Source organism: Microchirus variegatus (genome assembly GCF_963457635.1).
Source record: "Microchirus variegatus genome assembly, chromosome: 18".
NCBI classification, from domain to species: domain Eukaryota; kingdom Metazoa; phylum Chordata; class Actinopteri; order Pleuronectiformes; family Soleidae; genus Microchirus; species Microchirus variegatus.
Genome location: NC_139819.1, coordinates 18764956 through 19053313, shown reverse-complemented (window position 1 = coordinate 19053313; position 288358 = coordinate 18764956). Strand labels below are relative to the sequence as shown.

The window sequence follows — 288358 nt, the reverse complement described above, 5'->3', positions numbered from 1 at the left end:
AAAAGCAATGCATTCAAGCAGCACAATGTAATCCAATGTGAAGATAACAAGCTTGTGTGTGGGTGAAAGAAACCAATACTCCCTCTCGCCCTATATATGTATATATATATATTAAAAACATTTATGTAATATACACATACATACATAATATACAGCCTTCCCAACACTGCGCTTAGCAATACAGTACATGTTTGGTTGTAATATTTATTTTTAAAATTTTATATCCTGAAAGGTCTGCCATCAACGCCGAAACACACCACCCTACACCACCAACTTAATTTATCTGAGAATCGGGACAGCACTTGCACTAGCGGGAGCGCGCATTTTTGAGATCGAGGGTTAAAGTGATAGTTCGGAATTTTGGACATAAGACCTATTTTCCAACTCAGCCGGTGTGATGGAGATGTCTGGAGACGTTTTCAAGAAATTTCATTCAGTTCTTCTAGTTGCCGAGTTCGCTGATGCTATGGCTAGCGCAAGTCAATGATACAAGTTAGCATGGCATTAAAAACACTCATACCGACTCCACAGTGCACCCGAGGCAAATCGATTGTAACGGCAGACTATCGATGTATATATCTGTGTTGATAGAATAATATTTGAGGTCTTATGTCCAAAATTCCGAACTATGCCTTTAAGATTGAGGGTTAAGCAAGGAATTGGAATTCACCCTTAGTATAAGGTTTCTACCTTTGCCCCCTGTTATAAGTTTTTTTTTCGCCTGGTAGTTTTTCCTTACCGTGGTCGAAGGACAGAGGATGTTACCAACCCTGTGAAGTCCTGTGAGCCAAACTATGTTTTCTAAACTGTGGGCTATACAAATAAAGATTGATTGATTGGTATTTAACATTTAGATTTAGATTTAGATTTAGATTTAGATTTAAATTAAGCATTTAGATAAAGAGTTAGCATTTAAATCTTTGAATCTACATTTGGCAGCTAGATTCACCACTTAATGTGTGCCTCAAATGTGAAAGAAAGAAAGAAAATTAGCTAAATGTGAGGAAAGTGAGGTAAAAATTTTAAATATATCAGGTAGCAAACTGTGACTGAATTTTTACATTCGGCACTCCATAGGAGGTGTCTGTGGAGTGGCCAAAACAAAACAAAACAAACAAACAAACAACAAAAACAGATAACCAGATACAGTGAGTTTTTCTGTGAACTTCTTTTTTACTTCAATTACTTCAACTTCAAAATGTGATACTACCATCAGTCAGTTGTATTTTTTTATTGACTGATACATCTTTGAAATGACACACAAATGTGTTGTTAATAACTTCATAGCTCACTGAGATGGACACAGGCAGCACAACAACACTGTGCCATGGTTTGTGTTCACAAAGACTGGACACAAGCAGAATAATAGCAACAACAATAAGTTACACACTACAGCTCTAACACGACAGAGATGGGGAATACTGCAACTATTTAAAGATATAAGCAGGTTAAGGTTTTTTGTGTCTGTTTTATACTTCCATTTTTTTAACAGGGTAAACCATGACACATCACAATGTTTAGGTCGTGTTTTGGTGTAAAGCGTTGTCCTTCACAATTCACCCACTAGACTAGAGTTCACAGTTCAGCCAAACTTCTCAAGAATTTGTTGTTCCTGCTGCTGAAGACTTCTTTCCTAATGAACCAAGCGAGAAGAGGTGGGAGGAGAGAGGAGGACGGGAGGAGGAAAATAGAGGAGGGGAGAGCATGAGAGAGGGAGGGGAGCAGGAGGAGGAAGAGGGGGAGGAGGAAAACATTGTTCCTCGCTTAGATCGTAGGGACTTTTTGGATTGTTCGCAGGATCAGGGGCAGGACGCGGCGCACAGGACGCACGGTGAAGACGCGCCTCTGCTCGCTTTTCTCTGACGTTGGAGGCGCCGGTTCAAGGTGACGCCCGCGGGGAGTGAACAAAGTGAGGGAGAGAGTAAACAGATGAAGGGAAGAGGAAGAAAGGAAACTGTAGTGAGTGGGTGAGTGAGTGTCTCTTCTTTCACTCTGTCCTTCTTCCTCGTCGTCGCTTCGTTCACTCCAGAGTCTCTTCAGCTGAGAAAGTAATGGAAAGAATGAGAAGAGAGAGGTGGAGAGTGTGACTTTGAGAAAGGGAGGTAAAAAAACCCAACGAATTTTCGATTGTTTTTCATTACTCGCAGTTTTTTCCAGAACAACCACCAAACACAGCTGCTTGGTTTGGTTTTTTGGTAACGTTCATGTGTTGTGTGTGTTCATGGGAATGATGTTAATAATGATGATTAAAGCTGCCCTCAGTGACTGTGCATGTCAGCAGTGACGTCACTCATGAGTAGTTTGTGTAGTTTTTCGCTCCACATGTTCTGTGTCAGTGATAATACAGATCATTTTGAATTTAGGAGCAGACAGCGAGTGAATGTTTGAAATAAGGCAGTGATGTCTAATTTATCAACCTTTCATTGAGAATCATTCATTATTTTGAGGATCATTTGCATGGTTCTTGCTTGGAATTGAGACAAAGTGTGATTGCTCCATGCAGGGTGTTTTGCATATGAGCCGCAATTCTCGTAAAGTCTAGTCTCACGTCATCGTAAAATCTCATCCCATGAGACTCCAAGCATTTAGCCTTTCCATGGTTTTGGAACAGTGATCTTGATTGCCTCTAATGCTTTTGTTGTGAACTCTGTCCATCATCAGTTAACTGTGGGTCATATGACCCCCCCCCCCATGTCATGTCCACTGACGTGTAAAAACAAGTGTTTCTATTACACTTTCATATTGTGATATTTAGTTTTTACGCATTTCTTGGTTTGAACCCTAACCCTAACCCTCCGCTAACTCTACCACACCATATTTCAGAGTTTGGTTTTCCTCACATGTACGTCATAGCTGATTTCAACAAGATTAACTTCTATGTGATGTACTTTGCTGGTCCGGGTACTAAAGTATAATCCGTTTTTTTTCACAATACCAACAAACGAGATCACGGAAATTTCCTTGTTTCGCATTGAACCAAAATATGAAAAAACAGAAACAGCGCCCCTATTTCCTCGTTTTGTATTCAACCCAAAAATGGAAAAATGGAATCAGTGCTCCTTTTTTCCTTTTTTCATATTCAACCAAAATACGGAAAAACGAAAGACACAAAACAAAATAACGGCCCAAATTAGTTTTTTGCAAATTCTTTTTTTTGTTTTTCGTTTCTTAATTCTCGAGACGGCAGCTGACAGACCGGAAGCGGAAGGGGAGTGTAAAAACTTAACTATAACAGCTGGTTGTTTGGGAGAAGGACATGTAGGCTATAACTATTATTTTAGCTGAGTGTGTGAATGGATATTGTAGAAAACGTTTACCCTGCCGAAATAAGCTAGCATCTAATGTCACCAGCAGAGGTCGCCATCACCCGCAGTCAAGACAGACATGGCTTCAAATCCCAATAATAGTATTAATAATCGTTTGAAAATTAAAACTCGTGATTAAGTTATGATGACTTCAGTCAGGGATTTATTATGTTTTGTTTTATAGCCTATAACCCTGTATGATTTGGAATACAAATGTTGAGAAATGGATCTAAAGTATGTAAACTGGCTCATGACAGGTCATCTGATGCACATCTATGGAAGTCTTGTATTGTCGTCCCAGGGCAAAATACAGTAATGTAATAATAAATATCTTTAAATGCATAGTAATTATTGTCAAATTTTGAAGTTTTTACACTTCACTTCCGCTTCCGGTCTGTAGCCGCCGTCTCGAGAATTAAGAAATTAAAAACAAAAAAAGGAATTTGCAAAAAACAAATTTGGGCCATTATTTTGTTTTGTTTCTTTCGTTGTTCCGTATTTTGGTTTGATACAAAAAAATGAAAAAGGAGCACTGTTTCCGTTTTTTCATATTTGGGTTGAATACGAAATTAGGAAATTTCCGTGCTCTCGTTTGTTGGTATTGTGAAAAAAACGGATTATACTTTGTACCCGGACCTTTGCTGTGGGGGGAGATAAGTCTATAAAGTTATTTACAGCCTGTAATGGTTGTCTAACTGGAAGAAAAAACAGTGTCATATTTCTATTCTATGAGTTAATCCAGTTGTCATTGCAACTCTGGTGTACATGGATCATCATGTATATCATGGATCACCATGTTGCATATGTTTTTTCTTTCGTTTACAGTGGTGTTGAGATTGCTGATGATAGACTGAGATGCTAATGCCAGTGTGTAATCACAGTCAATGACCCTGAGGTGCACATGACTGTCTTGTGTTTACTGGATTAATTTAATCACAAACACAAAGTCCTTAGTGTTATAGAGGCTTTACATGAAAGTTTGAAAGTCATGGCAATGTTTAAAATCAGAAGGATTTATAAAGTATGTGAGCCTCTACAGAGACTTTCATGTTCTAGTTGTTGACATATTCAGGTCAGAATCAAAGTGATGGACCAACAAACACAAGGACCAGCCAAAATGAAATGTAACACAATGAGACAGAAAACCAGAGCAGTTTTAATGAGTAACTTCAGTATAAGCTAAACAACATTGAAACTGTGAAGGTGCTATGTACCACTGTGACACAAGAGTGGCTTTTATGATCTATGGTTAGGGGTCAATGAAAATGTCAGCTTGATATCAGGTAAGATGAGAGGAGGGGCATCTGTGTGGCCCGAGAGGTCAGGTGAATAATTCAGAGGTTTGTTTGTTTGTGGCTTTTCACTACCACACTCTGGGCTCTTGCTCAAAGTGCTGATACTGTATTGTGCCTTTGTTCCATCACCTGCATCTCACGATCATCATGTTCATCGCATTCATATCGTTCTTCGTGTTCATCGCGCGGTTGTTTTGAGAATGTCCTTCATCAGTCAACGCAAACAAGGTCTCACATTTGTATGTGTCTTTACTCATTATACATCATCCCAGTCACTAATCAGTTCACTTTAATGTTTTCAAATGCATGATTCTCATTCATTCATTCGTTTGTTGGTTTGGTGGGATAGGTTTTTTTTCAGGGCTGATACCGATTATTAGTAGTCCAGCAGACCGATAACTGATATTTGGAGTAGGGCTGTAAAGTCAAAGTCGATTGGTCAACTAATTGGTCGACACGCTCTGGCTCGACCAAAATTGTGATTGGTCGACTAATTATTATTTTTTTATTATTATTATTATTTTATGGTGAATTTCATTAGGAGGAAAGTACCAAGTCTAATAGGGGTGATTTAGGGCACCCTTGTTTCGCAGGTAACAGTCTGTCTTCAGAGAACTACCCCCTTGTTTTCCCCTATTTTGGTTTAGTCCAGCCCAGTGGGTTGTTGCTCCGTGGCTCATGAGCGAGAGACAGATTAGCGTTGCCATTAATTAGACGTGAAATTTGACCTTTTCGTTTTATGCTACAGTCAGTCCTCCTGTCTCATCCATGTCAAAGACATCAGCAGTGTGGCAGCATTTTTCAAAAGTAGATGACGGTAAAAAAAAGTGGAATGCAAACTTTGCAAGCAACAGTTTGCGTTTCACAGCTCTACTACAAACATGGCATATCATTTAAAAACGCTAAGCTCAGGTTGCTCCGTCCGTTTTGAGTATGAACATATCAGAATTATTAGCATATTTCAAAGTTTTAGTCTAATAATCGTTGATTGGTTTTATAACTGCAGGCGCATCCGCTCGTAACAGCGGCATCGTCTAGCGGTCTATTTGTGTCTCAGCCTCGCTATGTATTCCTCAACAGTTATTGTGCTGATATTACTAGTTGACATAGTACATTATTTTCGGATATCACGGGCTATGGTATTGCGCAGATGAATGTAATGCAAAACGCTGTCAGAGCCGTCAGACACTGTTGGACTCCAGCCGCGGCTGCGGGTCTTTTCAAATTAAGAGCCGCAGCCGCACAGGTGCTTTGCGGGTGTGGGTCTTTTCAAATTAAAATAGCTGCACTCGCAAAGCACAATCCCCCCCCCCCTTCCGATTAGTTGAAATTTCAGGGCTTAAGTCGACCAAAAGTTTCTTTGGTTGATTACAGCCCTAATTTGTAGCCAATATTCATTTGCAGTAAAAGTGAAAATATTGGCGTCACAATTTTGAATAATACAAACACCGACACTTAACTTAAATGTTTAATTGTCTTTAAGCATATGTTTATTAAACAGCTATTCAGATTTGCAACATGTTAAAGGTTTTTGTTTTTTTTATCTTAGACAATAGACATCGTTGTTGTTCTTGAGCTTCCAGGCTCAGCATGTCTTATTATAAAGTTTAATGAAAACTTAAACAAATACATACTTAAATTCATCTCTTATTGGCCGTCGGATTAAAAAAAAGAAAGAAAAGAAAGAAAAGTAAAAGCTCTATGGAGATACAGCAAGGGAATACACATGTTATAAACAAAACAAGAAATTGAAAGAGATACATTAACCCACACATACAAATAGTGCAGACAAGTAGTAGGCAAGTTTGCTGGTGCATTGAGCAGATGTTGGTCTATGGTTTGGTTTATCCTCCCACTGTGTACACAGTAAACATCTGTCAGATGAACTCAGTGTATTTATCAGAGTCTGGTATAAACCAAATGGCTGTTGTTCAGTTTGACACTGACCAACTGTTACTGTATGAGTAACAGGAAGAACATCTGATAAGTGGGAAATAAGCAAATAATTGTCAGGACCCTGTTTAGGCGACAGGACGGCTCCCTGTCTGTTTTTGATACTCATTTACTCTACATTATTTCATTTCCTTGGCCTGTACCTTAACCCTAATCCAACCCCAACTAACCACTTACCCCTAATCCATCAACTAAAGTCCTCTTTATCCTCAAAAGCCCTTTGAGATATTATGATTTTGAACCATCACAAACAGACTCACATTTAAGGTTTTTGACGTTTCTCAGTCCATGTGATCGAGATGAACAGAGTTTGTTGTTTCTGTTGTGTTTCCTGAACACATTTGACGTTGTCTCTTATAAGATTTAAAATATCTGTACCGTTTAAAGAAATGAACTTATTACCCTACACTTACTGACTGTACATAAAAAAGAATAGCATTATGTTTGTTAAAAAATCGTATTCAAATCATTGCTTGTATCTATTATGCTATTTTGTTTAAAGCGGAATTAGACTGGAAGTTCCAATTAACGCTGTTGTTTAGTGTGTATCTGCATCATTACCTTGTTTAAGAAGCCCTGAAGTTTTGAAACAAACATTTCAGCCACTGCTGAGAACGCTGTGTTTTATTGCAATCTCGGGCTCAGCGAGATCTCTGAAAAAACCCGGTTCGGTTACGTAAACAACGGTTCTCTGGAACAGCAGATCGTCCTGCTCCGGGCACTAGTTCGGGCACATCCGGTTGCATACATTGAACCGCAGAAGAAGAATAACGTCCGTTGTGGAGGTGTTTCACGAGCGACAGTGTCTTCTGACTCTGGGTCTGACTCCGGGTCAAAGTCATAAAAGGGACTGCGGCGGGGAGACGTGAAGAAGCTATTTTTAAACATTGTTAAAACAATGTTGTGATAATAAGTAGCAGTGCATCCACCGTTCCAGAGGGGGGAGCTGCGCTTCTGAGAGCGGGTGTGCTGAATATGTCACTTCCGGGTATTGGCCAATCACAAGAGAGTTGGGAAGGCTCTATGCTGGCTGGCCAATCACAACACACTGTCTTCTGGGTATGAGAGTTCAGTCTGAAATATCAAGGCTGAGGAACAGCATTAGAAAAGAGGGATTTCTATCAGCTCATTTACAGCAACTAGGACATATATGTGCAACAGAACCACTCTATGTGAGCTTCAAACAATTACAATCATGTCAATGTTGCTGTAAATCCAGAGATTTTTGTTAGATATGACTTTTGAATTGATGGTTTTCTCTCCTGTATCAGTTTTCCAGATGATGAGTTTCTGTTAGTTATATCAGTGAATGGATTAGTAAACTGTTATCCACAGACTGAGGCTCAATGATGAAGCGTTCATGATTTTGTCCTGTACAAATTCAAAGGTGGGAAAATGAAATGACAGGTGTCAGTATTTCTCATTACTGGTTCTCTTAAATATCCTTGATGGGTCAGGATTTTCATTTTGTGTAAATGTATGACCTTCATACTTAATTTGCATTACAATACATTTCCTTTTTACACATTTTCCCAGTTAAAATTGTGACCTTTTAGTGCATTCAGTGGTGAAATACCAAACAACAACCAGAAGGAATGAGGTAATCTCCATGTTTGTGCCTCTTTTCCATGAGTTTTGTATGAAATGTCACTGTCTTTAATATTTGCTCTATGTCTCTAAAGCTGACTGTGAGTTGCTTTGTGTTTAATTTAATATAAAGCCCAATTTATACTTCTGCGTAAAGTGCTCTGCGTAGGTTACACAGAAGGCCACATTATACTTCTCCGACTGCGTATGCGTTATCCGACTGCGTCACCACGGAGACGACTTGAGCCTTCATACTTCTGCATCGTGGTGACGGATACGCGCTGCAATTTCCTGCCGGATCAGTAGGGGTTGCTGCGCAAGGTTGTTGTGCTTCTGGCTACAGTGAGCAATGGCGTTGAGAGAGAAAGACTGTTGTTGTTGAAACAGTGGCCGTTTCTCACTTTTCTGTGTCACGGAACGCAGTTTTAAGATAATTTGAGGCGAGAAATCGGCCATTTAGAGTCTAAACATGTGGTTTGCGTATTAAGATATGACGTGTTTATAGTTTGGCAGCGACGTTATCGGCGGCGCGTCTGTGGACGCTCGGTGCGCACTGTGAGTCGGCACAGAGCAGCTTCGCTCGGCCTGTCCTGAGGACCAATCGCAGCTCTTGCCGTCTCCGTTGTCCCTTGACGGAGTGACTGACACTTAAAAAATATTTCGTGACTCCGAAATATGTCCGTCACTCTAAATACGTCATATCTTAACACACACAGCACATGTTTAGAATGTTTAGGCCAATTTCTCGCCTCAAATTATCTTATAACTGCGTTCCGTGACACAGAAAAGTGAGAAACGGCCACTGTTTCAACAGCAACAGTTTTTCTCTCTCTTTCTCTCTCGGACACCATTGCTCACTGTAGCCAGAAGCACAACAACCTTGCGCAGCGACCCCTACTGATCGGGCGGGAAATTACAGCGCGTGTCCGTCACCACGACGCAGAAGTATAAAGGCTCGAGGTGTCTCCGTGGTGACGCAGTCGGATAACGCATTACGCAGTCGGAGAAGTATAATGTGGCCTTAAGTGCTCTCTTGCTGCTGTTAAAAGAACTGTTCAGCAACAAGCTTTTCAACAGTAGCTGCTGTTGAGGACACAGTCAGCCACTATCACTACTTCCTCTAACCACTGACTTCCTGTGGCCTGAAATCTGAAGGTACATGGTGAAACAACACAAACAATACAGTCTTTGCACAATCAAAGTTTATTTTTCTTTTTTGGCCAAAATTTCCCTGCTGCGGAAATGAGCAGTTTGTTTTTTGACAAGTACTTAGATCAATAGAGATGCAGCAGCAGAGAGGATTCTGGGTTGTAGAATGCTGTGTTCCACTGATAATCCAAAGCAGATGTTGGTGTTTTAGAATTTTACACCTGCAGGCTTTCTGTGAGTCTCAGAAAAGCTTTGTTAAAGCTGTTGAATGGAAACGTCTGTGTTTCCTGAAATCATGGTTTTTTTTGGTAATATTATTGAATAAAGACATTCAAATTGACCGCAGTGAGATCTGATACAAAAAACAGCCACTTACATTATATAACGACCACAGATGCAAAGGAACAGATAAGATTCAGAATGAATTCAGTTGAAGACGAGAAAAACACAACAAAATGACCACAATCACTGTGCAAAGCACATACGACTCTAATTACTGTCCAGAGTCAAAGAGTCAGCAACAACTACAAAGAGTCTAAGCTGTAAAGATGCTCTCTATATATGTCCTGCTCTAGGAGGATTGGATCTGGCCATGTTCTGCAGCTGTTGTCTCTTAATCTATGATGGTTATAATCTATAATCTGAGAAGCCCATAAAGTTTCCCTCAAACCCTTTGTTTATTCTAAGATTCCATTATTTGTTATTTTCACGAATAGTGTCTCAGCAGTAACAACAATGATCCAACAACATTATCCCTCCCTCCCTCCCTCCCGCACGTACGCACGCACACACACACGCACACACGCACACCTCAGTCAGTTCTGATAATAGAGCAGTGTTCAGTAGAGAAACCAGAGATCATTGATGGACAATACATCCATTCATCAGTGTGACCTCTGACCTTTGAAGCCAGTCACAGGTGACTTTGGTTCGCTGCTTTGTTTGCTTGCAGTAACATTAGGTTCAGTGTTTGTTGCCAGCAATTTAAAGTGTAATGACGCTTTTCCATGATTACAGTTCCAGCATGACTCGCCTTGGCATGATTTAGTATTTTCCGTTGTTATAGTATCTGCTCAATGTGGGCGGAGTCATCATAGCACAGCTGCACAAAACTGCTGTGACGTTGTTTTATACGTGACACAAACACAAAAACTAGTGACGAGTAAAGCAGTTGTTTTCAGTGGCGTCCGTTCATTAATTAGATCAGTTTACTACTTCCTACATGATGTCACATATACGTTTCATCACAAGTGACCATTTAGAAAACCCATAGAAGAGCATCCACAAGCCAACACTTGAAGTGTCTACAGTTTTGCTCGGCTATGTCCATTTTGTTGTATAAAATATGATTGAGTGTTGGCAGGAGCTCACTCCCGGAGGGGCTAACTCCTGAGGATAACAGTAACCTGGATGACCTTCACAGACAGTGTAAGATGATCTTTAGGTGATGATAGGTTTATTAAAAACCTGAAAAGACTGTAGCTTGTTCTTGTTAAAAGTTTAAATGTCACTTTTTTTCTGTCCACCTGAGCAGAGACGTCCACCGCCCATGGAAGCTAAGGTAAGTACCAGGTTTAAAAGTCAATGTTTCTAGTAGCGAAGTAACGTGAGTCTTTACCAGCTGAACGAAAACAAGGAACTGACGCCAGAGAACCACGAAGCCCTGCCTTATAAGCCCTCGTGATCACTGATCAGGAACAGCTGGGCAGGAGCTCCGCAGGTGGTGGTGATCACTGGCGTCATTCTCCAGGATGTAGGTCAACCACGCCCCCTGCAGGGACAGAGAGGGAGAGAACACGGAGCAGCAACACAACAATAATAGACATGTAAATAAACAATGAGAGACATGAAATGTGGATCGTGACAGTATCTCCCCCTCAACGGGCGCCACCTGGCGCCAAGACAGGAGCATCAGGGTGATCACGGTGGAAGTCCTGGATCAGGGTCTGGTCCAGGATGAAGTGGCGTGGAACCCAAGACCTTTCCTCAGGACCGTATCCCTCCCAATCCACCAGGTATTGGTGGCCTCGACCACGTCGGCGGATGTTTAGGATCCGGCTGACGGTGAATGCTTCTCCTCCCTCGATGATCCTGGGCGGAGGAGGGGGATCGATCAGATTCGATGACGGGTTTGATGAGTGAGACATGGAAGGTGGGATGGATCTTCAGGGAGAGTGGCCTTCCACACTTGGGAGGCGAATTGTGGTCCACGGTCCGACACAATGTAGGAGGGGAACCCGTGGATGCGGAAAACGTGTTGCACCAGTGTCTCAGCAGTCTCCATGACAGAGGGGAGGGCGGGGAGGGGAATGTAATGAACCGCCTTAGAAAAACGATCGATGACTGTCAGAACGGTGGTATTGTTATGGGATGGGGGAAGTCCAGTAACAAAATCCACTGCTATGTGGGACCAGGGGCGTTGGGGAATGGGGAGGGGGTGCAGTAGTCTGGCAGGAGGGTCATTAGACGTCTTGCCTCTGGAGCAGGTGGGCCAGGCTGAGACGAAGGCGGTGACGTCATGGGACATGGTTGGCCACCAGAAGCGTTGCCTCAGGAATAAAAGAGTGCGTGCGGTACCAGGGTGACAGGTCAACTTAGATGAGTGACCCCATTGGTTGGACCTCGGATCGTGTAGCCTCTGGGACGAATAGACGACCCGGAGGCCCTCCTCCGGGGTCTGGTTCAGTCTGTTGGGCCTCGCATACTCGCTCCTCTACTGGCCATGTGGCGGCGCCCAGGATGCAGGAAGGAGGCAGGATGGGACCTGGTTCCAAATCGGGGGGGTCAGAACAGACTTGGCATGAAATACACACTTCTCGGCCTTGACAACTTATTTTCAAGCAGTCTCTGCAGAACTAGGCAGACATGCTGGACATGTTCCTCTTCGGTCTCTGAAAAAATCAGGATGTCGTCCAAGTAGACGAAGAGGAACCTGTCCAGCATGTCCCGCAGTCATTAGCCAGGTGCTGAAACACAGCAGGGGCGTTGGTCAGGCCGAAGGGCATGACCAGGTACTCATAGTGTACGATGGGGGTGTTGAATGCAGTCTTCCACTCGTCCCCCTCCTTGATCCGGACCAGGTGGTAAGCGTTGCGAAGGTCGAGTTTAGAGAATATCCTCACCTTGCTGAGAGGGTTGAATGCGGCGTCCAAGAGGGGAAGAGCGTAGCGATTCTTTACTGTAATGTAATTTAATCCACGATAATCGATGCAGCGACGAAGAAGAACCCGGCCCCCACAGGAGAAGAGGAAGGACGGATCAGCCCCACAGCCAGAGACTGGTTAATATACTCCTCCATGCTCTGGCACTCGGAATGTGAGAGGTTGTATAGTCTCCGAGAAGGGAAAGTGGTGCCAGGGAGGAGGTCTATTCCACAATCATATGGTCGATGAGAAGGTTCTTGTGGTCCTCCCCATTCCCGACCGCCCGTGGTGAAAACACTTCAGCAAGTCCATGATAAACCTCAGGGACGCCGGTGAGATCTGGAGGTGCGGGACGGACGTCGGGAGGACTCGACGGAGAAGGCTGAGCAGACCTGAGGCAGCGGGAATGGCAGTGGACACTCCAGCTGGTGAGTTGACCCGTGGACCAGTCGAAGGTGTGGTTGTGGAGACAGCCAGGGAAGGCCCAAAACCACTGACGCCGAGGAGGCTGGGATGCTGAAGAGCTGGACCTATTCGACTTGGTTGCCCGACAGGATCAAGGTGATGGGTACGGTGCAGTGAGTGACCTCGGCCAGCAGGTTCCCATTGAGGTCGGAGATGGTTTTGGGTTGAGGTAGGGGAGTCATCGGGATACCAGCTTGTTCGGCAAAATGAGAGTCTATAAAGCTGTCATCGGCTCTGGAGTCCACCAGACAGGTGGTAGAGGTCCTCTCTGTCCCCCAACGAAGCTGGGCCTTCAGCGTGACACGGGTAGGTGCAGGACAGGTTACGGCTCTACTCACCAGCACTCCTGCGTGTGCTGGTGAGCTTACGCTTTTGGGCGCTGAGGACAGGAGGCGATGACGTGACCAAACTGTCCACAGTAGATGCAGACCCCCGACTGCATACGACGTCAGCTCTCGGTGGGAGAGAGACGAGTTCGGCCCAGCTGCATATGTTCCGGGGAGCTACTGCTACTAGCGGAGGCAGGAAACACTGGTGGGACAAAAACGGGACGACGAGGCGGTTCGGTGGAGGTGGTGAACGTCGCCTATCACGTCGCCTCTGTCTGAGTCGGCCATCAAGGCGAATAGCTAGCTCGATTAGAGAGTTAAGGTTGGGAGACATATCGCATGTAGCTAGTTCGTCTTGAAGTTCCTCGTTTAGCCCAAGTAAAAATATAGCCCACAAGGCCGCGTCATTCCAACCACTATCAGAAGCGAGGATGCGAAAATTGACAGAGAAATCGACCGCAGAGATATTACCCTGCTTTAGAGAAAGTAAGCGGTTAGCGATGTCACTGTTGTGGAAAGAGTGATCAAAGACGCGAACTAACTCTGTAGCGAAAACAGCGTAGGAAGAGGGGCGAGTGTGTGCGTTACTGAGCGTAGCCGCAGCCCACTGAGCAAATTTACCACAAATGATATCTTAGCATGGTCTGATGGGTAAGTAGCCGGCTGTAAATCGAACACCAGAGAGCATTGAAAAAGGAAGCTAGCGCATTTGTTCAGCTCCCCCGAAAATCGTTCGGGGGTCGGAACAAATGGCTCACGAGTGGGTGTAACGAGGGATGGTGACGAAAATGCCGGAGGTAACTGGACTGGTGGAGAGACAGGTGAAGCGGAGTGGAGTAGTGGCCCGAGGCTAGCTGTTAGCTGTTTTACGGAGGATGCTATTTGAGCTAGCAAACACTCGTGGCGGTTAATAGCTTCCCCGTGGCTAGTTAGCGCTTGCTTAAAACTATCACTGTCTGCCGGGTCCATCCATTGGTCAGTTCCTACTGTCACGTTTCCCTTTAAAGGGAAACTAAGATGTTTTAGGAGGACCCGGATGCAGACAGGACAACGGTAGGTAAGTAAAATAATGATTTTATTAGCTACCAGGTGGACAAGTGCTAACAGAAGAATGTACGATACGAAAGAACACTTGAACGGAATGCAGCTGGGCCAGCTCTCCACAGCGGCTCCTTCGTGGCAACAGTGTTCGTTCGTTTGTTCCAGAGGAACGGACTCACTCGCAGGTGTAGCAGGGAGGAGTACTGATGTCCATGAGGATCACTGAGAGAAGCGGCTGCTTCGTTGGCGTGGAGGAGAAGACGGATCTGGTGAGTCACAGGTGGCAGCGATTCCGGAGGAGTTGGAAATCCGCCGCGACTCCGTGTCTCTCCCAGGAGCAGGAGACGTGGTGACCTGAGCACGGAAGCTAAGGTAATTACCAGGTTTAAAAGTCAATGTTTCTAGTAGCGAAGTAACGTGAGTCTTTACCAGCTGAACGAAAACAAGGAACTGATGCCAGAGAATGGCGAAGCCCCGCCTTATAAGCCCTCATGATCACTGATCAGGAACAGCTGGGCAGGAGCTCTGCAGGTGGTGGTGATCACTGGCGTCATTCTCCAGGATGTAGGTCAACCACGTCCCCTGCTGGGACAGAGAGAGAGAGAACACGGAGCAGCAACACAACAATAATAAAAACAATGAGAGACATGAAATGTGGATTGTGACATATTCATTTTTATTACTTTTATTATTAACCAAACATAACGACGAAGTGTTCTGTAAGGCGCATGTGTCAAACTCAAGGCAAAGTGAATAAGGGTCTTATCTGTGTTCAATCTGTGTTAAAATAGGTCTATGCAGCTTTAAGGCGTGCGTTGAACTACATTTCCCACAATGCATGGCGATTGGGTTATCCGCTAAGTGATGGCATTTGCCACTAGATCGCAGTGTATCATTGTTTATGCATCATGCGACGAGTAAAATTGAGATTGAGACTGTGATCACAGCAGAATGTGTTCACAAAGCCACAACCAAAAATTATGTGGCAGTGAAAGCTTGCTTTATTGTGGCTGAAGAAATCACCCATGCTTAAAAGTCTTTTTCTGAGGGTGTGTTTTTGAAGCAGTGCATGCTGAAGGTGTGTGAGCAGGTCTCCCCCGACCAGATACAGACTCTGAAAACTGTTAGTTTGTCAAGAAACACCATCGCGGACCGGGTTACATCTATAATAACTTCGATAAGTAATAAATACAGAAAGTTATTGAGCAATATGTTACAGAGTAGTTACCTTTATTTTACATTATATTTGGTTACATTTATTCTGTATGACAGTTACATCTGGCCCTTTGAGGGTAACCATTATGGTGATGTGGCCCTCAGTGAAAATGAGTTTGACACCCCTGATGTAAGGGATCGACACATGTGCATACACCCTGAGGACAGTATTAACTAAAATAACTGACTTTACATGAGTAAGAGGTGATAAATGTTGGTTTTGATGCATTTTCAGGCAATAAATGAAAAACACAACGCTTACAACTGAACTGTGAAACAATGATGAATCCTCTTCATCTTCCCATTTTAAAAGCTGAGATAGACAACGTTTGGGTTTAAAATTGTCATTGACATGTTGACAAAGTTAAAATGTTAAAAATCAGTGAGAAAAATAGTCTTCACTCAGTATTATGTTGTTCATATTTGTTACGTGTGACATATGACATTATCTGCGTACTTACTGGTGTTGGCTGGTTTTTTCAATTCAAACTCCAGTAAAATCTGTCTCCAGCCATAGTTTAAAAAGCCATACAACGAGGGAATAAACCATCCCCTGATAGAGCACATTACGGGAAAATGCTTTTTTTTTACATCACTCACTTTAATTTCTCGCTCTTTCCTCACAGACGGTTATGATGGACAAATAGCAGAAGGAGGAGGAGATCATGTCTTTCTTTGGCCTTGACTGTGTCAGGAGGGAAGAGAGAGGTAAGTCCTCATCAAATACTATCATATTGGCCATATATGAGTGTATAGATTAATTGTTCAGCCCTAATTGAAAGACTAAATTTTATATTTGAATGTGTTTCTCAGAAAGCATGACAGTCTACAGTTTAGTCTGAAAAAGGAAAAAGGAGGTGTTATTCCATGGAACGCTCTAGAATAAGGAGACCATGTCATGACCACATGTTGAAAAATGACACAGTCAGGATGCAAAATAGTGTTAACAGATTTTATTTATTCAAATATATTACAGTTAAAGTAAAAAATAAAACATACTAATGTAGCTTTTCCCAAGACACAGGTGAGGTTTGATAAAAGGCTCATATCCCACGTCAACACCACATGTTTGTAAGAAGCCTTTTAGTATATTGTGTGTATATTTAGTACAAAGGCAGCAGCTTGGCTTAGCTTGTGCCTGAAGGGTTGCCGGTTTGAGTCCCCACTCGGTCCAGGGCTGGGGTATCCCTGGGCACAGTACCCCATCCCCCATTGGTCATTGTTAAAGCTCACACAGAGTGGTCCTGTTGCACATATATGTTAGTAATGGAGGTCTACTTGCATACATTAACATGTTTTTATGGTCAAAAACCTCCTAGTTGCTGTAAACAAGCGGAAATCTGTCTTTTCTGACGCTGTGCTGAGCTGCGATATTTCAGACATTAATCTCACCCCCAGAAGACAGAGTGTGTTGTGATTGGCCAGCCAGCGTAGAGCCTTCCCAACTGTCTTGTGATTGGCCAGTACCCGGAAGTGACATAATTAGCACACCAGCTCTCAGAAGCGCAGCTCCCCCCTCTGGAACGGTGGATACACTGCTACTCATTATCAAAACATTGTTTTAACAATGTTTAAAAATAGCTTCTTCACGACTCCCCGCTGCAGTCCCTTTTATGACTTTGACCCGGAGTCAGACCCAGAGTCAGAAGACACTGTCGCTCGTGAAAAACACCTCCACAACGGACGTTATTCTTCTTCTGCGGTTCAATGTACGCAACAGGATGTGCCCGGACTAGTGCCCGGAGCAGGAGGATCTGCTGTTCAGGAGAACTGCTGTTTACGTAACCGGACCGGGTTTTTTCAGAGATCTCGCTGAGCCCAAGATTACAATAAAACACAGCGTTCTCAGCAATGGCTGAACTGTAATAAACAGCATTAATTGGAACTTCCAGTCTAGGTCCGCTTTAACTGGACAGTCAAAATCCATCCCAGTCACATCCAGTGATCCAGTGAGGTCCCTGTGCCAGTCCCATGTCTGGATACATGGTCAGGTTGTGTCAAGAAGAGCAGGAATTAAAAGAAATCTCTGCTGTGGTGACCCCAAGATAGGGAAAAGAAAAGTTCATATAAAGTTAGAAAAACAGACCTAGGGCTGCAACTTATTATTATTTTCACAATTGATTAATGCATGGACTATTTTTTTAGTTTTGGTGAATCAGTGAGTTCTTTGGTCCATAAAATGTCAGAAAATGTTGATGGTTGTCTCCCAAACATGGACATGACCATGTCAAAGTTCACTTGTTATGGTTTCTTTGCTACAGAGGAGGAGCAAATTAAAAACAAGATCATTTTATCTCAAAAATTATGAAGACCACTTTTATAAGGTAAACAAACAGGTTTTTCTACTCTGCTGGGTTACAGGGTTTGGTTCAGATCACACAGCTGGACTGTGATGATAAAACTTCACATAATACAATATTTGATATCAGTTACTGTTTTTGTGTTAATATGAAAGAAACAAATCTATTCCTGTTGTGTTTTTTCTCTTATCAGAGCTGGAGAGGAAACTCCGTGCCAATGACAGAGAATACAACCTGTCATTTAAATATGCAGTAAGTACTAATATGTGTGTGTCTGTATCAGAGTGTTGTTGATGCTCACTCAGAGATACCCAGGAAACACTGACGCTCCTGTTCAAGACTGCTTCTTAAAATAGAGAAGAGAATTTACAGCTGTTATCACTCATAGACAACAGTTTGCCACCATTTAGTTCAGACACACAAGAAAAACTCTAGTTTGTCAAGGACATTATCAGGAGACTGTGGACGTCAGCCAAAATCAAAAGAGTTTAATAAAATCATCGTCTTTGGTTTGTTCACTCTGCCATTGTCGTCAAAGGACAAAACTCAGCATCACTTTCCACAGTTACTTTTCAGGAAGTAAAATATATGATTGGTTCATGGTTCAGCTCTCAGGTTTTTCATTGTGTAGTGAGACATAACTTGACTGGAGTGACCAAAATGGACAGGATTAGAATTCTAACATATATAAGAATAAATAGGTGATAATGATCTTTCTGTGCTTATCATAATGATGCAGAAATGTTCCTCCTGTCAGTATATAACAGTTTTCTGATTCATTGTTCAACTATTTGGGGGAAAAAAATCAAACAAAATCCTAAATAAGCTCTTTTTAGTCAGGAATGCTCTCTCAGATCAATTCATTCACAATATGCTGCAATATTGTCATGGAAATATTGATCATATATTGCCAAGCCCAGCTTTAATTCATACATAAAAATGTTAGATTTGTTGGAACTGCAGTAAAGCTTGAAATATCTAAAAACTAAAAAAAAACAATGAAATCATTTTCAAACTGAAACCACAGCGTGATGCAAATCACAAAGATTGCACTTTATTACAAATCCTGTTTTAAACGAACACAAACACACTGTTTGTAGTGCGTTGGGAGTTTTTGTGTATTTTATTTATCATTGTCACAGCTGGTGTGTGAAAACTGTGCTGTTTTGGATATTTCTGCATTCTCTACCAAATATATATATATATATATATATATAGATATAGATATAAACATATATAAGTTCAGTATCTGTCAGTACTTTGATATGTTACTAAAGTCATTAAACACACCTGAGATGAACAGCAGAACATTTGAATCAGGTGTGTCGGTGCAGGGAAACATCTAAAAGATGCAGGGCAGTGTTCCCTTGTTCCCTGAGGACCAGGGCAGTGAAACACTGCAATAAACCATCAAACAACATTCGTCGTTGAAATTAAGTCACTTGTTCTTTCCTCTGCTAGACGAACGGCATCAAAACCAACAAGTACAACCTCTTCACCTTCATACCTCTCAACCTGTTTGAACAATTCCAGAGGATCGCTAATGCCTACTTCCTCTTTCTGCTGGTGCTTCAGGTCAGAGGGAACACGCACACACACACACACACACACACACACACACACACACACACACACACACACACACACACACACACACACACACACACACACACACACACACACACACACACACACACACACACACACTCATAGACAAACATAGCAAATTACACACTTTTCTCTCTTGTGATGTACTGACTTGTTGCAATACGCATAAAAACTCTGTAACCTGAATTTAAGGCTTTACAATGTCCTCTAAGATTAAAAAAAAAGTGTTAAGGAGGACTCTCCACACCGTTTGGCTCACAATGGAAATGAAACTGGTCCTGATATGGGCCCTGAGCACCACATTAAAGAGAGCGAGTCGTGAGAAACACAACACATTCACACATTGACAGTTGAACACAGTGAACCTCTGTGGTTACTGAAGAGGATATGGATAAATTAAAGAAGTGTGGCAGGAAGTTGTCTCATTATGTGCAAATCAGTTTCGTTGCTCTACAGAAATCTGCATAGCAGCACTTTAAAATGAATGATACATTATCATAGCAATATTAATTATATTTGTTTTAAATGTATCCACATGACTGCTATAATACACTATTATTAGATTGATTGCATTTCATGCAATTACTTTATTCATTGGTTTAAACTAAAGTGTATCAAATCACAACTCAATGGAATCTAAACCACTTTATGTTTTTAATGATATTTATGTAAATGCCTCCACACAAGTAAAAAGCTATTCAATGGAAAATGTTTTTTTTCTGATACACCCATGTCTTAACACTTTCTTTTCACTATTTGCAATGTTTTTTTTAACTTATATATTATACCCTTGCATGTGTAGATCTACATCTACTCTCCTGTGATGTTTGTTCTCATGTCATGTAGGGCTGGGTGATATGGCCTAAAAATAAAATCCCCGATTCATGTATAAAAAAATTGACTTTTTTAACTACTAAAGACAAAATAATTATTCTGATGTAGCGAGATCTCTGAAAAAAAACGGTCCGGTTACGTAAACACCGGGTCTCCTGAACAGAAGATCTTCCTGCTCCGGGCACTAGTCCGGGTACATCCGGTCGCGTACATTGAAACGCAGAAGAAGAATAACGTCTGTTGTGGAGGTGTTTCACGAGCGACAGTGTCTTCTGACTCTGGGTCTGACTCCGGGTCAAAGTCATAAAAGGGACTGTGGCGGGGAGTCGTGACGAAGCTATTTTTAAACTTTGTTAAAACAATTAACTTAGCTTCTGAGAGCTGGTGTGCTAATTATGTCACTTCCGGGTACTGACCAATCACAAGGTAGTTAGGAAGGCTCTACTCTGGCTGGCCAATCACAACACACTCTGTCTCTGGCAGATTTCTATCGGCTTGTTTACAGCAACTAGGAGGTTTTTGACCATAAAAACTAGTTAATGTATGTAAGTAGACCTCCATAACTAACATATATGTGCAACAGGACCACTCTATGTGAGCTTTAAACAAACTTTGCAGCGTGCAGTCACTTGTTCCACGTCTGTCGCCGCACACTCAAACCAGTTTCAAATCACTAAAGATACTAGTCCTATCTTGGGAACAAAATTCTCGCACTCGTTTACGGTAGCCATGTTGTCTCTATGTGTGCATCGGTGTCCATGTCCGGAAGGGAAACGAGTAGGAGGGTTCCGCACGGAATCTCCCGAGGGCAAAAGGTACGCCGTATTAAGAGGATAAAATAATCAATGTTTTTATTTTTTGAATTGTCCAGAACAAAAAACTTGAATTAATCGATAAAATCGATATATCGCCCAGGCCTAGTGTCATGTGTACAGTATGTTTCCTGTGTCTCACATATACTTTCTGTCTCTCACTCTGACATTTGAACATTTCCTCTTTTTCTGTCTTATGTTTCTTCCTACAATACATTCCAAAAAATAAACTCCATGTCGTGATAGTGATCTTGATTGTGCAGGTGATTCCTGAAATCTCCTCTCTGTCCTGGTTCACCACTGTTGTGCCTCTGGTCCTCGTGCTGTCAGTGACTGCAGCCAAAGATGCCACTGATGATATTGTGAGTGTGAGACTAGTTACAGAGCCAATAATGTTGTCAAGACCTATTTAAAATGTGTGTTTTAATATCAAATGAAATCTAAAAAGTTGCATGATATTTGATGGCTGTTGATAAAGTCATTTGTATTTATTCATCGTTTATTCTCATCAGTCTATGTAACATAACAACCCACAGCCAGTGTTTCATTTCAACTATTTCAACAAGTGTGAGTTTGAAGTTTTGAAGAATTGTGAAACTATTGCCCCACAGTTTTCAGTTTTCTGGTTGGTCTGTTGAAAAAAGGGGAATCGAGGCTGATAAAGCAACAGCAAACATGTCCCCTTTCTTCACTCTGACTGTATATGTCACATAGACCAACCTTTAGTGGGAGACTCTTTTTTATTGTTTTAGGAGAACTGAGAGGGAGCAGAATGTGAAACAGTGGAAGGGAAAACACTCAATAACCTAATAGCAAACCACCAAGAGGTAATAACTGATGTTAGGGTTAAACATTTGCTGGAGAAGGAGAACAGGAGTGTTTTTATTGTTGGGTCACAGCATCTGTCCTGGACCATATGTTATTTTAATGAGGTCACAGTGGTCAGGCTTCATTTGATCTGAGCAGGTTCTCCACCAGCTTCAGACACAAAGGGAGATGACGATTGAGAAACGACGGTTTAGTCAGTGTCTATTTCAGTGGAATATTTGTCATGTGTGTTTCTTCTATGACCCAGTTCCTCCCACATTTCCTCCCTCTCACACACCCACACTACATTATGGGAAATGATAACACAATCTCTTAATTTGGAAGTGATCATGTCAGAAATCATCATAGAGTCAGTGGTTTACTTAATAGAATTTTCCTGTTTAATTCAGTGCTGTCTGTCACGATCCACACTCACACTATCCCTTTAAGTTCCTGTTGTTGTTTTGTGCCGCTCCGTGTTTTCTTCTTCTCTTCCTGCAGGAGGCCTGGTTGACCTACTTTCCTGACGACGCTGGTGATTGTCTCCACCTGCGCGGTTCCGCCCCAGCTGCGTCTGATCAGCTTCCAGAAGATTCTTAAAAGGAACCCCGGCTATAAAACTTGTAGTTCTTAAAAGATAAATGTTAGTATCAGTTTTAATAAATTGATATAAAAAACCTTCTTGAAGTCTTCGTTTTTATAAAATTTGTAAAAATAGTTTAACTCGTAGGTCGCCATTGTTGTTTACGTCGCAATGCACTCTGGGTAGTGAGGTAAAAAGGTTGACTGGGGGCTTCGGGACCCTGTTGTGACTGTTCAGCACAAACATGTAATCTGTTCAGCCTTTTCAATTTGAACCCGAGCGAAACATACAGGAGGAGGACAGCACTGACGATGTTTCACAAAACGAGCATCAAAATGAAGCGCAAGAAAGACGGGATGAGGCGAGAGTGGGACAAAACCACCGCCGCGTCACTGTATATCCATATATGGAGACGCAGTTGCCGCACGTACACCACAGGTTTTGTCCCACTCTCGCCTCATCCCGTCTTTCTTGCGCTTCATTTTGATGCTCGTTTTGTGAAACATTGTCAGTGCTGTCCTCCTCCTGTATGTTTCGCTCGGGTTCAAATTGAAAAGGCTGAACAGATTACATGTTTGTGCTGAACAGTCACAACAGGGTCCCGAAGCCCCCAGTACAACCTTTTTACGTCACTACCCAGAGTGCATTGCGACGTAAACAACAACGGCGACATACGAGTTAAACTATTTTTACAAATTTTATAAAAACGAAGACATCAAGAAGGTTTTTTATATCAATTTATTAAAACTGATACTAACATTTATCTTTTAAGAACTACAAGTTTTATAGCCGGGGTTCCTTTTAAGGCGGGACCACGCTCATTGCCAGCGTCAGTCCGTTGTTTCGCTTTAGCCGGTAAAGACACTCTGAACCTTGCTACTAGAAACTTGACTTTACACCATACTTACCGATCGTTCTGTCCAGGTCGCCACGTCTCCTGCCCCAGAGAAGACACGGAATCCTCATGGATTCCTACACCTCCAGAATCACTTCCTCCTTCGTCTTCTTCCTCTCGTCACCTCCAAGTCAGCGGCGCGGCCGCCATTCTCTCCTCTTCACGTCTCCTGCCCCAGAGAAGACACGGAGCACTCTTGGATTCCTACACCTCCGGAATCACTTCCGCCTTCGTCGTCTTCCTCTCGTCACCTCCAGCCAGCAGCGCTGCCGCCATTCTCTCCTCGCCACGTCTCGCTGAGACTCCTGAACTTTTCCTGCTCCAACCTAGAGTGAGTTCGTTCCCTTGGAACATCACCACGAACTTTACACTGCTGTGGAGTCACGGACGACATTTCGCTCCCACTGCTGCCCGTCACGCACACACGTATTCAGACACACAACCTCGCTATATACTAACTCGTCTGTTTACGTTGCTAAATAAACCTGTTTTTTTACATACTTACCTTGTCCTCTCTGCATTCGAGTCCTCCATTTCTCCTAGTCATTTCCCTTTAAAGGGAAACCGTAACAGTACGGACTGACCACAAATGGACTCGGCAGAGAAAGACATGTTTAGACAAGCGCTAACAGTTCACGGTGAGGCGATCAGTCGTCACGAGGCGCTACTTACGGACGTAGCTACGCCCATTAAAGAGCTAGCAGCTAACCTCGGGTCTTTGCTTCATTCTCCTTACTCGTTACCCCCGCCTGTCCAGCCTCTCTCGGTTCCACCTGTCTCCCAACCGGTTGTATCTACTCGTGAGCCATTTGTTCCGACCCCTGAATGGTTTTCAGGGGAACTGAACAAATGTGCGGGCTTTCTCTTCCAGTGTTCACTAGTATTCGACTTACAGCCTACTACTTACCCCTCAGATCAAGCTAAAATAGCTTTTGTAGTTAACCGACTCACCGGGAGAGCCGCTCAGTGGGCCGCAGCTTTATTTCAGAATCCCCAGACTCGACCACCCTCCTATGCTGATTTTTCCACTGAATTAAGCCGCATGTTCGATCATTCTTTTCAAAGTAGCGATGTTGCTAACCGTCTGCTTGCGCTAAAACAAGGAAGCTTATCTGCCACTGATTTCTCAGTAGATTTCCGCATCCACGCCGCCGAGAGCGGGTGGAACGATACGGCTCTACGTTCCATTTTTCTTCGTGGTTTGAATGATGAATTAAAGGATGAGTTGGCGACACGCGATGCTTCACCTAATTAAGAGTCCTTAATTGAACTCTCTATTCGTCTCGACTAAAGACTCAGGGAGAGGCGACGCGAGAAAAGACACACCCCACCTTTGCGCACCGTCAATTTTTCCACTCCCCTCTTAGTTCTACACCCACACCTTCTCCATCGGTCGCGCTAATGACGTTGAACACATGCAGCTGGGCTGCACTCGACTATCACCTACGGAGAGACAACGAAGAGTCAAGACCGGCGCCTGCATCTACTGTGGTCAATCTGGGCATCTCCTCGCTACTTGCCCTAGTCGCCCAAAAGCCTGAGCTCACTAGCACACGCAGGCGTGCTAGCGAGCAGAGCAGTTTCCTGTCCTCCTCCAACCTGAGTGACTCTGGCCGGCAGGGTTCGATGGGGTCAGGAGACCATTTCCCTCTCCTGCCTCGTCGACTCTGGTGCTGATGACAATTTTATGGACTTTCTCGTCGCTGAACAGGCTGGGATCCCTTCCATTCCCCTGCCTCAACCCAAGATCATCTCCGACCTGAACGGCAACCTGCTGGCTGAGGTCACCCATCACACCATCCCTCTCTCCGTCACCCTATCTGGAAACCACCAAGAAGAGATCCAGTTCTTTCTGATTTCCGCCTCTTCAGCATCGATCATCTTGGGTCTTCCCTGGCTGGCGCTTCACAACCCCTCATTCAATTGGTCCACGGGTCAACTAGCCAGCTGGAGCATCAGTTGTCATTCTCGTTGCCTACGATCCGCTCTACCCACGTTCCCGAAAGAATCTGGCCCAATCCCTGAACCTCCTAACCTCTCCAACGTTCCCGAGGCCTACCATGACTTAGCGGAGGTGTTCTCCAAAGACCGGGCCCTTTCTCTGCCGCCGCATCGCCCCTATGATTGCAGCATCGACCTTCTTCCCGTGGCCGTTACCATCTAGGAGGCTCTACAACCTCTCCAGAGAGGAGCGGCAGAGTATGGAGACGTACATCACCCAGTCTTTGGCTGCTGGCCTCTTCCGTCCTTCTTCCTCTCCAGTTGGTGCAGGATTTTTTTTCGTCGAGAAGAAGGATGGATCCCTCCGTCCCTGCTTAGATTTCCGGGGACTAAATTACATTACCATAAATAATCGCTATGCACTCCCTCTGCTGGACGCTGCCTTCAGCCCACTCAGTAAGGCACGCGTATTTTATAAACTGGACTTACGAAATGCTTACCACTTGGTCCGCATAAAGGAGGGGGACGAATAGAAAACAGCATTCAATACCCCGATCGGACATTTTGAATACCTGGTCATGCCTTTTGGCCTCACCAATGCCCCATCAGTGTTCCAACACCTCGCTAATGACATTCTGCGCGACATGCTGGACAGGTTCCTCTTCGTCTACCTGGACGACATTCTAATTTTTTCTGAGACGGAGGAGGAACATGTCCAGCATGTCCGCCTAGTTTTACAGAGACTTTTGGAAAACAGGTTGTTTGTTAAAGCAGAGAAGTGCTGCTTCCATACCCAGTCCGTTCCTTTTTTGGGTTTTATTGTGGAGCAAGGAAGTCTCTCACCAGACCCCTCCAAGATTTCGGCGGTGAAGGATTGGCCTACACCTACGACCCGGAAGCAGCTCCAACGCTTCCTGGGTTTTGCTAATTTTTATAGACGTTTCATTAAGAATTATAGTCGCATCGCTGAACCACTCACCAAACTCACCTCTCCCAAACAGGTTTTCATCTGGGCCAAAAAAGCTGAGGCAGCCTTCCTACACCTCAAGGACATGTTCACTTCCGCTCCTATCCTCTCCCATCCCGATCCAGAGCTCCAATTCATCATGGAGGTCGACGCATCGGACACCAGGGTTGGGGCGGTCCAGCCTCGACGACCAGAAGCTCCATCCCTGCGCCTTCTTCAGCCGACGTCTTTCCCCAGCTGAGAGGAACTACGACGTGGGGAATAAGGAGCTGCTGGCAGTCGTCTTGGCCCTCCAGGAGTGGAGACACTGGCCGGAGGGGACCGATCATAAGAACCTGGCCTACCTACAAGGCGCCAAGAGACTCAACGCCAGACAAGCTGGTGGGCCCTCTTCCTGGGCAGTTCAACTTCACTTTGACTTTTCGCCCTGGCACCCGTAATGTGAAACCTGACGCTCTCTCTCGACTCTACTCTCCAGACCCTCCTGAGCACGAGTCCGAACCCATCCTGTCCCCCTCCTGCATCCTGGGCGCAGCTAGATGGCCAATCGAGACCATGGTTCTCCAGGCCCAACAGACTGAACCTGATCCTGGAGGCGGACCCCCAAATCGCCTTTTCGTTCCCTCTGCCAGGAGCTCCGAAGTCCTTCAGTGGGGGCATTCTTCACGGCTCGCTTGTCACCCTGGTGCCGCCCGCACTCTCCATTTCCTTAAACAGCGTTTCTGGTGGCCGTCCATGTCCCAAGATTCTGCCATCTTTGTCTCTGCCTGCCCTACATGCTCCCGAGGGAAGTCCTCTAATCACCCCCCTGCTGGCCTCCTCAATCCCCTCTCCATTCCACACCGCCCGTGGTCACACATCGCCGTGGATTTTGTTACTGGTCTGCCTCCATCCAATAACAACACAACCGTCCTTACGGTAGTCGCCAGATTCTCCAATGCGGTCCATTATATCCCCCTTCCTAAACTACCATCAGCCTTGGAGACCGCCATCCTGTCTCCATGGTTTTCTTGCTGACATCGTTTCTGATCGTGGTCCACAATTCGCCTCTCAGGTCTGGAAGGCGTTCTGTTCCGCTCTGGGAGCTTACCCCAGTCTCTCGTCTGGCTACCATCCTCAATCGAATGGACAAACTGAGCGGGCAAACCAGAGCATGGAGGTTGCTCTGCGTTGTGTCACTGCTAGCCACCCCGATGAATGGAGCACCTTCCTACTGTCTCGATCCACACTCACAAAACAACACGGATTGGTTGTTTTGTGCCGCTCCATGTTTTCTTCTTCTCTTCCTGCAGGAGGCCTGGTTGACCTACTTTCCTGACGACGCTGGTGATTGTCTCCACCTTCGCAGTTCCGCCCCAGCTGCGTCTGATCAGCTTCCAGAAGACTCTTAAGGCGGGACCACGCTCATCGCCAGCGTCAGTCCGTTGTTTCGCTTTAGCTGGTAAAGACACTCTGAACCTTGCTACTAGAAACTTGACTTTACACCATACTTACCGATCGTTCTGTCCAGGTCGCCACGTCTCCTACACCTCCAGAATCACTTCCTCCTTCGTAGTCTTCCTCTCGTCACCTCCAAGTCAGCGGCGTGGCCGCCATTCTCTCCTCTTCACGTCTCCTGCCCCAGAGAAGACACGGAGCACTCGTGGATTCCTACACCTCCGGAATCACTTCCGCCTTCGTCGTCTTCCTCTCGTCCCCTCCAGCCAGCGGCGCTGCCGCCATTCTCTCCTCGCCACGTCTCGCTGAGACTCCTGAACTTTTCCTGCTCCAACCTAGAGTGAACATCACTGTTGGAACATCACCACGAATTTTACACTGCTGTGGAGTCACGGACGCCATTTCGCTCCTACTGCTGCCCGTCACGCACACGTACTCAGACACACAACCTCGCTATATACTAACTCATCTGTTTACGTTGCTAAATAAACCTGTTTTTTTACATACTTACCTTGTCCTCTCTGCATTCGAGTCCTCCATTTCTCCTAGTCATTTCCCTTTAAAGGGAAACCTTAACACTGTCTTTTATTTATTCACCTTTATTTAACCAGGATGTTCCATTGAGATTATTAATCTCTTTATAAGTATAGTATCAGTGTAACTAACCCTAACCCTTAAATATTAGTGTCTGCCTCATTCTTATTTTGTATATTCTGTTATTCTCTCATGTGAGAATGGGAAGATGTGCACTGCACTGAGATGTAAACAGGAATTCATCATTCTGACAAGAAGAGTTGATTCTGTGGTCACCACACACCCACACGCATGAATAGTACTTCAAAAACATATATATATGTTGTAAGAGGTTAACGGTCAGCTGAAATAAGGTTGACCTGGCTGATGTAGCAGCTCCTTACAAAAGCAAAACGACATAAAACGTACACGATACACAAATGAACAATAAAGCAGAATGATGGCAGTTAACAGATTGACCTCACAAGAGGTCACTGGAGCATGGTAGAAAAACATTTGGCCAAAGTTGTCAAAGCTCAGGGATCTGGGTGAGCAGGTGATCCTCTTACATTTTAATATGCTCGAGACTGATGCTTTTGTTTAAAAGATTTAGAGGAACAAAAATATGTAGATGAGAGCAAAGATGCAGCTACAACAAAGAACAGGGAAACAACTGGGTGAAGTAGATGAAGGAGAAAGCTGCAGCCGTAGTTAGATACTTCATTAGTTACTTATTTCTAATGTATTTATACTTGTGTTATAAGATCACAAGTGTTGAGGGAAATATTTTTTCCATTTAATGTCTCTGGACTAGTTCTATATTCTGTAATAAATACACTTGATACCCACAGTCAGCAGTTTATCCAGCAGAGCTTTAGAGATGAACATACCGCAGTTTTTGACATTTGAAAAGTAAACTGCGAGTGTTTTCATGATACAGTGAAGTGAGGCTGCATGTCTGTGCACTTTGTCATTTTTTGCAGAGAACGTGAACCATTAGCCAATGTCCATTTGTGGGTTTCTTAACTACTTTATAAATATATACATTAATGTACATTTTTCTGTGTGTGTGTGTGTGTGTGTGTGTCTGTTTTCAGAATCGTCACCGGAGCGACAATCAAGTCAACAACCGAAAAGCTCAAGTCCTTATCGACAGAAAGTAAGTTTGTGTCGTATTGTTTGTACATTTACATTTAAAGTATATACTCTACCTGTAAATGTAGAATGAATGATGGGAGTTCATTGTTGTATTGTGTCCCTTGTTTGTGCTGTAACAGTAGAATGAGGTTTGTACGCTTCGTCAATCAGATGCTACATATGAAACTCAGCGCTCAGACGTTCAGGTCAACAGGATATAAAACAAGCTCTGCCCAGAATCCTGCAGCTGTTTCCTGTAGGTTGGGTTAGGGTTGGACACACGTGACTTATTTAACACACACGGAATAAACAGATGAGTCCATACACAGGAAAAGAGAATACAAATATACCAGCACATATATCAGCAGGACAAAAATATGTCTATAAACTGAAGAACTGGAGGTCATGCAAAGGTGGAAATGTGCTTGAAATCTGAATATAATAATACGTTTGCTTTTATCTGTTTTTTTTTTATTGCTTATCTCTCAGTGAAGGTGAAGTTCACTGTCTCCATGTTTTCAGACACAAATTAGACTTTAATACTTTACTTAAGTGTATATATATGTTGTGATTCAACTAAGTAATTGGTGAGAAAATATTAATACAAATGATTAATTATTTTAATAATTAATTTTGTTTTTCTTAAAAACGGGGCATCACTCCTCTTAAGACGAGGAGAATGACAGAGAAACTGTCACTTAACATCTTCAAGTGTCTGTCGACTATGAGTTATCACTAATTAATAATAAGTAAATTAGTATTAATTAATAATTAACAAGGAAGGTATGAGATCGCACACTGGCTTCTTTCAATTACCCTTTGTCACAAACAAGCAAGCACAAAAGACAGAAACGGTCTTGTAATGTAAAGGTATAACATTTATTAAAGTATTAAAGTGATCAATAACAACAACAAACATCAATCCTCTAATCTACAATACTACTGATAGAAGTGTTCAAATGTGCAGGAAAGGGGCATGGATATGAGTGCAGGTGTGTGTGTGTGTGTGTGTGTGTGTGTGTGTGTGTAAAGTAAAGGGGACGTGTCACTTTAGCAGCTGGTGACAGCGTGGGAAACAAGAAGTAAACAAACAAAGCCAAAAGGTAAACAAGAAAGAGGGGTCTCTGACGTGGCAGTTGTCACGCCGACGCTCCTCCCACTTCCGGTATACAAAAAGTGGCCGCTACGTCGCGTAAAATGACGTCACTCGCAGTTACCGAGAGGCAACGCAAGATGGCGCTCGTGCTCTGATTTCGCCACTCAGCTCTTCCGTCTTTCACCAGCCGGGGGCGCTGTGTAAAAGAGGAAAGTTGAAGGGGGAAATGGAGTCAGCGGTGACTCGGAAGATTTAAAAGGAAGTCAGGTAGACAAAGGGGATGTATCGCATCAGAAACTTCTGTAGATCACACAGTTTATTCGGTGATGACCGGTTTAAACTGTGTTTTTAGCAGATCACGGAAGTTTCTCTCTCAATAAGTGATCGCGGGCTGTGCTGAGGACACAGGATCGCGATACACGGGAACAAATCACAGTGCAAAAAGGGAGACACGTGGGATGAATAGGAGCCTGATTCGACCACACAGATTTAGCTGGAGTTTAGCCAGTCAATCTGCAGTCTTACCGGTCGAATGGGGACTTCTAATACAATCGCGCTGTCGGTGCGCATGGAGCGTAAGGCACACTAGCTTTAGCTTACCAACACTATTCTAAACAAGTTACAGCCGTGTGTGAGACACAGGACTGGACTAAGAAAAGAAAGAATCTTCACAGCTTGGCCAGCAAGGATGTAGATCTTGTGTTGATTCTCTCCTTAAACACATACGTCAGCTCCCGCGGACAGATACGGTTGGAAGAGGCTGAATTCAGGTTTGAATTTCAGTTTTGGTACCTTTGCCTCGGGGGCAGGGCATCCCGTGATGTCCACCAATGGGTCAGTAGTTGCCTGTTGGTGACGTCATTTACCGCACTGGCTTGTGGGAAATGAGTACATCACAGCTGGACGCTTTGGGGGGATGGATTCCTTTCCTTTGTTCTCCACCATGTGGCTCCTGGGGTCTTTCAGACCGCCATTTTAGGTCCAGGTTGCATTCTTGTTTTCCCAAAGAGGACAGTGAGGCCTCACAGTCATGCTGTGCCCAACATATAAGATATAAAATAAAATTGCAGAACAACAGATGAGGACCTAAATGTTGATCTGTGAGATTAGTTTATTTTCTTTATGAATTAAATTCATTAAAAATGCTTCATTTTCCAGCATGAATTGAAACAAAAAGGTAAATGTCATTTACAGACACAGATAATAAAAGAACCTGACAGGAACATGCAGTGGAGGGTTGGATTAAATAATGTGATTTAAAAACATTACATTACAAACATTAGATCATTAGATGGTTCTGTCCAAACATTCACTGACCAGTGTCTCCTGTTTCTGCTGTTTCTCCTGTTCTCAGAATACGCAGTGAGAAATGGATGAACATCCAGGTCGGAGACATCATCAAGCTGGAGAACAACCAGTTTGTCACCGTGAGTAACTGGAGAATGATTTTTCATTTTAATTTTCCATTCTCCAAAAAATGTCACCTACTGTAACTTTATTTTATTTGCAATCTGTGCTTCCTTTTATGCCATGACACCTCACCACCATTTATTTTGCAATATAAAGAAATGAATTGATAGAAACTATAAAAGAAGAGAATGGCACTCATACTGCTCCCCACTGACCAAAATCCATTCATTTTTTCATTTTCATTCCATTAACCTCTTCTTCCCTGACCCTCTTTTTGGAGTCCCTGCTCGAAAATGACATGCCCAGACTAAATAGAGTAAACCTCTGCAGTTACAAGCTCTATGTGGATTATCTTGGTATAAACAAATAAAGATAACACTTGTGAGATTCCACCAGAGGTGTAAGTTTCACTGTAGATGCGACTGTGTCAGAGTAAATGTACATGGAACACAGCATAACTGAAGGATTTTTTTCTCTCGCCTAAAAAAATTGCATTTTAAAGCAAATATTACCTTTAAAATATGTGGACGAGCCTGATGCTGCTGAAATGAAGCAGAGTGAAATTACAGAGGTTTTCTCACTTTTGGCACAGTTTGGAACCATCTGTGCCATTTGAGAGTTCTTAGGTACCAAATTATTAAAAAAACAATTACATTTTATTTATATGTCACTATTGGTCTAAAAAGAAAAAAAAGTATGATAACTTGCTGTAAATCGATGCTCCCTGTGCGGTGCGTAATTACAACTCTGTGGCTCTGCAGCACCTTCAGTTACGCAGCACCATAGCTCTGGCTTACCTTGGTCAATTAGGGTGATTGACGGCTCGTTTTAAACCTCTAAACCGGTAGAATCAGATCCCGGTCTCCAAATGCGTGTCAATCACTTAATTATCGAGTCAAAAGGACATAAATGCATATGACGCATTTGGGTGGACATTCGCCCTTCTCTAATCAGAATGATCTAATGTCGCTCTGTAATGATCAATCAGACTGGGATTTGTTCCCAAAGCATGCTGGAAAGTGTAGTTTTTCATTAGAAGTGGGTTGTTGTGATAAAAAGCAAAGGTAAGACAATATTTCTAGTTGTATTTCTTGAAAGTCATTTGTTGTTTTGCTCTTATTTTGGGGCTGGATCCGTGAATCTTGGTCGTAGAGTGATAAAAATGATACCGTTGGAATCCGTAGATTCTCCGCTCTCCAGCCGACGTGTTTTTTTTGTTTACATAATCATAATAATAAACATAAGAATGATTTATATGAGCTTCTAGCTGAGTTTCTGACCTTTCTGTGGGAATGCAGCATGTCTGTGTTTGTTAAAGTTAGATATGGTTTTATGACGCTTTTGTCGCTGCGTCTAACATCCCGGGGGCAACCGTGAAGAAGAGGTTAAAGGGCCCATATTGTGCAAAATCAACTTTTTAATAATTTTAGTACTTATATTTGGGACTCAGGAGGCCATACCAGTCCCCAAAATGTGAAAAAACAAGACTCAGTCATGTTTTAGTGGTTCCACTTAGTGTAAGTATAGGCGATAAAACATGCAATGTTTAAACCTCCCGCCCAAGTTACGACACAGCGCACATTTCACCGTGAATGTTGGCACCCCGCCAGGCAGAGTACTTCAGAGCTCCACTGTAGCTCCTCCTTGTCCCTGTGAAATACGAGAGTGCAAGTGAGGGAGGAAGAGTGGCTGAACAGCTGAGCACAGTGTTTTACACAAACTTCCAGCCTCAGAGGATTTGTGTGTCCAGTGGATATAGTTTATGTATGAAAAAATATGCTGGATAAAGTCAGCAAACGTGTGTTCGCACCACTTCGCATCAGACTGTTTTGTGAACCTCGGTCAGTACAATTCTGGACTGAGCAGAAGACTGAACGTGAAACGGGGAGCAGGACCAACTGTCCGTGGGGAGACTCCAGTGGAACTAACTGTAAGTATTTTTTAGAAAACACATGCTTAGTTTGTCATTGTTTGCCTAACGCCAGCAATGAACGTGTTCACCGTGTCAGTGCAGTAGGCTGACTCGTGAAATGTACTGTGGTGTTTTTGTGCTCGGGGAAATTGGCTTTAGGTTCGTATGCTTATCAAGTATCATGTTTGTATGCTTCGCTGCTAGCACGAGGAGAGACGTGGCCTCCGGCCTAACAAACGGTAATAACTTCTAATAAGGTATGTTTACTTTGTCATTGCTCGTGTAACGGCAGCTATGGCTAAATGTGGTTAGCTTCACAAGCCCTTTGTTGTTGATCGTGTATGTAAATTCCTATGCTAGAAAAACACCTTAAACGCACCAGTTACGTGCCGCTGCAGTTAGCAAGTGACATGTGTGGATCAATAATATGAAGAGCACACGTTTGAAAGCACTGCAGAAAGGTAACAAAGGTAGGAAAATATCAGTTAACTGCAAACATTTAGGCTTCAATGTGACGGACGTCGAGCAAAAGTAAATTGTTTGCAAAGTTTCTCGCGCTGTCGGAAACAGGACCAGCGACACCACAACACAGTCCTCTATTAAGGACACTCTTTACAATGCCGTGTCTATTAATCGTGATTTCAATATCAATCAAATTAATCTTTTTTGTTATTACGTATGGACATACAGCCACACCAAAGTAAGCCAGTTATGCAGCTAAAAAATGTAATGTAAATCATTACTTTAAAAGAATCCAACTAATGTTTACCTGTTAAATACAAAGAGGCGATAAAAGAAGTCCTACATTTGAAAATAAATCTCCATTGTATGAATATTTTGGGAATATGTACAATGTGTTCTTATTCTGATTTAGCATTTTATTCTTTTGTCTCCCAACACTTTACCTGGCAGGCATGCACTTCAATGAAAATACAGCCAACGTTCAGTAAGTTTTCTTTTTAACTTTTTATTGAAAGTCACACTAGAAATGTAAACGTCCATTAGAAAATGTGTGTAAACAAAACAAATATATAAATGACACTAGTAAAATAAATAAACACAACAAATTAAATACAATATTGCACTTTCTGTTATTGCAGACAACGTGGATGAAATAGTGGACCTGGTGTTGGAGAAGGTGTTTCTGGAGCCTGGTCCATACACAGATGCAGTTATGAGAATGTCCATCCCTGAAGATCGCTCTGCACAGTTTGAGAGGCCGGACAAAAAGGAGGTGATTGAGCGATTTGTGACGAGGTTCAGTCAAGGGCAGGTCTGAACCCCACATAGATGTCTTCAGCCTCAGGGAACTCTCTCCATAGCGCCACACAGATGGGCAGTGGCACACCAAAGTTTTTGTCCCAGAAAACTGTAAAGGCTGAACAGAGTGTGTGTATATAAATGTTTAGTTGTACATGTACATTTTTTACTTTAGTTTACTGTTTTTTTTTTTCTGTCACACAATGTAAACATGTCAATAAAGTGTGCTGAGAGTGAATTTGATTTTGTTCAGAAATGTAAATGTGTTTGATATGTAACATTTTAACAATAGTCAAATTACCTTTAGAAATGGAAAAGAAGGAATGTACGGTGGCCGACAGGGGCAAACGCACTGCAAATCCCAAAACACCAGCAAATGAGAAAACACCGGCAAACAAGAAAACACCGGCAAGTAACAAAACAACAGCAAGTAACAAAACACCAGCAAATAAGAAAACGCCAGCAAGTAACACAACACCAGCAAATAAGAAAACACCAGCAAATAACAAAATGCCAGCAAGTAACAAAACGCCAGCAAATAGGAAAACACCAGCAAGTAACAAAACGCCAGCAAGTAACAAAACGCCAGCAAATAAGAAAACACTCAGCAAGTAACAAAACACCAGCAAGTAACAAAACGCCAGAAAGTAACAAAACGCTAGCAAATTTAAGAAAATGCCAGCAAGTAACAAAACGCCAGCAAATAAGAAAACACCAGCAAATAACAAAACACCAGCAAGTAACAAAACGCCAGCAAATAACAAAAAACGCCAGCAAATAACAAAACGCCAGCAAGTAACAAAACGCCAGCAAATAAGAAAACACCGGCAAGTAAGAAAACACCGGCAAGTAAGAAAACACCGGCAAATAAGAAAACACCGGCAAATAAGAAAACACCGGCAAATAAGAAAACACCAGCAAGTAACAAAACGGAAGTGCTTCGGGTCTGTGGGGGCGCTGTCGTGCAGGTCTTCGACCAACCTGTTGACTCGCAGTGTTGGAGTAGCATCCAGCTGCAACCCCGGAGACCAACACCCTGGCGTGACAACAACACCCTGGCGTGATAATAGTGGTTTAATGTACAGGATTTTTTTTCTAAAAACTTTATATACACACCGAAACGATGGGAGTGGTTTGAAGGAAGTGATTTTTATCTTAAACAAGAACGAAGGAAGAATATAAAAGTACGTTAGCCTGTCCATATATTGAGCGCCACAGCGGGGACAACGACCACCACCTAACCACCGAATAAAACCTTGTCAGATATCAATGTTTCTTCCCTTTACTACTACTCACTGTTTATTTGTAAAACTAACTAAACTAAATCTTAAAAATAAAATTAAAAAAATTGTCATGTCATAATTTTACAATAAAGGTTTCTATTTTGTATTGTTTGAACGGTGATTATTGTTGTAAGTTTGTTTGTAAAACTAACTAAACAAAATCTGTCACGAGGGTGTTGGTCTCCGTGGCTGCAGCTGGGTACTATCGCAGTGTTGGGTCAAAACTTTTTTTTCAAACTTTATTTAAACTTTTCCAGTACACATATACAAATATACAAAATACCTCAAAGGGAATATAACATTGCATCTGTTCTTATTTGCTGGTGTTTTGTTACTTGCTGGCGTTTTGTTACTTGCTGGCGTTTTGTTACTTGCTGGTGTTTTCTTATTTGCTGGCGTTTTGTTACTTGCTGGTGTTTTATTTGCTGGCGTTTTGTTACTTGCTGGCGTTTTGTTACTTGCTGGCGTTTTGTTATTTGCTGGTGTTTTCTTATTTGCTGGCGTTGTGTTACTTGCTGGCGTTTTCTTATTTGCTGGTGTTTTCTATTTGCTGGTGTTTTGTTACTTGCTGGTGTTTTGTTACTTGCTGGCGTTTTGTTACTTGCCGGTGTTTTCTTGTTTGCCGGTGTTTTCTCATTTGCTGGTGTTTTGGGGTTTGCAGTGTGTTTGCCCCTGTCGGCCACCGTAGTAATGGAACAAAGTAAGTAATTTTGTAATTTATATACGTGTACTGTTACAATAAAAACAATAAATAAAAATAAATAACCAATCAACTTGCACTGCTGCACTCCTTGCAAACATTTACAACATGCAAAATACACTAATAACACAAAATCAAAACAAAATACTCAGTGCTATACTCCCTCAGCACAACATTTATCATACAGGACTGCAACTCTGCTGAAATGTTTACGTGGTGTAAACACGTGACGCTTGTCCAAAGTCTGAACAAGTGTCTTGAATCCTGGGTTGCTTATGGTACTGATGCTTACATGTCCTTCACTACCATACATGTCACAGCCTCCGTAATCTCCTGATGTCGTGGTGGGATTATGGGGCAGCATTGTAAAGAGTCTGCTGTGAGGACCGTGTTGTGGCGGCGCTGCTGACGAGCTGAGTGAATAAGTTGGTCGTGTTGCCTTCAGGAGCAGACAGACAGTGCGAGAGACTTAGCAAACAAATTCATTTTGCTCGAAGTCCGTCAATGTGTTTCCAGTTAGCTGATATTGTCCTACATTTCTTCTCAACCAAAGGCTACCTTTCTGTCGTGTTTCCACGTTCTCTCCTCATATTATTGATCCACACACGTCGCACACTTGCACGTAACACAGGTGCATTCAAGGTGTTTTTCTAGCATAGGAATTTACATACACGACGCGCCCTGCGGCACGTTAATTGTTTTTCTTCGATTCTAATGTTTTTATGATCGCGAGAAGCCAACATCGTGGTCACTCTATTCATTACGGTGAAACACAGTAACAACGGTTAAACGGACATTACTATGGGGTATATGGAGCGGGGGTTGGGACGACGCTGTATGACAATAGGTGATAAGTGGCGACAGTATGGCTGTGGATATTAGATGTCGAACATAACAATGATGTAACTAAGTTATTACGGAGGAGCTGAGAATAAAAAAGGGTGCTATTACATTCCCGCTGGTGTGGAGAACACAGGAGTAGCATGCTCGTTACTGAAACAAATCTAGAGTTTTATAAGCAGTGAGTTACACAAATAGCGGCCAGCGATCGCAGTATTTAGTCCGCGACCGTTTTTAAACGACGTACAAACACAAACATTTTTAAGAAAAGTTCAAATAGAGATCAGAACTAACCATTCTGACACGTCCTGTTGCAGTCTACATACAACTTCTGCTGTAGTTTCCTTGGTCTCATTCACATGTAAATGACCAGGCACAAAACCGAGCATTCTGAAAAAAGCTGTTTTGGCAGGGTTATTGAACTGCTATTGTGCTTCATCCTTATGGTATTTTGACTAAAGCATGTCACAGACATGTTCATTAGGGCATCAGGAACTAGTTTAACTTGGGGTAGTAGGGTATAATATGGGCTCTTTAAGTACTGGGAGTTTGCATGTTCTCCTCGTGTGTCCCCATGCTTCCTTTGGGTTCTCCACTTTCCTCCCACAGTCCAAAAAACGACACGTAGGTGTGAAAATGAGAGTGAATGCTTGTTTATATCTGTATTTTGACCCTGTAATTGACTGGTGACCCGTCCCAGGTGTCCCCAGCCTTTCCCCCATGTCAGCTCCCCAGAAACAAGGGGTCCCCTGAAAGAACAGAGGAAAATGCTGGAGAATGCTCAAGCTCACAATTTCAAAGAGAGTGGGGACGGAAGCCTGGATCTACACTGTTTTTCAGATTTGCACCAAAATCTAAAAACATAAGCATCATCTCTCCACAAAATCAGTAGACATCTCCTCTTCCTCAGAAATATTGTGCCATTATTCATGTCATACAGGCCAGTTTGATGTTTTCTTTTATCAGAATGACAATCTAAGAAGAGTTTTCATTGATAAATCCATGTGTACCTTCAGGCAGACCTCCTGCTGCTCTCCAGCAGTGAACCACTCAACCTGGTTTATATTGAGACAGCAGAGCTGGACGGGTGAGTCAGTGTTTCTGTGATTCTTCTGAATACACTCTTTTCTGTCTCTGTGTTGTCCACCTCTCTCTTCTTGTCATCATAGTGAGACTAACCTGAAGGTGAGGCAAGCCTTAACAGTAACAGGAGACCTCGGAGACGATGTTGAAAAACTAGCTGACTTCAATGGTAAATAAAAAAATACAACACTGCTTACATTATGGCCTTTAATATTATTATTATTATTATTATTACTATTCAGTGCCTGCTGTCACTTGTCTCTCTGTGAAGGCGAGGTTTGCTGTGAGGCTCCCAACAACCGCCTGGATCAGTTCACAGGAACACTAACATGTGGCGGTCAGAAATACCCACTCGATAACAAGAAGATCTTGCTGAGAGGCTGCACCCTGAGGAACACGGAGTGGTGCTTTGGACTGGTGCTGTTTGGAGGTGATAGGACGTTTCCTTTAAATCATGGAATGTCTCGTTCTCTGTGGACCTTGTTCCATGTGTTTCTCTTTTGTCTTTCAGGTCCAGAAACAAAGCTGATGCAGAACTGTGGGAAAAGCACATTCAAGAAGACGAGTATAGATCGTCTGATGAATGTCCTCGTCCTCTGTGTGAGCACAACACAACATTTAACACAACAGATGATGTGCTGCCTGTTAACACTTTTCTAGTTTGTAATGAGATCAATTAAAGTCCTCATTTTACAAGTCAGTACTAAGAACTCAACACTGCTGATGTGAGCAACACGACACATGCAGAAACTATTACTTTATCTGTTAACAGTTAATTTTTTGTATTATTATTCTGTTATTGTTATTATTGTGAGGGTTGTGGATGAGCTGGTGTGTATTTTGACTTCTGACCTTGGCTCTTTGACCTCTGACCTTGGCTCTTTGACCTCTTCCACACAGATCTTTGGTTTCCTGGCCTTCATGTGCACCATCTTGGCGATAGGAAACTGGTTCTGGGAGGTGAACGAAGGCTCACAGTTCACAGTTTTCCTGCTGAGGCAAGATGGCACTGATGCTGGTTTCTCTGCCTTCCTCACATTCTGGTCCTACGTCATTATCCTCAACACTGTTGTGCCCATCTCTCTCTATGTCAGGTAAATGATAAGACACAAAGCCTGAAATTTAGGGATTTAAATGAGCTGAAATGATTACAAACATCTACATCTTTTGTGGATCAGTGTGGAGATCATTCGACTAGGAAACAGCTTCTACATTGACTGGGACAGGAAGATGTACTACGCTCGCAATGACACCCCAGCCGAGGCTCGGACCACCACCCTGAATGAAGAGCTGGGCCAAATTAAGTATGTCTTCAGTGACAAAACAGGGACACTCACTCAGAATATCATGATTTTCAACAAGTGCTCCATCAACGGCAAATCCTATGGTAAGATTGAGTACAAAGTAACCTATGGTCAAGATGATTCAATATACACTTGCAATTTAATGACATGATATGTTTGGAATCTCTCTCGCCGTCTTTGCAGGAGATGTTTATGACTACACTGGTGAACGACTAGAGATTTCTGAGGTGAGCTACTGAGTACAATATGTTAGTATTGTTTTCCTTTTTAGAAGAAAATAAGTCTGTCACAGATGTGATTACACTGTGAACATCTTACCATCTTCTGTTGTCTCTCCAGAATACAGAGATAGTGGACTTCTCCTTCAACCCATTTGCTGACCCACGCTTTGTGTTCCATGACCACGCCTTGGTGGAGGCAGTGAAGCTGAAGAACCCAGAGGTCCATGCTTTCTTCAGATTGCTGGCCCTCTGCCACACCGTCATGGCTGAGGAGAAGACAGAAGGTGTGTGTGTGTGTGTGTGTGTGTGTGTGTGTGGGTGGGTGTGTGCGTGTGTGTATGTGGGTGGGTGTGTGGTGTCTAAGTATATGGAAATATGTTTGCATTATTAAATACATACGTAGATTGCATGTCACAGCTGAACAAAGAATGACATTTTCTCTCCTCCAGGTGAGCTTCTCTACCTGGCCCAGTCCCCAGATGAGGCAGCGTTGGTCACAGCAGCTCGAAACTTTGGCTTCGTGTTTCGCTCACGTACACCAGACAGTGTTTCCATCGTGGAGATGGAACATCAGCTCAGCTACCAGCTTCTGGCCATCCTGGATTTCAACAACGTTCGCAAGAGGATGTCTGTCATAGGTATAATATTATAATAATATAATTTTTCACTATTTTTGAAAACCTCTGTTCTTATGCATGTTTGTGTTGACAGTTCGGAGTCCAGAGGGGAAACTCTCTCTTTACTGTAAAGGTGCAGACACAATCATCTACGAGAGGCTGCATCAGTCCTGCAGTAAACTGATGGACGTCACTACAGAGCACCTCAACGTCAGTACTGTTTTTACACCTGTGTCCACCTGTAGGTTTTCATGAAGACAAAGTGTTGCATGGATTTAAGTGTTTAACTTATCCAGCTACAGAAATAAAGTTCACATGATGAGTCCAAAAAAACACTCAGGAAAGTATAGGATGTTGAAATTAACTTTTGTTTAAAGAGTACAATTGTACTGGATGTAGCAACATTATCCATTATGTCTGTGAAGATTAACCTTGTGAAGGGTCAGAAGTAGAATCTTAAAAGAGACGTGTACCTGGACTTCCTACAAGATGGCGGACGGGTAGACAGCATAGCTTTTAGCTCGCCCAAGTCGGTAGTAATAAATCCACTCAATTTAAGTAACTCGATAAAAACATCATTAACTTTGGGATGAGTGGTCGCCGAAGCCAGAGAAACATTAATACCTCCAAGAAAACTCGACAACAGCCTACAAAAGAAGAGGTCTCCGACGAAAGTGAACCTGAAAGTGAGAAGTCAGAGAAAATGGACCACGCCGAAACGCTGAAAGCTGGACTCGCCAGCATCAGCAACGATATACGAGACCTCAAGCAAGAACTCCGTAACGAGCTGACAACATTTAAAGACGAACTCAAAAGTGAAATGAAACAAGAAATCGCCACCTTAAGACAAGACATGGAGCGGAAGCTTACAGAAAATCACAGAGAACTTAAGGAGCAGAAGACGAGCATAACCGAGGCACAGGCCCGCATAGCGGAGTTGGAGGAGTATAACACAGAGGCAAGCGGCCTTCTATCTATCTAATCTATCAAATTCAACGTGCTCACAGAGCTCTCATACGAAAACCGGGTCCGAGCGGTGCTCCGAGAGCAGAAGTGGTCAGCTTCCTTAAGTTTGAAACCAAGGAGATGGTCCTACAGAAAGTATGGAAGAAGAAGGGGATACAGGTGGGGAACAAGAAAATCCAATTTGACCACGATTACCCCATCAAAATTTTTCAAAGGCGCAAAACATATCTGGGTGTCAAGAGAGCACTAAAAGAAAAGGGGATACGTTTTCAGACCCCATACACGAAAATGAAAATCTACTGGAACAGCGGTGTTAAGAGCTATGACAACGCGAGGGATGCAGCGCAAGACATGAGAGCAAGGGGATTAACCGTGGACGTACCAGATGTGGACGCGGGGCGAGCTGAGGAGATGACCCGAGGTGCTCCGGGATGGCAGCGAATAGGAGACGGCAAACCGAAGCAGGATACGATGGCACATTGTGCGAAGGAAAAGTTGCAAGAGTTCGAGAGGAGACCTGATATTAAACATCATGTCTGTGTAAAAAGGTAACAGGGCTTTAAATGACACTGACCCAGTTCAATTCATGTGGAACTAACGAGACAGTAAAATTAGGTTAGTTGAGTTAGATAATGCAAAAGATCTACAGTTCAGTAAAGAATATTACCGACAGGACGAGGGATACAAAGGTTGGACTAGACTATGCTGGTCACAGCTCTAGGTCTAGGGATGGGCCCTCACTGGAGAGGATTTCCCATCCACCCGCCAACAGGGACTAGGGGGAGAAGAAGAAGGATCCCCGTGTGGAAGTCACACAATGTTCATAATTTGTTCAATGTTCAAGTTCATGTAATGTTTGAGTTGCCGGGGAATGCACTTACGCACAATAGTGAAGTAATATGGTATGTAATGATCTGAGAATAATGTCCTTAAATGTAAATGGTCTAAATACGCCTAAAAAGAGAGGAACAGTTATAACAAAATTGAAAAAAGAAAAACTACACGTCATATTTCTACAGGAAACTCATCTTTCCCAGACAGAACATGAACATTTTTAAAAATTTAAAAAAAATGAATCCCAAACTTAACTATATTTGTTTGTGAAAAGGAAATCCAAGGCAAAGAGGGAAGTTTATGCACCCCCAGAAAGCAGCAAACACTTCTTTAAGTCCCTGTTTAATGTCATTGCAACAAAAATGAAAGGTACTTTAGTCTGTGGGGGGGATTTCAACATAGTTATGAACCATAGCTTAGATACAACAAGTTTAAAAGGAACAACAAAACAGATATCAAAATTTGTAAAGGTATCTCTAGAAGAAATGGGAATGATAGACATATGGAGAAGTCTCAACCCTATTGAAAAGGATTTCACACATTACTCTGCAACACACAATGTTCATTCGAGAATAGATTATTTTTTCCTAAATGTGGGGGAGAGACACAGAGTGATTGAGTGTAAGATTAGAGGTGCTGATATATCAGATCATAATGCATTATTTCTAAAAATAAATCTGAATGCCAGAAAAAGACAGACAATATGGAGACTAAATGTAGGCATATTAAATAATGAAGGACTGGTGAAAGATTTGAGGGAGGATATTAGGCAATATATGGTGGAAAATGACAATGGAGAAGTGGGCCCACACACTATATGGGATGCTCTGAAAGTGGTTGTTCGAGGGAAATAAAAGCTAGAACCTCATTAATTAAGAAAATCAGAAGAGAAGCATATTCAAATCATTCTGTAACATTGAGAGAATTAGAGCAAAGATACCAGAAGACAAATGACCCAAAAATATATAAACAAATTAAGGACACCAAATTGAAGATATCTGAATTACTATTGGATGAATATGGTAAGAAGAACATATATTTGAAGCAAAATTATTATGAAATTGGCCCCAGAGCGACAAAACTTTTAGCAAAACGTATCCGTAAACAGCAAGCTGTGAATACTATACAAAAAATTAGAGATCCACATACCAATACACGAACCAGAGGGTATAGAGAGGATATTTCAGGGGTTCTATAAAAAACTATATATGCAGCCACCTGCTGCAAATGCAGAGGAAATGCGAGAATAGATTTACTATCAATTGGCTCTAGACAAAATGAAAGATTAACAGCAGACATTACAAGAGAAGAAATTATTCAGGCGATAAATTCATTGAAAAATAATAAATCTCCAGGGAGCGATGGCTACCCTGCAGAATGGTATAAGGTTTTTAAGGAAGAATTGATACCAGCACTCCAGGCCTCCTTTAACTGGACTCTGAAAGAAAATAAAGCACCACTAACGTGGAGAGAAGCAATTATTTCAGTCATTTTAAAACCGGGCAAAGATAAGGATAGGTGTGAAAGCTATAGACCAATTTCAATATTAAATATAGATTATAAAATATATACATCCATCATCTCCAAAAGAATAAATGCATTTATTGAAGAATTAATAGACGAAGATCAAACAGGGTTGATATCAGGTCGCCAAACACAAGACAATATCCGGAGAACTTTACAAATAATTGGCCAAACACAAAAAGGGAAGCAAAGCACTGTACTGGTTAGTATCGATGCCGAAAAGGCATTCAACTGTGTTAATTGAAATTTTCTTTATGTAAGTACTAGAACCATTTGGTTTCAATAATACATCTGTAGAACTGATTAAAACACTGTATCAGAAACCTAGAATTAAAATGAATGGAAATTTGACCGACAAAATAATGTTACAGAGATCGACCAGACAAGGATGCTGTCTGTCGCCGACTCTCTTTGCGATATTTATAGAGCCTTTAGCTCAAGCAATTCGGCAAAATAAAGAGATTAAAGGTGTCACAGTTAAGGGTGAGGAGCATAAAATTGGGCTTTTTGCTGATCACATAATAGCTTTCCTCGAACAACCGAACACAACACTCCCTAATTTGATGAAGCAACTGGAACTGTATGGATATTTCTCAGCATATAGAATTAATGTATCTAAAACTCAGATTTTAGCACTCAACAAAATCCCATCGAGGGAGATCCAGGAAACATACAAATTGAACTGGAACCTAAAAGCAATTAATTATTTGGGTGTTATGGTCACTAAAAATCTTTCTGATCTGTATAGTGCTAATTACAAACATTTAAAACAAGAAATACAGAATGATATAACAAGATGGTCTACCTTACCACTGGATTTAAATTCAAGAATTGATATAGTTAAAATAAATATACTACCCAGATTTTTATATGTGTTCCAATCCCTGCCAATAGATGTCCCTCGAAGCCAATTCATAGATTGGGATAGAATGATCTCTAGATTTGTCTGAGGTGGTAAAAAACCCAGAGTCAGATATAAAACTCTCCAGCTCCCCAAATATAGAGGTGGTATGGGGCTTCCGAAACTGATGGTGTATTTTTACGCTGCTCAACTGAGACCTATATACTGTTGGTGTAGGTCGGAATTTAGAGCAAAATGGAAAGATATAGAAAAAGAAGTAAACCAAATACCAATTCAAAATATGGTCGGGGATAATCAGTTATATAAGGAACTTAAGATTAATATGAATCCAATAACAGTACACACATTAGATCTGTGGTTTAAAGTACTGAAAAAGTACAAGATCCAGAGTGATGTTAAAATATTAAAATGGGTAGCCTACGACAGCAATTTTTACCCAGCAAAATATGATCAAAGATTTACAAGATGGGCAGAAAAAGGAATAACTGCTTGGTGTGTACTAGAGAACAAAGGGGAGCTGGTGAGTTTTTAAAATCTCAGAAGAAGTTATGAATTGGATTCTCTCGAAAAGTAAGGAACTACTATTAAAAGGAGATCAAGTTGGACTCTTCTGGGGGAGTGAATGATGTCATCCGAATCATAACTAAAGCATATCAGGACAGTAGCATAAGAATAGTCTCATCATTATATCAAGGATTGAGTACTAACAACAAACATACAACTAAATATATTAAAGCGGAACTAGACCGGAAGTTCCTATTATCGCTGTTTTTTTTGGTGTGTATCTGAGTCATTAACTTGTTTATGAAGCCTGGCGGTTCGAAACAAACAGTTCAGCCATTGCTGAGAACGTTGTGTTTTATTGTAATCTCGGGGCTCAACGAGATCACTGAAAATCCCGTAATAGTTACGTAAGCAGCGGTTCTCCTGAACAACCGATCGTCCTGCTCCGGGCGGTAGTCCGGGCACATCCGGTTGCGTACATTGAACCGCAGAAGAAGAATAACGTCCGTTGTGGAGGTGTTTCACGAGCGACAGTGTCTTCTGACTCTGGGTCTGACTCCGGTTTAAAGTCATAAATGGGACTGCGGCGGGGAGTCGTGAAGAAGCTATTTTTAAACACTGTTAAAACAATGTTTTGATAATGAGGAGCAGTGCATCCGCCGTTCCAGAGGGGGGCGATGCGCTTCTGAGAACGGATGTGCTGGATAGTACTGGCCAATCACAAGACTCTCTCTTCTGGGGGTGAAAGTTCACTCTGAAACATCGCAGCTGAAAAACACTGTCAGAAAAGAGGATTTCTATCGGCTAGTTTACAGAAACTAGGAGGTTTTTGACCATAAAAACAAGTTAATATATGTAAGTAGACCTCCATAACTAACATATATGTGCAACAGGACCACTCTATGTGACCTTTAAGGTGAAATGGGAGGCAGAACTCAATGTAGAAATTACAGATGAGGAGTGGCACAAAATGTGGGAGATTCATCACTCCTCCACTAATTCACGAATTTGGAGGGAGTTTGCATGGAAGAATCTGATCCGTTTTTTATAAGGGAACTACAGCAAATATTAGGATATGGAATTCCTAAGACCTGTCTAGTGCTTTATTTATGTAAATTTACAGAAGAGATTGATATTACTAATGATGGTTACCTGATCAAAATACTGCTGGTGGCAGGCAAGAAAGCCATCACTAGGAAATGGGGAAAGGAAACGCCACCAACGAAAGATCAATGGATAACAATTGTGGAAGATATATTTTTGATGGAAAAATTTACACATATATTAAGGCTACAGGGAGCACAACTGGACAGGAAATGGGAGAAATGGACCCATTACAGGACTCTAAACGCTGACACTGGACTGGAATAATAATTGAAAGATACACCATTTTACAGGACTGAATGGATAACGTTCACTTCCCGGGCAATATGTTCAGTTTGCATGTATTTGTTTTAAATGTTGGAAAAAAATTTCAATAAAAATTTAACTGACAAAAAAAAAAAAAAGATACGTGTACCTACACGTAAAGTTTAAATCCATAATATTGGTCTTTGTGCATCTGTGATCTGCAGGAATTTGCTGGAGAGGGCCTGCGTACTCTGGCGCTGGCCTATAAGGATCTTGATGAGGACTACTTTAATGAATGGAGACAGCGCCACCATGAGGCCAGCATCACAATGAATGACCGGGAGACCAAACTGGACCAGTTGTACGAGGAGATAGAGAAAGATCTGCTGGTAAGGGCAAATAAAACACGGTCAAAGGAGCAGAATTTCTCTTGTACAGAGCTGAAAAAGGCACAGTATCACGATGATGATGATGATGATGATTATGTTCAGCTGCTCGGAGCAACAGCCATAGAAGACAAGTTACAAGACGGGGTTCCTCAGACTATTGAGCAGCTTTCCAAAGCTGACATTAAAGTCTGGGTTTTGACTGGTGACAAACAAGGTACAGAAACATATTTAATCATGTGCAGTTATTCATGTTAATGTCAACAGGGTTACATCATCTTGTTTTATGTTAAATCTATGATAATAACTTGTTTAGTGCATGTTATGTTGGATGTAGGATATTTCAAATTGTTGCACAGATATATTTCAAACCCTGGATGACCGTCTCTCCTGTCATGTTTGTTTTGAAATTGTTTAAACACATTTTCTCATGGACTGTTTTCTTTCTGCTCTGTATGTTAACTCTAAAGTTACTGTCTGCTCACTGCTGATCATTTGTTTTGCAGAAACAGCAGAAAACATTGGCTACTCATGCAACCTACTGCGAGAGGAGATGAATGAGATCTTTATCATCTCCAGCAATTCACCTGAGGACGTCAGAGAGGAACTGAGGTCAGAGCAAAAACAATACAATTAAAAATTAGACTGGCTGTTGAAATGATGTACAGTGTACACCAGTACAGTGATGCATTAATGTGCTGTTTATTTTCTTGTGGAACAGACATGCCCGAACCTCTATGAACCCAGATACTCCAGAGTCAATGTTTCTACCAGAAAGGATGCTGGGTAATGGTGTGAAACTGATGACAGATGAGGTGGTGAGCGGAGAGTACGGTCTGGTTATTAACGGCCACAGTCTGGTACGTTATAAGAAGGTTGTATACAATCCTGCTGCTTTCCTTTTGTGAATTGGATTAACTGTGGAAAAAAAACATTGAAGGAATTGTTACGTTTCTCTCCTATGGAGAAGAAACGACTGAATAGAATAGAGGACCCGAATGCAGAGCAGGAGACGAAAGGTTAAGAAAACCAGTATTTATTAGGGGTGTGACGAGATTAAACTTGACGATATTTCTCGTCGCGGTAAAAAACTGTCCCGCGAGATTTGTGACCTAAAGAAGGAGAAGGAAAAGAAGAATTTTTGTTTCAATTTGTGGAAAAAGACGTTTATTAAAAGCTCATCCTTACATCAGGGTTTCCCCCAGTGTATTATAAGCCTGGCGGGTCGCCAGCGTTGCTTGTTTATTTATTTAAAATAGATTTTTTTATACACCTCGGGGAACAAGAGCGCATGTAATCAGCGCAGCGCACGCTTGTCCATGTGCCGATTGAAACCCAAGTCACACTATCAAGTCCGTCATTATTACAGTTACATCATTCTTGTCAATAAAGATGTTATATTTAGGGATGCAGCGATAATTCGGCGGTCGAAACACGCACCTGTTAAACGCTGGAAAGTCTCTGCGCAAAAGTGAAACTTGGCTGCGTGCGGCACAGATTATGAACTCCCCGCGACATTCATTTCACAGCAGAGAACATTCTCTCTCTTTGAGCAGTTAACTTAAGACATCAGCTCATCTGATGCATCTGTTATTCCCTTAATTACAGCTTTAAAGTGTCTTCTTTCACAAAGACCACGGAGTGAAAACGATGAAAAGGGCGCTCTGCTCTTCAGAGTCTGTCACGTTTTACTCAGATCACCTGCACTTGGGTTAGGGTTAGGGTTAGGGTCGTGACTGTACTCCATCCTCGTCATAAAGATCATTATTCTTATGTGGGGATAAAACACGTAGAGAAATTATCCAGTCTGCTTTGGAAGAGACCGCTTGGAGACGCAGGAGCGCAGAGCGAGGAACGGCGCAGGAGAGGGAGAAGAGAACAGCGCAAGGGCGGTGCGCAGAAATAAAAGGGCCGTTTGTCTGCACCAGATGAGGCAGATGAGGGGACACTACCACTTTTATGTTTATGTTGCTTTAATTTACTTTTAAATGTAACCATTGCATGGCTTGTTTTAAGATTCACTGGCCGATTACTTAATTAATATTTAACTTAAGTGAAAAAAATTTATATTATTTATTTAATTTCAAGAGTGTCTTTTTGCAAGACTCTATAGTTGGTGTTTAAGTATTGTTAATAAATGTCTTACAATAACACATAATAGTCATAATTAAACATTTCCAGTGAACTTTTAATGAAATTTTTTACAAAGTCCAGTCATATTGTCATTGTAATTTTCTCAAAATCTCGTCTCGTCTCGTTCTCGTGAACCCAATATCGTGTCTCGTCTCGTCTCGTGAGCTAAGTGTATCGTCACACCCCTAGTATTTATTAGTCTAGTTGGTACAGAGACTAATGTGAATGTAATAGAAAATGAGTGAGAGAAGAACACGGACTGCAGCTGGGTGTTGGAGGAGCCGCCGCTCCTCAATGGCAAAAAGTTTGTGTTGCGTTCCCGAAGGAACGGACTCACTTGGTCTTGATGGTGGTTTGGAAAGAGGCAGTGCCTCGTGGAGAAGACGAGACGTGCAGCTGGAGTGCCGCTGAAGCACAGGTGGAGACAGCGTCTCGCCAGGAGAAGACGAGACGTGCAGATGGATCGTAGTGTAGCACAGCGGAGACAGCGTCTTGGCAGGAGAAGGCGAGACTCCAGTTCCGACTCCACCACAGGTTTGAGCAGAGAGAAGTGGAAAGTGGGATGGATGTTCAGGGATCGGGGTAGCTTCGGTTGGTATTTGGGTGCCGGGATTCTGTGCACGTTTGCCTGTTTTTGGGACATCTGAGAAGCTTTGAATACCTACCTAGTACCTGTTGCCACACTGCTTGGCATCGCTGGAGGTTGGCCTGGACAGAAGATACTGCCACCTCCTCCTCCTGGAAGTTGAATAGGGGCGTTTGGTAACCCAGGAAGGCCATAAAAGGGGATGCCGGTGGAAGCAGAGGTGAGGGAGTTGTGGGCGTATTCGACCCATGGCAGGACAAAGCTCCAATCGGCTGGGTGGAGGGCGGCGATGCAGCGAAGAGCGACCTCCATGGACTGATTAGCTCTCTCCATCTGGCCATTTGATTGTGGGTGGCCCTCCATGAACCACGACTCTTCTTCTTGGTGAAGCGGCAGTAAAAGTTAGCAAACCAGAGGAAGCGTTGTAACTGCTTCCTCGTAGTCGGGGTTGGCCATTCCTTCACCGCAGCTATTTTTGAAGGATCCGGAGATAGACGGCCCTGTTCCGCCACGAATCCTAGGAAAGGGACAGAGGTGGCGTGGAAAGCACACTTCTCGCCTTTAACAAAAAGTATTTTCTCCAGTAGTCGGAGCACCAGGCGGACATGCTGGACAAGGCAAGAATGTCGTCTAGATAGACGAAGAGGAACCTGTCCAGCATGTCTCGCAGAATGTCATTTACCAAGTGCTGGAACACAGCGGGGGCTTTAGTCGGGGCGAAAGGCATCACCAGATACTCAAAGTGACCAACAGGGGTGTTGAATGCCGTTTTCCACTCATCTCCTTCGCGGATCCGGACGAGGTGGTAGGCGTTTCTTAGGTCTAGCTTCGAGAATATCCGTGCTTGACTTAGGGGAGTAAATGCTGCATCCAGCTGGGGTAGGGCGTAGCAGTTCTTTAGAGTGATATCATTTAGTCCCCGGTAGTCGATGCAAGGCCGCAGTGAGCCGGATGAGGTCTGCAGAGAGAGATTGGTTAACATAGTCCTCCATGCTTTGGCGTTCAGTTCTAGAGAGATTATAGAGGCGTCTCGAAGGAAGTGCGGCTCCAGGAAGTAAATCAATTCCGCAATCGTAGGGACGATGAGTAGGTAAGGAAAGCGCACGGTCCTTTGAGAACGCCTCCGCCAAGTCATGGTAGACTGCAGGAACACTGGAGAGGTTAGGTGGCTCAGGTGGAGAAGCTAAACTGGAGGTAGGAGTGGGTTGAGTGGATCTCAAGCAGCGGGAATGACACATAGCGCCACAATGAGCCACATAGCTTATACATTTGTATATTATGTATTACCTTCTACTATTTTGGACATCTAGTTTGGAAATCTGCAGCTTAACCTAACTACTTACCGTTAAAATCATTTCAAGATTAGTTCACTTAAACAGAAACTGATATTAAACTTCCCTGTGACAATAATATAATAATAATAATAATAATAGAGGCTGATGGATTAATGCTGAATATTGTTTTGGATGTTGATTAATGCAGTTCTTTTGTGCCATATTTTTTTTCTATTTAAAATCCTGTATGCTTTGATGGCAAAGAGCATAAAATGAAAGCAAGGCCTGATAAAATATACATTTTTGTTTTGCCATTACACTGGGAAATCAGTCTAAACCTCGTCTCAACAAGTTAAAGACTAAAAGGAATGTACTAAGCTTTAAATTGTCATATTTTCATCAGTTGTTTTTGTTGTTTTTCCTGACTCTCTGCAGGCCTACGCTCTGGAGCCCAGCATGGAGCTGGAGTTCCTGAGGACAGCATGTTTGTGTAAATCAGTGATTTGCTGCAGGGTCACTCCTCTGCAGAAAGCACGGGTGGTGGAGCTGGTGAAAAAGTACAAACAAGTGGTGACACTGGCCATTGGGGACGGAGCCAACGATGTCAGCATGATCAAAGGTAACAGCTCCATGTGATGTTCCTACATGTGCATCACACAGAGTGGAATGACCCTCTCTAAACAGGTTTCAACCTCACAGGCTAAATACACGGTGTTCCCACAGGTTAGTCAGAAGCCCCTTAGATGAGAGTTCTTCAGCCCACCGTCTGACCACAGGAGACAATTATGACCTAGATGACTGACTGACACATACTGTAGATCACATGTATAATGGACCTCCCGGGTACCCGTGTCCCGCCCGCCTCTCGGCTGAGCTGAGAGGCGGCTGTGGAGTCTCGGGGCGCTGGCGGCTGTGGGGGGGGGGGGGTTGGGGGGGGAGTTGCTGGCGGCTGGCGGTCTGTTGGAAGGAACCCCGGGGGACCTGGCCGTGGCTTTCCATGACTCCTAGGAGGACAGGACTGATATGATCACGCCGTTTCTTTCCAGTCAGCAGGCGGGCGGCTGCGTTTTGGACCACCTGTAAACGGCGCAGTGCTGACTGGTCGAGACCAACAAACAAAGAGTTGCAGTAGTCTAACCGTGAAGTAATAAAAGTGTGAATGACTTTCTCGAGATCATTCCTGGGGAGATAAGCCTTTACTTTTGCTAATAATCTTAGCTGGAAGAAGCTTGTTTTCACAATGGAGCTGATCTGTTTCTCGAACCTAAAGTCACTGTCCAAAATAACGCCAAGGTTCCTTGCATATGGGTGACAGTAAGGCTTCAGGGTGCCTATGGCACTGTCATAGCCATTTAAGAGATTTTGTTGCCCGAATAAAATAATCTCAGTTTTATTTTTGTTCATGGAGACCTTGCGACTCCCTGCCCTGGTCTCGTGCAGGGTGGACTTGCAGCTGGCCCTGGGTCTGGCGGCTACGGGTTTCTCCTGGCCCGGATGGCCGGTGGACGCTCCATGTGCCTGGGTTACTGCCGGCCTTCTCCTTACCCTAACCCGGGCAGCTGGGGGGCAGCGACACGGTTCTCATCACGGATTCTCGACCACACCAAGGGACAACCTCCGCACATACATGGATGCGCGAATACACAGACATACAGATACACATTCTGGTTCATGATAGAACGAATATAAACTGATACAGCCGTTGCAAACAAGATCACCTTTGTTGTTAATGTTACCTATTGCCTTAGTGTGTTACGCTACTAACTTCTATCCAGTCTCTCTCTCTCTCTCTCTCTCTCTCTCTCTCTCTCTCTCTCTCTCTGAGTGAATGTTGGGAGTGAGCGTGGCTGAGAGTGTGGTGAGTGATTTACTAACTTTTCCTAACAAATTCATCATCATCTTCCTTTTTGCTGGTTGGTGGTTTTTTGTTGATAGTTAATTTTTCTTTTATAACCAGTGATTTTGATTTGTTATTGTTTATAGTTGTAGAGTTATTTTGTGTTTGCCGGTGTCTGCCGGCTCTGCAGCCCTGCAGACAATGGCAGCACCTGGAGTCTCCGGGTTGGAGAAGCTGACACGGCGACACGCCGTTAGACTGTGTCCGGGTGTTGGCGTGTCAGTGGAGGCGTGTAGCCTCGCCGTGGGCGCAGTTGTTGGCTATGAAAGGGTCAAATCTGCGTCCAGGATGAACAGTGCTGTTGTTATCTTTTTGGACAGCACTGACAAAGTGAACGATATCGTAGAGAGTGGTGTGGTGGTCGCAGGATCACTGGTGCAGGCGTTACCTCTGGTTACTCCTGCCAGCAACGAAGCTCTGGTGAAGGAACTGTCGCGGCACGGGAAACTCGTGTCCGCCATCAAAATGATTCCGCTCGGGTGCAAATCTGCTCTCCTGAAGCACGTCGTGTCTTTCAGGAGACAGGTGTTTATGATCCTGAAGGATAATAAAACTGATTTAAATTTGGCCCTGAAATTCCGAGTGGATGATTTCGATTATACTGTGCACGTTACGTCGGACTCCCTCAGGTGCTTTGGTTGCGGGGCAGCTGTCAGCCGGCCTGACGCTGCTGCTGCTGCCGATGCGGCGGAGACACCTGTCGGAGCCGACGGTCCCAGCGCAACACCTGAGACACACGCACCACAGACACACACACACGCACTACACACACACGCACCACCGACACACACACACGCACCACAGACACACGCACCACAGCCACACACACCACAGAGACACACACCACAGACACACACACACGCACCACAGACACACACACAGAACAGTGATGGACAGAGTGTCCAGACCGAGTCGTCTGCAGACAGAGGACAGACAGTGGACAGAGCGGCAGAGGCTGCTCTGGACCATAACGACCACGTTAATGACGATTCTATGGGAGAATCTCCCAAATGCTCTATTAAAAGGAAAAATGTGGAACCGAAAATAAACGTCACAAAAAACAAGAAAATGTTAAAGGAACACACACAGGTGTCCACTGAGGGGTCAGAGGACGGTGCACAAGAAGACACGCTGGGTGACACACTGGGTGACACACTGGGTGACACACTGGGTGACACACTGGGTGACACACAAAACGACACACAAGAAGACACACTGGGTGATGAGGAGGATTTTCAGAGCACACAGGGTGATGAGGAGGACAGGGAGGTGCACAGTGAGTACACCTTCTCACATGTCAGGAGTTTTTTAACTAAAACAAAGGGAATGAAGGGAGTGAACGTTGAGGATCACTTCCCTGATCTGCGTCTCCTCAGTCAGTCTTTGAGGACTCTGATGAGGAATAAAGGAGACCTTGGTCAGCCCACTTTTATGGACACCGAAATTTTTAGGCTGAAAAAGATTTTATGCAAAGTTCGGAACCAGTTAGAGAAAGAGAGTCCTGAATGAGTGGTTTTATTCTTTCTTTCTTTAGCTTGTTAAGTGTGTTTTTGTTTGGATGCAGTTTTTATATTAACATGTGTGAGTTGAAGCTGGGCTCTTTAAATATTAATGGTGCACGTGAAGATGTGAAGAGGGCTTCACTCTTCACTCTCATTCGAACGAAGCAGCTGGATGTAGTTTTTCTCCAGGAGACACACAGCACCTCAGAAAATGAGTGTGACTGGAGAAGGGAGTGGACTGGGGAGGTGGTTTTAAGCCACAAAGACAGTAACAGTGGGGGGGTCGCAATTCTCTTCTCCAGAGAATTCACACCCTCCTCATACACTGTCGACGAGATTGTTCCAGGACGGTTTTTAAAAATAACAGCAGAGTTCGAGAGAACTAAAATGATTTTTATGAATGTATATGTTCCTGTTGTAGCTTTAGACAGACTGGTGTTTTTAGACACTTTAAAAGAAGCGCTTTTAGACTGCTCTAGTGACACTTATCTGTTTTTAGGAGGTGATTTTAATTGCACTGTAAATCCTGTGCTAGACAGGAATCACCCAGAACCCAACGCTGCTTCCAAGAAATGTTTAGCAACAATAGTAGAAACCTTTGAGCTGTGTGACGTGTGGAGATGGATCCACAAAAGCCAGCGTCAGTTCACCTGGACTCACTGCAGGGATAACCTGTTGTCTTTGGCCAGGCTTGATCGTTTTTATTGTTATGAGCACCATGCTAATGTTTTTAAGAGCTGTTTTATTTGTCCTGTGGGGTTGTCTGATCACTCTCTTATACACTGTGTGGTTTTTATAAAGAAGATCAGATGTAAAAGTGCTTATTGGCATTTTAACACCACACTGCTGTCAGACACTGGTTTTAAGAATGTATTCAGTTATTTTTGGTTTTATTTTAAACAAACTAAATGCGAGTACAGCTCGTTACAGCAGTGGTGGGACATAGGGAAGGTCCAGATTAAACAGCTTTGTTTGCAGTACACTCTCAATGTGACGAGAGACATGAGCAGATCTATGAGAGATCTGGAGAGAGAAGTGGTTCAACTGCAAAGTCTAGCAGATTCCACAGGAGATCGAGAACAAATTAAAGTTCTCAAAGCCAAACGCTCAGCTCTGTCAGACCTGCTGGGTTTTCATGCACATGGTGCTCTGGTCCGGTCACGCTTCCAGAGAGTCGTGGAGATGGATGCTCCCACACATTTTTTCTTTGGGCTGGAACGCAAGAGTGGCCAAAAAAGACTGATGCACTCACTGAGGTCTGAGGACGGACAGATACTTCAGGAGGACGCTGACATTCGGCAGTGTGCTGTCAGTTTTTATCAGGAACTGTACTCCACAGAATTTCAGGAGGAACCGGAGGTGGCGCTGTCTTTCTTTGAAGGACTGCCAAAGGTCACAGAGGACCACAGAGACGGTCTGGACGCACAACTTTCTGCCCAGGAGCTGCAGGAGGCGCTACAGACTCTGCAGGGCGGCGCACAACTTTCTGCCCAGGAGCTGCAGGAGGCGCTACAGACTCTGCAGGGCGGGAAAGCTCCCGGCATAGACGGCCTCCCTGCAGAGTTCTACAAGACCTTCTGGGCAGTCATTTGGGAGGATCTTCTGTGTGTCCTACAGGACAGTCTGTATAAGGGACGACTACCGCTGAGCTGAGCCTCAAGGTGCTGGCCATGAGGCTCAGGAAGGTGATGGAGCAGGTCATCGGTGTAGACCAGACCTACTGTGTGCCCGGCAGGCTGATATCTGATAACATCACTCTAATTCGTGACATTTTGGAACTCTCTAGTTCATTAGGCTCACAGTTTGGTCTGATTTCTCTAGATCAAGAAAATGCTTTTTTACCTGTGGCAGACGCTGCAGGCTTTTGGCTTCAGCTCAGGTTTTATAGCTAAGATCAAGGTCCTGTACAGTGACATTGAGAGTGTGCTGAAGGTCAATGGCAGTTTAAGCTCTCCTTTTAAAGTTCAGAGAGGTGTGAGACAGGGCTGCTCAATGTCAGGAATGCTGTACTCTTTGGCTCTGGAGCCTTTTCTACACAAGCTCAGGTCTCGTTTGTCTGGTCTGTCTTTTCCGGGTTTTGAGAACTGTTTTAAAGTGTCAGCGTATGCTGATGATGTCATTTTCTTTGTGAGGTCTCAAGGTGATGTTGACAGCATCTCCCAAACTGCCGCTGACTTCAAGAAGCTTTCCTCTGCAAAGATCAACTGGGGGAAAAGTGAAGCTGTGGCAGTGGGGGAGGGGCTGGAGAATACATTGTCTTTACCAGGGGGCTTAGTGTGGAGAACGGGAGGACTGAAGTATTTGGGTGTTCATCTTGGAGACGAAGCCTCTACCTCCAAGAACTGGGATGGACTCCTTGAACAGGTCGAGGGTCGTCTTAAGAAGTGGAGGTGGATTCTGCCTAAGATGTCCTTTAAAGGTCGAGTCCTCGTTATAAACAACCTGGTGTCTTCCATGCTGTGGCATCGGCTGATGTGTCTGGACCCGCCAGAGAAGCTGCTGTCCAGAGTGCAGGCGGTTCTGGTGGACTTCTTCTGGGATCGTCTGCATTGGGTTCCACAGAGTGTCCTCTTTCTCCCCAAAGAAGAGGGGGGCCATGGATTAGTCCACCTGGCGAGCAGGAGAGCAGCTTTCAGGCTCCAGCACATCCAGCGCTTCTTAACTGGACCCTCGGACCTGGTCTGGAGGCCAGTGGCTCGTGCCATTCTGGAGCGTTGTGGCGGACTGGGTCTGGCAGACTCTCTGTTTTTAATGGATTTACGTGGTTTTAACCTGGGAAACTTCCCCACCTTCTACAAGGGGATTTTTAAAGTGTGGGGACTTTTCTCTAAGACACGAGGGAGATGTGACTCTCTCTTCTGGCTCCTGAATGAACCAGTGACTCACGGGACACGTTTTCGCTGCATCATGGGACCGTCCCTACTGCAGAAACTCTATGATGCCAGGGTCCTGACTCTGGGCCGTGTGGTTCAGGTGTGTGGACCTCACCTGGACAATGCTGCTGCTCTGACACAGTGTCTGGGGACCAGGTCAGTCAGGGTGAGCGGTCTCCTGCTGAAGGACTGGAAGCGGCAGCTAACTGACTCTGAACTGACTCTTTTAACTCAGTATTGTAATGGCTCAGCTCAGCCTGATCCCACTGACTCCTTCCCAAATATGAAAATCACCCCTGTTTTTGAAAGTGACTCTGGTTTTTATTTAAAAATGAATGTTTTTAGTGATTATGGTTTAGACAACATGACAGGTAGGACAGTGTACTACCTGGTTTTAAAAGCATTACTGCAGAGTAAGCTCAGGGACAAAGTGGACACTCCCTGGAGGACTCACCTGTCCCTCACAACTGTCCGGAAGCCAGAGTGGAAAACTCTGTATAAGCCACCGCTGACCAAGAAAGCTGGAGACCTCCAGTGGAGGCTTCTCCATGGAGCGGTGGCTGTAAATGCTTTTATTTCATTAACCCTAACGTCACTGATTCATGTCCTTCCTGTTCACACAGAGAAACCATCTTTCACTGTTTTTTACACTGTGTCAGATTAACGTCTCTGTTTCTTTTTCTGGTTCAGCTTTTTTCTTTGTTTGATGAAACGTTCTCTCACTCTGTTTTTATTCTTGGTTACAGATATGACAAGAGGAAAAAAACTCACTGCCAGTTATTTAATTTTTTCGTTGGTCAATCAAAAATGGCCGTGTACATAACACGGAGGAACAGAGTAGAGAACAGCGTGGATGTGGACGCAAAACGCATGTTTGTGAGGATGTTAAAAAACCAGACTAAAAACTGATTTTACTTTATTTAAGTTAACGAATAACTTGACGGAATTTTTGCAAGTGTGGGGAGAGAAGAGTGTTTTATGTTCTGTGGAAAACAATGTTTTAGTTTTTGGTCAAATCCTGAGTTGAATGTTTTTTATGTTCGTACTTTTTCTTCTGTTTTTTTTCTCCTCCAGAAAAATGTAAAAGATAATTTTTTCTGAGCAAATAAAGGAGACTTAAAAAATCTCTCTCTCTCTCTCTCTCTCTCTCTCTCTCTCCTCTCATCTCTCCTCTCTCTCTCTCTCTCTCTCTCTCTCTCTCTCTCTCTCTCTCTCTCTCTCTCTCTCTCTCTCTCTCTCTCTCTCTCTCTCTCTCTCTCTCTCTCTCTCTCTCTCTCTCTCCTCTCTCTCTCTCTCTCTCTCTCTCTCTCTCTCTCTCTCTCTCTCTCTCTCTCTCTCTCTCTCTCTATCACACCTCCCTTGTCTGTCTACCCACCCCCCCTGTCCGGCCTGGTCCTCCTGCACCATCGAATAAGTAAATATATAAATCAATAAAAAATAATAAACATGCATAAATAGCAAGACGGTGTAAACTGTACTCATCCTGCAAACAGCAAAATCTGCTCAACACCAACAGACATGCAGTCAACCATAGTGCATGCCCAAGGTACTGGACGGGACAGGTTAAAAAAAATAAAATAAAATAATTAATTGGGCCATAACCTTCTCCAGGAAATTTAATCTAAAACCACTCTGCACTTCTTAAATGCTGCTGCTGATAAGCATACAAACTGACAAGAAGATAATCTTATCCTTAGTGAAGGTGATTGATTGATATATACTGTATGCTATTTAAAGGCTTTGGTCCACCTGGTAAGCCATGAGAGTATAAACATATACATGTGACCTTGTACTCTCTCTCTGTGTCTTTGTCTGCACAGCGGCTCATATTGGTGTGGGCATCTCAGGTCAGGAGGGCATGCAGGCTGTTCTGTCCAGTGACTTCTCCTTTGCTCAGTTCCGCTTCCTGCAGCGCCTCCTGCTGGTGCACGGCCGCTGGTCCTACCTGCGCATGTGCAAGTTCCTGCGCTACTTCTTCTACAAGAACTTCACCTTCACCTTTGTCCATTTCTGGTACGCCTTCTTCTGCGGCTTCTCCGCACAGGTAAGGAGGGGAAATGAGGAGGTGGCAGGAGCGCTGCTGCTAAAATAGATGGCTGTTGTAGAATAATAAGAAAAAAACACCAGCAGAGGTTAATCTAGATTGACCAAAGGAGTGTTTGTTCATCTCTGTGTGTTGGCCCTGTGATGGACTGGATGAATGAATGAATGATAAAAATATTATTGTCACATTTGTGTTCAAAGAGATGAACAGTACCTGTGCACCTTTGCATCATGATATATCAGCAAATTGTCAACTTGTTTTTGTTTATTTCTGATATATAAATGTATTTGGACTTTTCAGACGGTGTATGATGAGTGGTTCATAACACTTTACAATCTGGTGTACACAGCACTACCTGTGCTGGGAATGAGTCTGTTTGATCAGGTAACTGTGATGTGTCTATGCGTTTTTATGTGTTTAGAAAGATCTAATCTTAATGTCTTTGTCCTGGTCAGGATGTGAACGATGTGTGGAGTTCCCAGCATCCAAAGCTCTATGTCCCCGGTCAACTGAACCTCTACTTCAGTAAGAGAGCCTTCTTCAAGTGTGCCCTCCACAGCTGCTACAGCTCCCTGGTGCTCTTCTTCATCCCTTACGCAGCCATGCACAACACTGTGAGAGACGACGGCAAGGACGTGGCCAATTACCAGTCCTTTGCCCTCTTAACACAGACATGTCTGCTGTTTGCTGTCAACCTCCAGGTATGAGGAAACCTTTGTGTTCCTTATACTTCTTCTTGGAGAAACATGTCCTCAGAATTAAAGTCATTGCTTTTGTCTCTCTGTGTGTCTCTGTGTAGTTGGGCTTGGAAATGTCTTACTGGACTGCAGTCAACACTTTCTTTGTGTTGGGCAGCCTGGCCATGTATTTTGTGGTCACATTCACCATGTACAGTAACGGCATGTTTCTCATGGTGCCATCTGCCTTCTCTTTTGTAGGTGAGTATGTATTAAATACCTGGTTCAGCTAACACAATAATATATTTGAAGTGAAAACACATTAGTGTCCCTTTGTTTGCCTGTACGTGTTGCCATTTAAAGTTGTTCATGTGTTTAATCAGGAACTGCCCGAAACACTCTGAACCAGCAGAACGTCTGGTTGACCATTTTCCTGACTTCCACTCTGTGCATTCTTCCTGTGGTTACCTTCCGCTTCCTGTTGATTCAGCTCTGTCCCACCATCAATGACAAGGTACAGCACTCCACACTGACACGGTCATGCTTTCACATCATGCTATTGTTGCCTCAGCCAGAAGACAAACAGTTTTGATAAACATGTAGTTTTAAGAAGAAGTAAGAAAATGTTTCATTCACAGATTCATTGGGTTTGTTTGTAACTGTAAGAATATGTGCAGTGCTTTATGTTGTTCACTACAAAAAAACAAACATAAATAGAGAGTTTTTCCTCTCTGAAGACCTTTTCCACCAACATTTCCAGGAACCTCTTTGTGTTTCCACCACACCTCAAAGTTCCAGAAATTTGTTTCAAATGAGACTGACGACGTATGGGGGAGCTTATTTTAGTCTGTTAACTTTCTTTAGCTTTTCCTTGACGTGTTTTGGCGTGTGCTGCACACTTAGTTCAACCAGTTTTTCAGATATTATTCAGATATACAGAACACTCGGTTGTTTCGCGGTTTTGTTCCATATTTTTTAAATGAACAAGTTCTTGTTTTACTTGTTTTTCGTCTTCTTTTAAAGGTCATGTTCAAAGGTGGGTTGCAGACGCACTGGCGTTCTTCAGCACACAGCCCCGCTCCTCTAGAGTTCCTTGTAATCTGTAAGGTCCCTCGTCACGAGTATGTGTGCTTTGGGTGAAAGTTTGGGCTCCATGGAAAGTTTTTCCAAAATTCAGGGTAAATGAGAAAAGTTAGCGGATAGTTGCCTCTCCATCTGGATTTAATTGCGAATTTGCCAAAATATAAAGTAATGCAGTTTAAAAATTCAGGGCTCACAGCTTAATGAGTAGCTTTCCCCAAATGATGGGATCTGTAGTTTAGTGATTATTATCCATCCATAAAAATATAATCAAGGTTTTTCCTGTTCTCATAAAAAATAAAGCAAACATCTGCCTTCATCGGTCTTTCCCTGTTTTCCCAGTTGTTACACAGCCCATAAATAGTACCATGCCAATTTTCCCCCTTGGCTTTTCCAAAGCATTTGTGATCAGCGCCTGTGTTTGGGATAGATGCGTCTAACATTTAGCTATTTACACTACATGTTTCCTAAAAGTGTGTGGATATTTTTGTTCACTTGCAGGTGATGTTCAAGGTGAGACAGACCAAAGCGACACCTCCTGCTCCTCCTCAACGTCACCGTATTCGCCGCAGCAGCTCCCGCCGCTCAGGCTACGCCTTCTCTCACGCACAGGGCTACGGTGACCTGGTGACATCTGGTCGCTTCCTACGGCGTCCTGCTGTGACCCGATCATCGGGTTTCGCAAACATGGGTCGCACCACCATGGGCTTCAGTCCCATGGGCCGATCAGCTGGATACAGCCCGACAGGACGTCCACAGAATTCTAAGACCCCGTGTGTGGAGGTGACGTCGCTGCAAATGTACAGAACTATCAGAGATCCTGTCCTCTGAGAAATCCTGGGAGCAGTGAGGACATAATAACTGGACATCTGAATGTCACTGGCAGTGTTTGATGCTCAATTTTATACACAAGTTGTTACCATCAAGGACTTGAAGGCTCAGTTTTTTTGTTTTTTTTTAAATCAAATCTCTATCCATATAATTCAAGCATTTACATTTGTAAGATCAACTACTTGCCTTTGTTGTGTTGGGGAAGTGCAGCTGAATGTGTAGCCACTTCTTATGTGAGGATCCTAAGATCCTTCTACGAATGAAATGTTTCTGACACAAGACACAGTTGCAGGGTGATTTTATTTTATTTTTTATGACAAGAAGAAAGTGTCATCATGTTTACAGACGTCCCAGACATTTTCTTTTTAATCATGGGAGTCCAGATACACATTGGAGCTTTGTTAAGGAGATGACCAGCAAAATATTTAAATATATGCACCACAAGTGTCTTTTTAAAGCTTTTAAAGGATCCCATCCTGAAGGCTGTGTAAGCAGTTAGCACTTTAACAGCTTCACATGACAGTGGGAAATGCTCTTCTTCTCACTGGCTCCATCAGCAGGATTTGGGATCATCCACAGACTCTTCTTCCAAGTTTGTTTTACCAGTTCACTGTGCTGGAAGAATTTCAGGAAACAACTTTCAATTTCAAACTCGTTTGGGAAGATAAAACATATCTTGGTGGATGCTTGGCAGAAGCTGATGCCTAGATTTGATTTACGTAAAAAAAAAAAAAAACAGGGATAATTAAGCTTTAATCATTAATACCAGTGTTTAACGAATGTATGTTTTTTTAAAGGGCCCATATTGTGCAAAATCAACTTTTTAATCATTTTAGTACTAATATTTGGGACTCAGGTGGCCATAACAGTCCCCAAAATGTGAAAAAACAAGACTCAGTCATGTTTTAGTGGTTCCACTTAGTGTAAGTATAGGCGATAAAACACTCGACGTTTAAACCTCCCGCGCAGTTACGACATAGCGAGCATTTCACCGTGAATGTTGGCACCCCGCCAGGCAGAGTACTTCACAGCTCCACCGTAGCTCCCCCTTGTCCCTGTGAAATACGAGAGTGCAGGCGAGGGAGGAAGAGTGGCTGCACAGCGGAGCACAGTGTTTTACACAAACTTCCAGCCTCAGAGGATTTGTGAGTCCAGTGGATATATTTTATTTATGAAAAAAATGTTCACAAGCTTCACAAGCCCTTTGTTGTTGATCGTGTATGTAAATTCCTATGCTAGAAAAACACCTTGAACGCACCAGTTACGTGCCGCTGCAGTTAGCGAGTGACTTGTTTGGATCAATAATATGAAGAGCACGGGTTTGAAAGCACTGCAGAAAGATGTTGTCCTACATTTCTTCTCAACCAAAGGCTGTCTTTCTGTCGTGTTTCCACGTTCTCTCCTCATTATTGATCCACACGTCACTTGCAGCTGCAGTAACACAGGTGCATTCAAGGTGTTTTTCTAGCATAGGAATTTACATACATGCCGCGCGGCGCATTAATCGTTTTTCTTCGATTCTAATGTTTTTATGACTGCGAGAAGCCAAAATCGTGGTCACTCTATGCATTACGGTGAAACGCAGTAACGGGTAAACGGACATTACTACGGGGTATATGGAGCGGGGGTTGGGACGACGCTGCATGACAATAGGTGATAAGTGGCGACAGTATGGCTGTGGATAGTAAGTTAGATCGACACTCCCCTGGAAGCAGTGAGTGTGTGTTTACCTGGGTCTCATTCACATGTTAATGACCAGGCAAAAACCGAGCATTCTGAAAAGGGCTGTTTTGGCAGGGTTGTTGAACTGCTAGTGTGCTTCATCCTTATGATATTTTGACTAAAGCATGACACAGACATGTTCATTAGGGCATCAGGAACTAGTTTAACTTGGGGTAATAGAGTATAATATGGGCTCTTTAAGTGATAAAAAAGCCATTCTTTTAGGATCTTTAGTAGGGAGTCATTTCATCCTCCTGCAGCTTCTAAATTTCAATTAAATATAATAATCTAGGAGCATCAAAAGCGGGAAATGACATCATAGGATATCAGTTTTGTCTTGATCCAGTTTACTTTGCAGCTGTGCATCAAAGAAAGTTGTTCAGTAGATGTGCAGTTTGATTTTCGATCCACACTTTGTTCCACTGTGTAGGACCATGTCACAGTCTCATGTCTGAGCAAATGGCAATTCAAGAACCAGGAAGTCCGACTAGAGCAATCATGAGAGAATCACAAGGACACTACCACTGTTGATGCTAAAACGATCTGATGCTGGTGAACGGCGGCTCAGGCTTAAGAAGCCTCCTGATTGCTGATCAGGAGCAGGTGTGGAGGAGCTGCCGCAGGTGTAGTTGATCACCAGTGTCCTCAGTGAAAGTATGTCAGCCACGCCTCCTACTAGAGCAGAACAGAAAAATCCACACACAAAATAATAGGTATAGGGATGAGGGAAAGTGTGATCGTGACAGTATCCATGTATATGCAACAGTTCAGTTTCAGCCGATGAATGTCCTGATGTCATAAACCTGTTCCTCAGTCAGAACATAATAATTAGAATTATTATTGTACGAGCCAGAGATTTGTCTAAGAGTTTTGTGTCACAGTTTAAACACTTTGATTGTGAAATACTGAAAATGCAGGACAAATATTTCCAGGTTGTTTGTAAAAGTAAAGTCCATGTTTTTAATTTGCGAAAAAAGAAAATCATATGTTTGTTCACATACAATGTGTGAATTATTTCCAGTAATACTGTGGTACTTTCCAAAATAAATTGCACCCATATCAATTATTTATTGGTTACATATCAGTGGTATTTATCAATATGATATATACTCTCACTATTCCCCTTTGACCTGAAGACCAAAACTGTACAAACATAAAGGGATTTTCAATATTTGTGTGAAACATGACAAAAAATCTTCCTAATAGTCATTTTGTATCATTTTATATGTTTTATTACAATAAAAACACCAATATACATTGTGTTTATTGCCCCGAATAGGTAATATGTAGTGAAATGTGTTTGGTATGCATTGTGTCACCAGTAGATGGCGTAATATTTCTGCTGCATCACAGCGCCATCCTGATGTTTCCAATATTGTGGAAGATCAAGTCTAAATCTTACTGTGTATTTTGGCCACATGGTGCAGGTGTAATTTTCAAAAACAACAAGCAGTAATGGACGATATGCTAGTGATTATTTAAACATCACTGCACTGCACATGAGGCACTTATTTTAAATCACCTGTACATTATTGCTAAAAGGTTCAGACCAAACTCATTATTTATAGGTACGCAAACATGTGCATTATTAATCAGCAAATCAAGCCATATGTTAGTGTCAATGTAACTCTATTTCATTTCAATTGAATCGAGAAAATCCTATCAATTTATCTCCCATTCATTTTTTTGCTTGATATTTAGCCCAAATGTGTGATTGATGTAACTCCTCTAGTACTATTTTAAATCAACTGAAATGATGGCAAATATTCCATAGTCCAGACTTTACTCACACACAGTTTATACCAGAGTAGTAAATAAAAACTCCTTCCCTCTGTCACCACCAGGTTGTGCTACTGGACCATTGTAACCCGTAACCCTTAATCATGTGTGGACACAGACCTGTGAAGATGTTCTACATCACTGCTAATGTGCTAACAATACTAACATTTAAGTACATTAAATAAAGCCTGCATGTACATCACTTTAATGGTTGCAGTACTACAGTGAAAATGTCAGCAGACAGAAATGCATCAACTCATTAAGCTGGATACTTAATGGGTTTGCTTAAACTGTACCTGCCAACACCAAGTTCATTTGTTATTCATTTCTTTCTTCATTTTCTTTGTCAAAATAACTCATATTACATTTGGTATCTGTTGACAGTCTGACCTTTCACCTCTCCAATAAACAGCAGCAGTAGTAGAAGTACCACATTAGCAAATAATGTTACACTAAAAACAAAAAATATACATGTCAGCCCTACTACCAACATATAATGTGTCTCAAATTAAACTTGAAATGCTCCTTTCTGACTTCCGCTCAAGCCAAAATGACCAAATATCTCTTTTCTTTACCCAGTAGAATTGTGATACTTTAGTTACACCATGCATCACTCCTGGATAATCTGGATATAACAGCGGAGGTCACAGCAATATCACATGATACTTCTGAGGAAGATTACAGGAAGTGCAGTCAGGTAAAACTGTCAAGGTAAACAACTTTACTCTAGCCAAGAAAAGAATGTAGTCAATGACCCTTTTTGGACTCATTCTTGTATCCACCACCATTATTATTATTATTAGGGTCCTCGTTACACTACAGTGACGAGGAACCTATTGTAATTGTAAAAACGCGTACACAAGACCGCGTACACAACAGTGATGAGGGTAGGGACCTCGTACACAACAGTGATGAAGAGCCCAGTGATGATGAAGAGCATAAGTTTAAATTGAAATTGTAAAGATTATTAGGGTCCTCGTTACACTCGTGACGAGGAACCTATTGTAATTGTAAAAACGCGTACACAAGACCGCGTACACAACAGTGATGAGGAGCCCAGTGATGAAGAGGAGCATAGTGATGATGAGGAGCATAGTGATGATGAAGAGCATAGATTTAAATTGAAATTGTACAAATTCTTATTAGGGTCCTCGTTACACTACAGTGACGAGGAACCTATTGTAATTGTAAAAACGCGTACACAAGAACGCGTACACAACAGTGACGAGGAGCCCAGTGATGAAGAGGAGCATAGTGATGATGAGGAGCATAGTGATGATGAAGAGCATAGATTTAAATTGAAATTGTAAAGATTATTATTATTATTATTATTATTTTTCTCTCCAGGGAAACTGGAATTTGACCCCCTAAACGTGCTTCAAAACGAACGAAAATTTGCACGCACATCAGAACTGGCGAAAAATTTTATAAAATAATGGACTTGTGACAAACCGATGCAAAATGGCTCAGTAGCGCCTCCACAGGTCAGGGCCCTATGGAGCTGGAAAAAGTTTAGTTGCGCCAAAGTACTTGAAAATTGGTGGATATATTGCCCGGCCCGAGACGAACAAAAATTCCTCTTGACACCATGACCTCAACTCAACAGGAAGTCCGCCATCTTGGATTTGGCGTTTTCCTGGGCTTGTCGCACGTTTTGTATCTGAGCTTGCCGCTCTGAGGCCGTTTATCCTAGGAAGATGAAAAACGGGTCAAACTGTACTAGACCCTTCCACGATCAAACCTTTGGAGAATATTTCCCACATTTGAAAGGGCGCGCAAACGGCAGCCATCGGAACTTTGGCGAATTTCGAGGGCTCGCCACCAAACACGAAACGCGCTATAACTTTGCCATACATTGACCGATCGGCATGAAACTTCACAGGTGACACGGGACAACGTCCCCGAACATGTCCACGAACGCAAATTTCTCGCAAAAGCGATGTCGGCCATCTTGGATGCGTTCTTCTCCCGCGCAAAACTTTGAAATGTATCTCCTCCTACAGTTTTGAGAAAACCCTCACATATCTTATATCAGAACGTGCGGTTTCTTCGTGAAATGCTGGCTATGACTTTTCTAAGAGTTTCGAGTTACCATGGCGACACAAATCGCAAAAAACAACAAAAATTTGGCCTTTTCAGTTTCACATACACACGAATGGGAAAATGAGACAAACCAAGCCCTCTTTGGAGCCTCGCAGTGTCGTCATACTTTGACGTAGAAACGTCATTGAAACTTTAAACGGGTCACAAGACTTGGGACTTTTATCACCTAAGTCCACGTTTCCATACATATCACAGATTTTCCACAATCGCAATTTACGTTTTACCCATTTTCAGAGCCCTGAAATTGTGTGGGCGTGGTCTTCTCTCACTCTAAGAAAAGTATTAACAAAAATATACAAACAAACTTCTCTCCTGCCCACAATTTCCAACTTAAACAAACATTTTTTACATCAAAACGTTGCTATGGTTGTTGGCTAACCCTGTGTGTTGTTGTTATTTGCATACGACTTGCGGTTTTTCTTCAAATCACCTAATTGCGCAGAGAGTTCCGGTCAGCGCTCTCATCCACACCCATGTTAAAAACTGTGATTTGGAGTTTGGAAAATTCACGACGACAAAGATTTTAAAACTGTCATTAATCGCTCAATTCACACCCGTTTCTCACGAAATTCAACGTGGGCGCAGCTGAACGTCTTGTGACGCTCACGAACCGAACATTTTTGCTCTATCATCTACCGTTCATGAATTATGACAAGTTTAAAAGGTGCTAGTTTCCCTGTTTCTTCTGGGTTTTCGACAGTTAACGACAGGTGTGTGTGTGCGTGTGTAAGAGAAGGAGGAGAGGGAGGGGGGAGGGGGAGCACACAGGAAGTAGGTCACCCGAAACAGGAAGTGCCCTGTAACTCGCCCATATATTGACCGATTGACTCGAAAAACACAGAGTGCAGAGTCCAGGACTTACCCGGCCTGCTGGTGGCTTTTGGCCTGGCGGTGGCGCCGGCGGAAACGAGGACCCGCCCATCGCTGCTCGCAGCTTTAATTATTATTATTAGGGTCCTCGTTACACTCGTGACGAGGAACCTATTGTAATTGTACAAACGCGTACACAAGACCGCGTACACAACAGTGATGAGGAGCCCAGTGATGAAGAGGAGCATAGTGATGAAGAGGAGCATAGTGATGATGAAGAGCATAGATTTAAATTGAAATTCTACAGATTATTATTATTCTTATTCTTTTTCTCCGTCTTCGAACGCAAATTTGACCCCCTAAACGTGCGTGAAAACGAACGAAAATTTGCACGCACATCAGAACTGGCGAAAACTTATATATGATAATGGACTCGTGACAAACCAATTTAAAATGGCTCAGTAGCGCCCCCACAGGTCAGGTCCCTATGGAGCTGGAAAAAGTTTAGTTGCACCGAAGTACTTGAAAATCGGTGGGTTTATTGCCCGGCCCGAGACAAACAAAAATTCCTCTTGACACCATGACCTCAACTCAACAGGAAGTCCGCCATCTTGGATTTGGCGTTTTCCTGGGCTTTTCGCAAGTTTCGTATCTGGGCTTGCCGCTCTGAGGCCGTTTATCCTAGGAAGATGAAAAATGCGTCAAACTGTACTAGACCCTTCCACGATCAAACCTTTGGAGAATATTTCCCAGATTTGAAAGGGCGCGCAAACGGCAGCCATCAGAACTTTGGCGCATTTCGAGGGCTCGCCGCCAAACACGAAACACGTTATAACTTTGCCATACATTGCCCGATCGGCATGAAACTTCACAGGTGACACAGGACAACGTCCCCCAACATGTCCACGAACGCGAATTTCTCGCAAAAGCTATGTCGGCCATCTTGGATGCGTTCTTCTCCCGCGCAAAACTTTGAAATGTATCTCCTCCTACAGTTTTGAGAAAACCCTCACATATCTTATATCAGAACGTGCGGTTTCTTCGTGAAATGCTGGCTATGACTTTTCTAAGAGTTTCGAGTTACCATGGCAACACAAATCGCAAAAAACGACAAAAAATTTGCCTTTTCAGTTTCACATACACACGAATGGGAAAATGAGACAAACCAAGCCCTCTTTGGAGCCTCGCAGTGTCGTCATACTTTCACGTAGAAACGTCATTGAAATTTTCAACGGGTCACAAGACTTGGGACTTTTACCATCTAAGTCGACGTATCCATACATATCACGATTTTTCCACAATCGCAATTTACGTTTTGCCCATTTTCTGAGCTCTGAAATTGTGTGGGCGTGGTCTTCTCTCACTCTAAGAAAAGTATTAAGTAAAATATCCAAACAAACTTCTCTCCTGCCCACAATTTCCAACTTAAACAAACATTTTTTACATCAAAATGTTGCTATGGTTGTTGGCTAACCCTGTGTGTTGTTTTTATTTGCATATGACTTGCGGTTTTTCTTCAAATCACCTAATTGCGCAGAGAGTTCCGGTCAATGCTCTCATCCACGCCCATGTTAAAAACTGTGATTTGGAGTTTTGAAAATTCACGACGACAAAGATTTTAAAACTGTCATTACTTGGTCAATTCTCACCCGTTTCTCATGAAATTTGACGTGGGCGTAGCTGAACGTCTTGTGACGCTCACGAACTGAAAATTTTAGCTCTATCATCTACCGTTCATGAATTATGACAAGTTTAAAAGGTGCTAGTTTCCCTGTTTCTTCTGGGTTTTCGACAGTTAACGACAGGTGTGTGTGTGCGTGTGTAAGAGAAGGAGGAGAGGGAGGGGGGAGGGGGAGCACACAGGAAGTAGGTCACCCGAAACAGGAAGTGCCCTGTAACTCGCCCATATATTGACCGATTGACTCGAAAAACACAGAGTGCAGAGTCCAGGACTTACCCGGCCTGCTGGTGGCTTTTGGCCTGGCGGTGGCGCCGGCGGAAACGAGGACCCGCCCATCGCTGCTCGCAGCTTTAATTATTATTATTTTTCTCTCCAGGGAAACTGGAATTTGACCCCCTAAACATGCTTCAAAACGAACGAAAATTTGCACGCACATCAGAACTGGCGAAAAATTTTAGAAAATAATGGTTTTGTGACAAACCGATGCAAAATGGCTCAGTAGCGCCTCCACAGGTCAGGGCCCTATGGAGCTGGAAAAAGTTTAGTTGCGCCAAAGTACTTGAAAATTGGTGGATATATTGCCCGGCCTGAGACGAACAAAAAATCCTCTTGACACCATGACCTCAACTCAACAGGAAGTCCGCCATCTTGGATTTGGCGTTTTCCTGGGCTTTTCGCAAGTTTCGCATCTGAGCTTGCCGCTCTGAGGCCGTTTATCCTAGGAAGATGAAAAATGCGTCAAACTGTACTAGACCCTTCCACGATCAAACCTTTGGAGAATATTTCCCAGATTTGAAAGGGCGCGCAAACGGCAGCCATCGGAACTTTGGCGAATTTTGAGGACTCGCCGCGAAACACGAAACGCGCTATAACTTTGCCATACATTGACCGATCGGCATAAAATTTCACAGGTGACACGGGACAACGTCTCCGAACATGTCCACGAACGCGAATTTCTCTCAAAAGCCATGTCGGCCATTTTGGATGCGTTCTTCTCCCGCGCAAAACTTTGAAATGTATCTCCTCCTACAGTTTTGAGAAAACCCTGACATATCTTATATCAGAACGTGCGGTTTCTTCGTGAAATGCCGGCTATGACTTTTCTAAGAGTTTCGAGTTACCATGGCGACACAAATCGCAAAAAACGACTAAAATTTTGTCTTTTCATTTTCACATACACACAAATGGGAAAATGAGACAAACCAAGCCCTCTTTGGAGCCTCACAGTGTCGTCATACTTTGACGTAGAAGCGTCATTGAAACTTTAAACGGGTCACAAGACTTGGGACTTTTCTCACCTAAGTCCACGTTTCCATACATATCACAGATTTTCCACAATCGCAATTTACGTTTTACCCATTTTCAGAGCTCTGAAATTGTGTGGGCGTGGTCTTCTCTCACTCTAAGAAAAGTATTAACAAAAATATACAAACAAACTTCTCTCCTGCCCACAATTTCCAACTTAAACAAACATTTTTTACATCAAAACGTTGCTATGGTTGTTGGCTAACCCTGTGTGTTGTTTTTATTTTCATACGACTTGCGGTTTTTCTTCAAATCACCTAATTGCGCAGAGAGTTCTGGTCAGCGCTCTCATCCACGCCCATGTTAAAAACTGTGATTTGGAGTTTGGAAAATTCACGACGACAAAGATTTTAAAACTGTCATTAATCGCTCAATTCACACCCGTTTCTCACGAAATTCAAAGTGGGCGCAGCTGAACGTCTTGTGACGCTCACGAACCGAAAATTTTAGCTCTATCATCTACCGTTCATGAATTATGACAAGTTTAAAAGGTGCTAGTTTCCCAGTTTCTTCTGGGTTTTCGACAGTTAACGACAGGTGTGTGTGTGCGTGTGTAAGAGAAGGAGGAGAGGGAGGGGGGAGGGGGAGCACACAGGAAGTAGGTCACCCGAAACCGGAAGTGCCCTGTAACTCGCCCATATATTGACCGATTGACTCGAAAAACACAGAGTGCAGAGTCCAGGACTTACCCGGCCTGCTGGTGGCTTTTGGCCTGGCGGTGGCGCCGGCGGAAACGAGGACCCGCCCATCGCTGCTCGCAGCTTTAATTAGGGTCCTCGTTACACTCGTGACGAGGAACCTATTGTAATTCAAGGAATTATTATTATTCTTTTCCTTCTGCCGCTTTGATCTTGAATTTGACCCCCTGAACGTGCGTGAATTCGGACGAAAATTTGCACGCACATCAGAACTGGCGAAAAATTTTATAAAATAATGGACTTGGGACAAACCTATGCAAAATGGCTCTGTAGCGCCCCCAGAGGTCAAGTGCCTATGGAGCTGGAAAAAGTTTAGTTGCGCCGAAGTACTTGAAAATCGTTGGGTATATTGCCCGGTCCGAGCCGAACAAAAATTCCTCTTGACACCATGACCTCAACTCAACAGGAAGTCCGCCATCTTGGATTTGGCGTTTTCCTGGGCATTTGGCAAGTTTCGTATCTGAGCCTGCCGCTCTAAGGCCGTTTATCCTAGGAAGATGAAAAACGCGTCAAACTGTACTAGACCCTTCCACGATCAAACCTTTGGAGAATATTTCCCAGATTCAAAACGGCGTGCAAACGGTAGCCATCGGAACTTTGGCGAATTTCGAGGGCTCGCCGCGAAACACGAAACGCGCTATAACTTTGCCATACATTGACCGATCGGCATGAAACTTCACAGGTGACACGGGACAATGTCCCCGAACATGTCTACGAACGCGAATTTCACCCAAAAGCGATGTCGGCCATCTTGGATGCGTTCTTCTCCCGTGCAAACCTTTGAAATGTATCTCCTCCTCCAGTTTTGAGAAAACCCTGACATATCTTATATCAGAACGTGCGGTTTCTTCGTGAAATGCTGGCTATGACTTTTCTAAGAGTTTCGAGTTACCATGACGACACAAATCGCAAAAAACTACCAAAATTCTGTCTTTTCATTTTCACATACACACGAATGGGAAAATGAGACAAACCAAGCCCTCTTTGGAGCCTCACAGTGTCGTCATACTTTGACGTAGAAACGTCATTGAAACTTTAATTGGGTCACAAGACTTGGGACTTTTCTCACCTAAGTCGACGTTTCCATACATATCACGGATTTTCCACAATCGCAATTTACGTTTTGCCCATTTTCTGAGCTCTGAAATTGTGTGGGCGTGGTCTTCTCTCACTCTGAGAAAAGTGTTAACTAAAATATCCAAACAAACTTCTCTCCTGCCCACAATTTCAAACTTAAACAAACATTTTTTACATCAAAACGTTGCTATGGTTGTTGGCTAACCCTGTGTGTTGTTTTTATTTTCATACGACTTGCGGTTTTTCTTCAAATCACCTAATTGCGCAGAGAGTTCTGGTCAGCGCTCTCATCCACGCCCATGTTAAAAACTGTGATTTGGAGTTTGGAAATTTCACGACGACAAAGATTTTAAAACTGTCATTCATCGCTCAATTCACACACGTTTCTCACGAAATTCAACGTGGGCGCAGCTGAACGTCTTGTGACGCTCACGAACCGAAAATTTTAGCTCTAATATCTACCGTTCATGAATTATGACAAGTTTAAAAGGTGCTAGTTTCCCTGTTTCTTCTGGGTTTTCGACAGTTAACGACAGGTGTGTGTGTGCGTGTGTAAGAGAAGGGGGAGGGGGAGCTTGTCAATCACTCTGTATCTAAATGTACTTCTCCACCACAAACTTTGACGCTCAACTCCTCCCACAGTTTTGAGAAACCCCCCACACATCCTATATCAAAACGTGCGATTTGATCGGGAATAGCCGGTTATGACTTTTCTAAGCGTTTTGAGTAACCATGGCAACAAAAATCCCCAAACGGCGTAATCATTTCCACATACACATACATGGGAAACATGATCAGAACCTGGACCAGTTTAGAATCTCACAGTGTTGTCACACTTTTACATAGAGACCTGAAATTGACATGGGATACCAAGGCCCTGCACTGAACAAACTATGACCTGCGCAAAGGAAGTAGGTCACCAGAAACCGGAAGTAACCTATTAATCACCCATACATTGACCAATTGACTGGGATAACATGAAATGTTATTTTCCATGTTTGCTCATCACAACGTGATGTTTGCTCATCAACATTACACATTTAAACTTTAACACACTGGAACTTCCCACCTTTACACATTTACACCCTTAACTCAAACATCTAGCAGGCTGAATTACACCCACACAAACCTGATTCCCATCCTGTTAACCAAGGTCACCAGCTGCACAGACAACACTTAGAGCACCAAACACACCAACTATAAACTATACAAACTTTCTCATGCTCCTCAGAGCCATCTTGGACTTGCTTCCGAGCTGTTGTCTCCTGTTGACTCTCTCTTTGCAAAGAAATAATCCAATGCTTCAGGCAATCAACTTTTGTTGGAACTTTATTTCTTCATCAGACACCTTGCGACAATTTTTGCCACAACACCCATCTTAATCCATACGATAATGAAATGACTGCAAAAAAGTTCTTCCGCCACCACTCTGCACCTTTCATCAGAAGAGAAAGGTGATGCAGGTGTGCGCTCTTCAGCTGCTGGAGACACCGGCACACCTGAGACATCAGCACACTGGCATCTCCTTCCTCCCTCTTCCTCCCTCCCCGGCTTCCACAACACAATCAGTGACAGTAATGAAAGTTACATGGAGTAACTCAGTGAGCTGTGTGCTTATTCTGTGTGTCATGTGTGTAACAGGATGATGACGTGTGACACTGACACATTTATAGAAAGTTGAAATGATCTGTAAATTCAGCTCACATGGATAAGTCATGTCTCAACAAACATGTTACATCAGAAAAACAACACCCACACGATCAACTATCAATGCACAGCCAGTTTTTAAAGCATCAACATTAATATGAGAGCAGCCGCTGTGACCCTGACATTTAGTTACTTTGTGTTTATCTCTAATTCCAAAACACACAAACAAACAAAATAATGTATTTTTTTTAAATTACACTTGATACATCGATGCGTTCATCACACACGTTCCTTCTTTTTCTTTTAGTTTCTTCCTTTGCTGGCGCATTCGTTCTTCAGGAAGAAGGCGTCAGAGAGGGCGTTTTAGAGTCATTTGTATATTAATGTGTGGGTGGAACGAGGGCGTGGTGTGTTACTCATTCACCTCTACTCACTTTCACGTTTGATGGGATGTATAAAGAGAAGGTGCGCAAGACTCGGCATACGCAAGGTTTTATAAATCTGAGAATTTCTTTGCGTACGTAGCTGCACACTCTTTTAAACGAGGCCCCTGGTATGCCTCAGCATTGAATGATCAGATGTACAAGACCTGGGAAAAAGCAGACAGGAACAGGGACAAAACACCAACAGAGACCAAAAACTAACACAGCCATAACACCTAAAAAAAACCCTGCTACATTACAAGTGTATTAGTCTCAGCAGATATTAAGAATAAACACTGAGGTGAATTAATAGAAGCCTATCCACAAAACAAGTACTCGCACAAAACTATGACCAAATTGCTATGGCTTTCATGTAAAATCAATCAGCAGGGCACCGCAGGGAATTGAACCCCGTCCTGGTAAACCAGGAGTCCAACACCAGTGCCTTTTGCTTTTTGACACTACAGGGAAGGAAAAGCAAAACCTGCCTTAACAACAGCATATTATGACATAATTGCATAAAATGCTATTATGTCATAGAAAAATGTTCTGCTGTTAAGGCAGGAAAAAGAAACCTATCCACACAACAACAACAACAACAACAACAACAACAACAACAACAACAATAATAACTACTTACAAATACTTACACTGTTTGACTCACCTCATGGAGCTTCCCTGGACCTGTTCCACCTCATGACTGGTCAGATGTACCTGAAAGAAACAGGACAGGAACAGGGACAAACCGCAAAAGAAAACACAACCAAACACATCCTCAACACTAAAAAACACAACCAAACAGCCACAACACTACAAAATAACCAAACAGCCACCACACCAAATAACAACCAAACACAGCTACAACACTAAATAAACAACAAAACACAGCCACAACACTAAAAAAACACAACTAAACCCAGCCACAACACTAAAACTAAAAAAACACAACCAAACACAGCCAGCACACCTAAAAAAGCCCCACTGCATTACAAGTCTATTAGACTCTGCAATGACTAACAATGCACAGTGATGTGAATCCAAACAACCTTATCTACACACAAACAAGAACACTAACAAACCATCAGGACTTCTTACACACAAACACATACCTACAACTCCTCTTCCTCATCAAAACCATCAACAGACATCAACGCACACAAAATCCCCTCATGATCACTAAAGTAAGTGGGACAAACAACAGACCCAACAAGATACTGTGAGGACTTTACATACACATGATCGATTAAAGTACCTCTCTCTGTGGTTGGTTCAAAGATGTGCTGAACATAGCCTCGGTCGGTTACAAATTTGCAGATTGATGATGATTTCAAAATGTCATCATTGAAATCCCCCATGATTGCGACAGTTTGGCACTGTGTATCCAGCCAATCGATTAATTTGCCAAAATGTTCTTTAAACAAAGATATGGGATATGAAGGTGGTCTGTAAATCACGGCTACCAATATCTGATAACTAGTAAATTTAAAGATTAAACATTCTAAATTTACATCAGGCATTCGGAGTCTTTCATATGTCACATTGTTTGAAATGTATATGCCAACTCCGCCATGTTGTTGTCCTTGCAAAGCAATTAAGGCCAGATTGCTGCTCGAATAGGATAAACTGCGAGGACAACTATGGAATGTATAGCCATCTATGTTTACGTTTTGGGCTGGTGGACCAGCTGGTAGCCATGTCTCTGTAACAGCAATACAGTTAAGCTGCAAATGCTGTGTACATGTTGCCAAATCTGCGAGGTGAAGGGTTAAATTTTGGACATTCATCAAGAACACGGTGAATCTGTGTGTGACGAATACGTTGTCTTCGAATAAAGGTTCAGTCAAATTTTCTATGACTAATTTGGGCATATTGTCAATTGCACCCTTAATGTCGTCCCTGCAATAGATCGCCTTCTCTTTAAAATCTTCAATTATCAATCCTGACAAAGTTCGAACACGACTTAATGCAACGTAGGCTTGCCCAGCTGAAAAGACCTTCTTAAGACAAACCACAGCGTCGTCAACAGTAAGCCCCTGAACTTTGTGCACTGTAACAGCCCATGCCAACTTAAGGGGAAACTGCCGTCTCATTCCGCCCTGTTTCGTAGCCCTTTCCTCTTCTGGTTCGATGGCTGTGGAACCAATTAAATCTACGGGAACATTTGGTGACTGCTTCCTCCTCTGTACACCTACATGCTCTTCATCAAACTTCACATAGATTTTAAGAGGAAAGCGACTAGTCTCTGACCTAACTATCTCTGTTACAGTGCCACAAACTCCATTAACAAGACCATCCATCACGTCAATGTTTTTAATTAACATTACCCGCGCATTCTTGCCGAGCAACAACGTCTCAGCCAAACACGTGTGAGATGTTTTGATATGATGGCGCCCCTTCAGCTCAAGCTTTCCTGTTTTCTTACTGTTGACATAATCTTGAGCAGCTATCTCCACATAATCGGGACAGGTTTCCTTTAGCTGCTGAGTGTTGTGCCCATTTACTTGCAGGTTTGTCGGGTAAATGTGTAAAGCTGGGCTGACTTCACCGGTTTCACAGTTTTTCAAGACGTCAACGTCGCTCTGCAGCATGGGGACCCCCTTTGAACGAGTTCTAACTCTGTTCAACAACTGCGCAAACTCACCGTCCTTCTGTCGCACTATCTCAGTGAGTTCGACGACAGAGAAGCTCGACCACAAGTTGACGGGACCACTGTCAACGTACAGGGGTTTACCTCTGACCGGAGGCAGCTGGAAAAAATCTCCGACGGCAATCACGCTGACATTCGCAAATGGGGAATAGTCACCGGTCTGTTTAATTTGTCTCAATCTGCCGTGAATATAAGACAAGAGGTTATGGTCCACCATTGATATTTCGTCAATTATCACCAATTGCAAATCAACATATTTAGCCCGCAAAGCATTGAGCTTCTCTTCACCCAAAGGGGTGTACGGCAAGCTCACATCCTTTCCGATGCTAAAAGTGGTGTGAATAGTAGACGCATGCAAATTGAATGCAGCGATCCCAGTGGGAGCAGCTAATAAGACACAAATGTTGTCTGGTTGACGACACACTGGTGACAACAACCTCGTTGCCTCGTACTGAATGGCCTTGATCAAGTGACTCTTACCTGTCCCGGCACCACCTGTGACAAACAAATGGAACGGATCAGGGTTTTGCCCGTTGATCTTGGCCAAACACCACTGACGAATCTGATAGAAAACAGACAGCTGGGTTTCATTCAAAGACCTAATCAAAGCCAATCCGTCACTTCTGCACAGGATGTTGGATTTCTTTTCCAAATGTGCAACCTGCTCACGAGTGACCGCCAAATCTGGTATGTTTTCCGTTTCGTTTTCTTCAAAAGCCTGTCTGCTCTCCATCCGTTCCTCATTGGTCTCAGCTCGCTCGATCTCTTGCTCTGGGCACAATTGCGCCCAGGCATCTTCGAATTCATCGCCGAGGTCTACGTTTTCCTGAATATTTGTCAATACTGCCGAGTCGATCTTTTCAAAGCTGCCTCTGTTTTGGTCAACCACTGATTTGACAGACTCCAACGACCCATCACTCAACCCGACGTGACCATCTTCGTAAAACTGTTGAAACGACTCAAAATGGGAAGGCTTCAACTGTACGTCAAGACGATAGGGCAAAAACAACTGCAAAATAGTCCTGTGAAATAATTCAGGATTTTTGGTCTCAGAAACGCGCATGTAACGAACAACTGCCGGTTGTGTTCGTGTCCTTTTAGCGATAAAACCGCAATTGTTGGTCAATCTAATTGGGTTCTTTGATTTTTGATTTTTGCTCAGAATCCGATATTCTGAAGCAAACGTTGCTATGCACATGTCATTAAATGTGCTGTCGTTTGGACGATTCTTGTAGCGCTCAACCAAACTAGTCATCCACATGTTTGAAGTGGTAAGTTCATTTGCAGTTGCCTTTTCCTTCAACCGACTTATAGGCAGGCTCATTTTCACAACATTTTCCCCTGTCGGAACAAACACGACATTCCTAGAATTTTCCCTGAGATGCATGTTTGTCAGTCTATAAACTGCTTCCTGAGCACACACATCTCTGTTGTGAAGATAAACACTGCCTAACTTTTTCAGCGCATCTTTCGCACTGCTGTTGCCTTTCGCAGCCTCTTTCTGCGCATTAGCCAACAACAATCCCATCTCCCGCTCTGCCTTGGAAATGTAAGAAATGATGTACACAATGCAGGCATATGCGTCGACCACATACTGGATGTCCAAATTCGCATTCCAGCATTTTAGCAGTGGCTGACTATACTGATTAATCCAAACTGATTGAGGCTGCCTTTTCAACACAATGTGCGTTTTCTTGGCACTGCGCTTGTATGCAGCCTCAAAAAGGGCTTGACTGATACCCAAAGATTCAAACAATTGTTCTGTGCTGTCAAAGGTAAGGTCCTCATTTGACACCGCCGTCTTGATAGCCGTCAAAATTTCACAGGCAATCTCCCTAGGCATCCTCTGAGGCTTGTCCTCACCCCGTTTCCCACAGGTGCATATTACCTCATTTGTGTCGACATCGACGTCCTTACAATGGCACGCATTTTTGTTTGCCTCATCGTCTGCGTTGCGGCATACAAATGTCCGTGAGGAGACCGGTCTGGGAAAGTTGAACCGACAAACCGTGTTCTTCTTCTTGCAAGTTTTGGAATGCCTCTTTGAATGTTGCTGCACAGATGTCACGATGTCAAGTAACCCTTCGTCTCGTGAAGGCAGTTCACAAGTTACGTACCTGTCGATGAATTGAACTACCTCTTCGTCTGTGTTTTCGTCAATCCTGGGGGCATTTTCAATCCAAAACAAGCAATGAACGTGAGGGGAACCTCGCTGCTGAAATTCCACTCGGTAAAAGTAGTCGATAATTTTACCGATTGGATGCGATGGAGACTTCAGAACCTCGTTCAGAAAAACGTGCCAGCGGAAATCAAACATCCTGGCTGCAGTGACAGGATTACGTCGGAGCAGGTCACATCTGTCTGCCCACTCCAAACTCTCCACTGTCTGCGTTCTCCCTTGCTGCTTCAAAATACTGTTCAGAAGATTAGTCCACCGTAGATCAGCAGAAGAGAACGAGCAGAACCACGTAGGAATACCCAGCTGACGGACGCAAGCGATCAAGTCACGCTGTACTCCTTGCCAAAAAGACGGGGTACCTCTGATCGGCTTCAGAAAACGATACCCTTCGTCAAACTGCAAAAGCTTCTTCAAAGATTCTTCATCTTTCAACAAGCTTTTGCTCACCCTTTGCGTCGCACCGCCTCCTCTGCCTTTTCGCAAGGCAATCGACACACCGGACACAACCTGCTGAATCTCCGACATATACTGGCCAAAAAAGATGTATTCTACATTCTGCGCAAACCTGCCATCAGCATGTAGAATCCTGTTATTTAGATATCGTGACATTGTCAAACGATATGGCCTAGTCTCGTGATAGGTGTTACGTCCGAGGGGAAACAACACTGGGAAGCATTTGGCTTCATTTGCGAGATCCGACAGCATTTTCACAGGATTGTTCCCTTCTCCTGGAGCCAGATTCAGTATGTCGTCGAAATACTGATCTAAGGCTTCCTGTCCCACATCAACAGGCAGGAGACAGGTGTCCTGGAACATACAGTGCCGCTGGCGATCATGCAAGAGCTCATCCTCTTGCCGCTCTGAGGCCGTTTATCCTAGGAAGATGAAAAACACGTCAAACTGTACTAGACCCTTCCACGATCAAGCCTTTGGAGAATATTTCCCACATTTGAAAGGGCGCGCAAACGGCAGCCATCGGAACTTTGGCGAATTTCGAGGGCTCGCCGGGAAACACGAAACGCGCTATAACTTTGCCATACATTGACCGATCGGCATGAAACTTCACAGGTGACACGGGACAACGTCTCCGAACATGTCCACGAACGCGAATTTCTCTCAAAAGCCATGTCGGCCATTTTGGATGCGTTCTTCTCCCGCGCAAAACTTTGAAATGTATCTCCTCCTACAGTTTTGAGAAAACCCTGACATATCTTATATCAGAACGTGCGGTTTCTTCGTGAAATGCCGGCTATGACTTTTCTAAGAGTTTCGAGTTACCATGGCGACACAAATCGCAAAAAACGACAAAAAATTTGTCTTTTCATTTTCACATACACACGAATGGGAAAATGAGACAAACCAAGCCCTCTTTGGAGCCTCGCAGTGTCGTCATACTTTCACGTAGAAACGTCATTGAAACTTTAAACGGGTCACAAGACTTGGGACTTTTCTCACCTAAGTCCACGATTTCATACATATCACAGATTTTCCACAATCGCAATTTACGTTTTACCCATTTTCAGAGCTCTGAAATTGTGTGGGCGTGGTCTTCTCTCACTCTAACAAAAGTATTAAAAAAAATATCCAAACAAACTTCCCTCCTGCCCACAATTTCCAACTTAAACAAACATTTTTTACATCAAAACGTTGCTATGGTTGTTGGCTTACCCTGTGTGTTGTTTTTATTTTCATACGACTTGCGGTTTTTCTTCAAATCACCTAATTGCCCAGAGAGTTCCGGTCAGCGCTCTCATCCACACCCATGTTAAAAACTGTGATTTGGAGTTTGGAAATTTCACGACGACAAAGATTTTAAAACTGTCATTAATCGCTCAATTCTCACCCGTTTTTCACGAAATTCAACGTGGGCGCAGCTGAACGTCTTGTGACGCTCACGAACTGAAGATTTTTGCTCTATCATCTACCGTTCATGAATTATGACAAGTTTAAAAGGTGCTAGTTTCCCTGTTTCTTCTGGGTTTTCGACAGTTAACGACAGGTGTGTGTGTGCGTGTGTAAGAGAAGGAGGAGAGGGAGGGGGGAGGGGGAGCACACAGGAAGTAGGTCACCCGAAACAGGAAGTGCCCTGTAACTCGCCCATATATTGACCGATTGACTCGAAAAACACAGAGTACAGAGTCCAGGACTTACCCGGCCTGCTGGTGGCTTTTGGCCTGGCGGTGGCGCCGGCGGAAACGAGGACCCGCCCATCGCTGCTCGCAGCTTTAATTATTATTATTTTCCGTCTTCGAACTCAAATTTGACCCCCTAAACGTGCTTCAAAACGAACGAAAATTTGCCCGCACATCAGAACTGGCGAAAAATTCGATAAAATAATGGACTTGTGCCAAACCACTGCAAAATAGCTCAGTAGCGCCCCCACAGGTGAGGTCCCTATGGAGCTGGAAAAAGTTTAGTTGCGTCCAAGTACTTGAAAATTGGTGGGTATATTGCCCGGCCCGAGACCAACAAAAATTCCTCTTGACACCATGACCTCAACTCAACAGGAAGTCCGCCATCTTGGATTTGGCGTTTTCCTGGGCTTTTCGCAAGTTTCGTATCTGAGCTTGCCGCTCTGAGGCCGTTTATCCTAGGAAGATGAAAAACGCGTCAAACTGTACTAGACCCTTCCACGATCAAACCTTTGGAGAATATTTCCCAGATTTGAAAGGGCGCGCAAACGGCAGCCATCTGAACTTTGGCAAATTTCGAGGGCTCGCCGCCAAACACGAAACGCGCTATAACTTTGCCATACATTGACCGATCGGCATGAAACTTCACAGGTGACACGGGACAACGTCCCCGAACATGTCCACGAACGCGAATTTCTCTCAAAAGCCATGTCGGCCATTTTGGATGCATTCTTCTCCCGCGCAAAACTTTGAAATGTATCTCCTCCTACAGTTTTGAGAAAACCCTGACATATCTTATATCAGAACGTGCGGTTTCTTCGTGAAATGCTGGCTATGACTTTTCTAAGAGTTTCGAGTTACCATGGCGACAAAAATCGCAAAAAACGACAAAAAATGTGTCTTTTCAGTTTCACATACACACGAATGGGAAAATGAGACAAACCAAGCCCTCTTTGGAGCCTCGCAGTGTCGTCATACTTTGACGTAGAAACGTCATTGAAACTTTAAACGGGTCACAAGACTTGGGACTTTTATCACCTAAGTCGACGTTTCCATACATATCACGATTTTTCCACAATCGCAATTTACGTTTTGCCCATTTTCTGAGCTCTGAAATTGTGTGGGCGTGGTCTTCTCTCACTCTAAGAAAAGTATTAAGTAAAATATCCAAACAAACTTCTCTCCTGCCCACAATTTCCAACTTAAACAAACATTTTTTACATCAAAACGTTGCTATGGTTGTTGGCTAACCCTGTGTGTTGTTTTTATTTTCATACGACTTGCTGTTTTTCTTCAAATCACCTAATTGCGCAGAGAGTTCCGGTCAACGCTCTCATCCACGCCCATGTTAAAAACTTTGATTTGGAGTTTGGAAAATTCACGACGACAAAGATTTTAAAACTGTCATTACTTGGTCAATTCACAACCGTTTCTCACAAATTTTTGCGTGGTCGCAACTGAACGTCTTGTGACGCTCACGAACCGAAAATTTTAGCTCTATCTTCTACCGTTCATGAATTATGACAAGTTTAAAAGGTGCTAGTTTCCCTGTTTCTTCTGGGTTTTCGACAGTTAACAACAGGTGTGTGTGTGCGTGTGTAAGAGAAGGAGAAGGGGGAGGGGGGAGGGGGAAGGAGGAGCTTGTCAGTCTCCACAAACTATGACAAGCACACAGGAAGTAGGTCACCCGAAACAGGAAGTGCCCTGTAACTCGCCCATATGTTGACCGATTGACTCGAAAAACACAGAGTGCAGAGTCCAGGACTTACCCGGCCTGCTGGTGGCTTTTGGCCTGGCGGTGGCGCCGGCGGAAACGAGGACCCGCCCATCGCTGCTCGCAGCTTTAATTAGGGTCCTCGTTACACTCGTGACGAGGAACCTATTGTAATTGTAAAAACGCGTACACAGGACCGCGTACACAACAGTGATGAGGAGCCCAGTGATGAAGAGGAGCATAGTGATGATGAGGAGCATAGTGATGATGAAGAGCATAGATTTAAATTGAAATTGTAAAGATTATTATTATTATTAGGTGCCTGCACCGCAATGCATTTAGGGCCTCAACTCTAGTAGAACTAGAGTTCAGGCCTAAATGCATTGCGGAGCAAGCATCTCTTATAATTCGATGCGTTTATTAGGTGCCTGCACCGCAATGCATTTAGGGCCTCAACTCTAGTAGAACTAGAGTTCAGGCCTAAATGCATTGCGGAGCAAGCATCTCTTATAATTCGATGCGTTTATTCCGCTTCCTCTTCCTTCCGTTTTTCGCCGCGTAACTTGTCCCGCAGCTTTGAGAAAACCCTGACACAAGTTATATCAAAACGTGCGGTTTGATCGGGAATGGTGTGCTATGACTTTTATAAGGATTTCGCGTAACCATGGCGACAAAAATCGCGAAAAACCCTTAACGAGTTCCACATAGACATGAATGGGAAACGGACGGCAAAAGTCGACAAACCAAGCCCGCTTTGGAGCCTCACAGTGTCGCCATACTTTAACGTAGAAACCTGATTTTAACTTTAAACGGGTCACAAGACTTGGGACTTTTATCACCTAAGTCACGGTTTCGATACATATTACGGTTTTTCCACAATCGCAGTTTAAGTTTTGTAAAAAAAAACTAAGTTTTTAAATTTTATAATGGGTGTGTATTGCGTGCGTGGGCGGTAGCTAGAGTGTACACTGTAGTGAGAAGTGGAACATTATTCACTTAAAATCTCCAAACAAACTCCTCTCCTGCTCACAATTTCCAACTTAAAAAGACATTTTTTACATCGAAACGTTGCTATGGTTGTTGGCTAACCCTGTGTGTTGTTTTTATTTTCATACGACTTGCGGTTTTTCTTCAAATCACCTAATTGCGCAGAGAGTTCCGGTCAACGTCCCCATCGACTGCCATGTTAAAAATTTGGATTTGGACTTTTTGAAAAGTCAAGTTCAGGACATTTTAAAACTGTCATTACTCGGTCAATTCTCACCCGTTTCTTACAAAATTAAATGTGGACGCTGCTCAGAGCCTTGTGGCGCTCACAAACCAAGAATTATAGCTCTATCCTTTACCGTTCATGAGATATGACAACTTTAAATGGGCCTGTTTTCTCTGTTGTCTGAGGTTTTCGACAGAGACACAGGTGCGTGTGTGCGTGAGGTAAGGAGGAGGAGGAGGGGGAGGGGCTAGGGGGGGCTTGTCAGTCTCTTACTATCTAAATGTACTTCTCCACCACAAACTTTGACACTCAACTCCTCCCACAGTTTTGGGAAAAACCCCACACATCCTATATCAAAATGTGCGGTTTGATCGGGAAAGGTGTGCTATGACTTTTCTAAGTGTTTCGAGTAACCATGGCGACAAAAATCCCCAAAAACTGTGCAATCATTTCCACATACACATACATGAGAAATGGTCAACAACATGATCAGGACCCAGTCCACTTTAGAACCTCACAGTGTCGTCATACTTTAACGTAGAGACCTCAAACTTTATATGTGAGACCAGAGACCCGTCCTTAACATGTCTGCAGAAGGTGACCTCACTACAAGAAGTGGAACACCCGAAACAGGAAGTTAAATGTAACGTTGCCATACATTGACCGATCTGCACGAAACATCATATGTAAGACAAGGGACCCGTCCTGAACATGTTTAGGGACACGCCCTTGACCCAACAGGAAGTCGGCCATTTTAAACGGCAAGTGCCCGCATATTTGCTGTACAACTTTACCAGCAAAGGTCCTGCACGCGACGACACATGCCGGAAGCTGCAGGCACCATCGAAATTACGCCAGCGGAATTTTCTAGTTAGGTGCCTGCACCGCAATGCATTTAGGGCCTCAACTCTAGTAGAACTAGAGTTCAGGCCTAAATGCATTGCGGAGCAAGCATCTCTTATAATCCTTCGCGCTTTTTCTTCTTGATATTCCTCTTCCGCCAAAAGTTTGCCGCGTAACTTGTCCCGCAGCTTTGAGAAAACCCTGACACAAGTTATATCAAAACGTGCGGTTTGATCGGGAATCGTGTGCTATGACTTTTATAAGGATTTCGCGTAACCATGGCGACAAAAATCGCGAAAAACCCTTAACGAGTTCCACATAGACATGAATGGGAAACGGACGGGACAAGTCGACAAAACCAAGCCCGCTTTGGAGCCTCACAGTGTCGTCATACTTTGACGTAGAAACGTGATTTTAACTTTAAACGGGTCACGAGACTTGGGACTTTTATCACCTAAGTCACGGTTTCGATACATATTACGGTTTTTCCACAATCGCAGTTTAAGTTTTGCTAAAAAAAATTAAGTTTTTTCATTTTATAATGGGTGTGTATTGCGTGCGTGGGCGGTAGCTAGAGTGTACACTGTAGTGAGAAGTAGAACATTATTCACTTAAAATCTCCAAACAAACTCCTCTCCTGCCCACAATTTCCAACTCAAACGGACATTTTTTACATCGAAATGTTGCTATGGTTGTTGGCTAACCCTGTGTGTTGTTTTTATTTTCATACAACTTGCGGTTTTTCTTCAAATCACCTAATTGCGCAGAGAGTTCCGGTCAACGTCCCCATCGACTGCCATGTTAAAAATTTAGATTTGGACTTTTTGAAAAGTCAAGTTCAGGACATTTTAAAACTGTCATTACTCGATCAATTCTCACCCGTTTCTTACGAAATTAAATGTGGACGCTGCTCAGAGCCTTGTGACGCTCACAAACCAAGAATTTTAGCTCTATCATTTACCGTTCATGAGATATGACAACTTTAAACAGTGCTGATTTTGCTGTTGTCTGAGGTTTTAGGACACAGGTGCGTGTGTGCGTGAGGTAAGGAGGAGGAGGAGGAGGAGGGGGAGGGGCTTGTCAGTTAAATGTACTTCTCCACCACAAACTTTGACACTCAACTCCTCCCACAGTTTTGTGAAAACACCCACACATCCTATATCAAAACGTGCGGTTGGATCGGGAATAGCCGGCTATGTCTTTTCTAAGCGTTTCGAGTAACCATGGCGACAAAAATCCCCAAAAACTGTGCAACCATTTCCACAAACACATACATGAGAAATGGTCAACAACATGATCAGGACCCAGTCCACTTTAGAACCTCACAGTGTCGTCATACTTTAACGTAGAGACCTCAAACTTTATATGTAACACCAGAGACCCGTCCTGAACATGTCTGCAGAAGATGACCTCACAACAGGAAATGGAACACCCGAAACAGGAAGTTAAATGTAACTTTGCCATACATTGGTCGATCTGCACGAAACATCATATGTGAGACAAGGGACCCGTCCTGAACATGTTTAGGGACACGCCCTTGACCCAACAGGAAGTCGGCCCATTTTAACGGCAAGTGCCCACATATTTACCAGCAAAGGTCCTGCACGCAACGACACATGCCGGAAGCTGCAGGCACCATCGAAATTACGCCGGCGGAATTTTCTAGTTAGGTGCCTGCACCGCAATGCATTTAGGGCCTCAACTCTAGTAGAACTAGAGTTCAGGCCTAAATGCATTGCGGAGCAAGCATCTCTTATAATCCTTCGTGTTTATTCCGCTTGAAAATCCTCATCCTCCCGTTTTTCGCCGCGTAACTCGTCCCGCAGCTTTGAGAAAACCCTGACACAAGTTATATCAAAACGTGCGGTTTGATCGGGAATGGTGTGCTATGACTTTTATAAGGGTTTCGCGTAACCATGGCGACAAAAATCGCGAAAAACCCTTAACGAGTTCCACATAGACATGAATGGGAAACGGACGGAACAAGTCGACAAAACCAAGCCCGCTTTGGAGCCTCACAGTGTCGTCATACTTTCACGTAGAAACGTGATTTTAACTTTAAACGGGTCACGAGACTTGGGACTTTTATCACCTAAGTCACGGTTTCGATACATATTACGGTTTTTCCACAATCGCAGTTTAAGTTTTGCAAAAAAAATGTACGTTTTTAATTTTTATAATGGGTGTGTATTGCGTGCGTGGGCGGTAGCTAGAGTGTACACTGTAGTGAGAAGTAGAACATTATTGACTTAAAATCTCCAAACAAACTCCTCTCCTGCCCACAATTTCCAACTTAAACAGACATTTTTTACATCAAAATGTTGCTATGGTTGTTGGCTAACCCTGTGTGTTGTTTTTATTTTCATACGACTTGCGGTTTTTCTTCAAATCACCTAATTGCGCAGAGAGTTCCGGTCAACGTCCCCATCGACTGCCATGTTAAAAATTTGGATTTGGACTTTTTGAAAAGTCAAGTTCAGGACATTTTAAAACTGTCATTACTCGGTCAATTCTCACCCGTTTCTTACGAAATTAAATGTGGACGCTGCTCAGAGCCTTGTGACGCTCACAAACCAAGAATGTTACCTCTATCATTCACCGTTCATGAGATATGACAACTTTAAAAGGGCCTGTTTTCTCTGTTGTCTGAGGTCTTCGACAGAGACACAGGTGCGTGTGTGCGTGAGGTAAGGAGGAGGAGGAGGGGGAGGGGCTAGGGGGGGCTTGTCAGTCTCCAACTATCTAAATCTACTTCTCCACCACAAACTTTGACACTCAACTCCTCCCACAGTTTTGGGAAAAACCCCACACATCCTATATCAAAATGTGCGGTTTGATCGGGAAAGGTGTGCTATGACTTTTCTAAGTGTTTCGAGTAACCATGGCGACAAAAATCCCCAAAAACTGTGCAACCAATTCCACATACACATACATGAGAAATGGTCAACAACATGATCAGGACCCAGTCCACTTTAGAACCTCACAGTGTCGTCATACTTTAACGTAGAGACCTCAAACTTTATATGTGAGACCAGAGACCCGTCCTGAACATGTCTGCAGAAGGTGAACTCACTACAGGAAGTGGAACACCCGAAACAGGAAGTTAAATGTAACGTTGCCATACATTGACCGATCTGCACGAAACATCATATGTAAGACAAGGGACCCGTCCTGAACATGTTTAGGGACACGCCCTTGACCCAACGGGAAGTCGGCCATTTTAAACGGCAAGTGCCCGCATATTTGCTGTACAACTTTACCAGCAAAGGTCCTGCACGCGGCGACACATGCCGGAAGCTGCAGGCACCATCGAAATTACGCCGGCGGAATTTTCTAGTTAGGTGCCTGCACCGCAATGCATTTAGGGCCTCAACTCTAGTAGAACTAGAGTTCAGGCCTAAATGCATTGCGGAGCAAGCATCTCTTATAATCCTACGCGTTTATTCCGCTTGAAATTCCTCTTCCTCCCGTTTTTTGCCGCGTAACTCGTCCCGCAGCTTTGAGAAAACCCTGACACAAGTTATATCAAAACGTGCGGTTTGATCGGGAATGGTGTGCTATGACTTTTATAAGGATTTCGCGTAACCATGGCGACAAAAATCGCGAAAAACCCTTAACGAGTTCCACATAGACATGAATGGGAAATGGACGGCAAAAGTCGACAAACCAAGCCCGCTTTGGAGCCTCACAGTGTCGTCATACTTTCACGTAGAAACGTGATTTTAACTTTAAACGGGTCACAAGACTTGGGACTTTTATCACCTAAGTCACGGTTTCGATACATATGACGGTTTTTCCACAATCGCAGTTTAAGTTTTGCAAAAAAAAATTACGTTTTTAATTTTTATAATGGGTGTGTATTGCGTGCGTGGGCGGTAGCTAGAGTGTACACTGTAGTGAGAAGTAGAACATTATTCACTTAAAATCTCCAAACAAACTCCAACGCTGCCCACAATTTCCAACTTAAACAGACATTTTTTACATCAAAATGTTGCTATGGTTGTTGGCTAACCCTGTGTGTTGTTTTTATTTTCATACGACTTGCGGTTTCTCTTCAAATCACCTAATTGCGCAGAGAGTTCCCGTCAACGTCCCCATTGACTGCCATGTTAAAAATTTAGATTTGGACTTTTTGAAAAGTCAAGTTCAGGACATTTTAAAACTGTCATTACTCGGTCAATTCTCACCCGTGTCTTACGAAATTAAATGTGGACGCTGCTCAGAGCCTTGTGGCACTCACAAACCAAGAATTTTAGCTCTATCATTTACCGTTCATGAGATATGACAACTTTAAAAGGGCCTGTTTTCTCTGTTGTCTGAGGTTTTCGACAGAGACACAGGTGCGTGTGTGCGTGAGGTAAGGAGGGGGAGGAGCTAGGGGGGGCTTGTCAGTCTCCAACTATCTAAATGTACTTCTCCACCACAAACTTTGACACTCAACTCCTCCCACAGTTTTGGGAAAAACCCCACACATCCTATATCAAAACGTACGGTTTGATTGGGAAAGGTGTGCTATGACTTTTCTAAGTGTTTCGAGTAACCATGGCGACAAAAATCCCCAAAAACTGTGCAACCATTTCCACATACACATACATGAGAAATGGTCAACAACATGATCAGGACCCAGTCCACTTTAGAACCTCACAGTGTCGTCATACTTTAACGTAGAGACCTCAAACTTTATATGTGAGACCAGAGACCCGTCCTGAACATGTCTGCAGAAGGTGACCTCTCAACAGGAAATGAAACGCACGGAACAGGCAGTTAAATGTAACTTTGCCATACATTGGCCGATCTGCACGAAGCATCATATGTGAGACAAGGGACCCGTCCTGAACATGTTTAGGGACACGCCCTTGACCCAACAGGAAGTCAGCCCATTTTAATGGCAAGTGCCCACATATTTACCAGCAAAGGTCCTGCACGCGACGACACATGCCGGAAGCTGCAGGCACCATCGAAATTACGCCGGCGGAATTTTCTAGTTAGGTGCCTGCACCGCAATGCATTTAGGGCCTCAACTCTAGTAGAACTAGAGTTCAGGCCTAAATGCATTGCGGAGCAAGCATCTCTTATAATCCTACGCGTTTATTCCGCTTGAAATTCCTCTTCCTCCCGTTTTTTGCCGCGTAACTCGTCCCGCAGCTTTGAGAAAACCCTGACACAAGTTATATCAAAACGTGCGGTTTGATCGGGAATGGTGTGCTATGACTTTTATAAGGATTTCGCGTAACCATGGCGACAAAAATCGCGAAAAACCCTTAACGAGTTCCACATAGACATGAATGGGAAATGGACGGCAAAAGTCGACAAACCAAGCCCGCTTTGGAGCCTCACAGTGTCGTCATACTTTCACGTAGAAACGTGATTTTAACTTTAAACGGGTCACAAGACTTGGGACTTTTATCACCTAAGTCACGGTTTCGATACATATGACGGTTTTTCCACAATCGCAGTTTAAGTTTTGCAAAAAAAAATTACGTTTTTAATTTTTATAATGGGTGTGTATTGCGTGCGTGGGCGGTAGCTAGAGTGTACACTGTAGTGAGAAGTAGAACATTATTCACTTAAAATCTCCAAACAAACTCCAACGCTGCCCACAATTTCCAACTTAAACAGACATTTTTTACATCAAAATGTTGCTATGGTTGTTGGCTAACCCTGTGTGTTGTTTTTATTTTCATACGACTTGCGGTTTCTCTTCAAATCACCTAATTGCGCAGAGAGTTCCCGTCAACGTCCCCATTGACTGCCATGTTAAAAATTTAGATTTGGACTTTTTGAAAAGTCAAGTTCAGGACATTTTAAAACTGTCATTACTCGGTCAATTCTCACCCGTGTCTTACGAAATTAAATGTGGACGCTGCTCAGAGCCTTGTGGCACTCACAAACCAAGAATTTTAGCTCTATCATTTACCGTTCATGAGATATGACAACTTTAAAAGGGCCTGTTTTCTCTGTTGTCTGAGGTTTTCGACAGAGACACAGGTGCGTGTGTGCGTGAGGTAAGGAGGGGGAGGAGCTAGGGGGGGCTTGTCAGTCTCCAACTATCTAAATGTACTTCTCCACCACAAACTTTGACACTCAACTCCTCCCACAGTTTTGGGAAAAACCCCACACATCCTATATCAAAACGTACGGTTTGATTGGGAAAGGTGTGCTATGACTTTTCTAAGTGTTTCGAGTAACCATGGCGACAAAAATCCCCAAAAACTGTGCAACCATTTCCACATACACATACATGAGAAATGGTCAACAACATGATCAGGACCCAGTCCACTTTAGAACCTCACAGTGTCGTCATACTTTAACGTAGAGACCTCAAACTTTATATGTGAGACCAGAGACCCGTCCTGAACATGTCTGCAGAAGGTGACCTCTCAACAGGAAATGAAACGCACGGAACAGGCAGTTAAATGTAACTTTGCCATACATTGGCCGATCTGCACGAAGCATCATATGTGAGACAAGGGACCCGTCCTGAACATGTTTAGGGACACGCCCTTGACCCAACAGGAAGTCAGCCCATTTTAATGGCAAGTGCCCACATATTTACCAGCAAAGGTCCTGCACGCGACGACACATGCCGGAAGCTGCAGGCACCATCGAAATTACGCCGGCGGAATTTTCTAGTTAGGTGCCTGCACCGCAATGCATTTAGGGCCTCAACTCTAGTAGAACTAGAGTTCAGGCCTAAATGCATTGCGGAGCAAGCATCTCTTATAATTCGACGCGTTTATTCTTCTTCCTCTTCCGCCAAAGTTTGCCGCGTAACTTGTCCCGCAGCTTTGAGAAAACCCTGACACAAGTTATATCAAAACGTGCGGTTTGACCGGGAATCGTGTGCTATGACTTTTATAAGGGTTTCGCGTAACCATGGCGACAAAAATCGCGAAAAACCCTTAACGAGTTCCACATAGACATGAATGGGAAACGGACGGCAAAAGTCGACAAACCAAGCCCGCTTTGGAGCCTCACAGTGTCGTCATACTTTAACGTAGAAACGTGATTATAACTTTAAACGGGTCACAAGACTTGGGACTTTTATCACCTAAGTCACGGTTTCGATACATATTACGGTTTTTCCACAATCGCAGTTTAAGTTTTGCAAAAAAATGTTACGTTTTTAATTTTTATAATGGGTGTGTATTGCGTGCGTGGGCGGTAGCTAGAGTGTACACTGTAGTGAGAAGTAGAACATTATTCACTTAAAATCTCCAAACAAACTCCTCTCCTGCCCACAATTTCCAACTTAAACAGACATTTTTTATATCAATATGTTGCTATGGTTGTTGGCTAACCCTGTGTGTTGTTTTTATTTTAATACGATTTGCGGTTTTTCTTCAAATCACCTAATTGCGCAGAGAGTTCCGGTCAAGGTCCCCATCGACTGCCATGTTAAAAATTTAGATTTGGACTTTTTGAAAAGTCAAGTTCAGGACATTTTAAAACTGTGATTACTCGGTCAATTCTCACCCGTTTCTTACGAAATTAAATGTGGACGCTGCTCAGAGTCTTGTGGCGCTCACAAACCAAGAATTTTAGCTCTATCATTTACCGTTCATGAGATATGACAACTTTAAAAGGGCCTGTTTTCTCTGTTGTCTGAGGTTTTCGACAGAGACACAGGTGCGTGTGTGCGTGAGGTAAGGAGGAGGAGGGGGAGGGGCTAGGGGGGGCTTGTCAGTCTCCAACTATCTAAATGTACTTCTCCACCACAAACTTTGACACTCAGCTCCTCCCACAGTTTTGGGAAAAACCCCACACATCCTATATCAAAACGTACGGTTTGATCGGGAAAGGTGTGCTATGACTTTTCTAAGTGTTTCGAGTAACCATGGCGACAAAAATCCCCAAAAACTGTGCAACCATTTCCACATACACATACATGACAAATGGTCAACAACATGATCAGAACCCAGTCCACTTTAGAACCTCGACACTCAACTCCTCCCACAGTTTTGGGAAAAAACCCACACATCCTATATCAAAATGTGCGGTTTGATCGGGAAAGGTGTGCTATGACTTTTCTAAGTGTTTCGAGTAACCATGGCGACAAAAATCCCCAAAAACTGTGCAACCATTTCCACATACACATGCATGGGAAATGGTCAACAACATGATCAGGACCAAGTCCTCTTTAGAACCTCACAGTGTCGAAATACTTTAATGTAGAGACCTGAAACTTTATATGTGACACCAGAGACCCGTCCTGAAAATGTCTGCCGAAGGTGACCTCACTACAGGAAGTGGAACACCCGAAACAGGAAGTTTATTGTAACTTTGCCATACATTGACCGATCTGCACGAAACATCGTATGTGAGACAAGGGACCCGTCCTGAACATGTTTAGGGACACGCCCTTGACCCAACGGGAAGTCAGCCATTTTAAACAGGAAGTGCCCACTAACTTTGCTGTAAATTGACCGGTGTGCACGAAACAGGATATATGAGACCAGGGATCCGTCCTGAACATGTCTAGAAAAGGTGACCTCACTACAGGAAGTGCAACACCCGAAACAGGAAGTAAAGTCAAACATTGTTCGATCTGCACGAAACTTGACAAATGTGACGAGGGAACTTCCCAGAACTGAAACGTTGCCCGAAAACTCGACATGCCGGAAGCTGCAGGCACCATCGAAATTACGCCGGCGGAATTTTCTAGTATGGTCTTGTCCTTCTCCCACAAAAAACTTTGCCGCTTAACTCGTCCCACATTTTTGAGAAAACCCTGACACATGTTACATCAAAACGTGCGGTTTGATCGGGAATGGTGTGCTATGACTTTTATAAGCGATTCGCGTAACAGTGGCGACAAAGATCTCGAAAAACCGTTAACAAGTTTCACATACACATGAATGGGAAATGGACAGAAAAAGTCCATATACCAAGCCCGCTTTGGAGCCTCACAGTGTTGTCACACTTTCACGTAGAAACGTGATTTTAACTTTAAACGGGTCACAAGACTTGGGACTTTTATCAACTAGGTCAAGGTTTCGATACATATGACGGTTTTTCCACAATCGCAGTTTAAGTTTTTGACTTTTTTTGGCCTTTCATAATGGCTGTGTATTGCGTCCCTTACAGTGTACACTCTGCTGAGATTGTGAAAATAAATCACAAACTCTCCAAAAAAACTCTTCTCCTGCCCACAATTTCCAACTTAAACAGACATTTTTACATCAAAACGTTGCTATGGTTGTTGGCTAACCCTGTGTGTTGTTTTCATTTTCATACGACCTGTGGTTTTTCTTAAAATCACCTCAAAGCGCAGAGAGTTCTGGTCAACGCTGCCATAGACGGCCATGTTAAAAATTTAGATTTGGACTTTTTGAAAAGTCAAGTTCAGGACATTTTAAAACTGTCATTACTCGGTCAATTCTCACCCCTTTCTCACAACATTACATGTGGACGCTGCTCAGAGTCATGTGACGCTCACAATCCAAAAATTTTAGCTCTATCAACTACCGATCATGAGATATGACAACTTTAAACGGTGCTGATTTCGCTGTTGTCTGAGGTTTTCGACAGAGACACAGGTGCGTGTGTGCGTGAGGTAAGGAGGAGGAGGAGGGGAAGGGGGGGAGGGGCTTGTCAGTAAAATGTACTTGTCCACCACAAACTTTGACACTCAACTCCTCCCACAGTTTTGGGAAAAACCCCACACATCCTATATCAAAATGTGCGGTTTGATCGGGAAAGGTGTGCTATGACTTTTCTAAGTGTTTCGAGTAACCATGGCGACAAAAATCCCCAAAAACTGTGCAACCATTTCCACATACACATACATGGGAAACGGTCAACAACATGATCAGGACCCAGTCCACTTTAGAACCTCACAGTGTCGTAATACTTTAACGTAGAGACCTCAAACTTTATATGTGAGACCAGAGACCCGTCCTGAACATGTCTGCAGAAGGTGACCTCACCACAGGAAATGGAACGCACGGAACAGGAAGTTAAATGTAACTTTGCCTTACATTGAGAGATGTGCACGAAACACCATATGTGAGACAAAGGACCTTCCATGGACATGTTAAGGGACACGCCCTTGACCCAGCAGGAAGTCGGCCATTTTAAACAGCAAGTGCCCGCATATTTGCTGTAAATTGACCGGTGTGCACGAAACAGGATATATGAGACCAGGGATCCGGCCTGAACATGTCTAGAAAAGGTGAGCTCACTACAGGAAGTGCAACACCCGAAACAGGAAGTAAAGTCTAACATTGTCCGATCTGCATGAAACTTGACAGATGTGACGAGGGAACTTCCCTGAACTCGGACGTTGCCCGAAAACTCGACATGTCGGAAGCTGCAGGCACCATCGAAATTACGCCGGCGGAATTTTCTAGTTAGGTGCCTGCACCGCAATGCATTTAGGGCCTCAACTCTAGTAGAACTAGAGTTCAGGCCTAAATGCATTGCGGAGCAAGCATCTCTTATAATCCTTCGTGTTTATTCTTCTTCTGTTTCCTCTTCCGGCCGTTTTTTGCCGCGTAACTCGTCCCGCAGCTTTGAGAAAACCCTGACACAAGTTATATCAAAACGTGCGGTTTGATCGGGAATGGTGTGCTATGACTTTTATAAGGGTTTCGCGTAACCATGGCGACAAAAATCGCGAAAAACCCTTAACGAGTTCCACATAGACATGAATGGGAAACGGACGGAACAAGTCGACAAAACCAAGCCCGCTTTGGAGCCTAACAGTGTCGTCATACTTTCACGTAGAAACGTGATTTTAACTTTAAACGGGTCACGAGACTTGGGACTTTTATCACCTAAGTCACGGTTTCGATACATATTACGGTTTTTCCACAATCGCAGTTTAAGTTTTGCAAAAAAAATGTACGTTTTTAAATTTTATAATGGGTGTGTATTGCGTGCGTGGGCGGTAGCTTGAGTGTACACTGTAGTGAGAAGTAGAACATTATTCACTTAAAATCTCCAAACAAACTCCTCTCCTGCCCACAATTTCCAACTTAAACAGACATTTTTTACATCAAAATGTTGCTATGGTTGTTGGCTAACCCTGTTTGTTGTTTTCATGTTCATACGACTTGCGGTTTTTCTTCAAATCACCTAATTGCGCAGAGAGTTCTGGTCAACGTCCCCATTGACTGCCATGTTAAAAATTTTGATTTGGACTTTTTGAAAAGTCAAGTTCAGGACATTTTAAAACTGTCATTACTCGGTCAATTCTCACCCGTTTCTTACGAAATTAAATGTGGACGCTGCTCAGAGCCTTGTGGCGCTCACAAACCAAGAATTTTAACTCTATCATTTACCGTTCATGAGATATGACAACTTTAAAAGGGCCTGTTTTCTCTGTTGTCTGAGGTTTTCGACAGAGACACAGGTGCGTGTGTGCGTGAGGTAAGGAGGAGGAGGAGGGGGAGGGGCTAGGGGGGGCTTGTCAGTCTCCAACTATCTAAATGTACTTCTCCACCACAAACTTTGACACTCAACTCCTCCCACAGTTTTGGGAAAAACCCCACACATCCTATATCAAAATGTGCGGTTTGATCGGGAAAGGTGTGCTATGACTTTTCTAAGTGTTTCGAGTAACCATGGCGACAAAAATCCCCAAAAACTGTGCAACCATTTCCACATACACATACATGAGAAATGGTCAACAACATGATCAGGACCCAGTCCACTTTAGAACCTCACAGTGTCGTCATACTTTAACGTAGAGACCTCAAACTTTATATGTGAGACCAGAGACCCGTCCTGAACATGTCTGCAGAAGGTGAACTCACTACAGGAAGTGGAACACCCGAAACAGGAAGTTAAATGTAACGTTGCCATACATTGACCGATCTGCACGAAACATCATATGTAAGACAAGGGACCCGTCCTGAACATGTTTAGGGACACGCCCTTGACCCAACAGGAAATCGGCCCATTTTAACGGCAAGTGCCCACATATTTGTCAGCAAAGGTCCTGCACGCGACGACACATGCCGGAAGCTGCAGGCACCATCGAAATTACGCCGGCGGAATTTTCTAGTATGGTCTTGTCCTTCTCCCACAAAAAACTTTGCCGCTTAACTCGTCCCACATTTTTGAGAAAACCCTGACACATGTTACATCAAAACGTGCGGTTTGATCGGGAATGGTGTGCTATGACTTTTATAAGCGATTCGCGTAACAGTGGCGACAAAGATCTCGAAAAACCGTTAACAAGTTTCACATACACATGAATGGGAAATGGACAGAAAAAGTCCATATACCAAGCCCGCTTTGGAGCCTCACAGTGTTGTCACACTTTCACGTAGAAACGTGATTTTAACTTTAAACGGGTCACAAGACTTGGGACTTTTATCAACTAGGTCAAGGTTTCGATACATATGACGGTTTTTCCACAATCGCAGTTTAAGTTTTTGACTTTTTTTGGCCTTTCATAATGGCTGTGTATTGCGTCCCTTACAGTGTACACTCTGCTGAGATTGTGAAAATAAATCACAAACTCTCCAAAAAAACTCTTCTCCTGCCCACAATTTCCAACTTAAACAGACATTTTTACATCAAAACGTTGCTATGGTTGTTGGCTAACCCTGTGTGTTGTTTTCATTTTCATACGACCTGTGGTTTTTCTTAAAATCACCTCAAAGCGCAGAGAGTTCTGGTCAACGCTGCCATAGACGGCCATGTTAAAAATTTAGATTTGGACTTTTTGAAAAGTCAAGTTCAGGACATTTTAAAACTGTCATTACTCGGTCAATTCTCACCCCTTTCTCACAACATTACATGTGGACGCTGCTCAGAGTCATGTGACGCTCACAATCCAAAAATTTTAGCTCTATCAACTACCGATCATGAGATATGACAACTTTAAACGGTGCTGATTTCGCTGTTGTCTGAGGTTTTCGACAGAGACACAGGTGCGTGTGTGCGTGAGGTAAGGAGGAGGAGGAGGGGAAGGGGGGGAGGGGCTTGTCAGTAAAATGTACTTGTCCACCACAAACTTTGACACTCAACTCCTCCCACAGTTTTGGGAAAAACCCCACACATCCTATATCAAAATGTGCGGTTTGATCGGGAAAGGTGTGCTATGACTTTTCTAAGTGTTTCGAGTAACCATGGCGACAAAAATCCCCAAAAACTGTGCAACCATTTCCACATACACATACATGGGAAACGGTCAACAACATGATCAGGACCCAGTCCACTTTAGAACCTCACAGTGTCGTAATACTTTAACGTAGAGACCTCAAACTTTATATGTGAGACCAGAGACCCGTCCTGAACATGTCTGCAGAAGGTGACCTCACCACAGGAAATGGAACGCACGGAACAGGAAGTTAAATGTAACTTTGCCTTACATTGAGAGATGTGCACGAAACACCATATGTGAGACAAAGGACCTTCCATGGACATGTTAAGGGACACGCCCTTGACCCAGCAGGAAGTCGGCCATTTTAAACAGCAAGTGCCCGCATATTTGCTGTAAATTGACCGGTGTGCACGAAACAGGATATATGAGACCAGGGATCCGGCCTGAACATGTCTAGAAAAGGTGAGCTCACTACAGGAAGTGCAACACCCGAAACAGGAAGTAAAGTCTAACATTGTCCGATCTGCATGAAACTTGACAGATGTGACGAGGGAACTTCCCTGAACTCGGACGTTGCCCGAAAACTCGACATGTCGGAAGCTGCAGGCACCATCGAAATTACGCCGGCGGAATTTTCTAGTATGGTCTTGTCCTTCTCCCACAAAAAACTTTGCCGCTTAACTCGTCCCACATTTTTGAGAAAACCCTGATACATGTTACATCAAAACGTGCGGTTTGATCAGGAATGGTGTGCTATGACTTTTATAAGCGATTCGCGTAACAGTGGCGACAAAAATCTCGAAAAACCGTTGACAAGTTTCACATACACATGAATGGGAAATGGACAGAAAAAGTCCATATACCAAGCCCGCTTTGGAGCCTCACAGTGTTGTCACACTTTCACATAGAAACGTGATTTTAACTTTAAACGGGTCACAAGACTTGGGACTTTTATCACCTAGGTCAAGGTTTCGATACATATGACGGTTTTTCCACAATCGCAGTTTAAGTTTTTGACTTTTTTTGGCCTTTCATAATGGCTGTGTATTGCGTCCCTTACAGTGTACACTCTGCTGAGATTGTGAAAATAAATCACAAACTCTCCAAAAAAACTCTTCTCCTGCCCACAATTTCCAACTTAAACAGACATTTTTTACATCACAACGTTGCTATGGTTGTTGGCTAACCCTGTGTGTTGTTTTCATTTTCATACGACCTGTGGTTTTTCTTAAAATCCCCTCAAAGCGCAGAGAGTTCTGGTCAACGCTGCCATAGACGGCCATGTTAAAAATTTAGATTTGGACTTTTTGAAAAGTCAAGTTCAGGACATTTTAAAACTGTCATTACTCGGTCAATTCTCACCCCTTTCTCACAACATTACATGTGGACGCTGCTCAGAGTCATGTGACGCTCACAATCCAAAAATTTTAGCTCTATCATCTACCGATCATGAGATATGACAACTTTAAACGGTGCTGATTTCGCTGTTGTCTGAAGTTTTCGACAGAGACACAGGTGCGTGTGTGCGTGAGGTAAGGAGGAGGAGGAGGGGGAGGGGCTTGTCAGTAAAATGTACTTGTCCACCACAAACTTTGACACTCAACTCCTCCCACAGTTTTGGGAAAAACCCCACACATCCTATATCAAAATGTGCGGTTTGATCGGGAAAGGTGTGCTATGACTTTTCTAAGTGTTTCGAGTAACCATGGCGACAAAAATCCCCAAAAACTGTGCAACCATTTCCACATACACATACATGAGAAATGGTCAACAACATGATCAGGACCAAGTCCACTTTAGAACCTCACAGTGTCGTCATACTTTAACGTAGAGACCTCAAACTTTATATGTGAGACCAGAGACCCGTCCTGAACATGTCTGCAGAAGGTGACCTCACAACAGGAAGTGGAACACCCGAAACAGGAAGTTAAATGTAACTTTGCCATACATTGGCCGATCTGCACGAAACATCATATTTGAGACAAGGGACCCGTCCTGAACATGTTTAGGGACACGCCCTTGACCCAACAGGAAGTCGGCCATTTTAAACAGGAAGTGCCCACTAACTTTGCTGTACATTGACCGATGTGCACGAAACAGGATATATGCGACCAGGGATCCGTCCTGAACATGTGTAGAAAAGGTGACCTCACTACAGGAAGTGCAACACCCGAAACAGGAAGTAAAGTCAAACATTGTTCGATCTGCACGAAACTTGACAAATGTGACGAGGGAACTTCCCAGAACTCGGACGTTGCCCGAAAACTCGACATGCCGGAAGCTGCAGGCACCATCGAAATTACGCCGGCGGAATTTTCTAGTTAGGTGCCTGCACCGCAATGCATTTAGGGCCTCAACTCTAGTAGAACTAGAGTTCAGGCCTAAATGCATTGCGGAGCAAGCATCTCTTATAATCCTTCGCGTTTATTCCGTATATTATTCCTCTTCCGGCCGTTTTTTGCCGCGTAACTTGTCCCGCAGCTTTGAGAAAACCCTGACACAAGTTATATCAAAACGTGCGGTTTGATCGGGAATCGACTGCTATGACTTTTATAAGGGTTTCGCGTAACCATGGCGACAAAAATCGCGAAAAACCCTTAACGAGTTCCACATAGACATGAATGGGAAACGGACGGAACAAGTCGACAAAACCAAGCCCGCTTTGGAGCCTCACAGTGTCGTCATACTTTCACGTAGAAACGTGATTTTTACTTTAAACGGGTCACAAGACTTGGGACTTTTATCACCTAAGTCACGGTTTCGATACATATTACGGTTTTTCCACAATCGCAGTTTAAGTTTTGCAAAAAAAATTTACGTTTTTAATTTTTATAATGGGTGTGTATTGCGTGCGTGGGCGGTAGCTAGAGTGTACACTGTAGTGAGAAGTAGAACATTATTCACTTAAAATCTCCAAACAAACTCCTCTCCTGCCCACAATTTCCAACTTAAACAGACATTTTTTACATCAAAATGTTGCTATGGTTGTTGGCTAACCCTGTTTGTTGTTTTCATGTTCATACGACTTGCGGTTTTTTTTCAAATCACCTAATTGCGCAGAGAGTTCTGGTCAACGTCCCCATTGACTGCCATGTTAAAAATTTAGATTTGGACTTTTTGAAAAGTCAAGTTCAGGACATTTTAAAACTGTCATTACTCGGTCAATTCTCACCCGTTTCTTACGAAATTAAATGTGGACGCTGCTCAGAGCCTTGTGGCGCTCACAAACCAAGAATTTTAACTCTATCATTTACCGTTCATGAGATATGACAACTTTAAAAGTGCCTGTTTTCTCTGTTGTCTGGAGTTTTCGACAGAGACACAGGTGCGTGTGTGCGTGAGGTGAGGAGGAGGGGGAGGGGCTAGGGGGAGCTTGTCAGTCTCCAACTATCTAAATGTACTTCTCCACCACAAACTTTGACACTCAACTCCTCCCACAGTTTTGGGAAAAACCCCACACATCCTATATCAAAATGTGCGGTTTGATCGGGAAAGGTGTGCTATGACTTTTCTAAGTGTTTCGAGTAACCATGGCGACAAAAATCCCCAAAAACTGTGCAACCATTTCCACATACACATACATGGGAAACGGTCAACAACATGATCAGGACCCAGTCCACTTTAGAACCTCACAGTGTCGTAATACTTTAACGTAGAGACCTCAAACTTTATATGTGAGACCAGAGACCCGTCCTGAACATGTCTGCAGAAGGAGACCTCACTACAGGAAGTGGAACACCTAAAACAGGAAGTTAAATATAACGTTGCCATACATTGACCGATCTGCACGAAACATCATATGTGAGACAAGGGACCCGTCCTGAACATGTTTAGGGACACGCCCTTGACCCAACAGGAAGTCGGCCCATTTTAACGGCAAGTGCCCACATATTTACCAGTAAAGGTCCTGCACGCGACGACACATGCCGGAAGCTGCAGGCACCATCGAAATTACGCCGGCGGAATTTTCTAGTTCCGCTTATTTTTCCTCTTCCGCCAAAAGTTTGCCGCGTAACTTGTCCCGCAGCTTTGAGAAAACCCTGACACAAGTTATATCAAAACGTGCGGTTTGATCGGGAATGGTGTGCTATGACTTTTATAAGGGTTTCGCGTAACCATGGCGACAAAAATCGCGAAAAACCCTTAACGAGTTCCACATAGACATGAATGGGAAACGGACGGAACAAGTCGACAAAACCAAGCCTGCTTTGGAGCCTCACAGTGTCGTCATACTTTCACGTAGAAACGTGATTTTAACTTTAAACGGGTCACAAGACTTGGGACTTTTATCACCTAAGTCACGGTTTCGATACATATTACGGTTTTTCCACAATCGCAGTTTAAGTTTTGCAAAAAAAAACTAAGTTTTTAAATTTTATAATGGGTGTGTATTGCGTGCGTGGGCGGTAGCTAGAGTGTACACTGTAGTGAAAAGGAGAACATTATTCACTTAAAATCTCCAAACAAACTCCTCTCCTGCCCACAATTTCCAACTTAAACAGACATTTTTTCATCAAAATGTTGCTATGGTTGTTGGCTAACCCTGTGTGTTGTTTTTATTTTCATACGATTTGCGGTTTTTCTTCAAATCACCTAATTGCGCAGAGAGTTCCGGTCAACGTCCCCATCGACTGCCATGTTAAAAATTTAGATTTGGACTTTTTGAAAAGTCAAGTTCAGGACATTTTAAAACTGTCATTACTCGGTCAATTCTCACCCGTTTCTTACGAAATTAAATGTGGACGCTGCTCAGAGCCTTGTGACGCTCACAAACCAAGAATTTTAGCTCTATCATTTACCGTTCATGAGATATGACAACTTTAAAAGGGCCTGTTTTCTCTGTTGTCTGAGGTTTTCGACAGAGACACAGGTGCGTGTGTGCGTGAGGTAAGGAGGAGGAGGAGGGGGAGGGGCTAGGGGGGGGCTTGTCAGTCTCCAACTATCTAAATGTACTTCTCCACCACAAACTTTGACACTCAACTCCTCCCACAATTTTGGGAAAAACCCCACACATCCTATATCAAAATGTGCGGTTTGATCGGGAAAGGTGTGCTATGACTTTTCTAAGTGTTCCGAGTAACCATGGCGACAAAAATCCCCAAAAACTGTGCAATCGTTTCCACATACACATACATGGGAAACGGTCAACAACATGATCAGGACCCAGTCCACTTTAGAACCTCACAGTGTCGTAATACTTTAACGTAGAGACCTCAAACTTTATATGTGAGACCAGAGACCCGTCCTGAACATGTCTGCAGAAGGTGACCTCACAACAGGAAATGGAACGCACGGAACAGGAAGTTAAATGTAACTTTGCCATACATTGGCCGATCTGCACGAAACATCATATTTGAGACAAGGGACCCGTCCTGAACATGTTTAGGGACACGCCCTTGACCCAACAGGAAGTCGGCCCATTTTAAGTGCCCACATATTTACCAGCAAAGGTCCTGCACGCGACGACACATGCCGGAAGCTGCAGGCACCATCGAAATTACGCCGGCGGAATTTTCTAGTTAGGTGCCTGCACCGCAATGCATTTAGGGCCTCAACTCTAGTAGAACTAGAGTTCAGGCCTAAATGCATTGCGGAGCAAGCATCTCTTATAATCCTACGCGTTTATTCCGCTTGAAATTATTCCTCTTCCTCCCGTTTTTCGCCGCGTAACTCGTCCCGCAGCTTTGAGAAAACCCTGACACAAGTTATATCAAAACGTGCGGTTTGATCGGGAATGGTGTGCTATGACTTTTATAAGGGTTTCGCGTAACCATGGCGACAAAAATCGCGAAAAACCCTTAACGAGTTCCACATAGACATGAATGGGAAACGGACGGCAAAAGTCGACAAACCAAGCCCGCTTTGGAGCCTCACAGTGTCGTCATACTTTAAAGTAGAAACGTGATTTTAACTTTAAACGGGTCACAAGACTTGGGACTTTTATCACCTAAGTCACGGTTTCGATACATATTACGGTTTTTCCACAATCGCAGTTTAAGTTTTGCAAAAAAAAAATTTGTTTTTAAATTTTATAATGGGTGTGTATTGCGTGCGTGGGCGGTAGCTAGAGTGGCTCACTCTGGTGAGAAGGACAAAATTAAAGACAAAATCTCCAAACAAACTCCTCTCCTGCCCACAATTTCCAACTTAAACAGACATTTTTTACATCGAAATGTTGCTATGGTTGTTGGCTAACCCTGTGTGTTGTTTTTATTTTCATACGACTTGCGGTTTTTCTTCAAATCACCTAATTGCGCAGAGAGTTCCGGTCAACGTCCCCATCGACTGCCATGTTAAAAATTTAGATTTGGACTTTTTGAAAAGTCAAGTTCAGGACATTTTAAAACTGTCATTACTCGGTCAATTCTCACCCCTTTCTTACGAAATTAAATGTGCACGCTGCTCAGAGCCTTGTGGCGCTCACAAACCAAGAATTTTAGCTCTATCATTTACCGTTCATGAGATATGACAACTTTAAAAGGGCCTGTTTTCTCTGTTGTCTGGGGTTTTCGACAGAGACACAGGTGCGTGTGTGCGTGAGGTAAGGAGGGGGAGGGGCTTGTCAGTTAAATGTACTTCTCCACCACAAACTTTGACACTCAACTCCTCCCACAGTTTTGTGAAAACACCCACACATCCTATATCAAAACGTGCGGTTGGATCGGGAATAGCCGGCTATGTCTTTTCTAAGCGTTTCGAGTAACCATGGCGACAAAAATCCCCAAAAACTGTGCAACCATTTCCACATACACATACATGAGAAATGGTCAACAACATGATCAGGACCCAGTCCACTTTAGAACCTCACAGTGTCGTCATACTTTAACGTAGAGACCTCAAACTTTATATGTAACACCAGAGACCCGTCCTGAACATGTCTGCAGAAGATGACCTCACAACAGGAAATGGAACCCCCCGAAACAGGAAGTTAAATGTAACTTTGCCATACATTGGCCGATCTGCACGAAACATCATATGTAAGACAAGGGACCCGTCCTGAACATGTTAAGGGACACGCCCTTGACCCAACAGGAAGTCGGCCATTTTAAACGGCAAGTGCCCACTAACTTTGCTGTAAATTGACCGATGTGCACGAAAGACGATATATGAGACCAGGGATCCGTTTTGAAAATGTCTAGAAAAGGTCACCTCCCTACAGGAAGTGCAACACCCGAAACAGGAAGTAAAGTCTAACGTTGTCCGATCTGCACGAAACTTGACAGATGTGACGAGGGAACTTCCCTGAACTCGGACGTTGCCCGAGAACTCGACATGCCGGAAGCTGCAGGCACCATCGAAATTACGCCGGCGGAATTTTCTAGTTAGGTGCCTGCACCGCAATGCATTTAGGGCCTCAACTCTAGTAGAACTAGAGTTCAGGCCTAAATGCATTGCGGAGCAAGCATCTCTTATAATTCGATGCGTTTATTCCGCTTCCTCTTCCGGCAAAAGTTTGCCGCGTAACTTGTCCCGCAGCTTTGAGAAAACCCTGACACAAGTTATATCAAAACGTGCGGTTTGATCGGGAATCGTGTGCTATGACTTTTATAAGGATTTCGCGTAACCATGGCGACAAAAATCGAGAAAAACCCTTAACGAGTTCCACATAGACATGAATGGGAAACGGACGGCAAAAGTCGACAAACCAAGCCCGCTTTGGAGCCTCACAGTGTCGCCATACTTGAACGTAGAAACGTGATTTTAACTTTAAAGGGGTCACAAGACTTGGGACTTTTATCACCTAAGTCACGGTTTCGATACATATGACGGTTTTTCCACAATCGCAGTTTAAGTTTTGCAAAAAAAAAGTTAAGTTTTTTTATTTTATAATGGGTGTGTATTGCGTGCGTGGGCGGTAGCTAGAGTGTACACTGTAGTGAGAAGTAGAACATTATTCACTTAAAATCTCTAAACAAACTCTTCTCCTGCCCACAATTTCCAACTTAAACAGACATTTTTTACATCGAAAAGTTGCTGTGGTTGTTGGCTAACCCTGTGTGTTGTTTTTATTTTCATACGACTTGCGGTTTTTCTTCAAATCACCTAATTGCGCAGAGAGTTCCGGTCAACGTCCCCATTGACTGCCATGTTAAAAATTTAGATTTGGACTTTTTGAAAAGTCAAGTTCAGGACATTTTAAAACTGTCATTACTCGGTCAATTCTCACCCGTTTCTTACAAAATTAAATGTGGACGCTGCTCAGAGCCTTATGACGCTCACAAACTAAGAATTATAGCTCTATCATTTACCGTTCATGAGATATGACAACTTTAAAAGGGCCTGTTTTCTCTGTTGTCTGAGGTTTTCGACAGAGACACAGGTGCGTGTGTGCGTGAGGTAAGGAGGTGGAGGAGGGGGAGGGGCTGGGGGGGCTTGTCAGTCTCCAACTATCTAAATGTACTTCTCCACCACAAACTTTGACACTCAACTCCTCCGCCAGTTTTGGGAAAAATCCCACACATCCTATATCAAAATGTGCGGTTTGATCGGGAAAGGTGTGCTATGACTTTTCTAAGTGTTTCGAGTAACCATGGCGACAAAAATCCCCAAAAACTGTGCAACCATTTCCACATACACATACATGAGAAATGGTCAACAACATGATCAGGACCCAGTCCACTTTAGAACCTCACAGTGTCGTCATACTTTAACGTAGAGACCTCAAACTTTATATGTGAGACCAGAGACCCGTCCTGAACATGTCTGCAGAAGGTGAACTCACTACAAGAAGTGGAACACCCGAAACAGGAAGTCAAATGTAACGTTGCCATACATTGACCGATCTGCACGAAACATCATATGTGAGACAAGGGACCCGTCCTGAACATGTTTAGGGACACGCCCTTGACCCAACAGGAAGTCGGCCATTTTCAACGGCAAGTGCCCACTAACTTTGCTGTAAATTGACCGATGTGCACGAAAGACGATATATGAGACCAGGGATCCGTTTTGAAAATGTCTAGAAAAGGTCACCTCCCTACAGGAAGTGCAACACCCGAAACAGGAAGTAAAGTCTAACGTTGTCCGATCTGCACGAAACTTGACAGATGTGACGAGGGAACTTCCCTGAACTCGGACGTTGCCCGAAAACTCGACATGCCGGAAGCTGCAGGCACCATCGAAATTACGCCGGCGGAATTTTCTAGTATGGTCTTGTCCTTCTCCCACAAAAAACTTTGCCGCTTAACTTGTCCCACATTTTTGAGAAAACCCTGACACATGTTACATCAAAACGTGCGGTTTGATCGGGAATGGTGTGCTATGACTTTTATAAGCGATTCGCGTAACAGTGGCGACAAAAATCTCGAAAAACCGTTTACAAGTTTCACATACACATGAATGGGAAATGGACAGAAAAAGTCCATATACCAAGCCCGCTTTGGAGCCTCACAGTGTCGTCATACTTTCACGTAGAAACGTGATTTTAACTTTAAACGTGTCATAAGACTTGGGACTTTTATCACCTAGGTCAAGGTTTCGATACATATTACAGTTTTTCCACAATCGCAGTTTAAGTTTTTGACTTTTTTTGGCCTTTTATAATGGCTGTGTATTGCGTCCCTTACAGTGTACACTCTGCTGAGATTGTGAAAATGAATCACAAACTCTCCAAACAAACTCCTCTCCTGCCCACAATTTCCAACTTAAACAGACATTTTTTACATCAAAATGTTGCTATGGTTGTTGGCTAACCCTGTGTGTTGTTTTTATTTTCATACGACTTGCGGTTTTTCTTCAAATCACCTAATTGCGCAGAGAGTTCCGGTAAACGTCCCCATTGACTGCCATGTTAAAAATTTAGATTTGGACTTTTTGAAAAGTCAAGTTCAGGACATTTTAAAACTGTCATTACTCGGTCAATTCTCACCCCGAAAACCTGTCTGAGGTTTTCGACAGAGACACAGGTGCGTGTGTGCTTGAGGTAAGGAGGGGGAGGAGGGGGAGGAGGGGGAGGGGCTAGGGGGGGCTTGTCAGTCTCCAACTATCTAAATGTACTTCTCCACCACAAACTTTGACACTCAACTCCTCCCACAGTTTTGTGAAAAACCCCACACATCCTATATCAAAATGTGCGGTTTGATCGGGAAAGGTGTGCTATGACTTTTCTAAGTGTTTCGAGTAACCATGGCGACAAAAATCCCAAAAAACTGTGCAACCATTTCCACATACACATACATGAGAAATGGTCAACAACATGATCAGGACCCAGTCCATTTTAGAACCTCACAGTGTTGTCATGCTTTAACGTAGAGACCTCAAACTTTATATGTGAGACCAGAGACCCGTCCTGAACATGTCTGCAGAAGGTGAACTCACTACAGGAAGTGGAACACCCGAAACAGGAAGTTAAACGTTGCCATACATTGACCGATCTGCACGAAACATCATATGTAAGACAAGGGACCCGTCCTGAACATGTTTAGGGACACGCCCTTGACCCAACAGGAAGTCGGCCCATTTTAAGTGCCCACATATTTACCAGCAAAGGTCCTGCACGCGACAACACATGCCGGAAGCTGCAGGCACCATCGAAATTACGCCGGCGGAATTTTCTAGTATGGTCTTGTCCTTCTCCCACAAAAAACTTTGCCGCTTAACTTGTCCCACATTTTTGAGAAAACCCTGACACATGTTACATCAAAACGTGCGGTTTGATCGGGAATGGTGTGCTATGACTTTTATAAGCGATTCGCGTAACAGTGGCGACAAAAATCTCGAAAAATCGTTAACAAGTTTCACATACACATGAATGGGAAATGGACTGAAAAAGTCCATATACCAAGCCCGCTTTGGAGCCTCACAGTGACGTCATACTTTCACGTAGAAACGTGATTTTAACTTTAAACGTGTCATAAGACTTGGGACTTTTATCACCTAGGTCAAGGTTTCGATACATATTACGGTTTTTCGACAATCGCAGTTTAAGTTTTTGACTTTTTTTGGCCTTTTATAATGGCTGTGTATTGCGTCCCTTACAGTGTACACTCTGCTGAGATTGTGAAAATAAATCACAAACTCTCCAAACAAACTCCTCTCCTGCCCACATTTTCCAACTTAAACAGACATTTTTTACATCAAAACGTTGCTATGGTTGTTGGCTAACCCTGTGTGTTGTTTTCATTTTCATACGACCTGTGGTTTTTCTTAAAATCACCTCAAAGCGCAGAGAGTTCTGGTCAACGCTGCCATAGTCGGCCATGTTAAAAATTCTGATGAGTAGTTTGGAAAAACAAGATAAACCGACATTTTAAAACTGTCATTACTCGGTCAATTCTCACCCGTTTCTCACAAAATTAAATTTGGACGCTGCTAAGAGCCTTGTGACGCTCACAAACTAAGAATTATAGCTCTATCATCTACCGTTCATGAGATATGACAACTTTAAACGTTGCTGATTTTGCTGTTGTCTGAGGTTTTAGGACACAGATGCGTGTGTGCATGAGGGAAGGAGGAGGAGGAGGAGGGGGAGGGGCTTGTCAGTAAAATGTACTTCTCCACCACAAACTTTGACACTCAACTCCTCCCACAGTTTTGAGAAAACCCCCACACATCCTATATCAAAATGTGCGGTTGGATCGGGAATAGCCGGCTATGTCTTTTCTAAGCGTTTCGAGTAACCATGGCAACAAAAATCCCCAAAAACTGTGCAACCATTTCCACATACACATACATGAGAAATGGTCAACAACATGATCAGAACCCAGTCCACTTTAGAACCTCACAGTGTCGTCATACTTTAACGTAGAGACCTCAAACTTTATATGTGAGACCAGAGACCCGTCCTGAACATGTCTGCAGAAGGTGACCTCACTACAGGAAGTGGAACACCCGAAACAGGAAGTTAAATGTAACGTTGCCATACATTGACCGATCTGCACGATCATCATATGTAAGACAAGGGACCCGTCCTGAACATGTTTAGGGACACGCCCTTGACCCAACAGGAAGTCGGCCCATTTTAAGTGCCCACATATTTCCCAGCAAAGGTCCTGCACGCGACGACACATGCCGGAAGCTGCAGGCACCATCGAAATTACGCCGGCGGAATTTTCTAGTTATTATTATTCTCCGACGAAGAACTCAAATTTGACCCCCTAAACGTGCGTGAATTCGGACGAAAATTTGCACGCACATCAGAACTGTGAAAAAATTTGATAAAATAATGGACTTGTGACAAACCGATGCAAAATGGCTCAGTAGCGCCCCCACAGGTGAGGTCCCTATGGAGCTGGAAAAAGTTTAGTTGCGCCGAAGTACTTGAAAATCGGTGGATATATTGCCCGGCCCGAGACGAACAAAAAATCCTCTTGACACCATGACCTCAACTCAACAGGAAGTCCGCCATCTTGGATTTGGCGTTTTCCCGGGCTTTTCGCAAGTTTCGTATCTGAGCTTGCCGCTCTGAGGCCGTTTATCCTAGGAAGATGACAAACGCGTCAAACTGTACTAGACCCTTCCACGATCAAACCTTTGGAGAATATTTCCCAGATTCGAAACGGCGTGCAAACGGCAGCCATCTGAACTTTGGCGAATTTCGAGGGCCCCGCCGCCAAACACGAAACGCGCTATAACTTTGCCATACATTGACCGATCGGCATGAAACTTCACAGGTGACACGGGACAACGTCCCCCAACATGTCCACGAACGCGAATTTCTAGCAAAAGCTATGTCGGCCATATTGGATGCGTTCTTCTCCCGCGCAAAACTTTGAAATGTATCTCCTCCTACAGTTTTGAGAAAACCCTGACATATCTTATATCAGAACGTGCGGTTTCTTCGTGAAATGCCGGCTATGACTTTTCTAAGAGTTTCGAGTTACCATGGCGACACAAATCGCAAAAAACGACAAAAATTTTGTCTTTTCAGTTTCACATACACACGAATGGGAAAATGAGACAAACCAAGCCCTCTTTGGAGCCTCGCAGTGTCGTCATACTTTCACGTAGAAACGTCATTGAAACTTTAAACGGGTCACAAGACTTGGGACTTTTATGACCTAAGTCCACGTTTCCATACATATCACAGATTTTCCACAATCGCAGTTTACGTTTTACCCATTTTCACAGCTCTGAAATTGTGTGGGCGTGGTCTTCTCTCACTCTAAGAAAAGTATTAACAAAAATATCCAAACAAACTTCTCTCCTGCCCACAATTTCCAACTTAAACAAACATTTTTTACATCAAAACGTTGCTATGGTTGTTGGCTAACCCTGTGTGTTGTTTTTATTTGCATACGACTTGCGGTTTTTCTTCAAATCACCTAATTGCGCAGGGAGTTCCGGTCAGCGCTCTCATCCACGCCCATGTTAAAAACTGTGATTTGGAGTTTGGAAAATTCACGACGACAAAGATTTTAAAACTGTCATTAATCGCTCAATTCACACCCGTTTCTCACGAAATTCAACGTGGGCGCAGCTGAACGTCTTGTGACGCTCACGAACTGAAAATTTTTGCTCTATCATCTACCGTTCATGAATTATGACAAGTTTAAAAGGTGCTAGTTTCCCTGTTTCTTCTGGGTTTTCGACAGTTAACGACAGGTGTGTGCGTGCGTGTGTAAGAGAAGGAGGAGAGGGAGGGGGGAGGGGGAGCACACAGGAAGTAGGTCACCCGAAACAGGAAGTGCCCTGTAACTCGCCCATATATTGACCGATTGACTCGAAAAACACAGAGTACAGAGTCCAGGACTTACCCGGCCTGCTGGTGGCTTTTGGCCTGGCGGTGGCGCCGGCGGAAACGAGGACCCGCCCATCGCTGCTCGCAGCTTTAATTATTATTATTATTATTATTATTTTTCTCTCCAGGGAAACTGGAATTTGACCCCCTAAACGTGCTTCAAAACGAACGAAAATTTGCACGCACATCAGAACTGGCGAAAAATTTTATAAAATAATGGACTTGTGACAAACCGATGCAAAATGGCTCAGTAGCGCCTCCACAGGTCAGGGCCCTATGGAGCTGGAAAAAGTTTAGTTGCGCCAAAGTACTTGAAAATTGGTGGATATATTGCCCGGCCCGAGACGAACAAAAATTCCTCTTGACACCATGACCTCAACTCAACAGGAAGTCCGCCATCTTGGATTTGGCGTTTTCCTGGGCTTTTCGCACGTTTCGTATCTGGGCTTGCCGCTCTGAGGCCATTTATCCTAGGAAGATGAAAAACGCGTCAAACTGTACTAGACCCTTCCACGATCAAACCTTTGGAGAATATTTCCCACATTTGAAAGGGCGCGCAAACGACAGCCATCGGAACTTTGGCGAATTTCGAGGGCTCGCCACCAAACACGAAACGCGCTATAACTTTGCCATACATTGACCGATCGGCATGAAACTTCACAGGTGACACGGGACAACGTCCCCGAACATGTCCACGAACGCAAATTTCTCGCAAAAGCGATGTCGGCCATCTTGGATGCGTTCTTCTCCCGCGCAAAACTTTGAAATGTATCTCCTCCTACAGTTTTGAGAAAACCCTCACATATCTTATATCAGAACGTGCGGTTTCTTCGTGAAATGCTGGCTATGACTTTTCTAAGAGTTTCGAGTTACCATGGCGACACAAATCGCAAAAAACAACAAAAATTGGCCTTTTCAGTTTCACATACACACGAATGGGAAAATGAGACAAACCAAGCCCTCTTTGGAGCCTCGCAGTGTCGTCATACTTTCACGTAGAAACGTCATTGAAACTTTAAACGGGTCACAAGACTTGGGACTTTTATCACCTAAGTCCACGTTTCCATACATATCACAGATTTTCCACAATCGCAATTTACGTTTTACCCATTTTCAGAGCCCTGAAATTGTGTGGGCGTGGTCTTCTCTCACTCTAAGAAAAGTATTAAGTAAAATATCCAAACAAACTTCTCTCCTGCCCACAATTTCCAATTTAAACAAACATTTTTTACATCAAAACGTTGCTATGGTTGTTGGCTAACCCTGTGTGTTGTTTTTATTTGCATACGACTTGCGGTTTTTCTTCAAATCACCTAATTGCGCAGAGAGTTCCGGTCAGCGCTCTCATCCACGCCCATGTTAAAAACTGTGATTTGGAGTTTGGAAAATTCACGACGACAAAGATTTTAAAACTGTCATTAATCGCTCAATTCACACCCGTTTCTCACGAAATTCAACGTGGGCGCAGCTGAACGTCTTGTGACGCTCACGGAGTGAGAATTTTTGCTCTATCATCTACCGTTCATGAATTATGACAAGTTTAAAAGGTGCTAGTTTCCCTGTTTCTTCTGGGTTTTCGACAGTTAACGACAGGTGTGTGTGTGCGTGTGTAAGAGAAGGAGGAGAGGGAGGGGGGAGGGGGAGCACACAGGAAGTAGGTCACCCGAAACAGGAAGTGCCCTGTAACTCGCCCATATATTGACCGATTGACTCGAAAAACACAGAGTGCAGAGTCCAGGACTTACCCGGCCTGCTGGTGGCTTTTGGCCTGGCGGTGGCGCCGGCGGAAACGAGGACCCGCCCATCGCTGCTCGCAGCTTTAATTATTATTATTATTATTATTATTATTGAGCTGCAGTGGCCCACAAACAACCCTCGCAAATCAAATTGAATCCTTCTGCAGTTTTATCTCCTCATTCCAGCTGATTGATGTAATTTCAAGGCCTGTGTTTTTAAAACCTTTATTGGGACACAAAAACCTGCGTTAAGTGGTGACGAGTACAAAGCAGAACATTTCTCATCAACGATTATCTGCAGCACTAATTACCACATTTTTTAAAGTAATCAGTGCACAGTTACAATACAGTAATCTATTACCTTTTGTGGTAACAAAGTATTATTTCATGTTACAATTTTGTTGTTGTTGCCTTACTTTTATGATGACATCTTTAAATGTGTGTCACCTCACATTCTCACAGTCCAGCTGAAATTTGAAAAGAAACAAAGTCGTACTTTTATTAGAAATTCCTTCTCTGCATTTAACCTTCCTTTAAAGGCACAGCTGCCAGCAAGGTGACAGAACATACTAAAAATATATTCGCTGACATACATAAGCTTATTGGGTGTTTTAATGACAATATTATGTTCTTAATTTTAGATTTATTTCTCTGGTTTTGACATTTATAGATCTATTAATGTTTGTTTATTGAGAAGTATACACTGTTCTTTATCAAAAAAATTAATCAGCAACTTAGCCAACACTGATTATAGCTGAATACATCAAGATATTTTTGGGTGGGTCTTATGCAGACTTTGAAGTGGCCAAAACAATATCACAGCGATATAAAGTCACTCTGTTGTATCTCCTGTTGTAACTTCATTCTGGCTAACATGAGCAAAAGTTATAATTCATGTGCTGTCTTACATTTCATGCGTTACATTAAAATGAGAATGTTGCAAAGTTACTGTGGAACAACCAATTATAATTATAAAAAGTATTTCCACACTTGAATTATTATTTAATTAAATTGAGCCAGTCAAAGGTCACTGTTGGTTAAATTGTTAAGTTAAATTGAAAACAGGTGGATTTAATGAGGCAGGGCTCAGTGAGAGGTTCACGTTGATTCAGTTTGCATCACTGAAGCATCACTCACTGAAGCACCACTCCATCTCTTTGAAACCACCAAACTAAGTGGAAATATGTATGTCTTCCTTTTTTTGAAGGAAATAACTCACTCTAACTCTGACAAAACCAAGCAACAATCTCGATCCTCATTCCTGCGTATTTATTGGATGTACATGTTGTGTTTAGTCTATGGTTTGCGTGGCTAAACCAAATCCCCACCTTCATCCCAGTCCCTGAACGCAGCAGCAGAGATGAGCCGCACCAGCTTTAACGCGTTTCAGCCGGTGCTTCTTTAGTGTCTCAGTCATCGTTGTAACCGTCAGGAAGAACCTCTGGACCTCATGACATGGAAACATCTGTACGTTGTTTTTATCTGAATTTTGGACATGCCTGAATGTAGGAGCAGTTTTAAACACACTGTTGTCACCGAGATTATTCGAATTGAAGGAAACTGTTGCGCACAATAATCCCGCTGTGATGTCTCTGCTGTGTGTCAGAGGTAAGGTCTCACCTTATTACTCTTTTAAAAATACAGGACATTTATGTCCACATGGAATTATGGAAGCAGGTGGTGTACAGTCGATGATTCATTCTTATTGTTTCTAAAATGTTAGGATTAAACTTCACATGAAACACAAAGATTAAACAAATACGTTTATGTCCCATTATTAACAGTCTCATATAAACGTGAAATCATTGGAGAATCTTAATCATTGAAGTAAAATAAAACATTTCTAGCTAGTGACCAAGTTTATGACTCGTTTATAAATATAAATATTTTACAGAATATATACTGTATATATTTACAGCATCAGAAAATGTAATTTAATGCACCTGCCATTCAATTTGTTTCATTACTCATATGAGAAGCAAGCAGCACTTTGGAAAACATTTAAAAACTTTTTTATTTGAAGCAACAAAGTCTGATTCTGATACGGTTTCTTGATTTATACAGGCCTGTGTATTAAATTTCATTTTACTCGGGAAATGCATGAGGGGGTTCCTGGAATATTTATATTTCTTGCTAAGGGGTCCTTGGCTGAGGAGCAATTGAGAACTTCTTCAGGTCGATAAGGCTGACTCACTGGTATATTAAAAAAGTAAATAAATAAATAAATAAAATGGGGCTCATCAATAAGTCAAGTTATAAAAACAACCTCAGTTGGTCCAATCGATGCAGCTAATCCTTCATATTTGCTTTAAAGTCTTATGACGTTGTTCCATATCATAACTTTTCACCCTGATGAGCCAGAGTTTCTCAGGTAAACACTGAGGGCTGTCTTTCTTTCTGTGTAACCCATGTGTGCTTGCTCTTGCTGTAGTATTCCAACCAGCATGTCCATGTGGGCCCATAAGGGCTAGAGATTGAGATTGAGTGGACAATATGGTCCCAAGTGGTTTTTGTCCATGGTTTTCATGGTGGCTCCACCTGTGTAACTGACCTACATCATTTAGCCACTCGGTGCCCTTTCACAGCTACGTGGGCACTAAATGGACAAATGATGTACTGTAGGTCCCAGACAGATGGGGCCACCATGGATACCACGGACAAACCTGCTTGGAACCCATATTGTCAGCCTGAATATAAGCCTTATGTGGTCCACATGGACATGTTGGCTGGGATAGATTTGTTGGATTGTCGTTAGAGGTGAAATGGAGCTAGATGAGAGCTTTGTCCTGGTTTGTTCTGCCAACGTGTCCTCACTTGATGTGAAGCAGGTCAGTAGGAAACTATAGCTATGGTCATACCGTTCAGGAGTTGCTCACACAATAGGAAACATGTTTTTCAAGAGAAAAACAGAAAATGTATTCACACAGACAAAGTGTAGTAAAAAAACTCTTTCACCAGTGTGTTCAATATTTTGGCTCCTCTCCAGATGACAAATTGCTCTTCTTTGACAGACATGCTGATCGATTTTCATGCCATCAAACTATTGTGTGCCTATCTTACCCTCTCAGACCCTGGTGTATTGTTTCTCACTGATGGTTTCTGACCATATCTCATCATGGGTGTGTGAGTGCTGCCTGAGGCTGCCAAACTCCTCCATTACAGGATGATGAGATGGGGCTGAAGCTGCAGGGATGGAGGGATGTGGTGGGTGAAGTGCAGCTGGGTCGCACTGGGTTTGGGGCAAGTGGAATTATAAAATAGACATTTAATTTCATAACTTACATTGAGATTATTGGAGAATGTGGCTTGTGTTTAGCCTCACTCTCGATCTGTCACACTTTTGTTCCTACTCGCTCACCAAACTTACATAGTATCACTGTGATTTGATCAGCACTTTTAGGTTCAGGTTACAGATTTTCCCTCTTACAAGTTCTTTGAATGTTTTTCAAATCTATAATTCTTTCTATTAGAAGTTCATAAAACATTGTGAGAGATAGTTATATATTCCCTCTTCCCGGTCCTCCAGACCAGTGGCAAACATGTTTGACCCTCAGCCAAAGTTGAAGTCTTTTTCCAAGACATGGCAGATGCTCTCTCTCCCCGATTAAATGCAGACAGACACAGAGAGTGGACTCCTTGTTGTTGAAAGCCATGAAGATTTTTTTAAAGGCCATTCTCCTTGTTCCTTGTTGTGTGGATGGCACTCTGTCCCGTCATGGCGGCTGGCAGTCTGCAGAGAGTGAAGATGGGAGGACACATTCTCTGACGGCTCCATCGGCACCCGCACTCTGCTATTTCAGGATGAAAATTAGCAGTGGAATAAATGCATACAGTCATGGTTTTGCATCATTATCTGAGTGTTGAATCAGACCACTTTGGAGAAAGTGCATGAGAGGAAATTATACAACATTAACTAGAGTTAAAGACCTGCAGGTGGACTTCTCTGCCTCTTTGGCATTTGTGAAGTAAAGCTTCAACAGACCTTCTGGGAAAGAGGGGAGGGGAGGGGAGGGGGGTTTAGGGATGGAGGGAGTAATCCCTGAGCCATCTGCTGCTGCCCTGTGTGTTTTTTGTTTGTGTGCTTGTGCTTGTGTGTGTGTGCTTGTGCTTGTGTGTGTTATTATAATTATTGGTCATCTGAATTGGGAAAGCAACAATGTCATAGTTCCACCTTTGTTTTGAGCTGGCATTCACTGTCCCTATCCTGTCTAAGAAAAAAGTGGTGAAGATCAACGGTGAAACTGAATTGTAAAATGAGGGGAGGAGAAAACAAAACCTATTTTCACTGATAGTATTTGTATTTGAATGAAAAGTTGCTAAATATCTAATTATGTTTGTGAAGAAGTGACACAGCAGGGAGGGAAATCTCATATACATGCTTTATCATACACATGGAGACACTGAGAGGGAGCTATGAATAATGCAGGAATTAATAAAATAATGAACACAGCAAAATACAAAGCTGCGATAAAACTTGCTCATGATCAGGTTGTGCAGACTCGTTAAGTTCCAGTCAACCAACTAAACTGAAACCTTGTTGTTGTATGTTTTATTTTAGGGCTTGACCCAAATATTGAAATATTGGTATAATGTGTAGGTATGTGAAATGAATATAGCTTTGAGTATTTTCTCAAAGCTTCATTATTGTCCAGGCTCCAAAGCCCAGAAATGTCATTCTGGACAGCCCTTCCAATCTTGATCCTCGGCGACCCCTGTCCTGCATCTTTTATTTTTGTGATAGCATTATAATACAGTTCTTGCCTTCACTCAGATAACATACAATGTTACTTGGCTGCTCATAATTGGAATTTGAAACAAAATACAGAAAGTCTCTGTCCTGGATGTTTTAGATCTAAACCATGCAGGACGGGCTCCCCAAGAACCACGATTGGGAATCATTGATTTAAAGAGCCAGGCTGAAGTATTTTAATTTGTTGGTACAACTACAATAAGTTGAATTAAGCTTATCTGTGTTAACATAGAGTAGAGTGTGAACAGTGGCAGAGTATGTAGGCAAGTATTTACTACATATAAAACACATGAGTTTCCAACACACTCACTGGTAGACTCAAAGATCCATAATAGTTCTATTTATTGGCTTGGCTTTGTTAGGCGTGCAGGGGCTGCCATTTAATGGCACAAAGAGGGTGTTAATGGCACAGCAAACAGGTTGTCAACCTCCAGACCCTCTAAAACCCACCGGGAGTCGAAGGTTTGCTGCTAAAAATAGATCCAGCGCCTCTTGTAATGACACTGCTCGACGCCTGTCTGCATGATAACGATAGCAGGTCCATCACTGCTGCTGAGAAGGGTTCGAGAAATAACTGATAGGAAAAACAACAGATGAATGTGGACCTTAATATGTAATATTTTACTTTATACAACTTCACAATCAGAAATCTGCTGTTCTGTTGTCGAGCCATTTGAATCCATGTTATGACATGAGGGCATTGTGAGCAGGAACTGCTAATGGGTGTTTCAGCTCAATTTTTATGTATCCACTATTGTGTAGGGACAAACGAATATCTTACTGAATCCCAAGTACAACAATGGAGAATATTCATTATTCTCCCTGCATGGTGTTTAAAGAAACAAGGTTGATGAGGGGAAAAGGTGGCATTGCTTTTGTCCTGCTACTTTTTTAAATGATGGGTTTTAATTGTTAATCTAAACCATAATTCTAAACCTTTCATGGTTGAATCTCAAACATAATCAACTTAAAAAAATAACAATCTTCAACCACCCCCTCTGGGTTTTCCCTCCTTGTGAGTATTACTGAACAAGCTCAAAAACATCTTTAATTCACCTCTTAGAGGTCATTTTCTTCTCTTGAACTTCAAAGCTGCACTTCCACATGTCCCTTCAAAGAGATCAGATCAGAACCACCAGAGAAGCCATTAAGCCCTCACAGTCATAGCCTCACCTTAATGAAGAGTACAATGTCACTGGTGGAAATGACACACATTATTTTGGCTTTGTAATATTGTCAGTGCCATTATTTCTTCAAAGTCGGGGTGGTATTATGTTGAAGGTTGGTGGCTTTGTGGTGGGAATCTCTAGGTACCATGTGTTGATGACGAGCGGTGCCTCTGTTTTTCTCGTAGACTGGATATAAAATGGACATTGTCTTCTGGTTGCAAAGCAAACTCCCATTTTAAAAACCATGATTTGACTCGTTGCCATGTCTGTTTTTTTAAAACTGGAAATTCATCGCCTGCAACCAGGCACCTATTAGGTGATATCAGCTGTCAATCACACTAGTGTTCACTCATAACCCTGGATTTCCACTGTATGTGTTACAGCCGCGGCACGTCAGCGGCGCAGATGCCGTTGCAAATTGCTTCCATTCTAATCAATGAGAGCATTTCCACCAGACGCACTGTGGCGCATCTCAGCAGCGTCCCAGAAGCGGCTCGCCACTCCGCAGCACTATCAATAGGTAGCAGTTCTATTTTTGCCGTTGCCGCTGCTGAACCGCGTAAATTCCAACAGAGCAGTTCGCACCAGACAGAAATTTGTAAACTGGATTTCTGAGGGAACTAGGAACTGCCTCTAACAGCTGTGGTTTTCCACAGAATCAAATGCATTTGCTTTGTTGATCGCTGAAGTGTGCCAGTAATGCATACATTCATTTTTCTCATACAAATGTGGATATTACAAATAGGATTGATATAATTTTCTCATCAGCTCTTCACCAAAGATTTAAATGAATCCATGACTCATCGTATACATTGGTCTGTTTCCAATTGTCCACCATAGCTTTCCTCTGCATGCCCTCAGTTTGTGAACCAAACAATTTGATGCTCATTGGGTTCAAAACTTTTGGTTGTCCATGTAAAGTTGCCGACCCTTCCCCACACATCTCTCTTTTATTATTCGTCCACAGTACAATGTGGCATGGTTCTGGTAGATTTCAGCCCTGCTTAAGGCATTATCTCAGGGGAGATTATCCCACCAGCCAAATGCTTGTTCACTAGCAGCTCATATACTGTGGTGGACACGTGTCTGCTATCTGGCTTGCTTTACTAACCCTGATGAGGCCTGCCCTCCATGTGGGACCCAGAGACGCTGACCTCTGCGTTAACGCTGAAATGTGTCACTGATGTCTGTACTGATTGTGACGTGCAACTGCATGTCCAACTGCAGCAGTGCACTGGCATTTGATTTGACACTTTGATTTATTAGGGTGTGTTTTAACCTCTGATTCCATGTCAGACATCAGACTAATGAGACATCTGCTTTTTTTAATGCGTTGCCTGTTAATTGATCCATAATTCCTTTGGTAATATTAATATTAAACCTCCTAATCTTACAGATTTCTACAGAATTCTGAATATGGGAATGGGTTTGTAGTGTGGTTGATGCTGTGTGAAGTTGGATCAATTGACCTAAAGGTCTAGTGTGTAACACTTAAGAGCAGTAGCATTGGCAGAAATGACACGATGGATGGACCAACACCTATCCACTTATCTAATATGTATCCAGCCATGGCAAACCCGGTCACAAGTCTACTTGGGGACATTTGGAGTTATTTACAGATTCGGAAAGTATGATTTCTAAGATTTCCAACAATGTCCAACACATGCAAATCGGATAATATTTAAAGATGATATGGCCATTTGAATGTAGGCACTCCTCAAACTGCTTTAGGGAGAATTTTAGCCTCAAAGATTTACACCTTCTGAGAGCCAAGAGACAGAATCATCACAATTACATAGCACCCCCCTCCTGGTCTAAGCTGTCAGTGAAACCACACCCTGCTCTGTATGAGCACAGATACTATTGTTGTGAGCTACACTGCTACACAGAACAATACATATACAATACATATAAAAACTGGACATAACATCCTCTTAAGATTTGAAATTAAATAACCTAAAAAAAATATAGGGGGGTGGCTTATTCAGTTATCATTTGTGTAGTCATACAGCGGTATGCAAAAGTTTGGGCACCCCTGTAAATCTTCATGATTTTCCTTTATAAATCATTGGTTGTTTGAAAAAGACATTTCAGTTAAATATATCATATAGGAGACAAATACAGTGATAATTGAGATGTAAAATAAAGTTTATATGATTTACAGAAAGTGTGCAAGAATTATTCAAACAAAATTAGGCTTAAGGCACCACAAAAGAAAACATTTGTGCATCCTCCTTTTGCAGAAATAACAGCCTCTAAACACTTCCTATAGCTTCCAATTAGATTCTGGAGGAAGGTATTTTGGACCATTCTTCTTTACAAAACATCTCCAGTTCAGTTTGATGGTTTGCTCTGACACAACTCCAACTTTGTCACTGATTCCTGGACATTGTCCTCCAGAATCTGCAGATTTTTTGCTGATATTGCAGACGTTCTGTAAATCATATAATCTTTCTTTCACTTCTCAAATATCACTGTGTTTGTGATGGATCAGTCTGTTACTGAATGAGCTGATGATGTCCTAACTCACAACTCGTTGCTAAATCATTAGCATCACAGTCAATACTTCCTACACAAAGCTGTGTCATTCACACATGACTCAAGCACATCAGAACATGTTTGTGCTGGAGCAAGTGAAACAATAACAAGAAAAAACGTCCCTGTATGTGACTGAACACTAACGTTAAGTATATGAGAACTCACCCATAACAATATAGAGCGGTGCTGGCGTCACGTCATCATCTCAGACAACTACTGTGTCTGTCCTGCTCTCTTTCAGCCACTGAATAATCATCTGTTTGTTGTTTTTGTGACGATGAAGTCTGCTAACACGTTAGCATAAAGATCGCTAGCTTAAAATGCTAACAGTCCACAAACCCGCAGTCTCTGTGCTTTGGTCCAAGATGGCGGCGCGCACGGACGCAGCGGCTCACGGCTCTCCCTTTTTGTGCTATTTTCTGTGTTTTTCGTTCGTTTTTTTTGTAAGTACGTCTTCAAATCGCTGCTATAGCCGTCAGGACTTACTCGACGTTGGTTTTAGGCATAAGTTACCCACCACAAGTGACTTTCAACGAACTCACAATATACCCGACGACGTCGCGAGGCAACCGGGCTCTCCGTGGATTGTTATCGGGTCCGGCAGGCGTCGGAGACGGCGGAGGGAGAGAAAGCAGAAGCGAGGACGCCGGTCAGGCCTGTTGGTGAAACTCAGGACACAGCCACACAAGCCTCCCCTACCCAGCTTGTTCCTCACAAACGCGAGATCTATGGTTCACAAGATGGACGAGCTGGAACTACAGTTGGCTGGGAATCGCTATGTTAAGAACTGCTGTGTTATGATTATAACCGAAACCTGGCTTCACCCGCGGATCCCCGACGCCGCAGTAGAGCTAGCTAGCCGCTCTCTCCACCGCTGGGACAGAAACCAAGACTCCGGTAAGAGCAGAGGAGGAGGTCTTTGCATTTACGTACATAATGACTGGTCAAACAATAGCAAAATCATAGATAAACACTGTTCCCCGGACATAGAATACATGTCAGTTAAATGCAGACCACATTATTTACCCAGAGAGCTAACAGTAGTGATAGTTACAGCTGTATACATACCTCCGGATGCTAACGTTAGCATAGCTCTCGCTAGCCTGCTAAAAACAATAAACACACAGCTGCGCGCGCACCCACACGGAGTTCACATTATAGCTGGAGATTTTAATCAGGCGAACCTTAAGACGGTTCTTCCGAAATTTTTTCAGCACGTTAAGTGTCCAACCAGGGGTGCAAACACACTGGATCATGTTTATTCTAACATCAAGCATGCATACAGAGCCATACCACAACCTCATCTAGGCCAGTCAGATCACCTCTCTCTGCTCCTTACCCCGGCATACACCCCTCTCAGGAGGAGAACTACACCTCTCAAAAAGACTGTTACAACCTGGCCGGACGATGCACTCTCTCAGCTACAGGACTGTTATGCGAACACTCAGTGGGAGGTATTTGAACACCAGGACCTGGCAGAGCACACAGAAGCAGTACTGTCATACATCAGGTACTGCATTGGGAACGTCACTGTGGAAAAGAGCATCAGGGTTTTTCCCAACCAGAAACCCTGGATGACCAGCCAGGTCCGAATGCTGCTCAGGAAGCGTGACGCTGCCTTCAAGTCAGGTGACAGGGAACTGTACAGTGCCTCCAGAGCAGACCTGAAGAGAGGAATCAAGGATGCTAAGTCGGCCTACAAGAAGAGGATAGAGGACCACCTCTCTGACAACAACCCGCGACAGGTGTGGCAAGGCATACAGCATATCACAAACTTCAGGGGCTGTAACACCACACCTGGGAACCCAGACGCCTCGCTGGCAGAGGAGCTGAACTGCTTCTTCGCAAGATTTGAGAAAACTGAGCCCCATACAGCCTCACCACCTCCGCAGCCACCAGCACCCAGCACCGTCACACTGACTGTACAGGATTCTGAAGTGAGACGGGTGCTAAGAGCAGTAAACCCAAGGAAGGCAGCTGGCCCGGACGGGATACCAGGGAAGGTGCTCAAAGCCTGTGCAGACCAGCTCTCACAAGTTTTCACCTGCATCTTCAACCGTTCCCTGTCTCAAGCCACCATCCCATCCTGCCTGAAGACAGCTACAATCATCCCCGTGCCCAAGAAATCATCCACAGACAGCCTCAACGACTACCGCCCAGTCGCCCTAACACCGGTCATCATGAAGTGCTTTGAGAGGCTGGTTCTTCACCACATCAAAGACAGCCTTCCTCAGACCTTCGATCCACATCAGTTTGCTTATAGAGCAAACAGATCCACGGAGGATGCCATAGCCATAGCTCTCCACACTGCGCTGAGCCACCTGGAACACCAGGGGAGCTATGTGAGGCTACTCTTCATTGATTACAGCTCAGCCTTCAACACAATCATCCCGGACATTCTGGTCAGTAAACTTGTGGATTTAGGCCTCCACCCACACACCTGTTCATGGATAAAAGACTTCCTCACGAACCGTCCACAGACTGTTAAACTTGGTAACCACATCTCCTCCACCCGCACACTCAGCACCGGCTCTCCACAGGGGTGTGTGCTGAGCCCACTACTGTACTCCCTCTACACCCATGACTGTAGCCCAACCCACCTTGGTAACACCATCGTCAAGTTTGCAGACGACACCACTGTGGTTGGACTAATCTCAGGGGGAGATGAGTCTGCTTACAGGGATGAGATCCTAAAGTTGACAACGTGGTGTTCAGCGAACAACCTGGCACTGAATGCCACAAAGACAAAGGAAATCGTCATCGACTTCAGGAGGCACCGCGCAGACCCAGCTCCCCTCTACATCAACGGTGTCTGTGTAGAGAGGGTCCAGACCTTCAAGTTCCTGGGCACCGTCATCTCGGCTGACCTCTCCTGGACCCCGAACATCACGGAGATCACCAAGAAGGCCCAACAACGCCTGCACTTCCTGAGAGTGCTCAGGAAAAACAACCTGGATGAGAAGCTGCTGGTGAACTTCTACCGCTCTTCCATAGAGAGCCTGCTGCTGTACTGCATCACAGTGTGGTACGCCAGCTGCACTGAAGCAGACAGGAAGGGTCTTCAGAGAGTCATCAACGCAGCACAGAGGATCATCGGCTGCACTCTCCCCTCCCTAAAGGACATTTACCACTCTCGCTGCCTGAACAGAGCGAGGAACATTGTTAAGGACAGTTCCCACCCCGGCTTTCATCTGTTCGACATGCTGCCCTCTGGCAGACGCTACAGGTGTGTCCGAGCTCGGACAAATAGACTTAAGGACAGCTTCTTCCCCAGAGCCATAACCACACTGAACATGGACATGCACTGACCATCCTACCTCTACCACATACTCTCACACATTCTGGCATGTGCAATACTCTACATTTCATGCTGAAATGCTTATTTATTTAATAATTTACTCCACACTAGGCAATACTTATATACTGTGCACTACTTATATTGTATATACAGATTTTTTATCCTGCTTAAATTACATTCCAAACTGTGCAATATCTATATTTTTAAATGGTACCCTGCTAAAATCACTTTCATACTGTGTAAATGTTTATATTTCTATTTTTATATACTGCAAAATTACATTTCACTCTGTGATATTTATATTCTATATGCTGCTAAAATCATATCTCACACTGTGATATTTATATTTCTATATTTCATATACTGTTAAAAAAAAAAAAAATTACATTTCATACTGTGGAAATAGTCTTATTTATTATTTTTTATACCCTGCTATGGGTCACGTCTCATAGGAATGCACTTTTTATATTTAAACCCTGCTACAGACCTGCTATTTCATATTGTGCAATAAGAATTTGATGGCTGTATATCCTTTTAATGTAGTACGCTGCAACTGAAAACCCACCTCACGTTAACTAGGGTCACTTTTTCTTTTTAATGTCCTTGACCCATACTCTGGTTGTTGTTGTTGTTGTTGTTATTGTTCTTCGTTGTTAGCTGTATGCACTTTCAAGGTGAAGTCAAGTAAATCTCGTTGTACAACTTGTATAATGACAATAAAGGCATTCTATTCTATTCTATTCTATTCTCTGTCTTTGTGAAGAAGTTCAGCCACAGTTGACTTATTGTCCTGTTCTCCTTGCCTTCCTTTGTTCAACAAAGCTTTGATGACAATCACGCTTTAATTTCACACTGCACACACACACACACTGCACACATGCTGGAAAGTTTGACACACTCTCTCTCCCCGTCCCCTCCCTCTCTCCCCCTCTCTCTCTGTGCATGCATATTAATTAGCCATGTGTATGTCATGTCAAACGGAACGACGAGACAACCGGATCTATTAATTCTGAATATAAACACACAGACTATTCAATCAGTCCACACTGATAGTAAACAACATAGTTAGCTGGCATATTTAGAAAACTAGGTAGCCACTACTAACACCTCAGTCTAGTGTTAAAAATTCTTCCTAATTGTGTGAAATAGAAGACACATTAGCGGCTGTTCACATGTTGTTCCATAAATAATTCCCATATTGCATGTTTTTGGACTGTGGGTGGAAACATGGTATACTGCGCCGGTTAGAGTGGCAGCAAGTCTGTGTAGCTCCTGTTTGTGTCAGCGTTTTGAGTGTATTGTCATTGTATTTTACTTTTCCATGATGGACATAGCTTTGGGTAAAGCTGTGTACACGAGGAACGAGCTTCTGGCGTTGAGAAGAACCGGGTATTGAACCATTGACATACAATACCAACTGAACTGTGGAAGCCGTTCAGCTTGGCTGTAGAGCAGGAGCTAAGCTAAAGGCTAGGCGGTGGAGATATAAGCCTTTTCTGCCGACGGTCCTAATGGGGAATGTTAACTCGCTTCCCAACAAGTGTGACGAGCTGCTGGCATTGGTGAAGAACCAGAGACTCTACAGGTAGTACAGTCTCATGTGTTTTACGGAGACAGGGCTGAATGACAACATGCCTGACTCCCATGTGAACCTACCCGGCTACTCTCCACTGTTCGAGCGGACAGGAACGCCAAGGCGACCGGAAAAAACAAAGGTGGGGGATTAATGCTGCTGGTAAACAATAGATGGTGCCATCCTGGACATGTTACGGTGAAGGACAGGATCTGCTGTCAGGATATTGAACTGTTGGCAGTTGGTCTTCGACCGTATTATGTACCATGGGAGTTTTCGCACATCGTCGCCATTGTTGTTTATATCCCATGTGACGCGGCGTGTGATGTCGTTCATGAAACTGTTGCTAAAATACAGAACAAGCATCCAAGTGCATTCATTGCAATAATGGGGGATTTTAACAACACTATACCCTACTCCCACCTGACAGGGTTTGTTCAGTGTGTGGACTGTCCCACAAGGGAAAATAAGACACTTGACTTGTTTTATGGAAATGCAAAGGAAGCCTACACTGCTGCTGCCTTACCACCCTTCAGCCGATCTGATCACAATCTGGTCTTTCTTCAGCTAACATAAACTTTCTGTCTTAAAGTTTCCTGTTACCACCCGCTCAGTCAGGAATTGGTCCCCGGAGACCAGTGAGGCTCTCAGGGACTGTTTTGAATGTACTACTAGAGCCACAGGACTACAACTTGGACATGGACAGGAGGGTGGACAATCTCACTGAATATATCAACTTCTGTAGAGACACTGTGGTGCCAGACCGTTCGCTGTTACCCCAATAATAAACCCTGGGTCGTTAGTACCATCAAGCAGCTTCTCAATCAGAAAAAGCTGGCATTCAAAGAGGGGAATAAGGAGAGGCTCAGGGAGGTTCAGCATGAACTGAAGGGGAGATTGAGACAGGCAAATTTGGACTACAAAGGAAAGGTGGAGCGTAAACTGCAGCAGAACAACGTGAGAGGTGTGGAAGGGAATGAGGAACATCACTGGTTATTCTGGGAAGAATGGCCAGGTCATGGATGGAGATGTGGACAGAGCTAACAGCCTCAACTTGTTTTTTAACAGGTTTGATGGAGGGGGCTGTGTCCACCCTACCACTGCTTCCATCCTCCCCACCATTGTGTCAGCTGTGGCTGATGCCCCTGCTCCGCTGTGCCTGGGGGTAGCCCCTCCCCCCGACTACTACTGCAACCACAGCTACAGCCACAGCTACAGCTACTACTGGCCAATTACCATTGTCTCTTACAGCAGATGAGGTGAGGGTGGAGCTTAGGAGACTGCACACAGGGAAGGCTGCAGGCCCGGATGGAGTGTGCCCAAGGCTCCTGAAAGACTGCAGCCCAACTGGCGGAGCCCCTCATGTAGATTTTCAACAGGAGTCTGCAGACAGGCAAGCTCCCAGTGCAGTGGAAAACATCTTGTCTCGTACCAGTGCCCAAGGTGGGGCGACCGGCCGAGTTGAATGACTACAGGCCGGTGGTCTTAACATCTCATATTATGAAGACCCTAGAGTGGCTGGTCCTCCGTTTCCTGAGGTCAGAGTTGGCTGATGCAATCAACCTACTCCAGTTTGCTTATCAGGAGCATCTGGGAGTGAAGGTTTCCATTGTGTACATGCTGCATCGGGTCTACACCTACCTGGAAGAGCTGGGATGTTGTGTGAGGAACCTCTTTTTTGACTTTTCAAGTGCGTTCAACACTATCCAGCCCCCCATATTGAGAGACAAGTTGGAGGGGATGGGAGTCGATCGCTTCCTGACCTCCTGGATCCCAGACTACCTGACTGAGCAGCCTCAGTATGTCAGGCTGGAGAACTGTGTCTCCGGGATGGTCAGAAGCAGCACTAGTGCTCCACAAGGGACTGTATTAGCACTGTTCCTGTTTACGTTTTACACAGCAGACTTCCTACATAACACAGAGTCCTTCCACTTGCAAAAATATTCGGACAATACAGCCATTGTGGCTTGTATCAGGAGTGGTCAGGAGCAGGAGTACAGGGACCTTGTGGAAACCTTCAGGGTCTGGTGCGATAATTGCTGTCTCCACCTGAACACAGCGATAACCAAGGAGATGGTGGTGGACTTCAGAAGGAAGAGGCCTCCCCATCTACGAGTCTCCATACAGGGGTGGGACATTGAGATGGTGCCCACCTACGAATATCTAGGGGTCCTCTTAGATGAGAAGCTGGACTGGTCCCCAAACACCAACGCCCTCTACAGGAAGAGGCAGAGCCGCCTGTTTTTTTTCCGGACATTGAGGCCCTTCGACGTGTGTGTGGAGATGATGATCATGTTTTATCACATGGTGGTGGCCAGTGCTCTCTTCTTCGCTGCAGTGTGCTGGGGGGGCAGCCTCAAGGACAAAAACACCAAGCGTTTGGACAAGCTTGTCAAAAAAGCGGGCTCAGTTCTGGGCAGGAGACTGGACCCGCTAAGATCTGTGGTGGAGAGAGGCACACTGAAAAAACTGAAGGCTATTAGGGACAGTAGCAGACACCCTCTCCACAGCCTCCTGGAGCAACAGAGAAGCAGCTGCAGCGGTCTGCTTCTCTCACTGCGCTGCAGAACGGAGCGATTCAGGAGATCCTTTGTTCCCACAGCAATAAGACTATTTAACTCATCCTGAACTCAGTCACACACACGCACATTACATTACATTACACATATAACCCCTGGAAAATGTTGAATTTGTATTTTAACTCGAAAACTGCGTTTTGCACTACTTTTAACCTTTGGAACTACTTTTAACCCTATTTTTTAACCCAGTTTGTTTAATATTATTGTACTAGTGTTGCCCTGAGTGGAAGTGTGGATGTTGTTTTTATGTTTTAATGGAGCTGCTGGACAGTTGAATTTCCCTTCGGGATAAAGTTTGTTCGTTGGTTCGTTCGTCCTAGCTACCTACCTACCCAACCACCCACCAACCTACCTACCTACCTTGAAGCAGAAGAAGTTGAATTGACAGTAGTAGGATGGGGGATTAAATGCACCATTCAGATGAAGGAAATAATGAATCATCATGAAATCATAAATGCAAAAATACTTTAAACCAGTCGATAGTAAATCAAAAATATAGACCCCTGAAGCCTGTCCTTTCCTCATTTGATAATGTATGTGTGGCCCACTTGATGCTGAAAATATGATGATGTGTGATACCTGAACATCATCTTATTGGGCTGTGAGACTTCACAGCTCTTGGCCACAAAATGACAATCTCACAGATTTAAAAGTACATATTTTGGGCTTGGTGATAATCAGTGATGCTCCGAAAACAGAACGGTAGTGACCATTCTGGGAAACGGAAAAGCATGTGTCAGAATTATTAATTCTAAAATAGAATTTCATTTGATCAATTCATTTATTTTAAAAGAATAGTGACTGATGGGACTTTACACTGTTAATTATCAGGCTGGCATTTCTTTATGTGCAGAGAATTCTACATTCATTTCTGCTTTGACAGATGGATGAGTAGCCTCGGTTTTATTTACTGAATTCCAAAGCCATAAATTGAAATGAATGCTATAAAATGTTTATGCTGCTGTGATAAAGCCTCTTGAGAGTCTTGTAAAACATCTCAACAGAAGTAAAAGCTCGACAGCACATTGCCCCCAGCGCCAGTGATGCTGCTCAAAGTTTCTATTGCATTCTCCTCTAAACAAAAACAATTAATTGCCAACTTGGGATCAATTAAGTCACACAAGAAATGTTTTTTTTTTTTTTTACCTGTCCTGTCTGCAGGACGAGTAATTACAGGACTGTAATACTTGTCTTGCTATTTATGTATGTTTTTTATTTTTTTTAAAGGTGCATTATGTAATAAATCAAAAGCAACTTGCCATAAAATCCTCCTAATATGTCACAGAGGACCAGGAATAATGTTCATATAACAAATTTAACTCACCAACAAAAATAGTACAACAAAAATATTTGCATTAAAAAAAATCTATTCCGCACTGCAAAGTTTTTTTATGTTTTGAAATTATATTTTGGCATTTTCACCATCTACCGCCGTCTACTAATCATAGCAGTCGGTAGAGTCTCGGCTTCCTCAGAAACCATGGGTTGCCAGTTACGTAGCTACAATTGAAATGAAACGAAAGGAAACCTAAAAGACCACGGTATGAATGTCAAAAACGCCAAGATAAAGTTTGTGAAAAAGCGAGGGTCTATATAGGACATGCTTTTGAACGGTGGAGAGAGGAATTTCAAAACGGATGCAGAATGGGCTGCTCTTCTCCTAGACAGGTAAGTTCAGCTTGGCTAACTATGTTAGCATCATAGCTCGACTGTCGAGTTCTGTGTTTTGAACTGTTCCCTTGGTTTTGGAGGCTGCCGTACTGGCACCAATTCTGTTCTGTCAGCAGCTGTGGCTGGTTCTGCTCGGTGCGGGCTGCAGCGGCAGTTCAGATGATACAGAGATGCGTCTTTAAGTCACTTTATAATCTTGCCTAATAGTCTTCTTCTGATGCACAGAGAGAATAACAGCAGTAGGTGAGTCAAATAAGTGGACTTGTCGGGAAGGTTGTAGGATTGATTCCGGGCAGTTTCAACAGAACAGAATTATGTGTCTTGGAGCCACTCATTTATGATAAAACACTCGCTCCTCGCTCATTGCTGACGGAGTTACATGTCAACTGCTCTGGCAACCTCGAGTCTGGAAGGGAGGGGTAGAGTACGACTCGCCGCAGTGTTTTGATTTTGAGTGTGGTAACAGTTTTTTGCCGCATTGTTACAGATGGAGCCTTTAAATATGTTTACTTATTAGGTGGTGTGGGAGGACCGGGCCAGACAGGGGGGTGGGGGTGGCGATATAACACATATAACATTAACATCACTGACGTGTTTGAATAAGTGCGGTACCATTATTTTTTTTAACAACCACATATAGAAAATATGATCTAGTTTACAACGGCTGTATTAGTTTATATTGGTTCTATGATGAACCGAAATGTGTATCTGTATGTCTGTGTGTGCGCACATCTCTGTATATGTGACCCGCCACGGACCAAGCGGGAACAATTCGGCAAAGCGCAAAACGAGAAAAAACAACCGTTTTTTTCTAAATTACACAAGTTTAAGTTTTGAAGAAGCCACTACATGCTTCAAATCACAGTATTGTGGGTCTTAAAACAATAAACTTTGTATTTGAATTAAGGTTGTTTTATCGCTGTGAATCGCTCCTAGTTTGGGTGTGGCGATCTCACATTCCAGAGCTTTTGTTGCTTTTTCAGCCAATCAGCTGACGATCACGGAGAATACAAATGGCTAATTAATATGCAGCTCTCACTCAGAGAGCAAGCGAGGGGGGGGGGGGAGAGATAGGCCTGGAACTTTCCAGCTTATGTGTGCAGTGTGTGTGTATGTATGTGTGCAGTGCGAAATTAAAGCGTGATTATCATCAAAGCAGTCATCAAAGCTTTGTTTGACAAAGGAAGGCAAAGAAAACCGGAGAATAGGTCAGCTGTGGCTGAGAGCTTCTTCACAAGGACAGAGAAAGCACAGAGACTGCTGGTGTGGACTGTTAGCATTTTAAGCGATCTTTATGCTAACGTGTTAGCAGACTTCATCGTCACAAAAACAACAAACAGATGATTATTCAGCGGCTGAAAGAGAGCAGGACACACACGGTAGTTGTCTGAGATGATGACATGACGCCAGCACCGCTCTATCTCCTATCTAATTGGACATTTGGAGGCGAACAGACGTAAAACTGCAAGGAAAAGGAAGCACGCACGGACCTCTTATCTGATCGGAGGCACTGAAGTCTGCCGGAATACCTTTCAGTTTCTTATGGGGTGAGTTTTCATTAACGTTGTTAATCTATGTTATGTTAGTGTTCATTCAAAGTCACATACAGACGCACATTGGGACGCTGTCTTTTAATAATCCACTGTGCGTTTCATAACGCCCTTTGGCTACATTGTTATTAGCTGTGCCTGCTTAGCTCGCTAGCTCGGCACTCGTATTATTACAATGAGAATGATGCGCACATCGAAAGTTGTGTCGTATTATAAGCTACGATCATCTGATCGATATGTACAGGAGCATGACTTCTGCTGTGCAAGAATAACGTTTGGATAACACACTTCTGGTGCGTTTCAGAACGTTATGTTGCCATAACAGGTATTGGCTATACTGGAGATTGGCTAGCTCACTATTGGCGTGTTAAAAATAATACGCACTTCGAAACTTTTGTTCGGTCAGATGAGCGTATTATAAGTCGTAAGAGGAGCATGTCACAGCCCTCTTCGAGATTTTGTACACCCTCAGGTTCAGTTTGATAATTCAAATGCTTTGAGACGAAACTCCCATGTTCGAAACATAACATTGCATTGAATGATGTGTGAATGCCACACCTTTGCATGCATGAATCACACATGTGATTAACAGACATGTGATTAACACAATGTGTGATGAACATGTTAATTACACATGCGATTCATGCACATAAAGGTGTGGCTTTCACACATCATTCAAGCAATACTACTGATCAATCTATACTAGATTTTTTTTTGGAAAAGTAAAATAATTATTTTCATTGTGGTTCCTGCTGTCAACAGGTAGTGGAACACAGCTCTCCTGAAAGTCGCCTCAATATTCCGCAGCTTGTTGGAACGGCAGATGGCAGAGTGATAGTAAAGACCATCGACTGGCAGACACATCTGAGTCCCTATTTTCGAAAGCTCCCACAGATCAAGAGTTATCAGCACTTTATATTCAAACTTCTGCATTTTAGAAATAAAAAAAATCATGATTGGACATAATAGTGTTCCATGTGAACAGTGAGCCATGTTTTAAATATCCTGTTGTGTGCTTCTATTCTGTCACAGCGTTGATGCCAACAGATCAGGTGTGGTGCTTGCTCAAACTCACAGTGATGCAGAGCCTATAGAGTTTCAGCTACTGCGCAACCCAAGAGTTCTGCCCCCTGTTGACAGTCTTCCCGTCCTGGCCCCACCTGGACTGACCATGGACAGGCAGACGTATCTTTTTGAAAAAATCAGACCTTTCTGTTCTGATGAGGCAAATGACTTCACATGCCCAGCACCAAAGGTTACAGCACAGAAGAGGAAGCAGAAGAGGGTGCGCTATGTCACCATTTAGCCCGCATATCAACTGTGATGGACAGAATGGGTACAGCCACATTGTGGGATGATAATATAGTCCATGGTCTGGAAAATATTGAACTCTTCTTCACACACTTAGATATATTTTATTTGATATTTGAAGTATGTATCTATCTTCCACCTTACTGTTTCTCATTTTTATTCAAGTGCTTTTTGTAACAGAAGAATTTCCCTCTGGGGATCAATAAAGTAAATTCTGATTCTTATCAGTCCACTGAAGTACTTACAGCAAATAACACTACATTGACATGAACTATATTCATTCCTTTGTTTTCAAACTGCTACACTGTTTGTCCTGTAGGCTAACAGACATCAGATGTCACTGACAGCTAGACTGAGTGGGGGGTTGTGACCATGTTAATGTGATGCAATTGAGCAGCTATTGGTCTGGCTCCTCAAGAAGGTCTAAATCTTTCAGGCTGAATTTCTCCCTAAAGCAGTTTGAGGAGTGCCTACATTCAAATGACCACATCTTCTTCAAAAATTATCAGATGGACATGTGTTTGACATTGTTGGAAAGCTTAGAAATCACACTTTTAGAATATGTAAATGACTCCAAATGTCCCAAAGTAGACTTGTGAACGCTTTTGCCATGGCTGGACACATATGTATGTGCGGAGGTTGTCACTTGGCGTGGTCGGGAATCTGTGGTGAAAACCGTGTCATCGCCCTCCATCCCCCAGGGAGAAGGCGACCAGTAACCCAGGCACTTGGAGCGTCCACCGGCCACCCGGGCCAGGAGAGACCAGTGGCCGCCAGTCCCAGGGTCAGCTGGAGCCCCCCCCCCCTGCCCAGAGCCCGCCCCGAGGGGTCAGGAGGTGACAACACCACGGGCACAGATCAAACCACCGCACGCCCAGGCAAGTCCTGAGGCCCCAGGTCCCCACACCCTGGGCCCACTCAGGCCCTTAGGGCAGCCCAGCCCACCGCGAGAAACAGCGGAGCCTCCCCCAGACCGCCCCCCAGGAGGTAGGCCAGAACCCGCCACATCTACCACCGAAGTCTACCCGGAGCCAACCACACTACTTAACCCGCGCCCCCCTGGTACAGGGTCTCACCATAAATCCAGGGGCCAAGGTGCCCAGAGCCGGCCCCAAGCCCTAGTGTCTAAAGAGACGAGAGACGGCAGAAGCGGGGTCACCAGACACCAGAGGCCACCAAACAGCCCCAGCACCCAGGACCCCCGGCCCACAGTCCAGGAGGCCGGCCGGTAGAGACGCCACCCCTCCACTGCCCTAAGTAATATAGTTAATTAAAGGTGCCCAGGCAGTGTGGAAGTCAGCCTACTGTTTTTTAATTGAGACAGACATTCTCTCCATAGAGATGTGGTAGAGCAGAAGATTTCTATATTAGCTCGTCTTTTTAATTTTTCCAGTTCATGAGGATTGTTTTCTTGGGGATGCTTAGGCTAGTAATTAGCATGCATTTTTTCCCTTGTTTCTATATTTATTTGACTTAAATCTCCCAGTATACACAGTGCAGGAGTAGGTGGTATAGTGTGTCGCAGGCATGCTGAGAGATCCTCACATATCTTATACCAGAATGTATAGGTGTGCACATCCATATAGCATGCATGTAATTATCTGCTTTGTTTTCATTACATTTTAAGCTGGTGTTTGATTGCAAATACCCTATTCTAACAGTCTTTGTCCTGTGTAGTGTATTCTGTGTAAAACTTTTTATTGTATGAGTTGTAAGTCTGGGGCTTTGATAATTTTGAATGTGTTAGTTGATATTTTTCTCCAGAAATTTTCATTTGGGCTGATAGCTAAGTCTGTTTCCCATTTTTTTCAGTTGGTAAGGAGATTATTGTCGTTTTCTGTCAGTAGAGCATGCGTTTTTGATAATATTCTGGGAGATGTGAGGTTTAGAAATTGATTTATTATTGGAGGTAGTTCTAGTTCCCATTTGCTAGTTCTAAACCTCTTCTGAATTACAGACTTATTCGCAGGTAATCGAGGAACTTACTACTGTGGATGTTATATTGGTCCACCAGGTTCTGGAACGGGATGAATGTGTTATGTTCGAGTATTGGTTCCAAGTACCTTATTCCTTTTTCGTGCCATGTTGAGAAGTTTAACATTACTTTATTTTGCAGGATGTCAGGATTATTCAAGATTGGGGTGAGTTCACAAGGTATATGAGGACCAAGTGATTTTAATTAATTCCCACCAGGCTGAGAGGGAGGTACTTATAGTTATCCTTTTAAAACATTGGTGCTGTTTTATGGTTGTACTCACTGTGCGAAATACAGGGGGGTCTGGGGGGGTTATACCCCCTTGATTAACACTCGAGACCCCCTGATAGCCTCAAAGGCAAAATTTGAGGGGAGTCTTAACTAGGGCTGGACGATAAATTTAATTTTAATCATGATTTCGATTTTGGCTTCTCACGGTCATAAAAACATTATAATCGAAGAAAAACGATTTATGCGCCGCACGGCGTGGCGTGTGTATCTAAATTCCTATGCTAGAAAAACACATTGAATGCACCCACGTTACGTGCAGCTGCAGCAAGCATGTGACGTGTATGGATCAATAATATGAGGTGCGAGCGATTGAAAACATGGCAGAAAGGCAGCCTTTGATTGAGAAGAAAGGTAAGCGACCTTGTTTTGAAATTACTTCGCGCGAACATGGAGGACTTTGACAGCGGACAGATTTCTGAAGGCAGTGATTTTGAGGAGTTTCGTCTTCGATGACGTCATCGCTTATAACTTCGAACGCGATGAACAAATCGACCGGGATTTATGGTTAAGACGTAATTATGTTTGAAGGCGACTAGGTCGGCAATAATGACGATAAATACCACCGTAATCTACATAGTGTTTTTACAACCGCGCACCATGGGTGACAGTGGTTTAACCTGCAGATGCCACAGTGCTGTAAGCATCATAGTCATTACATGCTGTTCTTGTTCTTCACAGTCCATCAGGACTAAATCAAGGCACTGACACAATTTGATATTACTTTATTTTCTTACTGTTTTTTTAATTGAAAATAGTTATTTATAAATTTGACAAATTTCACAGGAAAGCTACAGGTGTAAGCTCTCAAATACTTTTTGAATTGTGTTCCTATCTGCTACAGAGGCTGAGAAATCGGTCATTTAGTAGGCATTGAAGCTCAGGTTTTAGAGACATTTTTTTCCAGGCGCTTCAGGCCTTAAAGGGACACTGTGTAGTATTTATGGGTTTATATGACCCAAAATCCACTTTTGTATACATATTATGTGCTCCTGCATTGTCTAGTCGCTGTATAATATTCTTTGTTTCATTTTCATAGTGTTTCAAAAAGTCATGTAAAATAACATGGTCACGGGCTGCTACTGCATTGCCACGACGCCATGTTTCTACGGGAGCCTGTATAGACAAACGCGAGAGAACAAATCAAGCGTCGCTTTACTTATAGCGGCAGTCCCGCCTCAACTCTCTCCGCTTCGTCTGCTAGGGTCGGGGTAGCTCGCCCTCTCCCTCTCGCTCTCCCTCTCCTCACGAACCTCATCTGCTGACACGGAGAAAGACGACGAGGACAACATTTGACCGGCTGAGGATAATGTAGCGCTCAGGGAAGGGAGGGGGTGAGCAGAGGAGGAGTTCTTTGTTGTAAATTTCAGCCTCTCCTCTAGATGGCACTATAAACTACTTACTTCACCTTTAATGGGTTAAAGACACTCTTTACAATGCCGTCCCATATCCCACCACGTCCCACAGACATCAAGAGATAACGGAGGCTTTTTGCAAGTTGTGCAGCAGTGCAAATAGATTGGTTATTTTTTGTTTTTATTACTATCATTATTTTAATTAACTAATTATTATTATGTTTTGCTTGTTACTAATGTATTTCTGGATGTTCTTTTAAATTATATTGAGTTGAGTTTTGGTGGTTCAATAAATACTCAAGTTTTGAAATAAATCAATGAATATCGTGTCTATTAATCATGATTTCAATATCAGTCAAAAATAATTGTGACTAATATTTTTGCCATAATCTTCCAGCCCTAGTTTAAACATGTTACAGTGTCATTGAACTTTTTTTTCTTCCCTAAAGGTCTTTGTAATTTCAGTTTTACATATATGATCTACATACATAATAGACTTTATCCTTTATAACCAGACAAAATGCAAATGTTTATTTGTAGTTTTGTATTTTTAATGTTTTAATGAATTGCTTTCCAAATGGCGCTGCGGAAAAGGCCCACACAAGCCCACATCTGACAGGGGAAATAACCAATACTGCAGTGTGGCACCTGGCGTGGTGAAACGGTATTGGGCAACAAATGGGAGATGGGAGATGGGACCCCCCCCGATTATTAATGGGTATTTCGCACACTGGTTGTACTAATGAAAGGTAGATCACAGATTCGGATATCTTTGCAGAATGTTTTTTCGATGTCTAACCATTGACTGTCCAGTGGGTGAGGTTTTATGGATTCTTGGACATACTGTAGTTTATTAGCCAGGAAGTAATTATGAAAGTTTGGGAGTTCCAATCCTCCACACGTTTTTGCTTTTTGAAGGGTTTTTAGACTGATGCGTGCTGGTTTATTTTTCCACAGGAAATTTGTGGTAGCTGAATCTAATGATTTAAACCAGGATCTGTACAGCTTGAGCTCATTGATCTGCAAGGAAATGCTGCATTAAAAGAGCATTTTGGTGCAACTGACCCTGCTACCTTCTGGCTGCAGAATGTGTCTGAGAGTGTGTTTCCCGGTCGAACTAAAGTAGCACTGCACACCTTGACCATGTTTGGATCCACTTACAGCTGTGAGTCAGCATTTTCCACCATGGACATAATCAAAAACAAGAACCGTTCTAGGCTGACGAATAGCCACTTGCATGTCTGCATGAGGATGGCCCTGACTCCATTCCAACCCAGATTTAAATCACTTGCAGGACAGTCACATGCCCATTTTTCTCATTAAGAGAAAAATAATAATCAAAAGAGAAAGGTGGTGTCCAAGCTGTGTTCTAATTTTTTCCATAAAAGAGCCATTTCTTATTTCTTGTTTTCTTAAGATGTTGACCTGTCAGTTTTTTAGACTGAGACCTCTTTGATTTTAAGAAAAATATAGTCAATGCTCTGTTTGCGCTTGTTTTGTGCCTCAAAGTGACACTAATTATTTCCTGATGATGTTGCTACTTTTTTTTTTTACTTGAAGTGTGTTTCTTTAGGCTGGGACTTCTTTAATTTAACAGAAAAAAATGGGTTGTAGGCTCTGTTTTATTTATTTTATTCTGAGGTTTCTGTTTTGAATGTAAAAAAAGGCCTTAAATGTATTTGCCAGCAGCACTACTTTTATTTATGGTAAAAGAGCTAGTTTACTATACAAGTTCACTCTGTTAAAGGTTTCCTGCATTGACAATAAATAATATTGAAACCATATGAAAAAGTGTGTTGAAATGAAAATGTTTGGATCTTTTAGTTGGAGGAAATTTTAGTAACTGGACCTCGTTGACTTTTAATTGAATACCCCTGTCCGAGAGGATATACTAATTCCCAGGTATTTAATGTTGCCTGTTGCCTCTTCCGGTGTGTGGGTTAAATTCCTGTCAGGGTCTTTTCTGGAATGGATAGTTGTTTTTCCTTTATTTATTTTAAGTAAGGTAGCTAAAAATAGGGCTGGGCAGTATACCTGTTCACAGCGAATACCGTTTTTTTTTCCGTTATGATATGAATTTTTAATATACCGCCATACCGGTGTATTAGATTAAACAGCAGCCTCGGCGCTGCTGTCTGCTTTGCGAGTGAGCGCGCTCTGCATGTAAATGTTTCATTAATGTTTATTTATTTGTTTCAACCACTGAATGAAGCCTGTCATATTTGTGACAAGAGTCGGGACCTTAAACTGCTTGCACAAAACTTTTGATCAGCACTTAGCATTTGTTTGTTTGTCATTTAAACCAGTATGAGCAGAGAGCGTGAAGCCTTGTTGGCACGGGGCGGAAGAGAGAGAGAGAGAGAGCAAGTGCGAGAGAGTGAGGTCTGCGCTCTTGGTCATTAGTTAATTTACTTATTTTTGTGTAGGTAGTACTACTACTAGATTGAGGGTTAAGATTGAGGGTTGAACAAGGAATTGGAATTCACCCAAAGAATACTTTGAACAGATGTGTTATTCTAAGTTGTGACAAATCTGTTTTTCTCTTTTTGTCTTTCAGTAAAGAAAGCCAAACTTCACGGGCCTCCAGGTAAGAACTTTAATGATATTTAAGTATTATTTGACCATGGAGAGATGTTAGATCTGCTTTTACTCCAAGAAGGGAGTGGGTTATAAAACAGAAAAAGAATGATTGATTTAAAGCGGACCTAGAACGGAAGTTCAAATGAAATGCTTTTTTTGGTGTGTATCTGCGCCATTACCTAGTTTATGAAGCCCTGAAGGTTTGAAGGTTGTGTTGTATTGTAATCTCAGGCTCAGCGAGATCTCTGAAAAAAGCGGTCCGGTTACGTAAACAGCATTTCTCCTGAACTGTGGCTCCTGGTGTGGGCACTAGTCCGGGCACATCCGGTTGCATACTTTGAACCCCAGACGGAGAACGTCCACTGTCGAGGTGTTTCGCTTGCGACAGTGTCTTCTGACTCTGGGTCTGGTCTGACTCTGGGTCCGACTCTGGATGAAAGGCGTAAAGAGACTGCGGTGGGGAGTCGTGACAAAGCTATTTTTAACATTGTTAAATCGAAAGTTAAGTATGTAACTACGGTTCTATGAATCCTGGATGACCGCCAGAGGCGGTGCTTTAGCACTGAATAGCTCCATCTCGCGCATGCGCAGATCGAGTGTTTATACCAACAATAAACACTTAGTGCCTTAGTGTGTCTTACTGTGTCTGAACACTCTGCCAGGAGGTCGTGCCTGCAGTGGTCAAACTCAGAGCTGGAGGCAACGAGGGTCAGGATGCAAGCAGCAGCCCTTCTGAAGAGGAGAAGGAGGCGGAGGATGTCGTCCACACGCCGAGGTGATGGACAGGCCCTCATGGCAACGGCATCCAGAGTCACTCCCCTAGAAAAGTGTACTCTGTGAGGGAACCAGGCAGCTCATTGTGAAAATCACTCTGAGAGCGAGCTGGGCCACACATGTGAGGAGAATCGCTGTGTCTTGGGACACCTGGGACCAGGATGGCGCGTGGACCAGCCAATCATCCAGATACGGTTGGAATCTTCTTGCCCCACGACTGCAGGGGTGAGAGGGCTGCTGCCACACACCTGGTAAACACCAGTGGTGAAAGGGAGAGGCCAAACGAGAGCACCCAGATTGTCACAAGGCTACCAGCGACGAACGGCAATGAATTCGACGAACGTCAAATGAATGCTTTTAGTTCAGCTAGAATTCGCTGAGCGTCTACCTGGGAAGCGAGATGATGAAAAGGAACAGATCCTCTGATGTCACCGGAAGATATAGACTAGCCGGTATCATCAGGGGTCAAGGGTGACTTTGTTGGTATAAACACTCGACCTGCGCATGCGCGAGATGGAGATATTCAGTGCTAAAGCCACCGCCCCTGGCGGTCAGTAAGGATGAAATAGAACAATGTTTTGATGATGAGTAGCAGTGCATCCACCGTTCCAGAGGGGGAGCTGTGCTTCCGAGAGATGGTGTGCTGATTATGTCACTTCCAGGTATTGGCCAATCACAAGACAGTTGAGAAAGCTGTCGTTTCCTCTGCACATCAACCAACTAATCCGAGGCCAAATAGCAATAACAGTCGTAATAAAAAACAGTGAGACAAAACAGAAGACTGGATAACCTAGAGGAATACATCGACGAGTGTTTTCACCGATTGGTAATGGATAAAACACCGAAAACACCCTCGTCTAAAAGAAGCCGCCAGAAGGACTCACCCGAAGCAGTTTCTTCTCCCGGAACAACTCCTGCGTCGGACCATGACTTTTTGGAGATCCTTAATTCCATTAACGGGAAGCTGTCAAGTTTTGATGCTCGACTCTCGTTGATGGAGTTACTCCACAAAGAGTTCCAGGCGCTACGGGAGTCACTGGAGTTCAGCCAGCAACAGGTCGAACTCGCGGCGGAAAATGTTTATTTAAAAAGCTCAGTGCTCACGGAACAAACCAGCTGTCTCTCAAATTAAAATAAAAACATAAAAGAAGCGATCATTGATCTCCAAGCGAGGAGTATGAGAGACGACCTGGTTTTCTCTGGGATTCCGGAAAAAACAGAAGAGGACCCAGAAGTGACGGTGAGAAACAACTCAAGGTCCCGGCTGACACCGTCAGGAACATCACCTTCCACCGGGCACACCGCATAGGAGGGAGGCAACAGGACGGCCAGCGCCCGCGTCCCATCGTCGTAAAATTCAAACACTTTAAACAGAAGGAGCTGGTGAAGAGCCGGGGAAGAGAGCTCAGAGGAACGGACTTTAGCGTCAACGATCAGTTTCCCAAGGAAATCCTGGAGCGACGCAAGAGGCTGTTTCCACTGAGAAAGAAGCTCATGGCAGAAGGATCCCGGGCAGTTGTTGCAGTGGATAAACTGTACGTCAACGGGCAGCTATACCGGGATAAAGAGGTAACCCCCTGGCTCTTCTAAACAGGTCTGTATGTATGTGTATAATATGTATAATATAAGTTCAAATTATTAACTCGGAATTAAAACGCCCTCTATGTCCACCATCATTTATCCAGAGTTTAATAATAATCGGCCAATCTTACAGTGGCACACCTCAGCACCCCCCCCCCCCCCCCACCACTGTTGTTAAAATGCCTTACTTTCTGTGTTACTTATTTCTGTTCGTTTGTGTATTTTGTTTGTTGTGTCTCCCCGTCCCTGAATGTATATTTGTATTTTATTCATATTGTATTGTTACACACGTGTTTACTATTGAGACGCATGACTTAGCTATCACTGCTATTCATGATATGTTGATTGTACTTAGCAACCACATCACGATTAGGACCTTGCATATACCGGCACAAATACATGCACACACACGAACGCGCACACATACGCACACACACATACGCGCACACATACGCACACACACACACACACACACACACACACACACACACACACACACACACACACACACACACACACACACACACACACACGCGACTTAAAGTCCTTAATCACCTTAATAAGTTGGAAGCAGACATTGTCTTATTACAAGAGACTCACCTGCCTAAGTCAGACTGCCAGTTAACTTCACTACAATTCCCTCACATGTACCTAGCAAACTATAACTCTAGACAGAGAGGAGTAGCTATTCTGATCAATAAGAAGTTAAATTTCACACATAAAAACACTATTACAGATCAAGAAGGCAGGTTTATAATAATTACCCTACTAATCAATAGTATAGACTACGTCTTCTCCTCACTATCCACTCACCTGGACACAACAGTCATATTGGGAGGGGACTTCAACATGACACTCAACCCAGAATTAGACAGACTCAGTATGACAGAAACAACACGAAACTGGCAGTCGATGGGGACTCTTAAAAAATATATGGAGGATTGTGGTCTCTGTGATGCTTGGCGCTCCCGGAACCCAGCTACGAAAGAATACACCTTCTTCTCACCGGTACACAACTCCTACTCACGACTTGACTTCTTCCTGACCAGCAGCTCAATTCTAGCAAATATTGCAGACACTTATATCCACCCTATCACTATCAGTGACCATGCACCGGTCTCACTAAACATAACTATAAAGGCAGTTACCCCACCAAACAGAAACTGGAGACTTAATACATCCTTGCTAAATGACCCAAACTTCATCAAATACATCGAGGAAGAGTGGGAAACCTTTCTGGAGTTCAATAACCTACCAGGTACTTTGCAATGTGTTCTCTGGGAAACGGCTAAAGCAGTAATGAGGGGTAGAATAATCTCCTTCTCCTCATTTAAAAAGAAGAAAGACAATTTACTAGAAATAGAATTAGAACAGAAAATTAAAACACTGGAGACTGCTTACACCACCTCACAAGATGAACACCTTTTGAACAATATACGACAATTAAAACTTGAATTAAATAAAATAATTGAAAGGAAAACACAGTTCCAACTGGAAAGGCTACGCTTGGAAAACTTCGAACATAGTAACAAATCCAGTAGTTTTTTAGCTAACCAACTTAAAATAAATAAGGAAAAACAACTATCCATTCCATAAAAGGTCCTGACGGGAACTTAACCCACACACCGGAGGAAATAAATAACGTCTTTAGAGACTTCTACAAGAACTAAATCTGCCAACACTTAACAATGAACAGATCAGCACCATAAAATCTCCCATCTCAATGGTAGAACTCTATGATGCCCTCCGTCACATGCCAAACAGGAAAGCCCCAGGACCAGACGGATTCCCAGTGGATTTCTATAAAACGTTTTGGCCCATACTGGCACCCATATTTCATAAAATGGTAATGGAAATTAAGGAAAGTGCCACTCTCCCCCCACACATAAACACAGCACATATCTGTCTCCACCTTAAACCAGACATAGACCCCTCACTCCCATCCAGCTACCGGTCAATCTCACTCATAAATGCAGATCTTAAAATCATCTGCAAAGCCTTAGCGAGGAGACTGGAAAAAATCACCCCCTTCATAATTCACCCAGACCAGACAGGATTTATTAAGGGCAGACACTCAACAAATAATACGCGCAGGCTAATTGATATAATAGACTATTGCACAATCAATAAACTTGAATCAGCAATAATGTGACTAGATGTAGAAAAAGCATTTGATAGAGTAAACTGGAAATTACTCCTTGCGACAATGGATAAATTTGGATTCAAACAAAACTTTGTCTCCTGGATCAAAATTCTTTATAATTCACCCAGTGCCTCGGTCAGGACAAACGCTCAAACATCTCCAAGCTTCAAGCTCCAGAGGGGCACCAGACAAGGTTGTCCACTCTCCCCTTCACTGTTTGCCACATTTTTAGAACCGCTTGCAGCTGCAATTCGAGAAAATGGAAATATCAAAGGTATTCAAACAGAAAATCTGCACCACCCTATATGCAGATGATGTATTACTCTTCCTTCAAAACTCACAAAACACTCTCTCTGGTACTATCTCACTCATCAATAAATTCTCAGCAGTTTCAGATCACTCAATTAATTGGACAAAATCAACTATTCTACCGATTCAAAACATCTTTACCGTCTCCCTTGAAATCAGGCAACATTAAATACCTGGGAATTGGTTTATCCTCTAGGATCTCAGACCTGACTCAACTAAATTATACACCTCTACTTAAAACAATTGAAAATGACCTCCAACGATGGACCTCTCTACCCATATCACTTATGGGTAGAGTCGCCACTATAAAAATGATGATTTTACCCAAAATTAATTACCTCTTCTCTATGATCCCCACCAAACCCTCACCAACCTGGTTTAAATCATTAGATTCAGCTACCACAAAATTCCTGTGGAAAAATAAACCAGCAAGCATCAGTCTAAAAACCCTTCAGAAAGTAAAAACCTGTGGAGGATTAGAACTTTCATAATTACTTCCTGGCTAATAAACTACAGTATGTCCAAAAATGGATAAAAAACCTGACCCACTGGACAATCAATGGTTAGACATTTCTCCCCATCTCTCTCACACCTCCCTTGTCTGTCTACCCACCCTCACCCCCACCCCCCTGTCCGGCCCGGTCCTCCCACACAACCTAATAAATATATAAATCAATAAAAAAAACATAAATAGCAGGACGGGCATTACAGTTCTGTAATTACTCGCCCTGCAAACAGCAAAATCTGTTAAACACCAACAGACATGCAGTCAACCATAGTGCATGCCCAAGGTACTGGACAGGACAGGTTAAAAAAAAAAAAGAAAAAAAAAAAAGAAAAAAAAAAGAGAAAGCCGTCGTTTGCTGGCCAATCACAACACTGTCGTCTGGGGTGAGATTTCGGTCTGAAACAGCGCGACTGACGAGAGCTTTAGTGAGGAGAGATTTCTATCGGCTCTCAGTTTATCTGGTCTGGACTGGCATCAGATTACACATACACTGCCCCAGAGGCTGGACTTGACAAATCCAAACTTCATCTTTTACAATAACACACAACGCAACGTTTAAAAAACAAACAAACAAAAAAACTGTCTCTCGTTAAGCCTTAAACAAGACACCCATGCCAATGAGAAATAACTATAATTATATGTAGATAGAACCAACAACGAATCGATAAAATCGATACAAATCGATTACTAAAAGCGTTGGCAACAAATTTAATTATCGATTCGTTGAGTCACGCAATTAATACGTCACTCCTAGGCGCGGAACTGTTTACAGATGCCGACTGTTTCATGCCGGTTCATGCATGCCCACAGCGAGCCTTGCGTGCACGTGAATAGTCGCGCGAATAAGCGGTGCGAAAAGTTTAAGAGTGAGCGACATCTTATATTTTAGACTTGAAACATGGCGGACATGGAGAATACCGTTCGGCCATAATCTTCTAAAATGTGGGAACACTGTACCATTCATGAACCAAAAAGTGTGTTATTTCTATCAAAAACATATCAACAGGCCAAGTTACAGGTTAACATAGAACTGCTTCATTGATATAACCCTCATAATTCTTGCTTCCATTGAACTTGTGACTTTTTGGAGAGTTTCTGCTTCAATGCCTTTGCAGGATGTCAGAATAGCCTCCCAGAGCTGCTGCTTTGACCCAAACTGCCTTCCCACCCTCATAGATCCTTAAATCCAATTTGTAAAATAATAATAATTTGGAACACGGTGTACTATAATGTTGTAATAATGTAATGGGTTAGTAAGTATCAAGTGTACATTTTCTGTAGTAAGCAGGTGAGATTCAAGTAAGGTAAAACATTTTGTCGTCAGATGGGGTCAAAATCAACATATTAAATCTACTTAAAGGGACACTGTGTAGTATTTATGGGTTTATATAACCCAAAATCCACTCTTTTATACATATTATGTGCTCCTGCATTGTCTAGTCGCTGTATAATAGTTTTTGTTTCATTTTCGTAGTGTTTCAAATAGTCATGTAAAATAACATGGTCGCGGGCTGCGGTTGCATAGCCACTGTTGGCAGCGAGACACCATGTTTCTACCGGAGCCTGTAAGGACAAACTCGAGAGAACAAAACAAGCGTCTCTTTACTTGTAGCGGAAGTCCCGCCTCCTCTCTCTCCGCTTCGTCTTCTACGGCCGCGGTAGCTCGCCCTCACCCTCACCTCACGAACCTCATCTGCTGACATGGAGAAAGACAACGAGGACGACATTTGACCGGCTGAGGATACCGTAGCGCTCAGGGAAGGGAGGGGGTGAGCAGAGGAGGAGTTCTTTGTTGAAAATTTCAGCCTCTCCTCTAGATGGCACTATAAACTACTTACTTCACCTTTAAATGAGTATAAATAAGTACATGTTTACTTAAACCTGTGTGAGTATAAATAAATAAATAAATATTATTATTGATTGATTATTTAATCAATTACTTTTGATAGCTCAGAGACGTTGGCGCAATAACCTGTTGTTTTTACACTTTAGTCTGCACTGTGAATTTGAAATGTTCTGTTTTTGAATAAAGATGTGGCAATTACAAATGTTTCTTTTTTTTTTTTAACCCATTCATCGATTATCGAACAAATAATCGACAGATTAATCGATTATTAAAATAATCGTTAGTTGCAGCCCTAGTGGATATGGAATAATGCAGCTCTGGCAAAGAGAACAACCTTTTGAAATCAACTTTTGGAGGGGAGGTTATTAATACAGGTCTCATTCTATCACAGTTATTCTGTGCAATCAATTTCAACATCGTAATGACTTGTGTTGTTGTGTCCAACTTCTTCCAGAGCAGCTCTGAGTGGACGTCATAGACTTAACTTGTTGTGATCGAAGTATGAAGACTTGCTATATCGTTTTTTTTCTGAGGCGCCTTTACAAAGTACATTTATGTCCAATTTCATGTCCACTCAAGATTTTTCCAAAAACTAACAGCAAAAGAAGCATTGACAGTTCAGCAGCCATTCAAAAATCAAAATCAATCTTGCAGTCTTGCTCTCCATTCTTCTGTATTTGTCCTTTTTGCTGGATATTGCTGTCTGTCCTTCCATCCTCTCTCCAGGCAATGGTGAGGGTGAACAGCAGTGACAAGTGGGAGAATGAGAAATCAAGCTGGAGGAGGATAGAGGCAAATCAATAGATTGTCAGAGGAAAAAAAAAGGCCACCTGCTAGCCTGAAATGACAACGTGTCATCACCAGCATAGAGGGGAAGATGGAGACCAATCCCTCACTGTCATCTCACATACAGGGGCTGATTTGTCATTTTCAGAGGGAGCTCCTCAAAGTGGAAACAGATTTGATTGTTTTATGAACTACACAGTCATAGTTACTATGTCAGTAATTAATTTGTTCTGGAGTTCTCCTCAATTACTGCTCTGCCCATGAATGTCAGACACCTCGAGTCATTTGTGATAGCAAATCACTTTTTTCAAAGCTGTGAAAGGAAATTCAATACTTTCAATCTCAGCAGTCTGATAGTATGGATGAGTAAAACTTAAAGATGTACAGTATAGAGAGAGAGAGGAAAGAGAGAGAAAGAGAGAGAGATATGTTTTTAAAGATTCAAAAGGAAAAACCATTGTGATAATGAACACGTCAGAAAAGTGACCACGGTAACAGACATGCAGTGTTACCTATACATCAAGGTACTCACAGGCAGTGTTGGGGTAGTTACTCAAAAAAAGTAATTAGTTACTTCTGTAAATTGTAATGAAATTACTTTACTAGTTACTGGATTTGAAAAGTAACTTCACTACTTATTACTTTACTTTCCTCGTTTCTTAATTTACCGTGTAGATATATGGACAAACATCACATAGCCTGCCCATATAGTATTGTATAATGTATACACAATGGCATGTAAAACCATATGATCCAACGCAGACCGGATAATTTCTCTATGCGCAGTTATATACCCACATCCATATATGACACATACATAATGAAATTTTATACAGGCGATGATGTATAGTACAGTCGCGATGAAATACAGGGGATCTGAGTAAAACATGTTGACAGTGACACGATTCCACTCGTCACCACACCTTCCAGCATTATTATTATTATTGTTATTTGTTAGTATCCCTTCTGCTCCGTGTTTCTCTCTCCCTCTCTTTCTGCAGGAGACGTGGCTGAACTACTTTCTGTGAAGACGCTGGTAATCGGCTCCACCTGTGTGGCTCCGCCCCAGCTGCTCCTGATGAGCAATCAGGAGCCTTCTTAAGCTGGAGCCGCCTGTTCACCAGCGTCAGATCGTTGTTCTACACTCGTTGACTCTCCTGAAAGAAGAAACCTTTGCAACTCGTATACTTACCCAGTCTATCTCCAGATCACCACCGTCTCCTGCTCGAGCGACTTCCTCCTTCTCCTAAATTTCCCGTTGCTTGGTTCTGCCGTCGTCGTCTCATCTCCTGCTTCACGAGGGATACGAATCCTCGCCTGCGACTTCCTCCTTCTCCTGAGTTCCCGTCGATTGGTACCTGCCGTTGTTGTCTCGTCTCCAGCGCTGCATAGGACACAGAGCTCCGCCAGCGTCTTCACTCGTCTCCTGGCTCCCTCTGCGCTCAACTCCTCCGTCATCTTCTCGTCTTCCTCTCCACAAGCCCGAGTCTTCCCCAGTCACTCACTCGTTCACTATTCTCGCGTTCGTTCCTGTTTATTTATACTAGATCAATAAATACAATCTTTCTCATAGGGAAAGACGTAAATTAACGATCTGTATTGACTGATAAGTATTGACCCGGCAGACAGCGATAACCTTCGTCGGGCTTTAACAGCCCAGGGCGTAGCAATCGGCCATCATGAAATGTTATCAGGAGTTGCTACTTCCGTTCGTGATCTTACTACTCACTTCGCATCATTCATGCAACAAACTCCTTCACCTCACCTGGTAGCTCACACTACACCTAGCTTGACGGCTACTTCTGCTCCCATACCTACATTTTCTCCATGCGGACCTTTTGTTCCTATCCCTGAGCGTTACTCGGGCGACATCGGAAAATGTTTGAGTTTTTTGTTTCAGTGCTCCCTGGTTTTCAGTTTACAACCAAACACTTACCCTACCGATAATGCAAAGATTGCTTTTCTGGTAAATTTACTGTCTGGTAGACCTGCGTTATGGGCAACCGCGGTACTCAGCAGCCCACCCTCTTCTCCTTTCACAATCTTTTACTAGTGACCTACGAAGAGTTTTTGATCATTCCGGCCAGAGTAACGACGCAGCTAATAAATTAATCAGTCTAAAACAAGCTAGCTCTTCTATGGCTGATTAGTCCATTGAGTTCTGCATACGCGCCGCCGAGAGCGGCTGGAACGATGAATCACCTAATCTCGATTCACTTATTGACCTCACCATACGTTTAGATAACCTTCACCTCCAGTCACTTCACCCCGCTCACTTATAGGTCACCAACCCACGTCCTCTCCTTCCGTCACACCTAGTTGTAGTTCTGAACCCATGCAGCTGGGCTGGGCTCATCTCACTGCCATGGAGGACAAAGCCGCCTGAAGTCTGGGTCATGCATCTATTGTGGACAACTCGGCCATCTCCTCATCCCCTGCCCGACTCGCCCAAAAGACTAAGCTCACCAGCATACACAGGAGTGCTAGTGAGCAGAGCCATTTCCTGTTCACCCCCAAGGCGCATCACATTGGCTGGCCAAGTCCTGTGGTCTCAGCAGTCGTTATCCCTCACCTTCCTGATCGACTCTGGCTCTGATGAAAACTTAATCGACGAGAGAGTCGTCAGCCAGACCGGCATCACAACTACTATCTGACTTAGATGGAAAAACACTCGCTGAGGTCACAATTCGGACTGAACCCGTCACCCTCATCCTGTCCGACAATCATCCTGTCCGAGACCATCCAACTGTTCCTGATCCCCACCTCCTCAGCTCCCGTCGTTCTGGGTCTTCTCTGGCTGGCTCACCACAACCCCCAGTTCGACTGGGCAAACGGACAACTTACTGGTTGGGGCAAATCCTGTCATTCCTGCTGTCTCCACTCTGCTCGTCCTACTCCTGTGCCTTTGCCTGAGACCATCCCCGAACCTCTGAACATCTCTGATGTACCCAGTGAATACCACAACCTTGCTGAGGTATTTTCTAAGCACCATGCCCTCTCCCTACCTCCTCATCGCCCTTACGATTGTGGTGAATGACATTTAGCGTGACAAGCTGGACAGGTTCCTCATCTTCTCGGAGATGAAGGAGGAACACGTCCAGCATGTCCGCCTGGTGCTGCAATGCAGCTCCTGGAAAATAAAATGCTCCTTCCACGCTCACTCGGTCCCTTTCCTGGGCTTCATTGTGGAGCAGGGCAGGTTCTCACCCAATTCAGCCAAGATCAGTGTGGTCAGGGAATGGCCAACCCCTTCAAGCCGCAAATAATTACAAAAAAACAATTCCTGGGGTTTGCCAATTTCTACAGTTGCTTCATCCGTAACTAAAGCAGAGTGGCCGAACCCCTAACCAGACTCACCTCTCCAGCTAAGACTTTCCTGTGGGCCAGTGAGGCCGAGACGGCGTTCCTCCACCTCAAAGAACTGTTCACTACTGCCCCCATTCTGTCCCATCCTGACCCTGATCGGCAGTTCATTGTGGAGGTGGACGCTTCAGATACCGGGGCTGGGGCGGTCCTCTCCCAGCGAAGTGCCAGTGATCAGAAACTCCATCCCTGCGCGTTCTTCAGCCGTCGCCTCTCCCCCGCTGAGAGGAACTACGACGTGGGAAACAGAGAACTTCTGGCAGTCATTCTGGCTCTCCAGGAATGGAGGCATTGGCTTGAGGGGGCCGCCCAGCCATTCATTGTTTGGACGGACCACAAAAACCTCTCTTATCTGCAGAACACTAACCCCGGATTTCCACTGGACGCGTTACAGCGCCCACGGCAGCGGCGCGGTGCCTTGGGAGCCAGCGGTATTCACGGAAGATCGCGCGATAATCTTGAACGGATGCGAGATCCCACAATAGACTGTGTGTTTAAAGGAAACAACAACACAGCTTCTTTTCATTCTCCGACGTGGTAGAACTATTGATCTGGTGTCATAAATGATTTTATGTTTCTCCACTTCAACAATCAGTCTCTCGTCGTACATTATGACTCCGAGACGCTCTGATTAATTGACTGTTGACCTGGTAGCACCGGTCACGACGTAATGTTGATGTGAAGTTGTGACAGGCTATATGACCCGCGTATTTTATTTTGAAATGCGACCTGTAGGTGAAGGAGCGTAAAGGCAGGACAACGTTCTGTCTGTGACGTGATTATTAGTCAGAAACTAACGAGTAAGTGGCGTATGTCCCACAGTAATGCCCCAATTTGGGAAACATGATCTGATTTATCTTAATATAAGAAGCAGTATATTCTTTGCTTGGGGGGAGTTGGCTGCTGTCCCAAAGCCTTTCTCAAAACCCAGAGGACATAAATCTATGAGACATGCGTCTCTTAAAGGTACAATGTGTAGTATTTATTGGTTTATATAACCCAAAATCCACTTTTTTATACATATTATGTGCTCCTGGATTGTCTAGTCGCTGTATAATAGTTTTTGTTTCATTTTAGTAGTGTTTCAAAAAGTAATGTAAAATAACATGACCGCAGACCGCGGTTGCATAGCCACTGTTAGCAGCGAGACACCATGTTTCTACCGGAGCCTGTAAGGACAAACTCGAGAGAACAAAACAAGCGTCTCTTTACTTGTAGCGGAAGTCCCGCCTCCTCTCTCTCCGCTTCGTCTTCTACGGCCGCGGTAGCTCGCCCTCACCCTCACCTCACGAACCTCATCTACTGACACGGAGAAAGACAACGAGGACGACATTTGACCAGCTGCGGATACCGTAGCGCTCAGGGAAGGGAGGGGGTGAGCAGAGCAGCAGGTCTTTGTTGTAAATTTCAGCCTCTCCTCTAGATGGCACTATAAACTACTTATTTCCCCTTTAATTGTGTCACTTTATTAGTTTGGAAATGATAAGGCTGTTTTAAGCCATGATAACTGTCTGGCTCATGTCAGGTGGTCTGATCCAAGGCTATGAAATACAATAGCTGATGTTCATGGTCCTCAGAGAATTTAAAATAGGTTGTTTAAATGTTTGGGATTGCAGCTCCTCTCATCAAAGGAACATGGATGGACACATTCTTATGTTTCATGTGACCTGAGGCAATCTCATTATCTCCTGTTACTCTGCAGATATTGGCAAGTATTTGAGGGCATTTATTTTCTGACTCCCTCTCTCTTAGTAGAGACAATCCTACCAATGGGACCTGTATGCAAATGAGTAGAAATAGAACAGCCAATAGGAGCTCCCACTCTTTCTAAACTCTAAACTGCCCTGTGATTGGTCAAAGCTTGCACTCATGAGCAGAGACTGTAAACGGAGCCCCGGCGGTGTTGTTCTCTCTCTCTCAGATCACTTATTGATCAGTGTCGCTAAAGAAAGTATTCCTACCAACATATGCCTGAAGCTTGACGTGTCTTAGTTGTCCTGAAATGATCGATCATTTTTGTCATCTGCTCAGGATGAACAAATACTCTCATCTACACCATACACCGTTTTGGCTCACTGTTGATCCAAAAATACCATACAAGAGTCTTTGGTCTATGTCATAAATATAACATTAGAACTGCACTGATTGTATTTAAAAACAGATGAATGCACATGACTAAAAGCAGAAGGAAACTCCACACAATTAGGTTGTTTTGTGCTAAACTAACAAAGTCTATAAAATACTTTTCAAAAATATTTAATAAACATTGCTGTTGTTTACCTCTACAAAAGATAAATTAAAAACTGCTTCTTCTTTTTTTATTTAAAATGATTTATCTGTAAACCAAGGAATCATGATCGAAACAAATGTTTTGTGTACTCTACAGTACCTTGGTGCGTCCAGAGTGAAACACTCTCATACCTTTTGATATTTTCAGGGTTAGATCGGCAGCAGTCATGTCGCTCTGATGTTTACCTGCCGTCTCCCAATTGTTCACCACATGTGCTACTAACAGCAGAAATGGGTAGAAAGCAAGATGTGTTACTCCATTGTCCAGGGCCTCAGCTGGAGAAAGCCATGTGATGATGTAACTGACAACTTAATTCTTCGGTATTATTTTGTCATCTGCTAATCGTTGTAGCTTTAATCTACGTGGCCAGAGGTCAGCTAGAGATCGTGTGATTAAATTTTCCATCCTTCCATTTCCATGTTGATCATCTGGACCCTTTGTGGACGATGAAAACACAATTGAAGGTGATTTCTTCGACTTAAACGGTCGAGTGTTCATGTGTTGAACCTAAACAGAACCACAGGTTTGTGCATACGTGGGATGAATGAGGAGCAGTTCTCCTCGAGCTTAGAATGTTTTGTAGGATTGTACAACAAGAGCAGGTTTTCCAGCTCCCAACCTGGACTGCTAGAACTAGTTTGCCATTGTCATTAACCGATCTCTGTAATTGAACTGCAGCAGATTTAGTTGGGACTTTAATGTGGAAAGTAATTCATTGAAAGTAAATCTGTTGACGCATTCCATTCTAATGGAGTGTTTTGCTCTGGTTAAAGGGACAAACCAGTGATATCAGCTGTACTATTATTTTGTTATTATATTAAATTTACTTTTGGCTTTGGGTAATGACACCACTTAGTGTGGTTGCACATATCTGGATTATGGTTTTGAGAAAAGGGCTTTTAATCAGACTCACAAAAGCCTGAAATGCGAGACATTTGAAATGAAATTGCTTTAGTATGAAATCCATGACTGCTTGTGTTGGTGTGAATTTGTGTTATTTTGGGTTTGTCTTCAATTTGAGTTCAGAAAGTATACTCAACAAAAACATAAAAGCACAAACTTGAAATGGTGAACAAAAATAGAATGTCATGACATTCGCTCAGATTCTTGATTTCTTCATTTGTTTATGGAATGATTTGTTTTGCTCAAACCCAGTAGTCCAGTGTCACTTGGCCACTCCTATTGACTACAATCTCAGATTGAGTATTTCAACTCACGTGAGTCATGGAGCATTAACCACTTATTCCCTGACCCTCTTTTTGGAGTCCCTGCTTACATGCCTCAGCTGCATTCAGGATTTCCCAAAGAGGACAGTGAGGCCTCACAGTCATGCTGGGCCCAACATAACTCACTGTAAATTGATGCTCCCTGCGCGGTGCGTAACAACTCTGTGACTGCAGCGTTTTCAGATACGCAGCGCCATAGCTCTTGCTTACCTTGGTCAATTAGGGTGATTGACAGCTCGTTTTAAACCTCTAAACCAGTAGAATCAGACCACGGTCTCCAAATGCGTGCGAATCACTTCATTAGTGAGTCAAAAGGACATAAATGCATATGACGCATTTGTGCGGACATTCGCCCTTCTCTAATCAGAACGATCTAATGTCGCTCTGTAATGATCAATCAGACTGGGAATCGTCCCAAAAGCATGCAGGAAAGTGTAGTTCTTCATTAGAAGTGGTTTGGTTCCGGTGGAAATAACTTGTTTTGATAAACAGCAAAGGTCATTATTTCTTGAAAGTCAGTTGTTGTTTTGCTCTTATTTTGGGGCTGGATCCGTGAATTTTGGTCGTAGAGTGATAAAAATGGTACAGACGGAATCTGTGGATTCTCAGCTGTCCAGCCGACACATGTTTTTTGTTTGTTTACATAATCACGCTGATGCTCCGGTGCCGCTTTTCAATGTGTGCGCTGTAACATTTTTTTCCCCCCGCTCCTGCTGGAAACTGTGTTTCGTGAACATAAGAATGGTTTATATGAGCTTTTAGCTCAGTTTCTGACCTTTCTGTGGTTTTGCAGCATGACTGTGTTTGTTTAACTTAGATATGGTTTTATGACGCTTTTGTTGCTGCTTGTGACGCTGCCCCCGGTACCGGGGACAACCATGAAGAAGAGATTAAAAAAAAACAGGGAGCCAGACAATAAATGCAAATGCATTGGTCAAATATGAAATGAGAGCATCTCTTTTGATGAGAGGAGCTTTGGACAGGTTGCTCCTGTTACTACAGCTTTAATGTCTATGGATTCTTCTCGGAGCCAATTCTACTTGTGAGTAACAAAGAATCATAGATAATTAAACACTGTGCAAGGTTTAGAATTATTGAGTAATGATGAGATGATCTATCAAGCTGTTTTTTCAGAGCGCTTGAGCGAGTCGTCTTTCAACTGGAAGGCTGTGGGTTCGATTGCCGATGTGTCCAAGACACTTAACCCCTCCGTGGCCCCCCATGTCTGAGCTGGCAGCGTATGAAAGATGCGTGATAGAGTTAATGTGCTGCACATAGATGCACTGTATGAATGTATGAGTGAATGGGTGTAAATGGATGAATGTAGTGTTTTCAGCAGCTTTATATGAATAGAAAAGTGTAAAAACATACAGACCTACAGTCTACCATTTACTTACTTACAGTATTTACATGTCATAGATGTGCTTATCAACATAGTGATTTAACCAATTGTGGCGCTTTTTACCAAAATAGGTGACAACATAACATTTAACATTTTATGAATGCAGTTTGGTTTTTGCCATCAACACGTCTCCTTAAAAACATGTTTGTAGGCTGAAAAAAAGTGATCTCATTGACACTGGAAAAAAACATGAAGGTAACAAGTTAATATAACATGTATCAAATACTTGAGAAGTACATCAATATAAAAAAAACGTTAATATAACATGTATCAAATACTTACACTACATTTTTCCGGTACATAATTAACAAAAGGGAAAATAAATGAAATGGCAGCATTTCTTCTGGGAGACCACGACTGTCACGGTTTCAACCTCATAACATTTTCACTGTCTGTTTTATCCTGATCACTAACTCATGTAATTTCAGACCCTGTCACTCCCTCCTCCTGCCACTCCCACTCACCTGATCTGCTCCATTCCCTGTCACATGCCTGCCCCTCATCAGCTAATCACTCTGCTCATATATATACAGGCTCATTTCCCCTTGCTCTCTGCCAATTTATTTGAACAATATAGGTATTGTTGAAATAGTGAATACAGTGAAATGAGTGAGAGAGTGTCTTTGCAGCTGTGCCGGGGGAGGACAGCTGCCTCGAAGCGAGAGTCAAAGTTTGTGGTGGAGTTCCAGCTAGGAACACACTCACTCGGAGCTGGCGTAGTGAAGAGAGAATTTCCGGAGCTGAGGAAGACCACGGGTGAAGACTCGTGCTTGTGGAGAGGAAGGTGAGGAGACGACGGTGGAGTAGAATGAAGGGAAGCCAGGAGACGAGTGAAGTCGCAGGCGAGGCTCTGTGTCCTGTGCAGAGCTGGAGACGAGACGACGACGGCAGGAACCAAGCGACGGGAACCCAGGAGAAGGATGTCGCTGGCGAGGACCCGTGTCTCTCATGGAATTGGAGATGAGACGACAATGGCAGAACCAAATGATGGGAAACTCAGGAGAAGGTGGAAGTCGCTGGCGAGGATCCGTGTCTCTAATGGAGCAGGTGACGTGGTGACCTGAAGACAACATGGGTAAATATACGAGCAGAAGAAAGAGTCAAGATTTGTGGCTTTACTAACAAGTGTAGAACAACGATCTCAGCTCAGACTCCATGACGGGCTTGAGGAGTGACACATGGCAGGTGGGATGTGGGAGATTTCATGTTTATGGGTTTATGATGCGGTCTATGGTAAAGGGACCGATGAAACGAGGAACCAGCTTACGGGATTCAACCTGGAGAGGGAGGTCCTTGGACGAGAGCCATACCTTCTGTCCAGGTTGGTAGTCAGGTGTGGGGATCCAATGTCGGTTGGATTGTTTCTGAGATTGCACCTAGGCCCAGTGAAGGGAGGCTCGCACTTGACGCCAGACTGCCTGACAATGGCGGAGGGTAGCCTGAACAGAAGGACACAGCCACTTCGTCCTCCTGAAAGTCGAATAGTGGGGGTTGGTAGCCAAGGGAAGCCATGAACGGAGAGACCCCAGTGGAGGCAGAGGTGAGCGAATTGTGTGCATATGCGACCCAGGGAAGGAAGGAGCTCCAGTCGGTGGGATGACGGGCGGTGACGCATCGTAGAGCACTCTCCGTGCTCTGAGTCACTCTCTCTGTCTGACTGTTTGACTGGGGGTGGTAGCCGGAGGATAGACTGGCCGAGGCGCCCAGAGCGGAACAGAAAGCTCTCCATACTTGAGATGAGAACTGGGGGCCTCGGTCGGAAACAATGTCTGAGGGGAAATCATGGAGTCTGAAGACATGACTCACCAATAATTCCCTGGTCTCGGCAGCAGATGGAAGTTTAGGAAGGGGGATGAAGTGAACCGCCTTTGAAAACCGGTTAACCACGGTGAGGACAGTGGTGTTGCCATGAGATGTAGGAGACCAGTGACAAAGTCCACGGCGATGTGAGACCAAGGACGACGGGGGATGAAGAGCGGGTTGAGGAGACCAGCCGGCGGGCGGTTCAAAAACTTGCCTCGAGCGCAGATGGAGCAGGCGGAGATGAAGGTGGCAGTATCTTCTGCCATGGAGGGCCACCAGAAACGTTGCCTGAGGAATTGCAGTGTGTGGGCGACTCCATCGTAGTTCCTCTCAGCGGGGGAGAGGGGACGACTGAAGAACGTGCAGGGATGGAGTTTCTGATTACTGGCACTTTGCTGGGAGAAGAACCCCCCAGCCCTGATATCAGATGCGTCTACCTCCACTATGAACTGCCGATCAGGGTCAGGATGGGACAGGATGGGAGCAGTTGTGAACAGTTCTTTTAAGTGGAGGAATGCAGTCTCAGCCTCGCTGGACCACAGGAACGTCTAAGATGGAGAGGTGAGTCTAGTCAGGGGCTCTGCCACTCTGCTGTAGTTGCAGATGAAGCACCGGTATTGAAACCCAGGAAAGGGACTGAATGAGTGTGAAAGGAGCACTTCTTAGCCTTGACAAACAGTCTGTTTTCTAGTAGATGTTGCAGCACCAGGCGGACATGCTGGACATGTTCCTCTTTCGTCTCCGATGAGGATGTCGTCGAGGTAGACGAAGAGGAACCTGTCCAGCATGTTAAGCAGAATGTCATTCACAAGGTGCTGGAACACGGCGGGGCGTTAGTTAGGCCGAAAGGCATGACCAGATACTCAAAATGCCCAATTGGGGTGTTAAAGGCTGTCTTCCAATCGTCCCCCTCACGAATTCGGACAAGGTGGTAGGCATTTCGAAGGTCGAATTTGGAGAATATTTGTGCTTTGCTGAGGGGACTGAATGCCGCACCGAGTAGGGGTAAGGCGTAGGTCACTGGTAAAAGATTCCAACATGACTGGAGAAGAGGGTGGCGTAGGCGGCTCCGGCTTAAGAAGGCTCCTGATTGCTCATCAGGAGCAGCTGGGGCGGAGCCGCGCAGGTGGAGCTGATCACCAGCATCTTCACAGAAAGTAGGTCAGCCACGCCTCCTGCAGAGAGAGAGGGAGAGAGAACACAGAGCAGCAGGGGAAAATAATAACAATAATGCTGGAAGGTGTGGTGATGAGTGGAATCATGTCAATATTGCCTGAACCTGCTCCTGACCTGTGGATCTTCCCGTTTTGCCTGCCCCTGATCGGATTTGTTTGCCACACGGACTTCCTGATTTGAACTCTGCCTTCGAAATAAACACTGCCTGTTACATATCGGCTGCTCTGTCTTGTGTGTCGTGCTTTTGGGTTCACGCATGCCATTTTGTGTAAGCCTGACAACAATGATTAAATCAGATTGATGCTGTCGTTCTCAGCTCCCAGCTATGGGAATGTGTGGGTCTTTGAATATAGAGCAGGTCAAGTGTTTGGTCAACCTTTCCTGGATAAATAAGGATTTAAGAAACACAGACTTGAGCCTGACTGGCTTTGATTCTTTCCCTTGTGAGGTTTTATTAGCTCTTTAGAGTGAGGGTTATTTCACCGAAGCAGGACAATGTCATCAACAAAGAGCACCAGGGGGATTTTGAGGAGGACAATGGACACACAAAAAGATCTCTGTGTGTTTGTGTGTTTATAAAACACATGATCCAGTACATACTAAAGCGTACTGATGCTAATGTTAATACTAACTTGTGTGTTTATCTTGACTGACTCTGATGCTCACATTATTCCAACTGAAAGTTTAAAGCCATGTTTTTATTGTCAGCATCTGATGAAGCTTAAATTACGGAGAAAACTCATTTGGGTTGCCATAATAAGAGCTGTGATTTCCCATAGTGCACTAATATTGTTATATTTCAGGTGTTTCTGAGAGTCTGTTTTAAGTGTACTGTGTGATTGTCTGAGTCCATTTGCACTGTGAGCACCTGGCGTTGTCTGAAGCAAGATTTACTTCTGAAGTGTAAATGGAATCATTTAAGTTGAGGTTGAATTAAATTTACTTGAATTTGGCATTAATGAGCTTCCAAAAAAAACCTGCATATTTGCCGTTTTAGCTTTATAGTCTCCTAAATTTGATATTGTATCTGCATTTTCGATAGAAGTAAAGTGAGATCACTTTAAAAGGAGAGTCATTAAGACTTCCTGAAGTCATAGGGTTTAATTAATTCCAATAATTCCAATGTAAACTACTTTTAAATTGGAACTCAGGTAGTTGAACCAAATCCAGGCAGTATGTATTAATTAATGCAGCTGACTGATCATGTCCCTCATCTCATCTTCAGCCCAAATCCACTGATGCTGCTCTCAGCTCCACTGGCCCTCTTCACAGCATAGTGACTGTAAGATCAAGGACACACAAACACACACACAACACTGCAGACACGTAGAGACATCCAAGGACACACAAATATACACACACACACAACACGGCACAGCCTCTCGTACCTTTGACCGTCTACTTGAGACAGGTAATCGAACAGGGATTAGCTGGCTGCTGGATGACTGCCATGCTTATTCTATCACCTGTCTACTTGGAAAGCAACAAATGTTTGACATAATGCAAGAAATGCTATCCAGAAAATCCCTGATTTAAAAGCAAGGAAACTCTTAGGGCTGTAAAAGTTAACGCGTTAATCGTTGCTATTAATACAGCCGAGATTAACACGTTAAAATTATTTAACCCAAGTTTGTTTACTTCGGGTGTGTGCTGACCTCCGACATAATTTTTTTTTAATCCATTGACGGCCCTAGAAACTATACTCTGCCATTCATTCATTCATTCAGTGTCTACAGCTTTATCCTCCACAAGATTCCTATAAAAGCGCTCTAGAAATGTTATTATTATTAATAATAATAATAATAATAATAATAATTATAATAATAATAATAATATTAACACCGTTCACCAGATCTGGATGTAAATCCCCTCAAATTAAAGCTTAAGGTGTGCACGAACATCTTGTTCAATTCATTTCAAATCCAATTTAATGGTTTATAGAGTCAAAAAGAAGAGAATTGTGTCTATGTCCCAATATTTATAGACCTGAATAGTAGTCCTGATACATCTAAAATGTAGCTGCATTTTTAAAATTAAAAATGCAGCTACATTTTGAAAATGAAAAAGAATTTCATCTAATGCATTTTAATTTTCAAATTTGACATTTCAAATTGAATTTTGTTACCTTTTTGCTGAAGGATGTTTTGAAAATTAAATCTTAAATATCGTTTTCTTTATAATTTTAATTAAGTTTAAAGGGCCCGGTCATTTGCCCTGCCCCCGGCCCGGCTCTGATTTGTTCCGCTAGTGCAGCCATTCTCAACCTTGGGGTCCCGCGAGATGATTTCTGGGGGTCGCCAAATCATTTTGGAAAAATATATATATATATTTTTTTTGTAAATCAAAATTAATGTAGCGTCCGCTCATACGTTAGAATGACGACGAGCGGTTGCCGAAAAAGTACACTGGATACACCAGCTTTTCACCACCTGACCGCCATCTGGAGATACATCCGTGCCAGCGGAGAGTTTTTCCCTTTTTTTTGCCCCTCATTTTTATTAGCGCTGCTTTGATGGTCAATATTGGACATTGCAGCCATGTTTTTGAGCTTAAAATGAATTAGTCCAGTGAAGAATAGTTGACACCCCCGCAAAAAAAAACAATTGTCGGTCTATTACTCGCGTGAAAAGTTACCCTCTTGATGCTGCTGTATGTTTTTCAAAAAAACCAAAAGTGTTTCTAAATAAAAACAAATAGCTGAAGTGTGATCGTAAGTGCTTGTCCGATATGTAAATGCGACGTAGCCAACGGTGTATTGATTGGCTTTGTTTCAGCACCGCGGACAGTGCTTTATCCATCATACCCATCGTGTGTGTGTGTGTGGGGAGGGGGGGGGGGGGCTGCGGTCGCGGACAGCCGTGCATGTTAAATTTGGGGTCGCGACTCAAAAAGTTTGAGAACCACTGCGCTAGTGCACACACACACACACACACACCCGCCCCATTAACAGACTTAAGGCCATATTATACTTCTCCGACTGCGTGTGAACAATAATTGCTTGGTGAACTTTTGGTCAGTGAGGTCGTCGACGATGCTTCATCACACAATTTCTATTTTATGTGACCTCAAGCACTGTGCTATATGCAGTAGTTACAGCAAACAATGACACTGATTATTATATTGTATATTGTAATGTATTTATGTAAGTGATTTGTATTCAATGCCCAAGTTTTTTTAAATGTTAATATTTTACCCTGAAGACAGAGAGCACGAAGAAACTTGACAGGGTGATTATCTTTGCGTCACTTTATCTCCGTACAACAACCGAATGCAGCTTCATCATACTGAATGTGCATAAATTGAGTGTGGATTTGATAAGTGCTGAAAGCGGACTGGCATTTCTGACTTATCTGCATATCGATCACAGTTTGATGAAAGCATAGTGAAAATCTCTCACCATCTCAATTGCTCTTGGTACAAAGTGTTCCCTGCTTAGAGCGTCTGCACTTAAAAGCAACAGTGTCTGAAAAGGAGCATTAATAAATACTCAGTGCACAGATACTTGAGCTGGAATTATTCTTTTTTTCTCTCAGCTCTGACCAAATAGACTTAAGTCGCCAACTTGCACCTTTGTATTTTTTAATCACCATATTGAATAACTGAATAACCATATTGTCATGTAAAAGTTTATAGTTAAATTAAATTAAAAATTAATGAATTAATCGCAATTAATCGCACATTTTTATTTATTCTAAATGTCCCTTGATTTCTTTTTGTACCATTATTTTTCTGAGCTGAAGGAGCTAGCGGAGAAGCGCACAGCGCTCGCCATCTGCTCAAAACAGAACGTTTACTCTTTACTTACGCGAGCCGACTACTCTTTGACCCGCTCGCGCAGCATGTCTGTTGTTTTGTTTCCGGTCCATCTAGATCCGGTGTGGTGTTGTAGTTGTTCTAATGTTACTAGTTGAGGCAACAGCATGTGAAAAAAACTACAAAGTTTGCTCGGCCAAAAAGAGCGTTAATCGTGCGAAAATATTGACGGCGTTAAAATGGGTTCGCGTTAACGCGCTAATTAACGCGTTTAACTGACAGCACTAATATATATGTATGTGTATATGTATGTATACGTCATATGTGTGTTTTTTTTATATTAGCATAGTAAACAAACCGTTAACATAAATATATCTGACAAGATGGAGATTATTGTCAGTGCATATGTTTATATATAAAAGTAAGTTTATGTACAATGGTTAATACTTTTATTAGACCACCTGTCAAAAAAACAAACAAACTGTAATTTGACATCTTAATTAAGACATAATAATATGCTCTACTATTTTTTTCTGTCTAAATTTGAAAATGTTATTTTAGCATTAAAAATGTTGGTGAAAGAGCTTTTACATGCTGGTGTATTAATCATGACAGAAACAAACTGTAATTATTTGTATATGCTCATGTATATGAAAAATCTTGTCTGTGTTCATCAACTCATTTAAAGGTATTGTGCATATGACGTTGTGCTTCTTACTGTCATTGTGTTCTTAAGTTCCTCTTTGTTTACATTCAGCTAATTTCAGTGTTTCTCCTTTGTCTTGTGCTTTTCTTTTCTTTGTTATTTAAACTTGACATTTTCCTCCTCCTCTGCTTCCTGCTCATAAAATAATGGCTATTTGTTGTGTCAGGATGGCAAAAACAAAAATGACTGACCAGGACAGAATACATTGTTAGTACTTACTTTATACGCAACTGATGGAAAAGAAGGGGATTAACTGTGTTTTTCATGTTTGTGCTCGCAAAGCAGAAGCACAGCACAACAGAAAAAAATACTATGGAAAGCACTGAACACCAGACTAAAAAGTCCCAGATTCTGAACTCTACTGTCAAAATACAAGAGTTGGAAGTAAATACTGCCGACAAAAGCCAGATGTTAGTGGGGTTTATTTGACCAATGAAAGTTACTTTTTTTCAAACCATGATAAATATAGTTTTCTTATCTTATGTAAGATTCTCGAAGATCTCCATGGTCAATTTCTATTTTGTAGAGCATCAGATCGAACAGCTGTCAACCAAGACACAAAAGTGATGATGTTATTTATTTGCTTACACAGACAAGTTCAACGCTTATGTGACTCTGAAGGTGCAAAATGTGAAGAGTACAACTGTCACAATCCGTGGGGATCATCCCTGCTGGGAACAAGACTTCATGTTGTGAGTATCACCTTGTCCACACTTTACTGTTTGACAGAAGGTTTTTTTCCTCCTTCTGTGAACATGTAACATCAGTTTTGTTGCTGGTGGTGATGTCTTTATGTTCCACTAAAACTGACTTAAACTGCCAGTTTTTGTTTGGCAAAGCGAGTTTAAGTCTGGAGATTTAACTATTATTTTCCTCAACACATTTTTGTTCAGTTTTATCAAACATTAGCAAAAGGTTGATCTGTGTTTCGTACAATGATGACGTCCTCAAGACTCCAGAACAGTTGATATCAGAGAGCTTGTTTTTACTTTTTAAGAAAAATAGAAAATTAGTTATTAGTTATTTTACACCCAGTAGACAAGAATCGTTCACCTATTCCATCGAAGGAAACAGTAGCAATGCAATAGTGAAAAGAAAGATTAATCTGTGAAAGATCAAATATTAGTTAGACTATAACTATATCAAATATAGTTTAAAAATTTAAATTGGTCCAAAACTCTTCAGAGCCCAGTTTTACTCTGAATAAATATCAATACACTAAAAGGCCAGATAATTTATTCACATACAGACATGGGGCAATTTAAGTCACCATTAACCTGACAAAAATGAAATATGTTTTAATATACTGTATATTTTTGTTTGATGATGATGAATGGATGAATATGTCACGAGGACAGGCTCAACTGAGCTTGTTTTTAAATGTGCTTTATAAATAAACTTGACTTGACTTGACTTGAGGAAACATGTTTCTTCCCATAGACGCATTAAGCACTGTATGCTGGTGAGTTAGACATATTGGTTTTCATGATGATAGAAATTCACCATGACTAACTTATAGTAAATGCTTGTAATCCTGATAAGCGATAATATTGTATATTGTCCCATCACTATTCACATAGAAAATACAAAAATACATGCACATTTAGATCAGCTTATCATGTATGCTTTTTTTTTTTTTCAAAGCAGCCGCAAGCCAGGTCACTTGATTTAATAGACGTGAAATTCCCTGAGTCTCCTGGTCATCACTTATTGTTGCAGCAACAGCAACAGCTTGACATCAGGGGCGGAGCTGCCCCCCTAACTTTTGTGTTTTAAAAACTTTACTTGTAAAAACATCCGTGACTATGTCCAAAAGCTTTTCAAAGTAGTGAAACAAACAATAAATTGACCAAAAGTCAATAATTGTAAATATAATCTCAGGCCCCTGACTCACTTAGCTACGGCCCTGCATCAAATGTGCAGTGCCCTGTTCACAGTCTGCCTCACACACAGCGAGTCTGCTGTGGTGGCTCTGCATTGTGCTGGGATGCCCGGCCATCTGAAGGTGAAGTCATTTTCCCCAGGTGAAGTTTAAACACACCAATTTAACTTAAAGTTACATTTATAATGAATGAAATATAAGGTGATTCAGCTTCAGCAATAACAGTGATGCCATTAATGTAATGTGAAATCGCTCGCTCGTGATTTGTAAGAGCCTTTTGCTCTTTGATGAGTTTTGATATTAGTAAAGACAACAACAGCTTCATACAATATATCAAAACCTGTCATGTTTTAACCTCTTCTTCACGGTCTTCAGCGTCAGACACAGCGACAAAAGCGTCATAAAACCATATCTAACTTTAACAAACACAGACATGCTGCATACCCACAGAATGGTCAGAAACTCAGCTAAAAGCTCATATAAATCATTCTTGTTGATGTTCACGAAACACAGTTAAAACACTGATTGATCAAACAGCAGGAGCGGGAAAAAAACATCAAAGCGCACACATTGAAAAGGGGCACCGGAGCGCCAGCGTGATTATGTAAAAAGAACACGTGTCAGCTGGACAGCGGAGAATCTACAGATTCCAGCGGTACAATTTTTATCACTCTACGACCAAGATTCACGGATCCAGCCCCAAAATAAGAGCAAAACAACAACTGACTTTCAAGAAATACAACCAGAAATATTTTCATACTTTTGCTGTTTATCAAAACAAATTATTTCCACCGGAACCAAACCCCTTCTAATGAAGAACTACACTTTCCAGCATGCTTTGGGTATAAATCCCGGTCTGATTGATCATTACAGAGCGACATTAGATCGTTCTGATTAGAGAAGGGTGAATGTCCGCCCAAATGCGTTATATGCATTTATGTCCTTTTGACTCGCTAATGAAGTTATTCACACGCATTTGGAGACCGGGGTCTGATTCTACCGATTTAGACGTTTAAAACGAGCTGTCAATCACCCAAATTGACCAAGGTAAGCCAGAGCTATGGCGCTGCGTAACTGACGACACTTCAGAGCCACAGAGTAATTATTACGCACCGCACAGGGGGCATCGATTTTAGGCGAGTTATTATACTTTTTTTTTTTTTTTCAAAACAAGTTCTTTTTAGACCTGTAGTGACATATAAATGAAATTAAATTGGTTTTTAATAATTTGGTACCTAAGAAATTTCAAATGGCACAGATGGTGCCAAGCTGAGCCAAAAGTGAGAACGCCCAGACATCTCTTTACTAAAACCGCTGTAATTTCACTCTGCTTTATTTCAGCAGCATCAGACTTTGCACAGCTCATGTCCACATGTTGTTACATGACCTCCATGTGTTTTTAAGCTCCTACTGCATATATTAAAGGTGATATTTGCTTTAAAATGCAATATTTTTTTAGGCGAGAGAAAAAATCCTTCAGTTATGCTGTGTTCCATGTACATTTACTCTGACACAGTGACATCTACAGTGAAACTTACACCTCTGGTGGAATCTCACAAGTGTTATCTTTATTTTGATACCAAGATAATCCACATAGAGCTTGTAACTGCATAGGTTGACTCTATTTAGTTTGGGCATGTCATTTTCGAGCAGGGACTCCAAAAGGAGGGTCAGGGAAGAAGACCAAGAGGGAGCATGTCAAGAGAAAACAAAATGGGGCCCAGAATGGAGCCTTGTGGGACCCTGTAGAACAGGGGGGCAGAGGGGGAGAAACAGTTGGCGATGTTAAAAGAAAAGGATCTATTGGCAAGGTAGGAGGTGAACAGTGCCTCTAAGACCGACCCCATGTTGGAGACGATCGAGTAGGATAGAATGGTCAATGGTGTCAAACGCTGCACTCAGGTCAAGCAGCATGAATACAGCACAGTGACGGTCATCTGCGGCGAGGAGCATGTCATTAGACACTTTCAGCAGAGCTGATTCGGTGCTGTGCCCCGCCATAAACCCTGACTGAAAAATGAAAAATTTCAGAAATGTCTCACACTGTGTTGGGGATGCATCCAGGGCGGCACTGGAGGGGGAGGAGTGGGAGGGGGGGCTGATAATGGAGTTGATTGTGCTAAATAGGGTCCTAGGATTGTGAGAGTTGTTGATGAGAGTGGAGAAGAATGTAACTCTCGCTGCCCTAACCTCTATTTCATGCGACTGTCCCTGAGCATTTCTAGTGAGATCTGGAGTTTGTCGTGTCTCCATTTTCTCTCGGCTCTCCTGTATTCTCTCTTCTGGGCTCTGGTGGTGTCATTTAGCCAAGGTTCTCCTCTAGACTTAGATCTTTTCTGTCTCAGAGGGGCTACAGAATCCATGATGGAGAGACAGGTGGAATTAAACCGGCATGTAAGCTCTTCTGTGTCAGGATGGCATAGTGATGCTTCATTAGTGCAGGTGTTAATAGCAGCTAAGAAAGCAGAAGAAAACTTGCTGGCAGTCAGAGGGTTAATACTACAAGAGAGATGTACAGGGGGAGGGGGTTTTGCAGGGGAGGGGGACAGAGATGATGAAAATACAACAGCATGATGATCTGAAGAACATGCGTCTATTATCTCCAGGATGCTGACTGGAACACCAGATGTTAAAACTAGATCAAGTGTATGGCTTGGTCTGTGCGTGGGACCAGTTACATGCTGAATAAGACTAAACGAGTCAATCGGTTGTATAAAGTCAGACACCATGGGCTTAGAGGGGCAACACACATGAATATTAACTTATGAATATTAATATATCACCAAGTTACAGAGTTCTTCCATGCTTAGACATTATGTTTGACAGGAAGTCCGAGAATTGAGAAATAAACTTCTTGCTGCTGGGCGGCCGGTACACAAGAGCAATCAAGAGAGGAATATCCATGTCCACTAACATCAACTGTACCTCAAAGCTAGAAAATTGGTCACAGTTTATAACCCGGCAGTTGAAAGTGTTCCTAAACAGCGCGGCTAGACCTCCACCTTGTCCAGATGATCTGGGAGTGCTAAGAAATTCAAAGCCACTGGGACACATTTCGACAAGAGGGGCAAACTCACCAGTCGTGAGCCAAGCCTGCGTGACGAGTAGGAAATCCAATCCGTTACTGAATGTAAAGTCATTCAGGATGAAGGTCTTGTTAGAAATATGATTCGTGTTGATTAAAGCCATTTTGACTTCAACTGGGTCTGGAGCAATAGCGGGTCCGCAAACCGACGGCAGCGGCAGACTAGAGGGCGGAGGTTGAGGAGATTTTCCCCGCCTCGCTTCACGCGTAGCCTGGGGCGCGCAGTTGGGGTTAGGGGGTTGATGGTCCATCGTCCCTAAGCTGGGAGGTTTGATAGTCTGGGAAACCGGAATTTGAACGGGCTAGACTTCTCATCTTAACCAAGGCGCCTGCACACTTACTCCACCGCCTGGGTCTCCTCTTACAGCGACCGTTGCATCAGGGAGCCCATACCTCTACAGGTAGATGAGGGAGCAGACAACGGTGAGTATTCCCGTCTTCAGCAATCAGAGTTAAATCAATAAACAATAGAATATACCATATCTATTAAAACGATAGAAGCTCGAATGTTAATTAGCGTTTGTCGATCATAGACAATAACGCCTTGCGCAACATGCACATACGACGAGACAAGCAGAGCTAAAACAAACAGAAGGAGCAACCAGCAACGAGGATAAGCAGCCATAGACGCGCGGCCATTTTCCTGACATGCCTACACTCTCCAAGAAGTAGGCATATCAATATCCAAATACCATAAAGAGGAGAATTCATGAGAGTAAATATAAAGGATTCACCACAAGATGCAAACCAATTAATCAGCCTCAAATATAGAAAGGCCAGAATTGACTTTGCCAAAAAACACATGAAGAAGCCAGCCCAGTTCTGGAACAGCATTCTTTGGACAGATGAGACTAAGATCAACCTATACCAGAATGATGGGAAGAAGAAAGTTTGGAGAAGAATTGGAACAGCTCATGATCCAAAGCACACCACATCTTCTGTAAAACATGGTGGAGGCAGTGTGATGGCATGGGCATGCATGGCTTCCAATGGCACTGGGTCACTTGTATTTATTGTAGGGTTGGGAATCTTCATCATCGAAGCGATACGATACTCATCTCGATATACTGCCAACTCTTCGATACATTAACGATTCATGTAATTTACCAGCGATACGATACGATTCTCCCACCTATTACGATACAGTACGATTTAATTTTAACTAGGGCTGTCAAAATTAACGCGTTAACGCAGGATGATTAATTTGTGGAATTTACGCGTACATTTTTTTAACGCATTAACGCACTTTCTCACTTTCATCGCGCTACGGGTAGACGTGCAGTTTATGAACAGACAAGGCGGCGGGCAACTGCATGGGGCCCCGAGCCGATAGGGGGGCTCCCGACATTTGGAGCCTAAATTCCCCAGTGAGCGAGAACAGTGAGCAGTCACATCCCTGTCTCCCTTAAACAACAATGACATCGCAGTCGGAAACCCCCCTAATGGGGCCCCACGTCACCTCACGTTAACCTGTGTGAAGTTAGCGTTCTGCAAGTTGTTAACGAAGCTGAAGGAAAATGAAGAGGAGTTATGAATCAGGAAGTTAGAAGAGAAAGAAAAAAAGAGGATGAAGAAAAAAGAAAGAAAGACGCAGCTGTAAGTGGCGCTACTGGCGCAGATAATGATATAATCATAACATTAACAGTCACTGTCTAACTAACGGGGACACAGACAGCAGCTAACATTAGCGTCAGAATGCTAGCTGACGCTAACGCTAACTAGTAGAAGCAGGTGCAGATGAGGAATTTCCTGCTGTGGGTTAAGTAAGAAAACTATTTAATTTGTTTATAATATGAGTTATTTACAGTGCAATGTTTTTAAAGTTATTAACAGTATTTTATTTTTTCTATATATTTATATTGTCTTATAATGTGGGTTCTTGACAATGTAATGTTTATTTTTTACTAAGTTTGTATAGGTTTTTACAAGTTATTTACAGTATTTGATTGTTCTTTACATTTATATTTTCACATACTTTATCTCTCCGTTCCTACAACAATATAAGGAGAAAATTAGAATTTTTCTGGCATATTTACGAATGGTAATTAATCGTGATTAATCCACAGCTACCCGGTGATTAATCTGATTAAAAATTTTAATCTTTTGACAGCCCTAATTTATACACAATGCGATGCAGTGTGATACGATAGGATACGATGTGATGCACAAGAAAATTATACTATCCAATACATAGTAGTTCTCAAGTTATGGCACTTAAAGCATTAAAGCTGGCTGTGACTTTTATTTTGAACCATAGGAAATACAACAGAGATCAGAGAGAGCTTGAATGTGCTGAGACACACTGCTTTGAAGCAGAGACAATTGTTCACAGGTATCTCTGGAAATGATACAGGTATAACCTTTAACAAAAATCTGAAAAGATAACTGTTATGTATGAGCCGAAATGTGTCATACCGTTTTCTACCAGTAGATGGCACTAAGCAACTAGTGCATACATTCTTGTTTTCAATAAAAGAAGCACTGAAGAAGTGAGTGAATGTGTCTACGTAGCTCTGTGTGTAAAAGTGTTTACATATTGACGTAAACGGGAGCAACATAACTCTGTCTCGACGGGGTTTGAGAAACATTTACTTAAGGTACTCGGGTCGGATCTCATCCACTCCTGGTGCCTTGCCACTGGGCAGCTTCCTAACTACCTCAGTGACTTCGACTTGGGTTGAGGAGATCCTCGAAGTATTCCTTCCACCGCCCGACGATGTCCCCAGTCGAGGTCAACAGCTCCCCACCTCCACTGTAAACAGTATTGGTTGAGTTCTGCTTCCCCCTCCTGAGGTGCTGGACAATTTGCCAGAATTTCTTCGAGGCCAACGGCAGTCCTCCTCCATGGCCTCCCCAAACTTTTCCCAGACCCAAGTTTTTGCTTCTGCGACTGCTCGGGCCGCCGTCCCCTTGGCCTGTCCATACCAACCGGTGATCGGTTGACAGCTCAGCCCCTCTCTACACCCGAGTGTCTAAGACATGCGGTCGGAGGCCAGATGACACGACCACAAAGTCGATCATTGACCTCCGTGTCCTGGTGCCACTTGCACTGATGAACACCCTTATGCTTGAACATGGTGTTCATTATGGACAAACTGTGACTAACACAGAAGTCCAATAACAAAACAGCACTCTGGTTCAGATCGGGGAGGCCATTCCTCCCAATCACGCCCCTCCAGGTCACACTGTCATTGCCCACATGGGCGTTGAAGTCTCCCAACAGAACTATGGAATCCCCGGTTGGAGCACTTTCCAGTACTCCTTCCAGGGACTCCAAAAAGGCCGGGTACTCTGCACTGCCGTTCGGCCCGTAACCCGAAACAACAGTGAGAGACCTACCGCCCACCCGCAGGTGGAGGGATGCGACCCTTTTGTTCTGCAGGGAGAACTCTGAGCTTGGGAGTTATAAGCAAGCCCACACCAGCTCTCCGCCTCTCACCTTAGGCAACTCCTGAGTAGTAGAGAGTCCAGCCTCTCTCAAGGAGTTGGGTTCCAGAGCCCAGACTGTGTGTGGAGGTGAGCCCGACTATTTCTAGTCGGTACCGCTCCACCTCCCACACAAGCTAAGGCTCTTTCCCCCCCAGCGAGGTGACATTCCATGTTCCCATAGCTAGAGTTGTTGTCCTGCGATTGGGCCATCGGGGCCCCCGCCCGCGACTGCCACCCAAATCGCATTGCACCGGCCCCTTATGGCCCTTCATGTAAGTGGTGGGCCCACTTGAAGAGGCGCCCACGTCGCTCTTTCAGGCTGAGCCTGGCCGGGTCCCGCAAGCAAAGACCCGGCCACCAGGCACTCGCCTGCGAGCCCCACTCCCGGGCTTGGCTCCAGGGTGGGGCCCCGGTAACGCCAATCCGGGCCGACGTACACGACTTCATTGTGTTTCTTCTCATGAGGGGTAAGTGAACTGCTCTTAGTCCAAAATAAAGTTAAAAACTAATTTGTTGTAAGAAAATGGGACTTGTTGAGTAGAACATTTCCTTATCCCATTTTAATCCATACGATAAAATAACTGTAAAATCTTCTTCAGGAGAGACAGCTGATGCAGGTGCACGCTCGTCAGCCGCTGGAGACTCCGGCACACTAGCATCTTCTTCCTCCCTCCCCAGTGTCCACAACACAATCAGTGATATTAATGAATCATTACACAGTAAGTCAATGAGCTCTATCTGCTTATTCTGTGCATAATGCGTGTGTGCGTAACTGGATGATAACGCGTGACACTGACACATTTATAGGTTGTTGAAATGATCTGTAAATTCAGCCACATGGATAAGTCATGTCTAAACAAACATGTGACATCAGAAAAACAACACCCAAAGGATCAACTATCAATGCACAGCCAATTTTTTTAAGCAACATTAATATGAGAGCAGCCACGGTGACCCTCACATTTAGTTCCTTCGTGTTTATATCTAATTCCAGATAAACAAACAATCAAAAAATAATATATCTTTTTTCAAATGTATACATCATAAATTGATGCGTTGATCGCACACTTTCCATCTTTTTATTTTATTTTCCTCCTTTGCTGCTGCATTTGTCATTGTTCTTCGGGAAGGAGGCGTCAGAGAGTGCGTTTTAGAGTCATTTGTATATTAATTTGTGGGTGGAACGAGGGCGTGGTGTGTTACTCATTCACCTCCGCTCAGTTTCACATTTGATGGGATGTATAAAGAGAAGGTGCACAGGACTCAGCATATGCACGGTTTTATAAATCAGAGAATTTCTTTGCGTATGTACTTTTCAAATTTTGTGAGTACTCACAAAAGTACCTGTGAGTACCTCTTTCAGTATGAAAGCTGCACACTCTTTTATACATGAGGCCCCTGGTGTTTTGTATATGTACAGTTGTGAGCCTCACACAGGGCACCAATTATGTTGTGATCCACCTTGTGAACGGTTAGAAAATATGAATATGAATGATTAATTATTTTTAATAATTAATTATGTTATTAATTTTCTTAAAAGCCTCACATGGGGCACCAATTATGTTTTGAGTCAGCCTCACAAGGTGCACCATTATGTTAGGATCAACAATAGTGGCAATAATTTGATTGATAAAAATAAAAGTAATAAACATTAATTAATCAATTTTAATAATTAATTAACTTTAGATCGGGCCACCAGGGAAAAGACAATCAACGTATGCCTTTCAAAATCGGTCTAAATAATCACTGTAATTGACTATAATATCAAAGATATCCCAATTGAACAGTATTGAAGGTATGAATCCGAGCACTGACTCTCTCAACCCCGTTTTTCACAATATTCATGTACAAAAGACACAGACCATTCCTGTAAGTAAACAAAAGTAGCAATTTATTAAATCAAATAACAAAAATCAATTAAACAATTTAATTCACCAACATTAAATATCCAAGGCTAATTGGATGATCTAAGTCAATGAAAATTAAAGCATAATGATAATTTAGTAATTTGAGTCAATGAATCTTACTTGCTAAAGCTAAAATCACTATATACAACATTAATACCAGTGGATGTGTGTGTGTCTGTGTGCGTGTGTGTGTTGGTGAAACAGGAGGAGATATAAGAAAGATAAGAGAAAGGAGTGACGCGGTTGATGCGCGTGTTTAACAAGATGGCGCCTGTGAGACCTTTCATTCATGAATGAAAGAAAGAGAGTGAATGAGTGAGAGAGCGAGAGGGAGTACACGATTCATTTGCATGCAGACACAGTGTGTTTCGAGCCCAGCATGCTCTGTGAATGAAACGGGATCGCGTGTAACGTAAGTTGATGGCAGTGTAAACCACACAGACTTGACACAGGCGAAGCCAGGCAATGAACATTTTTACGTAATTATGAAAATAACGCAAATGCAAACGTGTGTGTGCGTAATCCAACACGTTCAACACACAGAAAAGTTAACAAACACAGAAACATAATCTAACTCTGCCCAGAACATGTTTCCTCTTACTGTAAGCCGATACCAGTTGGTGCGGTCCGTCCGTGGATCCGGTCCAGTTTGTCGGAGTCATGGAATGTGGATGGGCTGTTAGTTGGCTCGCATGAGACAGCTGTTGATCCTCTTTGTCTTTGAGTGGAAGCAGTTCGGGCATCAGGTATGGAGGGATGCGTCCGCCGAGGTGCGATCACCACGGGCGGAGGGATGGAATCTGGCGGCTGCAGAGTCTCCATCTCAGTTCCGGAGGAATGCGTGATTAGACGCAAAACAGGTTTTTCACTTGGGCAGCGAGTGGCATCGTTCGTGCAGCACGGGAGAGCCGCATGCCGGAGGCCCGGCCCGGGTCAACCAGCAAGGAACAAGAGAGAGAAGAATGTGCCTCTTTTGGTTTTATATGGTTGACAGAGGAGAGACCATAAAACAGAGACGGCCAATGAGACTTAAAAGACCCTGCCCCTCCATGCATCACAAAGTAGGAAACCCAGTGTTTGGTGATGTCCATGGGTTCCAGACTTCAGGCAGTCGTTGCCTGCAAAGGATTCTCAACAAAATATTGAAAAGTAACATTTTACTTAGGGTTATGTTTATTTTTCCTATTACTTTTGAGCCCCTGCAATGAGGAGCATTTGTATATAAATAGCTGCAATTCCTACATGTTAATCATATATTTTTGTTCAACCCCTTGAATTAAACCTTAAAGTCTGCACTTTAATTCCGTTGTAGTTGTTTCATTTCAAATCCGATGTGGTGGCATGCAGAGCCCAAATCATGAAGATTTTGTCACTGTCCAAATATTTCGGGGCCTAACTGTAACTGTTCTGTGTAATAAATATCTTATGATTTAGATTTGTTATACATATTAGCTGCATGGCCCTACAGTCTAATGATAAGCATACAGAAAACCCTGTAGACTAGCACATGGAAACGTGTCTACTTTAAATCTTGTAAAAACTCTGCTAACAAAGTGTATACTTAAGTGACACATTAACTGCATATTCACAACCTAAAACTAACAATTATACATGATTAAAACACGACTTGCATTATCCAAAACCCAAAATAAATGTTGAAATGTGACGAGCAAAACCATACATTACCTCCTTTCAGCTAGTCTGAGAAACTGAGAGAAGAACTGAACTGACGTCACAAGACCTGCGACCTCTTAAAGCGACAGTAAAGGTATTAACACTTTGGTCTGAATACAACACCCGGGCATACAAATAAACAATAAAATACATCTTAAATATATTTTTATCAATATTTATCAGGATTTGGTGACATTTCAAATGTAAAAATAAATATATTATTTCAACCCGGTTACAGATGCATTGTTTTTTTCCCCTGTTGTTCATGATAAAACAGTAATTAGTTTTAAAGTATTGTTATGTTTGTTATGCTAAACCCATTTACATTTGGGGATTCTTGCGCCATCCCCAGCCACCCTGCCAAAACCTCTTGCCCCCATGTAGAATTTTCTAGATCCACCACTGCTTGACATGTATTAAGACAAATGCAGAGAGAATTTGAACATCCAGAATGTGTGTCAGCCTGAAGATGTTAACATGTTTGCTGACATGCTCGCTGACTTTAACAGGGACTCAGTAAAATTGAGAGTGAGCTCTTGTGATACTGGCTTCTAAATGTAAATGTGTGGCTGGAGCAGGTTGGATGGAGAGTGAAATGACATGCTGAACTCAGATAAAGGAGAGAGTCACTGATAAACCTAATGAATTGGTCCAGACCCTGTTGGATTCCATGCAGAGGGAAGGGAGGACAGATGTGACTGATTTACCCAGTGATTTTCAGTGAAGTCCCACTGAAGTCGTGCTGCCTGTGTTTTCACTCCCATGAGGAAATGCTTTTTGGGAACTGATGATGATGATCTTCACAGCAGGAGGACAGACACAAAACCAGTCTCAAGAGTAAATCCTGGTCTGATATTTGATAGTTTGGCTCAGATGGGGTCATTTGGTAAATCATGTTTTTCTATGTCATCTTCCACAGGAAAAAGAGGTTTACAAAAACGAGGGTTTGCTCTCTTCAGATAAATGGACTGGGGCATTTAGTCAGACTAAGACAGGCAATCGGGCAATGTGCCAAGTCTGCTTATATATGCAGTGTTCGATAGGTGAATACGGCGTCATTCAGTTGTGTTGCCACAGCTGTAACACTCAACCCAGCACTCAGCATGCCAATGGCACGCTCCCTCATGATTTATGACATCTGTGGCATATTGACAAGTGACAAAAGTCCACATTTTGGTGTGCCCTTTTATTGACCAGACCATAAGGAGTGTCTGTGTACTGGTCACACATATTGACCACCACTCTGCCATACTCCATGACTCTCATGAGTTGAAATACTAATCTGAGTGTGGCCAAGTGACACTGGACTACTGGGTTTGAGCAAAACAAATCATTCCATAAACAAATGCATCAAGAATCTGAGCAAATTTTATTTTTTTATCACTATATTTTTATCTGTTTTACCAAACTGTGCAGCACTTTGGAAACCTTGTGTTTGTTTAAAATTGTGCTATATAAATAAAGTGGATTGGATTGTATTAGAAATGTCATGACATTCTATTTCTATTTCATTCTTCCTGACCGCCAGAGACAGTGAAATACCTGGATATCCATCACGCGCATGCGCAGATCAAGACATAATATCAACACAGTCACGTGACCTGGGTGACGCAAGCGACCTGTATAAAGGAGGCTGGCACCCAGAGATCGTCTCCTTTTCATCTTCTCGCCTTAGCACACGGATCGTTGCTATTGTTTTGTCGCCTACGCCAGTAGCCTCGTAACCTCACGGTTGGAGCTGCGGATAGCCCTCCAGAGGCTGCGTAGCCGGCTCTCATCCCCGCTGTGCGGTGTGGGAAATAAATTGTTTTCCTCTTCCCGTGGATGGCTTTGTGTATGTTGTTTAAGATAACAATTAACCAACAGTCAAGCTGTGAACAAATGATGGGATCGTAAAGCAGGGGTCGGCATGAGGTGCACAGGATGACATTTGTGGGTCATAAACGGGGTGTGCTGTCTTGTTGTAACTTGGATGATTTATGGTGTTTGTAAGATGCTTTGATGTTACTGTATATATGTTTGAGCTATCTCAAGCAAAGTCAGAGAACATTTAGACCATCTTGGTGACAGGGTCTCTCCTTCATGCATGCAGTAAAGACTTGATTTATTCAACACCGATGACTCCAGAGAAATTTCTTTCACATTTTGGCGATGAGGATGGGATTGAAGTTCCACTGCTCAGGTTCTGAGTTCTGACTGAAGGTTATTACCGGTAAGGAACATTTCCGCTACACCAAGGAGGAGGAATTCCGCCTGACGTCAGAAACAGGTACTGACCAGTGGACACTCCATCTATTTAAAAGTGAGTACGGTGTTTTTTAAATCTTGTGTAATTGGGTGAAACCTATAGGTAGACAGTTGTAATTCCTTTGTGGTTGCTGTCCAGATATTCTATAATTCCTTTGTGGTTTGAATGTCGATATATTCTATAATTCCTTTGTGGTTTGAATATTTAGGTCTCATGTAATTCCTGTGTGGTTTTGGAGACTAGTGCACATGAGTGAAACCTAGCTAGGCAGTTGTAATTCCTGTGTGGTTGCTGTCAAGATATTCTAAAAAAATTATTAAATTAAAATTTTTGATTAAAGTCGACTCATAAAATTTAAATTGAGATTGGATAAAAAATTTAATTCGGCCTAAGTGTTGTCTTGTGTCATCTTTAGTTGTTTTGTGTTGACCTGAGCTGACCTGAGCTCAGTCTGCAGAGCTTGTGTGAAGAGGAAATGTTGATTGTTATAGTGGATGCATTGGTAAACAGAATGTGTCTTAGTGCTCATTCTGGTTGGCAGATATTGCATATAGACTGTTTGGGGAAAAAGAGAGAGGAAATGCCTCTATGACAAAAAGATAGACCAAGTCAAGAGCATTAGTTTAATCAATGTTTGATCTGCTGCAGGCAGATGATATAATAAAAAAAAATCAAAAATCAAAATAAGAAGGAGAAGAAAAAAAGAGTGTGTTAGTATGAAATGGCATGAGAAAATGGGGTGTTACTTTGTTTTGGATTGTTGATGGTAATCAAGTGCTTTGGGGGTTTTTGGATGTTGGAAAGACTGGTATTAAATGATAGAAGTTGTTGGTGTTGGAGTAAAATGGTGAATGAACTGTTTCTAAGAGCTGATTTCTTTTGCTGAACAAGAAGAGCTGCTTCTGTGGGGAGAGTTGATCAGGCTGAACTCACACAGTGACAGAGAGACAGAAAAAAGGGGGGTTTCAGAATAAGAAAAGTAAGGTCATGAAAGATTGAAGAAAGTAGTAAAAAGGGAAAGATGTTGAAATTGAGGTTTGTTTAAAATGTTTGAAATATATATATACATATATATTTTAAAAATAAAAATAAAAACAACAGTAACAATAAATTAACACATTAATTAAATAAATAAATTATAGGAACTGTGTATTTTGTTATAAGAACTATATATTTCTTGTCACCATGGAGATGATGATGTGTGGCTGGGGCTGAGTTAACTCAGCTTAATTTGTTCCTGTGTTTTATATGATGCATGAGATGGTTAATGAAAGGATGATTGTTTATGACAAAGTGTCCCTGATCAAGACACTAAGTCCTTAACAGCTCCTGAAGTGTGTGATATGTAGAGCATGAATGTGAATGGATGAATGGGAGAATTGAAGCTGTTCAAGAGTGCTTTGAGAGGCCCAGTTGATAAATAATAATATACATTTTTAAGATGAATGTGTGACATGATTTTGTATAAAAACAAATGGCTTTGTCTCATTATAAGAAAAGAAGTGTGCTGAAGGATGTTGTTGATGTGATGTGAAAATTACTGAAGTGGTTATAAACTAACATATAAATCTGAAATATATTCCAGTCACTATGAGTTAAAATAATTAATTAAAAATAAAAATGTATAATAATTAAGGTAATCTAGAATAAGTGAAGTTTATTGTGTGAAGAAACATCTGAACACATAATCTAGGCGACTGACGACCCTGATCCAAACACTGACTCCACTAACAGACCTGACTGACGAATAAGGAAAAACTCTGCAAACTTTGAGTGTCTGTCTGAGAATGTCTCTGTAGTAATTTGAAGAGTGTCTTGAAGAGTATGTGTTTGTGCTCAAAGTCTTCCAAAGTGTGTTTAGAATTGAATCTGCCTCCACCATGTGCTGTCCCCAAGTCTGCACCTGCACCCCTCCTCCCTCAGAGACACACACAGTAGGACAATCGCCTACAGCTAAATGCCAATCCAACTTTCCAGGAGGTAGAAGCTGTGTGTGTAGGGGTTTTTAAACTCAGATGGGCCAACATCTGACCGGCCAACTGGTCGACATCCCCAGCTGTTGAATCAGTGCGTTTCAACATGATGGCCAGCCTGGCTGAAGCTGTGCTTGCTGTTTTCACCTTAAGAGTGTGTTGGACTGAGATCCACAACACAATACAAAAGGAGGGTGAGTTAGCAGCTGACTACTGTACACATATGGACTTGCAGACAATGAGGCATACGATGACCTGCTCGTTCGTGTCATGGCTACATGTGTCAGATGGGAAACTGGGACCATAGCGAATGTCTGGACACACGTTCTGCAGTTTCTTCGTTTTGCCTTTGGGGGTCAGGCATACCAGTTTTGTGTGCTCCCTTTCGGGCTCTCACTTGCTCCTCTGATATTTACCAGGTGCATTGTGGTGGCACTTTCACCTCTGCAGAGCAGTGGTGTTCAGATCCTTCCTTACTTGGACGACTGGCATATATCATATGCTCCGCAACCCGCGAGCAGGCCATCCACGACACAACAATTGTGTTGAATCATGTGACCCAGTTGGGTCTTACTGTGAATTTGGTAAAGAGCTGTTTGGTTCCCAGCCAGCGGAGTTGTTCTCGACTTGGTGTTGATGAAGGCCTCCCCCTTCCCCACAGAGGGTTGACGATATTCTCAGCGTTGTCTCTTGTGTGCAGAGAAGAACAAGGCTGACATACGGTCTGTTTCTGCGGCTGCTAGGAAAACTGACAGCAGCAGTGACGGTCATTCCTTTGGGACTTCTCTCGTTGCGTCCCTTGTAGGTGTGGATCAATGGGTTGGGCCTCGACCCCAGGAGGCACCAGGACAGAACTGTGATGGTCTCATGCAGGTGCCATCGATCTCTCAAACCCTGGAGAAGCAGAGCTTATCTCTCCAGCGGTGTTCCTTTGGGCTCTCTTCCTTCTCGGCGGGAGGTAGTGGTAAAAGACGCCTCCCTCTTGGGCTGGGGAGCTGTGTGGAGCCACGGACGGTCAGGGGAACCTGGAGTCCTCAAATGAGGCTGTGTTGGAGCTGCGGGCGGTGCACTTAGCCCTCAGACACTTCCTTTTTTGGAAGGGAGGCATGTCCTTGTCCAGTCGGACAACACCTCGACAGTTTACCATGTGAACCACCAAGGGGGAACCAGATCCATTCCCTACGGGAGGTTCAGAGACTCCCTTCAATGGGCCTCACCTCACCTTGCGAGCCTCAGAGCAATGCAATTGCCAGGGGTACAGAACACAGCTGCGGACATGTTGTCTCGCCAAAAGCCCCCCCCTGTCTCTTGGTGGGGTCAGGAATCCGTGGTGAAAACCGCGTCACCGCCCCCCAGCTCCCCGGGAGAAGACTGGTAGTAACCCAGGCTCACGGAGCGTCCACCGCCCCCCCCGGGCCAGGAGAGACCCGCAACTGCCCAACCCAGGGCCAGCTGCTAGTCCACCCCGCATGAGACCAGGGCAAGGAGCCGCAGAGCCAGAGGCCCCCCCCCCCCGCCCAGAGCCCGTGACTAGCTCACCCCCCGCATTAAAAATTTTGGGGGAGGATGAGGCAACAAACACCCCGCTGCTTGCTGACAGCTGGGTTGTCGATATGCCCCACCTCACCCCCAAGCCCTAGTGTCTAATATGCCATAAAATATTGGGGGAGAGGGGAGACCCCGGGGAAGATGGGGGATAGACCCACTACTTGGGGGGCCCGCCCCCAACCCCCCCGATGGTCTTCCTGTATCTCCCCCAATGCCCTAGTTGTGTGTGTGGAAGTGATATACCAGATCCGGTGGGGGAGCATGGAGGGCAGGCAAGGTTGACCACCCAGGCCGGTTGCTAGCTTCCTGACTAGCAGAGCCGTGTATCCCTGCCCACCCAGCCCCCCAGCCCAGAAGAGGCCAGCCCACACAGACCGGGGCGATGCCGCAGCTCTCCACGGGCACCACCGGCGCGGCAGGGTCAGGTCCGCTCCCGCTCCCCCGGAGGGGAAGGCCACCAGTGAGCGCTGCCCCCCGGATGCCAGTAGGACCCAGGCAGGATCTTCTGTCACATTTGGGTGGGAGCATTTGGCATCCTCACCCGGGGCACCTCCAGCTGCATGTTTGGCCCCTGAAGGGCCGGACTCATTGCTAGATTCATGTGATCAGGCTGTTGTCAAGACCATTACCAATGCTTGTGCGTCCTCGACTAGACTGCTGTACGCCAACGGGTGGAAACTCTTTTCTGTTTGGTGTGGCAAGGTGAACCCAGAGCGTTGTTCTGTGCCTGTACTGCTTAGGTACATGCAAACATTGTGAGGGCTCTCTGTCTCTACTATAAAGGTATATGTGGCTGCTATCTCGGATCGACATGCCCATGTCGATGGTCGATCGGTGATCTCACATGTTTTTGTGAATAGGTTCTTGAAGGGTGCACTCCGGTTATGCCCTCCACATGTCGTTCGGGTGCCTTCGGGGGATTTGTTGGTCGTCCAGAAGCCCTGTGTTCTCCTTCATTTGAGCCCCTGGAACATGCTGATCTCAGGTGGCTGTCTGTTAAGACTGCTTTTCTTCTTGCCATTACATCTGCAAAGCGGGTTGGTTAGCTTCATGCCCTGTCCATTGCTGCGGACTGTGTTGGGGTTCTGATGGATTGGGGGTTACCATGTGGCCAAACCCCTATTTCCTCCCTAAGAGGCTTTCTGCTTTTTATGTTAACCAGCCTCTCAGTTTGACAACCTTTGCCCCAGAGTCGGGGGGGAATTTGAATCATTTATATTTGAATTTGAATTGCTAAACTTGAATAACTGCAATCAAAACTGAATTTGAATCATTTATATTTGAATTTGAATTGCTAAACTTGAATAATTGCATTTTAATTGCATTTTAATGCAATTATACAAATTCAAATTATGTGATTCAAGTTCAGTTTTTTTTTAAAAACTGAACTTGAATCACATAATTTGAATTTGTATTGTTTAATTTGAATTATTGCATTAAAAAACTGAATCTGAATAGTATAATTTGAAATTTAATTTCAAATTATAGCAGCAGAGAAAACAAACCTGAAATCGATCTTTTTCTGTGTCCGAGAACGTGGTTTTAAGATCATTTGAGGCGAGAAATTTGTCATCTGGAATTCAAAAATGTGGTTTGTAAATGCAAGTTTTACTTGCTAGATGTGATGTATTTATAGTTTGGCAGTGACTTTGTAGGAGTTGATCAGCTCCGCCTCAGCAGACGCACGGTGCGCACAGTGCCCGGCACAGCACAGCCTTATCTCGGCCTGTCCTGATGAAACGATCCGCTGGCTCTGACGGCTCCATCATTAGATATTTGGTGTGATCGATAGATTTGTTGTTGATGCGTTACTTTCTTTTCTAATGTAAACGTGTTGACCGGACAGTTTGAAAGTCTGTATAGTATGAATGTTTTATTTATTTTAACTTTGAATGTCAGCTGAGATTGGCACAGCACCCCTGTGACCCTTAATGAAGCTTAGCACTGCCACCCGCCATTCAAACAGTACAACATTGAAGTTATGCTGCTGTTCTAATTGAAGAGACGTGTTGTAGGATGTGCCTTAAACACTAATGTGTAACCCAGACAGCTTTGGGACACGGCGAGTGTGTGAATCGTGAGCGGAAGTCTGGTTTTTGTTTACATGTGTGCCGGTGAATGAATAGTGAAGGAAAGGTAGCAGGAAAGGTTAACAGACGAATGAATGAATGATGTGTTCGTCTTGATTTCAACCTACGAGAGCTGCCACGAACGGCTTCATTAACCACTGGCTGTAGCTCTATCCTACCGGTAAGTTTCACTTTACATTAATTTGTTTACTTGACTGGACTTGTTAAGGTGCTACTGGTTAGCAGATGAGAGGCTGACAAACTCCGATCTATCTGGCTGCTTCAGCTTAGGTAACGTAAATGTAGGCTAACGTTAACTTAGCAATGAGAGATGAGATGAGAGTTTGTCAGCCTCTGCACATAAAGAAACCCAGTCAAGTAAACAAACGAATGTAAACTTACCGGTAGGATAGAGCTACAGCCAGTGGTTAAGGAAGCTGTTCGTGGCAGCGGTTATCAACGCCAAGCCGGCAGATCCTGTATCTGCGCTTGATTGTTCTTCTTTCATCCTTGAATTACCCGGATGTCTGTCACAGTAATTTGAATCTGAATTTTGAGAACTGAATTTGAATTGTGAGAACTGAATGCAAAGAGATATGGAGTGTTGAATTTGAAAAATTAAATTTCAAATTATACTATTCAGATTCAGTTTTTCAATGCAATAATTCAAATGAAACAATACAAATTCAAATTATGTGATTCAAATTCAGTTTTTTAATGCAATTATTCAAGTTTAGCAATTCAAATTCAGTTTCTGGTGGCACATATTTCAGCCCATAGTGGTGCTGTATTGAATCCGTTTGATCGTGATACAGATTAGATGGAGCATTGGCTCATGTGGTTGCTGTGTTGTCTGAAGAAAGGCGCCTTTTGATTTCCAGCAACAGTACTGCAGTTTATATGTTTGAGTAATACATGCAGGCTATGAATCACATTATCCAGGTATGTTTGTCCGATTAAGACTAGCTTTGGTTGGATTAATGTGCATGACATGAAGAAAACCAAATTATTGTCTTTTTAACCTGCAAGGTTTATTTACATAAGATCACAGTGGATCTAGCGTTGATAAATGAATCCTCATACCAACTAACCAGTATCTCTTTATCTTTCGCTTTACTCACCTTTCCTTAAGATAATATGTGCAGTGGTTCATGTCAAGTAATATACTGTACCACGTATTGTGATCGTAATGATAGGAAAAAAAATTATGATAATTATATGCAAAGGAACCTCATGCAGGGCCTCCTATGCTAAATGGCTAATTAACTCCCAAGTGTCATTAGCAGCAGTTGGGCTCACTGGGGTGCAGTGGTCGCATGTTGGAACACTGTTGGTGGAGGATTAGTTTATAGAAACTGTGACCGAGAGGTCTCAGCTAGAGGTGAACCAGCTGAACTATTTCAACATTCAAGGCTTTACCAGTTTTTCATTGCTCATAGATTCTTCACCTCACGGAGTGGGAGTGAAGTGTTGTTTTTGGTGCCTCTGTCTGTCTGTCTTGCACTTGCCACTATGACCAACAGAGGCCTCCAGAGGCTTGTTGCGTGAATGGGGTGAAGTATGTCATCTCTGATTGCCTTGTTTGATGTGTTTATTGTCTTTTTTGTTTCATTTAAATCAGAAATTCACAGGATGAGTTGTTTGTCTGATACAGTAATATCTTTATTTTGGTGACTTCATTGTTCGTATGTAATCCTGTAATTTGCATGGTTGCCAAGTCTGCATATTATAAGCAACTTTGGGCCTGTTTTTCTATAAAGTTGCAGTTTTTTTTGGGCTTGTTTCTGATTGGCCCTGATCCTGATGGTAATAAATACTAGCTAATCAGATGAGAGGGAGATAGGGAGTTGGGTCGATTTTTTTTTTTCCAGTTGGGAACTTGAGTGATGTCTGATGGAGGAGAGTGGGATCTTGAGCAGTTCCAACATTTGAATATCCTGGCTTAAGTCCCTTTGTATTGTCTTTCTTTATTGGTGCGAGATATTTAAAGTGTAATAATTTTAGTTTGGTTCTATTCAATGACATTGGTTTGATGTCCTGGAACTAAAAAAAAAAAAAATGCAAGATGAGCACATAAAAATAAATGATACATTTGTGGATTCAGTATGATATTTATGTGTGTGTGCTAGGGCTGTAACGATATGCGTATCGAAATCGCGGAGACAGCAGAGAATCCACAGATTCCAGCAGTTATTTTTATCACTCTATGACCAAGATTCACGGATCCAGTCCCAAAATAAGAGCAAAACAACAACTGACTTTCAAGAAATACAAGCAGAAATGTTGTCTTACCTTTGCTGTTTATCAAAACAAGTTATTTCCATCGGAACAAGACCATTTCTAATTTGGGACTATGCCCGGTCTGATCGATCATTACAGAGCGACATTAGATCATTCTGATTAGAGAAGGGCAAATGTTGCACAAATGCGTCATATGCATTTATGTCCTTTTGACTCACTACTGAAGGGATTCACACGCATTTGGAGACCGGGGTCTGATTCTACCGGTTTAGAGGTTTAAAACGAGCTGTCAATCACCCTAATTGACCAAGGTAAGCCAGAGCGATGGCGCTGCGTAACTGAAGACGCTGCAGAGTCAGAGAGTTGTTATTACTTACCGCACAGGGAGTTATCATAACCCTAACCCTTTTCAAAACAAGTTATTTTTAAACCAATAGTAACATGTAAATAAAATTAAATGGGGTTTAATGTGTTTTTAAGCCCCTACTGCATATTTTAAAGGTGATATGTGCTTTAAAATGCAATATTTTTTAGGCGAGAGAAAAAAATCCTTCATTTATGCTGTGTTCCATGTGCATTTACTCTGACACAGTGGCATCTACAGTGAAACTCACAAGTGTTATCTTTATTTTGATACCAAGATAATTCAGATAGAGCGTGTAACTGCAGAGATTTACTCTATTTAGTCTGGGCATGTCATTTTTGAGCAGGGACTACAAAAAGAGGGTCAGGGAATAAGAGGCTGGAGGCTGGTATAAGTTCCTCTTGTGTACATTGTGATAAAGATTGGGTTTTTTGAGAGAGAAAAGTTGCTTGTTTTCAAAGGCCTGGGGCCTCATGTATGAAAGAGTGCGCAGCTTTCATACTGAAAGAGGGCGTACTCACAAAATTTGAAAAGTACGTACGCAAAGAAATTCTCAGATTTATAAAACCGTGCGTACGCCGAGTCCTGCGCACCTTCTCTTTATACATCCTATCAAACGTGAATGAGTAACACACCACGCCCTGGTTCCACCCACACATTAATATACAAATGACTCTTAAACGCCCTCTCTGACGCCTCCTTCCTGAAGAACAATGACAAATGCGGCAGCGAAGGAGGAAAATAAAATAAAAAGATGGAAACTGTGCGATCGATGCATCGATTTATGATGTATAAATTTGAAAAAAGATAAATTAATATTTTTTGTTTGTTTGTTTATTTGGAATTAGATATAAACACGAAGGAACTAAATGTGAGGGTCACCGCGGCTGCTCTCATATTAATGTTGATGCTTAAAAAAACTGGCTGTGCATTGATAGTTGATCCTGTGGGTGTTGTTTTTCTGATGTAACATGTTTGTTTAGACATGACTTATCCATGTGATCTGAATTTACAGATCATTTCAACAATCTATACATCTGTCAGTGTCACGCGTCATCATCCAGTTTTGAACACGCGCATTACGCACAGAATAAGCAGATAGAGCTCATTGAGTTACTGCATATAATGATTCATTACTGTCACTGATTGTGTTGTGGACGCTGGGGAGGGAGGAAGAGGGAGGAAGAATATGCCAGTGTGCCGATGTCTCAGGTGTGCCGGAGTCTCCAGCGGCTGACGAGCGGGCACCTGCATTAGCTGTCTCTTCTGATGAAAGGCGCAGCGGTGGTGGAATAACTTTTTTGCAGTTATTTTGTTATCGTATGGATTAAAATGGGATAAGGAAATGTTTTACTCAACATTCAAGTCCCATTTTCTTACAACAAATGAGTTTGTAACTTTATTTTGGAGCGTTTAAAACATGTTAGACTGGTTACACTGGCGTGTGTTCATGCGTTCACGTCAGCAGCTGTGTCTATTTACGTTAAGAAAATATTAATTTGTGTTGAATCAATTTCAGTTATTTGCTCAAAGTAAGACTTGGAGAAAAGTGTGACTCACTCACACACACGAGCGTGCAAGCACATACACGTTTGAAATGTGTGTGTGTTTGCGCGCGGGATCAGTTTTGTCTTCAGTGTCCTCTGATCTTATCCACACACATTCAAACGTACGATGGTGTATCATTGTTGTTAGTCACAGAATAATTCATGCTTGTCACTGTAGACACATTAATAATATTATTTTGACCCGTCATGATTTGTGACTATATGTGGCATACATATTGGGCAGCTGTGGCCTAGTGGTTAGGGCTTCGAGCTCGAGACTGGAAGGTAGCCGGTTCAATCCCCGACCAGTCCACAGCTGAAGTGCTGTTGAGCAAGGCAGTGTTCACTAACTCACTGCAGAATTAAATTTCCCCTTGCGGGACTTAAAGGGTTCTTAATCTTAATCTTAATCTTATACATGAGGCCAAACATCATGGTGTTATTGTCAGACTTACCGTTAACAACCATCACTTCTTCTTTATCCCTTGCTCAACTGTAACTGCTGCTTGTCTGTGATTTAAATAATCCAACCATGATGATTTAAGTTGTTACTGCTGGTTCAAGAGCTTTAGTAGCATGTGTGTTGGTTCAGTTTCTACTTAGTATTAAAGGTGCATTATGTAATAAATTTAGAGCAACTGGCCATAAAATCCTCCTAATATGTCACAGAGGACCAGGAATAATGTTCATATAACATACTGAACTAAAAAATATTTTCCGCACCGGAAAGTTTGTTTATGTTTTGAAATTATGTTTTGGCATGGCGCGCCATCTACCGCCGTCTACCAATCATAGCAGTCAGCAGAGTCTCAGCGGTTGAGCAGCAATGGGTTGCCAGTAGCTACAATTGAAATGAAATGAAAGGAAACCTAAAAGACATCGGTATGAATGTCAAAAACGCCAAGATAAAGTTTGCGGCAAAGCGAGGGTCTATATAGGACATGCTTTTGAACGGTGGAGAGAGTTTAAAGCTGAGAGGAATGGGCAACCTTTCTGGAGTTCAATAACCTACCAGGAACTTCGCAATGTGTTCTCTGGGAGATGGCTAAAGCAGTAATGAGGGGTAGAATAATCTCCTTCTCCTCATTTAAAAAGAAGAAAGACAATTTACTTGAAATAGAATTAGAACAGAAAATTAAAACACTGGAGACTGCTTACACCACTTCACAAGACAAACACCTTTTGAACAATATACAACAATTTAAACTTGAATTAAATAAAATAATTGAAAGGAAAACACAGTTCCAACTGGAAAGGCTACGCTTGGAAAACTTCGAACATAGTAACAAATAGCTAACCAACTTAAAATAAATAAAGGAAAAAACAACTATCCATTCCATAAAAGACCCTGACGGGAATTTAACCAACACACCGGAGGAAATAAGTAACGTCTTTAGAGACTTCTACAAATACCTATACTCATCCAATAATACCTCATCTAGTACAGAGATAAACACATTTTTAAACTCTATAAATCTGCCAACACTTAACAATGAACAGATCAACACCATAGATTCTCCCATCTCAATGGTAGAACTCTATGATGAAAAAAAAATCTTTATATTTTTTTTTGCATGACTTTTTCTTTTTGTGACAGATGTTTTTTTTTTGCCTAATTTTTTTTTTCTTGTGCTGCATTTTTTTTTTTTTTTTTTGGTTGGCCCTAATACTCCTTCGTAGCAAAGCGAGGAGACTGGAAAAAAATCACCCCCTTCATAATTCACCAAGACCAGAAAGGATTTATTAATGGCAGACACTCAACAAATAATAGACGCAGGCTGATTAATATAGTAGACTATGGCACAATCAATAAACTTGAATCAGCAGTTATGTCACTGGATGCAGAAAAAGCATTTGATAGAGTAAACTGGAAATTCCTCCTTGCTACAATGGATTAATTTGGATTCAAACAAAACTTCGTCTCCTGGATCAAAATTCTTTATAGTTCACCCAGAGCCTCGGTCAAGACAAACACTCAAACATCTCCAAGCTTCAAGCTCCAGAGGGGCACCAGACAAGGTTGTCCACTCTCCCCTTCACTGTTTGTCATATTTATAGAACCACTTGCAGCCGCAATTCGAGAAAATGGAAAGATCAAAGGTATTCAAACAGAAAATCTGCACCACAAGATAAGCCTATATGCGAATGATGTATTACTCTTCCTTCAAAACTCACAAAACACTATCTCTGGTACTATTTCACTCATCAATAAATTCTCAGCAGTCTCAGATTACTCAATTAATTGGACAAAATCAACTATTCTACCAATCAACGCTGACTTCAAAATATCTATACTGACTCCCCTGAAATCAGGCAACATTAAATACCTGGGAATTAGTATATCCTCTAGGACAAGGGTTCTCAAAGTTTTGATCCCTGAGGGCCAATTTAGGAACACAACATTGGACTGAGGGTCGCCAAAGAAAAAAAAAGGGGAAAAAAAACTAGAAAGAAATCCCATTTGTAATAATTTTAATGACCAGATTACAGTTCTACAGTTTACACTTATTGGTCTGTATCCAGTAATGTTTAATAAACATTTAACAAGCTTAGTAGCTTCTGGATTCAAACTATCAACTGTAATTCATTGCGGGCCGCCAGAAATGATTCTGCGGGCCGCCATTGGCTCGCGGGCCACACTTTGAGAACCAATGCTCTAGGATCTCAGACCTGACTCAACTAAATTATACACCCCTAATTAAAACCATTGAAAATTATCTCCAACGACAGACCTCTCTACCCATATCACTTATGGGTAGAGTCGCCAATATAAAAATGATGATCTTACCAAAAATTAATTACCTCTTCTCTATGATCCCCACCAAACCCTCACCAACCTGGTTTAAATCATTAGATTCAGCTACCACAAAATTCCTGTGGAAAAATAAACCAGCACACATCAGTCTAAAAACCCTTCAAAAAGCAAAAACGTATGGAGGATTAGAACTCCCAAACTTTCATATTTACTTTGTGGCTAATAAACTACAGTATGTCCAAAAATTGTGTCCAGCCATGGCAAAAGTGTTCACAAGTCTACTTTGGGACATTTGGAGTTATTTACAGATTCCGAAAGTGTGATTTCTAAGCTTTCCAACAATGTCAAACACATGTCCATCTGATCATTTTTGAAGAAGATGTGGTCATTTGAATGTAGGTGTTGCACACTTGAGCACAAAGGAAGACTCTCAGGCGTGCATAAGTTTAAAATCCTTTACTTCTGTAAAACACAGAAACACAAGCACATCAGCGTGACCACATCGTGACATGCAGGCTGGCTGTGGGGTCCTTGTGCTGATTTATTATTAATTAAACTAACCAGTCCCGTTTCCTGCCAAACGAACGCTAAACAAAACATGAGCTTGTGCTCCTACACTTACCCTGGATTTCCACTGGACGCGGAACGGCCGCGGCGCGGTCGCCGTTGCAAATCGCTTCCATTCTAATCAATGAGAGCATTCCCACCGGCCGCGCTGCGGCGCGTCTCAGCAGCGGCCCAGAAGCGGCTCGCCGCGCCGCAGCGCTATCGATAGGAATCAGTTCTATTTTTTCCGTTGCCGCTGCTGAACCTCGTAAATTTCAACGAAGCAGATCGCACAAGACAGGAAGTCCGACACAGAATCAAAGTAACATCTCCGTCCCCCATTCAAAATAAAACACAATACGCAGGTCATACAGCCTGTCACAACTTCACATCAACATTACGTCGTGACCGGTGCTGCCAGGTAAACAGTCAATTAATCAGAGCGTCTCTGAGAGTCATAATGTATGAGGAGAGACTGATTGTTGAAGTGGAGAAACATAAAATCATTTATGACACCAGATCAACAGTTCTTCCACGTCGGAGAATGAAAAGAAGCTGTGTTGTTGTTGTTTACTTTATACACACAGTCTATCGCTGGATCTCGCGAACTCGCGTCCGTTCGAGATTATCGCGCGATCTTCCGTGAATACCGCCGGCTCCCAAGGCTCCGCGCCGCTGCCGTAACGCGCCCGGTGGGGATTGACGCTGGGCAGAGGACGAAGCAGAACCGCGCCGCTGCCGTTCCGCGGCTGTTCCGCGTCCAGTGGAAATCCAGGGTTAGTTAACACACTGGTGACATTTAGCACATTCACACAACTTATAACTCAGTAGGTTATTCTTTTGATATTGTAATTCGCGTCAGGTGACACGCATTTTCATCGGACTTCCACTCCGTTTACAAAACGCTGAACATACAACACATTTGCATCACAGTCACATTATTCCACACTCTATATGCTCATGTCATAACTTTATATTCAACATATTCCCATACTTTTAGCTCACCACATCGTGACCTGCAGGCTGGCTGTGGGGTCCTTGTGCTGATTTATTATTACCTTGCACTTGACTTAAAGGACCCTGTAGCTGCCTCAAAGTGCCTGTGAGAGTTTCACTCATTATCCACATTTTAACCTACTGCCTATATAAGTTGGTCTCGTGCACAAATGTCAGTTAACAAATAACAAATAAATAAATAAAAATAATGACAACAAAATAATGGGGTTGTCTGCTTATATTGCCCACATTACTAAGAGTCCCACACTCTCCCCTCCAAAATTAATGTCGTCCCGACATTCTATATTTCCCAGAGTAACCGTTTTCAACTGTTGTGTTATAGCAGCAGATTATACAGGAGTCAGTCTTACAAGATACACTCTGTATAGGAACAGTGTCTTTCATGACGTATCTCCCTCTTCATGTCAGAAATCAGCAGCAGACGCCACTGGCCAGGTGATATCTGCAGTGCTGTCCCGCAAATTATGCGGACCACATATCTTGGACTGAAAGGTGTTGACCTTATCACTACTCAATAACACATTTCCTAGACCCACATGGACTATGCATCACACATCTACTGCATGTGTCAGTGGCCTAGACTCTGGTACTCTACTTACTGACATATACAAACACATGTACTATCCTCATTGAATTTCACATTTTTACTCTTTAACTTGGAATACTACTACTATGAACAATAACTGAAACAAGCATGACGTTTACAGGTGACTATGAACTTGTCCCTTTTACTCTTAGCTGCCCACCTCATTACTATAGGTGTATGACTGATGGTTGACCTAATGTGTCATAGGTTAGCTTTTTTGGAGGATATCTTTGTCGAAAAGGATATTGTCTTGGTGTCTCGTCTGCTTCATCAGATGATGACTCCCGCTCAGAGTTTATCCCATCTGGGTCATCAGAAGGCTCCTGCTCCACCTCTGCCTGCCCATTATCCTCCACTTCCGCATCCATCCTTTCTCCAACCTCATCTGGACAATCCTCTTCCTCACTGCCTTGAATCAGTTCCCTTCGAGCTGCTTGTGGCTGAAATTCCTCAGCATCCACTCTCAGTTGACTTTGGGTCTGTTCAGACAGGTCTGTTGGTTGTGTAGTGATGAATAACCAGTTACTCTCATCTTCTGAACAGCTGTCAGGCTCCCTTTCCTTCTGTTTTACCTGACTGTTCCTCTCTCTGTCCCTGTTTTGCTTCCTCTGTTCAGTTCTCTTCTCCTCCTGTTTCTCTCTTTCCATCGCGTAAAATGGTCAATAACGACCAGTATATACTCACATCCTCCTTTACAGCTTTCCAGATGCAAGAAATCTATTGACACCAACTCAAACGGATATGTGGTTACCACATTCACCAACGGTGCTCTAGTTGGCTTGCTTGGGCGTTTCCGTTTCAGGCAACTACACACCTTGGTCACATAATGATCCACATCTCTCTGCATATGGGGCCAAAAGAATCGATCACGGATCAGACTGAGTGTTCTCTCCACTCCAAGGTGTCCCATTTCCTCATGAAGCTCCTTGTAGATCAAGTGATGGAACGCCGCAGGTAGCACAAGTTGAGCTCGAGCCACTGACTTCCTATACAGGATACCATCATTGTTGATATACAATTTGTTTCTTTCTCTTGCTAGAATACTGGTATCGTCACGCCGACATTTTCCTCTTAGCTGAGGCCACTGTCCTGTTATGATGTACTCTCGTACCTTGCCCAGGACTGGATCATCCTCTTGCGCTTTCTTTAAGTCCTCATTAGAGATTTCTGCCACTGGGGATGTTACCCGTTCCAGTTCATGTTCAGTACATGCTGCAGCGATGGTAGCTGGGCACATCCAGGGTTCATGCACCTCAGATTTGAGTTGGAGTGTCTGTGTGACTGTTGTTATTGTCTCAGGCTCCATTTCCTGTGAACATGTGTGCATGTATTTCTCCATGTCCAGCGGCATTCGGGAAAATCCATCAGCATCTCCATTGACTCTCCCAGGACGATACTTTATTGAAAACTTAAAGTCAGCCAATTCAGCAATCCAACGGTGTGTTGTGGCATTGAGCTTGGCTGTGGTCAAAACATAGGTTAAAGGGTTATTGTCTGTATAGACGAGAAATGAGGGGGCGTAGTACAAGTACTCACGAAATCTTTCACAAATTGCCCATTTCATCGCCAAAAACTCCAACTTTCCAGAGTGCAGGTGATAGTTAGCTTCTGGAGCAGTTAGCGTTCTCGACCCATAACCAATGACCACCAGCTTACCTTGTTGTCTTTGATATAATATTGCACCAAGCCCCTCCTGTGAGGCATCACAATGCAGCACAAACAGTTTCTCAAAGTCAGGGTAACCCAAGATTAGTGGATGCAGCAGATACTCAATGAGCTGGCAGAGCACTTGTCTGTGTTTTTCTGTCCAGGTAATCGGGTGGCTTGAAGAAAGCTGATCCGACTTCTTGCGTTTTCCCTTGCTCTTACTTATTCTTGCTGTTTGGACTTTACTACCAGGAGTCTTTTCTGTGGTGAGTAGACTATACAGCGGCCTGGCAATGCGTGAAAAGTTTGGTATGTACTGTCGGTAGTATGACAGGAACCCAATCATTTACCGCAGGTCTCCTACAGTCTCAGGGTTGCGGTCTTTCAGAGCTGCAGGGTCCATGCAATAGCCATCCTTGGATACAATTTTGCCCAGAAACTTAACTTTGTCCTTGAACACTTCACACTTTTTGGCAGTCAGTTTTACTCCATGTGCCTGATAACGACGTAACACTTCCCTCAGATCACGCAGATGGTCCTCAAAAGACTTGCTGTGGACAAGATTGTCATCCAAGTAAGGCTGTGAGGTTTCATCTCTCACTCCTGCGAGACACTCTTCCATACTGCGCTGAAACTCTGCTGGGGCAGAGGACAGGCCAAAGGGGATCCATACCCACTCATATAAGCCCCAAGGTGTGATAAAGGCTGTGAGTGGTCGGCTACCTTCCTCAAGGAAACCCTGATGGTATGCCTTGCCCTGGTCCAGCACCGAGAACCATGCACTACCACTCAGGCTGTTCAGCATATCCTGCACTCGAGGGATTGGGTGGCGGTCGGGAATGGATTTTTGGTTGAGCTCCCGATAGTCCACACATAGTCGTAAACTTCCATCCTTCTTACGCACACAGACTATTGGTGAATAGTCCCCCTCTCCATACGGAGACCGGGACTTTTGAATCCATCCCCTATTCAGGAGGTCCTCCAAATACTCCTTCACCTCCTTGTGGAGAGGCTTGGGTACAGAGATGTAGGTGCGCCTTACTGGGGTTGTGTCACTCAGTCTAATCTTTAACTGTAGCAATGGAATACATCCCACATCACTGTCATCTTTTGAAAACGCAGCACATTCTTCTCTTAGCATTTGCTTTACTTGTATCTGCTGGTCCGGGGTCAGGTGATCAACTGACACTGGAGGTTCCCATAAGTCAGGTGTGCATGTGTCTGACTGGCTTCCCTTTTTATGGTGTTCAGGAGCGCTAGCTGTGCAGACTCGGCCTCCACTAGTGTTGTCTGGCTTTGATGTGTGTTCACTAGCACCGGCTGGTCTCACATCTACAGGGTAAATTGACTTGACCTGCTGTAGTTGACCTAACACTGTGCGTGGGGTGAGAGTAATGTCGTGGTTGCTCTCATTGGTTACTGGAATATTTATTCTCGACCAATTTCCCTTCTGTAGACCAATGACAGTTTCGGCGAGGTTAAGCCCCTCTGGCCACTTTTGGATCTCATCTGGTTCGAAAAGAACGTCCTGTGTTTTGGAACGTGGACCTGTTCTCACCGTACATTTAACCTCTCTGGTCTGGCCCGCAGAAACCACAGTCTTTAGCCTCCCCACTTTCACTACGCCCTCTTTATCATTCTGATCACGGCTCTGTACTATGTGAATTAACACATCTGCCTTTTTGCAATCGATGGAGAAAGCTTCTCTTACCACTGTAGGTGTAACGTCTGGGTGTTGCTCCATTCCAGTCATCACCAGGTGCTCAATCACATTGTAGCCGATGATTGGTGGTTCTGCTACTCCTGGCTGACTAGAAACAAGCACTGGTACATCAAGCTCTGGCTTTGAGCCCCCTTTTGAGCTCAGCTTGAACTTGAGCTGGACCCAACCCACAAAGGGTATTGGTGTCTGGTTTGCTGCTTTACCAACAAGAGTTTCATCTTCTCCCAGAAATTCATCAATGCTCCGCAGTCTGATGTGTGGAACGTTAGACTTCCTCCAACTTTCATTGATAATTGTGACTTGCGAGCCTGTGTCCCACAGTGCTTGTGTTGCCACATCCTCAAAGAAACAGTCCACCATACATTTTTTTCCAATGAGTGCTCTCAGCTTGGCTTGGCGATGTAAGGAAAGATGGATAGAATATGTGGCGCCCACAGTCTGTTCAGCCATCCCCTTCCTCTCTAACCCCGCCTCCAGCTGTCGGATACGGTTACAGAGCAGCTCATGCACCTCATCATCTGGTTCTGCCTGGTTTGGAGCTAATGGTTTTGGGGGTGTGACAGTCTGGATTGTGACATTCATGCCATCTGACTTCCCAGTCAGTCCCTTTTGTACTCTACAGCCTCTTGAAAAGTGTCCAGACTGACCACACTTGAAGCAGTGTTGACATTGCTCACCTGTTCCCTCCTCCTGACATGCTTTATATCCTCTTCTCATACCCATCCGAGCATGACAGGGAGGAGCTGGGGTGTTGGCTATGCTTCTTCTGAGTTCGGCCATTTCTTCTCTCAGCAACCTGACTGTTTCATAAAGTTCTGAATCTTTTGAACTGGTGCCAGCAGGTGTTTTACGGTTCTTGTGCATCATAACCTCTGCTGACTGTTCTTGAACCCGAATTCTGTCTTCACCCGCCCCATGACCCTGCTGACTGGTCTGCATTTCCGTCTGTAATTCATTTACTTTTGGGGTTTTATTGTAGACATTTTTCTTTTGCTTGGTTTGTCGTTCTGATTCCACACTAGCGGCCTCGTTCATCCTGTCAATTAGTATTTCATCTGTCACTCTCAGATCATCAAGATACGGCTTAAGCTGAAACTTAATATGGTCACTTGTCAGCCCAGTAGCAATTGACCTCAAGAATTTCTTCTGGATGAGCTCAGGACTGTACTGTTCATCTGATTCGCCTTCTCTTGAAGCAAGTAACAGTCTCTCTTTTATTTCAATTGCTCTAAAGAGGAAGTTTTGTGGAGACTCACGACTATCTTGTGTCATATTAACAAGCCTGTGGTATAAGTCGATTGAACTGTCCTCTTTGAAATGTCCTTTTAATATAATCTTCAACTGGGGAAGGGTGAGATCACTTTTTATCTCCAGCATATCACGAATGCTCAAACCTGGGCAGATTGACTTGACCACTGCTTCGGTCACTTCGGCCTCACTATGTCCTTTACTCAGGCCCCTGTCAATTTGATGCATGAGATTTGTGTACGAGAGTCTGTCCTTCTGCCCTCTTTCCCCAATCTGACCACATATCTTGAATTCTCTTCTTATTGTCACTTCAGGAAGCCTGTTCACAGCTGTAGGCATCATACTGTCTGGTGGCACAGCTGGATTATTTGAAGGTGTGCTTAGGGCCCTATGATATCCGTGTTAACGGAATCGCGGACGGAATCGCGGAATTGGCCAATAAAAACGGAATCTAATGTTAAACGCAGAATTTCGCGGAAATTGACATAATGTGACTGAAATGCTGTCATCGTGAGGAGAAGGAACGTTTGTCTGGAGAAATTTTCCGGGGAACGCTCATTTGTGGCACCACCCGTGCATCTCGTCACAAACACTCACCCGGTCAGGGTTTCCCCCAGTGCGTGTTGCTTGTTTATTTACTTAATATACACTTTTTTTTTCTACACCGCGGAACAAGTGCACTGCGCCCGCATGTAACCGGCGAGCGTCCCCTTGTCCAGGTGCCGATTGAAACTCAGTCACATACGCCATTATTACGGTTATATTGTTATTGTCAATAAAGATGTTATATTTAGGAATGCACCGATAATTCGGCGGCCGAAACACGGCGAGTAAACTGTGGAACATCACCTGTTAAATGCTGGAAAGTCTCTGCGCAAAAGTGAAACTTATGAACTCCCCGCGACTTTCACTTCACAGCAGAGAACATTCTCTCTCTTTGAACAGTTAACTAAAGACATCGGCTCATCTGATGCATCTGTTATTCCCTTAATTGCAGAGTTGTAGGGGTAATATTGCGTGTAGAGAAATGATCCAGTCGGATACGGAGAAGCGGACGGAGCAGGAGAACAGTACAGCGCAGGGGCGGTGCGCAGAAATCCGTCTGCACCAGATGAGGGGGCACTACCACTTATTTATGTTAATTATTTTACTTTTAAATGTGACCAGCATTGCATGGCTTGTTTTAAGATTCACTGGCATTTACTTAATTAGGATTTAACTTAAGTCAAAACAATTGAACAATTGAGAAGTCAGTGGATTCAAGAAGAAAGTTGCATTTCAGTGGACATTTTATTCACTGACACAAATAGGACACATTCTGTGGTGGTAAAGTAAGTATAAAAGGTAAAAAAACAGAATAAAAAAAAAATAAAACGGAAAAAACGGAATTCTAAAAAATTAAAACGGAAAAAACGGAATTTGGAAAAAAATAAAACGGAATTTGGAAAAAATAAAACGGAATTTGGAAAAAAATAAAACGGATTTCATAGGGCCCTATGTGCTGTTCACTTTTTCACTCAGCCTCTTAACCTCATCATACAGAGCTTGGCTGTTAAGCTGCAGCTGTGAGTATTTTTCTGATAAGCTCATTTCTGTAATGTCTTGTGTTGTGTTTACTGATATTTCTTCGCTAGTCCTTCTTCCAACATTTTCTATTATTTCTTCGACTCTTTTCAGCATAGTTCCTAAATAAAACTTTGCAACTTCATCTTCTTCATCATTTATTACATTGTCCACAGAGTCGGTTATTAGTCTGATTAACGTTCGCCTTGACGAGGCATTTCCATATGGAATTTTCACATCATCACACACCTCTCTAAGCTGATTCAGCTGCAAAAGCCATAGTCTCTGAGACACGGTCTCTGCCAGCTCTTCCAGATCCTGCGTGTGTGATGCAGTCGCGCCCCCGCTGCTGCCTCTCCCGACGTCATCACTCTGGATATGCCGTCCGCTTTTTTTCCACACTGAACGCGACGTTAATCATCCCCGTACGGGCCACCAATTTTGTTGCACACTTGAGCACAAAGGAAGACTCTCAGGCGTGCATAAGTTTAAAATCCTTTACTTCTGTAAAACACAGAAACACAAGCTCATCAGCGTGACCACATCGTGACATGCAGGCTGGCTGTGGGGTCCTTGTGCTGATTTATTATTAATTAAACTAACCAGTCCCGTTTCCTGCCAAACGAATGCTCCTACACTTAGTTAACACACTGGTGACATTAAGCACATTCACACAACTTATAACTCAGTAGGTTATTCTTTTGATATTGTAATTCGCGTCAGGTGACACGCATTTTCATCGGACTTCCACTCCGTTTACAAAACGCTCAACATAAAACACATTTGCATCACAGTCACATTATTCCACACTCTATATGCTCATGTCATAACTTTATATTCAACATATTCCCATACTTTTAGCTCACCTGTAAAACACAGAAACACAAGCACATCAGCGTGACCACATCGTGACCTGCAGGCTGGCTGTGGGGTCCTTGTGCTGATTTATTATTACCTTGCACTTGACTTAAAGGACCCTGTAGCTGCCTCAAAGTGCCTGTGAGAGTTTCACTCATTATCCACATTTTAACCTACTGCCTATATAAGTTGGTCTCGTGCACAAATGTCAGTTAACAAATAACAAATAAATAAATCAAAATAATGACAACAAAATAATGGGGGGTGTCTGCTTATATTGCCCACATTACTATGAGTCCCACATAGGCACTCCTCAAACTGCTTTAGGGAGAAATTCAGCCTGAAAGATTTCGACCTTCTTGAGGAGCCAGGCCAATAGCTGCTCATTTGCATCACATTAACATGGTTACAACCCCCCACCCAGTCTAGCTGTCAGTGACATCTGATGTATGTTAGCCCACAGGACAGAAACAGTGTAGCAGTTTGAAAACAAAGGAATGAATGCAGTTCATGTCAATGTAGTGTTATTTGCTGTAAGTACTTCAGTGGACTGATAAGAATCAGGATTTACTTTATTGATCCCCAGAGGGAAATTCTTCTGTTACAAAAAGCACTTGAATAAAAATGAGAAACAAGAAAGGTGAAAGATAGATACATACTTCAAATATCAAATAAAATATCTCTAAGTGTGTGAAGGAGAGTTCAATATTTTCCAGACCATGGACTATGTTATCATCTTCAATACCAGTTGCTCCCCCACAATGTGGCTGTACCCACTCTGTCCATCACAGTTGATATGCAGGCTAAATGATGACATCACAAACGCACCCTCTTCTGCTTACTCTTCTGTGCTGTAACCTTTGGTGCTGGGCATGTGAAGTATTTTGCCTCATCAGAACAGAAAGGCCTGATTTTTTCAAAAAGATACGTCTGCCTGTCCATGGTCAGTCCAGGTGGGGCCAGGACGGGAAGACTGTCAACAGGGGGCAGAACTCCTGGGTTGCGCAGTAGCTGAAACTCGATAGGCTCTGCATCACTGTGAGTTTGAGCAAGCACCACACCTGGTCTGTTGGCATCAAAGCTGTGACAGAATAGAAGCACACAACAGGATATTTAAAACATGGCTCACTGTTCACATGGAACACTATCATGTCCATTCGGGATTTTTTTATTCATAAAATGCAGAATTTTGAATATAAATACCTAAAGTGCTGACAACTCTTGATCTGTGGGAGCTTTCGAAAGTAGGGACTCAGATGTGTCTGCCAGTCGATGGTCTTTACTATCACTCTGCCATCTGCCGTTCCAACAAGCTGCGGAATATTGAGGCGACTTTCAGGAGAGCTGTGTTCCACTACCTGTTGACAGCAAGAACCACAATGAAAATAATTAATTTACTTTTCCCAAAAAAAAAATTACATTTTACAGATTACATATTGCAGTCTATATAAGCATTTGGCTATTGTATAGAAATCAATTTATACACATACCAAGAGCCTTAGCCGACCTCATGTATTGACGCCACACTGAGGCCTTGGACACATGGGTTGGCAGCAACTTCACATGCCAATCCTTATGCCCAGGATTCTGAAAAAAAAAAAAAAAATACTTGTTTCAGATCATGGTTCATGTTAACAGGCATTTAATCACTGAATCAGTATAGATTGATCAGTAGTATTGCTTGAATTATGTGTGAATGCCACACCTTTATGTGCATGAATTGCACGTGTAATTAACACATTCATCACACATTGTGTGAATCATGTGTGATTCATGCATGCAAAGGTGTGGCATTCACACATCATTCAATGCAATGTTAGGTTTCGAACACGGGAGTTTCGTCTCAAAGCATTTGAATTATCAAACTGAACCTGCGGGTGTACAAAACCTCAAAGAGGGCTGTGACATGCTCCCCATACGACTTATAATACGCTCATCTGACCGAACAAAAGTTTCGATGTGCGCATCATTCTCATTGTAATAATACAGTACCGAGCTAGCGAGCTAAGCAAGCATAGCTAATAACAATGTAGCCAAACGGCATTATGAAACGCACAGTGGATTATTAAAAGACAGCGTCCCTATGTGCGTCTGTATGTGACTTTGAATGAACACTAACATAACATAGATAAACAACGTTAATGAAAACTCACCCCATAAGAAACTGAAAGGTATTCCGGCAGACTTCAGTGCCTCCGATCATAAGAGGTCCGGGCGTGCTTCCTTTTCGTTGCAGTTTTATGTCTGTTCGCCTCCAAAAGTCCAATTAGATAGGAGATAGAGCGGTGCTGGCGTCATGTCATCATCTCAGACAACTACCGTGTGTGTCCTGCTCTTTTTCAGCCGCGGAATAATCCATCTGTTTGTTGTTTTTGTGACGATGAAGTCTGCTAACACGTTAGCATAAAGATCGCTAGCTTAAAATGCTAACAGTCCACACACCAGCAGCCTCTGTGCTTTCTCTGTCCCTGTCCGTGAAGAAGCTGCTCAGCCACAGACTTATTGTCCTGTTCTCTTTGCCTTCCTTTGTCAAAAAAGCTTTGATGATGACTGCTTTGATGACAATCACGCTTTAATTTCGCACTGCACACACACACACTGCACACATACTGGACATTCGACACACTCTCTCTCCCCCTCCTTCTCTCTCTCGCTCTCGCTCTCTGAGTGAGAGCTGCATATTAATTAGCCATGTGTATTCTCCGTGATCGTCAGCTGATTGGCTGAAAAAGCAACAAAAGCTCTGGAATGTGAGATCGCCACACCCAAACTTGGAGCGATTCACAGCGATAAAACAACCTTAATTCAAACACAAAGTTTATGGTTTTAAGACCCACAATACTGTGATTTGAAGCATGTAGTGGCTTCTTCAAAACTTCAACTTGTGTAATTTTGAAAAAAACGGAAATCCCTAATTTTGAAAAAAAAAAAATGTTTTTCCTGTTTTTCTCGTTTTGCGCTCCGCCGACTTGTTCCCGCTTGGTACCGTGGCGGGTCACAATTGATAACACCTGACCCACTGGACAGTCAATGGTTAGACATCGAAAAAACATTCTGCAAATATATCCAAATCTGTGATCTACCTTTCATCAGTACAACCATTAAACAGCACCAATGTTTTAAAAGCATAACTACAAGTACCTCCCTCTCAGCCTGGTGGGAATTTATTAAAATCAAGAGGTCCTCACAATTACCCTGTAAACTTCTCAACATGGCACGAAAAAAGGAATAAGGTACTTGGAACAAATAATCAAACATAACACATGCATCCCATTCCAGATCCTGGTGGAGCAATATAACATCGACAGTAGTAAGTTTCTCGAGTATAGTAAATTAAATCTAAAGAAAAATAAAGGTACCTGTCCTGTCCGCCTCCCGGCTGGGCTGGGGTGGGCAGTTTGGACTGGGGGGTGGCTGTGGAACCTCGGGGTACTGGCGGCTGCGGGGGGTGGTTGGGTTGGCTATCGGGCTGTCGGAGGGAGCCCAGGGGGACCTGTCCGTGGCTTGCCATGACTCCTGGGAAGGGTGATGGTGGGCGGCGAGCCGGTCGGCTTTGAGCGTCTTGTCCCCTGGGTGGACGGTGGGTCCCTGTTCCGGATGGGTGCGGGGTCCGCCGTGACGGATCTTTTGGCCTCTTACCCATGCCTGTGCGGGGGGGCTTGCCTGGGGCGGATCTGGGGGAGAAGTCGTGTGATTGACTCCGGGGTAGGCGTCGGGGTAGCTATGGCGGGCTCTGGCCTGACTCCTGGGGGGCGATCTGGGGGAGGCTCCGCTGTCTCTGGTGGTGGGCTGGGCTGCCCTGGGGGCCTGGGCGGGCCCCTGGTGCTAGGGCCTGGGGCCTCAGGACCTGCCTGGGCATGTGGTGGGTTTGTCTATGCCCGTGGTGTTGTCGCCTCCTGCCCGCTTGTGGCGGGCTCTGGGTGGGGGGGGGCGCCGACCCTGCGGCTCCCTGCCCTGGTCTCGTGCGGGGTGGACATGCAGCTGGCCCTGGGTCCGGCGGCTGCGGGTCTCTCCTGGCCCGGGTGGCCAGCGGACGCTCCACGTGCTTGGGGTACTGGCGGTCTTCTCCCGGGGGGGCGAAGGGTGGCGACGCGGTTTTCACCACAGATTCCCGACCACGCCAAGTGACAACCTCCGCACATACATATACATGGATGCATGAATACACAGACATACAGATAAACATTCTGGTTCATGATAGAACCAATATAAACTGATACAGCCATTGTAAACAAGATCACCTTTTCTATATGTGGTTGTTAATGGTACTGTACTTATACAAATGCATATCAGTGTTGTTAATGTTATAATGTTATCATTATTGCCTTAGTGTGTTATGCCACTAACTTCTATCTAGTGTCTCTCTCTCTCTCCCTCACTCTCTCTCTCTCTCTTCCCATCTCTCTCACACCTCCCCTGTCTGTCTAACACTAACACTCCTCTCAATCATAGCCTCTCTCCAGCTGATAGCTGTTGCTCTTTCTTTGCTGCTGAATGTTAACCTTTTAGAAATCCTGATAGTTTCAGCTGCAAACTATCTATTTAGTCTGGAGGGTGTGCTGTCCTGTCTTGTCTTGTCTTGTCTCGTCTTCTATCTTGTTAACGTGACTTTTACTTTTAAGCAAATAAAAGAGAAAGTGCTGCTTATGGAGCAATTCTTCATTCTGTATTTATATACAAAAACGTACTCAGTCAGACCTCAAATTAGGATAAAAAAATGTATTACCACCTCTGTCTTTCAGCTTCTGAATGTGGGATTTTTGATATATACAACTTTATATTGTCTGTTCTGATATTTTTCCTTTCATTTTCATTCTTGTGCCTCTTGTACTTGTGAAGTCCCTGTTTTTATATATCCCACGTTTACATTCTTTTTAGTGTAATGTATTACAATACATTTAATACTGATTCTGAAAATATAGTCAAAAGTACTTTGTTATATTGTATAGCTGTTGTGTCCATCCTCACATCTGCCTTTGTTATTTCTGCTGCCATCTTGGCTCCTGCAGCTGCCTCCAAAACCAGCCAAAAAAAGGATTCTCCAAAAATACACTTCATTATCCTCATTTCATAATTGTTCTCAATGGCTGCATGTGAAGAAAGGTTTTACAATTTAAAAAGTTCCTTTTTTGTAATTAGCTTTTTGCTTTTTGTGTGAGAATTATTATTATTATTTTTTTTAAATAAAATTCAGAGGAGCCAGCAAAGAACCACATTTACCATCAGTGGTTGAGGAAGTACTGAATCTCAGTACATAAGTAAAAGTAAAAATAACCAGAGAAATATTTACTTTAGTAAAAGTAGAAGTACCAAAATGACAACCATACTTAAGTAAAAGTAAAAAGTACCTAATTTTAAATGTACTTTAAGTATTAAAAGTAAAAGTACTTGCATAATGATTATTTCTGTTAATGTCTATATTCTTAAAAAATATAGACTGTGGCATTTTAATTAAGTTTTTGGTTAATGTAATGTGCTTACCCTCTATGGCTCAGTCTTCATTCTGATTTACAATTCTGGTCATCTGTCAGGAGATAGTTAAATATCTTCAGAGTTAAATATCAATAGCAGACGGCGCGTGCCCTATGCACACACACTCACCGTGTTGTTTGTTGCAGTAGTGTTGCAGTGTTGAAGTTGTGCTGCCAGGTAAACTTCCGCTGCCTAGCAACAGTAGTAAACAACAACTTTCTGCATATCCCTTTGGTCTCAAAATGACTGTCCGTCTCTCGGTGTTTCACGTATTGGGAAAAACATCCCATAATCCACCAGAATCACCGGGAGGGCTTTCCCCCTGGTTCACCACTCTTTACATGGGCTCTTTTGCGTGGTAACAAACGTGGTAACAATCTCCTCCATGAATATAAAGCTATGTGACTGTCTTGGTGCTCTCTGACAGAAGAGTCATACAAATGCGGAGGTGGGTGGAAGAGGACGCTCCTCGCGGGTCTCCTCCGCACTCCCGCTTCCCATCGCCCTGGCGGCCCTCTCTCGCCCACCTGACACTCGTTTGGACCACTACGTCCGGAGGCCTGGTGCATCCCCGGGCCCCCCCCCCCCATCGGATCAGGTGCAATGACATAAAGGAGAGACTAATGTAGTCTGTCTGATATAGTAATATTAATCTCATGAAGAGACACTGTGCTGTCAGTTTTATGAGTTGTAAATCCTGATGGCTGATGGCAGGAATGACTGCTCTCCTGAGCCTGGAGGATGTGGTGGCGAGGATGATCAGAGTTATCCATGATGGATAGCAGTTTGTTCAGCATCGTCCTCTCCACCACTGTTTCCACGGTGTCCTGCTTGCAGCCAATGATGGAGCCGGCCTTCTTAATCAGTTTGTTGATTTTACTTGTTTCACCGGCTCCCATGCTGCTCCCCCAGCACGCCACAGCAAAGAACAGTGCGCTGGCCACAACAGACTGGTAAAATAACTCCAGCATCTTGCTGCATACATCAAAGGATCGCAGCCTCCTCAGAAAGAAGAGTCTGCTCATCCCCTTCCTGTACACAGCACTGGTGTTAGCCTTCCACTCCAGTCTGTTGTTCAACCTCACACTGAGGAATTTGTAATCCTCTACCATCTCTATGTGCTCCCCCAGCACCGTCAGCGGTAGTTGAACTGTCCTCTTCCTCCTGAAGTCCACCACCATCTCCTTGGTCTTAGTCACATTCAGAAGCAGGTGGTTCTCACTGGCCCACTTCACAAAGTCAGCTACCACTGTCCTGTACTCCCCCTCATGTCCATCCTTTATACACCCTTCCACCGCAGAGTCATCTGAGAACTTCTGCAGGTGGCATGACACGGAGTCATACTGAAAGTCTGAGGTGTATATGGTGAACAGGAAGGGGGACAGCACAGTTCCTTGTGGGGCTCCCACATCACTAACCACCACATCAGAAAAACCACAACCCAGTCGGACAAACTGTGGTCTGCCTGTCAGGTAATCAGTGATCCAGGAGATGGTGGGCATGTCCACTCCCACCACCCACAACTTCTCCCCCAGTAACAGTGGCTGAATGGTGTTGAAAGCACTGGAGAAATCAAAGAAAGTGATTCTCACAGTGCCTCCAGCACCATCCAGGTGAGACTGAGCTCGATGCAGCAGATAGATGATGGCGTCATCCACCCCCAGATTGGGCTGATAAGCAAACTGAAGCGGGTCCAGTGAGGACTTCACCTGCGGTCTGAGGTGAGCCAAGACCAGCCTCTCCAGCACTTTCATCACATGGGACGTCAAGGCCACTGGACGATAATCCTTGGGTTCACATGATGATGACTTTGTCTATGGGACAGGAACCAGGCACGATGTCTTCCACAGTGCTGGAACCATCCCATGTTGGAGGCTCAGGTTGAACGGGTGTTGCAGGATCTCGGCCAGCTGGGTGGCACAAGCCCTCAGTTGCCTGGGGCTGAGACCGTCCGGGCCTTCAGCCTTGTACCTTCTTATTCCCTCCCGGTCCCCATGTCTGAAGGCCTCTTTCTTTTTGTTGAGGAAGGTCTTCAGATCCCTGGTGATCCAAGGTTTGTTGTTAGGGTAGCAGTGGACAGTCCGGGCAGGGAGAACCGTGTGTTCAAAGAACCTGATATATTCTGTGATACAGTCTGTCATGGAGTTGATGTCCTCCCCATGTGGCATGCAGAGTGCATCCCAATATGTAGACTCAAAGCAGTCCTGCAGAGCCATGTCAGCCACCTGTCTACTCCTTCTCAGCGGGTGGAAACAGGAAGCCTCTTCACTACAGGAACATACCTGGGAGTCAGCTGGACCAGGTTGTGATCAGACATGCCAAGAGGGAGAAGGGCAGTAGCTGTGTATGCATCACTAGCATTAGCATACAAAAGGTCTATTGTTTTATTGTCTCTGGTGGGGCAGTCAACATATTGGTGGAAGGTTGGTAAAACAGAGTCCAGGTTGGTGTGGTTAAAATCCCCAGTTATTGTGATAAATGCAGTGGGATGCTGTGTCTGTAATCTGGACACAGTAGAGTGGACACTGTCTACTGCTACCACTGCATCAGCTGAGGGAGGGATGTAAACAGCCACAACAATCACTGAGGTATATTCCCTGGGGAGGTAGTATGGGCGCATTCCCACAGCCAAAAGTTCTATGTGCGGGCTACACAGACGCTCCTTCTCACAAACATGTCTGGGGTGACACCACTTCTCATTCACGTACACAGCAACGCCACCCACTTTCTTCTTACCGCTCAGCGCAGCGTCTCTGTCCGCCCGCACAGTCTTAAAGCCAGGTACTGCCACGCTGTGATCGGTGAAGTGTATCTCGGTGAAACACATGAGGCTGCTCTCCCTGAACACCCAGCTGTTCCTCACAAGCGTACAGAGCTTGTCCGTTTTATTTCCCAGGGATCTCACATTCCCCGTGATTTTTGCACGTACTGCTGGTTTGTACCTCGTCGCTTTGGCTCTCCCTTTGGCTCCGGCTCTGCAACCACGCCGCTTCCGCTGCAGTTCCTTTGGAATTTCGAGCCGTGCTGTGATCAGGAGAGCCGGCTCCCTCAGCGCGATCAGCTGGTCGAGGGTGTAAACAATGCCCTCGCTCCGCTGTGCGTCTGCTTCGCCACCAAAAAGCAGGAAAAAGTAACAGCACATAAACCGCACAAAATTAGCGGAGTACATGGCGTAACTGTTCGAGAAGTGTCACTCCTAATAAGAAAAATTCTAAATTAAGAAAAAGGTGCTTAAATTAAAGAAGAACTAACACAAACAGAGAGCTGCTGTATCAAGCTGCCGCTAGCATGGCACCATCTTGGAAGAGGATTTACCAGCATTCAAAGACTATAACGCATGCTCACATCAGTGTAGCACTGACTTGTTTTGGCATTTGATGACTGCTGTTGTTTTTATTGGACAGTAGCTGTAGAAGAATTATTAGAGAGATTGGGAATAACATAAAATATGTTTCAGATTATTAGCTGGTACATTAACCCCTATGCTGCCAGGGCATCCCACCTGCAAACACTATGTCACAATTCAAAACACCCATTGAAAGAACTGCAAATAATATCTTATAATCGTTTAAAAGAAAAGAAAAAAAAACTTTAAGAATTTTTTTTGGGCCCAGTATATCAAGCCAATCATCACTAATCTGGGTCTTCAAATGGACTCTGACCTTAAATTGGACAGTCAGATTAGGGCTGTTGTGAATCAAGTTTCTTTTAATTGAGGCATCGGGCCAAAATAAAGCCAATACTCTAGCTCCAGCACTTTGAAACAGTAATCCACACCTTTGTCACCTCTCGACTGGATTACTGTAATGCACTTAATGTGGAGGTTAATGGGTCATCCATCAAAATGTCGCAGCTCGTCTTTATATATGAGCACGTTTCCTTTTGTTTTTTCTTTTTTTTTTTAAACAGTATTTTTATTGAGACCAAGGTACAAGAGGACAGTTTGATACAAAAATAATATTTTTTTTGATATAACATTGAACATAAACAAATCCCCCTCATTCATCCATCTCACCCTACAAAATCCTGGCTTGTGCATCCCTGTCTAAGGAGACGGAATAAATTAATAAAAATGATGGTATTGATAGAAAAAAACTAAAACAAATCATCATTCAGCAGTTCTAAATAATTAGGAAGGAAAATAGAGAGTGGGGGTCTTTCGAAAGTGAAGCTGGAGATTGAATGTGGAGACTGTTGGCTGTGCCACATCATGTATCATCCCTCACAATCTAGTACCCATGTATTCTAGGAGGGTTTTCAGTTTATTAATGACTGACATTACTGGGTTCCAGGTGGAGTAAAATAGGTCCCTCGACCCCCTGAGTGTGTATTTTATCTTTTCAAGGCTCAAATGAAGCATTAGGTCACTCATCCATAAGGAGGTGCTGGGTGGTTTGGAGGATTTTCAGTGCAACAAAATCCTTCTTCGCGAAAGTAGGGGTGGTAAATGCTATAATGTCCTTATGCTATTCTCGAAGATGGCAGAATAAGCGTTAGTTTGCAAATTCAAGGATAGTGCTTGTGAGATTAATCTGAAGACTGCTGACCAATAGTCTGAGAGGGAAGGACATGACCAGAACATGCATGTTAATGTTGACGAAGCAATGTGACATCTGCTACAATTCTAATCCATCCCGGGATAAATCCTGGCCAGCCTAGACTTAGAGAGGTGGGTACGATGCAAGACTTTAAACTGAATGACACCCATAGCGTAGCACATGAAATGGTACCATTAACTCTTTTCAGAGCCTCAGACCAGGAATCTTCCGGTATTACATTCCCCAGCTCCTCCTCCCATTTCCCCTTAATTTTATTGAGAGAGGAGTCTCCAAGGGATGATATGTTGGAACAAATTCTCGGAAATGAAACCTTTTAGATTGGGGAAAATTTGGAGGATGTCATCCAATGCAGTAAGTTGAGGTGCATTGGGGAAATTTGAATCTATGTTTTGTATAAAATGTCGGACCTGGAAATACTGGAAACGAATTGAGGCAGGGAGGTAGTGAAGACACCGTCATTGTAGAGATCTTTAAATTTGTGAAGGCCAAGTCTTTTCCACAGGGCAAAGGCATTGTCTAATCTAGGTGGGACAAAAAGATGGTTATCACAGATGGGGGCCAAGTAAGAAAACGGTTAAACTGAAGTGGTTCCGGAATTGTGACCAAATTCGCAGAGTACTGATAACAACGGGGCTAGAGGTATGGAGAGAAGTTGAAAGAGGGAGATTCGAAGTGACCAGTGCGGGGAGGGATGTAAGAATGCATGATTCACTTTCAGTTTCACACCATGACAGCTTTGGTGCATGAGACCAGTATATGATTTTCTGAATATTAGCTGCCCAGTGGTAGTGAAGCAAATTCTGCAAACCCAAACCCCCCTGTGACCGATGTCACTGCAGAAGCTTTTTTTGTATTCTAGGGGCTTTGCCAACCCCAAATGAATGATGATATGGATCTATCAATGGATAGAAAAAAGGATTTGGGGAGAAATATAGGGAGGCATTGAAAAAGATAGAGGAATCTGGGTAACACGTTCATCTTAATAAAGTAGATTTTTCCAGCCAGTGAGAGATAAATGGACCTCCAATTCTGTAAGTAAAATTTTAGCTTATCACTGAGGGGTGGGAAGTTTTCTTTGTATAATTTAGAGAAATTCCGAGTAATATTAATTCCTAGATATCTGAAGCCGGTTTTAGATAGATGGAATGGCAGGTCCCTTTGTGGGATCGCGAGAGCTAAGTTGTTCACTGGGAAACACTCGCTTTTCATTAGGTTAGTCTTATATCCCGAAAAAAGGACCAAATTTACGCAACATCTGAATTATGTGGGGAACACACCGCACTGGGTCAGACACGTACAGCAATAAGTCATCGCCGTGTAGAGCTATCTATTAATACTATTTATCATCGGGGAAGATTTTAACATGATAGACAGAGGCTCAATGGCAAATGCAAACAAGATCCCTGACGAGTCCCTCTTGATAGTGAAAAATAATTATATCGCACTCCGTTCGTGACCACTGAACCTTTGGTGAGATGTATAGAAGTTTGATCCAGGCAATAAAAAGTGGGTCCAAAACCAAAGGCTCGCAGACATTCAAACAAATATTCCCACTTCACTCTGTCAAAGGCCTTCACAGCATCCAGGGAGATAACCACTTCGGGTACCTCCCCAGATACAGGAGAGTATATGACATTAAGAAGGCTCCGAATATTAGAGAAGGAGTGACGACCAGACATAAAACCTGTTTGATCAGGGGAAATCACCTCATCTGTAACAGATTCTAAACGCCGAGCAGGTGCCTTGGCTAGAATTTTAATGTCACTATTTAACAACGAGATATGATCCACACTGTCCTTCCCCGGTTTCGGTATAAGCGTTATGGATGCCTCAGTTTGTGATTTTCGAGCAGGAACTACAAAAAAAGGGTCAGGGAAGAAGAGGTTAATGTGAGAAGTCTGCCTTCTGTAGGCCTATGTTATACTGTATGCAAACAGCTTTTCTACTTTTTGGATTTACTGCCACTTTTGTGCAAAACCGAGGGACATTTTGAGTTATTTACAGATTATGAAAGTGTTTCTAAGCTTTCCAACGATGTCCAACACATGCAAATCGGATAATATTTGAAGAAGATATGGCCATTTGAATGTAGGCACTCCTTAACCACTTCCTCCCTGACCCTCTTTTTTGAGTCCCTGCTCGAAAATAAATGACATGCCCAAACTAAATAGAGTAAATCTCTGCAGTTACAAGCTCTATGTGGACAATCTTGGTATCAAAATAAAGATAACTTGTGAGATTCCACCAGATGTGTAAGTTTCACTGTAGATGCCACTGTGTTAGAGTAAATGCACTTCACAGCATAACTGAAGGATTTTTTTTATCTCGCCTAAATGCCCTACACAGCATAACTGAAGGATTTTTTTCTCTCGCCTAAATAAATATTGCATTTTAAAGAAAATATCACCTTTAAAATATGCAGTAGGAGCTTTAAAACACATGGAGGTCATGTAACAACATGTGGACATGAGCTGTGCAAAGTCTGATAGTGTTGAAATGAAGTGGAATTTTGTGAAAATTACAGAGGTTTTAGTAAAGCGATGTCTAGGCATTTTCTCTGTTGGCACAGTTTGGCACCATCTGTGCCATTTGAGATTTCTTAGGTACCAAATTATTGGAAAACCATTTAATTTTATTTATATGTCAATACATATCTAAAAAAAACTTATGATAAAAAAAGTATGATAACTCCCTGTGCGGTACGTAATAACAACTCTGTGACACTGCAGCGTCTTCAGTTACGCAGCGCCATAGCTCTGGCTTACCTTGGTCAATTAGGGTGATTGACAGCTCGTTTTAAACCTCTAAACCGGTAGAATCAGACCCCGGTCTTCAAATGCATGAGAATTACTTCATTGATGAGTCAAAAGGACATAAATGCATATGACGCATTTGTGCGGAGATTCACCTTTCTATAATCAGAACGATTTAATGTCGCTATGTAATGATCAATCAGACCGGGAATAGTCCCAAAAGCATGCTGGAAAGTGTAGTTCTTCATTAAAAGTGGTTTGGTTCCGGTGGAATTTGTTTTGATAAACAGCAAAGGTAAGACAACATTTCTGTTTGTATTTCTTGAAAGTCAGTTGTTCTTTTGCTCTTATTTGGGGGCTGGATCCATGAATCTTGGTCGTAGAGTGATAAAAATGGTACCTCTGGAATCTGTTTGTTCTCCGCTGTCCAGCCGACATGTGTTTCATTTGTTTACATAATCACGCTGATGCTCAGGTGCCGCTTTTCAATGTGTGCGCTGTAACGGGTTTTTCGCTCCTGCTGGTTTGATCCGTCTGTGTTTTAACTGTGTTTCGTGAACATAGGAATGGTTTATATGAGCTTTTACCTGAGTTTCTGACCTTTCTGTGGGTATGCAGCATGTCTGTGTTAAAGCTAGATATGGTTTTATGACTGTTACGGCCCTAGTGCTTGTTGGGTGCATCTGTGTGGGTGTGTCTTTGTCTCTCCAGGTTGACGCTCAACCCCCTGCACACAGGAGGTTTGGGTTAGTGATCAGTGGAGGTGGATAAAAGGAGGGTGAAAAGCCTCGGCTGCCCTCTTTTTATGAACTGAGTGGAGCTGCTCCTGTTTGGTGAGACTGACAGTTTGTGTTACTCCTTTCTGTGGAAAGGAGGGTGGTTTAACAGAGTTTTGACTCTGTTGTGTGTGTTCTAGACTGGATGTGATGTCAATGATTGTGTGTATTAACCTGGTTCTTTGGTTCCCTTTTGTCTAGAAACCAGCACCTTAAGTTTTGTTAATTTCATCAGTAATTATTTTTAAATAAAATAACCCCTTCTTGTTGGAATCCTTAACGGTCTCTGTTGCTCTTTTTCCCTCCCGGGTCATTATATTCATTTGTTTGTCCCTTCCTCCCCTGAGCCAAAGCCAGGGACGTAACAATGACGCTTTTGTCGCTGCGTCTGACACTGCCCCCGGTTATGAGGGCAACCGTGAAGAAGATTAAACTAAAGGTTAAACTGCTTTAGGGAGAATTTTAGCCTCAAATATTTACACCTTGGGAGCCAAGAGACAGAATCATCACATTTACATAGAACAACCCCCTCCTGGTCAAGCTGTCAGTGAAACCACACCTCTCTGTATGAGCACAGATACTATTGTTGTGAGTTACACAGAACAATACATACAAAACTGGACATAATATCCTCTTAAGATTTTAAATGAAAGAACTTCAGGATTGACAGGCGGATCGGTGCGGCCGCAGTAATGCTGTCGTTGTATCGGTCCGTTGTGGTGAAGAAGGAGCTGAGCCGAAAGGCAAAGCTCTCGATTTACCGGTCAATCTACGTTCCTACCCTCACCTATGGTCATGAACTTTGGGTTATGACCGAAAGAACAAGATCCCGGATACAAGCGGCTGAAATGAGTTCTCTCCGCAGGGTGGCAGAGCGCTCCCTTAGAGATAGGGTGAGGAGCTCTGTCACCCGGGAGGAGCTCGGAGTAGAGCCGCTGCTCCTCCACATCGAGAGGAGCCAGCTGAGGTGGCTCGGGCATCTGTATCGGATGCCCCCTGGACGCCTCCCTCGGGAGGTGTTCCGGGCATGTCCCACCGGGAGGAGACCCAGAGGAAGACCCAGGACACGCTGGAGTGACTACGTCACCCGGCTGGCCTGGGAACGCCTTGGGGTCCCCCCGGAAGAGCTGGAGGAAGTGTCCTGCGAGAGGGAGGTCTGGGCGTCCCTTCTCAGACTGCTGCCCCCGCGACCCGGCCCCGGATAAGCGGAAGAAGATGGATGGATGGATGGAACTTCACAAATATAGGAAGATGTGGCTTATTCTGTTATCATTGCTTGTCCTTACACTTGTGTAGTCATACAGTGGTATGCAAAAGTTTGGGCAACCCTGTACATTTTCATAAGATTAAGATTAAGAGGTTAAGATTAACTGTGAATTAGTGAACACACACAGCACACAGTGAGGTGAAGTACACGCTAACCCGGAGCAGTGAGCTGCCTGCATTCAGCGGCGCTCGGGGAGCAGTGAGGGGGTTAGGTGCCTTGCTCAGGGGCACTTCAGCTGCGGACTGGTCGGGGATCGAACCGGCTACCCTGTGGTCTCAAGTCTCATTTCCTTTATAAATCATTGGTTGTTTGAAAAATAAATTTCAGATAAATATATCATTTAGGAGACAGAAGCACAGTGATAGTTGAGAAGTGAAATAAAGTTTATATGATTTACAGAAAGTGAGCAATAATTATTTAAACAAAATTAGGCATGTGCATAAGAAAAATGTTGTACATTCTCCTTTTGCAGAAATAACAGCCTCTAAACGCTTCCTATAGCTTCCAATTAGATTCTGGTGAAAGGTATTTTGGACCATTCTTCTTTACAAAACATCTTCAGTTCAGTCAGGTTTGATGGTTTCCGAGCATGGACAGTCCGCTTTAAATCACACCACACATTTTCAATAATATTCAGGTCTGGGGACAGAGATGGCCATTCCAGAAGGTTATATTTGAGGTTATATATGAATGCCTTAGTGGATTTTGAGCAGTGTTTAGGGTTGTTGCCTTGTTGAAAGATCCAGCCCCGGCACAACTTCAACTTTGTTACTGATCCCTGGACATTGTTCTCCCGAATCTGCTGATATTGCAGACTTTCTGTACATCACATAAACTTTATTTCTCTTCTCAAATATCACTGTGTTTGTCTCCTATATGATATATTTAACTGAAATTTCTTATCCAAACAACCAATGATTTATAAAGGAAAATTATGAAAATGTACAGGGGTGCCCAAAGTTTTGCATACCACTGTATTTCCATCATCTGTTTTTGTTGTTTCATGAAAACAAAATATAGTATATATACTGAAGATTGAAGGATCAGAGATAGACACATATTTCTAATATTAAATCAAACTGCCTTGCCGCCGCAGGCACTAATGAAATACATTAAAGTGGCTCTGTGGTGTAGTGTGGATGGACCAGTCTGTTCCTGAATGAGCTGATGATGTGCTAACTCTCAGCTAGTTGCTAAATCATTAGCAGCACAGTCAATACTTCATACACAAAGCTGTTTCATTCACACATGATTCAAGCACATCAGCACGTTTCTTCTGGCCCTGGTGCTAGTTAATAACAATGCAGCCACATAACGTTCTTAAACGCACTGTCGATTATTAAAAGAAAAGAAAAAAACGTCCCTGTATGCCATTGAACACTAATGTTACCTAGATTAACGGTGTTCATGAAAACTCACCCATAAGAAGATAGAGGCAACTGCTGTGTCTGTCCTGGGGCCTGTTTCACAAAGCAGGTTTGTGTGTATGGTTTTAAGACCCACAATACTGTGATTTGAAGCGTGTAGTGGCTTCTTACAAACTTCATGTTGAACAACAAAAAAAAAAATGAAAATCCCTCATTTTGAATTTTTAAATTTTTTTTTTCATGTTTTATTCGTGGTTACTCGTGGTTTACTCGAACATGTTGTACTGGGCCGACTTGCGCCCTCTTGGGCTGTGGCGGGCCACAAATGATTAACTGTGCAATAGCGCTGCTATGCAAATTAATTTTTTTGCATATGTGACATGGTGTAAGTGCTGCGTTACTTGGTGACACTGTTATATTCAGAGGATTTAATATTTAAGTTTATTTCTGTGCGTTTTGTCCATTCTCACTGCCCGTAGAATTGACGTGCGTTACACTGGAGACGCCGTGTTGAGTTCAATGTACGCTGTCTATTCTACAGGTAGGTCACGGCGAATATTGCTCCTATAAATCATATTTTATTTTGTGTAAAATGTTGTTTTAACTCACTGTAGGAGTTATGTTACGTTCTCTGTGTTGTTAGAGTGTGAGACAGGAGGATATAATTTGTATTACGTTATCCCGAGTAACTTTTATGCTCTTTGTTATTGTTTATGGTTGCTAATTTTGTTAGCTCCCGGGCGCTAGCTGCTGTGAATGTGCGCCGTGTACTCTGCAGCTGATGTGTTGAGTTGAATGTACGCTGTCTATTCTACAGTGCCTGCTGTTGAGAACACAGAGATTGTGCTGAGGAGAATAAACGGTCTCATCACCATCAAATATAAACTCTTCTGCCTCCCGTGGTTCTTTCGAGGGACACACTTCCCCCCGCCGGAGATATTAACAACTCCTAAACACAACGCAGAGTAGCGGCAGGCGGAGTGGCTGCGGAGAGTGTGGGTTACATCTTTGGTGCCGTGACCCGGATGGTGAAGCCCCGAGACCGTTGTCTCGCAGCACGTTTGCGCATCGGACATCGCCGTGAGTAGCGGGCGGTGGTTTCCATATCCTTTACACTGCTGAAAATGTGTTGCAAGACCAGTTGAATGCTGAGGATTTAAAAACGCTTTCAGCAAATTGTGCATCTGTTTTTTTTTGTGTTTGCTATCTGACATACTGGGATTTAATTGAGTTATTTGGTGTTGCTGTGAAATGTAAATGTTTAGTATTTCAAGTTGATTTAGCCATTGATTTATTTTTAATTCATGAGCCTTGCTAGGTAAATGTATTCTATGTGAGTGTATTGCTGATCTGAATTCACTCTGTCCGATACGCTGTGTAGTAAATTATACTATTTATTGCGATAACAAGTACCCAAAGCACTGCAGCACACCTAGTCGAACTACACATTACATAACAGACATAACAAAATGTCACAAGAGTTTTCTATGTTACCTGATGGAGCAAGCTGTCCCCCACCCACTCAAGTGCTTGTGATAAGTGACACCCAACCACCCATGGAACAACACTCTCCACTTCCCCAAATGCAGTTGCCATACGCCCAGTATACTACCCCAGTAAATCCTTCAAGGCTACCAGGATCTGGAGTCTCAGGGCGAGTGCCACTGCTCTGTTATGACGCCAGTCCCGACACAAGCACACACCCCAGAGTCAGCCGGTCGGTGGACACCTCCATGCTCAAACACATTGGATATGAGGCCCCTGCGGCACTGCCCCTGCACAACACCCATGCCCATCCAAACTATGCATATTCTCCAACTCTGCCCCCGGTACCCAGGCCAAGTTTCCGCACACAATCTGCTCCACACATTACCAATTGCCCTCAGGTGCACTTTCTTGAGCCCAACACTAACCCCTCACCCCTGCATACTGCCAATGAATGGGTCTCTTACACAGACCCCCATAACCTCCATGTGTCTTGTGACCGCACAGTGTCTGACCTGCACCCCGAAGCACTGCAACCCCGACACCAGCTCCAAGCATGTTCGTCCCTCCATATGTGCCACCGTTGGGGACCTCAGTTCATGTTATGCCTAGGCAGAACCCACCAATGGCCGCCTATGGTGGCCTGATGCAAACCCATCAGGTAAAAAACGTGCAAGTCTTCACTGGAAACCCAGACTGTAAGGTACTGGTAGAAGACTGGGTCCGTGACATGCAGTACCTGTTGAAAGCAGTAGAGCTCCCCACCCATCTTCGATTCTGCACCATTGTGCGACACCTAGGTGGCGAAGCACAGAAGCTAATTCTTAACCTACCCCCCACTGATCAGACCCCACAGAAGGCGTTCGAAGAACTAATGGCAGAATACAGTGACACTCGAGGCTCCTTAGACCCTTTGGCTGATTTTTATGAGCGGAGTCAGGAGTCCGGTGAGCCCCCTTGCTCTTATGCAATAGCGCTGGAGGCAAAGCTGCGAGCTGTGGAGGAGAAGGAAAGAGTAGGTAGACCTTTCCCTGACAGAGACAGCAAACTCACCCGACAGTTCCTGAGAGGACTAACTGATGAGGAAGTGTATATTAGGATTGCACCAATGATACCCAGGCTCATGAGTTTCCGCGCGCTACAGGGTGAGCTCCGACACCTGGCTAGAGAAGGTAAGAAGTTCCACAACCCAAACAAAGTAAAAAAAACGTTCACCCAGGTGCATGTCACAGCAGAGGATGGTGGAAATATGAGGAGGGAGAGAAACAAATCCGCAACTGATCTATCTGAGCTGACAGAGATGGTCAAGAAGCTATCCCTTAGCCAGGAGGAACAAATGAGCAAGTTGTTGCACCTAGAACAAAGGATGGCCCCCCCAACCCCACCACCTGTGCAACCAGCACGGGGAAGGATGAGCCAAAACCTCAGTTTTGAGTGTCACCGGTGTGGAAGGCTCGGACACATGGCCAGATTCTGCCGAGCAGTGCTACCAGAGCCCAACCTTGTTGAAGCTCCTCAGCCTTACACTCCAGCAGCCAGACATACGCCCCAAGCCCCTCAGCCTTGCACTCCGGCTGTCGGACACACTCCCCATCCCTCTCAGCCTTTAAACGGTTAAAGCCCATGGTAGCTGGGGAAACCATGGGTATGCAGCAAGAGCCCCACCCACTTTTGAAAAAAATTCACACTGAAGAGGAAACACCCCTTGTGGGTCCCAGGAATGAAGGACATGTGGAGGTAAATGGCGTGGAATGTAGAGCCCTCATTGACTCTGGCTCGCAAATAACCAGCATCACACACAGTTACTGGCAAAACCACCCAGCCCTGAAACAGCAGAATCTACAGCCCTCTAAAATACCCATTGAGGGCACCGGGGGCCAAGCTGTGCCATATCGTGGTGTGCTGCGGGTGAACCTGAAGGTGCTTGGACAGGAGTATAGAGCTGTACCTACCTTTGTCGTTCCTGATTCAGATTACCGCTCTTCTGTACCGCTCCTAATAGGAACCAATGTCATCAGAGCTTCCCGGAGTCACCTGCAGGTGGCTTATGGCCAGCAGTTTCTGCACCGGATTAAAGAGCAACATCCAGAGTGGTATACAGCGTTGCTGGAGGTGGGTAGTGCCGAGAAAAACGAGGTGCAAGACTTCGTGGGCCCTGCTGTGTATACTGGGCGTAAAATACGTGTCCCTGGAGGGAAAGAAATTGACTTAAGATGCAGAATAAAATCTGGTCCCCAGAGGAAGACATATACAGCCCTGATTGAAGGTTAGCCCTCCCTAAAGCTCCCCCAGGACCTCTTGGTCGCCAAAGTCCTTGCAGATGTGAAGAAGGGTTGTGCCCCCGTTAGAGTGATGAATCTGTCCCAACATGACATCACCATCCGACCGCACACACACCTGGCAAATGCGGTCCTGGTGCACAATTTACTGGAGTTCTGTGACAAGGAGCGAGATGGCACTGGAAACAAAGAGGCATGCCTCAGCCTGGATCAAGTGGTCCCCAGTTGTGGTGTTGACCTAAGTGAGGTGGCAGTGGAGAACGAGGACCAGCGTGCTTGTCTCAAGGAACTGTTGGACAAGAATGCAGGTGTGTTCTCCCAACACTCCACAGATTATGGTCACACAACCACGGTACAGCATGAGATTCCGCTGGTGGATTCCGGGCCTTTCGCCTGCCATACCGTAAGATACCCCCCTCTCAGTGGCAGGATGTGAGGCGACTGTTGACGGAGATGGAGGCGGAAGGAGTCATCCGTCCCAGTAAAAGCCCTTATGCCTCACCAGTGGTGGTCGTGGTCAAAAAGGATGGGTCGTTGAGACTGTGCATAGACTACAGGAAGCTCAACGCATGCAGCACCAGAGACGCTTTTCCCCTGCCAAGAATAGAGGCGGCGCTTGAGTCATTGGGCCAGGCCAAATACTTCGACCTAACCTCAGGTTATTGGCAAGTAGAGGTAGCAGAACAAGACAGGCACAAGACAGCCTTTAGTACACCCATGGGGCTGTTTGAGGCAAACAGGATGCAGTTTGGTTTGCAAAACGCACCCTCCACTTTCCAACGCCTAATGACCTGCTGTTTTGGTGACCTGAACTTCACCCATCTCCTTATTTATCTGGACGACATTATAATATTTTCCAAGTCATTTGGCGACCATCTGGAGAGGTTACAACTTGTCTTTGACAGGCTTCAGGAACACGGGTTGAAGCTCAAGCCCTCTAAATGCCAGTTTGTACGGAAAGAGGTGAACTACCTGGGTCACTTGGTGTCAGCTAACGGCATCAGGACGGACCCAGAGAAGATCAGCAAGGTGAAGGAGTGGTCTGTGCCCACCGATCGCAAAGAAGTGCTTCAATTTTTAGGGTTTGCAGGCTACTACAGGCGCTATGTGAAGGGGTTCTCCAGCCTGGCAGCTCCCCTGTATCGTCTCACTTCTGGTGACCCCAGGAAAAAGAAAAGAGGGGCCCACAAAAGCCTGGAGCCTGACAAACCCTTTGTGTGGACAGCTGAGTGCGAGGAGGCTTTCCAGTCTCTAAAGGAGATGTTGGTGAGTGCACCAGTGTTGGGATACCCAGACTACACCCTGCCGTTCGTGCTGCAAACGGACGCATCAAGGGCGGGGCTGGGTGCGGTGCTGGCACAGGTCCAAGGTGGAATGGAGAGAGTTGTCGCATATGCAAGCAGAGGCTTGAGCCCACCTGAAACGAGGTACCCGGCACAAAAGCTTGAGTTCCTCGCCCTCAAGTGGGCAGCCACTGACAAGTTCCACGACCATCTCTACAGACGCAAATTCACTGTGCTCTTTTGATATCCAGTACAGAAGGGGACAAGACAACTCCAACGCTGACGCTCTCTCGCGGATGTCCAGTCAGGAGGTGACGGAGGTCCTACAAACTTGGCCCCAACGTGTGAGGGCTGGTGGTTCTAGGCGCAGAGAGGCTCCGGAGCCCCAGAAATGGGAAGGGGATGAGGTGGGCCCGGCTGCAGCGGGAGAGCCTGGAAATAGTCAGCTGCCAGAGCCCAGTGAACAGTATGGTGAGGTGGGGATGGAGGCACTGCCTGCTATGACCATTCAGGAGATTCGAGCTGGACAGAAAGAAGACCCCTCCATTGGCCCTGTCTTGCATTTCAGGAGCCGAAACCAAAAACCTGGCCGAAGCGAAAGGATGGAAGTGACTGTCAGTGGGGGCCTTCTTTTAAAAGAGTGGAGGAGGCTAGTGGTCAGAAGAGGCATTCTGTACCGGCGTGTCAGAGATTGTCGCAGAGGAATGGTGGAGCAGCTAATACTGCCAGAAAAGCTGCGGACAGCTGTCAAAACAGCTTTCCACGATGACTCGGGGCATTTAGGATTTGAGAGAACACTACAGACGATAAGAGAGCGATTCTATTGGCCAAGAATGTTTCAGGAGATTAAAGCCTGGTGCGAGCAATGTGAGAGATGCTGCCTTAGGAAGACCCCCACCGCCGCTGTCAGAGCTCCCCTTGTCAGTATCCACACCAATGCCCCCATGGAGCTGGTCTGTATTGACTTCTTGTCAGTGGAAAAGTCGAAAGGTGGCATTGAAAATGTTCTCATTGTCACTGATCACTTCTCCCGGTACGCACAAGCTTACCCCACTAAGGACCAGAAGGCAGGCACAGTGGCTCGTATACTGTGGAAGAACTTTTTTTGCCGGTTTGGGTTTCCAGCAAAGTTGCATGCAGACCAGGGACGGAACTTTGAAAGTGCAATGGTGAAGGAGCTGTGTAAGTGCACAGGCATTGCGAAAACCCATACGACCCCCTACCACCCACAGGGCAATGGGATCACTGAAAGGTTCAACCGGACCTTAATGAACATGCTGGGGACACTGGAACCACACTTGAAGTCTGGCTGGCATGAACATGTGGACGCCATGACACATGCTTATAACTGCTCACATCATGACTCCACTGGCTACAGCCCATACTACCTCATGTTTGGCAGACACCCAAGGCTCCCGGTCGATCTGGTCTTCGGATCCCCTACCATTAACAAATCAGGTGATTACACCGACTATGTCCAGACTCTGCATGACTCTCTGACGGAGGCCTATGCCCTGGCCAATCAGTCCTCACAGAATGCTAAAGACCAGCAGAAGAAGTATTACGAAAGTATTATAATAGAATTGACGTGCGTTACGCTGGAGACGCCGTGTTGCGTTCAATGTACGCTGTCTATTCTACAGGTGGGTCACGGCGAATGTTGCTCCTATAAATCATATTGTATTTTGTGTAAAATGTTGTTTAAACTCACTGTGGGAGTTATGTTACGTTCTCTGTGTTGTTAGAGTGTGAGACAGGAGGATATATTTTGTATTACGTTATCCCGAGTAACTTTTATGCTCTTTGTTATTGTTTATGGTTGCTAATTTTGTTAGCTCCCGGGCGCTAGCTGCTGTGAATGTGCGCCGTGTACTCTGCAGCTGATGTGTTAAGTTGAATGTACGCTGTCTATTCTACAGTGCCTGCTGTTGAGAACACTGAGATTGTGCTGAGGAGAATAAACGGTCTCATCACCATCAAATATAAACTCTTCTGCCTCCCATGGTTCTTTCGAGGGACACACTTCCCCCCGCCGGCGATATTAACAACTCCTAAACACAACGCAGAGTAGCGGCGGGCGGAGTGGCTGCGGAGAGTGTGGGTTACATATACAATGTTGTATTGTGTACAAGCCTTTATATAGCTTTGATGGTAGAGTTTGTGTTATAGGCAGTGTTTTGCCATCATTGCCTTTGTAATGGATAATATTACAAAGTAAAATAATCATTGTTTCTCCAGTTTGTCTATATTTGTCATTTTTATAGTTCCTCGAATTCCTTTTTTTGGGCAAAGATGGCCCATCCACTTTTGTACTGGCCCACCCAAAATATTATTTCTGCCTACGCCACTGGTACGAGTGTAGATCAAGTGACAACGGTTGTGAAGTCACATGTAAGAATCTGAACTCAAGTTGTGATACTAACAGTTACACCAATGTCTACGTATGTGTGCAATGATATCATGAGTATCCTCAAAATCATTGGTTCTCAAAGGGCAGCCCGCGCAACAATGGTGGCCCACAGAAACATTTCTGGCGGCCAACAATGAATTACAGTTGATAGTTTTAATCCAGGAGCTACTAAGCTTGTTAAATGTTTATTAGACATTACTGGATACAGACTGGATACAGACCAACAAAGTTTACAGTTTAAGTAGAAAGTATGCCTTTTTCCCCCATGGACTTCATTTAAACTGATTTCCTTTTGCAACCAGTGGTGGATATTCAGTTTATTTTCAACTTTCTTACCCTTGACTTGACACTGTCCATTTCTTATCAATGGTCTATAGTGCAGGGGCCGTATTTATCAAGCGTCTTAGAGTGCCATTTTACACTTAAGTCCTGAGAATTTGTGAAAAGTAGTCCTACTCTCAAACTTCAGAATAAGAGCTATTTATCAACTGTCTAAGTCTAAGAATCACTTCTACTCTCCCAGATATTTAAGAGACCTCCAGAGGTGCCCTAAGTGGTTAGCAGTTGCCAGTAGGGGATGGCACTGAGGTGAGAAAGATGTCCTGGCTTTGGGTGCTTATCATTGTGCTTGCATGCTTGTTGCTATTTTGACACACACACATTCATCTCATAGTAAAACACATTAGATCAATTAACAGCAGCGGCCGCAATGAATACACACACGCATGCACACACACGATCTCTTTCACAAACACAGTCTTCACACTGGTGATGCGCACAAGGATTTTAATGGCAATTATGCAACCCTAACGTAAAGACTCAGATGAAAAAAAAAGAAAGAACAAAATCCACAACCCAACACTACAGCCTGGATTGAACAGCATAGCTACCGTAATCGCCTATAAGTTTATAGGTAATAACATAGCCTACCAACTCAACAGTCACTTCACTCATTAATTATTCAAAACCCACTGTTAATTATACTGTCATTGATCACAACTGGCTTCAATGACACAAATGTAGGTTAAATCAAAAGTAACTCAAATAAAAACAAATCATGGACCAAATCCACAATTCAAAACCATTCCGACACATCCTTTAAAACATAGTACCACAGTAGGCTATAACACATATTTAATTTGTTGTTTTGTCACTCTATTCACACCATTCTTTTTCGTTCTTGGTGAGGAATGTGTTGCCTCTGGTAGCGGTGTGTCTTATAAACTGGTCCGCGATTATTTCCAGGTTGCTATTCCTTGACAATGTCTTGTGACAGTTCAGTATCAGCCTTGGACCGCAGATAGGTTTTCTGACATCACAATGCAACCCGTTGATAGGTAGTGGTCATTAACAAATAAATGACAAGAGTAGGCTGGCACATGTGAGTGCTCTGCAATCTCCGGGAGCACCCACAGAATCGGCGCCTATGCTCCCTATGCTTCCCTTGTTTGTTTGTTTGTTATAATCCTTTCATTCTATCTCTTTCTGTCTGCTTTTTATTATCATGTTTGTATTCGCATCTCAAGCTACTGGATGGTTCTTTTGACCCAATTTACAATATTGTGCTGAGGGTTACTGGCTTTGTCTCACTGTCGTAGATCAATCTGACATTTCAGATTGTTAGTGTTGTGGGAGGGGAGGGAGTAAACTCAACAACAAACACCCAACAAGCCAGACGAACAACTGCATCGTCTTGCTCCCGAGGGTCAGAGTCTGCTTCAGCCTCAGCGACTGAAGTAGGGTCCCCCTCTTTGGGCAGTCGGAATGACTTACAAGCCCTGTTGGGCTGAGGAAAAACTGGAATAAGGATCCAGCAGTGGTTATCCAGGCAGGCGCTGGATCAGACCCTCCCTTTCTTACTTTGGTTCCTGGGTCTTCTAACTCTGTTTCAGTTTTTCTCCGTGTGGTTTGGGGCAGGTCGACCAGGCGGTGGTGGATTCACTTACGAATGTTCCGCCCTTGAGGCCTGTATGCCCCCTTTCCATCGGCTTCCTCTGAGAAGCCATCCTCTTTCACACCGTTAGGGTGTTGATGCTGATGCTCCACTGTGGCACGTGGTGCATCCCTTATCTCCTGGAAGACAGCCCGGCTTGACTGGGAACTGGTTGAGCTATGCTCCCCCAGCTCCAAGGTCCCGGGTGCTCCAATGCCATCAACTTCATCCGAGGAGCCATAATCACTTAGCTCCTCCAGGAGTCGTCTCGGACTCTCTACCTCCCGAGGATCCTGGCTGCACTCTGGGAGCTGGTGGAGGTCACCTCCAGCCTTTGCAGGACCAGGTCCACCATAACCGCTTTGGTCCAGGAAGCGGTCTCCAACTCGTTGAGTTGGGGACAAACTCTGGACCAGGTGGGTTATCCGCCGTTCAGGAGCAGGAGGTTGGCACCCTCCTGGGGCATATGGCGTGTTCCCTCCCCCTGGAGAGGTTGAGGAGAATGTATTCATGACGCCTAGTACAATCTGGGTCAATTCTTCCTGGACAAGGGCCGATAGGCTCTTGGCAGGTGGCTCCCTAGGAGGTGCTGGTCTTCCCCTTCCGAAATCCCTGTGGATTTCTGGTTCTCTAGCCGTGAAATTCAGTGGAGCCGGATTCCTTCTGACGTCTAAGTCCTGGGAGACGGTCCGGCTGGGCTCGGAGCTGGGTGAACTTGACTCCCCCTTGCTCCAGGTCCCAGTTGCTGCCTCCGAGTCACGGGGACCCGACTTGCCACCGCGGTGGAGCACCTCAGGGTTTTCCCTGGGTGTTTCTGAGATCTCCCGGATTCGGGTTTCAAGGAGGTCGACCACGCGGCTCAACCGGCTCATATCTTTATGAGAGCATTGCCCGAGGCCGGCTATTAGGTTCATCAGGGCAGAGCCTGCCTCAAGTCCCCGTGGTCGAGCTGCAGCAGAAGGGTTACTTCCGGCTATCCTGTTTGCTCAGTGGAGCGGCGTCTAGGCTATCACAGTCTTCAAACTCTGAGTCCTAATGCGGCGCACAGCTTCTCACTGGCTGAACAGTACAGGGTAGGATGCAAGAGCAAAAAATAAATAAACCTGGCCTAGTTAAAACAAACAGTCAGCCTTGTGACAACTAGACTGTGTACGGGGGATCAGCCCGTGACTTACTGATCACGTTTTAACAACCAATAGGGTGACAAACAAAACAAACACACACAGGGTTACACAACACAATTAAAGTGAATGTTAATGTTGTTACTCGTCCGAGGTTTACACAATCTAACATACGCTTGACAGCACGATATCCACACTAGTTTGCTTCAGCATAGTACTAATGACAAGGTGACCCCAGTAAGCGGTCACCATTCAGTATACTAGCTGATCCGATGATGTTTCTTTTCCTGTTTAGCAGGAAGAAACTGAATATCTAAGTAGCTAGTAGTTTCAGTGTTTTGTACAAGCGTGCCAGTAACAAGATAATGTATTAAGAAGCCTCACACGGGGCACCAATTATGTTGTGATTCAACTTAGGTAATTGGTGGGAAAATATTAACACAAATGATTAATTATTTTTAATAATTAATTTTGTTATTAATTTCTTAAAAACGGGGCACCACTCCTCTTAGCGTGAGGAGAATGACAGAGAAACTGTCACTTTACAACCTTCAAGTGTCTCTTGACTATCAGTTATAACTAATTAATAATAAGTATATTAATATTAATTAATAAATAACAAAGAAGGTGTGAGATCGTACACTGGCTTCTTTCACTTACCCTTTGTTACAAACAAACAAGCACAAAAGACAGAAACAGTACTTTTAAACTAAAGGTTCAACATTTATTTAAGCATTAAAATTAATCAATAACAGCAACAAACATCAATCCCTTAATCCAAAATAACTGCTGGTAAAAACGTTTCAATATAAAAGAAAGAAAATAAAATAAAATAAAAAGGAGTATGGATCTGAGTGCAGGAATGTGTGTGTGTGTGTGTGTACACACACAAAGGGGGGGGGGGCGTGTCACTTTGGCAGCAGGTAACAGGAAGTGAACAAAACAAAGCCAAAGTAAAACAGGAAGCAACAAACAAAGCCAAAAGTAAAAGAAGGATGGGTCTCTGACGTGAAGTGGGAGGCGACGCGCCTCCCACTTCCGGGTACGTCACGTGAAAATGGCGTCACTCGCTGTTACCGTGAGGCGACGCGAGATGGCGCTCGTGCTCTGATTTCTTCACTCCGCTCTTCCGTCTTTCACCAGCGGAAGCGCTGAGTAAAAGAGGAGAGTTGAAGGAGGAAATGAAGTCAGCAGTGACGTGGAAAATTTAAAGGGAATGGCGGCGGGAAGTGCAATAGACAAAGGAACGAGTCTGATCAGAAAACTTCTGTAATCACACAGTTGATTTGGCTTGTCCGACTTAAACTGTGGTTCTCACAGATCACGGAAGTTTCCTCTCAATGAGTGATCGCGGGCTGTGTTGAGGACATAGGATCGCAATAGACGGGGACAAGTCACAGTGAAAAAGGAGAGACACGTGAGGACCGGTCAAATTAAGCTTCTATTACGATCGCCGCTGGCGCTGCGCGCGTAGCGAAAGGCACGGAGGATATTAAAAAATCGATCAGCTGGGCGGACGGCGCCGCGGTGTTTCCGCTAAACGGTCCGCTAGCTTAGTTCGCAGGTATTATTCTACACAAGTTACAACCGTATGTGAGACACACACGGTTGACGATGAAAGAAAATAAAAACACATAAACAATAAAAACACAATGAAACTACGGGTTGCACTCCCGTGTTTATAATAAGCTCTGAAGCTATTTTGCCCAGACACAATCGCTTACTATGAGTTGCCTTACAACGAGTAAGGAAGTGGTCCTGGGATCGCGTTGCGCGATTCTACTCCGTGCGTCAGCTGGTTTCTGCCGGGATAGGAGAGATGAGAGGGCGCCTCGGTGCGAGATTCTGCTCCGTGCGTCGGCTGGTTTCTGCCGGGATAGGAGAGATGAGAGGGCGCCTCGGTGCGCGCCTCTAGAGCTGTGTAACGCGTGGTCAACCGACTCACGGTAGGGACAGCGGGTCGACGGTGAGTTAGGAGCATGTATAGCAACCACGATCTCCTCTTCTGCAGGAATGGTAAGGAATAACTCGCAGGGAGTTATTCGTTCAGTCTCTGATCAAAAACAAAAGAGAGCAAAAAGGGGAAAACCAAAAATGGGGTAGGAGTGAACAAATAAGAATCTTCAAAGCTTGGCCAGCAAGGATGTAGATTTTCTTGATGTTTTCCTCTTCTTAAACACATATGTCCTCTCTCGCTGAGAGCTATGGTGAAGAGGTCGAACTCTGGGGGTTCGTTCAGTTTTGATACCTTTGCCTCGGGGGCGGGGCATCCCGTGGTGTCCACCAATGGGTGAACGGCTGCCTGCCGTGGACGTCGCCTGCCGTGGACGTCATCTGCCGCACTGGGTTGTGGGGGATGAGTCCATCACAGCTGGACGCCTTGGGGGAATAGATTCCTTTCCTTTGTTCTCCCCCATGTGGCTCCTGGGGTCTTTCAGACCGCCATTTTAGGTCCAGGCTGCATTCAGGCTTTCCCAAAGAGGACAGTGAGGTCTCACAGTCATGCTGGGCCCAACAGTTAGTTAGTTGGATGTATTGGAGACAGACTTTGAGGATGGACAATATCTGACCTACTAATTATATTTGGGAGTTTATGTTTTCTGGTTTCAGTGAATCTCAATGAATCTCTGAAGTGGGCCAGTGACTCATGATTAAATAAATCTGTATTGTTTTGGTTTAACGAGTTGATCATGTGATTGAATAAAATGCCACAGTGTGTTAAGAACGAGACACTACGCTGCATTTTTTTGGGGAAATAGTCAAAATAATGTTTTTTCTTGTTTTGCGATGGAAGGAAAATGTATTATATCAATCTGAGTGTTTGATTTTTCCCTTTTCCCTCCACCTAAAACAAGTCATCAAATGAATGTAGGTGAATATTTGGGCAATGGGTCAAAAAAGAATTAGAGATAGAGATATTCTAGAAGCCATGGAAGATATGGGGTGGAGGTGATTTGTGATTTGTGCAGATTGTGTCTGACACAGTGAATTTGGATGCAGGTGATGACTCTTGATTCTTCAGTCACAATGTGTGCTGTGTTATGCCAGCTGGCCTCTCTGGCCTCTGCTCTCTTGAACCTTTTCCAATTAATATTTTTTTTCTGCCAGAGCATGATTCTTTTTTCATCTACAATGTTCAGCAGTCAGGCGCATGTGAGAGAAAGAACATCATAATAAAGATGCTAGTGGGGAATCCTGTTCACATTATTCTGGATTATCATTTTATCTTCTTCAGTCAGTGGCAGGACACACACATACACGCACACGCACACACACATGCACACACACACACATGCACACACACACACACACACACACACACACACACACACCCACACACACACACACACACAGCAGCCTCTTTCGCTCTCCCTCTTCCTTCCATCATCCCAGCTGTGAAGTGTCATCAGAGATGACTGACAGCAAATATGAATATGAATGGGACTGTGAATATGCAGATAAAGAGATGTGACAGTTTGGATGGTGTGTTCTGTTATCCTTCTCCCCTCACTTGTTTATGATACAAATAATCAATAATAAACACAGGAAAATGGAATAGGTTGGTTCAGGGTTGAGTGACATGGCCATACATTTTATCTCAGTAAGTCAATATGGATTTTGTCACAGTAAATGTCAGATATAATATAAGTATAATATGTTTGGCACTTTTCAAACACAAAGCAACACAACGCCAATGATTTAGAGAAAAAAAACATACAGTAAAACAATACAAGAAATAAAAAATCATCAAAACATTGAATATATATATATGTATATATATATATATAAACTGTCCTCAACAGTTGTCTTTGTTTATTTAATTAAATAGTGATTTTGGCTCCTGTGTGGAAGTTGAACACAGTAAACATTTCACAAATTTGAGGATCGATAGATGGACAGAAAGACATTCAGTAAAGACAAAATTAGGGTGAACTGGTAAAAGTATATTTGATGAATAATGAATAAACGTATTGCTTGAGAAAAATGCTATTGCCATACTTATTGTTAATCTATTGCTCAGCCCTGAGTTGACTTTACTTACCCTGTTTGCATAATGTAATTTTAACTTGTTTATTGTAAGTATTTTTTTAATGCTATATGTACTTGATGAATCTCATTTGTGTAATTTCAGTTAAGCTAACAGGAGATCAGCAAATATAACTAGATATTTAGTACAATATCTTACATGTCCAGGTTATCCGATTAATATCTAACAACTTGACTTTTCCTCTGTGTAATACAGTTGGTGTGTTTCTTCACAGTGAGATCAATCATCTGGAGTCAGGTCTGTTGGTGGAGCTGTGGAATAAAGGTTTGATCTGGGACACTATGATCGGCACAGTGCTGATACCACTGGACATCATTCGACAATCTGATGAGGTAACGCACCTCCAGCACAAAACATAACAATAATAATAATAACACATTTGAATTTGTATGGCACATTTTAAAAGCAGAATTTCCAGGTGACAACAAAGCAAAAACAACAAAAGTTCAGAGTTCAGTAACAGCAGTAGCAGGTAGCACAGCCAAAAAATAAACCACTAAAAACAAAGACCAAGGAATGCTGGTAGAAGTGCAAATCAATAAGTTATAGTAAACGATTAATAAAATAGCAATGGAATCACCTAACAGCCAAAACAAAAATTGTCTTGAGAAGTGATTTTCTTTTTTTCTTTAACTTATTCCACAACCTCATTATTTATATAATACGTTTTGTTCCGTCTTGTTTTTCCTAAAACTTAATTTGTGACCAAGGAATTTACCTTGTTGTAGAAATGTCCGAACATTAAGGTCTTAAGTCAAACCTGAAAACGTGTGCAGTGAAGCCCATTGATAGAATTCCTGATTTTTGATTCATGTCTCTTTTATCAACTACTTCTGTAAATGTCGAAACACCTGGAGGTTTTAAAGTCCATTCTATCACAGTTAGTAAGATCTAATGGTGGCACCTCCACTCACCCCTCCCTTTACCAAACACCTCTCGGGGCTCCGTTTCACAAAGCAGGTTTAGTGAAAACCCTGAGTCTGTTAACCCTGAAATGAGGGAAACTGATTTTTCCGTTTCACAAAGGAAGGTAAGTCAAACCAGAGAAAGAGGAATAACTCTAGCCTGTTTCACAGACAGAGGTAACTTAAGCTCTCGGTCAGTTACCATGGTAACATGCTCTATGAACCTAACCTGGTGGGGACCAGGTTTTTCTCAACAAACCTTGAGTTTCTCTCTGTCTCCGCCCCTTTCAGCCACACACAGTATTTGATTTCCTCATTCATTCAGTCAGCAGGCGAGTTTTGGCGCAGCATAGTTCTGACGTTCATTTTGCTGGCTACATTAGAAGTTATATTAGGTAGTGACAATTTTCACTACCATGACATGTCCTTTTGACAGTGATTCCGTGGTTGAAGGTTAAGGCAGAGAATTAAATATTTGTCAGGAGATGATTATCAGACCATGCATAGATTCATTTCCAGACACTTTTCTTTTTGAACGGTACCGTTTCACATCACAGTTCATCATTTACATATACAACCTAATCCGTCCTCATATTTCCAATATTACTAACCGAAGTCATGCTCTCACATCCCAGCAGATATTGTGTGTTGTGCTGCGTTTTTTTTCAAATGGGAGTTTTTTATACAAATTCGGAGATGCAGAGCACTTGAGTAAGGCAACTGTGTGCAGAGTGGTAAGAAAAGTGTGCGTCGCACTGAAAAGACTACTACCTGTCTTGGTCATTTTCCCTGGACATAAACCTGTCAGAGCCATCAAGGAGGAGTTCCACGGGATTGCAGGTGAATGATGTAAAGATCCATTAAATGAATATTAGATAATATTCTGTTCATGACATTGTGCTGCAACGTCAGACTGGGATTATTGATTTTAATTTCTTTCAGGATTCCCCAGTGTGATTGGCTGCATCGATGGCACACACATCCCCATCACGGCTCCATCACATAGTGAAGCTGATTATGTGAATAGAAAGTCCATTTACAGCATAAATGTGCAGGTGCATGTGGAATGACTGTTTTCAAAATGTTAAAGACTGCATCATAGTTCAACATCTGTCATAATCTGCACTGTCAAGATCATATGTGATGCTGCACACATCATTTCCAATGTTGAGGCCAAGTGGCTGAGGTCTGTTCATGACTCAAGGATTAATCGAGAGTCTAACCTGAGCAACAGACTTCGATGTGGTAAGCAGCCTAAAGATTTGCACAATACTGTATAATTCACTTGTCTCCCTCCTTTTAATATACTCTAATGTATCCACTATACATTACAGGAGAGTTTGATGGCCATCTGCTGGGTGACAGGGGTTACCCATTTCAACCCAGGCTGCTGACCCCTTACTCTGAACCTGAACCAGGCCCCCAACAGAACTTCAACCGGGCTCACTGCAGGACGATAGCTCGGGTTGAGATGACCATAGGCCTGCTGGAAGCCCGTTTCCAGTGCCTACGTCACCTCAGGGTCACTCCTGAGAGGGCCTGTGACATTATTGTGGCATGTGTTGTTCTTCATAATATTGCCACTATTAGAGGAGAGCAACACCCTGCCCTTCAAATTGAAGACCATGATGATGACCCCATCCACCTATTAGCTGTGCAGGACAGCAGAGCAGTCAGAGACGCTATATGCCACAATCACTTTAGTGATTGAGTCACCACCACCACCACAGCAACCAAATAAAGACGCGATACACATTTCTTTCGGTCTCCTTTATTTCCTGCAAATACAAGAGCTTGTTTATTCAATGTTCCAATAGTTAACATAATTCACCTGTGACCATGCACCTACCTCTAACTTGTGCTTCAGTATTTCAATTTCTAGGTCTGCCCTCCTAATCTGGCGGTCCAAGTACTGCATTTCTTTGTCAGTTTTTTTTTTTTTTTTTCAGCAGGAGCATTTTATAAATTTATTTGACTGGAAATACATACAAGGAGGACATTATACAGTTGCACCTGAATTCCACTGAATGAATCTCTGGTGTTTACTGAACATCTCACTGTGTCAATCTGTGCAGTGGAAGTTGAGGGACCCTTCTGCTGCTGCCCAGCCATGTCCTGTTAAAAAGGGATGAGAATGTGTTTATACTTCAGTGTAGGCTAAATGTCACTCTTTATTCCACCAGAATGTTAAGAAATGTAAATGGGAAGATAACTTTAAATAACATATCAAGATGTTACCTCTATAGGCCTTTCTGGATCCTCCTCTGTAAAGGCAGTTGATACAGTTTCCTCATACTGGCCACCTTAGCTGAGTGATACGTTTCAGTATAATTTAAATTTGACAAAATGGTATAAGAGTATTGTTTACTTACAGTCACAAGGTCTGTTGTGGCGTGAGGGGGCTCCAAAAGGCAGATGAAATAACTATTTTTATGAATAGGCTTTCAAATACATATAGTTCTAGGCATATTACATTTTATAAAAGCACTTGTGTCTTAGGGTGTGAGCTCAGAGGATGAGCTCGCTCCAGGGATTCCCTCGGCCACTGGCCTTCCTACACTCTGGCTTAGGGCCAGCTCCTCCGCCTCTGTTAGAGGCCCGTTTTACGGGAATCGGCTTTCTTTCTATTGTCTGAGTAGAAGTCTGTGTTAGTTTAAATAGGCTTAATTATTTGACAGAACATGATACAGATGAGAAGTCATTTATGTGTGTTAAAACAGCATTATGCTGGGGATAAAACAACTGTATACAGTCAAACAGCCACTTCATATTTACTTATTAACACAATATAAAACATGATCAAAATGAGGTAATCCCATGAGATTATTGCTGCCATGAGAAACTGCTGCCAAGTGCGCTTCTCCCCCGTGGGATTACACCTAAATGAAATAAATTAATAGGCTACCACTCAAGCAGTTTCCCCCTGTAATATAATTGTGATTGCAAAGGACTACATTTAACCCTAACCCTCCATACAGCAAGGCTATTGCCTTAAATTACGTACAGTATATGGAACCCAAACTAGTTTTATTTTCATTGATTTTAAACTTCTACAAACATATCACAAACACTATAGATGACTGCTATCAATTGTTATGTTAAAAGTCCGATTTTACTCAGATATGACAATAATTAGTATATCATGTAAACACATTAGTCTGACTAAACTTGAGCTAGTCTTAGTCAGACTAACCTACCTGGATAATGTGATCCATAATCTGATTACTCCTGCACGCATATGTGTCCAGCCATGGCAAAAGGGTTCACAAGTCTACTTTGGGACATTTGGAGTTATTTACATATTCCAAAAGTGTGATTTCTAAGCTTTCCAACAATGTCAAACAAATGTCCATCTGATCATTTTTGAAGAAGATGTGGCCATTTGAATGTAGGCACTCCTCAAACTGCTTTAGGGAGAAATTCAGCCTGAAAGATTTCGACCTTCTTGAGGAGCCAGGCCAATAGCTGCTCATTTGCATCACATTAACATGGTCACAACCCCCCACCCAGTCTAGCTGTCAGTGACATCTGATGTCTGTTAGCCCACAGGACAGAAACAGTATAGCAGTTTGAAAACAAAGGAATGAATGTAGTTCATGTCAATGTAGTGTTATTTGCTGTAAGTACTTCAGTGGACTGATAAGAATCAGAATTTACTTTATTGATCCCCAGAGGGAAATTCTTCTGTTACAAGAAGCACTTGAATAAAAATGAGAAACAAGAAAGGTGAAAGATAGATACATACTTCAAATATCAAATAAAATATATCTAAGTGTGTGAAGGAGAGTTCAATATTTTCCAGACCATGGACTATATTATCATCTTCAATACAGGTTCCTCCTCCACAATGTGGCTGTACCCACTCTGTCCATCACAGTTGATATGCGGCTAAATGGTGACATCACAAGCGCACCCTCTTCTGCTTCCTCTTCTGTGCTGTAACCTTTGGTGCTGGGCATGTGAAGTCTTTTGCCTCATCAGAACAGAAAGGCCTGATTTTTTCAAAAAGATACGTCTGCCTGTCCATGGTCAGTCCAGGTGGGGCCAGGACGGGAAGACTGTCAACAGGGGGCAGAACTCCTGGGTTGCGCAGTAGCTGAAACTCGATAGGCTCTGCATCACTGTGAGACACCTGGTCTGTTGGCATCAAAGCTGTGACAGAATAGAAGCACACAACAGGATATTTAAAACATGGCTCACTGTGCACATGGAACACTATCATGTCCATTTGTGATTTTTTTATTCATAAAATGCAGAATTTTGAATATAAATACCTAAATTTCTGATAACTCTTGATCTGTGGGAGCTTTTGAAAGTAGGGACTCAGATGTGTCTGCCAGTCGATGGTCTTTACTATCACTCTGCCATCTGCCGTTCCAACAAGCTGCGGAATATTGAGGCGACTTTCAGGATAGTTGGAGCTGTGTTCCACTACCTGTTGACAGCAAGAACCACAATGAAAATAATTATTTAACTTTTCCCCACAAAAAATGACATTTTACACATTACATATAGCAGTCTATATAAGCATTTGGCTATTGTATAGAAATCAATTTATACACATACCAAGAGCCTTAGCCGACACTGAGGCCTTGGACACATGGGTTGGCAGCAACTTCACATGCCAAGCCTTATGCCCAGGATTCTGAAAAAAAATAAAATAATACTTCTTTCAGGTCATGGTTCATGTTAACAGGCACTTTATCACTGAATCAGTATAGATTGATCATTAGTATTGCTTGAATTATGTGTGAATGCCACACCTTTATGTGCATGAATTGCACGTGTAATTAACACGTTCATCACGTTAATCATGTGTGATTCATGCATGCAAAGGTGTGGCATTCACACATCATTCAATGCAATGTTAGGTTTCGAACACGGGAGTTTCGTCTCAAAGCATTTGAATTATCAAACTGAACCTGCGGGTGTACAAAATATCAAAGAGGGCCGTGACATGCTCCTCTTACGACTTATAATACGCTCATCTGACCGAACAAAAGTTTCGATGTGCGCATCATTCTCATTGTAATAATACAGTACCGAGCTAGCGAGCTAATAACAATGTAGCCAAACGGCGTTATGAAACGCACAGTGGATTATTAAAAGACAGCGTCCCTATGTGCGTCTGTATGTGACTTTGAATGAACACTAACATAACATAGATTAACAACGTTAATTAAAACTCACCCCATAAGAAACTGAAAGGTATTCCGGCAGACTTCAGTGCCTCCGATCAGATAAGAGGTCCGGGCGTGCTTCCTTTTCGTCGCAGTTATACGTCTGTTCGCCTCCAAAAGTCCAATTAGATAAGAGATAGAGCGGTGCTGGCGTCATGTCATCATCTCAGACAACTACCGTGTGTGTCCTGCTCTCTTTCAGCCGCGGAATAATCCATCTGTTTGTTGTTTTTGTGACGATGAAGTCTGCTAACACGTTAGCATAAAGATCGCTAGCTTAAAATGCTAACAGTCCACACACAGCCGTCTCTGTGCTTTCGCTGTCCTTGTGAAGAAGCTGCTCAGCCACAGCTGACTTATTGTCCTGTTCTCTTTGTCTTCCTTTGTCAAACAAAGCTTTGATGATGACTGCTTTGATGATAATCACGCTTTAATTTCGCACTACACACATACACACTGCACACACACACACACACACTGCACACATACGCTGGAAAGTTCCAGACACTCTCTCTCCCTGAGTGAGAGCTTCATATTAATTAGCCATGTGTATTCTCCGTGATCGTCAGCTGATTGGCTGAAAAAGCAACAAAGGCTCTGGAATGTGAGATCGCCACACCCAAACTAGGGGCGATTCACAGTGATAAAACAACCTTAATTCAAACACAAAGTTTATGGTTTTAAGACCCATAATACTGTGATTTGAAGCAGGTAGCGGCTTCTTCAAAACTTCAACTTGTGTAATTTTGAAAAAAACGGAAATCCCTAATTTTGAAAAAAAAACAACGTTTTCCTGTTTTTCTCGTTTTGCGCTCGGCCGACTTGTTCCCGCTTGGTCCGTGGCGGGTCACATATGTTTAGTCGAACTGGAGTCAGCCTTCGTTCTGCACATGCACCACATTTCATCCTTGGTCTTTGACCTGTAAGGAGACAACGTCTTTCTTCAGACAACACAGCAACCATGAGAGCAATGCTTGATCAAATTTGTATAAAAGTATCATGATTAACATGTACAGCAGGTACAAAACATACACAAGCACAGCACGATCTATCTCAACATTCATCCTCGTTTGTTTTTCTGTGATGTAAAGGTCAACAGGAAACTAAATCAAGATGCATTAGCTTACAGATAGAGCATGTTGTCTTAGTCGGCTTATGGCCTCAGCTTGAAGTGTTGTTTGGTCAGACTCATGACTCCCAGTCTCAGTCTCTCAGTCAGTAAATCTAGTTGAAACGTTTCAATATTATTTCAAGTAAAATTTTATCCAATCAGGAATCAGACCTCCTCCAAGATGCCGTCTTGATCTGTTAATTGTGGCCAATGTGAATATTTTTTTTCTCTCTCTGCTGCTCGGATGTGAATGTGACACACTTCATAATCGAAAATAATAAAAAACTTAAAAGGCCAAGCACCCACTTCCTCCCTGTCACTCCCTGCCTCTGTCTCACTTTCTGAATCTGCAGCAGCCTCCTCCTCTTCATCCCTTACATCCTCTTCTCCTTCATTTCCGGTTGAGCGTACGCTGGCGCGGTTGGCTGCCGCTGCTCTCCGGCTCCCCCATTCTCCCCCCTTTCCCCCTTTCTCCCCCTTTCTGATCTTAACTGTTATCTGAACTTTTTTCGTCCTGACTCTGCAAACGATCTGCTGTTAGCACCGTGTGTGTTTATCTTTATGGACGTCTTTTACCTGTTCGTGGCGCTCTTACTCCTCCCAACCGTTATCTCCTGGTGCCTCTCACATGCTCATCATGCGGATTTACCTGCCTGTGAGGCTTGTTCTCCTTTGGACTATTATCCATCCATCCATCCATCCATCTTCTTCCGCTTATCCGGGGCCGGGTCGCGGGGGCAGCAGTCTGAGAAGGGATGCCCAGACTTCCCTCTCGCAGGACACTTCCTCCAGCTCCTCCGGGGGGACCCCAAGGCGTTCCCAGGCCAGCCGAGTGACATAGTCACTCCAGCGTGTCCTGGGTCTTCCTCTGGGTCTCCTCCCGCTGGGACATGCCCGGAACACCTCCCGAGGGAGGCGTCCAGGGGGCATCCGATACAGATGCCCGAGCCACCTCAGCTGGCTCCTTTCAATGTGGAGGAGCAGCGGCTCTACTCCGAGCTCCTCCCGGGTGACAGAGCTCCTCACCCTATCTCTAAGGGAGCGCTCTGCCACCCTGCGGAGAAAACTCATTTCAGCCGCTTGTATCCGGGATCTTGTTCTTTCGGTCATAACCCAAAGTTCATGACCATAGGTGAGGGTAGGAACGTAGATTGACCGGTAAATCGAGAGCTTTGCCTTTCGGCTCAGCTCCTTCTTCACCACAACAGACCGATACAACGACCGCATGACTGCGGCCGTTGCACCGATCCGCCTGTCAATCTCACGCTCCATCCTTCCCTCACTCGTGAACAAGACCCCAAGATACTTGAACTCCTCCACCTGAGGCAGGATCTCTCCACTGACCCGGAGGGGACAAGCCACCTTTTTCTGGTCGAGAACCATGGCCTCCGACTTAGAGGTGCTGATTCACATCCCAGCTGCTTCGCACTCGGCTGCAAACCGCCCCAGCGCACCCTGGAGTTCCTGGTTCGATGGAGCCATCAAGACCACATCATCTGCAAAGAGCAGAGATGAAATCCAGTTGCTCCCGAACCAGACCCCCTCCGGCCCCTGGCTGCGCCTAGAAATTCTGTCCATAAACAGAACCGGTGACAAAGGGCAGCCCTGCCGGAGTCCAACATGCACTGGGAACAAGTCTGACTTACTGCCGGCAATGCGAACCAAGCTCCTGCTCCGGTCGTACAGGGACCGCACGGCCCTTAACAAAGGGCCCCCGACCCCATACTCCTGGAGCACCCCCCACAGAATACCACGAGGGACACGGTCGAAAGCCTTCTCCAGGTCCACAAAACACATATGGACTGGTTGAGCAAACTCCCATGAACCCTCGAGAACCCTGCGAAGGGTATAGAGCTGGTCCAGTGTTCCACGGCCAGGACCAAAACCGCATTGTTCCTCTTGAATCCGAGGTTCGACTATCGGCCGAAGTCTCCTCTCCAGTACCCTGGAATAGACTTTACCCGGGAGGCTGAGGAGTGTGATCCCCCGATAGTTGGAATACACCCTCCGGTCCCCCTTTTTAAAAAGAGGGACCACCACCCTGGTCTGCCATTCCAGAGGCACTGTCCCCAACTGCCACGCAATGCTGCAGAGACGTGTCAACCAGGACAGCCCTACAGCATCCAGAGACTTTAGGTACTCAGGTCGGATCTCATCCACTCCCGGTGCCTTGCCACTGGGTAGCTTCCTAACTACCTCAGTGACTTCGGCTTGGGTAATGAATGAGTCGACCTCTGAGTCCCCGGCGTCTGCTTCCTCTAGGAAAGACGTGTCAGTGGGATTGAGGAGATAACAAAACACCACTCGGGTTCAGATCGGGGAGGCCATTCCTCCCAATCACGCCTCTCCAGGTCACACTGTCATTGCCCACGTGGGCGTTGAAGTCTCCCAACAGAACTATGGAGTCCCCGGTTGGAGCACTTTCCAGTACTCCTTCCAGAGACTCCAAAAATGCCGGGTACTCTGCACTGCTGTTTGGCCGTAAGCCGAAACAACAGTGAGACACCTACCCCCCACCCGAAGGCGGAGGGACACGACCCTTTCGTTCTGCGGAGAGAACTCCAACACATGGCGGCTGAGCTGGGAAGCTATGAGCAAGCCCACACCAGCTCGCCGCCTCTCACCTTGGGCAACTCCAGAGTAATAGAGAGTCCAGCCTCTCTCAAGGAGTTGGGTTCCAGAGCCCAGACTGTGCGTGGAGGTGAGCCCGACTATTTCTAGTCGGTACCGATCCACCTCCCGCACAAGCTCAGGCTCTTTCCCCCCCAGCGAGGTGACATTCCATGTCCCCATAGCTATAGTTGTTGTCCCGCGATTACGCCGCCGGGGCCACGCCCACGACTGCCACCCAAATCACACAGCACCGACCCCTTATGGCCCTCCGTGCAGGTGGTGAGCCCACTTGGAGAGGCGCCCACATCGCTCGTTCGGGCTGAGCCTGCGAGCCCCACTACCGGGCCTGGCTCCAGGGTGAGGCCCCGGTGACGCCAATCCGGGCGACGTAAACGTCTTCCTGTTCTTTTGCTTCATAAGGGTTAGTGAACTTTGGACTATTATGTCCATCTTATTAAATCCATCATCAGCCCTACTCCAATACACAGTTGCTGAGCTCCTCCAGCTTCGGTTTCATCCAACCTGCCGATGCTGTGCTTCTATCCGGACATCGCTCGCCTGCCATATCGGAAATACATTCACCGTGGTTCCCGACGAAGATTCCACATTGATGACTCCACTGCCATAAACTCCATTTGGTCCACGAAACTCCGTCGACCGTGAATCTCCGTCCGCAAAGTGGACCACAGTGTGTTAGCTCGCATTCCCAGAGCGACGGCTAACGTTAGCTTCCCCAACGACCGTTGCAACATCAAAGTAAGTTTAATTAACATCCGTTCTCTCACAAGCAAAGGGCGTCTGCTCCATGACCTGCTCCTCGACCGCAAGTATGACTTTTTATGTCTAACTGAGACGTGGCAACAACTTAATGATTTCTCTCAGCTCAATGAAGCTACACCACCTGGGTTTGTTTACTCCAGTCAGACCCATCTCACCGGAAGAGGAGGACGTCTCGCTATAATTTATCGCGAGACCTGGAAGATCTCGTCTGTCAAACTGATCTGGCTCATCTATCAGCCTCATTGCGACTCCTGCCCGTCTGACCACCATGGGGGCCAGAGCCTTCAGCCGATCTGCCCCCCGCCTCTGGAACTCCCTCCCCCCCGGCATCAGGAACATCGTCTCATTCGCCATCTTAAAATCCCATCTGAAAACCCACATTTTTTAACAGGTCTACTCCCTCTAACTCTCTTACCGTTGCTCTTACCTTTTGTTATTTTTATTTTTTTATTTTGTTGTTGTACGGCGACCTTAAGTGTCTTGAAAGGCGCCTTAAATATAATGCATTATTAGGGTTCGAGCACGACTGTGCAAGAACCCTATTGTAATTGAAAGAGTTATTATTATTATTATTATTATTATTATTCTTCACACAAAAAAAGTGCCTTTTTGAAGGCCTAAGCGTATCCCAAACCTCACGAATTTTCGGGACAACATCAGACCTCGCTGAAAATTTTGTAAAAAAGTGGTTCGGTGAATGTGCGTCAAAAAATGGAAGTGGGCGGGGCTTCAGACTGACGCAAAAAAGTGCTACTAGGTCAACTCCTGTCGGGAATAACGTACATGAACGAAACTTGGTACACACGTTCATTAGGTTGTGCCATGGGCAAAAGTCAATCACAAGTTTTCTGTGAAACCTACAGGAAGGCCGCCATTTTGGATTGAAGGCGAAAACGGAGGCGTTTTTGGCGAATTTACAGCATAACTTGTTATTATTATTATTACTTATTTGTTCATCTGGTCTCTCCAGTTCACTACCTTCTCCTTCATTTCCCTCCTTCTCTTCTGCTGTGCACTTTTCTAACTAAAAACCCTTTCAATATCACCACTTTTTTCTCCTTTTCTTTGTTCTGTTCTCTCCCGCTACTCTTGCCTGCAATAGTCAAGACGTGAGAAGCTCAGGTTATCCTTGCATCACTACACTGTAGGGCCATGTAGCTAATACATATAACAAATCTAAAATCATGTTCAGACTACTTAATGCTATTGTATTTATTTTCCCAGTTTTAAAAGTAAAGGATGTAACCTGGTTTAACTCATTGCTGTGATAGGTGACAGTAAGTGGTTTTATAGCAGGTCAACTGCTTAGCTAATCAAATCAATATTATCCATCCAGCTACAACTGTGTAGTGTGTGACGCAACGCCCACAAAATGGCGACCCTGGGTAAGCGTTATGGATTAAAACATGACGGGTTTTAAAGTTAAACTTCACCTGGGGAAACTGACTTCACCTCCAGTTGGTCAGGGGCAGCTCAGTCGCTATACGCTTTGCCTAGGATGCAGAGCCACCGCAGCAGACTCGCTGTGTGAGAGCCAGACTGTGAACAGCGCACTGCACGTTTGATGCAGGGCCGTAGCTAAGTGAGTCAGGGGCCTAAGATTACATTTACAATTATTGACGTTTGGTCAATGTATCGTTTGCTTCAATACTTTGAAAAGCTTGTGGACATAGTGGCGGATGTTTTTACAAGTAAAGTTTTTAAACCACAAAAGTTAGGGGGGCAGTTGGAGGGGCAAGGCTCTACAGTAGGGGGGCAGCTGCCCCCCCTTGTCCCCACATAGCTCTGCCCCTGTTCTAATGTTTGACTTCCCCACTTTGTTTCTATTCTAAACTGCGGTACTTCCTGCCATCTTCATCCATGCATATTTGCTCAGATTCCTCCTCCTCAGCCCATTTGTGACCTCAATGACTATATTCTCCTAGTGACTATCCTTCTATTGTCCTGCTCTGTCACTCAGGAGGGACCAGGAGAGTGGACGTCTCTGGACTCTGAGGTGTTAATGAGGGAAGATGAGATCTGCGGTACCTCCAACCCAACTCCACACCAAGTGCTGCTCGACACCCGCTTTGAGTTACCCTTTGGTGTGTATGCACACACACACACGCACGCACACACACACGCATCGCATGCATGCACACAAGCAGGCAGGCAAGCACGCACGCACACATGCACGCACACAGACACAGACACAGACACACACACACACACACACACACACACACACACACACACACACACACACACAGCCCAGTCACTCTGCCTTAATAAAACCTTAATAATAATAATTTAATCATCTTTGGCTGAATGATAATTTCCCCTCTTCAAAAAGTGGTTCATTAGTGGTTAATAAAGGACTTAACTCTTTGGTGTTGAGACTTGAAGGAAACATAGCCAACATTTGTGTCCAGGCATGGCAAAAGCGTTCACAAGTCTACTTTGGGACATTTGGAGTTATTTACAGATTCCGAAAGTTTGATTTCTAAGCTTTCCAACAATGTCAAACACATGTCCATCTGGTCATTTTTGAAGAAGATGTGGCCATTTGAATGTAGGCACTCCTCAAACTGCTTTAGGGAGAAATTCAGCCTGAAAGATTTCGACCTTCTTGAGGAGCCAGGCCAATAGCTGCTCATTTGCATCACATTAACATGGTTACAACCCCCCACCCAGTCTAGCTGTCAGTGACATCTGATGTCTGTTAGCCCACAGGACAGAAACAGTGTAGCAGTTTGAAAACAAAGGAATGAATGTAGTTCATGTCAATGTAGTGTTATTTGCTGTAAGTACTTCAGTGGACTGATAAGAATCAGAATTTACTTTATTGATCCCCAGAGGGAAATTCTTCTGTTACAAAAAGCACTTGAATAAAAATGAGAAACAAGAAAGGTCAAAGATAGATACATACTTCAAATATCAAATAAAATATATCTAAGTGTGTGAAGGAGAGTTCAATATTTTCCAGACCATGGACTATATTATCATCTTCAATACCAGTTCCTCCCCCACAATGTGGCTGTACCCACTCCATCACAGTTGATATGCGGACTAAATGATGACATCACAAACGCACCCTCTTCTGCTTCCTCATCTGTGCTGTAACCTTTGGTGCTGGGCATGTGAAGTATTTTGCCTCATCAGAGCAGAAAGGCCTGATTTTTTCAAAAAGATACATCTGCCTGTCCATGGTCAGTCCAGGTGGGGCCAGGACGGGAAGACTGTCAACAGGGGGCAGAACTCCTGGGTTGCGCAGTAGCTGGAACTCGATAGGCTCTGCATCACTGTGAGTTTGAGCAAGCACCAACCTGGTCTGTTGGCATCAAAGCTGTGACAGAATAGAAGCACACAACAGGATATTTAAAACATGGCTCACTGTTCACATGGAACACTATTATGTCCATTCGTGATTTTTTTATTCATAAAATGCAGAATTTTGAATATAAATACCTAAAGTTCTGATAACTCTTGATCTGTGGGAGCTTTCTAAAGTAGGGACTCAGATGTGTCTGCCAGTCGATGGTCTTTACTATCACTCTGCCATCTGCCGTTCCAACAAGCTGCGGAATATTGAGGCGACTTTCAGGAGAGCTGTGTTCCATTACCTGTTGACAGCAAGAACCACAATGAAAATAATTATTTTACTTTTCCAAAAAAAAAATCACATTTTACAGATTACATATTGCAGTCTATATAAGCATTTGGCTATTGTATAGAAATCAATTTATACACATACCAAGAGCCTTAGCCGACCTCATGTATTGACGCCACACTGAGGCCTTGGATACATGGGTTGGCAGCAACTTCACATGCCAATCCTTATGCCCAGGATTCTGAAAAAAAATAAAAAAATACTTGTTTCAGATCATGGTTCATGTTAACAGGCATTTAATCACTGAATCAGTATAGATTGATCAGTAGTATTGCTTGAATTATGTGTGATTGCCACACCTTTATGTGCATGAATTGCACGTGTAATTAACACGTTCATCACACATTGTGTTAATCACATGTCTGTTAATCACATGAGTGATTCATGCATGCAAAGGTGTGGCATTCACACATCATTCAATGCAATGTTAGGTTTCGAATACGGAGTTTCGTCTCAAAGCATTTGAATTATCAAACTGAACCTGCGGGTGTACAAAATCTCAAAGAGGGCCGTGACATGCTCCTCTTACGACTTATAATATGCTCATCTGACCGAACAAAAGTTTCGATGTGCGCATCATTCTCATTGTAATAATACAGTACCGAGCTAGCGAGCTAAGCAAGCATAGCTAATAACAATGTAGCCAAAAGGCGTTATGAAACGCACAGTGGATTATTAAAAGACAGCGTCCCTATGTGCGTCTGTATGTGACTTTGAATGAACACTAACATAACATAGATAAACAACATTAATGAAAACTCACCCCATAAGAAACTGAAAGTATTCCGGCAGACTTCAGTGCCTCCGATCATAAGAGGTCCGGGCGTGCTTCCTTTTCGTCTCCATGTCAGCAGATGAGGTTCGTGAGGCAAGGGAGAGGGCGAGCTACCACGGCCGAGCTACCACGGCCGTAGCAGACGAAGCAGAGAGAGTGGAGGCGGGACTTCTGCTACAAGTAAAGCGACGATTGATTTGTTCTCGCGCGTTTGTCTATACAGGCTCCCGTAGAAACATGGCATTGTGGCAATGCAGTAGCGGCCCGCGACCATGCTATTTAACATGACTTTTTGAAACACTACGAAAATGAAACAAAGAATGTTATACAGCGACTAGACAATGCAGGAGCACATAATATGTATACAAAAGTGGATTTTGGGTCATATAAACCCATAAATACTACACAGCGTCCCTTTAAGTGTTGTGACATGGATAGAATTATGCTTGTATGAATGTTAAATCTCTAGTTTGGAATGTTTTGCCCCCGAAGAGGAGAAGAGTAAGGCTCAAACACTGAAGTCTTAGCAGTTTGAGCAACCGTCACGTAGAAACATTGACAGACATTCTGAAACTTTGTGGGTGTTTCTTGGTGTTCAATCAATCAATCATTCAATCTTTATTTGTATAGCCCACAGTTTACAAAACATAGTTTGTCTCACCGGACTTCACAGGGTTGGTAACATCCTCTCTCCTTAGACCTTCGACCAGGGTAAGGAAAAACTACCAGGGAAAAAAACCCTTATAACAAGGAAAAGTGTAGAAACCTTAGGGAGAACCACAGGTGAGGGATCCACTCCCTGGACAGACAGGCGTGCAGTAGATGTTACCCAAAACATACAATACACAATGACAAAAAATAAAAACTGGAAAGTCTTTAAATGCCAGGGTCCATCTGGATCACTGGGTTTGTCACAGCCTGTAGCAAAGACTGTTGTGGTCAGAGACTTGGGGATAACGGAGTCCTCTTTGCTGTGCTGGCCTCATGTAGTTCACTGGTGTCAGCAGAACTGTAAGAGATTAAAAATCAGTTAGATATGTGCTACATGTGGATTTATGTGCTACATCTCATGGGGGTACATCGGGTAAGTGGTGAGGGATGAAAAATCGAGGACGGGATAGAGAAAGTGCGGCTCGTGCAAAGTCTGTGTGCTCATTCTAAGTGCATGATGGTAAATTCCCCCAGCAGTCTAAGCCTATGGCAGCATAAGATAGACTATTCTAATCAGGACATACCTGATCTAGCTTCGACTATAGGCTATGTTAAAGAGGTAGGTTTTCAGTCTCACCTTAAAGGCGGATACCGAGTCAGACTGTCTGACTGAAAGCGGAAGTTGGTTCCACAGGAGAGGAGCCTGGTAGCTTAATGTTCTACCACCGATTCTACTTCTAGTTATTTTAGGAATAACCAGTAGACCTGAGTTCAGGGAGCGCAGCCGTCTATTCGGTTGATATAAAGTGATTAAGTCACAAATTTAAGAATGTGCCTGATTATTCAGGGCCTTGTATGTAAGTAGAAGTATTTTAAAATCGATTCTTCTTTTCACTGGGAGCCAGTGAAGAGAAGCCAAGACAGGAGTTATATGATCACGTCGTCTGGTTCCAGTCAGTATCCGTGCTGCTGCGTTCTGGACAAGTTGAAGGCTTCTCAAGGACTTACTAGGACATCCAGACAGTAAGGAGTTACAGTAATCCAGCCTAGAGGTTATAAAGGTGTGGATAAGTTTCTCAGAGTCTTTGTTGTGATATAATATGTCTAATTGTCTTGATGTTGCGAAGGTGGAAGAAGGCTGTTCTACATATTTGCTTAATGTGTTCATCCAGTGATAAATCCTGGTCAAACAGGACTCCTAGGTTCCTTACTGTAGTGCAAGGGACTGAAGTGTTACTGCCTAGGTTTAGAGCTCCACTTGAAAGTGGTGCTCTTATATCTTTTGGCCCGAGGACCATGACCTCATTTTTTCTGTGTTATGTCTGTATGTCTATGAGACAGTCCTGGAGTTTAATAGATGGGTTTGGGTCGTCCGGTCGTACAGATACGTATAGCTGGGTGTCGTCTGCATAACAATGAAAATCATGTACAGGGTAAAAAGAATAGGTCCGAGCACGGAACCCTGAGGAACTCCGTAGTTAACCTTAGTGAATTCCTCGTTTACACTAACAAACTGAAATCTGTCCGATAAATAGGACTTGAACCAGACAAGTGCCGATCCTTTAATCCCAACATCTTGTTCTAGTCTATGTAGCAGGATCTCATGATCTATCGTATCAAATGCTGCACAAATCTGCTTAACACCACAGGGCACGTAGTCAACCATACTACATGTCCCAGGTACTGGGCAGGACAGGTAAAAAATAAAAATAAAAAATAAATGCTGCACTGAGATCCAGCAGGACCAGTATAGAAGCCAGTCCTTTTTCAGAGGCCATAAGAATATCATCTTTTACTCTAAGTAGTGCAGTCTCTGTACTATGGTGGGTTCTAAACCCAGACTGGAACTTTTCAAATACATTATTGCTACACAGGTGATCACACAACTGGATGGCTACAGCTTTTTCTAAAATCTTTGAAATAAAAGGGAGGTTCGAGATCGGTCTATAGTTACTCAGAATGCTACTGTCCAGAGAAGGCTTTTTAAGTAATGGCTTAATTACTGCCATCTTAAAGGCCTTTGGGACCCAGCCGCTCAGTAAAGACATATTTATTTTATCTAGTAAAATATTTCCAACTTGTGGTAGAGCCTCTCTAAGGAGTCTAGATGGTATAGGGTCCAGCTGACATGTAGTAAGTCTAGAGGAGGAGACCAGTGAGGTCAGCTCCGGGAGGCTTATAGGAATAAAATTATTTAGTATGTGTAAAGCTGGAGCCGCGATTAAGTCTAGGCTCGCTGTACTAAACTGGTTGTTAATTCTATCTCTGATCGTTTCTATCTTATCGTTAAAAAATGTTATAAAGTCATTACTACTCAGCGATCGAGGGATCGATGGATTCGTTGCATCGTGGCTCTCCGTCAGCCTGGCTACAGTGCTGAAGAGGAACCTGGGGTTGCTCTTATTTTTCTCTATTAACTCTGAGTAATAAGAGGTTCTTGCACGTCTCAGAGCTTTTTTATATATATCAAAACTGTTCTTCCACAAGACATAGTGACTGTCATGTGTGGAACGCCACGTTCTTTCTAACTTCCATGTACTTAGCTTTAACGCTCGAGTTTGGGCAGTGTACCACGGGGCAGACTTATCCCGAGTGATAACCTTTATCTTAAGAGGAGCAACAGTGTTTAGAACTGTTTGCAAGGTTAAATTTGTGTATGTCAACACCATATGTCAAGATAAGGTCAAGTGTGTGTCTATGACGATGTGTTGGTTTGTTAACCTGCTGCTTGAAGCCAATTGAGTCAAGCAGAACTTTAAAAGATGAGCCAAGACTATTATTGGCTACATCTACATAAATATTAAAATCACCTACTATGATGATTTTATCTGAACAGAGAACTAAATCTGATGAAAAAATCTGCAAAATCACTTAAAAAGTCAGAGTAGGAGTTCGGTGGTCGGTATACAACAATAAACTGGAGTCTGTTATTCTGTTTAATACTTGAGTCTAACAGACTTAGAGTAAGGTGCTCAAATGATTCATAAGTACCTGTGGATCGAAAGGTGAGCGAAAGTATACAGTCAAATATTGCTGCGACTCCTCCACCTCTGCCATTCCGTTGTGATAAACAAACCTGTCCTCAATGTTCTTTCTTTATTAGCACTATGTAGCTGTTGTTTTTCCCTCATGCTTCTGTCAGTCGTGACATAAATCAAAAAACAAAACACAGCAATATTGAGAAACACTCAGACCCTCGTGGAGCTACTACTTTAAGCATATTAAGCATTAAAATGTGTTATTAAATTTTTGCAAGAGTTCAGTATTATGATATTTGTCAGGTGGTGTTGCTGCACTGCTTCCTGGAATAGTATGACAATCTGTTTGGCACAAGCTGTGACAGCCATGTGTTAATATCATGTAAAGAAGTGAAAATGACCTTTTTGGTGTTGGGGAGAACTTGTTAGGCTCCTGAAGATGATCCTTATTCTATTTCTGTCGCCAATAAGGAAACTCCTCATATGCTCTTAAAGGCATAAGATGGGAGTACATCAAGCATTGTGGATTGGGTGAGACGGTATGAGATAGGCTTTGGCTACTGTGCCTTTACTTTTTCCACAATATTTTCTCACATTGTGTCTTTTCACGCTCCTATCTCCAATTTTTTGTTGATTTTTAATGAACACCCTCATCTCAGTCCCTCCATCATCCCATGTGGTTGTATTTCCTCCATGTAGATTTTCTTCTCACTCCTTTAATTCTTCTCCCTTTTAAACTGTCCTTGTCTTCTGTCCAATCCATATTCCAGAGATCCCTGAAGACGAGGCTCAATACTGGACCAGTAAACTGGAGCGGATCAATACTATGCGGATTCATGACGAGGTAAGTTTTCTTATAAAAGCACCTTTTCCACCCTATGAAGACTTAAATTCCAACTTGTATGGGCTTTCTTCTTCTCCACTTTTATAGCAAGTGTTTGTGTTGAAAAACTTAAAAAACCCTCTTCATCCTCTGTTTTCTTTGTCCATCATACGAAACCAACCAAAAAAGTTATTACTGTAACAAATCACTTCAGTAACTAAGAAGAGATATTACATCTCAAATGTTAATGTTTTGTTTATTTAATTTGTGTTTGGTTGTTCTTTTTTTAAAAAAAGTTTTAGTTTTTTTTATCAAATATTGTCATACTGTGCTCTCTTTCCAGTGACATTAAAGTTTCTGTTGGCTCTTTGCTGCCACCTGATGGTAGACAAAGGTTGTTACAACCTTGATGTCACATTCACATGATATCTTTCTCTCTGTTTTTCTAATTCGATTTTCGTCTTGTGAAAGTATCCGTTGCAGGAAGAGGTTCAGAGAAGACGAATGGCATCTGTGCCCTCACAGTGCTGTAAGTGTTTTAGTCAAAACATGTAGAAACATATTCATACCACTGAACTTTGACATTACACTCTATATGAGTTTGTGTTTCTGTCTTTAGTGGGTCCTTCCCTTCAATGTTTGTGGTAGAAAGACAATCACATCAGCCACTTTTTCCTGCCCCAGTTGACCATTTATACTTGATGTGAAATCATTCCATATGGTTTACATTTTACTTCAGCTTTTTTCCCCCCAACACCATTCAAGAGTCATCTTTTCCATCAAGCCTCACAGATTTCGATGTTGTTGGTCCAATCACGTGTAACATACTCATTAGACCATCAACACTCATTGGTCAGTGATTCTTGTTATGTAATGAAGTTACTTTTTCTCCTGTCCTCTTAAAACACCTGCCTCCATGCCACAAGGCAGTTGGAGTTATTTTGGATGGAGTGACCAGCAGAGTATGTATAATGGCTTTTATTTGTCTTCATTATATATTGTACATTCATGAAATAATGCTCATATAACCTTTTATGAAACATAAATGACAATTTTGTGTGCATGTATTATGTGACATTTGAAATTGTTTGATTCAGTTTATCAAGTTGTTGAAGTGGTGCATGACTTGGTCATTGTATTGTATACCTTCTACCACAAGAGGGAACTGTATATTCAAACGTTCTTTTTTTGTGTCTTCACAAAAAAAGATCATTTAATATGGCCTACCAGAAGGCTATAACATATAGAATATATAAAAGCTCTGTATATTTATTAATGTTATATGCTAATATCACAAAATATGTGTTATCCTTCGTCCAGCTTTCGATGACAGTGCAATGGATGACCACGATAGTGACTACCGCAGTGAGACTAGCAACAGACCTCCAAGGTTCCACAATACCTCCCAGACAAATTCATCAGTGCACCAGTACCCAATAGGACACAGGGTCCAACACCAACCCCTGTCCAGAGAGTCGGACTCTACACAAAGCTATGAGCTCGACTATCGAGAAACCAGGGGACCCAGGTAAACACATACCCACTCACTGACACACATGAGCAAACGGACAACTCACTGACCTCACTCACTGCAGAAATACTTGAGTGTAATACTCCCATGGTCATCACGTGGCATTACATACACACATTTTAACACTCTAACACTTGGATTCTGAACCATTTGTGTCCATGCATATACACTCGCACATACAATCATATTACCAAGAGGAGTAGAATCCAACAATAAATGTTTTATTTAAAAAACAACTACTTTTAACAAATACTACAGTTGTCATTATGTATAAAGGTATAATTACAAAAAACATGTTTGTCATTACGCAATAACTGTCAGTTATTGCTGTTTCTGAGCTCAATAATAATAATATATTATTTTCCATTTTATTTCACATTTCTTGTATACATGATTCTGTTTGCATGATCTGTACCTTTGATTAATGTTTACATTTTCTTTCTTTCTTCTTCTTTGCATCATGTTCAACTGCTTCCTGCATGGCACTTTTTTCTTTTCTTTTACTATAATCAAGGCTGTCACGCAGTAAGGGTGGAGTAAAATTAACCCCTGTCGACTCAGGTATGGGTGTCGAGGATTGGGAGAGCAAATTTAATGTGCCTAATTCAAGTGTCCTGGATGATTACTTGGATGCTGAGCAGAAAATTTGGGAGGACGAAGATAAAAGCATCATTTATCGCATCAGTGACGGCCGGTGTGAATCCAAAGGCAGTCGGTTCTACCAGACAGTAGAATGTGATGCGCTGTCCCCTGAGGATACAGGGGACACTGAGCCAAATGGACACAGACAGATGCGTGGCTTTGGTAGTGGAGAAGTATGTTCAGTTTATAAGGAAGCTGGCACCTTTGACAATGAATTGTCCCCTCCTGAAATTGACATTATTGCCTCTGTCAAACAGCTACAACAGCAAGCAGAGAGAGAACATTTACTTTACAGGACCAGACTGTGGGCCAAAACTGCCTTGGGGGACACACTTGAGAACTATGCAGCTTTTTGTAAGGAAGAGGCTGTTCGGGAAGAGGCCGAAAGGATCAGTGGGAGGACTGACTATGGCTCAGTTGGTTCAGATGAGATGCAGTATTCATTTGGATCTGAAGAAGAACTAGATGACCTGACCTTCACTGAGGGGGATGTTCGTTATGAATATGAAAGTTTCTACCACCCTGGAAAATATATGTCAACATTTGGAGGACATGGCTATTCAATAAAAAGAAGTACAAGTTGTGGACAAGACCCTATGTTGTCTCCTGTAGAGGAGCCAAGCGATGAATACGATGAATCCATTGATCCAATGGACGAACTGCAGAGATTAGTTCACTCAGTGTCTGAATATCTGGTTGTAAAAGAGGAGGAGATTAACAGCTATGAATCAATGCCTAAACCAATGAGAAGAAAACTACCAGCACTGCCACCCAACACCAAACCTATGCAACCTGGAAATGCTAATGTCACAGAAATCAACCCTGAAGTTATAGAGGAGAGTGTTGCTCAACAGGGCATAGATGGAGTAAAAAATACCATGAGCTCATTATTCAGTTCAATCAACGGGTCAAAATCTGCCACTCCTGATGATTTATCTCACCCAACTCAATTTTCCCAGCCATATACAGGCTTTGGTATGTCAAAATTACTATCTTTGTTTCCTAAAGGTATTACTGAACCGACAGAAACTTCTGGCACCACTGATAAAGAGCTACCTACTTCACAGCCACCAGCTCAACCTGACCCTGGCATTTCAAAGCTACTTTTATTTATTCCCAAAAGTGGTGATACTCCCTCCCCAGTGGCCATAGTTTCTCCGGCCTCTCAGGAACCCACAACAGAAAGAAAGTTTTCCCTTCAGTCTCTTTTGCCATTTCAGTCCTCTGAAACCAGTCAACAAGCTGAGACTGATCAGAGGTCAACACATACGGGCACAGAAGCACAGGGCAGTGCAACCTCTTCAAACCAACCAACATCTGGATTTGAATCCATGCTAGAAAGGCTTAGTCCTTTAAGGTTTTTTTCAAGTGCACCACCATCTAGAGACCCATCACCTAAACCACCAGAGCAAAGAAATGGATCAGCTGCAAGCATTGAATCCCAGCAAGGTTGTTTAAACAGAAGCACAAGTCCTAATGATGGGTCACAAACAGAGCAACAGCTGTTGGGTAACACTCGGCCAGGTTCAGAAAGTGGATCAGTTGAACTATTACCAGACAATGGAAGTGAATCAATTGAGCTTTCACAAGAAACAGGAACTGGGTCAGTAGAGCTTCTGCCAGAAACAGAGTCATCAGGAGAACTACCTGATACTCAGCAAAGAAGAACTCCTGCAATATCTGAACCAAAACCAGAAAGCAGTGCAGAAGAAACAGGATTATTAACTCCTTTTAAGAAGTCTCTCTCCAATCTCATGTCAACGGTTCCTCATGAAAATTCCTCACAGAGTCACTCCAAGCCTGTAAAAGATTTTTTAGGCAGCAAACTCAAAATAAAAATTTTCACCTCTGAAAATATTTCCAAAGACACTCCCCAAAAAACAGAGGGAGGTGTGCTCTCAGGGGTTCTTAAGTTTGCATCTGGCGAAGATGCCACCACCCCTCCAAAAAGTTCATTGCCTAGCGCGAGAACTCCCTCCCCACGTCGTGCTGAACTTCTTGAAAGCGTTCCCAAAGGACACACAGAAACTGGCTGGTTTTCAAACCTGTTTAAAGTAGTCCCAAGTGAACCTAACAAGGAACCTGTAAAACTACAAACTATGCCTCCTGTGACATTAACCAAACCTAGTCAAACTGAAGGACATGCTAAACAAATGATCCCTGAAGCCACAGAGAACACTGGCAGCAGAACGGAACATGTTTCTCAAGAGCAAAGAGTGACTGAAAAAGATTCCCAGTGCATGACAGATATCCAGCCTGAAGCAGATGTCCCACCTAAAGATCAAGTTCTTCCCAAACCTATGGAACATTCCACATCACAATCACAAGCCCAAGGAATTATTTCTGGACTGATAAATTTAGGCATTATCGAAGATGGGTCATCTGGAAAGAAATCCCAGAAAGGAGATAGTCTATCTCAACAGGGTGGATTATTCTCAGGCCTATTTTCATCATCCACACAGCCTTCCTTGCAAACACAACACAATTCTACGACACAGCAGTCAGGTCGACTTTTGTCTGGAGTTTTAAAATTTGCATCTGACACAGTTTCTGCACCTACAAAGCGGTCACAGTCAACACTATCAGGAGACCAGTCAGGACAAATTCTATCTCAAAAGCTAGCATCACCAGCTGCTGCACAGCCATTATCTGGAGTCCTGTCTGGGCTCTTGAAAATGGCTACAGACACTGTGAATCAACCATCTCAGTCCAGTGAAGAGTCACATCCAGAAGTAGCATACCATACAGTAAAAACAGATGACCATCAACACAACTTGAGTCAAGAGGCCAATTCTCCTCCTCATTCAGCAGGGAGTTTGTCAGAAATTATACATGTGGGTTCAACAGAAGCACCTCCCACTGGCAGAGGTCAAGCTGACAAGCAACTAAGACAACCTGTTACCTCAGATCAACAAACAAATCAACAGCATCAACTTGAACGATCAGAAAATCTACCCCCTACAATAACAGAAACAATGTCTCAAACTAGTGGATTATTTGGAGGTTTGTTAAAACCCACAGAAACTTTTACCCAGTCACCAAAGGGGCTTGTGACTCCACAACATACACAACCAAATAAGCAATCAGGAAATATACTATCTGGACTTTTTAACAAAATTGGGGAACTTCATTTTACTCCATCTCAGTCACAACCTGGTGCCGAAGAGACTAACCAAAAAACAGTGCAGCAAACACCTCAGCAAGGAGGTTTCCTCTCTGGTCTTTTTGGGAGTCAAGAAATTGCCTCTGTACACCAGGCACAGCCCTCACAAAACCAGCAACTAAGGAGTCCATCAGGGCAGAAAACTAATCAGCATCAGGGCAATAGACAACGACAAAAACAGATCCCTCCACAACAGTCCCAGAGTAGTCCCAGAGGGATGTTCACTGGATTAATTAACAAAATTGAACATCACCAGGCAAAAACTGAACCTAACATGTCTCAGCAGCCGAATCAACAAGGTGGTTTTCTCTCTGGGCTGTTTTCATCAGATCCTACCACTCCATCACAACAGCAGCCACTTGTTGGTCATTCAATCCAACATCAGCCCCAACAAGGTAACAGACAGCCTTTGCGGAGGCAAAACCAGATACCTACACAAGCTGCTGCCTCAGCACAAGAGCCACAGCCAGGTGGGCTTTTGTCCGGGCTATATAATAAATTAGCATCTGCGGATGATGTATCACCACAATCTACTATACTGACTAGGTCTCAACAGGGCAATATGTCAAACATTGTTGGACCTGTTCAATCGGCTGCTCAACAGTCCTCTCAACCCATCCAGCAAGGAGGATTCTTGTCTGGTTTGTTTGGTCAGAATACACCTCAACCGCAAAAGCAAACTGGCAAAACGACAAATACCCAACAGCCTACTCCCCTAAGTGGGGGCTTGCTTTCAGGTATTCTAAAGCTTGCATCAGGTGAACATGTGCAACAGGAACAGTCATGCAAACCTGGTCTGACAGATCAACAGTATCATGAGTCAGGGCAAAATCCAGGCCAGTCTGAATCAGTGGGGATATTATCTGACCTGTTGAACCACTTTTCAGGACATGTGGAACAGCCATCACATGTTAATCAGTTGAACCTTGATGTAAAAGAGCAGCCACATCCATGTACAGGACAGGGGCGACCACAAATCACACCAAAAGAGGTGCTTTCATCTCAAGATATAGCCACAGATGATTTAAAAGGTCTCACACAAAATGGATTCCTTGCAAGTCTTTTTAGTGTCACAGATGAACCATCATCAAAAGCACAGCAGCCATCAACATTGCAACCTGGGAAAGTGGAACCTAAAACCAGCACTCCTAATTTGTTATCCAGCATTTTCAAAGCAGGCACAAGTGAAATGAGGACTAGAAAGGAAAGTGAAAAAGGTCTTCTTGACAGTTTACTACCAAAGAGTAAGGAGGACATCCTTTCAAGTACAACATTAACAACCTGTGTTGTTGCAGATAGCCATAATGAATGTCTACAATCTCAGGTTGGGCAAGATCCTACAATTTCCCCAACCCACCATTATCTTGAGGAAATGCAACGTCTGTTATATGGGACAGCACATGAGTATGGTTACAAGGATCTTTTATACAACTTTACAGAACATGGCGTGATTCCACCTGAGCTCTTTGAGCACCAATGTCTTATAGAAAGTCTTCTGTGGCAGCAACTCAATGATTATGCCCTTGCTGAAGCCCTTGCTACTCAAGTTCAGGAACAATACCAGTCATATCAAGGGCATGTAACACCCACAGTCGGAGCACCCCAATGGGAAAATAACAAATCATTCAATCTTAAAGAAATTAACATGAGTGACTTTACTGTACCCTCCCTTCCTTGGCAGGATGCTGCTTCCCAGCTTTTTGAAAGTAGAAATTGCTTTCTTGAGCCAGATGAAGATCTTGTATTGTTTGACATGAGTTTCAGGGAAAATAAACCATGGAACAGCTGCGACAATTTAAATGAAATTGAAAGCAACAGAAAACCTTTTATTGTTGGTGGAAGTGCTCTGAATCTGTCAACAGAAAAAACAAAGAAATGTTTAAATAGATGCCAGTCACTTTCAGAGTGCAGTGTACCTGAATTCAGTAACGTTGTGGAAAAAAACATTGCTGATATTGACGTAAAAACTGAAGACTTTAGTTTAAAATCAGCAACTGAATTTTTGAAACAACTTGCTTCAAAAAAGGGTGCAGTGGATTTAACACGTGGTGCTATGGATTTAAGCAAGTCTGCGATAACTACAGGGGATGCAGATGATGAAATCCTCTTTGAGGATTCTGAGTGGTATCAACAGTGGCTGTCACTATTGGAACAAGGGCTATGGTGGCCAGCAGAGGTTGGGGATTGTGGATACTACATTTATACAGATGAGGAATACATTTATTCCCTTTTAACCGACAGAGTTGGCAGACATCTCTATGCATGTGCCACACCAGATGATGTGCAAACTCTAGGTAATATCACTGAAAACATTGCCAACATTCTGAAACAAAAAGAAAAGGAAAAAGTGACACTTTGTGGTTTTAAAATACCTCTCTTTGTAGAAGATAGAAGCTTCTGTAATCCAGGTCAGCAGCAGAATAGGTCAATGCTTTCAGAAGCACCCATGGACTTAACTTATGCTGTTAAAAAAGGTGAGAGAATAATGAACATGAATTTGGAAAGCTTCTCTCAAATGTTTCAGGAATCTATAACTTCTCAAGCAGAGCAACCTGTAGACTTTAGTGTGTATAAATTCAAGAAGATCAAGATGCAGTCTGTACCAAATAGTTACACCTGTCAAGAGGACCTGATGGAGGCATCTGATCTTACTTTAAAGACAATAAAGGGGGGCCATGGGGGGCCATACTGGAAGAGTTTGGGTTTAGCTGATGTTTTCAGATCCCCACTGGCACCTTCTCCAAGGTGCAATTCAACACAAATATTTCCAAACCAGTGTAACCCAGTTCCTGAAATCAGAATTGGCCATGTTGATGATACACCTGCAAAACAACCAAGACAAAAGTCAACTTTTGGAGGAATTATTGGAATGTCTTCCATTAATAATTCAAGTAAACCTGCTATGTCATCATCAGTGTCTAGCAAGGTGTCAGATACTCCAAAAATGTTTAGAAAGACTCCTTCACCCTCCAAAATACCAGGACCCTTACAGGTGGGAAGTAAACTGCCCACAACAACAAATGTAAGCAAAGGGGACAGCTCTTTAGCTCATCCAGCGCAGCCAACTTCTGCTAGTTTACCCACAGCATCTACCTCAACTGTGTCCTCTGTTTCCTCACAGAGACCCCGGCTAGCAAGGCAGCCATCTCAGGCAGAAAATCCCAATGAAGTATCACAAGCAAATAAGACTAGAGTCACACACACATGTGATGCTAACAAAGTCAGCAGTAGTTTATTAGTAGACCAAACATTGTTGCCATCTGAAAAACAGACACAAGAATCATCAGCAAAAGTTATACCACAGTTCTACATACTGAATGACTCATCTACATATAATGGTCCTTACCTTTACAACAGGAATCATAACTATGGCAATCATACTGGTCCTCAAATAGTCAATAAAGTAATTGATTTTTCTGCCTTAATTAATAAAAGCAAATGTATCACAGAAAAAGAAGCAACATATTCCAACATAGAATCTACACAAAAACATGAAGCTGTTGACTGTACAAAGTACAACTTAAAAAAAATCAAAGAGAAGAAGCAGATGGATACCAAGTCTAATGTAGACAAGACCACAGTTGCTGTAGATCTTACAAAACTGACAGAGGGTGATAAAGCTGAATGGCAAGATTCAGAATATCACTTTATGGGCACATCAGAGCGAAGCACAAAAGTTTCAGTTCAAAGCAAACATCCTCTTCCCAGCTGTAGGCCAGGTAATCAACACAGCCAATCAGAGAGAAGTTTGTCCAGTCCTGAGATTAGAGTTGGCCATGTCTTATCTACAATGAATACCCAAAGACCACAATCTTCCCACAGCACCTTTGTACTAAAAAATACAAATCAAACAAATGTCAAAGTCTCTGGCAAAGGTGAAAAAGACATTTCATCTAAACCATCTCTTACATCATCGTGTGAATCAAAGAGCTTTGAATCCAACAAAATGGTAGCAAGAAGCTCTTTTGCTGATCATATTTCAGTAAATAAAGAACCTGAGCTTGATTGTGTTCTCAAACACTCACAAATTGTATTGATGCAACCTGTGCATACCTCACCACTTGTAAGCCCCATTGTAAGAAAACCACTGGAACCTCAGGGGAAGGGACTGCATATGCAGCTGAGCCCGCCAACAGTTACAGAGAATTTTACACAGCAGTTTCCTGCTGATTGCAAGAGAGGGATATTTAGACATTCTTTATATCAGTCAAATAGAAAGGCTGAACAATATCAGGAGACCACTGCACCAGCAAACTTAATTAAATCTACATTAAATTTGTCTGCCAAGACAACACTCTGGCAGACTGAGCACACTTTTGTGAAACCAAAGGATTTGGTCTGTGAGGCACTATCATTGACAAAGAGAAAACCATTAGCTGTTGAGAAGGCAGAAACTAGAAGTCCAAGAAATCAAGCATCCATTGACTTGTCATACAGAGGCGACTCACTGGAGTCACCAGGACACACAACAGAGCATTTTCATTCACTAACTTTTGAGGAACATCCTTCTCATTGTATAATTGGAAATCAAGTAAAATGTCCCGGTAGTATGAGGCCTCCATTACCAAGAGTGCAAACTCTTTACATTCAGTCTACCGAATCACTTAAACATTGGATACCACCCCAGCAACCTACAGCACCAGCTAATACAGTTAAAGCCACACTGGACATGACTTCCAAATCTTCTGCAAAATCAAAAGAAGTGGTTCTGGAAGTAAGAAAAGATGAGGTCATTCCACTATTTAAATGCAAACCAAGTGAACGTGAACTTGCAAGAAGAAATTCTGTTGGTGTTCCACTAGTTGTACCTATCCCATCTCAAGAACCTTTTTGTGACACAATGTTCAACTCCCCCTCAAATGCAAAGGCTTTTGAGAACGATACTCAGTATCTCACAGATTTTCCTTTATGTCAAAAACAATCTCAGCAAAGCAAAACATGCAACTCTGCAGAGTTACGTCCTTCACAGTCATCAGCCATTGTTAAAACTCCCCAGACATGTATTTCAGAACAACCTGTCACAACTGTTGCACTGGATATGTCACCCAAGCCATGCCAAGCCTCAATGGAGATAACAATGGCAGAGAATGAATCTATTCAGTTTGAAGCAGTTTCCCTTGTCAATAAGCCAAATGCAAGAGTGCTGGCCAGAAAAAAATCAGTTGGTTTGCCTTTAGTAGTTGAACAAGCACAGTTGGACTCAACATGCCAGAAGCAACCTCAAGCAATGAATACTTTACAAAACCACCAAGCTTTGGATCGGGATATTGTTCCACTTCAAAAAACAGCGCAATGCTCCAGTATGAATGAGTCTAATGGGGTGTCACAGTCCATTATTCAACCTCGTCCACACTCTACAGCTCCAGCAAACTCTGTAAAGGGCATGTTAGACATGTCAACAAAGGCCAGTAAATCGGACATAGTACAAAGCCTCACAGATCCAGTATCACTAGTAAGTAGGAGGCCATCAAATTCTTTATATTCTCGAAAAGATACAATCGGTGTTCCACTAATTGTTGAACTACAACCAATTCAAGAGCCACTTGAAAGGCAACAAACACTGAAAGGACGGCAAGAAAAGATGCAGCGTGGATCAGTGTACATTGAATCTCAAGACACTGAACAAAAACCATCAGCTCCTGCTAAACTCTTAGACATGTCTCCAAAAACACAGCAGAGACCATCTGAAATAGTTCCAGATATCTTGCCAAATGAAGCTGTGTCTTTGGTCAGAAACAAGGCAACTGTAACGATGAAGAGTTCTGCTGGTTTACCCCTCATAGTGATGCAGTCTTTACATCAACACACAAGAAAACCATTGAGCAGGGTCAGCACTACTGAGGCACTGCATAGGCAGATATCTACCTGCCTTAGCAATAAGGTCTTTTCTGGTGACATGTGCCAACAAAATAAGCCAGTTGACTTCTCAGCTAAAGATGCCCTAAATAGATGTGACAACTTAAGTAATGGCATTCAACTGTATTCACTTTCAGAAGATGGAAAGCCCATGAATTACACTACTATGAAGGCAAATAAAGAAATGTTTGAAAAGAGGAAAACTGAAAAGCAATTGGGAAAAAAAGCATTGCCTGGTATTGTTGATCTAACAGTGGATTTTCTGAACGAAGCCACAGTTTCCAGTCTCCAAGATGCAAAAGATCTTTCCCCCGATGTGTCCTGTCAATCTCAAAGTGGTCTTTGCTCTCAGAAGCAATGTATATCTCCACCCTCTCATAAACCCAGAGAAAAAACTGTACTTTTTCAAACTCAGAGTTTATTGACATATAAAGGATATTCCACTGACAAAGAGGCCACCTCTCAACCTCGACTAAAGTGCAGAAAGCAGTCAGTACCTGAACTGAACTCTGCATCAGTGAATACCTCTCCTCAACATATTGCTCCCCGAGCTATGCAGAACAGTGCATGTTTTACGTTCTCTCGATATGGTATATATCAAGACATAGGTAATATGTATGTTGAATCCACAAATCCTGAAGAACCTGGTTCTGATATTGTCCACAATTCATCCATTTTACAGTCTCAACCAGAAGTTCAAAAGTTGCAAAGACAAAATGCATGTGTTCAACGTGACATGACCTCTAGACCCAAAATTCGCATCAAGCAACCAACCATGGACATCTATGGAATTCCTGAGGAAATGGTGTCAGAATGTGGAACAATGTCAAGAGACAGACACTCATTGCCCTCCCGTTCTACCCAGCATCAACATATTGGATACCATACAGTCCCAACTCTACAGTCTTTGAATATTCAGCAACCATCCACTGCAGTTACTCAGCCTGATCATGATGGATACAAAACTGATCTTTCTACATCTTCTGACTTCCAGTCAGTGCAATACAGTTCAACTACTGATAAGTATTCAAAAGAACCCCTTGAACTCCATGAACAACCTGATCCAAGCAAATACCATTTTGAGCAATGTCACAGACCAATGGTAGCTTTAAGTGCTGTGGCTTTAGTTCAGTGTGTGTCAGAGTCTACTGCAATAACGTCATTACCCCCCACCAGACAAGACCCAATGCCTGTTAAACCAGTAAAGACCATTTACATGAACCAAGGCCCTGAAGCTAAATTGAACGGGCCAGTAACTTCAGCACCAACAGGATCCACTTCTGTCAAGGGTTTGATATCATTATTTGGTGGAGTTGGATCACAGCCCTCTGTCAATACAACACCAGTTGCTGTGATACCACACGACCACAGCACACAAGCTACACCAACACATACTGCTATATGCCCTGTTGAAGTTGATGGGAAAATGACAACTGTTCCAGCATTCCCTGTTGTGAAAATACCAGAAATAACTGCTTCAAGCCAGCACATGCCTGTTGTGTCAAGTTCCCTGCCTTGCACACCAGCTAATTGTGATCATATTGTAATTAATGTTCAAAATGACTCTTTCTCTAATTTTCCCAAAGAAGATAATGTCCTGTCACATCGAAAAATCACACATGAATCTCAAACTACACAAAGTAAATTCTTCACTGATTGTAATACAATTATAGCACTAGAAGAAACACTAACTGTAAGTCCAGCAAGGGAATCAACGGGGATAGAATTGCCTTGTAAATTTTCAAAAGTGAAATCATCTGATACCTTGATACCAAAAGAAAGTATAAATAAAGACAATAGAATATCAGAAGCATTGCCTGAGGTTGCATCTAAAGCAATAACCACAGCTTCTGCAATCCCTCTCAGTGTAGGTATATTAGAATCAGAAAAGTCTCAGCAACAAAGCAATGAGGAAACTATAAAGACCGTATCCACAATAAATGACACTGGACTGGACTCATCTAAAGCTGGTATATCAAATGTGAACATTTGTAATCCAATGTCTATCTACATTGGCATTAACCACCCAGAAATACATTGTGATAATGCACAGCAAACCCCTTATATTAGACTTCCCCACATTTTTGTCTCGGCAGCAAGTTCACCAGAAGAAGAGACAAATGAACTAGGGTTTCAGTCTTGCAAGCCTCAGCCACCATCAGGAAGTGCTTCTGAAGATACCACTCAAATTGTGGTGACTTCACCAGCAGTATCTGCCGATATTTTTCCACTGTCGGATACATCTGAGGATGATAAACCTACAGGAATTAGGATTACACAGACTGTATTCTTAATTGAATCAGAGCAGGTTGAGGTCTTTTCACCAGAGATGTCTGACATATCTGAAAAAGTCAGAAATAAAGAAATCAGAAAAGACACATTAAATGAATCAGAGCAGGTCAAGAATTGCTTCTCAGAGGTGTCATCTACAATGACTACATGTAATCATGCTGATGAACATGACTCACAGCAAATCATAACCACAGAGGTTTTGATGTCTGAAGCTGGTGTAAAAACAAAGATCATAGACACTTCTGACTCACAACTTGATCTGACCTCCATTGACAGGAAATCAGCAGCCTCAGATATAACTGCAGTTGCAGTTGATTCTTTCAGTGATCAGCCATGCCAGGTGTTAATCATAAGCTTAGAGGTTGCATCTCAAATAGTGTGTGCTGAAACTCTTGAAGATTTAGCCCACAAGAATGAAAGAACATGTTCAGATGTTGAATTTGCTGGTAAAATACCCTCCCTTCATAAGTTGCCACAGAAAGAAGAGCATTTGGTGTCAGATTTAAAATCACTTGGAGTATTACAGCAGCCTTGTGACAAAACTGATATGAATGTCACTGAATGTTCTCGAGAGGTCAGTCTTGTCCAGCCTCCCACAGAGGAAATCATGACCTCCCAGGACGACATTTCAGCTGTCAATGCTGATAAACCTGAAAGTGAGCATCCAGGGAAAGGCATATATTCTGAGTTTAGTGGCTCCAGCATAGCCTCACAGCACACATCCTCCCAAAATGGACCATCAATCCTAGGTGGCATACTTCCTGGCTCATCTCCCAAAGACACCCCTGGCTCAGGCTTACTCTCAATGTTTGGTGGGTCAAATGCCCCATCTTCACCAACCTCACAAGAGCCTCAGAGTACAGGCTTGTTCTCTATGTTTGGTGCAGCCAGTAGTCAGCCACTACCCAGCACTAGAGGTCCAACTATTGGAAGTGTTCGACCTAAAGCTCCTCCACCCCAAGAAACCCCAGGCAAAGGCCTGTTTTCTATGTTTGGTGCATCTGCACCTCAGCAACCACCCAGTCCTAGAGGAAATTCTGGGGATAGTGCAACACAAAAAGGACCTTCTACTGGATCTTCTTTATTTGGTGGCATCTTCTCAGGTTCTACTACAAACAAAGATTCATCTGGTTCTGGTTTGTTTTCCAAGTTTGGAGCTCTGGGTAGCCAGTACCAAACTGGACCTAGAACAGGATCAACAGTTACACTGCAAGAATCCAGAGGTTCAGAGTTCCCAGGAAAGGTATCTGTGTTTGGTAGAAATAGCCAACAAGCACCGGAAGCACATGCTGCAGCTTCTGAAACACCTGAATCAGATAGTGTTTTTAAAGTTTCTTCTGTGTTTTCCTTGAGAGGAAGTGCTGATGGTAACACATCTAAAACTGGGTTTGGCTTGTTTGGAATGTCTTTTTCAGAGGAAACCAAAGCAATGCCAAAAATATCTGGTCCTGTTAAAGAAGAGATTCTCTCAGAACAAACACAAACCACCATCACCACACAAACAGCAGAGATAAAAGACTTTGCAGAAGAAAAACATTTTTATTTTGTCAACATGAAAAATGACTCTCCGACATTCATTGCTAAAATGGAATTTCCAGTTGAACAGACATACCAGAACATTGGAGATTTAACCGTGGACACCACTGAAGAGACTGTCCCACAAACAGAACAACTTTTAGAGGTGGACAAAATGGCCATAACAAACCATACATCAGTTGTAGGTGAAGCTTTAATAACAGAAACACTGAACGTGACCAGTAATCTAGTGGAGAAAGAGACACAAATTGACAAACAAGTTGCAAAATTAGAAAGTGAGGAACAGCCAGACAACCAAAGAGAATATAAAGAAATTGAAGGTATAATTGACATTGAGAAAGAATTTGTTGAAATTAAAACAGATACTCACAAAATTGGGAGCACAAGTTATAATGTTGACTCAGTTTCCATTGAAAGCCCTTCAGATATTTTTGAAGGGGAATGTTTCAATACTATTGCTGGGGGAGAGACTTTTCCAGAGGTAGAAGAAAAAGCTGAGGAGCCACAGAAACCTGTCAATGAAGAACAACCAGATGCTGCTGATGTGGAAAAATCAACTGAGGTCTCTATGGATGTTGCTGGTGAAGAACAAACAGCAGTTACCAAGGAACATTTAACTTTTGCTGATGAGCAAAAGGCATCTGTTTCACATGCAGAAAACTACATAGGAGATTTAATTGTGAGTGATTCATTGATATACTTGAAAGAGGAACTTTTTTCAGAATCCATGGTGTCACCACAGCAAACGGTAGAATCCGAAAAATCTACTGAGAACTTGAGAAGGGCATCTGAAGAAATGGCAAAAGAACCATTTGAGGTTAAATTACCATCTGGAGAAACAAATATAGAAACTGTTCTTGTAAACCAGAGACCTTTTGAAAATGAATCAGGAGTAGTTATCTCATCACAAAATGAAGAAAACACTGTAGACACCAATGTAACAGGAACTGAGACACCTCGAAATATGGGGCCTCTGAAAGCTCCATCATTTGGATCTATTATTCCTCCACCACATCATCAGCCCAGACCAGGCATGATCAGGCCCTCTGGCCCACTGGAGCAAAGAACGGGAGCACCGAGAATGGGACATCCACAAATGGACATGCCAGGAAAGACTGGACCAAGGCATCCAGGGCCACAAAAGCCCCCTGAAAGAGCTCAGTTTTCTGGCTTTATGTCTATGTTTTCTACCCCAAATGCCCCAAGTAAATCCCCTGTTGGTGGATTTTTTTCAAGTTCACCTACTTCTTTTTTTGGATTGTCACATGCCTCTAGCCAGCCAATAAAACAGCAGCAGCAGCAGCAGCAGAAGAAAAGCTTTTTTGGCATCCCAAATAATATTGTTCCAGAATCCCTTACTAGTGACCTACTTGATATATTCAAAGTTCCTGATGCAACAAAAGCTGAGGAACACCAACAGTGTAGCACAGAGTCTGGCGATACTTCTAAAAACATAGTCTGTGAAAGTCCTGACAAGGCAGATGCAGAGGGAGGTGTACACTACAATAGCACGGAGGACTCTGAGGTACATGAAAAAGGGCTAGTTGAGGAGGCAGAACGAACAGACAAAACAGAGGAAGACAAAAATGATCTGACCAAATCCACAATCAACACCAATATACCAGAAGGAAAGGTAGAGGATAGTGAGGCTGTTGAAAACACAAGGGGGGCATATTCTATATTACCTGACAATGCTGAACCACACCAAGCTCCTGAAGACAAGGTCAAGTTTGAATTACCAGCTCTGTCTGCCTCTAAATTTTATTTTATGTCTGTAGCTAATGAAGGTACATCAGCTATTGGATCACTTTTCTCTTCCACTTCATCTACATCCACTAGTGCAAAGGCACCACAGTCACAACAGACAGATGGCAGTATCTTTTCTGGTTTCAAAAACCTTTCCACTGGTATTTTCCATGATGAACATTCAACTGGAAAGGAAGAAACATCATCTGCTTCATCTGTGTTTGGTATGCAACTTGCCTCAATGTTTGGGAACTCTGATGCTCCTAAAACTGTATGCATCGCTCCTGCTGTCACAGCCCAATCTCAGTCTCAAAGTTCAAAACCCAGTGAAGAATTCTGTGAGCCAGTGTCTGAGAAACTTTCCCCAGGTTCAGGAGAAACGGAAAGTGCAGATGCCAGTGATACAGAAGGGCCAACAGAAACCTCAAAATCAGGAAGCTGTGACACGATAGCACAGTCAATGCAGTACGGCCTCCCATCTCACTCAGCTTCCTTAGCAGATGGTTTGGACAAACCGCAGTTCATAGTCACCCCAAGTGAGGGAAACAAGACTGAAGTTGACGCACCTAACACCATGCATGCAGATTTGGGCACAGATCAACTACAGGACCTGTTGACAGAGGAATCTGCAAAAAGGCTAGTTCAGTATGTATGATAAAAGCCACTGTTGATTTCTTGCTCCTTTCCTGTAGGCTTATATTCCCATTCCCCTCACTGAAGTAGTTCCTATAGTCATTGTATTTTTATTTTCCCTTCCCACTTGTTAACCTTTTTTCTTTTATTAGGTGACATCTGTGGTTGGGAAAAAAAAAATCACTATCAAATCAATAGCGTATGGGAGCAAGATACATCACTCATGGGGGGGGGGGGGTGGATGTTACATACTAACCCATTAATAATGCATGTCATGGTTATTGTTATTCTTTCTTATATGTTATTAAATGTATTGTTAGTGTGTTGTACAGGAGGCTAATAACAGTTACAATATACTCTTTTATGTTGAGGATTTCCTTTGTTGGTGTAGCAAATGGCTACTACCTCACATGCGTTATTAATCTGTGTTAGTATGTAACCACAGATGTCCCCTGCCGTAACATTTAGTGAAGATACTCATTTCATGTTTGGCTTAAAAGAAAAAAAAGCTCACAACATAGGTTTCATGATCACAGCCATAGGAAAAACAGCTGCCATCTACCTGGAGGTAGGGCTACATTCAGAACCTAAGTAATAGCTTTCCTGACTAAGTGCACTAAGTGCAATGAATGAACAGACCAATGATGTTTATTTATTAGCGTTTCACTTGTGAGGCATGTGTATAACTCCCCCTGTTCTCTGAATTATTCTCCAAGCCTCAGCCAATTTGTTTATTATAAATCACCCTGATATATTTATGATACCATGGCATTGCACACCATTGAGGCAAGATGGACACTTGAATAATGGAACAGTGAGAAGTAATTGGGCCTACACCATGATGACGTAAGCTCAGCGCCACTTTCCTCGTGAGCAGTCTCAATCACCCAGTAGCCATATTCTACTCTACTTTTCAGTCAGCATATATATGTATATGTATATATGTATATGTATACATATATATGCATATATGTGTATATGTATACATATATGTATATGCTTTTTCCTTTTTTTTAGTGTTAATAATTTATATCCGTATTTGACCTTAAATCACCTTAAATTTGCATGTTGACCAAACACATGCAGTCTAAGAATGATATCAGAATGACTATGTTTTATTCAGCTTACTGTTGTAGATGCAGTTCCCTTTTTTTTTGTCAACATCTCTTTTGACACTGATGATAGGTTCCCTTCAACCCTTAGATTTACACCCAGATTGTATTTTAGAGATGAATTGAGGTTTTATTCCGAATCGAAAGTGGCCAATTTAAAGTTCTCCCTTTTTCTAAATCACAGTAAAGAGAATGCATTATCTTGTGTTCACATTTTTATATTATTTGTGATTTGGAAAAATAGAAACATGGACATGAATTGCTGCTTTCCTAAATCATGAATTTTGGAATAAAACCTTGGATTAATCATTAGAAAGAGGTTATTTCATGTATTCCTTTAAAAAAACAAATAATAATAATAATAATAATCACAATCTCATTCTCCCACAGCCCACCTGATAGCAGTCAGTTTGATTCATCAGGCAATCTAAGCCCGGTCAGCTCCCAGATCAGCTCTGAACTGGAGGACTGCCATGATCTAGAGTCATGCCACGACAGTGGACATCATCCCCCTCTCCACAGCCAGCCATCTACATGGGATGAGGAGGAGGAAGAGGTTGAGAAAGAGCTGCATTCACTCACAGAGCCTGGTTCAAACCTGGACTCTACAGTCATCCTGCCCAAACCACTCCTTAACAACCATGATAACAAAACTCAGATGAAAATCTGGTATGTGTTTTCCAATTATCACACTAGTTACAGTTAGCGAGTGGGAAGACTGTGAATTATTACATATTGCATGATAAATTCCTACTAAATTTGTGAGAAGCTTGCAGTGAAGTGGATAAAAACAGACTGTATGTGAACCTGTCCTTTGACGGCAAGATTCAGAGGATTTATTTCAGTTTGACATTGAGTCACATTGAACTTTAAACATTTTCCCTTTGAACCAAATGTTTTCTTTGCTTGTCAGTTTCTTTGAAGATGGTCCTCCACCTTGTTCCCCATCCAAAGTTCGCTGGCTATTAGCATACAACAAAGTGAGAGTACAGCTCCTCCAGGTAAGAAGAGACAGTTGTTTCCCCCTCTCTCTCTCTCTCTCTCTCTCTCTCTCTCTCTCTCTCTCCCTCTCTCTCTCTCTCTCTCTCTCTCTCTCTCTCTCTCTCTCTCTCTCTCACACACACACACACACACACACACACACACACACACTCATGCACACTGTATTGTACTGCTATTGTACTATGTACTATACTAAAACTCATAAATTGATTTCTGACATTCAGGCACACTAACCTTGCCAAATCCCTCTCTCTCTCTCTCCATGTTTGGCTATATCTTTATCTATCTCTTGTTCTGCTCCTTTACGCGATGATACTTTATTTTCCTCATTTCCCCTTGGGTTGGTTGAGTTTCCAGACAGGCCACAGCAGTTTGTACCAATTTTGTGCTCCTTAGGAATGTCTTCTTTGATCTGGAGAAAAAACTTGGCTTGGGTTCATTCAGATCTGGTTATCATTCTGCTGTTACACTGCTGTTTTGTTTGGTTCTGTGAGTGAGCTAAAGTGACGGCTTGGTTTATAAAATGCCAAGCACCTGTGGCTGGTTTATGGTTGACTGTGGGGCTGGTGTTCGATATCTATCATTACTGTTTTCCTCTACTTTCTTTTTTCTTTGTCATTGTGTGAACCAAGTCAGGTTTATTTATATAGCATATTTCATATGGAGTACATAGACACAATGTGCTTTGAGTGTAGAGATGACATTCAATTATCAAAAAAAGTAAAATATAAACATATGTGGCCAGCCATGGCAAAACCGGTCACAAGTCTACCAAGGGACATTTTGAGTTATTTACAGATTCTGAAAGTGTGATTTCTAAGCTTTCCAACAATGTCCAACACATGCAAACCGGATAATATTTGAAGACGATATGGCCATTTGAATGTAGGCACTCCTCAAACTGCTTTAGGGAGAATTTTAGCCTCAAAGATTTAAGGCCACATCATACCTCTCTGATTGCGTAATGCGTTAACCAACTGCATAACCACGGAGACCCTTCAAGCCTTCATACTTCTCCGTCGTGGTGACGGATACGCACTGCAATTTCCCACCCGATCAGTAGGGGTCGCTACGTAAGGTTGTTGTGCTTTTGGCTACAGTGAGCAATGGCGTCTGAGAGAGAAATACTGTTGTTGTTGATACAGTGGCCGTTTCTCACTTTCCTGTGTCACGGAACACAGTTTTAAGATAATTTGAGACATCAAGAGTCAAAACATGTGGTGTATGTATTAAGATAAGACGTATTTATAGTTTGGTAGCGACGTTGTCGTGGTGATCAGCTCCACCTCTGTGGACCCCCGGTGCGCATAGTGGCCGGCACAGAGTAGCGTTAGCTCGGCCTGTCCTGAGGACCAATGAGGTCCCTTGACGGAGTGACGGACACTATAAAAATATTTCGTGCAGTCGGAGACGACGCAGAGGGTTCTGCGTAAACTTGTGGGAAATAAATTGTTTTCCTGTTCCCGTGGATGGTTTTAGTGTAGGGCTTACTGTGTGTTGTTGAAGATAACAATTAACCAACAGTCAAGCTGTGAACAAACGATGGGATCGTAAAGCAGGGGTCGGCATGAGGTGCACAGGATGACATGTGTGGGTCATAAACGTCATAAAAGTGTGTTGTCTTGTTGTAACTTGCTTTGATGTGACTGAATATATGTTTGAGCTCTCTGAAGCAAAGTCAGAGAACATTTAGACCATCTTGGTGACAGAGTCTCTCCTCCATGTGCATAAGTTTAGGCACCATTTATTTGATTTATAAAGGAAAATCATGAACATTTACAGGGGTGCCCAAACTTTTGCATATCACTATATTTCCATCATCTGCTTTTGTTGTTTCATGAAAACAAAATATACTATATAGTTAAGAGAAGGATCAAAGATAGACACATATTTCTAATATTAAATTAGCATAAAGATTGCTAGCTTAAAATGCTAACGAGTCCACTCACAGAGCAGAAGTGAGATGTGTCTGTCTCTGTCTTTGTTAAGAAGTACAGCCACAGTTTAGCTATTCTTCGGTTTTCCTTGCCTTCCTTCGGTCAACAAAGCTTGGACTGCTTTGATGACAATCCCGCTTTGATTTCGCACTGCACATGCTCAATAACTGCTAGAAAATTCCACACACACTCTCTCTCACACACACACACACACGTTTTCTCTGTGACCATCAGCTGATTGGCCGAAAAAACAACTAAAGCTCTGGAATGTGAGATCGCCACACCCAAACTAGGAATGATTCACAGCGATCAAACAACCTTAATTCAAATACAAAGTTTATGGTTTTAAGACCCACACTACTGTGATTTGAAGCGTGTGGTGGCTTTTTACAAACTTCAAGTTGAATAGTTTTGAAAACAACAAAAACATTGTTTTATCTCGTTTTGCGCTGGGCTGCCTTGCGCCCTCTTTGGCCGTGGCGGGCCAAATATATATATATATATATACATATACACACACATACATTCACACATGAAAATAAAAACAAGAAATTTAATCGTTTTAAAAACAAAGACTTTTAGTCATAAAGTAAAAGCTGAAGAAAGTAAGCGCTGATTGCAATGACCTCAACTCCCAGGGTAGGCTGTTCCAGAGATTTGATGCACAGTTGCTGAAGGTACCATGTGCAGCATTGGTCTTAATTCTAGGGGTCATGAGAAGACGTTTACTGGAGGACCTTAAGCAACGCGCTGGATAATAAAAATAAATCAAATCGGAAATGTAGGGTGGGGCACGGCAGTTACAGTGGCAGTGATTTAAAAACAAGAAGGAGTATTTTGAACTCAATTCTCTGTTTTAATTGGAGCAAGTGGAGTGATTTTAGAATAGGGGTGATATGATTACATTTTGATGTTCTAATGACTATTCTTGCAGCTGCATTTTGGATAAGTTGAAGTTTGTTTAAAATCTGTTTTTTAGACCAGCATAGAGTACTAATAATAATAATCTAACCGACTGGAGATCATTTTTCAGAATCTTGTAAAGACAGGAAGCCACAGACTTTAGAAATATTTCAGATGGTAAAAGGCTGTCTTAATAATGTTAGATACATGCATTTGAAAATTCAGATCTGCATCAAGAGTCACTCCCAAGTTTTTAACATTCTCACATGGTTTTACAAAGAGGGAGGTCAGAATGGGTTGAAGGCGATTTCTCAGGGCCTTAGGGCCAACAACCAGAATCTCTGTCATCATTTAACATTAAAATAATTTGGGCCATCCAATCTTTAATATTATAGATACAACGAGTGAGGTCATTTACCGGACTGGGGTCATCAGTGGAGATTGATAAGTAAAGTTGGGTATCATCAGCATATGAATGGTAGGAGATGTTGTGATGCTGAATGATAGACCCAAGTGGTAACATGTACAAATTAAAAGGACCAAGAATTGACGCCTGGGTAACCCCATATAAAATGGGCATTACATCAGAAGACAGGCTATTTATAGAAAACGAAAAAGGTCTCCCATTAGGATGAGATCCAATTAAGAGCTGTACTTCAAACTTGATGAGGACACTCTGGACCAGTTTAGCAATGGAATCAATTGGAAAAATATCATATTAAAATATCGCATAGCGCACGAGATACAGGGCACCAAAGTTGGCGAAATTTTTAACGAAACTTATAACTTTACAATGAAAGGTCCGATCCAAACCTAACGTGCTGTGAGTGATGATGGGTAGTTGCTAAAGAAGACTATGAAGAAACTGTCAATTTTAAAAACAGCGCCTACTGGTGGTGGCTGAAAACATACAAAAAAGGTTTCTTTAAGATTTTGGGAATAACTATAAATAAATCAAAATTACTGACAGCTCTCAAAGCACATGGTAGATGATGCATGTACAATATAATGACAAATCGTTAAACGACGTTGCCATGGCAACGATGGAAAGTCGGATTTTTGCGCCAAAAAAGCTCTTTTATAACTTTGCGAATCCTGGTCCGGTCTAAACCAAACTTGCTCAGATTAATGACAGGCTGGCCCTGAAGACATTTATATGAAAATATTACATTTTCAGCGCCCCCTGGTGACAGCAGATAGTATTACATTTACAGTTTTTCATTCCGCTCCAACAGGGATTGCTGTATCCACCTTAAAATTTAATATGTAAGACCAGAGACCCGTCCTGAATATGTCTATATGAAAATATTCAATTTCAAAGACAGTGCCTCCTGGTGACAGCAGACAGTATTACATTTACAGTTTTTCATGCTGCTCTAACAGGGATTGCTGTATCCACCTGAAACTTAGTATGCGAGACCGGAGACCTGTCCTGAACATAAAGTCTGTAAAAGATGACCTACGTACAGGTAGTGGAACGCCCGTAACAGGAAGTAAAGTTTTACATTGTCCGATCTGCATGAAAATTTATATGGGAGACAAGGGAACTTCCCTGAACACGTTTATGGACTTGCCTTTGACCCAACAGGAAGTCAACCATTTTAAACAGGAAGTGACCTCTGATTTAGCTGCACATTGACCAATCTGCATGAAACATAATATGTGAGACCAGGGACTGGTCCTGAACATGTCTGCAAACAATGACCTCCCAACAGGAAGTGGAAAGCCTGAAACAGGAAGTAAAGCCTAACATTGTCCGATCTTTACAAAACTTGACATGTGAGACAAGTGAACTTCCCTGAACATATTTACAGACACACCTTTCACCCACAGAAGTCGGCCATTTTAAACAGGAAGTGCCCTCTAACTTAGCTGTACATTGACCAATCTGCAAGAAACTCAATATGTGAGACCAGGGACTGATCCTGAACATGTCTGCAAAAGGTGACTTTCAACAGGAAGTGGAAACGCCCGTAACAGGAAGTAAAGTCTAACATTGTCCGATCTGCACGAAACTTGACATGTGAGACAAGTGAATTTCCCTGATCACGTTTACGGACACACCTTTCATCCACAGGAAGTTGGCCATTTTAAACAGGAAGTGCCCTCTCACTTTGCCGTACGTCACACGATCCCCTAGAAACTTGGAACAGGAGACCGCTCTGATGCGTTCGTTGCGCACATCGCGATGGCTCCACAGCCCGACATGCGCGGGGAATAATAACTAGTACTGAAAATAACTAGTACCACGAGCCGTGAATGATCGGATTCGGGGGCAAGGCGCGCATTGCGGCATGGGCACATGGCCACTCGCGGCCATCGGCTCGAACCTGCTCAGAACCGCTCGCGGTACTAGTTATTTTTATTCTTTTTTCTTCCGCCAAATGAATCACTCTTTTGAGGCCTTTCTTTCACATGCTCCAAAACTCACAGATTTTTGCGACTGCATCAATCCTGTTGAAAATTTACGTATTTCATAGGTTCGGTGAAAAAGCGTGGAAAATTGGAAGTGGGAGGGGCTAAAGAGTGACGCAAAAAAGTGCTAGTAGGTCATGTCCTGTGGGGTTTAAGGTACATGAACGAAACGTGGTACACATGTTCATTAGGTTGTGCTGTAAATAAAAGTCGATGACAAGTGTCGTGGGAATCCTACAGAAAGACCGCCATTTAGGATTGAATGCGAAAACGGAGGCCTTTTTCTGCCAATTTACACCAGAGCTACAAAATCTATCTCATCCTACAGTTTTTGAGCGATCACCTTCACACTTGGTGAGGTCGCTGTGGACCAGTTGAGGAACGTAATGAGTTGGAAGTATTTTTTTAAATATCGCATATTGCACGTGATAGGGGACGGCAAATTTTTCCCAAAACACAACAAAACTCTTATAACTTCCGATGGAAGGTCAAGTCGGAACCAAACTTGCCATGATTGATGATAGGTAGTTGCTGAAGACACATATGCAAACACGATCAAGTTTAAAAAAACATCGCCTCATTGGGGTGACGGAAAATATACAAGAAAACTTTTTTTCACGATCACACCCACAGAAAGGTCAGAAAAAGCTCATATAAACCATTCTTATGTTCATGAAACACAGTTAAAACACGACGGATCAAACCAGCAGGAGAGAAAAAAAAACGTTACACCGCACACAGCGGCACTGGAGCTTCAGCGTGATTATGTATACAGAGAAAACACGTGTGGACTGGACAGACTGGAGACCGAGGTCTGATTCTACCGGTTTAGAGGTTTAAAACAAGCTGTCAATCACCCTTATTGACCAAGGTAAGCCAGAGCTATGGCGCTGCGTAACTGACGACGCTGCAGAGTCACAGAGTTATTATACACCACACAGGGAGCAACAATTTACAGCGAGTTTTCATACTTTTTTTTCTTTTCAAAACAAGTTCTTTTTAGACCTGTAGTGACATATAAATAAAATTAAATGGGTTTTTAATAATTTGGTACCTAAGAAATCTCAAATGGTGCAGATGGTACCAAACTGTGCCAAAAGAGAGAACGCCTAGAGATCTCTTTACTGAAAACTCTGTAATTTCACTCTGCTTCATTTCAGCAATATATTTTTTATCTCCTACTGCATATTTTAAAGGTGATATTTGCTTTAAAATACAATATTTTTTTAGGCGAGAGAAAAAAATCCTTCATTTATGCTGTGTTCCAAGTACATTTACTCTGACACAGTGGCATCTACAGTGAAACTTACACCTCTGGTGGAATCTCACAATCTTTATTTTGATACCAATATAATCCACAGAGCTTGTAACTGCAGAGATTTACTCTATTTAGTTTTGGCATGTGATTTTCGAGCAGGGACTCCAAAAAGAGGGTCAGGGAAGAAGTGGTTAACAGTGTTTTTTTGGATTTTGCTTGCTAGTTAACCTATTATACCTTGTTAAATATTATGAATATTAAAATGCTAACCACACCTGCCATATCTTCAAAGTGTCCAAATTTCATGAAAAAGAATACACTGTTTATTAAATTTCATGAAAAAGCATACAATATGTTCAAACTTTCCATTCAATGCATTAATAAAGAAATGGAGGCTTAACTATTTTTTTATATGATAATTAATAAATTTATATTATAATGTAATAAATATTATGAATAAGTGCTAAATAAACCCATGATATCCTCAATGTGTCCAAATGAGCTCAATAATAAAGAAAAAATGCCTTAACTATTTTTTCTGTGTTCACTAATAAGTTAACCAGTTAACTTATTATGTAACTATTACCAATCATAGCCAAAGTAATAATGATTGTACTTGTAGATAGTTGTTACATGAATCATTGTACAAAATTTGAAGGCAATATCTCCATCAGTCTGGAAGATAAAGCCGAACATGTGTTTTTAGCATAATAAATTAATTAATTTGCTAATTAACTAATTCACTGCCAGCCATTTTCAGAGCAGAGCGTCCCATATTGCCAGCCGTTTTCGAGGCATTTTGACCCATCTTTCGAGACCCACATAATATTGTGGTCTATGAATATATAAACGGTGAAACCATCAAAAGAAAGAAAATACTTTCTTCTTTCAACAGGAAAAAAAAGTATGTTTCTATCTGTTTCAGTTTTTTAGTAATTGGCATTAGAAAATACGCTGATTTCACCAAAAACAGAGTTTTTGACCAAAAAACTGAGAAAACGAGTGTTTTGTGAAAAGAAGCATTTAAGCAGATCAGAGACTTTGAGGCTAATATTTTTGCTTTAGTGACACCTCAAACATCTGAAAAGTGTTTTCCTTCTATAAAACAACAGATACAACACTTATAAAAGGCTTTTGATGGCAAAACAATCATTTATTTACAAATGTACTTCATATCAACAACTTTTACATCTGACAAAAAACCTTTTTCCTACGTATGTATGTTCATGTGAGTTTGTGTGTGAGTGTTCTCAACACTCAGAAAGAGCTTTTGATGGCAAAATAACAACTTATTTACAAGATTCGTCAGTTGAGACTACATGCGAATACACGCGACTACACGCGACGGAGAAATGCGGCTCTCACCGCGGGTCCTTTTTGAGTCCACACGGCTCTGTAAACTCCCTCCTTTCATGATCGCGCACAGATCCATAACTCCCTCCTTTCATGATGGCTTTGATCGCCCGCGTCACCGCTCACATTCACAACACTCTTCTTCACCAAACTTCCACAACACATGCTCTGTTCAGCGTGAGCTGCCTCAGCTTTTCCTCTTTTCTATCGCCATTTTCTCAGTCCACATCTCTGTTCTTCTTCTTATGATATATGCTGATCACCCATCCAAAAAGAGCAGTACTGCCATCTACAGGTTCAATTCGTCATTACACTTAGTTTACAGCTTTGATATTGAGAGACAAGCTCCAACAGAGTGCCTTGCACCCCCCCCTGGCAAAAAACGCAATTGACGTCTATAGACGTCTTTGGCAGTGAACGTTCTTTTATATCATTAATAATTAATTAACTAAGTAATAATAATGGTAGACAGCTCAAAATAGGGATCATCTACAGGTGGTATGTGATGCCCATGCAAGATTTGAAGCCAATACCTGCAATACTTTGGAAAATACAGGCGAAAATATGGTTTTTATATAATTAATTAATTAATTAATTAATTAATTAATTAATTAATTAATTAAATAATTAATTACTTAACTATATTAATAATAATGGTAGACAGCTCAAAATCAATAGGGATCATCTACAGGGGGTATGTGACCCATAAAAAAAAGAACATTTAATCTCAAACGCCTTTCCAGTTATCGCGTTAACGGCTAAAATCTGCGGACGCGCGAGACCAATTCCATAATATCCGCGCGCATTTCTCGCGGATGTAATTACATTTGGTATTTGAATGAACTTGTTAATGAACTAGCGCTTTTGTTAATCACCTTCAAACCTGGTGAGGTTACTGTGGACCAGTTGAGAATCGAAAGTTATCAAAGGTTTTTCAAATGTCGCATGGTGTACGAGAATTCCTATTTTTCTAAACAGACAACAAAACTCTTATAACTTCGCCATGGAAGGTCCAGTGTCCTTCCTTGGATTGATGCCCTGGAGACGTCAATATGACAATATTCAATTTCTAAAACAGCTCCCCCTGGTGATGGCAGACTATGCTATTTACTGTGCAACAAAAAAACAACAACTTTGCAAATCGTATTCCGATTTGAACCAAACTTCCTTGGATTGATGATAGCCCAACCCTGAAGAAGTCTATATGAAAATCTTCAATTTAAAAAACTGTGCCCCTTTGTTGCTGGAGATAACATTACATTTCACATTTCTTTATTCTGCTATAACGGGGATTGTTGTATCCACCTAATACATGATTTGTGAGACCACAGACCCCCTCTGACCATGTCAGCAAAACACAACCTCCTGACAGGAAGTGGAACCGCCTCGGGGGCGGGGCATCCAGTGGTGTCCACCAATGGGTGAACGGCTGACTGCCGTGGACGTCATCTGCCGCAGTGGGTTGTGGGGAATGAGTACCTCACAGCTGGACGCCTTGGGGGAAAAGGTTCCTTTCCTTTGTTCTCCCCCATGTGGCTCCTGGGGTCTTTCAGACCGCCATTTTAGGTCCAGGCTGCATTCAGGCTTTCCCAAAGAGGACAGTGAGGCCTCACAGTCATGCTGGGCCCAACACAGTGTTCAATATCAAACTGTGTATTTATCCATTCTTACCTTTTCGTCCGTCATTTTGAGAACTACACGCTAGTCCCTGTAGTTGTGAAGCTCTCCTCTCTTTCTAACTTCTCGCTCTCTCGTCCTTCTTCAAATACGACAACGTCATCACGTCAGACGTGATCTCTCACCCAATCAGTGTTGAGGAGGTGTGCCTGTAATGGGTAATGGGAGTGCCTGTAATGGTCTGGCATAGGGTCTGTCTATGAGTAGACACGACACTCATAATGGGAGGGGACTTCAACATGGCACTCGACCCAGAATTCGATAGGCTCAGTAAGGCAGGAACAACACGGAACTAGCAATCGACAGAAACACTTAAACAATACATGAATGACTATGGTCTTTGAGATGCTTGGCGCTCTTGTCATCCAGCTGTCAAAGAATACACCTTTTTCTCACCTGTACACAACTCCTACTCTAGAATTGACTTCTTTCTGACTAACAGCTCACTTCTCTCAGACATCACAGACACTCAGATCCACCCTATCACTATCAGTGACCATGCACCAGTCTCACTAAATATAACTAATAAGACCACCACACCACCGACCAGAAACTGGAGATTAAATACATAATTACTAGAGGATCCAAATTTCATCAAATACTTCAAAAAAGAGTGGTCAATATTTCTAGACACCAATGGCCTGCCAGGAACACCACCAGGTGTCCTCTGGGAGGCTGCTAAAGCAGTAATGCGGAGTAGAATAATCTCCTACTCCTCATTTAAAAAGAAGTAAGAAAAATTACAGGAATCAGAACTAGAACATAACATAAAAGCACTAGAGACTATTTTTGCTACATCCAAAGATGAGCACCTTCTGAACAATATAAGAATATTAAAACTTGAATTAAACAAAATAACAGAAAGAAAAACACAGTTCCAACTGGAGAGATTACGCTCAGAACATTTTGAACATAGCAATAAATCCAGTAGATACCTAGCAAACCAACCTATTCATTCCATTTAAGACTCAGACGGTAAATTAACCCATGCACCGGAAGAAATAAATACAATTTTTAGAGATTTCTATAAAAACTTATATTCATCAAACAATAACTCATCTAGTACAGACATAAACATATTTTTAAACTCAAAAGAGCTACCAAAACTTAATAATGAACAGGTCAGTCGATGGAGTCCCATATCACAATAGCTGAATTGAATGAAGCCCTACATCATATGCCAAACAGGAAAGCCAAGACCAGATGGATTCCCAGTGGAATTCTACAAAACATTTTGGCCTACACTAGCACCAACATTCTAAATGGTCAAAGAAATTAAAAGGAGTGGCGTGTGTGGATCGGTGATATGAAGAGCACGCGTTTTCATTATTGATCCACACACGTAACTGCAGCTGCAGAAACACTGGTGCGTTCAGGGTCTTTTTCTAGCATGGGAATTTACATTCGCGGCGCATTAATCGTTTTTTCTTCTATTTTAATGTTTTTATGATCGCGAGAAGCCAAAATCGTTATAATAGGGTATAATATGGTATCTTTAAAGCGGAACTAGACCGGAAGTTCCTATTATCGCTGTTTTTTTTGGTGTGTATCTGCGTCATTACCTTGTTTATGAAGCCTGACGGTTCGAAACAAACAGTTCAGCCATTGCTGAGAAAGTTCTGTTTTATTGTAATCTCGGGGCTCAACGAGATCACTGAAAATCCCGTTAACGTTACGTAAGCAGCAGTTCTCCTGAACAACCGATCGTCCTGCTCCGGGCGGTAGTCCGGGCACATCCGGTTGCGTACATTGAACCGCAGAAGAAGAATAACGTCCGTTGTGGAGGTGTTTCACGAGCAACAGTGTCTTCTGACTCTGGGTCTGACTCCGGTTTAAAGTCATAAAGGGACTGCGGCGGGGAGTCGTGACGAAGCTATTTTTAAACACTGTTAAAACAATGTTTTGATAATGAGTAGCAATGCATCCACCGCTCCAGAGAGGGAGCTGCGCTTCTGAGAGCTGACGTGATAGATTACGTCACTTCCAGATACCTGGCCAATCACAACACAGGTGGGAAGGCTCTACGCTGGCTGGCCAATCACAACACACTCTGTCTTCTCGGCGAGATTTATGGCTAAAAATAGCACGACTGACAAGCGCTTCGAAAAGGACAGATTTCAATCGGCTCGTTTACATCAACTAGGAGGATTTTGACCATAAAAACAACTTAATATATGTAAGTAGACCTCCATAACTCACATATATGTGCAACAGGACCACTCTATGTGACCTTTAAGGAAACTGGCAGTCTTCTCCCACACATAAACACAGCACATATCTGTCTGCACCTCAAACCAGAGAAAGACCCCTCACTCCCATCCAGCTATCGTCCAATCTCACTCATAAACGCAGATCTTAAAATCATCTGCAAAGCCCTAGCAAGGAGATTGGAAAAAATCACCCCCTTCATAATCCACCCAGACCAGACAGGATTCATTAAGGATAGACATTCAACTACTAATACACGCAGATTAGAAAATATTATAGACTACTGCACAATCAATAAACTTCATGCAACAGTGGTCTCACTAGATGCAGAAAAAGCATTTGACATAGTAAACTAGGAATTCCTTCTTGTTACAATGCAAAAATTTGGATTCAGAGAAAACTTAATCTCCTGGATCAAAATTCTGTACAGTTCACCCAGTGCCTCTGTCCGGACAAATGATCAAACTTCTCCAAGTTTCACCCTCCAGAGGGGCACCAGACAAGGTTGCCCACTCTCTCCGTCACTGTTTGCCATTTTTATAGAACCACTCGCAGCAGCAATTTGTGTAAACAAAAACATTAAAGGTATTCAAACAACAAAAATACATCACAAAATAAGCCTCTATGCTGATGATGTATTGCTTTTCCTTCAAAACTCACAAAGCTCTCTCTCCGAAACCATTTCACTTATTAATACATTTTCAGCCATATCAGATTACTCAATAAACTGGACAAAATCAATTATTCTACCTATCAATTATAGCTTCAAACCATCACCATCCAGCCCTCTGAAGTCAGGAAACATCAGATATCTGGGTATACATTTTTCCTCCAGGCTGCCAGATCTAACACAATTAAACTATACTCCACTACTTAAATCAAAAGAGGATGACCTCCTACGATGGAATTCTCTACCTATATCACTTATGGGGAGAGTTGCCACTATAAAAAATGAAGATTTTACCAAAAATCAATTACGTCTTCTCAATGATCCCCACCCAACCTTCACCAAGTTGAAGGTTTAAATCAGTAGACTCTGCCACAACTTAATTCCTCTGGAAAAACTCTGCAAATAAATCAAAATCTCTGATCTGCCATTTATAGGCACAACCATCAAACGGCACCAGTGCTTTAAAAGCATAAATATAAATACTTCCCTGTCAGCCTGGTGGGAATTTATTAAACTCACTGGGTCCTCACATGTCCCATGTAAATTTACCCCAATCTGGAATAATCCAGACATCCTGCGGAATAAAACAACATTAAAACTAAAATCATGGCAAGAAAAGGGAATAAGACACCTAGAACAAATTATCCAAGATAACAAATTCTTACCATTTCAGAATTTAGTGGAACAATATGGTATCAATAGCAACACGTCTTAAATATATACAAATTAATTCTGTAATTCAGACAAAGTTTAAAACTAGTAAATTAGACCTAGAATTACCTCCAATGATCAAACAATTCTTAAAACTTATATATCCAAAAATTATGTCTAAAATATATACACTATTAACAGAAAACGATAGCACAATTTCTCTACCAACCACTAAATAGGAGGCAGACCTATCTATCAGCCCAGACGAAAATTTCTGGCTACAAATATCCTCTAATGATAAAAAATCCAGGCCTACAACTAATACAATACAAAATACTACACATAATACACAACACAGGACAAAGGATGTTCTGAATGGGGTTCTCACAATCAAATACCTGTACAAACTGCAACGAGAACACAGTAGACAGCTACATGCATGCTATATGGCTATGCACACCTGTGTATAACTTCTGGTGGAGGGTATGTTAGGACCTCTCAGCATGTTTTGGTTGCACCATACCACCTCCCCCAGCACTATGCATATTGGGGGATTTAAATCAGATACATATAGACACGAATAAATCACACATACTAGTCACTAGCCTAAACATCGCCAAAAAACTATCCTCCTGAATTGGATAAATAAAAAACATTTAAGCTTAGACCAATTCAGAAATCTAACATCAAATCGGCTGACTTTGACTTAACCTGGGCCCCACTAATTGACTATATCTCTTAGAGCAGGTGGGTGACGGTGCCTTGGCTGGTCAGTCTGCTATGCTGTGAGTCGGTGGCCGGAGGTGCGGGTGGCCGTCTGGTGGTCTGTGGGGTTTGGTGGCCCTGTGTCTGCTGTCCCCTGGTGGCTGTGGGTCTGTCCTGTTCTGTCTGGGTCACTGCACGTTGTGGCCCGCGGGGTCCCGTGGGGTCCCACCTTTTCCTTTCCCTCCTCTGTCCACTCCCCGTCCCCCTGTCCGGTCCGGTTGCCACGATCATAAAACAGATAAATAAGAATAAAAACACTGCAGGCCAAGTATCAGAGACTTGCCCTGTGCACAGCAAATCTGCTTAACACCACAGGGCACGAAGTCAACCATACTACATTTCCCAGGTACTGGGCAGGAAAAAAATTATTAAAGCCCCAGACTTACAACACAATAGCATTACACATACAATACAAAGTTCTACACAGAATACACTACACAGGACAAAGAATGTCCAGAATGGGGTATTCACAGTCAAACACCTGCTTTAACTGTAATGAAGACAAAGCAGATAATTACATGCATGCTATATGGATGTGCACACCTGTACATACATTGTGTTATAAGATATGTGAGGACCTCTCAGCATGCCAGGAACACACTATACCACCTAGATAGTGCATATTGCATACTGGGAGATTTAAGTCAAATAAATATAGAAACAAGGAAAAAAAACACATGCTAATTACTAGCCTAACCATCGCCAAGTAAACAATCCCCATAAACTGACAGCCTGAGGGATGTGGCTGGGGGGAGGAAGGGGAGAGAATTTAACTTTCTGACAGATTGGTGGATGAAGGTTTTTGTGAGTCTGGTGAAGCGGGCACGGAGGCTCCTGTACCTTCTTCCAGACGGCGGGAGAGTGAACAGACTGTGAGCAGGGTGACTGGCATCGCTCACAATCGAGATGGCTTTACGTGTGAGGCGGGTGGAGTATATGTCTTGTAGGGAGGGGAGTAGGGCACCAATGATTTTTCCAGCTGTATTCACTGTGTTGAAGTGATCTCCAACTGTACTCAGTACAGCTCCCGCCCCACACAGTGATGCAGCTGGACAGGATGCTTTCGATGGTGCCCCTGTAGAGTTGAGTTTGCGATGAGTTTGTGATGAGACCCACCAGAGTGGTCTCGTCGGCAAACTTCACCATGTGGTTTGAGCTGTAGGTTGGTGTGCAGTCGTGAGTCAGCAGGGTGAAGAGCAGGGGACTGAGCACACAGCCTTGAGGGGCCCCTGTGCTGAGTGTGATGCTATTCGAGGTGTTGTTGCAGACACATACTGCTTGTGGCCTCTGACAGCAGCCAGTTGCAAAGGGAGGTGTTGAGTCCCAGGTGGGTGAGGGCTGGGTGGAGAGCAGAGCAGATTGCATCCTCTGTGGAGCGTTTAGGTCGGTATGCAAACTGAGGTCCAGGGTGGGGGGGAGGATGGACTTAATGTGAGACATGACTAGCCGTTCGAAGCACTTCATGATGATGGGGGTCCTCTCATTTTTATTATTGCTGCTTTGATGGTCAATAATGGACATTACAGCCATGTTTTTGAGCCTAAAATGACATAGTACAGTGTAGAATATTTTCCACCCAAGCATTGCTGCTGTTGCTGTAAAAAAAATAATAAAGAAAGAATAATAAATCAACAAAAACACGTGGACACGTCGACACGTGGACCTCGACAATAGACTCTCAAAATGTAGTGTAATTCCCACCCCTAACAAAACTTATTCTTTTGTACAGTAAGTAAGTTTTTATTTGTTTTGAATGAATAAATGTTAACTTTTGTCATAAGTTTGCATTTGTGTGATTACATCACTGGAAACAGTTTATTTAAAAATCATATCATCTTATACAAACTGTATTGTTTTGATGCCATACTTTGCCTTAACACACTATGCATTGTATCAGTTTTTGGAATGAGAATCGGTTGAATCGAGAATCGTATGACTCAAGAATCGATTTTAAATATAATTGTGACCCTAAGAATAGGAATCGAATCGTGAGACACCCAAAGATTCACATCCCTAATGTCCAATAGGTAATTCCATAGGATGACAGCTCACAAATGCCTGCTTAGGTTTAAGATGCAGTAAAGGCTTAGTCCACAGCTCGATGTAAGTTAAAACAACTAATTTGAAATACTTCAAAACAGGAAAAGTCGGTTTATGCGGCGAGAGCAAGAGCCAGCGCTTCAGCATGCAATGCCAGTGGAGCCAATCCACCCCTCCACCAACTAGTTTAGCTTTGTCCAACATGAAGAAAACATTTTGGCTTAATTCTATTGCTTTTACCTCAAATTACGTCATTTAATAGACTCCAAGAGGTGTGATGTCTGCTTAGTCAGTTTAGGTTCTGCACATGATAAACACAGTGGATTATAAAAAGATTAAAACTCCACAGAGGGATAAAGAAGAGCTTATAGTAGGATTATACAAAATCAGCACATGGAAATAAAACAATGGAAATTATAGTGATGGTTTGAGTATTTAAAAATCTCGATTACGAATTCCCTCTTGAGATGTGCTTCAACGGTTAGGGTTGATTGACATCTGACAAAATAGCAGTGTGTCTGTGGGTAGAAACTAAGAGGGCACATTATATTGAAGTACCTTGGATTGTATTGAATCTGAATTAAACAGTGATTTGTAACACTGGCCTTCTTCAAATTAATAAACCTATACTGTGTGTGTAAATGGTAATTCACATGTTGCTATTACAGTACTTGAAAGAAAAGAAGAAACTTGGAGATAAAACTGAACATAAATCTAGGCAATCTCATACTAGTGATGGGATCGGCAGTTCATTTGACTGTACTGAATCCCTAGAATCCGTTCATTAAAATGATTTGTTCAAAGATTCATTCACTGAATCGTTCAATGCTTAGCAGGTGCCCAGTTCCCTGCGATGTGAGTCACGTCCTCCCTGAATGCAGTAAGTTCGCGGGTCAGTGAGTTAGTGACTGCGCAACGAGGATTCACCTCCTGTGTCCTCAGTGTCAGTACGTTTGCGAACGAGATTCGCGTCTTCAGCCACAGTCTCTGTCAGTACGTTCTAGAACGAGATTCACGTCCTCAGCCACAGTTCTGAAATGGGTGAATGGCTGTAATAATTGTAGTGTAAACAGCTTTGATTGGTCATCACCACTTGAAACATGCTACATAAATAAAGACCATTTAGCATAAGCTGTTTCATTGTCATTCAGCAACACTAAAACCAATGTTAAATCCTAGCAAGGCTACATTCATCAAGAATGATCTTAATCCATCTATTAGAAGCAATCTGCTTCCATAATAAAAAACTTAAAAACATACTGTATATAACATAATCATGTCTACATGTGTTGTGTAAAAATAACGCAGATTAACAGTTTTTTGCTTAGATTTAGAAAGTACATCTAATGCATGGATGCCAGGGTGAAATTGGACAGGGGACCAGATTGTTTTCAAGTGAGACCTCAGGGGGCTGGATTACACATTTGGACTGAAAAGGCCAAACACTGACTCAACACATTGATAGGTAGGCTATTTGAAATTATTCATGAAGGTCTACACATCAAAAAGAAATTGCATTGGCACCAAAATAGCCTCACAATGAGGCCTACAATTACATACATTACAATTACAGCCTAAAGCAGGAGATAGTTAACCTACATTTTTAAATTATAAATGCAACAAAATAGACTAGGTGCCAACAAAACACATTTCCTTTAAATAACACAAGTGTAAACTGTTAATTATATTATATTTATTTAAGGCTTGCACATGAAAACCCATCAGTGCA

General features: G+C 43.1%; 2 protein-coding genes and 1 long non-coding RNA gene across 3 annotated transcripts; all 3 read left to right on the top strand.

The window, feature by feature from the left end:
- Window positions 1-16059: 16059 nt before the first annotated feature.
- Window positions 16060-62540, top strand: LOC310939807 (phospholipid-transporting ATPase ID-like). The gene is made up of 27 exons (XM_083904651.1): window positions 16060-16190; window positions 17976-18034; window positions 19244-19357; window positions 21300-21398; window positions 29277-29338; window positions 31767-31839; window positions 38834-38904; window positions 38987-39069; window positions 39172-39330; window positions 39412-39500; window positions 39801-39994; window positions 40079-40287; window positions 40388-40431; window positions 40544-40709; window positions 40875-41063; window positions 41137-41252; window positions 47307-47471; window positions 47574-47685; window positions 47975-48080; window positions 48190-48328; window positions 51897-52080; window positions 59554-59777; window positions 60078-60161; window positions 60233-60478; window positions 60577-60715; window positions 60838-60968; window positions 62036-62540. Exons 1-27 carry the CDS (start codon window positions 16148-16150, stop codon window positions 62363-62365), a joined length of 3630 nt encoding a protein of 1209 aa, XP_083760777.1. The 5' UTR covers window positions 16060-16147; the 3' UTR covers window positions 62366-62540.
- Window positions 33568-34969, top strand: LOC310939650. Its single transcript, XR_014593050.1, has 3 exons — window positions 33568-33752; window positions 34647-34680; window positions 34835-34969. It is a non-coding gene; the product is annotated as an uncharacterized lncRNA (long non-coding RNA).
- A 75290-nt stretch (window positions 62541-137830) lies between the features above and the next one.
- On the top strand, window positions 137831-270456 carry LOC310939806 (protein unc-13 homolog B-like; the record flags this gene model as incomplete). Its single annotated transcript, XM_083904650.1, has 10 exons — window positions 137831-137864; window positions 141423-141452; window positions 165704-165803; window positions 231989-232106; window positions 244324-244447; window positions 251187-251260; window positions 251711-251772; window positions 252170-252201; window positions 252560-252767; window positions 270141-270456. The coding sequence occupies 10 exons, from the start codon at window positions 137831-137833 to the stop codon at window positions 270454-270456; spliced, it is 1098 nt and encodes a 365-aa protein (XP_083760776.1).
- Window positions 270457-288358: the final 17902 nt, after the last annotated feature.

Coding starts and splice junctions, on each gene's coding strand:
- LOC310939807 (XM_083904651.1), top strand. CDS start 16,148: ATGTCTTTCTTTGGCCTTGACTGTGTCAGGAGGGAAGAGAGAG. Junction 39,995..40,078: donor CCCATCTCTCTCTATGTCAG/GTAAATGATAAG, acceptor TTTGTGGATCAG/TGTGGAGATCATTCGACTAG. Junction 47,686..47,974: donor TTTGACTGGTGACAAACAAG/GTACAGAAACAT, acceptor TTTGTTTTGCAG/AAACAGCAGAAAACATTGGC.